The sequence below is a fragment of the Rhyacophila brunnea genome, unplaced genomic scaffold (assembly GCF_057557595.1).
Source record: "Rhyacophila brunnea isolate RB1 unplaced genomic scaffold, BYU_Rbru_1.0 scaffold_22, whole genome shotgun sequence".
Taxonomy (NCBI): domain Eukaryota; kingdom Metazoa; phylum Arthropoda; class Insecta; order Trichoptera; family Rhyacophilidae; genus Rhyacophila; species Rhyacophila brunnea.
Genome location: NW_028232882.1, coordinates 32,483,574 through 32,771,931, shown reverse-complemented (window position 1 = coordinate 32,771,931; position 288,358 = coordinate 32,483,574). Strand labels below are relative to the sequence as shown.

The 288,358-nt window shown below is 32.5% G+C and overlaps 3 protein-coding genes and 101 non-coding genes across 105 annotated transcripts; all 104 read left to right on the top strand.

The window, feature by feature from the left end:
* The first annotated feature begins 8,625 nt into the window (after positions 1–8,625).
* Positions 8,626–11,627, top strand: LOC147070474 (uncharacterized). Its single transcript, XM_085949652.1, has 3 exons — positions 8,626–8,748; positions 9,075–9,167; positions 9,280–11,627. The coding sequence occupies exons 2-3, from the start codon at positions 9,095–9,097 to the stop codon at positions 11,493–11,495; spliced, it is 2,289 nt and encodes a 762-aa protein (XP_085805778.1). The 5' UTR covers positions 8,626–8,748; positions 9,075–9,094; the 3' UTR covers positions 11,496–11,627.
* Positions 11,628–67,147: 55,520 nt separating this feature from the next.
* yellow-e (L-dopachrome tautomerase yellow-e) lies at positions 67,148–167,819 on the top strand. Its single transcript, XM_085949806.1, has 6 exons — positions 67,148–67,234; positions 127,680–128,023; positions 159,263–159,599; positions 160,907–161,093; positions 164,766–164,960; positions 166,929–167,819. The coding sequence occupies exons 2-6, from the start codon at positions 127,733–127,735 to the stop codon at positions 167,221–167,223; spliced, it is 1,305 nt and encodes a 434-aa protein (XP_085805932.1). The 5' UTR covers positions 67,148–67,234; positions 127,680–127,732; the 3' UTR covers positions 167,224–167,819.
* An 8,999-nt stretch (positions 167,820–176,818) lies between these two features.
* Positions 176,819–176,937, top strand: LOC147070472 (5S ribosomal RNA). Its single transcript, XR_015071017.1, has one exon. It is a non-coding gene; the product is annotated as a 5S ribosomal RNA (ribosomal RNA).
* An 87-nt stretch (positions 176,938–177,024) lies between these two features.
* LOC147070471 (5S ribosomal RNA) lies at positions 177,025–177,143 on the top strand. Its single transcript, XR_015071036.1, has one exon. It is a non-coding gene; the product is annotated as a 5S ribosomal RNA (ribosomal RNA).
* An 87-nt stretch (positions 177,144–177,230) lies between these two features.
* LOC147070470 (5S ribosomal RNA) lies at positions 177,231–177,349 on the top strand. The gene has a single exon (XR_015071034.1). It is a non-coding gene; the product is annotated as a 5S ribosomal RNA (ribosomal RNA).
* Positions 177,350–177,439: 90 nt separating this feature from the next.
* On the top strand, positions 177,440–177,558 carry LOC147070469 (5S ribosomal RNA). The gene has a single exon (XR_015071012.1). It is a non-coding gene; the product is annotated as a 5S ribosomal RNA (ribosomal RNA).
* Positions 177,559–177,650: 92 nt separating this feature from the next.
* LOC147070468 (5S ribosomal RNA) lies at positions 177,651–177,769 on the top strand. The gene has a single exon (XR_015071011.1). It is a non-coding gene; the product is annotated as a 5S ribosomal RNA (ribosomal RNA).
* A 90-nt stretch (positions 177,770–177,859) lies between these two features.
* Positions 177,860–177,978, top strand: LOC147070467 (5S ribosomal RNA). The gene has a single exon (XR_015071016.1). It is a non-coding gene; the product is annotated as a 5S ribosomal RNA (ribosomal RNA).
* Positions 177,979–178,070: 92 nt separating this feature from the next.
* LOC147070466 (5S ribosomal RNA) lies at positions 178,071–178,189 on the top strand. The gene has a single exon (XR_015071010.1). It is a non-coding gene; the product is annotated as a 5S ribosomal RNA (ribosomal RNA).
* Positions 178,190–178,281: 92 nt separating this feature from the next.
* LOC147070465 (5S ribosomal RNA) lies at positions 178,282–178,400 on the top strand. Its single transcript, XR_015071009.1, has one exon. It is a non-coding gene; the product is annotated as a 5S ribosomal RNA (ribosomal RNA).
* A 92-nt stretch (positions 178,401–178,492) lies between these two features.
* Positions 178,493–178,611, top strand: LOC147070464 (5S ribosomal RNA). The gene has a single exon (XR_015071008.1). It is a non-coding gene; the product is annotated as a 5S ribosomal RNA (ribosomal RNA).
* Positions 178,612–178,703: 92 nt separating this feature from the next.
* On the top strand, positions 178,704–178,822 carry LOC147070463 (5S ribosomal RNA). Its single transcript, XR_015071041.1, has one exon. It is a non-coding gene; the product is annotated as a 5S ribosomal RNA (ribosomal RNA).
* A 92-nt stretch (positions 178,823–178,914) lies between these two features.
* On the top strand, positions 178,915–179,033 carry LOC147070462 (5S ribosomal RNA). The gene has a single exon (XR_015071007.1). It is a non-coding gene; the product is annotated as a 5S ribosomal RNA (ribosomal RNA).
* Positions 179,034–179,120: 87 nt separating this feature from the next.
* Positions 179,121–179,239, top strand: LOC147070461 (5S ribosomal RNA). The gene has a single exon (XR_015071006.1). It is a non-coding gene; the product is annotated as a 5S ribosomal RNA (ribosomal RNA).
* A 92-nt stretch (positions 179,240–179,331) lies between these two features.
* LOC147070460 (5S ribosomal RNA) lies at positions 179,332–179,450 on the top strand. The gene has a single exon (XR_015071005.1). It is a non-coding gene; the product is annotated as a 5S ribosomal RNA (ribosomal RNA).
* Positions 179,451–179,542: 92 nt separating this feature from the next.
* Positions 179,543–179,661, top strand: LOC147070459 (5S ribosomal RNA). The gene has a single exon (XR_015071050.1). It is a non-coding gene; the product is annotated as a 5S ribosomal RNA (ribosomal RNA).
* A 90-nt stretch (positions 179,662–179,751) lies between these two features.
* LOC147070458 (5S ribosomal RNA) lies at positions 179,752–179,870 on the top strand. The gene has a single exon (XR_015071004.1). It is a non-coding gene; the product is annotated as a 5S ribosomal RNA (ribosomal RNA).
* Positions 179,871–179,960: 90 nt separating this feature from the next.
* Positions 179,961–180,079, top strand: LOC147070457 (5S ribosomal RNA). The gene has a single exon (XR_015071003.1). It is a non-coding gene; the product is annotated as a 5S ribosomal RNA (ribosomal RNA).
* Positions 180,080–180,169: 90 nt separating this feature from the next.
* On the top strand, positions 180,170–180,288 carry LOC147070456 (5S ribosomal RNA). Its single transcript, XR_015071001.1, has one exon. It is a non-coding gene; the product is annotated as a 5S ribosomal RNA (ribosomal RNA).
* Positions 180,289–180,380: 92 nt separating this feature from the next.
* Positions 180,381–180,499, top strand: LOC147070455 (5S ribosomal RNA). The gene has a single exon (XR_015071028.1). It is a non-coding gene; the product is annotated as a 5S ribosomal RNA (ribosomal RNA).
* A 90-nt stretch (positions 180,500–180,589) lies between these two features.
* On the top strand, positions 180,590–180,708 carry LOC147070454 (5S ribosomal RNA). Its single transcript, XR_015071044.1, has one exon. It is a non-coding gene; the product is annotated as a 5S ribosomal RNA (ribosomal RNA).
* Positions 180,709–180,800: 92 nt separating this feature from the next.
* On the top strand, positions 180,801–180,919 carry LOC147070453 (5S ribosomal RNA). Its single transcript, XR_015071000.1, has one exon. It is a non-coding gene; the product is annotated as a 5S ribosomal RNA (ribosomal RNA).
* A 90-nt stretch (positions 180,920–181,009) lies between these two features.
* Positions 181,010–181,128, top strand: LOC147070452 (5S ribosomal RNA). Its single transcript, XR_015070999.1, has one exon. It is a non-coding gene; the product is annotated as a 5S ribosomal RNA (ribosomal RNA).
* A 90-nt stretch (positions 181,129–181,218) lies between these two features.
* Positions 181,219–181,337, top strand: LOC147070451 (5S ribosomal RNA). Its single transcript, XR_015070998.1, has one exon. It is a non-coding gene; the product is annotated as a 5S ribosomal RNA (ribosomal RNA).
* Positions 181,338–181,429: 92 nt separating this feature from the next.
* On the top strand, positions 181,430–181,548 carry LOC147070450 (5S ribosomal RNA). Its single transcript, XR_015071040.1, has one exon. It is a non-coding gene; the product is annotated as a 5S ribosomal RNA (ribosomal RNA).
* Positions 181,549–181,640: 92 nt separating this feature from the next.
* On the top strand, positions 181,641–181,759 carry LOC147070449 (5S ribosomal RNA). The gene has a single exon (XR_015070997.1). It is a non-coding gene; the product is annotated as a 5S ribosomal RNA (ribosomal RNA).
* An 87-nt stretch (positions 181,760–181,846) lies between these two features.
* On the top strand, positions 181,847–181,965 carry LOC147070448 (5S ribosomal RNA). The gene has a single exon (XR_015071102.1). It is a non-coding gene; the product is annotated as a 5S ribosomal RNA (ribosomal RNA).
* Positions 181,966–182,057: 92 nt separating this feature from the next.
* Positions 182,058–182,176, top strand: LOC147070447 (5S ribosomal RNA). The gene has a single exon (XR_015071101.1). It is a non-coding gene; the product is annotated as a 5S ribosomal RNA (ribosomal RNA).
* A 92-nt stretch (positions 182,177–182,268) lies between these two features.
* On the top strand, positions 182,269–182,387 carry LOC147070446 (5S ribosomal RNA). Its single transcript, XR_015071049.1, has one exon. It is a non-coding gene; the product is annotated as a 5S ribosomal RNA (ribosomal RNA).
* Positions 182,388–182,477: 90 nt separating this feature from the next.
* Positions 182,478–182,596, top strand: LOC147070445 (5S ribosomal RNA). The gene has a single exon (XR_015071100.1). It is a non-coding gene; the product is annotated as a 5S ribosomal RNA (ribosomal RNA).
* A 90-nt stretch (positions 182,597–182,686) lies between these two features.
* Positions 182,687–182,805, top strand: LOC147070444 (5S ribosomal RNA). The gene has a single exon (XR_015071099.1). It is a non-coding gene; the product is annotated as a 5S ribosomal RNA (ribosomal RNA).
* An 87-nt stretch (positions 182,806–182,892) lies between these two features.
* LOC147070443 (5S ribosomal RNA) lies at positions 182,893–183,011 on the top strand. The gene has a single exon (XR_015071098.1). It is a non-coding gene; the product is annotated as a 5S ribosomal RNA (ribosomal RNA).
* A 90-nt stretch (positions 183,012–183,101) lies between these two features.
* Positions 183,102–183,220, top strand: LOC147070442 (5S ribosomal RNA). The gene has a single exon (XR_015071075.1). It is a non-coding gene; the product is annotated as a 5S ribosomal RNA (ribosomal RNA).
* Positions 183,221–183,307: 87 nt separating this feature from the next.
* On the top strand, positions 183,308–183,426 carry LOC147070441 (5S ribosomal RNA). The gene has a single exon (XR_015071096.1). It is a non-coding gene; the product is annotated as a 5S ribosomal RNA (ribosomal RNA).
* Positions 183,427–183,516: 90 nt separating this feature from the next.
* On the top strand, positions 183,517–183,635 carry LOC147070440 (5S ribosomal RNA). The gene has a single exon (XR_015071095.1). It is a non-coding gene; the product is annotated as a 5S ribosomal RNA (ribosomal RNA).
* Positions 183,636–183,725: 90 nt separating this feature from the next.
* Positions 183,726–183,844, top strand: LOC147070439 (5S ribosomal RNA). The gene has a single exon (XR_015071094.1). It is a non-coding gene; the product is annotated as a 5S ribosomal RNA (ribosomal RNA).
* A 90-nt stretch (positions 183,845–183,934) lies between these two features.
* LOC147070438 (5S ribosomal RNA) lies at positions 183,935–184,053 on the top strand. Its single transcript, XR_015071053.1, has one exon. It is a non-coding gene; the product is annotated as a 5S ribosomal RNA (ribosomal RNA).
* A 90-nt stretch (positions 184,054–184,143) lies between these two features.
* Positions 184,144–184,262, top strand: LOC147070437 (5S ribosomal RNA). Its single transcript, XR_015071093.1, has one exon. It is a non-coding gene; the product is annotated as a 5S ribosomal RNA (ribosomal RNA).
* An 87-nt stretch (positions 184,263–184,349) lies between these two features.
* On the top strand, positions 184,350–184,468 carry LOC147070436 (5S ribosomal RNA). The gene has a single exon (XR_015071033.1). It is a non-coding gene; the product is annotated as a 5S ribosomal RNA (ribosomal RNA).
* Positions 184,469–184,560: 92 nt separating this feature from the next.
* Positions 184,561–184,679, top strand: LOC147070435 (5S ribosomal RNA). Its single transcript, XR_015071092.1, has one exon. It is a non-coding gene; the product is annotated as a 5S ribosomal RNA (ribosomal RNA).
* Positions 184,680–184,766: 87 nt separating this feature from the next.
* LOC147070434 (5S ribosomal RNA) lies at positions 184,767–184,885 on the top strand. The gene has a single exon (XR_015071091.1). It is a non-coding gene; the product is annotated as a 5S ribosomal RNA (ribosomal RNA).
* Positions 184,886–184,977: 92 nt separating this feature from the next.
* LOC147070433 (5S ribosomal RNA) lies at positions 184,978–185,096 on the top strand. The gene has a single exon (XR_015071090.1). It is a non-coding gene; the product is annotated as a 5S ribosomal RNA (ribosomal RNA).
* A 92-nt stretch (positions 185,097–185,188) lies between these two features.
* On the top strand, positions 185,189–185,307 carry LOC147070432 (5S ribosomal RNA). The gene has a single exon (XR_015071048.1). It is a non-coding gene; the product is annotated as a 5S ribosomal RNA (ribosomal RNA).
* Positions 185,308–185,397: 90 nt separating this feature from the next.
* On the top strand, positions 185,398–185,516 carry LOC147070431 (5S ribosomal RNA). The gene has a single exon (XR_015071089.1). It is a non-coding gene; the product is annotated as a 5S ribosomal RNA (ribosomal RNA).
* Positions 185,517–185,606: 90 nt separating this feature from the next.
* Positions 185,607–185,725, top strand: LOC147070430 (5S ribosomal RNA). Its single transcript, XR_015071088.1, has one exon. It is a non-coding gene; the product is annotated as a 5S ribosomal RNA (ribosomal RNA).
* Positions 185,726–185,812: 87 nt separating this feature from the next.
* Positions 185,813–185,931, top strand: LOC147070429 (5S ribosomal RNA). Its single transcript, XR_015071087.1, has one exon. It is a non-coding gene; the product is annotated as a 5S ribosomal RNA (ribosomal RNA).
* Positions 185,932–186,021: 90 nt separating this feature from the next.
* LOC147070428 (5S ribosomal RNA) lies at positions 186,022–186,140 on the top strand. Its single transcript, XR_015071064.1, has one exon. It is a non-coding gene; the product is annotated as a 5S ribosomal RNA (ribosomal RNA).
* Positions 186,141–186,227: 87 nt separating this feature from the next.
* On the top strand, positions 186,228–186,346 carry LOC147070427 (5S ribosomal RNA). Its single transcript, XR_015071085.1, has one exon. It is a non-coding gene; the product is annotated as a 5S ribosomal RNA (ribosomal RNA).
* A 90-nt stretch (positions 186,347–186,436) lies between these two features.
* Positions 186,437–186,555, top strand: LOC147070426 (5S ribosomal RNA). The gene has a single exon (XR_015071084.1). It is a non-coding gene; the product is annotated as a 5S ribosomal RNA (ribosomal RNA).
* Positions 186,556–186,645: 90 nt separating this feature from the next.
* Positions 186,646–186,764, top strand: LOC147070425 (5S ribosomal RNA). The gene has a single exon (XR_015071083.1). It is a non-coding gene; the product is annotated as a 5S ribosomal RNA (ribosomal RNA).
* Positions 186,765–186,854: 90 nt separating this feature from the next.
* LOC147070424 (5S ribosomal RNA) lies at positions 186,855–186,973 on the top strand. The gene has a single exon (XR_015071052.1). It is a non-coding gene; the product is annotated as a 5S ribosomal RNA (ribosomal RNA).
* A 90-nt stretch (positions 186,974–187,063) lies between these two features.
* LOC147070423 (5S ribosomal RNA) lies at positions 187,064–187,182 on the top strand. Its single transcript, XR_015071082.1, has one exon. It is a non-coding gene; the product is annotated as a 5S ribosomal RNA (ribosomal RNA).
* An 87-nt stretch (positions 187,183–187,269) lies between these two features.
* LOC147070422 (5S ribosomal RNA) lies at positions 187,270–187,388 on the top strand. Its single transcript, XR_015071032.1, has one exon. It is a non-coding gene; the product is annotated as a 5S ribosomal RNA (ribosomal RNA).
* Positions 187,389–187,480: 92 nt separating this feature from the next.
* LOC147070421 (5S ribosomal RNA) lies at positions 187,481–187,599 on the top strand. Its single transcript, XR_015071030.1, has one exon. It is a non-coding gene; the product is annotated as a 5S ribosomal RNA (ribosomal RNA).
* A 90-nt stretch (positions 187,600–187,689) lies between these two features.
* On the top strand, positions 187,690–187,808 carry LOC147070420 (5S ribosomal RNA). The gene has a single exon (XR_015071019.1). It is a non-coding gene; the product is annotated as a 5S ribosomal RNA (ribosomal RNA).
* A 92-nt stretch (positions 187,809–187,900) lies between these two features.
* On the top strand, positions 187,901–188,019 carry LOC147070419 (5S ribosomal RNA). Its single transcript, XR_015071081.1, has one exon. It is a non-coding gene; the product is annotated as a 5S ribosomal RNA (ribosomal RNA).
* Positions 188,020–188,109: 90 nt separating this feature from the next.
* On the top strand, positions 188,110–188,228 carry LOC147070418 (5S ribosomal RNA). The gene has a single exon (XR_015071015.1). It is a non-coding gene; the product is annotated as a 5S ribosomal RNA (ribosomal RNA).
* A 92-nt stretch (positions 188,229–188,320) lies between these two features.
* Positions 188,321–188,439, top strand: LOC147070417 (5S ribosomal RNA). The gene has a single exon (XR_015071080.1). It is a non-coding gene; the product is annotated as a 5S ribosomal RNA (ribosomal RNA).
* A 92-nt stretch (positions 188,440–188,531) lies between these two features.
* LOC147070416 (5S ribosomal RNA) lies at positions 188,532–188,650 on the top strand. Its single transcript, XR_015071079.1, has one exon. It is a non-coding gene; the product is annotated as a 5S ribosomal RNA (ribosomal RNA).
* Positions 188,651–188,737: 87 nt separating this feature from the next.
* On the top strand, positions 188,738–188,856 carry LOC147070415 (5S ribosomal RNA). The gene has a single exon (XR_015071078.1). It is a non-coding gene; the product is annotated as a 5S ribosomal RNA (ribosomal RNA).
* A 92-nt stretch (positions 188,857–188,948) lies between these two features.
* Positions 188,949–189,067, top strand: LOC147070414 (5S ribosomal RNA). Its single transcript, XR_015071077.1, has one exon. It is a non-coding gene; the product is annotated as a 5S ribosomal RNA (ribosomal RNA).
* Positions 189,068–189,159: 92 nt separating this feature from the next.
* Positions 189,160–189,278, top strand: LOC147070413 (5S ribosomal RNA). Its single transcript, XR_015071046.1, has one exon. It is a non-coding gene; the product is annotated as a 5S ribosomal RNA (ribosomal RNA).
* A 90-nt stretch (positions 189,279–189,368) lies between these two features.
* On the top strand, positions 189,369–189,487 carry LOC147070412 (5S ribosomal RNA). The gene has a single exon (XR_015071076.1). It is a non-coding gene; the product is annotated as a 5S ribosomal RNA (ribosomal RNA).
* A 90-nt stretch (positions 189,488–189,577) lies between these two features.
* Positions 189,578–189,696, top strand: LOC147070411 (5S ribosomal RNA). The gene has a single exon (XR_015071074.1). It is a non-coding gene; the product is annotated as a 5S ribosomal RNA (ribosomal RNA).
* An 87-nt stretch (positions 189,697–189,783) lies between these two features.
* LOC147070410 (5S ribosomal RNA) lies at positions 189,784–189,902 on the top strand. Its single transcript, XR_015071073.1, has one exon. It is a non-coding gene; the product is annotated as a 5S ribosomal RNA (ribosomal RNA).
* A 90-nt stretch (positions 189,903–189,992) lies between these two features.
* Positions 189,993–190,111, top strand: LOC147070409 (5S ribosomal RNA). The gene has a single exon (XR_015070996.1). It is a non-coding gene; the product is annotated as a 5S ribosomal RNA (ribosomal RNA).
* Positions 190,112–190,198: 87 nt separating this feature from the next.
* LOC147070408 (5S ribosomal RNA) lies at positions 190,199–190,317 on the top strand. Its single transcript, XR_015071072.1, has one exon. It is a non-coding gene; the product is annotated as a 5S ribosomal RNA (ribosomal RNA).
* Positions 190,318–190,407: 90 nt separating this feature from the next.
* Positions 190,408–190,526, top strand: LOC147070407 (5S ribosomal RNA). Its single transcript, XR_015071071.1, has one exon. It is a non-coding gene; the product is annotated as a 5S ribosomal RNA (ribosomal RNA).
* Positions 190,527–190,616: 90 nt separating this feature from the next.
* Positions 190,617–190,735, top strand: LOC147070406 (5S ribosomal RNA). The gene has a single exon (XR_015071070.1). It is a non-coding gene; the product is annotated as a 5S ribosomal RNA (ribosomal RNA).
* A 90-nt stretch (positions 190,736–190,825) lies between these two features.
* On the top strand, positions 190,826–190,944 carry LOC147070405 (5S ribosomal RNA). The gene has a single exon (XR_015071051.1). It is a non-coding gene; the product is annotated as a 5S ribosomal RNA (ribosomal RNA).
* Positions 190,945–191,034: 90 nt separating this feature from the next.
* On the top strand, positions 191,035–191,153 carry LOC147070404 (5S ribosomal RNA). The gene has a single exon (XR_015071069.1). It is a non-coding gene; the product is annotated as a 5S ribosomal RNA (ribosomal RNA).
* An 87-nt stretch (positions 191,154–191,240) lies between these two features.
* Positions 191,241–191,359, top strand: LOC147070403 (5S ribosomal RNA). The gene has a single exon (XR_015071031.1). It is a non-coding gene; the product is annotated as a 5S ribosomal RNA (ribosomal RNA).
* A 92-nt stretch (positions 191,360–191,451) lies between these two features.
* LOC147070402 (5S ribosomal RNA) lies at positions 191,452–191,570 on the top strand. Its single transcript, XR_015071029.1, has one exon. It is a non-coding gene; the product is annotated as a 5S ribosomal RNA (ribosomal RNA).
* A 90-nt stretch (positions 191,571–191,660) lies between these two features.
* On the top strand, positions 191,661–191,779 carry LOC147070401 (5S ribosomal RNA). Its single transcript, XR_015071018.1, has one exon. It is a non-coding gene; the product is annotated as a 5S ribosomal RNA (ribosomal RNA).
* Positions 191,780–191,871: 92 nt separating this feature from the next.
* Positions 191,872–191,990, top strand: LOC147070400 (5S ribosomal RNA). The gene has a single exon (XR_015071068.1). It is a non-coding gene; the product is annotated as a 5S ribosomal RNA (ribosomal RNA).
* A 90-nt stretch (positions 191,991–192,080) lies between these two features.
* LOC147070399 (5S ribosomal RNA) lies at positions 192,081–192,199 on the top strand. Its single transcript, XR_015071014.1, has one exon. It is a non-coding gene; the product is annotated as a 5S ribosomal RNA (ribosomal RNA).
* Positions 192,200–192,291: 92 nt separating this feature from the next.
* LOC147070398 (5S ribosomal RNA) lies at positions 192,292–192,410 on the top strand. The gene has a single exon (XR_015071067.1). It is a non-coding gene; the product is annotated as a 5S ribosomal RNA (ribosomal RNA).
* Positions 192,411–192,502: 92 nt separating this feature from the next.
* On the top strand, positions 192,503–192,621 carry LOC147070397 (5S ribosomal RNA). The gene has a single exon (XR_015071066.1). It is a non-coding gene; the product is annotated as a 5S ribosomal RNA (ribosomal RNA).
* A 92-nt stretch (positions 192,622–192,713) lies between these two features.
* On the top strand, positions 192,714–192,832 carry LOC147070396 (5S ribosomal RNA). Its single transcript, XR_015071037.1, has one exon. It is a non-coding gene; the product is annotated as a 5S ribosomal RNA (ribosomal RNA).
* A 92-nt stretch (positions 192,833–192,924) lies between these two features.
* Positions 192,925–193,043, top strand: LOC147070395 (5S ribosomal RNA). The gene has a single exon (XR_015071065.1). It is a non-coding gene; the product is annotated as a 5S ribosomal RNA (ribosomal RNA).
* Positions 193,044–193,130: 87 nt separating this feature from the next.
* LOC147070394 (5S ribosomal RNA) lies at positions 193,131–193,249 on the top strand. Its single transcript, XR_015071063.1, has one exon. It is a non-coding gene; the product is annotated as a 5S ribosomal RNA (ribosomal RNA).
* Positions 193,250–193,341: 92 nt separating this feature from the next.
* On the top strand, positions 193,342–193,460 carry LOC147070393 (5S ribosomal RNA). Its single transcript, XR_015071062.1, has one exon. It is a non-coding gene; the product is annotated as a 5S ribosomal RNA (ribosomal RNA).
* Positions 193,461–193,552: 92 nt separating this feature from the next.
* Positions 193,553–193,671, top strand: LOC147070392 (5S ribosomal RNA). Its single transcript, XR_015071045.1, has one exon. It is a non-coding gene; the product is annotated as a 5S ribosomal RNA (ribosomal RNA).
* Positions 193,672–193,761: 90 nt separating this feature from the next.
* LOC147070391 (5S ribosomal RNA) lies at positions 193,762–193,880 on the top strand. The gene has a single exon (XR_015071022.1). It is a non-coding gene; the product is annotated as a 5S ribosomal RNA (ribosomal RNA).
* A 90-nt stretch (positions 193,881–193,970) lies between these two features.
* On the top strand, positions 193,971–194,089 carry LOC147070390 (5S ribosomal RNA). The gene has a single exon (XR_015071061.1). It is a non-coding gene; the product is annotated as a 5S ribosomal RNA (ribosomal RNA).
* A 90-nt stretch (positions 194,090–194,179) lies between these two features.
* Positions 194,180–194,298, top strand: LOC147070389 (5S ribosomal RNA). Its single transcript, XR_015071060.1, has one exon. It is a non-coding gene; the product is annotated as a 5S ribosomal RNA (ribosomal RNA).
* Positions 194,299–194,390: 92 nt separating this feature from the next.
* On the top strand, positions 194,391–194,509 carry LOC147070388 (5S ribosomal RNA). Its single transcript, XR_015071027.1, has one exon. It is a non-coding gene; the product is annotated as a 5S ribosomal RNA (ribosomal RNA).
* Positions 194,510–194,599: 90 nt separating this feature from the next.
* LOC147070387 (5S ribosomal RNA) lies at positions 194,600–194,718 on the top strand. The gene has a single exon (XR_015071042.1). It is a non-coding gene; the product is annotated as a 5S ribosomal RNA (ribosomal RNA).
* A 92-nt stretch (positions 194,719–194,810) lies between these two features.
* Positions 194,811–194,929, top strand: LOC147070386 (5S ribosomal RNA). The gene has a single exon (XR_015071058.1). It is a non-coding gene; the product is annotated as a 5S ribosomal RNA (ribosomal RNA).
* A 90-nt stretch (positions 194,930–195,019) lies between these two features.
* LOC147070385 (5S ribosomal RNA) lies at positions 195,020–195,138 on the top strand. Its single transcript, XR_015071047.1, has one exon. It is a non-coding gene; the product is annotated as a 5S ribosomal RNA (ribosomal RNA).
* A 90-nt stretch (positions 195,139–195,228) lies between these two features.
* Positions 195,229–195,347, top strand: LOC147070384 (5S ribosomal RNA). The gene has a single exon (XR_015071035.1). It is a non-coding gene; the product is annotated as a 5S ribosomal RNA (ribosomal RNA).
* Positions 195,348–195,439: 92 nt separating this feature from the next.
* On the top strand, positions 195,440–195,558 carry LOC147070383 (5S ribosomal RNA). Its single transcript, XR_015071026.1, has one exon. It is a non-coding gene; the product is annotated as a 5S ribosomal RNA (ribosomal RNA).
* A 90-nt stretch (positions 195,559–195,648) lies between these two features.
* On the top strand, positions 195,649–195,767 carry LOC147070382 (5S ribosomal RNA). Its single transcript, XR_015071054.1, has one exon. It is a non-coding gene; the product is annotated as a 5S ribosomal RNA (ribosomal RNA).
* A 94-nt stretch (positions 195,768–195,861) lies between these two features.
* Positions 195,862–195,980, top strand: LOC147070381 (5S ribosomal RNA). The gene has a single exon (XR_015071024.1). It is a non-coding gene; the product is annotated as a 5S ribosomal RNA (ribosomal RNA).
* An 87-nt stretch (positions 195,981–196,067) lies between these two features.
* Positions 196,068–196,186, top strand: LOC147070380 (5S ribosomal RNA). Its single transcript, XR_015071013.1, has one exon. It is a non-coding gene; the product is annotated as a 5S ribosomal RNA (ribosomal RNA).
* A 92-nt stretch (positions 196,187–196,278) lies between these two features.
* LOC147070379 (5S ribosomal RNA) lies at positions 196,279–196,397 on the top strand. The gene has a single exon (XR_015071002.1). It is a non-coding gene; the product is annotated as a 5S ribosomal RNA (ribosomal RNA).
* Positions 196,398–196,489: 92 nt separating this feature from the next.
* Positions 196,490–196,608, top strand: LOC147070378 (5S ribosomal RNA). Its single transcript, XR_015071039.1, has one exon. It is a non-coding gene; the product is annotated as a 5S ribosomal RNA (ribosomal RNA).
* A 90-nt stretch (positions 196,609–196,698) lies between these two features.
* LOC147070377 (5S ribosomal RNA) lies at positions 196,699–196,817 on the top strand. The gene has a single exon (XR_015071038.1). It is a non-coding gene; the product is annotated as a 5S ribosomal RNA (ribosomal RNA).
* Positions 196,818–196,907: 90 nt separating this feature from the next.
* On the top strand, positions 196,908–197,026 carry LOC147070376 (5S ribosomal RNA). The gene has a single exon (XR_015071021.1). It is a non-coding gene; the product is annotated as a 5S ribosomal RNA (ribosomal RNA).
* Positions 197,027–197,116: 90 nt separating this feature from the next.
* Positions 197,117–197,235, top strand: LOC147070375 (5S ribosomal RNA). The gene has a single exon (XR_015071097.1). It is a non-coding gene; the product is annotated as a 5S ribosomal RNA (ribosomal RNA).
* Positions 197,236–197,325: 90 nt separating this feature from the next.
* On the top strand, positions 197,326–197,444 carry LOC147070374 (5S ribosomal RNA). Its single transcript, XR_015071020.1, has one exon. It is a non-coding gene; the product is annotated as a 5S ribosomal RNA (ribosomal RNA).
* An 87-nt stretch (positions 197,445–197,531) lies between these two features.
* Positions 197,532–197,650, top strand: LOC147070373 (5S ribosomal RNA). The gene has a single exon (XR_015071025.1). It is a non-coding gene; the product is annotated as a 5S ribosomal RNA (ribosomal RNA).
* Positions 197,651–197,740: 90 nt separating this feature from the next.
* On the top strand, positions 197,741–197,859 carry LOC147070372 (5S ribosomal RNA). Its single transcript, XR_015071023.1, has one exon. It is a non-coding gene; the product is annotated as a 5S ribosomal RNA (ribosomal RNA).
* An 11,196-nt stretch (positions 197,860–209,055) lies between these two features.
* Positions 209,056–287,511, top strand: LOC147070371 (royal jelly protein-like protein). 2 transcript variants are annotated; one of them, XM_085949803.1, is made up of 9 exons: positions 209,056–209,126; positions 210,360–210,396; positions 239,487–239,703; positions 259,557–259,738; positions 261,378–261,542; positions 274,219–274,387; positions 276,383–276,573; positions 280,213–280,458; positions 286,346–287,511. In XM_085949803.1, exons 3-9 carry the CDS (start codon positions 239,502–239,504, stop codon positions 286,526–286,528), a joined length of 1,338 nt encoding a protein of 445 aa, XP_085805929.1. In that variant the 5' UTR covers positions 209,056–209,126; positions 210,360–210,396; positions 239,487–239,501; the 3' UTR covers positions 286,529–287,511. The 2 variants fall into 2 exon arrangements, with proteins under 2 accessions (XP_085805929.1, XP_085805931.1); XM_085949805.1 differs by having other exon boundaries at positions 209,056–209,240; positions 286,346–287,408.
* Positions 287,512–288,358: the final 847 nt, after the last annotated feature.

Here is a 288,358-nt window from a genome sequence, read left to right as displayed (position 1 = left end):
AATTTTATGACTAGGTAGTGATAGTTCTCGCATATAAATAAACTGATTCGATTTCAAAATCTTCAAATCAATCAGATAGATAACAGTTGGATCTAGACCAGTGGTCCTCATGTGCGGCCCTGGTGGCCGCAAGCGGCTACATCATGATCCGAGTTTGGAAAAATGCAAACTACAGAAAATCGAATAAGACGTCCATTATCTGGAGTCCTTATGAGGTTTCCTATACGCTTGTTTTAGAGCGTGTTCAGAAGATATTTCTTCGACATTTTTATTTTAATGTATATAAATATTTTCCTTTTGACAGTTTCTCAAATGAGTATTTTCTATGGCATTTTCCCAACAACTTTTTTCAAGGCTTGCTCGCCTTTTATTCTCTCGAAGTTCATAGGTCACTTCTGGTCTTAAAGCATTTTTCCCTGCCCTCACGTGCTATTTATATAGTTTCCAATCCTGATATTCTGTAATTTTGTATGCACTTGTCAATTACATGTGTGATCATAGCCATGGACTATTTTGGGTGAAAACTGTTTGCTCATGTCAGGCTCACTAGGCACCGATAGCGAGGGCTGTGCGGCTGGTCAATGCATGCACTCCCTAGAGATGTAGACATTTTTTTTATTTTATTTCTTTTGCTATAAAATTATTTTTTGTTTTTTTCTCTACTAAGAATTACCTGTACTTTTTATTCTAAATGTCATGTTGTGATCGTATTGAATTATAAATTGTTATGTGTTCAATGTGTCTTTTAATAATAAATAAATCAATTATATACAAGTCTGCTTGCTATGACGTGCATTTCTTCTAAGAGCCTTAAGATAAGAATTTTACGATCTCTAAAACTATTTAACTGTGTATCAGCTGTTTAACGATACTAATAATTTAATACTACTTAAAAATTTTCTTTTATTCAAAATATGATATACTAGCATTAGCACCCGGCGCTGCCCGGAGGTTGAATGGTTTAATATTTGAAAATAAAAATTCTAAATTTAATACGTAGAGTGAAAAGGATTGAATTTAAAAAAGGTAAAAAAAACATAATATTAGAGATTTTTATTTTTAACATAATATAGTATATTTTTGTACATTTATTGCATTTAAATATCTTAAAAAGTACTAAGCACATTTCTATATAATTTAAATATCCTTATAAATATCCAATCCATCATTCCAGGGCTTTTCGATATACAATATTTGTGGCCTTTCCATTTGGTACCAAAATATACAGATTTTTACTACCCCGCACTCTTGATGCCGCTACATACAATTGTCCGTGAGAGAAACATTTCGATCTAATGTGGCAGCACAGAGTCTCCAGCGCGCGCTTGCCGATTAGCGATTCTAATAACACAATTATTTTAAAACAACTTTGCCATTTGACCTCCGATCATCGGGACTGCATCATTGACTTCCGCGTTTCAAGGCCTTGTACGCAGCGCCCTTTTCCCGTAAAAACCGTAAAACTGTCACGGGGTGCAACGGGTTAAATCTGAAATTCGAGACCCCGACCACGCTCTCCGGCTCGTCGGCATCCGTCTACGAACATCCAAATTTCTTTAAATTATCGTAGGTATAGATAATAATTTGTTAATATGAAAATGTAGTTTACCCAGTTTTGATTAACTGTAGAGCATACGAGTACTTAGTATGAATAATTCAGATTAAATTTAATTGATAATAATGACAAGCAGCATTTTACTAATAATACTATTGAACGACCACAGCTTCAAGTCACTTCGAATAGTCCTCTTTAAAAAGTGGTTAGGGGCAGATAGATATGGTCAGAATGTACCTACGTGATTATGTTAGTGCGTGAAATTTTGTTAGTTTAAAAAACGGAGTATTATCAATATATTATGTTTTGTCATTTACTAAGTAGTTACTATGGCGGTAAGTTAAAAGACTTTATAATGTTAGTATACCAGTGCCGAGGGGTGGAGGTAGGCTATTAAATTCAGGCATAAATAGTGCACACTAAACTTTTTCAGTTATATTTATTAAAATTATTTTCATACAAATTGCAGATGGTGCTAGTTAATTTGTTCATAGTTTTGATAGAAACTTCTTATTCGTCCTGTCACGGTATATGCATAAAGGCAAAAATCAAGCTCTTGGGAAATTTCTAAATCTCTGTTAAGAATAACTGCCCAGTGCATCTATTCTATACACAAGACTGCTTTCGACCGCTATCTAGGGTAGAAAAGTATTCAAGTATTAGCACTTATTGTAACAATTACAATAAGTTAATTGTAATTGTTACAATGAGTGCTATGTTTTAACAGCACCTCTCATGGCTATAATAATTTTTAGAGGGAGATAGACAGTTTTGACAGTTCAGCGGGTCTATTCTATACACAAGTCGACGGCTAAAGTGATAAAGTGATAGTATTTTTTACATATTTGTGTTGAGGAATTATAATTGTTACAATAAGTTAGCCGTCTAAACAGTCAAAACTGTCTATCTTGCTCTAAATTTTATCACAGCCAAGAGAGGTGCTGTTAAAATATAGCACTTATTGCAACAATTACAACCAACTTATTGTAATTGTTACAATAAGTGCTAATACTTTGATACAAACCAACCCTAAGTTTGATAATAATTATCACTTTCAAAAGCTGCTGAACTTTTTTGATCCGCGCATGCAATCTTGCAACTTGCACGATAATAATTAGTGTTTACAAGTTATTTTTATTGACCGGGATAGTTCGTATTGTTAGCAGTAAATCCATGCACGTGTGAACCAGCTATTAAGGTATTGTTTTTTGATTTAAAATTTATACACAATATTTGTTTTTCTTTCTGTACTTACATGAAATAATAAAATTGTATTGTAGTATAATAGCAGGTAATAATTGTGTTTGATCAAAACAGGATGTAAAATTTAATGAAATGCAGTTTAATAATACGTATGAATGTTTTATAATAGTACAATGAAGTTTGTAACTACAAAAAATAAGCGGAATAACTTGTTTGCCATTAAATTTTATATGCGATATTAGAAACTACATTTTCAATGCTATATTAGCTTAGTAAGTTCTTTTATTTAAAGCATTTTATATGCATTAAAATATAATTCTTTATGAAGAATATTCCATGTAGTGCTATAAGAAAGTCCAAGTTCTTGAGAATGACGTGCTATTGATTGTTTTGGATTTTCGTCCACACTTTTACAACATCACAAACATTATCATTTGACTGGACGTTTCCAATTATTATATGAATAGTAAGCTCTGTAGGTCGATTATTTTTACTATAAATTTCACATAATGTCCAAAACGTAGCTCAAATATATCCATTATTGTTGTAATAAATTTAAACCATTTTATACGCTGTATAACTGTACAAATGATGATTTGCCTAACAATACTGAACACAAATAAATGTCAATTTTGGTGGGAATGTGCAAAAAAATCTACTATGACGTTATAAAAATCTATAATACTAATTTGATAACTAGGGCCCGGATTTATATGCTAGTGCATGTTTTGTTAGGGTGTATGCACAGCTATGAGAGTTGCACAGAAATCCATTTTGAAACAAACAGAATCCAAAAATAAAATTTTATTGTGCATATAAATGCATATTTGAGACGTTAGAGCATATTTCGGAGATTAGTGCATATTTCACCAATAAATGCATATTTTAGGGCTTTTGCATTTAAATTTTTAGTTTCTTTAAATTATTATTATCGAAAACTAGGTAGGTAGGTAGTTTAGATGCACTTTTTTAATGGGATCCCCGAGTTTGTTCAGACAATAGACTCTACGGAATCAAACTGATAGCCGACAACATCGTCACATTATATTAGTCTATGATCGTCATTGTTTACGTGTCAAAAGTGAGATTATAAACAGTCGGCAAAGTTAAATCCCTACATTATTTGAAAATGCCAAAAGGGAAATCTAGTACTTGTGTTCTTTTAAGATAGTGGGTGGAAAATTAACCAGACTTATCTATTGATAGTGGATTTGTGTTTTGCAAGCCGTGTGGAAAACGAATAACATGTGAGAAAAAATTTCAAATCTCACAACACGTGAAAACCGCATTGCATTTGGATGCAAAACGACATTTGGATGCAAAAGTGTTCATTAAGGCACCACTTTGAGTCCAAGTTTATAAAAGAAGACCAGCCTAATCTACCACTCCCCCCAGAACCTGTGCTGAATAGTTGGGGAACGTGGCTGAACGCAGCTCATTTTTATTCAAAGAATTTTGAAGCAATAAAAAACAGTAAAAAAAGATTCAGTGTCCATAGAAATATGCCAAAACATAGTAGATTCTCCGACGATAGAACGGGACTTGGCTGTGATCGAGACTCATTTCTCTTTCTTACCTGAAGCAATGACAAAACTGGAGACACGAGGACTTTGTTTAACAGAGTCACTGAAAATGGTGGAAGATGACGTTAAAAGACGATTGTCTTCTATCCCAAGTGAGATGGGAGACATAAACGAAAAATTCACAAATATTTTATTGCAAATATTCAAAATCCTGATATAGAGAATCTATACAAAATTGATGCTTATATTAATGGAAAAGGCCTGGATTTACCAGAAAATGTCAAGTCAACACACGCACCTTTATTTAAATTTTGCCCAATCACCTCTGTGGATGTTGAGAGGTCATTTTCTGCATTTAAACAAATACTGACAGATATGAGGAAAAGTTTTACGCCAGAACACACTGAAAAAATTATTATAACTTATTGTTTTGGACAAAAACAGCGATAAATAGTATTTAAGAATTAATTAAGTGTGTCGTTTCTGTTTTTTTTAATTGTATTGTAGTTTATATTGCATTTCTTATTCAATTGTAGGTAGGTACTTGTAAAAAAACTATTTTGAAAAGTAAATAAGTTTAAAATTGTATGTAACTTTATATTGATTATTTGTGTTTTTTTTGTTATTGTATATTATTTATAAAATTATTAATTTGTTATTCGATTTTTATCAGTAATATTGGGTATAAAGGGTATCTAGAATTTTTTCCATAAAAAACTGACAATTTTAAGTGTATATTTTTTAGTTTTTAGTGCATATTTTAATGATTTTAAGCGCATATGTGCATGCATATATTCATGTTTTTTGGTGCATACAAATCCGGGCCCTATTGATAACCCTTTATTTATAGAAATTCAAGAAAGAAATTTTCTATTGATGGCACTCTGATTCAAAACTACTTAGGTATACCAGGAAATATATTATTAATTCATGTTGATTTATAACATTGCTTCAATTAATCAAATACTTTAGACTCGGATTAGGTATTAACTTCTTCTTCTTCGATGGCACTACAGCTCAAGTCGAGCCCTAGCCTCCTTCACCGCCGTCCTCCAGCCGGTACGGTCCTCTGCACGTCTTTTCCAGTTCCTGATTTTTAGCAGCTGGTTGGCATCTTTTGTAACGTTATCACCCCATCGTGTGCATGTACCAAAAATCAAGTCCATGTTTAATTTGCGAGGTCGTCGTGGAGATGCTGCCGGTTTCCGAGGCTTTGGTTGAGGATTCGTAATAGTTGGGTTTTTACAAGTTGGGGTCTATAACCCCACGCTCAACCCTCTTTTCGGAGGGCCATTTCTTCCTTCTCCGTTAGTCCTGACCACACCTTTCACCAGGGCTGACTACCTGATTTTAGATGTAGTTGCTCAGGCTTCCGGGGCTCACCACGTGGAGGTGGAGATGGGAATTGAGTAAGAGAAGCTATGCGGCACTATCGGGATACCGGGTTAGAACACAGAAATTCAAAAAAAGAATTTTCTCTTGAGGCAAGTTTAAAATGGGATGGCGATTTGATTCCAAACTACTTAGGTATACCAGGAAATATATTATTTTTTCATGTTGATTTATAATATTGCTTCAATTAATCAAATACTTTAGACTCGGATTAGGAATTAACTATATTTAATCATTATACTAAGTAGTAAGTAAGATATGATTCTGTGATCCATTATTCATTTCAACTTTGATAGATAAAGAACTTAATATTATCTTATAAAACAATAGCAATAATTATTACCCGCAATGAAAATTCAATTATTAAAAAATACAATCATGGCATTGTAAATTGAGCATTTCCGTATAAGAATTCCAATTAGTATATTTGCTGTACTGACTAATAATAATTTAATAATTACGATCATATACGCCCAAAACTAAAAGTACTGCACATAACTGAATGATTAATTTGACGAAAAAAACAATGTGAGTGAATGCTATTTCGTAAAACGCCCCTTCGTTGACCCGCGCAACCTGCCTTGAGGCTTTCGTGAACTAGAGCCTTCGACTGGTAACGCTTTTGGTATTGTGACCCATTAACGGCCGTTACATAATATCCATCTACTTAATACGTAATACATGAATTAGTATGCACGATTAGCTCGTTAAGTAGATAAGCTAATTGCATTGTTTCAATTGCTATTTATAAAATAATTGATTGTATTAGTTGCAAATTTACTTATCTCTACTTTTTCTAATATGTGTAATAGTTCAATAGTTACTATTGAATTGTACTTACATAGATATATAAACGTCAAAATATGTTTGTTTGATATCCTTTTCCTATTTGGTCCCGACTGACATCGACATAAATGAAAAATACACAAAATTTGTTTGTTCAAATTACATTTCCTGCCAATTTCATTGTTGAATTTTCACGACAGATAAGTTTACAGACCTACTTACAAACTTATCTGTAAAATGGCCAAAAATGAAACTACACACTACTATACGACGCTATTTTGAAAATTTCTTTGGAATGTCAGATTTTGTCTAGTTACGAGTCTTGATTGGGTAGTTTTCGACAGTGGCTCCCCCATCCCATTATTCAGATAAGTTTGTAGGTCTGTACATATTATTTTAGATTCGGTTATAATTCGATGTTCTTTTGTTGGACTCAGCTGTCAAAAGTATATTAATTCTGACATGTTATATATCTAGATACTTACTACAGATATTTTATGATTGAAGAATGCATTATTGTTTTTTTTTAATAAGCCAAATGAAGCGACATCATGCGAAGTCGGGTATTTCAACTAGTGGCTAATAATATTACTTAAATTAAAAGTGGAAGCAAAATTTCTACGATTAGTCAATATAATTGACGAACAACATGACAAATATTTGTTTTTATGTAAAAATTGTAAAATTTAAAATATTATTCAATATAAAAAAAAATAATAAACTATTTCTTTTATTCAACAAATAAGGCACACGATTTGAGAATGTAACATTCTATATATTGAACTTACATAATTTGAAAATAGTTTATTACATTATTAGCTAAATTCTAAGTATGTTATAAAAACTAAATAATGGAGCGATCCGTGACGTCGGTTAGTAAGAATTAATTGATACCTACCTTAATTTAATATACAAAAACCGATAGCTAACATTATAACGAAATTTTATAAGCATTTCATGTAACAAAACTACAAGTTAAAATTGTCGTAATTAAGTAGAATGCCTGTAGCTTAATTGGACAAAGCACACTGGTGCGAATCGCGGATCGTGTCCCGTCGGGTGTCGTTTTTTTTTTAAAGAGTTTTTCTAGTGGGTATATGCATGAGCTGTTTTCAAAGTATGGATGTTCAATATTATTATAAGTATAATAAAACAAATCATCCAAATAAATAGTTACACTAAAAATTCAGATCATTAAATAATAAGAGTAGGCGTGTATTTTTGAAGTAAGTATTAATAGACAATTTCGAAAAGTTTTTAAATTCCAAGTGTCAGAATTTTTAATCATTGGTAAGTATTTATTTCGAAGTGTCAGAATAAGGACGCCAGTTTTAATGTGGAGGGTAAAATAATGTTTGAGGAAGTAATAATATTAAAAAATCGGTTGTAAAACTAAATAATCATTATTGAAATTACGCGTGTCAGTAAATAAAACATATATCCATTATTATTATGATAATTTGACAAGTAAACAATTTTATATGGGACGCATAGCAATTTAGGTTTACTATCCTCGCACGTAAAGGATATTTGTCTATGCTCGCACGCCAAATTCATGAATATTCGGTACAAATAACCATTATTGTGATTATTAAAAGAACGCCAACTAAGAAATAATCGAAGGTGCAGCAAAAAGAACTATAATTATATGAGCACAACACACAGAGGACAGATATAACCTCAATTCCGATAACGTTAAACCCAAAATATAATAATTTTGTGATATTTGACTACTTACATTGAGCATTTTTTACTTGCTGCTGATTTTAAATTATTCCCAAAGATTAATAAAATACTTTTATTAAGATACTTACCATTTTTGAATATTTATACTTACCAAATAATTAGAAGCCATAAGAGTATATTCAGGTCCAAATTGGTGTCAAAGAAAAAAAAATCCAGGTTTAAAACACACTGTATAATTGTACAACATCGTATTACGTCCCCAACGCCTTTGACATTGAGTCACAGATGTTGAATACCCAAACAATCTTATTCTACTTATCGTCGTGGTAAATGCAATAGGTCGTATGTCAAAAAAATCTCAAAACTGTTTTATTGCGCCATAGTGATCAGCTCAGTCATCTACACGACCTCGAATAGCTCTTATGTCGTTGAACCAATAAGAAGTCGACTATTTCAACACTTGCAAAAAGACGAATCGACACGTCATTGATATTGGTCAAGCCAAACAGTTGTATGTCAAACCTCATCATGACAGTAATGTTTTTGTTTGTTTCTATTCCTCGTTCTTGACGTTATATTCAAGAATTCATCAAATAATTTGATGTAAGTAATTTTCTAACCACTGTTTTATTTAAATCTACTTTATAATTACATTACTGTTGTTAATTTTAGTAAATTTTTCAAGATTCTTTCTAGAGATACTAACCTTACTTTTTGTCTCATTTATTTATTATTGCCAAAGTAATTATTTGTTCAAGATCGACAGTTTTAATAAGACACTGTTTATTTAGAGTAAAAATTAGTTATATAATAATGCAATTATTATTAATTAAATAGAAATTTGGTACACGAATCTTTGACATAGAACCTTTTGCATCAGGGAATTCCGAGCATCGGTTTTGACATACGATCAATTGCATCTGTTCCAGATTACCAAAAAGCTATCAAAATGATTAATGGAAGTCGTGGGCGGTACTTGGTATCTTTAGCAGTCAGCAAAATTACTTCATCTAAGAATAACGGTAAGAATAAATAAGTTTATCTCGTCATAAAACAATACGGTGTGGAGTGGAGATGACATTTTGCTGAGGAGCATGAACGATTATCAAATTTAAAAATCATTATTTTCTTCAGGACCTCAAGTAACCTGTGGAGTCGTAGGAACCACTGACGATGTGGCGTTACAAGTTGAACCTGGGAATGCGGCGGAAATTGAACTCTTAAAGCATCCATTAGAAGAAATTTTTCAAAATATTGGCTCAGAAATAGAACTCGATTTTGCTGAAGTTAATAATACTTTGACTGTTGAAACTCCAATTTTAGAACAAGCAGAATCATTGTTGAAGCAACCTTCGGACATAGAGATAGCAGAGAACACTGTATCAACACAATCAGCCCTGAGACAAAATATAAATTATGATATGACGATGGCTGAACATCTAAGTGGCCCTGAACATTCACTATCTGACAGCAGTAGTGACTCTGAAGATCTGTATCAACCTGAAGCTAATCAATCAAGCTCATCAGAAGATTTAGAGGAGTTTGCTATGCAGTCTGACACCCATGGTGATGAACCTAATGAGCAAGTCAATCAAAGAAAACGAAAAGGGCAAAGCATTAATTGTAAACTGTGGAAGAGGCAAAAAAACTCTCAACTGCGATTGCTAGGCAAGTCTTATGTGGGTTTTGAGAAGAGTGAAGAGTCCGGCAAGTATAGACAAACGTCTAAAAAAAAATCTAAGACCATAGGTCCACGTTGTGGTGGGCATAATGTGCGTCCTCAAAAGGGTGGGCCAAAAACAGCCTTTAAGTGCGATACAATTAGTGATAAACAACGCACCGTGATATTCACAAATTTTTGGAAAAAAACAAGTTGGGATTCCAAAAAAACATTTGTCACCGAAAACGTTTTGCAAACCACCCCAAAATACAGAAGAATCGCCAGTGAAAACTCAAGAAGAAAACAAAGCTTTCGCTTTTATTTTACAGCAAAAAATGAAGAAACTGAAGAAATAACTGAAAATATAATTAAAAAACAAGTTTGCAAAAAATTTTTTTTAAACACTTTAAGTATAGGGGAAAAATGCTTAAAATTATGGACCTCGAAGGTTGAAGAGCCGCAGTCATCTGAAACGAATTTAAATAAACAGAAAGATGCAACACTAACTATTTCAGAAGAGTTAGAGACCTGGTTTAACTCTCTGCCAAAAGTTGAATCGCACTATTGTCGATCCTCTTCAAGTAAGTTATACCTGGAGCCAATTTTTTACAGTTTTCGAGACATGCATCGCTTATATCTAGAAAAATGTGCTTCTGAAAATAAAAGAAAAGTATCATGGGGTACATTTCAAAATACTTATAAAAAATTGAATCTAGACATTTACACGCCAAAAAAAGATCAGTGCAATGAGTGCACTTTGCACAAAAACGGGACACTCGACGAAGAAAGTTTTCAGAAACACATTAAAAAAAAGAACGATGCTAATGCGGAAAAAGAGTCTGATAAATCCTTAGCTCTGAAAAATGAAAACATCAGATGTTACACAGTCGATTTGCAAGCTGTTCTTCTTTCGCCTCGTTTAAATGCTTCAGCAAATTATTATAAAACAAAATTAAAAGTACACAACCAAGTCTATTATAACCAAGCCACGAAGGACGTCTCGTGTTATGTATGGCATGAGGGAGCTGGGGGGCTTGAAAGTGACGTCTTTTGCACTATAGCTACTAAATTTATCTTGAAGGAAATCGGCCATCTGGTACCACAAAAAGTTATAATATGGAGCGATGGTTGTGCGTATCAAAATAGGAATGTAAAATTATCAAACGCACTACTCGACATCAGTATGAAGAATAATCTTATCATAGAACACAAATATCTGGAAGTAGGGCATACACACATGGAGGTTGACAGCGTCCATTCAACAATCGAAACGAAGCTGAGAAATCGAAAACAAATTTTCGTCCCTGCCGACTACATGGCTATCATTGAAAGTGCAAGAGTAAAGAAACCATACAAAACACTTTATCTCAGCCATGACGATTTTCAACAATTCAGCACAGACTACTACAGCAGTATTCGGCCTGGAAAGAAAACTGGCGACCCATGTGTAAACGATGTCGTTGCATACCAGTATACTCCAGAAGGTTTAATAAACTTTAAATTGGACTTCGGCCATACATGGAAACCACTTCCAACACGAGCGCGAGTTTCAATCGCAAGCAGTGAACGATTAAAATTATACAATGGGCCTTGCCCTATTGAGGAGAGTAAATACCAACACTTGCAGGTACTAAAACTATTAATTCCAGAGGACTACAGAGATTTTTACACCAGACTACCGTTTAAATAAAAAAAATACTTTTTTATAAAAAAAATTAAGTATTCTTTTAAAACTGCTATTTTTACTTTTAAGTAGGTATTTACCTGCTCTGTTTTAATGCTTTTTTAAAAAATATTTTATGTATTGTATTTTAACTTTAATCTTTTCTTTTAAAAATTGTAATTGTTTTTAAAAGTACCTAATTAAACAGATCTCCAATTTATAATAAATCTACTTTTTCATTAGTCTAAGCTTACTTTTTAAGCGTTTATGTACAAGTGTATAACAATATGTATATTAATATAATATAATCTGTATAATATTATATTCGTTTCATTATAAATACCAAATTTTAGTGAATTAAATATAGGTATGTATACATAAAAATTGGACTTATGTCAACAAAAGTGGCCAACATTGATGAGCAAATAGTCGTATGTCAACCTAACTTTCTAAATATTCATCTTACGTAAAAATGTTGATAACCATCTTAACAGGGAACAAATTTAACCATGAAAATAAATTTGTGAAAAAAATCGGTGAAATGGGGTTAAGATGGGATAGTTTTTTGTCTCTCCTGAAAAGTTTGGTATTTTTGACATACAACCTATTGCATTTACCACGACGTTATGCTTCTGCTACCCACCACGTTTCCTGTATCAATAGTGAGAATAGAGTATACAGAGCATGGCCCCCATAATGGGGGGGGGTGCTGACATGGCTTTAGCCTGGGGGCCCGGGCTAACGAGGGGCCCGGCGTGGCGAGTCGACCAGATAAGTGAGATAAACACACATAACAAATTTGCTTTAATAGCAAAAAAAATTTGGGCGCTATTTTCCTTCAATAATGTTATTGTTTAAAATTATGTAGTTGCACGATATAATTTTTAATTGTGTATCGATAACTCCATAATTCAAATAGATGTATTAAATATTAAAATATACACATTAATTTTACCTCGTACACCATTTGGAAAACACTATTGTAGAGCGTCACACTGCCACACGCCAAAGATCCTAGCCTGGGGCCCGCTTCAGGATGTGGGGCCCATGATACAGAGTATAGTTACTTATGAAGTATGCAGTTTTTCTGCACTTGATAATAGTTATATGCCGTCTTGTTTTGTTGTCTCTACGTTTACGAACATAATTGATTGGTTAAAAATGTGTTTGAAAGCTTTTTACCAAACTTTGTAAACTAGAGTGGTACCGTATTGGCTCATTCAGTCTCGAGTTAGAATCTCGGTTCTTAAAATTCATATTCAACGTTAATACACAAAGCATGGATCTAATAAGTTTAACAAATAAATGACTAACATATTATATTTCTCATACAAGTTTAGTAAAAACTGTTAACGGCCCACATGCTCGTCGTAGGTTAAAATTGAGTTTTTATTGTATTTTCAAACCATGATCCTGGACACTCCTTAAACGTTGTAGATAATCTATTTATATAATTTTGAAGCCTTATTATCCTTTATAGTTATTTTAAACAGTTGATGACTGCATAAAGTATTTTTGTGACATAAAATAGTATTCTTTTAAACCTCTCGCTCTAATGTTTTAGAATATAGTCATATTTCGGTACATGAATGTGCAGTGGTGTTAAAATTTTTTACATTTATTAATTTTTAATCGCATTTATAAAACCATTAGTATAATTTATGACGAGATAATTTTAGTAAAGTATTTACGATAAAAAATTATATTGATAATCTCTGTGATCCCAAATTTGACAAGAATTAGGCATTTTATTATTCAAAAAATCGGCAAGATTAACACATTCAGACGAGCATGTCCCCCCTTAAGAAACCTTTTTGTGACACTTTCCACATAATAATATGATAACGAGTCAATTAAAACAGAGGGTTGGAGCGGACTCTTTTTTGAGTTGCTCCGCTGCAGCTCTTCTCTGGGACATAGTACTTGCTCCAGCTCCACTTCGGGTAATACGTATTATATGTATACAAATGTTAAAAAAATAATTAGTTTTGAAATAATGTATATTATTCGTACTTTTCATTATTAATTCTATTAAACAAAATCGCCAGCAAATCGTCTTTTATTATCTGCCTCTTCTGTCAAAACGGAATGTTATTTATTACTCGGCAGTATTGCTGTATTTAAAATAAGTTCAGTGTTGCAAAATATCAAATATAATGGTTTCATTGGATTTTAGGACGAAAATTTAATAATAGAAAAAAAATCCGGTGCAGTGGAGCACTTGCATTTCCTTCCGCCACCCGCCACGTCTCCACACCCGTTATGCAGGCGTATCTTCAAATTTGTGCCGAAAGTGTCCCAGGAGCAACTTCCCAAGATCTTGGTTGGCGTGCACTAGAGTGTGCGTGATCCTTACTTCGATATAATGTATTACGGTCAATTCTCGATGAGAAAAGACCTTCTTGCTCGCAAACTTTTTAAAAGCTGAGAAATTTTCCCTACAAATTTTCAGTTCTTCGGGTCCACTCCTGCTCCGAGGTCCGCTCCAACGCTCTGATTAAAAATGACGACATATTCTACCTTATTTATTTGTGATAATTTTTCGTTACTGTGGGGTGTGGTCAAGACACGAGAAACCCCTTTGTGCGCGTACCTGAATGAGTTGACACATAATGATAATATAGATTACAGCCTATTATAGAGAATCGTAGAATTCGTGCTTCCGATAAACAAAACTGAACCACGGTATCAAATATCGTGCACTGAAAACAGATCATTGTTAGTGTTGCCACTTAGTACTCGCTCGCGTAGACCAGTGCTTCTCAAACTTTTTCATACCACGGCCCCCGAAATCAGAAAATAATAATCCAAGACTCCCTCTCCTTCCCGAAAATTGTAGTCTTTAGTAACCGACAGTAGGGATCCCGAGCTATTTTCGATACCTATGAATCCCGGGATTGATAAACATAATCCCGGGATTTCGGGATTGATTTTTTTATCAATTTTTATGGAAAATAAAATAAAAGCAAAAATATAACAGAAAAAATCCTTTTAATAAAAAATAACTACATTAGAAATAAACTGAGTTTGAATGAAGTTTGATTTATACCCATATTGTGTAGGTTGTCGATTCATTTTATTTTTTCAACATAAATTATTAAAAATGGAAAAATTGAAAAAAAACAATGCTGTGCACTTTTAACAAAGTAATTCCACCATGATATCATACGTTTTACGACAGTTTCATATTTGGCTGACTAATTAGATTTATGAAGCGGAAAGGCCATAAGTACGCCATGATTATTTGCTTTACTATTTTAAATCTCGCTAATCCATTCATTAAGTCTTTACTATTAGAAACAGCAATCTCCTATTAAATTCACATTATTATTTATATTACAATATTATATTTACTCCGTTAAACTTGTGTATTTCCAAGATTGAACGTATACGATATTAACAATAAATGTCTTAAATAGTATAAATTATACTAGATTTATTTTTGACCGATTTTATCAATGTTATTTGTAAATATATTTTTTTTTATTAACAATGGAAAAAATGCCAATCCCAGGACCAGTCCCGGGATCCCGGGATTGTCAAATTGTAATCCCGAAATCCCGGGATCAGAATTTTGGCTCGGGATTGGATTCCCTAACCGACAGTACTTTATTTACCATTAATTATTATTATAGGTACATTTTTATTGAAAATAATACATTATATTTTATTGACTTGCTTGTAAAGTAAAAATTCAAATAAAAAAACTTAAAATTTATTACCAGTCTACAAACACAATTTAATGAGAGGGAATAATTGCATATTTTTACATAATAAATTAATATCCAGTATAATTTTTGAAATGATAATTCGCAAGGTTTGCTCCAAAGTCACCGTTGAAAGACACGCCCTGTGTTTATTTTTTATTACCAGTAATGATGAAAATGCTGTTTTGCATAGGTATGTTGTCTTAATTAAGTCAATATAAATGTTGAATAATATTTTGTTTAGCTAAAAAATCAAAATAATTTATAAATATTAGTAGATTGTTTATCCATATCGAAAAAAGTATTGCGATCGCGTGAAAATTCGACCTCGTATCGTCCAGTGATCACATTTTTATGATTTTTTTTTCAAATACTAAATTTTTTCGCGGCTCCCTGGCAGCAGCTCCAAGGCCTCCCAGTTTCAGAAGTACTGGTGTAGACAATGGTAATTTATTTGTTACTCGATTACCTTACAACTAAATAGAGAGTACGTCCTTCGCATTGTGTAGCGTAAAAAATAAACAAAAATACTTTAATGGCCATCAATTTAACTGGTTAGTATATTTATGGGCAGTGCTACGAAATAGGCTTTGTCGATTGACATACCATTTGTTGACCTGTAGGGCAGATTATGGTTTAATATTAAATAAGAATATTATAAAAGAAAGAAATCTATAAACGAATTACAATGTTTAGAACTTCAAGAATATTTCGTCTATGTTCTGGCAGAACACACTAACTGGAGAATACTAGTTTTGAGTAATTTGACTTTGAAGTTGTTAAAATGTTTGAAATGGTCTATCATGTGAGTTTATTAAGTAATCGTAAAAAGGATGACTTTAAAATGAAGACTGTTTATTTATTAAAAAGGTTTCCAGACGGTAAAGTTTGAAATAAGGAACAATTTGGTATAACTAACTCAATATGTAATTTTTTCGAATTAGTGTCTTCTGCCAGAACAGTGACGATTTATATTTATATATATATATAATTACAAATTAAATATCTATTTTCCGTAGTGTCAAATTATAGCAAACTCGGTAAGGAGCTGACCGCAATAATAAATTCCGCATATCCGTTTTTCACTTAGTCAGTCATCCATTGACGCAAACGCCAGATAGCTGACTCCATTATTTCAATAAAAAGAATATTATTTTGATTGTATAAATAGCGAATAATAATTCATCGGAAATATCACTCGAATATAAGTTTCCGGTCTGTTATTATCTCACTCTCCGTATCATCCCGCGCATTGTATTGAGATGTGGACCTCGGATCCGTATCATAAGTTTATTATATTGAAACATAACTACTGTAACATACTATTGTACCGACCCTTACGCCGCAAATAAGACTAGCTCCCAGTGGCGACCGGTGAGTTATTTTACTGGGAGTTCACTTTTTTCACCTTTTGACTGCCGTAAAAAGGCATTTGCCTTCATCAAAACTTCACCAAAAAATCAAAAAAAAAAAACTATTGGTTTTTTTAATTTAGTACATTTAAAAGAAATAATAAATAACTCACTATTTATTATTTGTTGTACCTCTAAAAACAGTTTTTCTTGAAAAAAAAATGGATTTTAAACTTTAACACAAACTATTTTGTTTTGACCGAATTATTAGTAGTACCGAAATATCTCGTATCTGGCAGTGACCGGGATTTATTGTTCATTTGTATGAGAAATCCATTCTTCTGTTTTTCATCGACACAAATTTTTCAATTACGCGTTTGTTGAAGTCAGGAATCTCTTGTATCATTCTTTTTTCGATACTGAGCATACATAATGCGTTCAATCTTGATTGCGCGATGGTGTTTCTACTAAAACACTTGATCCGTTTGAGTGTGAAAAAACATCTTTCGCTTTCCACTGATGTCATCGGAATAGTAAAAATTAAATTTAATAGTAAAACCGTTTCCGTAAATGTGTCAATGAGATTTTTTTCGATTAAAATGTTTTATAATGCTGAGGCGCCATCAGCATTATAAAAATTATCCAAGCTGTAAATAACAGACAATTCATTTTTGAGTTTATTTTTATCTCAAAAGTCAGACGTATTACAGAGCTAGTTTGAAGAGATATCATAATTGATAAACATTGTGAATTTAGTTATCAAACTGAAAAAAAACTTGAAGTTTATTTTTAAATTGTACTTCGCCTAAATTTGAGAAATGTTGTCAACATGTGCAGAAATTTAAATGCGTACTGTGAAAAGAATTTATTTTTATAATAATATTGAATAAAAATTGTCATACAATAATTGTACGTCTGATACGGGCTGAATCTGCGTTCGGGCCGAGAGCGACTTGAACTGTCGCTCCCGAGCACGTAGAAAAAATATTTACGTATTGCTGTTCCACGCGCCAGACGACGCTCTTTCTCATTGCAAAGAAATCGAAATTAGATTACTGGGCGCTTTGGTCGAGCGATGGCGAATATCGCTCACATCAACATATAATATTATTATTTAAAATAGCCGGTTAAAAACACATATTAGAATTTGTTTTTGTATATGAATTAATGACTACGGTAATAGATCAGAACACTTTTAATTAATCAAATATAAATTAAATACTCATTTAAAAAAAGTCTTTTCGCATAAATTGAGTGGGTGGGTGTGCACCGCTCCAACGCTCTCAAGGGAGAATCGCCACTGCTAGCTCCTGCTGCTAAAACTGCTCCTCTTTGACTTCTTCATCATCATTCTCAACACCATGACTATCCATAGTGATGACTCCACAGTGATCACACCCACTTAAATTTTATGTGGAGATATTACAAGTTGTAAAAAGGTTTCTAGTTGTTTAAAATGAGTAATCCTTTCTAAAAAAAAGTTAACTTTACATAATACTAATTCATACCTACCTAATTGATAAACATGCGTTTATTGTGTGTTTATCTAATTTTTACAACTCACTAAAGTGTGAAAATATTGCATTGATTTTACATTCAAATCATTTATAAAATAATTATCATTTTTTGAAGTTATGCTTCTTTTGGCGCGTTTCGGAAATCAGAACAGAGTGTATTTTTGGCGTGTGACATGTAACAGATAATTTATTTTGTCACACGAAAAAAAACGCACTCGATTGGATTCGAACCACCGATTGTTCGGCTATCACGCACTACCTTTACGCCGTAGTATGATACTGCAATCTTGACGATTATACAGTATAATATTATAGTTTAGAATTGTTCCGTTGCCTAGGGAGCGAATTTATTATTGTCGGCCATTTGCAATTCCTTACGTAAAAAACTATTAAACGTCATAGTGGCAGTTGTTACTTTAAAAATAAAAACAAAGATAAATAATTATATAATTTAGTAATATAAGTTAAAGTGTATAGAAATAAACCAACGGCGTTCAGAAAAGCGGTCATTTTTCTTGAGTGTGTAATCTAACAAGATAACTAAGAGCTAGTCAAAGAATCTAGTTTATCACAAGTTTTTTTTTTGTTTTGTTACGCCAAAGAAGTATAACTTCTAACGCGCGTACATAAGTACACACACTTTTTTTCAACGAATAAGTCACAAAATTTAAGAATGTAACTTTCTTTTTATTGACAAAACATCATTTGAAAACACTTCTGAGAAAATATATAACCAACGGATTTTTTTTAATACTACAACCAGTAGAAATCGAACCCACGTTTCTCGAGTCTTTCAAATCTTGGAGTGAACCGTGACGTCGGTTAGTAATTTAGATAATTGATACCTAATGTTTATACAAGGATCATTGTCATGGAAAATGAAATTCCTCGATCCTTACACATGAAAACCCCTGAATACTGGAAAAAACGTTCAATTATTCAAAATCACACATGCTGAAAGTTCATGCAGATATAAAAAAAATGTTAAATACTTTTTTTTGTTCTATGAATAATTCACAAAATTTAAGAATGTACCATTCTAATTATTAAACATACACAATTTAAAAAACACTTCAGAGAAAATATTTTATAAACAATATAAAAATCTTTTTGAAAAAAGTAAGACACCCGCAGGAATCGAACCTGCATCTCTCGGGTTTCGCGCTTACGCACATATTCTAATATGCTATAGGTACCATACTTAATTACGACAAATTTTAACTAATGGCTCTTAAAAATACTCTCTGAAGCGCTTTCTAATTTGTACAATCCGTAATCCACAAACAGCTTAAAATTACAGTCCACTGCATAAAACGCAACCACTCCAAAACATCATAGAAAAAGGTCGATAAAAAGAGACTTGAACCTCAGAAATTTCACTGTAGCGATGAGCATGAGTCACAGATTGACCGATAGCTCAAAAGATAAAAGCATTCATTCATTTCAATTAAACACATTTAAAAATACATAGATATCTATTCATACAAATCTTTGATAAGGAATTTATTATGCATATAGCAATTACGTGTATTTACAAAATAATTGTTTATGAGTAGGTAGTCATAAAATAAATATAGGTGTACTACCTTCCTGCCCAGGGAGCTAGCAAAATAATAATAAATTAGGATTATATCTTATATACCAGTACTTGATTGTTTTCCTTATGACATATATTATTTTTTATTGTCAGTTAGTAGTAAATTTATTTCGGCTATAAATTAAATGCAATCGTAAAATGCAATGCTTATCTTAAATATTTTTTAAAACTTATTTCTTAGGCAAATGATTGATGATTAAAATACAATAGTTCATGTTAAAGTCATGTATTTGCAATATTATAATTGTAAATATTATTGAATGATTTTATCTATTAAATTACTAAATTCGCATATGAATTATACTAGCAAACATATAATACTACGGTAAATAGAGACATATCGGATAAACATATACTAATTTCAAAGAATCCGAATATTACAATTATTCTTTCCCTGAATAAATTGAATTAGAGCTTTGACCATTAATACCATCATATTATTATAAGTAGCTTGATACATAATGTATAATGTGAGAAAGTATGTAAGTGTGTATATTTAATAATTAATGACTAAACCCCATTACCTAGAGAGTCGTCGAGCCGCCACTGCTGGAGAGCAACAGCGATTGTGAGAGGACCTTGTGATGTTCATATGGTCCAACTTGTTCCATGACAAAACAGAACAGTGACAAAGCAGAACAACGATAAATATAATTATGACCTTTCAGGAAAAATATAAATTTACTATTGAAATTGTCCTATCTCTATTATGAGATTTTTAATAGCACAGATTTTCAATAGGCCATAATAAATCAAATTATATACCTAATTTCTGCATTCCTAATCGCTAGAAAGCCTCAAACAAATGGAACTTTGCCGGCAAGCTTAGGATATCTCATCTTAATCAATATAATATGTTCAAAATGATTGGGAGACTAGGTACAACGAAATAATGACCTAATCTAACCTAAATAGAATCCACAAAAAATAATGTTTCATTTTTCCCCTGGCTGTTCTGTTTTTATCATGTTCTGTCAAGGTCGAAGAAGAATTCATTTGTAGTTCTGCTTTAATTGGATCGTGTGCCTTCATAATATGCATTGACAATTTTTACAAGAAATAATTGTTAGCCATTATGGTTCTGTAATATACTTATAGGTTCTTGTCATAATAGATTTTTTGGTACAGTTCGGTTATGAGGAATACAGCGGAAAACACATTTTGAAAATAGCCGATATACTGAATTATTTGTTAGGTTAACCTTACCTAATCTAACCTAACCTAACCTAACCTAAACTAACCCAAACTAACAAATAATCCAGTATATCGGGTATTTTAAAAATGTGTTTTCCGCTGTATTCCTCATAACCGAACTGTACCGATTTTTTTGTTACCATCGTGTATTTTTCCTCTTTCTTTCCTTAAGGCTATACCTCAGCTGAGGCATGGTCTAAAAAGATCATGACTAGGTGATGCGCGGATTGTGCAAATGACGCGAGTCGAACGAAATATGATTTGTCATAAAAATTCAACATGCGTTCTTTTAATGTTATGTTTATTATTATATTCGTAATAATGTTTTGTTTTCTTTTTCAAGTACAAGCGGAACGTTTTTTAGGCATCTTTACACGATTTAAGAATATATTCCTCCGACGCCATCACAAAACAAATTGACATGCTCACAGGTCGACTATCGCTCTCCGACTGGCAACGTGGCCGAAATTACGTCCCACTTACTGTTGAAAATTATTTGCCGTTTCACTTATGTACGCTCTTAACATTTCGGGATCATTGTAGAAGCCATTCACAAGATATAATGTATTGAAGTGTATAAATACGAATGCAGTTTTGATTGTGCCAAAAAGGGATCACTTACATATTATGTCATAATACAATGAATAATTACTAATATGGTAAAGATGGTTGCCAGAATTAAGAAAGTTTGAAATAACACAATGAATACATATTTTTAGTAAGCTTTTATGTGATTAGTTGGTAATGATTCTAACGGTAGTTTAATCAGTAAAGCGCATTGCGTAAAATTCGACGCTTTAAAATTCAAGTCCCATTCGATATCATGTTTTCTTATTTATTTAGAAAAAGGGTATTACGGCATTACAGCGAATGGCCAATGCGCCATAATACATAATATATACAAAATTATAAAAATGTCTTAATTACAAATAACAACTAATATATCAAGAAAGTAGAAAAGACAGCATGCGTTTATGTAAATATTAAAAAAAAAAACATGATATATACAATTATAAATTTAACCTATTTAACACGTCCACAAACATTATATAGTTAATAAAAAATAAATCAACCTTTATGGTGCCATCAAATAAGCTAATCGCACGATACACAGCATCATGAAACATAACATCTGTCCTGCGACGAGGTATCATGAAGAGTAGAGTTACGAGTGATATTGGTGGAAACATGAAAATTAATATTTGCCAGTATATACGGATTGTAAATGAACCCACGAATAAGTAAAAAGAAATGCTTTAAAAGAACAATCACTCTTCGGGTGGATTGCATTGATAGCATACCCAGAAGAAAACGAGTCGGGAAATTTATTTTATTATCATTAGCATAAAGAAAGAACCCGTATGTTCTTAAGTAGAGAAATTTAACCCTTTACTGCAGCGTCGCAAATTTGCGACATTTCAAACTATTTCGATATAGCCAATGCCATCTGTGTAAATTATCAAATAATATCCTTTTTCGGTGCCTAGAAAACTGTTTTACCATAAACATCCTACTTTACCGATTTTGTTTGGACATTTCAAGAAATAAAGCATTTCTGCATTATAGTCTCTGCATTTCTGCTTTGACAGTTGACGAATTCAAATGTACGCGAAAATCCGCATTTTTGTAAATAAATAAAAAAAATATACAGAAGAATTGGTTGAATAAAAATATCTACACATCAAATAAGGTGTGCACATTAGTTTTTTATAATTGTTTTCATTTGGTTTTGTATTTTGTCATACTAAAATGTAAGATTTCCAAATGTCGTAAATCTGCGACACCACGCAGTAACATACAAAATTTAATGAAGTTTTCGAAAAATATTTTTTTATTATTTTTCCTTCATTTACAAGAAATTTTGACACCAAGAAAAATTTTTTTTTTTCAAAAAAAAAAAATCATGCAGTACAGGGTTAAAAAATCTATTTTGGACTCGATCCAAGTTAATTGTGTGGATGGACCTATTAGGACTCCAAATAATGCTGGCATATTCAAGAATAGGCATTCCAATTCCCGGGATTCGGGATCCCGGGATCTCGAGCTATTTTCGATACCTATGAAATTTTCGGGATTGATTTTTTATCAATTTTTATGGAAAATAAAATAAAAACGAAAATATAACAGAAAAAATACTTTTAATAACAAATAACTACATTAGAAATAAACTGAGTTTAAATGAAGTTTGATTTATACCCATGTGTAAGTTGCCGATTCATTTAATTTTTTCATATAAATTAATAAAAATGAAAAAGATTGGAAAAAACAATGCTTCGCACTATTAACAAAGTAATTCCACCAATATCTCATACGTTTTACGGCAGTTTCATATTTGGCTGACTAATTAGATTTATGAAGCGGAAAGGCCATAAGTACACCATGATTTGCTTTACTTTTTTTTTTAAATCTCGCTAACCCATTCATTAAGTCTTTACTATCAGAAACAGCAATCTCATATTATATTCACATTATTATTTATATTACAATATTATTTACTCCATTAAACTTATGTATTTCCAAGATTGAACGTATACATTATTAACAATAAATATCTTAAATAGTATAAATTATACTAGATATGTTTTGATTGATTTTATCAATGTTATTTGTAAATATAAAATTTTTATAATAACAATGGAAAAAAATGTCAATCCCGGGATTCCGGGATTGTCAAATTGTAATCCCGAAATCCCAGGATCAGAATTTTGGCTCGGGATTGGATTCTCTAATCAAGAATACTCAACACAAATGATACGTACTTATAGTTAAGTTACTGAGATTGTTTCAAATTATACTACTTAATGTTTTTTTTCATAATTGGTTTAACAATCTGTCTGCGCGAAAAATAACTGTCCGGGAATAATATTTTATGATATGAAAAAAATATATAGAAAAAATCATTATTATCTGAACCGGATTAAAATATAAAGAATGTCGTAAAATAATATTACGCACCAATATAAATACACAATAACTTGTCACGAATGAATAGCAGTTAAAAAAAACCTAGACACAGGTACTAATACTTATATAAGTTAATGATTCAAGTTCAGGTTTAATATAATACTAAAGCTATTGAACTAATATTGTAAAATCCAAGATCAACGATTTTAAAAAGCAGTCACATGGAAAGTTCAATAATGTCAATGTTAGTTAAGAAAATTGCATTGTCATTTTCTACTGGTTGGAAAATCTTGAAATAGCGTGAAATCATGTTACATTTTCAATGAACTTCATACAATAAAATTCTGTTCAACTTGTAACTTCTGATAATGAACTTTGTAATTTTGGTTCAGTGATTTTGTGACTCATGTTGTAGTATTTGACTATTGTCCGTTGACACACTCGAATGATTGAAATAAAATCACCATTATTTGTGACAATATAATATAATATTACTTTATTTATTTTTATAATAAAAGAAATAAAAAAAACTTTGTTTTATTCTTTGTATGACATCTTATAAATGTCATGTACCTACCTATAAATAAAACGTTAGTACCTAAATTAGAATTTGAGCTTTATTTGTTAATATTTTTCGTAACTCAATATTATTGGTAATATTATGGAACCGCGGGATCAACTTCATATAAACACCTTTTATATTTAAACTGGTTTTATTATAAGGTAATATGTATATTGTATATTATAATAGATTATGTTTTAGAGTTAAGTTTAACAGTCTGATATGATTCAGTGATTGAATTTCAATTCGATTATTTTTTTTAAACATATTGTGGACATTACAAATTATAAGTTTAAAACGTTCACAACATGACATTTAGGCATAAAGCCCACCAAAAAAGCGCTCGACACGCTCACTACTGAGTGGGCCCCCTCCCACCCTTCCCTTCCATTACCCTTCACCTATGTAATAAGGGGCCCAAGAAGCACAAAATAATTATTATTACAGCGTCTCTCATAACAAAGCAATAAAAATATTATATTATTTCTCGGGGCTTGTAATTAAAATCGGACACGCAATAACTAAACAAAGAGTACACTGTTCTTATATAATGGCTTCTCGCCCGTCTTATCGACGACGCTTCTAGGAGCGTGATTTTGCTTGCCGTGTTCAATGAATAGACTACGTTGTATTTTCGTTAATTCGTATCGATGAGAAGCGAAAAACGGTGACTCATGGGGCAGGCGGGCACAAGGCGTCGTCAAATCCAGTGTGCGCTGGCGTATTTGATTACGTTGTATTTCCGATGATTTACGCGCCACTTGTAGAAATTTTGCGCGAGCGCCCCACTCGCTGCGTCAATGGGCTTAATGCCTTAGAAACAAAGAAATATAAAACAGTATTACATAAAAAAGAGATAGATCAGTATAGGGATAGATAGTAAGTTATTAAACAGTAGAAATGTGTAAATACAAAAAAATATAAATTAGATAGGTACAAGGAAGTAAACCGGATGAGTTAAGCAGACCCTATTTTAAGAATTTATAAAACAACGTCCACCTATACTCATCCAGACGTAGGTGGAATATATCAACACCCGAAGCAATTTCGTTGAACATAGTTATCGCCCTCCCAATTGGCATTACCAGTGGCAGGTTGGTTCTGCACCTTGGGAGAATAAACAACTGATGCTCTCTATTTCTAAGATATTTATCAGGGATACACAGGTCAACACTGCGCAGAATGGCAGAGTTCTCATTTATACCTCGTATAAGTCGAAAAAAAAATGCAGTCGATACATCCTTTTTTAAGGTTGAATTAAAACTAAATTGAAAAGCTATTGTGATTCTATATATAAAACAAACATTAATATTACGCATAGCATTCTCAGTCATTTAGTTTGATACTAAAAGTGGATACTATAAAACAATATCCGTTAGAAAGAAGTTTGAAATGATGACCGATAAAAATGCATTGCATCCCAAGATTCATAAGAAAAATGGTGCGATAAAGTAAACTTTATCAAACGCACTTCCAGAAATTCATTATGCTGCTTATTAAAACTTGATAAGAATATAAATATCTCAAAGTTTCGGTGCTATAATAGTCTTGGTTTCTGTTTTAAAAATACATAACTTATTTGATGGCACCATACAGATTGATTTATTTTTTATTAACTATATCTTGTTTGTGGACGTATTATATAATTATGTAGGTTAAATTTATAATTGTATTTTTATGATTTTACTTTAATATCTACATAAGCACATACTTTCTTTTCTATTTTCTCATTTTATTGGTTGTTATTTGTAATTAAGTAATTTTTATAATTTGTATTTATTATGTATTATGGCATATTGGCCAATCGTTGTAATACCATAATGCTCTTTTCTAAATAAATAAATAAATCACATTTTTAATTTAGAGTAGTTTTTTTTATTTTATAAACTACATATTAAAATCCCTCCCCTGCCTCTAGCGGCCAGACATAACATGTTATGGAGATCACTATCATTTAAAAACTGCATTCGTAAAATATTTTTTTATTTTTGGTTTTAATGTTGCATATTTAATAATAATAACAATGCTTCCAGCGGATACATGATATAGAAAATCGCAAGTGGAATTTGATCCTTCCCTTTCCCCCGTTACGGTTGATTGCTTTTGTGATTATGTCACTAATCTATATTCTCGCCAAAGGCGTACTACTCTAAATAACGCAAGAGGTCAAACAAACTTGTTTATGATATTATAATAATACTATTATAAAAACATCCTTCATAATAATTGGTCTAAGAACCTAATGTAGATCTTGCTCAACTCCTGGAAAGGTCTTCACTTCTTTCTATCTTCGTGTCCTCCAAAGGCTACTCTATCGATTTTTACACAGTTCTAGTTATTTGAAGATTAGCGCTTTAAGTTTAAAAAAATTCATCTATTCAATTCTAAACTATCCTAAGCGCCAATAATTTTTCGAAATACGTTTTTTACATCAATCTATTCTCTATGAAATTTCCAACATCTCTGTAAAAACCTAAATGCATAGGATTATATTGAATTTAATACTTTGGACGCTGAAGATGCACCTGGCGCGTAATGACCAGGCGGCTGATCGATATAGTTAACGTGCATTTTAAAGGTGGTAATTAAAAAAATCATTATCTAGTCAGCAGGGAATGAGGGAAAAACAATTATTTTCATGCCATTTCTTAAGTATCCTAAGTGACATTATTTTCATAAATTTGAAAATGGAAAAATTTCACCAAAATTAAATTGTAATTTTAAACACAAAAAATGCTTTTTTAATATTTCGATATTACAGAACTAAATCGAATACTTAATTAGATTATTCGATTCGAACTAAATCGAATTAAGTATAGGTTCGTAATCTCTAAATTTTGCTTTCCTGCACATTTTATGGTTTGGCATTTAGAATAGTTTAGAATTGAATAGCACTAACCCTAAGTACTAACCAGTGCCAGGATCTATCAAAACTTTATTTATAACGAACTTGCACTTAATGTAATAACATATTTTTTAATTCAACGATTCACAAAATATCACATTCTTATATTAAAAAATAATAATTTGAAAAGACCTCAGATATATGAAGTTGTTGAAGTCCAGAAAAGCTTTACGGCAACAACCATACCTATCCTCTGACCGTCCCACCCGAAGAAGATAGACTGTACGCTTGGGAGGCAAACCTAGCCTCTGAGGGTCTCGAAGATTAGGTAAAGCCAGCAGAGCATCTCCCACCCGGAGCCAGTCTCGGGTAACGTACATGAAAAGTCCTAAACTGACTAAGAACTATGGTAGGGCGCACCCGAGACAACATGGTGAAGTGGGGGCTCTCCGATGACCAAACCTTCGAGTGTGGTGAAATACAAAGCACGGACCACCTATTTTCATGCAAGGCTTGCCCAGTAAGCTGTAATTTCAACGCGATCCTACAAGCCGAGGAAAATGGTGTTGCCTTTGCCAACTTTTGGAGCGACACTGTGCATTAAGCAATTATGCTATGAGCCTTCTATCTAATTGCGACTATTTAAACTAGTAGTCCTACATCAAATGCTGAAATATATGGAATGTTACATTCTCAAAGTTTTGTGAATTATTTGTTGAACAAAAGAAATGGTTTATTAAATATATATAATATAAATAAGATAAAAATCTTGTCTTGCTGGGCATCGTATTTTTATTTAATTTTTTTTTCTAAAAAGACATTTCTGATGTGTTTTCAAATGATGTACCTAGATTCAATATAACAATGTTACATTCTCAAATATTGTTAATTATTCTCTGAATAAAAAAAGATATGTAAATTATTAGTAAAACGTATTAAATTGCAGTTTCCGTATTCTATCGCTGGGGGCATAACGCTTACGCATATTGTAATTGTTTCTTTGTAAACTTAAATAATAACCATTACGCTAATAACTGAGCAATACTTACTTTTAAAATACCAAATTGTATTTCTTTTTCAAAACAATATAATTTTTATATTCAATTACATAATATTTAAAAGTCATACTTATTTTCGCGTAATTCTCGAGGAACCCTGGTTGGGAATAATTTCATTTAGTTACAGAAACTTAGGTTTAAAATTATTATCATTCGCACAGACGGGATACGCCCATGTTTAAATTCATGAAGATAATATCACATACAATTTATTATTTATTATCTTTTATATTACCTATTTGTATTACGTATTGAATCGACGATATCAATAATACATTATGTATATAATATGGTTTGTTTGTCTGTTGATATTACTTAACATGACATTTGATTGAATATTTACAACCTGTGGTATTCTAGATTATAATTAAGTTATAAAAAATATTTGTTTAGCATATGGGATTAAGCCACAACCATTATTGTGACATTGCACAATATTATATTAGTCATATATAAGCAATGACATTATTAATGGACGACGCACTCAATACAGTAGCTAGCAAGTAAATTCGCATGTATGGGACGTCACGCAATTTCCATTATGCGATATCACGCATCGGGAATTTATAGCAATATGACCTTTATTGTAATGGCGTTAGAGCAGTGTTTCTAATGTCAATGTTCATTTGAGCGAACCCGTTCGAACCGAACCATTCGGCAGACCCAACAAAAAGCATCAGGAATTTATAGCAATATCACCTTTATTGTAATGGCGTTAGAACAGATTATGCCATTCGGCAGACCCGACAATAAAGTGAGTGTCATTTTCTTTTCCAGATGATTCGTCCATATTAATGTCATTGTATATGGGCAATATTGAATAGATCTTTTAGAATCTAGATACTAAAATATATAACACATTATGTAGGTGACAGTTAGTAATGCACGTCGCTTACTGTCATGCTGACACGGCCACAAATGTAGTCTATCGTTTTGACATTTTGCAGAATATTTTGAACGATTACCATCTCAGTAAATTCAATGATAGAGAGTGCATAGACAAATAAATATATGTTTTCTTGAAAATGATTTTTTTTTAATTCAGTTGTTTACAGTTAGCTAAATACTATAAACAATAATAGAGTTTAATATAGATCTTTATCAACTTTTTTAGACTTCACATATCCGCGTCGTATTAAAGTATTGATTAAAAAAAAATATTTGTCTTGCTGGATTTTGAAATCTATTTCAATCGAAATCAAATTTTATTTATTTTACATACAGTGAACTTGTAAAACTAATTTAAGACGTTCGCAACGTCATGACGTTTAATAACAAAGACATTATTCTTTAAGGGGGAGAGGCATAGAAATTCATTATCAAATTAAAGCTTTAAACATATTTTTAATAGATGGCTCTATGAAATCGAAACTTTTGATGACATCCCCCTTAAATAGAATATATAAAAAAATTGATGCAGTGTTAAGTTATTAAACAGTAGAAAGTGTAAATATATAAAATATTAATTAGATACAAGGAAGTACACCGAATGAGTTAAGTAGACCCTATTTTAAGAATTAGTCAGTCACAATGCAGAAATATTTACAGATAAATGGCTGACTGATGAAGAGTTTTGAGGTGTTACGGGACTTAAAATAAGACGACGGGCTACTTCACATGCTCTTCAATTTGGAAATATAATACTATACGATTAGGAAGTCACACCACACGTGAATTTGACTGGAATAATACTCAACTAGTTGGCTATGATAATTTAAAAAAAAATATGGGTAGATTCATTCATACTGTCGAATACGTATTCGACTCATTCCAATCATCTGCCGTAGGCTAAACGCATGGACGATTAATTAATTGGACAATCGTATACAGCCCATAGTAGCATGGATCGTTTTTTTATGTAATTTAAGCGCGCATGAACGATTAATTTATTGGCGAACGGTCGTACTGTGTTTCGCGTATTACCAGAGATATCCAGTGGGGGTAGTTACGTTCAGTGGCGCACCCAGGATTTAATATTGGGGGGGGGCCCAAGGAGGAGAATGTAAATTAGTCCCATAGGCTCTTTTTCTTCTTCACAGCCTAATTTCTCGTTGTCTATTGTACTCGGTGTACCTACACCATGGTCCCCACATCCTGAAACGGGCTCTCAGGCTAGGATATTTGGCGGCCCCCCTACCTACCGCTAAGATTAAAGGCAGTGTGAAACTCTACATTAACGTTTTTCAAATTGTGTTTTAGTTCAAATTAAGGGTAGTTATACAGTGAATTATTGGCGATTTTCAATACATCCACTTTAATAATGGAGCTGTCTAGTAACGACACATAATCATCAACGTAACTTACGTTATATTGTCTTGCATAAGGGAGGCACATTATAAAGGGCGGAACATGAAGGAAATGATACAAACATTATAACATTTGAGAACTTTACTGGTTTTCCATGAAATAACAACATGCTGTTGCTTCATTATAAATTAGCGAGATCTTATTTTGAAATTTATATAATACTTATTCTAAAACATATTGTAAAAAATGTAGTTTTTTGCACAGATAAAATTTTCACAAGGGTTCCTTCAAACCGTGAAAAGTCTGCGCCGCAGATCTTCACGTATAACAGTAGGTTTAGAGAAAATTCTCTTATTCTCCCCTAATCCGATCCTATATTTTCTACCTACCTACTATACTAATTGTTGCCATCCAGGCACTTTAATCAATAAACTTGTCAACATTCAACGATCACGGCGGCTATCGTGGTGCAGTGTGAAAGGCGCCTGCCTTCCACCCGAGAGTTCTGGTTTCGATTCCCGGCCAGGATACAATATTTATGTATTTTTCTCAAAGCCTGGGTGTTTGTGATTGTTGAAAATTATTAACAATCACCTTGTACGAAAAAGGAAGGACATGGTTTTAATAATAATTATTAAAAACAATGTTCATGGGAATTAATACTTTTCTTCTAATTACAAAGACAGTGTTCTGGTGAATTTTTGCGATTATCTAGAAACTCTATTTTTGGAATATGTGAGTTATGATGACTCTTGGCAACTCAAATGACAGGAGACGACATTTCTGTTTAAAGGTTTAATTATATTAGTAGACGCGCGTATCCAACCAGATCCAACGATCCACCCCAACCGTCATGACCAACGTCTTTACAGTATAACGGCTCGTCTTAGGTAAGCGCGTTCGGCGGCGCGCGCAACTCAACCTTATAAAGGTATAACCAAAAAAAGACTGTCTTAGAACATTTTCACACACGGTTATACGTTTGAGTTGCGCGTGCCGCTCAACGCTTCGCCGACTTCGCCCACGTAAGACGCCCAGTAAGCATACATGCAACGATCGATCGCGTTGGTCCTTGTTTTTGATTGGTTTAAAATAAACATAGTGTTGGTATTATTAAAAATATACGTTCACCAAAAACTAGATTGGTGGCTACACTGAACAGTTTTCCCTCGCAATTTTACGTAAAAACTCAGCTGTCAAACCTAACCTCGCAAGCGGGCGGTAGCTTCGAATATTTTCGTACGTTCTCGGCAATCTTCGCTTGAATCTTCGTGAGTCATGGCAGAAGGAAATAGGATTGGTTCCAATTTGCTCACGATCGTTCACGATCCCGGAAAACCATAGATTATAGATTTGTAAGTAGTAATTTGAGCATATTACTCTACCATTCATCTATATCTGTCACTATGGTATTGATAATATGCAATTTTTGATATAGTAAAAGCAGTCGGATTATGTGACCTCAAATGCAATGATGAATGACAATGATATTATAATCAACAACAAGTTTCAGCTACCATTTTCTCATGAATATTTTAAATTGGCAATGCATCAGAATTTAATAAAGACTTGTTCCAACCGACAGATAAATCCGTTCTTGGATAAATGTTGTGTAACATGTGTCTGCGTAAATCAGTGGTGCTCAACATGTGACGTTGTATCTTGGTACCGTCATTATCTATACAGGCATGCCCAACTTTAAGTTGGCTGTAGTCTACTGTCCAGTATGAAAACTGGTAGTGATCAGTGGCGATTTTATTTGACGCAGATGACGCAATCGATTCGCCAATAGATTTAATAATAACGATTCAAATAAATATATGTCGTAAATAAAAAGGATTTCAAGTTATACACATTTATATTTTTATAAAAATCGATGTTTTTTAAAATGAATATAAAAAAATATTAAAACAATGAATTAGTCCAAAATCTATCTACACGTCGAAAAATTGAAAGCTTAATAAACTAAATTTTAATAATAAACATGATCATAAATATAATGTAATAATAACGTTATTCGTGACATAAATATGTAACAAATTCACATTTTTTTTACAATTATAAGTTTATCTTTCACTTAAAAAAAAATCTTTTTAATGTTTTCAGATACATAATATTTATTAATTAATATTGTTGAAATTGTAAATTATCAAAAAAATGTGTCAAATTGCAAGCTTCGTATTTTTCCGTAAGGTGCCTCTGCTGGTATAAGGATTCCCTTTAATGGAAAGTTGCACTCATCCACGAGTAAAAGATGTAAGTTATAATCTAAACTCGATCCAACTTTTGTCAATGTATTGTTATAGGGTTTTTCAAATTATGAATTATCAATTAGAATTAGAATTAAAATACTACAATATAGGCTAAGATTCTCGATAAATTATAGAATAGAAAACGTAGATAGGCTTATAAATATACATATATATTTTATATATAATATTTTGCAAAAGTACGCTGATTCAAATGGTTGTAATTCACTGATCCCTGTGGACAAAATGCAAGTTGTTCTGGCGTTAACTGCAGGCTGTATATTAATATTATTAGCTAAACACTGAACAGCGGAAAATTTCAGATAAGGTGCATGTAGCCTCTCTCAAAATGGTGCTAAATTAATTGAGTTCAATAGACAACGATTAATCTGATTTAGTAATAAGTTCACTTAAAATATAATATATTCTATAACGCTTTGTTTTTTTTATTCGCATTTTCGCATGGACTAAGTGTGTCAATGATTTGCAACACGACATAATATACTATTATTTAAATTTAATAAAGATATTATTTTAAATCTATATATCCGTTCCCAAGTAAAGCACGATTTCGTCACGTTGTTCACGGCGACAACGCAACAACATCACATAATACCAAATCCAAGATTTGAAAATGATTATATTATGATTTTTTAATACAGTCGGGAAATTTTTTCACATACAAATTAAACTTCTCTAATTTTTTTTCTTCACATACCTACCCATTAAGAACTTCAGTTCTTTTTTGTACCCTGTTTTGTTTTTTTAATAAACTATTTTTTGAAGTTATACTTATTTTGGCGCGTTTGTGAAATCAGAACAGTGTATTTTTGGCGTGTGACATGTAACACATAATTTATTTTTTCACACAAAAAAAAAACCGACTCGATTGCATTCGAACCACCGATTGTTCGGTTATCAGCCGAATGCACTACCTTTACGCCACAGTATGATACTGCAATCGTAACGACTATACAGTATAATATTATAGTTTGGAATTGTTCCGTTGCCAAGGCAACAAATTTATTATTGTCGGCCATTTGGAATTCCTTACGTAAACAAACGATTAAACGTCAGAGTGACAGTTGGTACTTTAAAAATAAAAACAACGAGAAACCATTATTTAATATAGTAATATAAGTTAAAGTGTATAGAAATAGACCAACGGCGTTCCACTAAGCGGTCCTTTTTCTTGGGTGTGTAATTTAACAAGATAATTAAGACCTAGTCAAAGAATCTAGTTTATCACAAGTTTTGTTTTTTTTTTGTTGTGCCAAAGAAGTATAACTACTTCTAACGCGCGTACATAAGTACACACACCGATTTTTTTTTATTCAACGAATTAAACATATTTCAGAATGTAACATTCTATAAATTGAATATACATAATTTGAAAACATCTCATGCATATACACAAAAAAAATCATTTTGTAGAAAAACAATATGACATCCGACGGGACTTGAACCTGTATCTGCTGGATTCGCGCCAGTATGTTTTTCCCATTAAACTACGGGCACCTTAGTTAATAAAGTTAATTCAGTTAAAAATAATTAAAGTTAACTCAGAACAATTATTATTTTATGGTGTTGTGCAAAAATATTTTATTGCATTTTATGAACCCAGATATTGGACCTTGAAATAATGTCTCCAGATAAGTCATAACGTCCAATAATGCCGTTTTACTGGATTATTATAAGAAGTTCGTAGAATATAATTATCGAATTGCTGAGTCAAAAAGCATATATGGGATATTTAGCAAATATTAGTTGTTTAACTCGTTCGACGTGGACGACACGGCTATCGTGTCCCTATTAAACGGCCATTAGATGCAATTAGCATGTTATTTAAATATTTAAATGTGGTAATTATAATTAAATAAAAGATACTCAGTTATTGTGTTAAAATGTCATCGCCAGTGTCCCAAAAGTGCATTAGTAAGAATAATAAAGTTACAATTTATTCTCTGGTAGATTAGTTGGTATAAAAAATAATGATAAATAAAAAAAAAATGTAAATTATCACTACGCCCCTTTGGCTAAGCAGTCTAGAACAAACCATAGAGTTAGTGTTTCAAATTTCTTTGCAATAAGTAAATTATTGGCCTTCTATAATGTCTATAATATAATTATTTATAGGAAAGTTTTGATATTAACAAAAAAAATAAATCGCTATCACCTTGATTACCCAAATTGAGAACCTTATATTGGAATATTATTTAGAAATATTTACAACATGTGTTTCGCTCATGTATATTAAATTTACGTGTAAGTATACCTATGTAAAAGGAAAACTACCTACGTTTTACGAATTTGTTGCCATGCATATAGGCAATGCACACGTATGCAATTAAAGTTTGATTAAACTGTCAAAATATTTCGTATAATTGTTTTTTTATGATTTAATTGCAATATGATTTAAGTAATTATGTAGTTAGTAGTAGGAAGTAAATTGAATAATTTTAAATGTTTACTTTAACCGATTTAAGGTTTTGTTTGTACCAGTGCATTGATATTTTTTAAGTTGAACAATGTTATAGTATCGTCAGAGTATTTGATGGCGTGCGTGCATGTGCTACACATTCATTGTTAATGTATACAAAGTGCACCATTCTATAAATGTCTAAAGACTCTAAAGCACAGAACAGATTAATAAATAACATTACGATAGGCTTTATTCAATACATTACATTTTGATGCAAGGTTTTGGATGTGTGAGTGTCCTACGAAAATGAAATACGCATTATGCAAGTGCAATAGTGTGTAATACACCAATATTAAATGAGCGTCAATGCATAAACCGAGAGCAGTTGTCAGTATTCGTCGTATGATGTATTCTTGACACGTGTTTAAGCTTCTCCCGGATTCGTCCTTACTCGAGATTAGTTGCCTGCTACTCTTTACCCGTTAGGTATTCCAGTTCCCATTATTTCTGAGATCCCTGATCTAAAGTCAGCTATACATAAAATGGGTACTTTTCCAGAAAAGATTATGTCATTTTGAGTTTTACAAAGATGCATTTTTTTCCCGACCATGTCCGATCCTAATAGGATCATATGGGCCTCCACAGAGTAGAGGTTTGTATTAGCAGATTTTGTTTTTACGAGAAATGGATGTCAGACACTTGCTCAAGCTACTAGGTCCATACCCTGAGGACTCACACACAAATTGAAAAACAATATTTGTACTTGCCAGACCCAGGATTCGAACCTGAGACCCACGGCGTGATAGTCCAACGCGGAAGCCGCGCGGCCACCGTGGGTGGGTGAGGCAAAGATGCATTAGCATGAGTAATTCCGTGGAAATTTTACTACTATTTTTAGTAATTTTTATAAAATATATTACGAAAATATTAAAATTATAATGTAAAACTGTTTTAGACATCATTACCTAGCGTTTGGCAAGTTACCTTATTGAATACAAAGACGTGGGTCTTCTTGAACAGGATACTAATCTTAAAATTAACCAGCAGGGCTGGGCTATTCTAATGATATTATCATAATATTTACTTATAAGTTTTTTTTTATTGATTTTGGAGTATCTTGTATTCCGACAGATAATTTTATTATTATTCTGTGATTTAAACTATTAAGAGTGATATTTTTTAACGCTGGTTGAGAAGACCGCGTTCACTGGTTTAAAAAAGATATAGTACGACAATAATATATTGAGAATTGAGATGCGGCGATTTTGTAAGTTGATATTAATTTTAGAAACTAACCCTGCGGTCGTCACCTCAACTCTACACCATAGATATGCACAGCGCTCGAAATGGAAAAGTTTACGAACCAGAGCGTTCGACAATTTTCTGAAGGTATTACATAGGTATCAAATTGTATTATATGCATTTTATAAAAATAAGTGTGTTAGATATTTTGTTATATGGCATATCCAGCTCAGACGGTAAAATTATTTTTTCCACGAGACGGAGCGATAACATTATCGATTTCACGAACCGGAACGAAGCTCCGGTTCGCTCCGGTCCATTTCGAGCCCTGGATATGCATGTACTAAGCTCCGCACGAGTATACGCAAAGTTGGCTGAGTTCTGCAAAAAAAAAATGCGGTTCACACGACATGCGTACCAACTTAAATATTCGATTAACACTTCGTTACCAATTATTATAGAGAACCACCTTGTATACAGAATTGCTCCATGTGATATACATGTTATTTTGGATTAAGAAAAATAATGTAAAAGTGTTATCATATTAACTTGTCAGAATAGCCCTGCTTGATAAAATTCTGTAAAAAATTATCACAATAAAGATAGAGTTTAGTTTTAAGTAGTTACATTCATTATTATTTATTAACAACAATTCTCGTAAAAAACATTCCATACCTACCTATTTACAGTTATTTAAAATTAAAAGAACAATAAAATTGACGTATATATAAATAATTAACGCAGTTTGGAATTTGACCTTTATGACAGTGCAGGTAGTGTTCATTTTTCAGTTTATTGCAGAAAAAAATTGGAATGATTCTAGCAGACTAAATTTACATCACAGCGGAGTTTGAATTGAAGTATTTTATTTATTTTACCACGTTCTGTTAAAGCCTCGTAACAGACATTCATTTTTTTGTACAGGAAGGAGTTATAACGTTTAAAAAACCCACGAAACGAAATTGAAATAGCTGCAATAATTACATAAGTATATTTTTGTTTTAATTAACTTTTTTATTATGCACTGTTAAATCTTCATTGTAAAAAATTCAAGTGTCCGTTACGAGGTGTCAATGTTAAACCGCCAAAATGTTTTAATTTTGGTACCTAGCCTTTGTTTAAAAACATGGTAAGTGATATATGGAAAGTATATTGTTATTCATTCTTAGTTTTATATTTCCGTGACATAATATTAATTAATATTTGTTCCCAAAAATAACTAAATGCGCCTAGTTAATGGGAGTGGCAAATGCCATTAGCAAATATGTTAACAAAACATTTTTTACGTCCCTAGCTAAGGAGTCAGTAACAGATTAGCATCGTGTACGAAATCAATTTCTTAAAGCTCCGTAATTGTTTTTGTAAAACAATTAATTCTGACATTTTTTTCGAACACTTTTTTCGGTGGCATACAACTTATTATTAATGACATCAAATTTTGGTGTAAGTAAAACACATTAGTTTTCAATTATAAGGGCAGGGCAGTAATAAATATTATTTGTGCCCCTAAAACTATTGACTTATAATGGACGCAGTATTTGAATCCATAAAAAATATTTATTAAACAGATAAATAATGAGTAGGTGCCTACTTAGTTACTTACTTCACACAGTCACGTCTCAGTATTGGGGAATAGGGCACACACAAAGTCGCGCCACTTCACTCGGTCCACTACCACATCTCGCGCCTACAGCAATGTGAGACTTGCAGCGCGCAGGTCGCTTTTGTAGCACCGCTGTAGGGTTAAATCAAGAAGATATCTTTAAGAAGATGTTTTTTTATTGTTTGTACCCTGTCTTTAAGTCGCATGTCTAAGCCTTGTTGCACATCTAAGCTAGTCCGACTGCAACACGTCGAATATGTCGATGTGTTGTATGGAAAACAATATTTTAATTTGTAAAATAAACAAGTTGTTTCGCAAGCAACAAATTACTAGGTATCAGTAGCGAAGGGTGGATGTAGGCTACGAAGGTTCTACATAAATAGTGTAAACTTGACTTTGTCAGTCATGTTTATATTTGTTTTAATTACATTAAGAATATAAATTACAGTTGGTATTGTTTAGTTTTTAAATTTCAATTAAACCCTGCCCAGACCAAACCATAATAATATGAGGTAGACTATGGGTATCCGTGAAAAATAATACACACTTTGCCAGTCTTACTTAATTGTTTTTTTTTTATTTTTTTATTTGATTGAACTCTCTCTAAGCCAAACCATAATAGATAATAAAAATATATTCTTCTATCTATTAAGTATTTAAAATTATGTATAATTCAATGGAATAATTTTAGATATAAGTACATATATAATATACTTATGTATATTTTCTATCTAATTTTTTATTTTGGTTTGCTTTATGCAGAGTTTAATTGAATTTTAAAAACTAACCAATACCATCTGTAATTTGTAATCTTAGTTTAATGAAAACAAATTAGTATGACTAACAAAGTTTAGCCGTTTAGCGTATACTTTTTATGTCGAGTCTCTACAGCCTAACTTAGTACCTCTACTTTTCGTCACTACTAGGTATAATACTGAAATGCCGCACTTTGTCATCCATTTTGGAGCCAGTTGACATCACTGTTCCGGCATGGCATACAACATTGCTCCCAGTTTTAATTTATGGCTATATATCTCAGTCTACACGATTTTAATGTGCGACTTTGCTAAATCTGGCACTGAGTAAAATCTGTGTAATAGTTAAGAACAATTTTAATTGTTTGAAAGTAAAGTACAAATTTAACATATGTTTCGAATAATAATATATTATCGATTTTGCCAATTTTATTATGCAATGATTAGTTTTGCCTCGCCCGCTATTGAAAGTAGGCAGTAATGAAAATAAAACAATTAAACTGACATTTATCATAATTAACCTTGAGTACATACTATTTCTTTATTATTTATTATGTTAGTGGAGTACATGTGCAATAATATGTGGTTATTATAAACAAAAATCGATAGTTTACTTTTTTAATCATTTAAAAATGCTTAAAGGCAACCTTGGATTCATTATTAGGACCTATTTTGTTTGCCACACACTGCAATTAGGATTTACATAGCACATTAGTATAATACATAATTTGAAAACACCTGTGAGAAATATATAATCACTAGAAAGTCGTGTCCGGAAAATTGTCCATATGCAGATCGCCGTATCACACTTCACCGTAAAATCTTGTGTCAGAAATAATTTATTAAAAAAGACCGTCCAACCTCTTTGAGTCGTATAGTACTGACATAAAATGTATGTCTAAATAAAACACGGTTCTTGTCGGCTTGAAGGAAGCCAGCAGCAAACAAATTTTAAAAAATAGTCGATATACTGAATTATTTGTTAGGTTAGGTTTTCATTCTTGAATTCATGAATTTTTCCAAAATCAGCTGTAAAAATTGAATTAATGTTCATATCTAATCTAATAACAATTGGAGACCGTTTAGCATACGGTCATCTCTTTCTGATAAGAAAGCTCACGGCGAACTGTGCTACGGTGAAATGTTTTACTTAAAATTTACATGTAACCCTAGAAAATATCCTTTTGAAAAAAATACGATGTGCTTTAACCGCTAATCTATATTTGTCCTATCTAATATTGTGACGATATTAACTAGCGACCCTTACAGTTATTACTGAAGCGATTTGTGAATTACGTTATTGTTTTGGCAATCGGCATTTGTATTTTAAATCAAAGTATTATTAATTTAACTTAATTACTAACCGGTGTCAAGATATTTCCATTTTTTTACTTCGTACTTGCACTTGTCAATAATTTAATAAACTGTTTCAAAGTAATTTTTTGTAGTGGTTATATATTTCTCATGTGTGTTTTCAAATTATGTACGTGCAATAACGAATATTACATTATTTAGGGCCATATGTATGAGATTCCGAAATTATTTATAAGCTATTTCACCGATTTTCCACCATATAGGGTATAGCACTGTTTGTGACGTAAGCAATCTGACGTCACACGTCATTAAAAATGGCTGCTTGATCTGTCACTTTAAAATGTTTAATAATGCATCCATTACAACAAACGTTTGCTTGAGGCCCTCGTCAATGTTGTAGACTCTGTAAAACATTTGCAAACTTTAAAAACAGTTCCCAGTCGTGCTGTTTATTCATTCATTTATTCTTATTCCGTTTTTACATCTCATAATAGAAGTGATTGAAGTGAAATTGGTCATAATATAATAGTATGTATTGTCACCAAATGGAAATGTTTACTGGAAATACTTTATCCTTTCGTACAGTAGAATTATAAAATAAATGTGATATAATAACTGTTCATTTATAATTATTACATTTATATGGTACCGTTCGCACACTTTCAGACACATTTAAAATTTCAAAATTTTAAATTAATTATCGGGGAATGAAATTTTATAAGTTTGCCATTATATAGACGCCATGACACATTATGACGTTACATCATGATGTCACTAACCAACGGATTATATTTGTACTCATGCATACAAATGAGCAGTATTTAGCCTATAAAGTATTTGGGAATCTCATGCATACGACCCTTAATCTTGTGAATTATTCGTTGAATAAAAAAATATTATATTAGTTGTTTGTACTCTTATTAGAGTTTACTTATTATCAGTAGAAAAGAAGTCGCTTATTTTCTATTTAAATTATGGAAAACCACATTCATCACAAATATTATCCTGACAACATAATTAATAATAGACGTGGTCAATAGACTAAATGAACAGATTCTGTCGTTCACCGTGTGACGCCGCAATTTTTAAAAGCAACAATGTATGGAAATAGGTTAAAAACGGAAACGACTGTACATCCATGCACGGAGAGAATCATGATTTGATTTATCTGTCTGTAACGCAGAAAAACACAGCACACGTACACACAAACACTCACATACACTTCTGTCAAAGGTATATACAGCAAACCGCATTGCAACATAACACCTCATAGTACACACTCTCTCTGCCTGCGCATTGAACGTATTGAGCGCATCGACAAGAAAGTTGACAGGTGATACTGCCACCTTGTAATTTTGCATGTACAAAAATAATATTATCTGCTTTGGCAGTATAGTAAAAAATCAGTCTATTTTGACGTATAGGTTTGATTAAATACACACCTACGTATAATTTGCGATTTTGTTACATAGATTTATTTGTATTAAGCCGTTTTCGTCACTGTGGTATGAAAAAATATATCTCACGGCATAACTGTGTATCTTGATTTAAATAAAATCTCCCTGTAAAGTGATTCAATAAGATTCCCGTAGCTTAATTGGAAAAGCATACTGGCGCGAATCCAGTAGATACAGGTTCAAGCCCCGTTGGGTGTCGTAATTTTTTTTTCCACAAAATGATTTTTTCTAGTGTGTATATTATTATGCATGAGATGTTTTAAAATGATGTATATTCAGTATATAGAATGTTACATTCTGAAATCTTGTGTCTTATTAATTGAATAAAAAATAGTTTATTAAGTTAATTTTATCACCAAAAATAGTAAAATTTCTTTCAGTTGAACTTTTATTAAAGTAAAAAATTAAACGATAATAAAAAAATGTCAATTATATTTACCGAGTCATTCATTATTAATATATCAGAGAGAAAATCGATAATGAACGAGAAATCATTTCTAGTATATCTACCATATGAAAAAAAAGCCTTTGCAAAATCAATTATATTCAATAACTCTGTTGATATGACAATAAGCATTTATCACCTAGTAATGATTTATCAATGGACAATTTTAAATAATAGACTTTTAATACAAAAATACTTTACAACTTACTCGGTTAAATTTAATACATGGTTCTAATTCGGCTTTATTGATACGTGCAATAAATCGTTATCTCAATTTTACTCACAAGCATGTTATCTACCGTACGCTATCAATACCGCCTAACTTCAAACAAATAATAATTAATTTTACTTGTGTAAGAAAAAACATTCTTACTTTCCGTTATACTTATGTAGTGTTTAGAAGATAATGTATTATATTGTAATTCTTTTTTGACAATGATAGATTTAAGATTTTTTGGCACCTTGATGTATCGAGACAACGATGTTTTGAGAAAATTCGATTTAATTGAAAATAAAAATAGAAATGGACATACAATGTATTCAAATTACAAAATAACTTACTAATTATTTATTTATTATATTATTATAATTTTCTTTTAAAAACACGTATTTTTCACAATGTAAAAAATAAATCAAAGCACTAAAACTGCTGTATTTTAACAGTTATTGCAAAATTTATCATAAGGAGATAATATTATCAAGGGGTCTCAAAGTTTGTCAGTTTCTCGGATCTTTGCGTGTATGAAACAGTCACTGGATGCAAACGAGAAATGTGTATTTAATATTCAATATTGGACATTATGAGGCGTATATTTTCAAAAACAAATAGGTCCACATGTTGCCTTTCAATATGTGTTTGAACCCAGAGGTACTTAATAGTTTCAGTAAGTGGCTACCATCCATTTTTCGTAAAAAATACTGTGAATAAAGCTCTTCGTACTTTAAAAAAAAAACATGTCCACGTATGGTCAAAATCTAATAAAATGTATGTCTGACTTTACATAATACGTAATGATCTATATTCTATAACTTCCAAAACCAAATAAATATTTATTTTAATGAAGGGTTTATTGTATAATATGAATGGGCATTTTGTTCTAAATTGAATCGAATATAATGGAAAGCAGAAACGATCGTTCTCTTACGCTTGTAACACAAACACATCGTTTATCATAAATATTGGTTTATGGATGGTATTTAAAAATAGATACCTAAAAATATAATGTAAAATATCCATGCCCATCGAAATTATGTACTTCAACAACTAATATGGCAATTCGTCATCATCATCATCATTGTTGATCCACTGTTGGATGAAGGCCTCCCCTAGTTTTCTCCAATTATCTCGGTCCCCATTTCTTTGCTGCCACGTACACCCACCGAACTTTATGAGGTCGTCTATTCAGCGGGTTTTAGGACGACCCTGTGAGCGTTTAGTGCTCCTTGGATACCACTGTAATATGACAGCATTTTTCCAGTGGTTGTCCACTCGTCGGGTGACATGTCCGACCCCTTGCCTTTTCATCTGCTTAGCGACCTCTATCACATGGCTACACGTAATTTTTGAATTCCTCTTACATTAAGTATCCATGTTTCATATGCATACGTGAGCGTTAGTAGCACACATTGGTTGAACACGTTATGCTTAAGGCGACGTCTTTACTCACTAGAAACACCTAGTGGAAAAATACAAAACTTGCAATTTGAGACACTTTAAAAAAAATTATAATTTCAAAATCTTTTCATTCTGACACGTTTATAGAGTCATGGAAGGCGGCCGTGCACAAACCGCGGCTATATATACATGACTGGTAGAGATGGGGAAACTCAAATTATTGTATTACTTAATAAATATGTATCTGAAAACATTAAAAAGAAGAATATTTTTTATTTTAAATCAAAGATAATCCTACAATTTTATTGTAAAAAAAATGTTATAAAATGTGAGGACTTTGCAAAGGACCCCATCTTATTATAACATATATTTCATGATTTTAATGGTCATATTTTTATTATTAAAATTTAGTTTATTAAGTTTTCTATGCTGAGATTGAGATTTTTGACGAATTCATGGTAATTAATATTTTTTTATATTTACTTTAAAAAACATCGATTTTTATAAAAATACTAGCTGAAGTACCCGGCTTCGCACAGGATCGCTTCGTGGTTATATTTATCTTAGATATTTAAAAAATAATAAGAGGTAATTATTTTTTAATATTAAAATATCTGTGTCTTACAATATGGCAATTTAAAAATAATTCTAATAGTAGTAAAAGTCAAACAAAAGAACGCTAAATTAAAATCGAATCCAAAATATGATAACGATATTAATGTTATTAATATGTAGTAAACAAAAAATAAAATTGAATGGAACAAACAAACTTTGTATTTCATATAATACTAATTTAGAAACCTTCGCAGGTGTGCGCACAATAACTGACAAAAGTTTCATCGCAATCGGGTGAATGGTATAGGAACGCATACGAATAAGAGAAGAAGATGATTTTCTAATTCAGAAATCTTCGTAAGCATGCGCACGACAACTAACCAAAGTTTCATTGCAATCGAATTAATGGTATATGAACGCATACGAGTAGAAGAAAAAGAAGAAGAAAACGGTTGTATAAATTCAGAAACCTTTGCGGGCGTGAGCACAACACTTGATCAAAATTTCATTGCAATCGGATGAATGGTATAGGAACGCATACGAATAGAAGAAGATAGAATAGAAGAAGAAGAAGAAGAAGATAGTTGTACTAATTTAAAAACCTTTGCGGGCGTGCGCACAACAACTGGTCAAAATTTCATTTCAATCGAATGAATGGTATAAGAACGCATACGAATAGAAGAAGATAGAATAGAAGAAAAAGAAGAAGAAAATAGTTGTATCAATTCAGAAACCTTTGCGGGCGTGATCAAAACACTCGATCAAAATTTCATTGCAATCGGATGAATGGAATAGGAACGCATACGAATAGAAGAATAAGAAGATGGTTGTACTAATTTAAAAACCTTTGCGGGCGTGCGCACAACAACTGGTCAAAATTTCATTTCAATCGAATGAATGGTATAAGAACGCATACGAATAGAAGAAGATAGAATAGAAGAAAAAGAAGAAGAAAATAGTTGTATCAATTCAGAAACCTTTGCGGGCGTGAGCAAAACACTCGATCAAAATTTCATTGCAATCGGATGAATGGTATAGGAACGCATACGAATAGAAGAAGATAGAATAGAAGAAGAAGAAGATGGTTGTACTAATTCAGAAACCTTCGCGGGTGTTCGCACAATTACTGACGAAAAATTTATTGCAATCGGATGAATGGAATAGGAACGCATACGAATAGAAGAATAAAGAATAGAAGAAGAAGAAGAAGATGGTTTTTCTAATTCAGAAACCTTTGCGAGTGTTACCACAACAACTGACGAAGGTTTCATTGCAATCGGATAAATGGAATAAGAACGCATACGAATAGAAGAATAAAGAATAAAGAATAGAAGAAGAAGAAGATGGTTTTTCTAATTTTGAAACCTTTGCGGGTGTGCGTACAATAACTGACGAAAATTCCATCGCGATCGGATGAATGGTATAGAAACGCATACGGGACAGACATACAGACATTCATTTTTATATATAAGATATAGCCTATACTCTTCGCGCAAGTGCAAGCAATAAGTTCACAAAGTTTTATCGCAACCGCATGAACGGTATGGCAGCGCATAAAATACGAACAAACAAACAAATATTGATTTTTATATATTAGATAAATGTGTATAACTTGAAATCCTTTTTATTTACTTTAATAAATCTTGCTCGAGTACATTTAAAAATACTATTCAAGAGCCAAAATTCACTCAAAGAAACAAAATAATATGGCAATTAAAACACAGTTTCGTACAAAACGTGAGTTAGAAGGTATTGGCAGTCCACGGTCGATTAATGTGATTTATGAATTTTACAGCAATTTTCGATTTGGGCTTAATCTGATATACTCAAAATACATGATTGAACATTATTTTTTCTCAGAAATTATGGTTAATGTGATTTTAATCGGCTACTGTTTTTAAATGTTTTTTTTATAAATATTTTTATTCGCTTTTATCGATAGTGATAAAGTATAACGTATGTTAAATAATGCCTAGATATTATTAGGTATATTAAAAAATGTTTATGTATTTTTTTTGTTTACATAATCAATCAATTTATTAATCAAATGTCTTTTGCATTGTTAACAAATACGCAACATTATTACAGCTGTCAACAATATAATTACTAATAATTATAATATCGTATTGATTTATTATATTTACATTCTTTCTGTTATAGTTTAGGTTATGTTTTTTTTAACGAATTTTTGTTTAAAACAGCGTTTCTCAAAACGGGCTCCGGGAAGTAAAAATTAGGGAAATTACAATTTTATTCAATATTAAATATCGTGGACCCGTGGGGTTGCTGCAAAAGTGGGAAAGTCGATAATTTAGGTATTTAGTGTTTACAACGAATTATGTCTATATATAAATATGTATGCTAGAAAAAATTTCAAGGTCATCCGATATATAGAACATGTACATAAAGCACAAAGAAGTTAGCATAATGCCTAATTGCCGTAATTGTCAGACTTCAAATTGTAATTAATTACTCAATACCTAAAATGATTTCGAGACCAATTTATGGCAGTACCCGATGTAAGACACCGTTGAAAGATGTCACATTCTTATATTTGAAAATATATAACTTTGAAAAACCTCAGAAATATTTATGTTAGAAAACATCAAGAAGACACCAATCAGTCTCATGACTCATGCGAATTAATATTAACAACTACTCTATCTGTTTTATTAATTTTTTAAATTCCGACAATAAAAGACATACAGCTTTTAAATTATTCTATTTAATACTTAGTGATTATTGATGGCATTTATGTCCGTGGACTTTCTTATTTCTGGATTCTGAATATACCTACAAAATATTTTGGAATGGTAAATTCTTATACTTAAATTTAAAATTGATTGGTTAAAAAAATAAACTTTAAAAGTAAATAATATTTAACTAGGTCAGTTTATCTAGCGGACGATAAAATGTTTAGGTTAGGTCGTTTTAACTGTGCAGATTATATACTAAAACTAATATGTCGTTGTATCTACTGAAAAACTAGGAAATCACGCAGGGTTTTGTTTCTATTTCGATCCGTTATTTAAGCCGGTGAGAAACTTCCCTTAATCTTCAATATTAGTAAATAATGTAATAATCGCAATGTGGTTACATGCGCAGTGTGACATATGAATAAACCTGGTCGATATTTCTATCAGTCTGTGTGGTTTTAATTACGCGCGTTGCATTTTTTTATGTGACGTGAAACAACATAAAACTTGTATTTGCATTTTTTCTTTTGCTACGCTACAAAAAAAGTTCTGTTACATAGTAAATAGAATTGAAGGGTTTTTATGTCTAAATTAACGCTGGTCTAATATTAAAAAAAAAAATCATTTAATATTATAATATGTAAAGATTTCAATACACTTTGACTATAATAATGTGGAGTTATAGGATCAGAGCACACTGCTCTTTTTCTTGGTCGTGACCAGATTTGAATTTCGCCATCCTTTGAGCGACCATACTTTCCTTCCTTCTCGATCTTCCGCTTCTCTCAGGGCAGAATGGATGGTACCCCCCAGTCAGCTCTTTCACTTGGTCGCTCCAGCGCACAGACGCTCTTCCTCTGCTTCGCCTTCCCTGGAGGCCACCCAAAACTACTAGTCTCTCCAGGTTGTCCGGTCCGCGCCTGATAATATGTCCAAAAAACTGCAGAATTCTTCTTGCACACTGCAAGTGGTGTTAAATCACTTGCTTAAAAGCATGTGCCGTTTAGAGCTTATCCAGATGACTCGTGTCTTGCCGCGATACGTTGCGAGTACACGTGGACAGCTCAATGAGGTCACATATACCTCAACCGCGCACGAGAAGTAACACGCGGCGAATAAATATGTACGAATCAATGAGGTCAAATGTACCTAGAATGCACGCTAGTCAAATCGATCCATCTGGACAAGGCCTTAGGCCCCTGCCCCCTGTGTTTCATAAAAAAAGTTTTTGGCCATTTGGAAGCGTTTTTAGTCTAATTGCATCGGTAACCATAAAAAAATAATAACAAGTACCATTTTAACAACATTTTAATTCCAGAGTTTTGGAATCAACTAAATCGAATGGAATTTTGGGATACCGGAATTCAACATCATACAACGTCTCACTGGGCCACAGACGAAGGTAATAAACACCTTGAGCTTGTCCTATGTTGCTATACCAAAGCATGACAGGTGTTTTTTTATATAAAAAATATTCTGAAATAATAAATTTAATACGGTTCACTAAGCTCGTTGTTTCGAATCGGTTTTAGTAAATGTCTCTATCAAAGGTCTCGGATTGTATGACAATTCGAATCAAAACGACTTTGAGGATTTTTTTCTCTTTCATTTTGCGGCATTTGTTTTTTATACCTATAGTCCTTGACTTTAAGAATCAAATGGCAATTATTTTGAGATCGACAAGCATTTTTGATCAGGACAACACTAAATATTTTTATTTGTATACCAAACATCTATTTATAATAAATTAACATAACACCAAGCAATGATTTTTATGTAGGTACCGTATAATACAGGGATGGCAAATAGGATTTGATCGGCGTGCCAAAATAAGCCGATTTTTTTTTGTAATTGTGGCGCGTGCCATTTCTTTTTAGATGTACACATGATATAAACTAAATCATATTATTGAATTTTGCGGCATTCGAGAAATTTGCAGCATCGTATGGGGAGCGGGATAGTCCCACTAGTAGACTCATCCATTTTAATTCGTGACACTTCGTATGCGGATACATAGGGCGCTTAACGTCAGCGGATAGCAGAGCCAGTCCAAAAAGATTTTTTTTCTTCCTTTCTTAACTTTCTTCTTTAAGCACTACGGTGCATGGTTGTAGCATCAGTCCCATGCGGCTCCATTTTGGAACGGAATGAGCACTTAAAATCACTTCTTTCAGACACGTTTATAGCGTCATAGAAGGCGGCCGTGCATATCCACGGCTGTACATACATGACGGGTGGTGGTGGAAAAACAAAGTTTTGAATATAAAAAAAAACAATTATGTACATTGGTAACTGTACTGTTTATTGAATATATGCTAGAAGATATCAACATTTGGCCACGTATTTTTTTCGACTTATACGTGGTGTAAATGAGAACTCTGCCATTCTTAGTAGTATTGACTTGTGTCTCTCTGATAACTATCTTAGAAATCGGGGGCATCAGTTGTTTGTTTTCCCAAGGACCAAAACTAACCTGCCATTGGTGATTCCAATTGTTCTCTGTTCAATGTTGATATATTTCACCTACGTGAGGATGAGTATAGGTGTACGTTGTTTTATAATTTTTTTTAAATAGGGTCTGCTTAGCTCATTCGGTGTACTTCCTTGTATCTAATATATATTTTTTGTATTTACACTTTTCTACTGTTTAATAACTTAATACTGGTATATTTCTTTTTTAATAATATTTATTTGTTATTAAATGTTATGTGTTAGTTTTTGTAAATTAATAATTTATAATATTCATTATATGTAAAAATAAATAAAATTTGAATTTGAATAATAAAAACATTTAATAACACACTAATTTTTGGTTGAGGTTTTATGTTTCATGTTCTTTGCGGGACTTTTTAAATCAAGCTGATATGTCGTTGATTGCGAATTAATACATGTGCTGAATCTTCCTTTGTCTACCTTTTTCTAGTCTTTGATTCAATATAGAAAAAATAGTTTCACATGAGTACGTTGAAAAAAAAATGGTCAACAACGAGATTGGTAGTTTTTTTAACACTGATATAATAGTATCTGTCATGCTTTTCCATGTGCGACTTTTTTATCTCCATGTTTAATATAACCAGGGAACTCAAAAATAATAGAAACTGAAATACCTAACGGGTAAGAAGAAGCATATAATCGATCACGTGTAAGGAATAATTCGGGACAAACTTAAACACGTGTCAAAATACGCCATACGTCGAATACTGACAACCGCTCATTTAATATTGGTGTATTACACACACTATTATACGTACATCATGCGTGTTTCATTTTACGTAGGAAACTTACACATTCAAAACCCTGCATCAAAATGTAGTATCTTGAATATTGCCTATCAGAATTCTATTTATTATCTTTTCTGCGAATAAAACCATAATCTACGGTATAATTTTTTTAAGATATGATCTATCGATAGTTCACCCTGTGTGCTTCCATCTACTTTTATTTTTGTTGCTTTATTTTAAGTATTTCTTTTCTTATTTTGTTTCTTATTGTATTCACATCTCTCTGTATTTTTATTTTAAACATTGTTAACACTTATTTTATGTCGTGAACGCTTTGAATTTGTAATTTGTTATGTTCATTATATGTAAAATAAATAAATTTGATTGATTGAAGATGGTAAAAAAATGGTAACTCTGGTAGTTTTTTTTAGCGTGCCAAGTTGGGCACGCGTGCCACGTATTTGGCATCGCTGGTATAATATGTAGTATTTTTATGCAAAGGTGCCAAGTGTACGTACTATTTTTGTCGGAAATTCAAGTTTACATGAATTATTCAAACTATGTTCAGTGGTACTTTGAATTAATTTATATTAGTTCCATTGGTGGTTACGTAATAAACAGATTGTCAGGTATGTTCTTGTAAAATACCAAGAGTATATTCTACCACTCTACTTGGGTTTCATTGATTATGAAAAAACATTTAATTTCATTAACAAATTCTTAATTTAGCCCTGCCTCATGCCCTGTGTAATCTGCAAGGAAGAAGTCTCTATAGACACCATGATTAATATAATATATAAAGCGATTAAACCTGCATCAACATCTTGTAGATTCATATCAGCAAGGGTGTCCGGCAAGGTGACATAATGTCACTCAAATTATTCATAGCAACTATGGAAGATTCATTTAGGCCACTTAACTGATACGAATGGCGTAATTTGTAAAGTACGTTACCGAAGTCCAATAGATGCAGGTTCGAGTCAATATGCACCTATATTATATAATATTTTCATATCGGCTATGTTTCTGAGGTGTTACAAATAACAATTTTTTTTTCATGTTGTTCAACCTTGCTCCCTGGTTGCCTACGCTTGACCATTTCTCCCTTTACGATGCCTAATGTGGAATAACAGAATGTATGTTTCATCATCCCTTATGGTACTACAACCCTTGGTGGGTCTTGACTTCCTTCAAAACTTCCTCCATCCTGGACGATTCAGCGTCGACACTCTCCAGTTATTTTGACCGGGCATTCTTAAATCTTCTGTGGCGCAGTCCAGCCATCTCTATTTCGGCCACTTAGGTTTTCTCTTACCCTCGAGGGTTGCGCACATAGCACGCCTTACTGATATTATGCATGTTTAGTCTGGTATAACATCATTATTTTAACACTTTTACCCACTTCGACCTGTAAACGATTAGAAAATGAATAAACTAGAACTTCTGTATAATAGTGTATGCACTATTATTCTAGGGCCGTATGTATGAGATTCCGAAATTATTTATAAGCTTTTTAACTGATTTCCCACCATATAGCGTATAGCACTGTTTGTGACGTAAGCAGTCTGACGTCACACGTCTTTCAAAATGGCTGCTTTATATGTCACTTTCAAATGTCATTTTAATAATGCATTCATTACAACGCCCTCAACAAAGGCCCTCGTTTATTTTGTAGACTCCGTAAAACATTCGCGAACTTTAAAAACAGTTCTTAGTCGTGCTGTTTATTCATTTATTCTTATTCCGTTTTGACATCTCATAATAGAAGTGATTGAAGTGAAGTTAGTCATAATATAACTGTATGTATTGCCACCAAATGGAAATGTTTACTGGGAATACTCTATCCTTTCGAACAGTAGAATTATAAAATAAATGTGATAAAATAACTGATAAATTATTTAAAGTTCATAATAATTATTCATTTATAATTATTAAATTTATATGATACCGTTCACACACTTTCAGACACATTTACAATTTAAAATTTAAAATTAATGATCGGGGAATGAAATTTTTTAAGTTTGCCATTATATGGACGCCATGACACACTATGACGTCACATAGAGACGTTGCTAACCAACGGATTACATTTGCACTCATGCATACAAATGAGCAGTATTTAGCGTATAAAGTATTTGGGAATCTCACGCATACGACCCCTAGTCTATTATCTCGATAGCGAACTTTCGTTACAAAGTGCCATCCCTTAAAATGTGCACCTACGTGTATTTAAACCTGTCGACGCTTTTGGTTTTTTGCTCGTCACTAACCGGTAAGAAATATATATCAGGACAGGTACTATTGCACAAAACATTAGTTTTGATTTTATTCAGCCTATTAATTATCTATTATTGATTACCATAGATTAAGTTGTTAAGGTTCGAATAGACTATATGACGATCGGGCACATATATGCTAAGAGCGTTTTAGTGTCTATGATCAAATCTATGCCATTCCGACATTTATACATACATATTGTATGACAGCTATGACATCGTGTTTACACTCTGTGACACCCTGTGACACAGGACGCCAACATAAGAAACGGGATTTTCGACATATATATGACCGATCGTCATAGAGTGTATTTGAAGCATTAAATAGGACAGTGCCATTATCGTATTCCCGGTCGCATAGATTTACCGTGGCGGTAATAGGTATTTCTTGATTATTGAATTGTATATTGTTTGAGGCTTTCACGGTTGTTTTTTTATCGTAATAGATTTTTGAGTTTCCACCGTTCTTTCTTCGACGTTTCGGGCTAGTTGCAGAGGCCATTATCAAGAGATGATATGTTTTATGGTGAAGTGTAGTGTGGGTATATGAATGTAAACGTTGCTCTAATAATGTCAAAAGGAATCCGATTAGCTAAGAGCAAACATTGCTCAGAGTAATGTGTCAATCGTTATGATCAGATATACCGGCTCGAATATTGGATTTTGCTGATAGTGCCAGAAGCCATGATGTTTTTAACCGTAACCCACCACCCCTATAAAAACCTATCAAGCTCTATCGAGCCCGAAACGTCGAAGAAAGAATAAAGAATAAAGAATTACATACGGTGGAAACCCAAAAATCTATTACGATATTTTATTGTAGATTTCGTAAAATTTAAAACATCGAAAACACTTTATTAGATTTGTCACACTTCACAGAAAAAACAATGAAAGATAAAATCAATTCTAAGTAAACAAGTAGATATAAATCTGTAAGTACGACTATTTTAATTCATACATACTTACATAACATGTGTCCATTCACAACTGACAATTTATTCGCAAGCCTTATTTCGCAAATATTTTGCAATAAAATGTCACGTTACTCGCGGTAAAGGTTGATCGTGTAAAACTAAAGTTTAATGCCTTCCCATAGTGCTGCTATTTTAAATCGTAGAGTGTTTTTGACCATTGTTATCAAGATAAGAAATGGTTCATATTATTATAATTCGTGGGGTTACTGACAAATAATTACAAGATAAAAAGAACTTTTTATATACAACGTTTTTAAATTTTCTGTTGCGTTATTATGCTCAATATGCTCAAACTTGTACTTGATATGAAGTAAGTAAAAAACAAACAAACAAATAAATATAGAATACTGAAATGTCATTTCACATTTCATTTTGATTTCCATAGTAACGCACGTATATATTAATAATTTAGTTGCTAGGACCACCCCCTTAGCAACCAATAATAGTCTTTCACTTTTTACTTTTTTTTCTGAAATAACTTTCAATACAAAACAGAATTAACTGAAAATGAATTCAATTCTGCTTAAAGATGGCTAAAAGTATTAAAAGAATGCATTGGCATCGTGTTCTGATATATTCAAAAAGTTTCAAATGTCTAGCTAGTCGGGAAGTTAGTTAAAAATCGATTGCAAGATTTGTACTGGATAAACAACCACCGGACAAACAAGAATACGTACAAATAAAAACGTTGTAAAATTGAAATAATTGTAAATAATATTAAATATATTTTTAAATATTAGAACAACATTCATTTAAACATTAAACCCTTTGAGACGCTTAACTATATAACAGAATTCCTTAAATTTTTGTAGCGTTGCAAAACAAAAAAAGGCAAATACAAGTTTTATGTTTTTTTGTGTCACATAAATAAATGCACCGCGCATAATTAAAACTACACATACTGATAGAAATATTGACCAGGTTTATTCATCTTTGTGTATACAGCGCGTGTAACCACATTGCGACTACTACACTATTTAATGATATTAAAAGCTAAGGGTAGTTTCCCAGAAGATTAAATAACAAATCGAAATAAAACCCGTGAAATCATCTAATGGAGTAATTCCAATTTGAAGTTAGACAAATAATATGTCCTCAGGCATAATGCTAATTATTTAAATATAGACACATAATTCGTTGTTTACTCTAAATACCTAATCGTATTTTTTTCAAAAAGATTTTTTCTTGTAGTTATGTATTTCTCTCAGAATGTTGTCAAATTATATATGTAGACAGAATATTAAAAGTTTGCGTCATAATATCGAATAAATAAAAGCGATAATCATCTGGATTTTTATACCTACTATATCGTAGTAATATTCAATTATTTGTGTAATTCTGATGCCATTTCTCAGTTTATCGTTAAAATAAACTCCAAATAATATAATCGTAACTAGGGATTCCAATCCCGGGATCCCGGGATCCCGAGCTATTTTCGATACCTATGAATCCCGGGATTGATAAACATAATCCCGGGATTTCGGGATTGATTTTTTATCAATTTTTATGGAAAATAAAATAAAAGCGAAAATAAAACAGAAAAAATACTTTTAATAAAAAATAACTACATTAGAAATTAACTGAGTTTGAATGAAGTTTGATTTATACACATGTATAGGTTGCCGATTCATTTTATTTTTTCACATGAATTATTAAAAACGAGAAAGATTGAAAAAGAACAATGCTTCGCACTTTTAACAAAGTAATTCTACCATGATATCATAAGTTTTACGGCAGTTTCATATTTGGCTGACTAATTAGATTTATGATGCGGAAAGGCCATAAGTACGCCATGATTATTTGCTTTACTATTTTAAATCTCGCTAATCCATTCATTATGTCTTTACTATCAGAAACAGCAATCTCATATTAAATTCACAATATTATTTATATTACAATATTATTTACTCCATAAAACTTGTGTATTTCCAAGATTGAACGTGTACAATATTAACAATAAATGTCTTAAATAGTATAAATTATACTTTTTTTTTTGACCGATTTTATAAATGTTATTTGTAAATATAAAATTTTTATATTAACAATAAAAAAAATGCCAATCCCGGGACCAGTCCCGGGATCCCGGGATTGTCAAATTGTAATCCCGAAATCCTGGGATCAGAATTTTTGCTCGGGATTGGATTCCCTAATCGTAACCTATGATTTTAACGGCCCCACGAAGACCGAAAGGCATATGCGTCGGCTTATAATGTCGTGGGTATTGTTTTTCAATTTGTGATTGGACCCAGTGTATGAACCTACTGTTGAACAAGAACTGATTGTCCACATGTTAAAATTGTGCACCAACCATTTTCTCCAGTGCATTCAATCGCACTTCCGTTTTCAAATGAGGAACGCCCCCAAATTTATCATTTCATGTTGTGATCCCATGGTGTACGGATCTGTCAATTTATGTAATTTGAAGCTTTTTTTAAATAAAAATATATCTAAAACGATCAGGAGTGATGTTAGAATTATAATTAGAAACTTTTGGTTCATTGAGAAGAAATAAAGAGTAGTATCTAAAAGCAGGGCTGATACATTATTTAAACACGCCTCTAGCACACGTTGCCATCATGACATGTACGTCACTGAGAAGTCTTATACATGCGATTACAGCGACTTCCTGTTGTTACCGATTTCCTATCGTCGGACAATAATAGATTGAGCAAGTGGCTAACATCCATTTCTCGTAAAAACAAAAATGTGTTAATATAAACCTTCACTTTGTGGAAGCCCATATGATCCTAATAGGATCGGACATAGACAAAAGAAAAAAAAAAGAAGAAAACCAAATGATTTCGCGACTATTGCATAACTTTAATAAAAGGATTCATAATTTTGTCGTTGACGCAAACTCTATAATAATATAACCATAACCTATAATTTTACTGTCCATTATTTTATTCAAGCAAATACTGGTTTGATCTAAAAATAACTATTGGTACTAGTGACATTACGTTTTATCTACATTAACATTTCTCAGTTTATTGCACTACAAAATTTTTGTTGATAATCGGTAAGTATAATAAAAAAATATTATTAGGTAATTACTCAGATACAGTTTCCAATAAATATTGTGACACAGAAATATGATAAACATAATAATTTCAACTAAATAATAGTTTACTGCAGTTTATTGTGACAGTATTAAACAAGTTTGTATTTAATTATGGAATGGAAGATCATTCGTATGATAAATAAACTATATGCATAACTAGATAATTATTTAAATTATAAAAAAGACTAAATTAATCGTAATGCAATTCACCACGCTATTAGATTGCAAGTTTAAATTTCTCCTGTTGACAGAACACATTAATCAAAAGCTCCTAAATTAGCATAAATTTAAAGGAATTAAAATAGCATAATATATCTTGTTAAAATATTTTAAACAAGACTACATACATCTATATTAATAATAATAATGTATATAATATAATGCAATTATTAAAATTTATTTAAACAAGAAACGTTCTTCTAAATAATTAATATTATGTATAAATACTAGAATTACTATAATTGATTGATTTCAAGTTCTTGTTGTGCTGGATAGACACGAGACCTGAGTGCAATTATGAGTAAATTAATTTTAATATTAATAATTCTATCGTATTTTTTGAAGTTATGCTTCTTTAGGCGCGTTTGGAAAATCAGATCAGATTGTATTTTTGGCGTATGACATGTAACACATAATTTATTTTTTCACAGAAAAAAAACGCACTCGATTGGATTCGAACCACCGATTGTTCGGTTATCAGCCGAACGCACTACCTTTACGCCACAGTATGATACTGCAATCGTGACGATTATACAGTATACTATTATAGTTTAGAATTGTTCCGTTGCCTAGGCAGCGAATTCATTATTGTCGGCCATATGCAATTCCTTACAAACGATTAAACGTCAGAGTGACAGTTGGTACTTTAAAAATAAAAACAACGAGATACCATTATATTATTTAGTAATATAAGTTAAAGTGTATAGAAATAAACCAACGGCGTTCCAATAAGCGGCTCTTTTTCTTGAGTGTTTAATTTAACAAGATAATTAAGAGCTAGTCAAAGAATTAAGTTTTGCTTTTGTTTTGTTACGCCAAAGGAGTATAACTTCTAACGCGCGTACATAAGTACACACGCCGATTTTTTTCTTTGAAGAACCAAATTGGCATGAACTGCAGCTGGTTGCATTAATAGGATCTTTAAAAGTGAGCTCTTATTGTGTCTAAACATCTTTAAACTTTATGTGCTCACGTTTGCGTGTGACCTAAGCAATAAAAAAATGCAAGTAATGCAACGTGGCATGGAAAGGTGCATGTTGGTCATAACGCAAAAAGATAGTAAAATAAATCAACGGGTAAGACGATTGCAATATTGTGATAGAGGCGGCTAAGCTAATGAAATGGAAATCTGTCGGATTTGTAGCGTGGCGTGAGGACAAATAATGCAGTTATACAGTGGAACCCAAAAGGCACTAAACGATCACAAAGAGATTGAAAAGCCTCTGGATCGACAAATTTCGGTAAATTTGCATGGCACCAAAAAACTAGTGACTGAGGAAAGTCAAAGGAGAGACATTCATACAGCAACCCCGGCTGATGATAATGATATTAAAATTTATAAGATTTTTTTAAATTTTAAACTTATATCTATTCTTCTTGAGGTTCTAGTTATATTTTTTCTATAGAATTTTCTAGGAGACACAGAATACAAATCAAACTTAAAACATTAAAATACGTTTCTACAGAAATATCAGGATTCTACATAGTGGAATTATTTATTTAAAATTATATAAAAGGCGAACAATAGTTATATCCGTCGCTCTCTTATCAAAACTTTAATTTTATTTAGGGCATTTTTTATATATTATTATGGTAATAACGTCTACATAATGTGTAACATACAAAATTTTGAAAAAACTTCTAAACCAATAGAAAAAAAACACCGAGCAGGAATCGATCCTACGTCTATCGGGATTCGCGCCCACGCAAATCAACCAAAATGCTATAGGCATCCTATATAATTGCGATAAATTTTAACTAACGCTCTTACAACACCTTCTGAAGCGCTTTCCAAATTCAGTCACTATTAGCAATCGGCTTTTATATTTTAGATCACTGCAAGATTTTTTGTTGTAACTTACATGAACTTGCTAATAATTTAATTAACATCCATACTATGAAAACATTTCTGAGAAAATATATAATCAATAGAAAAAATCTTAAAATATTTTGATGTACCTTATACGCCTTACGTCCTTAACTCCCCAATATAATAATAAGATATTTTTTTTTATCAAACGGGTTTTAGTCTCTTCATAATATATAAATATAGTATATTATACTACACATTGCCTTCAGATTTTAGAATACTTTCTCCTATATTTAATAATACCATATGTTAGTTTTTTTTTATTATGCCCACACAAAAGATATATAATTTTATGACAATGCATTCGGTCCAGATATGTCAATTTAATATAACCTACTGTTTTAATGTTAACTCTGTACGTGCTTTAAATGCATTGCCAGTGCGGTCATACTTTGAGGGTATTGCTCAATATCAGTGTTCCGAAACAGAATAAGGTTGACCCACTAACTCTGATACAAAATAATTCAGATTAAGATTAATACTAATGGTAGGATCGCCTTTGGCCTTTGAGATGTGACTGTATCATCCCTTGTCATCCAGAGTGCAGTCTGTAAGAATGGTATAGGTTACGGGTTTCACTTCCGGTGAGGTCACAATATATCTACATTTATGTAAGCCTATATGTTTCTTAGTTAGAAGCAGGCTTGAGAGTGGGTTTATTGTCTGGGCCTCGCATCAGTTGAAGGATGATAGCGTAGCGAGGGTTTAGGTTTTGAAAGATATTGAGACTCATTTACTTTAGGCGTATTGATAGTATCCGTTGCTATATCCTACTGACTTTCTTTTATGTATGCTTACATACTGTAGTTTAAAGTTTAGAAGGTATAACTTATTTTTTCCTACTTATACGCGATGTAAATGGAAACTCTGCCATTATTAGTAGTATTGACCGTTGTTTGTTTTCACAATGTGCAGAACTAACATGCCATCGGTAATGCCAATTGGGAAGACAATAACTGTGTACAATCAAATCGCGATGGAAATTGATATATTCCATTTACGCGAGGATGAGTTTAAAAGGACGTTGTTTTATAAGTTTTTTTAGATAGGTTCACTCGGTGTGCTTCCGTTATTAATTTTTATTTATTTATTTTAATTTTAATATTGTGAACACATATTTTTTGTCATCTTTAGAATGCTTTAAATTGGTAATTTTTCATATTAATTATATTAATATGTAAATAAATACATCTGAATTCTGTGATATGAAGTATAATTTAGCTTCAAACGAATGGAGAAAAGTTCTGCGTAGCATTTCAATTATAAAATCTATACCAGATTATGAGAGGAGGAAAATGTATCATACTCCAACTCATTCAAAACGCTGCATTTTGACCAAAGAAATAAATAAAGAAGGCTTGCAATTACATCCAAGATTATCCTTAACTGGCATATATTTTAATTGTTTAGCACAGTATTGAGTAAGTATTCCATGGTCCAGCAAGGATAAGATTCTATTAGGATTTTATTGCTCTGTAGAATAATAGATTTTGATAATTATACGAAAAATATATAAGATAAGTATATCAAGAAGAACGCGGCGAACAGGGGATAGATTTTGATCAATTTTACAACAGACCTAGATGAATTGAATCGTGAAAATGTAAAAAGCATAACTTACTTATATTCACTTATAAAATATTATATAATTTCATTGATATTTTCAAGGGGAAGAATTAAATAACCATTCCTATTTTTATTCCCTTAACTATCTTAAGTCAAAGTAGTTTTCAAATTAATAATATGGAACTCCACCTGATCTCGTCGTATTAAATTATTTATAACAAAAATGACAGACGATGTCGATCCCCATGATTTAAACTGAGGCGTACATTCATTCTATAATCGCACAGTAGGTTTTTTACACAGTATGATAACAGTTTCACAATGAGTATAACAAGTTCCTAAAAAGAACACCAAAACTTAACATTTTTACATGAATGGGTAATTGAGAATTTCTTTGTGACGGTAAAACACATTGTTATTTAATTTTAAACGCCTCAGAGTTGTCAACCAAATATAATTACGTTTGTTTAAGTTAAATAATGGTAGGTGACTGAAGATTTGATACTGGATCGTACATAATATATCAGAGCCTAGTTGAAGGCGGAAATTCTTGATGTATGTGAATGTAGCAATCAAAACGATATTTATTATTTAAATTAGCTCTCACGAAAAGAAATATGGCTCTAGATTAACATTTTTTCGGGCTTTAAAAGTGTTGCAGAATTAAAAAAAGATCTTTATTCAGCTACTTGCTAAAATTTTTTATGCTTTATGTCAATCGATTTATATATAACACCTCAGATATTAATGATATTATAATACTCACTAGAAAAAATCATATTTGAAAAAAATACGAAACTCGAGAGGATTTGAACCCGTATAACCATTGGTGTCGCGCCAATCTGTGCATTAACCAATTATGCTACGAGCCTCCAATCTAATTACGATAATTTAAACTAGTAGATCGATCATATATGAAACGTTTATCAAATTGCGTTATTATTGACTATCGGTTTTTGTGTATTAGATCAAGGAATATTAATTACCTTAATTACTAACCGACGCCCGGCTCTCGCCAAATATTTTTAATACATTTATTTAATACACAAAAACTGATAGTCAACAATAACGCGATTTGATAAGCATTTCATGTATGACCTACTAGTTTAAATTGTCGTAATTAGATAGGAGGCTCGTAGCATAATCGGTTAATGTAGAGATTAGCACGACACCAATGGTTATACATGTTCAAATCCCGTCGAGTTTTGTATATTACCATGTTTTTATTAGCTCGTGATCTTGTTTGTCCCGTACAGATTTTTTCTTGTTTGCCCAAGATTTTTAACTAACTTCCCGACTAGCTAGACATTTGAAACTTTTAGAATATATCAAAACACGACGAGAATGCATTCTTTTAATACTTTTGGCCATCTTTAAGCAGAATTGAATTCATTTTCAGTTAATTCTGTTTTGTATGTTTCGGAAAAAAATCGTTAAAAGTAATATTTACTACTCAATATTATTGGTTGCTAAGGGGGTCCTAGCAACTAAATTATTAATATACACGTGCGTTACTGTGGAAAACAATATGAAATGTCAAAATGACATTTCAGTATTCCATATTTATTAATACATATAATTGTCAAGTTTATATTATGATTCAACAGAAAATTTAAGAAACGTGGTATATAAAAAGTTCTTTTTAACTTGTTATTATTTTTCAAAATATATCTGAGGTGTTTTTAAGTTATGTATGTTCAATATATGGAATGCCACATTCTTAAAATCTTGTGAATTATTCATTGAATAAAATACATGTGTCATTTTTAAGTTACAAGCTATACGGTATTATTTGAACGCAGTAGTTTTACAGGACAATGGCGCAAATATTGTATATGTGCAATTAATTTTCTTTTAGTAAGTTCTTACGCTTAAACCGATTAGGCGAACTGTCAAAGTGATTGCGCGAATCGTTTTTAGTCGTAAAAAACGTAAGCCAATTATTATTCGTTACACAGTTATAGTAATATTTCAAATTTTATACCCAAGGATTAATTGTCTATACTAGGATCGTCATCATACTCGATAACATATGTTGCTAGCTATATTTGTGTACTCTTGAAAGCTATCTAATTACTCGGTAGCATCAGTTAGTGTTTCTTCCAATATAATATAAGGCTAACCTATAATATTAGTGATGTCAATTGGGAGAGAAAAATATTAAATTGATTCAAATATGGATAATAGGTATTGGTTAGGCCAAATATGGTGGCTGCCATTCCTTTTTTCCCCACCTATCTCACATCCTTATATACAGATCAGACAATCAGTAATTACGGGTTATGAGACGACCGTGATTACGAATAACATTCAGTTAGCTCAAGTGACACCATACAAGCGGTCGTATGCGGGATTGTTATAGTTTAGCCGTCGTTAACCATATAGTGACTCAAAACACATATGTTTGACCATCGCTGCACTAAATCTGATACGGTTTGAGCGAACATCGTGTTTATCATCCATTCTGAACTTGTCATCATCATTCATCCGAAAATCAAGTGAAACGGTGAAAGTGACATTCCGAACAGTCCGTTTAAGCCGCGTTGACATGGTCCAAGTACGATCCAAGTACACTTGGATCGATTGCCATCCAAGTGACAGCTTCATACTATTTATTTCTATCCAAGTTAACTTGGATGGCATCGTATGAGACATCTTCATACTACTTATTCCTATCCAAGCTACTTGGACCGCGTCCTACTCATCCAAGTTAACTTGGATAGGAATAAATAGTATAAAGCTGTCACTTGGATGAGAAATCTTCATACTAATTATTCATATCCAAGCTACTTGGACCGCGTCCTACTCATCCAAGTTAACTTGGATAGGAATAAATAGTATGAAGCTGTCACTTGGATGAGAAATCTTCATACTAATTATTCCTATCCAAGTCTACTTGGATCGTACTTGGACCGTGTCAACGCGGCTTTACCAGTGCGTGAGTGCAAACACCGAACCAGCTCCAGCGCCCGCCTTCCCTCTCAACATAAAGGTCAGTGTCTGGCATCCTGCGTAACTCCCCCCTAGATTCGTAATCCACCAGCAACTACCAAACTACAGTCCAATGGAAAAAGCGCCAGCAGGTATTATTCAGTTACGGGCGACCAAACTTCGATTAACGTTGCTTAATAAATTTTTAACATTTAGCGAAAACGATTTTAAGTGAAATTAGCGAAATAAATATTTTTTGAATTTGTTTTGTTTATTAAATGGATACATAATTTACGCAGTGCCTACAGATTATACTTATTATAGACTAATACAATGTTTTATAACTGAACGACCATAATGGATTATCGTAGTCAATATAGGCAATTAAGGTAGCAAATTTTCCCCCCATTTTTAAAAAATGCTTTGCACGTGATTTAAAGTGATATTTGGTACCGAACTATTTTTATATACATGTATAATATATATATATATTGATATAAATTATAATTAATTTAAGTTTTATACTATTTGTATTGTTTTTTGCAACCCGAGTTTCTCTTTTCGGTATATTTAGACTGTATGGCCACTCACTAATGCTAAATACAGCTAATTCTCTCTCTATATAATAATATATAATAATATATAATAAATTTATATAAAAAATACAGTATAAACATTATTACACATTAAGTAAATGATTAAGTATTAAAACATTTTTTAAACATTTGAAGTGTTTATAAAAACCCGTAGTAGATATATTAGACTTTACATTCATTCAATACAAATTCAATACAAATTGTCACTACTCGTAAACAATGGACCTATGTTATGTGCTGGGAATTGCACAAAACTTAAATCAATTACAAATTAAATTGAAATTCCATCAAGAACCTTCGGTCAATAGTATAAATAATTAATATATTGGTGTATAAATTAGCATTGTTAAAAATGTAAATAATTGAAAAATATTATTTAATATTCTAGGAATTCTATTGAAATTATTCTTTAGTTTGTTGTTACTAAGGAATCCAATCCCGAGCCTCAATTCTGATTCCAGAATTTCGGGACTACAATTTGACAATCCCGTGATCCCGAGACTGGTCCCGGGTTTGGCATTTTTTTACATTGTTAATATAAAAATTTTATATTTACAAATAACATTGATAAAATCGTATACGTTCAATCTTGTAAATACATAAGTTTAATGGAGTAAATAATATTGTAATTTAAATAATAATGTAAATTTAATATGAGATTGCTGTTTCTGGTAGTAAAGACTAAAGAATGGGTTAGCGAGATTTAAAATAGTAAAGCAAATCCTGGTGTTGGATGGCCTTTTCGCTTCATAAATCTAATTAGTCAGAAAAATATGAAACTGCCGTAAAACGTATGAGATCATGGTGGAATTACTTTGGTAATAGTGCGAAGCATTGTTTTTTCCAATTTTTCTCATTTTCATTAATTTATATGAAAAAATAAAATGAATCGGCAACTTACACATGGGTATAAATCAAATTTCATTCAAACTCAGTTTATTGCTAATGTAGTTATTTGTTATTAAAAGTATTTTTTCTGTTATATTTTCGTTTTTATTTTATTTTCCATAAAAATTGAAAAAAAATCATGATTATCAATCTCTGGATTCATAGGTATCAAAAATAGTTCAGGATCCCGGGATTGGAATCCCTAGTTGTTACTAGTATTTGCTGTTGGGAATTCTGTAATACGTCTTTATGCTAATCAAATTGTTGATGTTATCAGTATTTAGAGGTAAAGAGTGACAGTATGAAATGCATTGCTCTCCATAGAAAAAGAAATAGATAAGACTTGGAAGCGATCAGTAATTAAAACGACAAAGTTGTATCACTTATACAAAGAATGATTTATATAATATGCAAATCAAATTGCAAGCTGTATTCTTGATGCAAATTTTAGGCATATGCTATACCGATATGTGTAATAGCTGCGACCAGTAACAATTATTATTGCTTCACATTTCTCAGAGAAAATCGGCTTTTGTTACACTGCCAAAGTTAGTTAAGTTGTAGACACTGTTTACTCTAACAATGCCAACCATTCATATGTTTGAATTTATATTATTTTATATCGTCATTTAAATTGACTACAACTACATAACTTTGATTTGGTAATTGTTGGGAAAATGAAATTTAAACTTTACTTGATTAATATAAATTAACATAACATACACGCCCACGGTGGCAGCGGGGCTTAAGCGTTGGACTACCACGTCGTGGGTACCAGGTTCGAATCCTGGGTCTGGCAAGTTCGCATATTGTTTTTCAATTGGACCTAATAGGTTGAGCAAGGGGGTGACATCCATTTCTCGTAAAAACAAAATCTGTTAATAGAAACCTCTACTCTGTGGAGGCCCATATGATTCCATTAGGATCGGACATGGTCGACAAAAAAACAAACATAAATCTACGCTATAATAATTATTTAAAATAAAAATGGAAAATTGTGCTTGTCTAATTGGAAATAATTAAATAATGCCAATTGTATGAAAAGAAATATTGTAGGTATAATATTTTATTTTATTAATGCATTTTTATGGCCTTAAAGTTATCTAATATGTTCAAACACAAAATTAATTTAGTTCCCATTAACTTCTGACTTACCTAGTTTTATAATTTTTAGCAAATAAATTAAACGACTGCTCTAAACTAGGCATAAATACTATATTAATAAAGATCTGTCAGCTACTAATTCAAAAAAAAATAATGATAATTTACGTCAGCTAAATGCAGACCTATTCTAACTCGCATTGGAAATATTTTTCAGAAGAGTTTTTTGAAACAGCCTACTTCAGTTATATATTATTAACATAGACAATTAGTGTATGCACCATTTTTTTCAACAATAATCCTACTAAAATATAATGCATACATTTACCCATAAAAATAATAAGTAATTTCAGTAAGTTGTTTCAAAAAATTCTCTCTTCAAAAAATTCAAATGTAAGTTAGAATTGATAGTTCTGCATGCATTCAGCTGACGATTAGTGAAGCTTATTGTCAAGGAAAACATCGATGGTCAACGTAAAAGATGAATATCAGATAGTAGACGTTTGATACACTGAATAAAGATACGAGCCTGTCAATAACTACAGCTGTACGGAAGTGCATTACCTTATGGGTATGGTTGTAAGAAGGTACGATTCTAATATGAAGAAACATGTAATAAACTTTACTAAAGGATGTTATTTTAATGGCTTGACCGCTGGGAACTCAGAAAAAATGGGAACTGAAATACCTAACGGGTAAGGAGAAGCAGGCAACCGATCTCGAGTAAGGAAGAATACGGGATAAATTTAAACACGTGTTAAGGATACGTCATACGTCGAATACTGTCAACTGCTCTCGGTTTATGCATTCGTAGGACACTCAAAAATTCAAAACCCTGCATCAAAATGTAGTGTATTGAATATTGCTTATCGGAATTATATTTATTATATTCTGTTCTATGGAATAAACATGCCCGTTATTTAGTCAGTTTTGGTCTATGGCGATTGGTTCTTGCATTTCCATCTTATTAATCTGTATCTTAGTATGGACAAACCGAAAATACTGATGAAACCTATTCTAACCTAGTAAACTGTCAGACAACAAGATCTTGTTGTCGCTGTAGTCGCATACAGAAGACTTCTCAGAAACGTACCTGTCATGGCGGCAACGCCTGTTTCAATAATGTATCGGCTCTCTTTTTAGATGCGACTCTTTTTCTTCTTCTCAATAAACTAAAAGTTTACAAATAATAATTCTAACATCACTCCTGATCGTTTTATACATATTTTTATTATACAAAGCATCAAATTAGGTATATTGATAGATCCGTACACCACGGAAGCGTAAAATGAAATGATAAATTTGGGGGCGTTCCTTATTTGAAAACGGACATACGATTAATTGCATGACTTGCTAGTTCACAGTTTTAATACGTTGACAAGGAATTCTTCTATGACATTAGTTCGATATATCAATTGTAGCTAGTGACCTATGAAAGGTGAGGCAAATATGTTGCGGCTATATTTCGTTCCGCTCCGCTCAGTGTAACCCGAGCTTAAGGAAATGGAATTTTTACAGCAGCCACCGGAATCAATCCGTGAAATGTAGTCTATGACTGCGTAATATGAATCGATATCGGGTTTCAGTAAAAGTGAAATACAAGGCATGTTAAGAGGTGTGCGGCGAAATGTTTTAACTTCAGTAGATCGCGGTTCTTTGCTAAGTGAAGTCGCGTGCGCGGGAAAATCGAACGGAGTTGGAAAAACGGTTTCGCGCCAAAATTAAATGTAATAACACTTTGACATACCTGATAACCGATAACGATGCGCTTAGTTGCAAAAGCCGCTGGAAAGCGTTTAAATAATTCAATTTAAACGCTTATTTTAACACAATACATTTTTAATTTATTATAAAGAAACATACATCTTTTTCATCATATAAAACAGTTAAATAGCGGGTTTTGGAATTAAGTTCTTATTACTAACATAATATTTTGTGTGAAAATTATAATGTTTAAGTTAATGTATACCTAATGAACAAGCGCGTCGCATAAATGATGCTATCTATTAAAATATCTATTTAAATAAATGTGGTATTTGGTATTGCTTATAAACTATAGAAATATTTAGTTAAAATAAAACATAATACCAACTGCTAAATATGCAAACTAGCTAACCCCATTTGGGAAAATTGTTCAGGAAAAAGAAAAAACTTAATAATTTAAATATCGAACGGAATTTAACAATTTACTATTTTAGCTTCCCTTTTATATAAATTGTGTCGCTACATTTTAAAATCAGCCAAGTCCACCTTTAAGTATTTTTGACTTTTTTGTGAATTGTTGAAGAACTACTGCTTTCTAACATTTCTGCATTATCAAAATGTGGAATTTATTATTTTTAAATATTCTATACTCGAAATAATATAAAATTTCGCCCTTGTGACTGTGTAATTGAGAAAACAAAAAGCTGTTTTTCTCCTATTCATCTATTATGGACTTGGCTGATTTTGAAATCTTGCGACATTATAAAGAAAATTTACATAAAGAGCAGAGTTATTCCATATATGATATTGAAAATTCGGCACCTGCAGTTGGTTGCTTTGTGTGAAGAACGATAACGCATTTATTTATACGTTAAAGAATTTGAAATTTTGTGTGAGCATAGAAAACATGCTTTATAACAAAACGTCATCAATATATAATTTTTGGTCAAAAGTGTAGTTAGCTGGTTTAGTTTAGTAGCAGGCAATCGATATATATATAGAGTACTAGTTCCACTTTACAAATTATTCAGGACCAATTTTGTGTGCTTCAAAAGGACATTGTAAACTAGACACCCAGTTGACAATGTCCCTTTGAAACGGAGGAAACCGGTCTTGACTAATTTTAAAAAGATGAAACTAGTGCTACATATTTTTGTATTTTATTCTATCTAATACAACGCATTTCCACCAACAATTGGCAGTATAAATTTGTCATTCTCATTTTTTTTCAAATTCATTATTATAATATATAGTTCCTTTCTTAGTTTACAGGTAGAATTTAAAACAGCAGTATAATATGGATAATGTAAAAATTTCATAAATTTAGTTATTTAGTCAACACCTATTTTGATAACACGATTAGCAAACTAATATATATAATAGTCTTGATAGTGGTGTTACTATCAATGTAATAATTTACTGAAAAACTAAATTTGTTTTCTTTATTATATCTTATGAATGAAAATATTTACTTAATATAAAAATTAGTAGAAAACACGTCGTGTGAGATTCAAGCTCATATAGTTCACTGTGATTTTATCTGTTATGGTACCGATCCGTATATGAATCATGCGAATCCATTTATCAAGGACTTTAACTGAGGCTTTAAAAATCTGCAAAATATTATTTTTTCTGATAGGTTTATTTTTGAGGTTTTTTTAAAATGATGTATTTTAAAAAATTAAAGGTTCAAACTAATGAACAGTATTAATATGTCACGTAATTGTAAATTTACTAACGGCTACATAAATAACTTTTCATTCGCTGAATGATTTTATTAAATATGCTTTCGAATATTATATTCTTATTATCTTTTACAGTTGTTAATACGTAATATTAACAATGATCATTAATACAGGGAAAGTTAATTGTAAGCTATAAACAAACCTTATATAGTTTGTAATTTATGCGAATATGATGATTTTGCTTTATTACTAAGTAAATTCGTATTATTTATCGATTCTCATTAAACAAACTTAATAATAATTGTCGAATTATTACTTAGTAGTAAAATATTATTATGTAAAACGCATCAATACAGATTTCTTATTTTTTACTGAAGTAGTTTCAGATGATTATTTTTAATGTATTCAAAATACGTTCAGTGACAAACCTGTCAGTTAAAAAGTAATTTCTAAATTTCCTATTCGATTTTCAAAATTAACTGTATCTTTCATTTATATATTATATTGATTGATATTTATTAAATTATGTGGAATAATAAAGTGCTTTATTTAAATTAATATGATATTTTCTTACTAAGAATAATTGACAGTTCCAGTAATTCGGTTAATTTGTAAGTTAAGTAAATAAAAATAATGACGAAATAAAGTTTGTAATTATAGAACATGTATAATTTTGAAAAACACTTTCTGAGAGAATATATTATTACCAATAGAAAAAATCTTTTTTGAAAAAAAGTAAGCCAACCCGATGGGGAATCAAGCCCCGTATCTCCCAGGTTTACGCCCTGATTCGCGCATTACTACTATGCTACGAGGTGACATACTAATTGCGACAAATTTTAACTATTGGTCAATTTTAAGTGTTTTTCAAAATTATATTATATGTTCAATAATCAGAATGATATTTTCTTAAATCTTGTGAATTATTCGTTGAATAAAAGAAATAGTTACTTTTGTAATTATAGCTAAAGTTTTGTAGTATTCCAATATTTAAATACTGGTAAGTATTACTTTCATGTTATTAATTGATTTTCAAATATTTATAGAAAAAAATGGCATATTAATCAAAATAAAACCTATATTTAATTCATATAATTACGAAAAATGGGCTCGATCGTTAATCGGTGGTCTGACTAAATCATCACGGATTAAGTAGCATGTATCAGAACACAACCATGGATCTATTCTATACACAATTCGGCTATCGATGGCTAAAGTGATAAATATTATCACTTTTTTATATTCATATATTGAGGCGGATAATTGATAGAATAAGTTAACCGTCTAAACTGTCACATCTGTATAAGTTAAAATAGCCAAGAGAGGGGCTGTTAAAACATAGCACTTTATGACAGTTTAGACGGTTAACCTATTTAAAAATTTATATTTTATAATTTATAGCCGATAGCCGCCTTTATATAGAATAGCTTGTTTAATGTGTTTAATCAAAAACGAATATCCAATGATTTGGACGAATGTACAACAATCGTTATCACCACCTTCATACTGTGGAAAGCCATATATACTCCACTTCAAAGTAATAGTAATTTTTCATTAACAATAATTTTGCGACAAAGCTTGTCATGCGTTACGAATAAATGATAGAGTGTAACATTACTTTGCCTTAATGAAATTGTGTAATATAAAATGCGGTTCGCTAATAAACTTTAGCCGGTTATATGTATTGAGTATTGGTTTTGAAGTTATACGTCTTTAGGCGCGTTTGGAAAATCAGATCAGAGTGTATTTTTGGCGTGTGACATGTAACACATAATTTATTTTTTAATAAAATAATTAAAAAACGCACTCGATTGGATTCGAACCACCGATTGTTCGGTTATCAGCCGAACGCACTATCTTTACGCCACAGTATGCTACTGCAATAGTGACGATTAAACAGTATAATATTAGAATTGTTCCGTTGCCTAGGCAGCGAATTTATTATTGTCGGCCATTTGCAATTCCTTACGCAAACAAACTATAATACGTCAGAGTAACATTTCGAGAAACCATTATATAATTTAGTAATATAGGTTGGTACTTTAAAAATAAAAACAGCAATAAAAACCATTATATAATATAGTTAAGTTAAAGTGTATAGAAATAAACCAACGGCGCTTCAATAAGCGGCCCGTTTTCTTACGTGTGTAATTTAACAAGATAATAAAGAGCTAGTCGAAGAATCAAGGTTATCACAAGTTTTGTTTTGTTACGCCAAATAAGTATAACTTCTAACGCACGTACACCGATTTTTTTCAATTCTTTTAATTATTATGAAACAATCAAATGAATAGCTTGACTAGATCTCACTTTAACTAATGAATGTCTACGTGTATCTAATTCTGTTAATACTAAAATTCACGCCTAGTAAACTCTGCTCTTACAAGTTTTATTTTAAAAGAAAATGCTTGGTTTTATTGTTTAAAATTATCAAGTTATCTATACTTAGTTAAATTTTCACTTGATCAATAAATCACGATCTAATCTTTTGTTAACAATATATTGGGTGTGATTTACTACCAATATAACGTTTAACAATGATTTATAGCCGTAAAAAATAATTCGTCAACACTTTAGTATGTAAAATTTTATGTAACAAAAAATAGCAAATGTTTTTAAGTTATTATTTTCTATTTTACAACGTTTTTCTTAGCTCGAATTCTTATGTGTTCGGGGATTCTTTGTCCGGGACAAATTTTGCAATCAATTTTTAACTAACTTCCCGACTAGCAAGATATTTGAAACTTTTAGAATACCTATATCACAACACGGTGCCAATGCATTTTTTAAATACTTTTAGCCATTTTTAAGTAGAATTGAATTCATTTTCAGTTAATTCTGTTTTGTATGAAAAGTTATTTCGACACCATTATTGGTTGCTAGGGGTCTGGGGTCCTAGCAACTAAATTATTAATATATACGTGCGTTACTATGGAAATCAATATGATATGTCAAGTAAAAATTTTTTTTATCGTTTAAGCTAGTCAAGTCAAGTTTTATATGGTTCAACAAAAAATTTAAAAACGTTGTATATAAAAAGTTATTTTTATCTTATAATTATTTAAATACTGAATCAAATTGTATTGTTATTTATGTTTCATCTCCTCAAAAAATATTATTTAAACATCCTTCAAGAATTTTTGAGTTTGTGAAATGAAAATTTAAATAATTTCATACTTAATTATAGACTGTTTAGTTATTATTGACAACTGTGTGTTTTAATTGTACATTGAACAGTCAAAAAAAAACAAACATAAATTATATCAGTAAACTAAATCATATAAATTCAAAGTTTATACGTAACAATTATTAATAAAATGTATTTTTATTGAATTTTCAGTATTAAAACAAGACTAACAAAAGTGTATATTTTAAGGTTTGGGTGTGAAGTTATTATTTTCGCTGTACTGGTAAGATTATTTCATTTCTTTTTGTTAAAATTCATTTCAAGGTTAATGTTGAAATATACTTTTTCCTGCAGTTGAGTGATTTTTTTAATCTAAAATGGTTGACCAAAGCTTAGAATGTATTTAATACAGATTGCATTGATTCTTTATTAATGTAATACACACAATAACTAGAAATAGCCATTCAATAAAATAGATACGTCATAATATCAGATTATATCTTATATTATAATTAAATAAACCGAGGCATTTAATAACAAAACCGATGTCACACATATTGTCAAAATATTTAGCAGGCAGGACTTTTCCAGACAGTTTTCCAAAATAATATCTTATACCTAATTATTTTCAATGACGTAAATATAGAAAATTATGCCGTTGTTATTTTTAGCCCACAAATAATCAAGGACCAGTAAACTGTGCTCATATGGGCCTCCACAGTGTGGAGGTTTTGTATTAACATTACGAAAAATGAATGTTAACTACTTGCTCAATATATTGAGTCTATACTCTGACTCATACACAAATTGAAAATATAATATGTGCGAAATGTAAAAGAAATTTTTGAGACTCCTTTATTTAAGGTTATATGGATACTATCCGTGGCTTTATCCAACTGACTTTCTCTTAGGTATGCTTACATACTGTAGTTTAAGTACTAGAAGATATCAATATTTGGCCACGTATTTTTTTCGACTTATACGTGGTGTGAATGAGAACTCTGCCATTCTTGGTAGTATTGACTTGTGTGTCCCTGATAACTATCTTAGAAATCGGGAGCATCAGTTGTTTGTTCTCCCGAGGAGCAGAACTAACCTACCATTGGTGATGCCAATTGGGAGGGCAATAACTCTGTTTAACCAAATCGCTTCGGATGTTGATATATTCCATCTACGTGAGGATGAGTATAAGTGGACTTTATTTTATAAATTATTAAAATAGGGTCTGCTTAACTCATCCGGTGTACTTCCTTGTACCTATATAATTTTTTTTGTATTTACACATTTATACTGTAGAATAACTTAATACTGATCTATCTCTTTTGTTATGTACCTAATATTGTTTTAATAATATTTCGATGTTTCTAAATTTCATGTTGTGAACGTCTTAAACTTATAATTTGTAATGTCCACAATATGTAAAATAAATGAATCGAATCGAATACACAAATTGAAAATATAATATGTGCACTTGTCAGACTCAAGATTTGAACGTGGGACCCATGACATTATAGGCCGACGCTTTAGCCGCGCGGTCATCGCTGTGATACAATAAATTAAAAGTTGGTTTTTTATTAACAAAACAAGGAAATATCTCAACCAAAAAAAAACCTAGAAGAAGTTTTGGATGCTGCAGAATTCCTAAAGTTATTTTGGCTTATAATAAAATTGTTAATTTTCTATTCTCATGACATTAAAACCTTCACACGGTTTCATGTCGTATATCGTTAGGTTAAAGGTTAATCTCATTAAACAGTTTGTCGTAATTTCATAATATGTTAGACATGCATGTCGGTTTGACACTTTGTTTCACGACACTTGTAGATAAAGTGAATGAATAAAACTATGTTTTTGTAACCCACACTAATACAAACTTAATTAGCCGCAGAAAATTCAAACTTGAAAGTTCTGACTTGAGAGAAATGTTGGCTATCAGAGGATCTCTTTTGATTGCCCGAGGAGGACAAACGACACAATTACTCTAAGGGACAGATACGATTATTCAATCACTCCATCTCTTTCCTCATAACTAACATTTTACAATTTTGTCACTTTTGAGTTAAATATACCATAATCATAAGATAAAAAGAACTTTTTTATATACAACGTTTTTAATTGTTCTGTTGAATCATATAAACTTGAATTGACTAGCTTAAACGATCAAAAAAATTTGTACTTAATAGAAATACTGAATAATGAAATGTCATTTCATATTGATTTCCATAGTAACGCTTGTATATATTATTTAATAATTTAGTTGCTAGGACCTCCTAGCAACCAATAATGGTATCGAAATAACTTTTCATACAAAACAGAATTAACATAAAATGAATTCAATTCTACTTAAAGATGGCTAAAAGTATTAAAAAATGCATTGGCATCGTGTTCTGATATATTCTAAAAGTTTCAAATATCTAGCTAGTCGGGAAGTTAGTTATAAATCGATTGCAAGATTTGTACCGGACAAATAAGAATACGGCGTAAGAAAAACGTCGTAAATTGATTCTAAATGCATCAATCTATGTAAAGAAAAATAGTTGGCTATTACTTTAAACCATGTGAAAATCGTTGACAAAGTGACAGTTGATGCCATAACTCACATTTTTCAATGAATAATGTGAGTTCTGTCATCAAGGCCTTTCTAACTAACCTGGAGCTCTATTTCTCATAGTGTGCTCTGTTTATGCAGCCTTAAGAGTATTATATTATAATATATATATATATATATTTTTTAAAATAATGTAAATCGACTCACTCACTCATTAATATTCAAGTTCGATAATTTTCTTCTAATTACAAAAATCCGTGCTCCGGTGGTTTTTTGCGATTATCTTAAGACTAGATTTTTGTAATATGTGAGTTATGACTCTAGGCAACTAAATATATTCGCGATATGTAGTAATTTTTCAAAGTTTATAATATATAGTTCATAATAATATACTCAAAACATCTATTAACTATTTGCAATATGAATAATAATAATTGTATTTCTCATACAACTGATTGTAAATAACTTTTTATTACTAATAATATTTTCATCCATAAAATACAACTAATTAAAATTACATTATGTATTTGTTTCAAAGTGTGCTACCACTATTTTTGTTATGTTTTTATTTGTTATTACTTATGTAGGTTTCTATCATATGTCGGATTCAAAGAACAGATTAATAAATATAATTCCGATAGGCTTTATCTCAATATCTTACATTTTGACGCAGGGTATTGAATGTGTGAGTATCCTACGAAAATTAACCATACATGATAGACGTGCAATAGTATGTGTGTTTCAACCTTCAAATACACCAATATTAAATGCGCTTCGGTGCATAAAACGAGAGCAGTTGTCAGAACGAAATACAAGCGTATTCTTGGCACGTGTTTTAGTTTATCCCATATTCTTTCACATCCGAGATCGGTTGCCTGTTTTTCCACACCTGTTAGGTATTTCAGTTTCCATTATTTCTGAGTTCTCTGGTTGGATCTTTAACAATCAAAACTTATCCCCATTTCTCGTAAAATTTAATTGAAATAAAAAGTTAGTTGAAAAGACAGTGAATATATTTTTTTAGATTAATTATTTTCAACGCTTGAAAAAAAATTACATATAAAGCATTCGCCCACATAATATGATCTCCGCCATATGAGTTAGAGTAATTATGAATAAGCGACTTAGTAAAGCCGGTAAATATTGGTTAGACGTATGGACTTACTCACTTAATATGATAGCACTAGAGCTCATTTAGACCTATTGCCGACTGCACAATAGTTAATTGTCCTCCGGGTATCTCTATCTCTCTCTCTCCAGTCGGCCACTCTTAGGCATAAAGTCCACTAAAGCAGGCTTACGGGGAGCTCGCGCATTTTCTATGTGAATCATCGAAAATACAACGTAATCAAATATGGCAACGCACATTGGTTTTGAGGAGCATTGTGCCCGCCAGCCCCATGAGTCACCAGTTGTTTGGCTTCTCAGCGGGACGAATTAACGAAAACACAACGTAGTCCATTCATTGAACACGGCAAGCAAAATCACGCTCCTCGAAGCGTCGTCGATAGACGGGCGAGAAGCCATTATTTAAGAACAGTGAACTCTTTGTTTAGTTATTGCGTGTCCGATATTAATTACAAGCCCCGAGAAATTTAATAATATTTTTATTGCTTTGTTATGAGAGACGCTGATAATAATAATTATTTTGTGCTCCTTGAGCCCCTTATTACATAGGTGAAGGGTAATGCGCGGGTGGGAGGGGACTACTCAGTAGTGAGCGCACCGAACGCTTTTTTGGTGGGCTTTATGCCTTAGCCTCCCTGCGTTCTTCTTTGTGTTATCCGCCCATCTCTTACATGAGTTCCTTCATAAACTTTATGGATACCTCTAAATCCATGGCATCTAATAACGTAACTGGCCCATCTGAGTCATCGCGCCCTTAAAACATTAATTATATTGGGCTTAAATTGTTCGCAGAGTTCAGCATTTGTAGGGATACACCACCTTTGTGACAGTGCGGCGCCCAATTGTCCTGGCGCCCAGTTGTCCCATTCCCTATTTAATCTATGGTATATGTAGGCGTTTTGAAAAATGACGTATGGTAAAAAAGGCGTTAGAATTTTTCCAAATCAGCAAATAATAACTACTGCAATTTTACGTTCGTAAATTACTACCTGTCTTAAATTTATCAATGTCCTTTGAGTCTGAGATTACTCGCAAAACACCTTTCTCCTTCTGTCTCAGGTATTTTATTTCATGAAAACCGAGCCGTCAAAATGTACGCAGGTGGGTTAATTCATTAAAAATAATTTCGATACGGTTCAATTACTATTTCTCCGAGACCCTGTCTTATTTTTGAAATAATATTACTTTTTTAGGTACAGACATTATACAATCTCTTTGTTACCTGACTCACTGACCTGTAATTTTGAAAATTGATTGTTTTAAAAATGCGCAGTGGAAAAATACAATTTATTTTGGTAATTATTAAATATACATGAGTTGTTTTTTTTAATAATTTTACCTGCAACCATTGATATACTACTGGATGAATCATATGCTTCTTAAAATCGAGTGCTTAAAGTCAGACAACGTTATCTACAAAAAAGTGTTTTTATAGATAACGTTATTTTACATTTATGGCTAAATGATAGTCAAACAACGTTATGTCAATCTTTTCTAATTTCTTATTAAATCGTCAGTAAAGTTTAATGCTAACTACATAAGTTACCCTTGTTTTCATATTTTTTAAAAACTATCCCTATAAATTTTAACATCATCATAATCAAGATAAATGTACAATACACAATAAATTATAAAATATTAACATTAGGTTTTAAATAAACATTTACCTTGTTGAGTTACAAGAATCTAAAATAACGATTTTTGGCTCTCCTGTAAAGTTGCACTTTTGTAGATAGTGTTGTTTGACACTAAGCCCTCGAAATGACGCCTGATTTTCAGAGACTCGGCCAGTGTTAAAACTTACTGTTTTAATATCAGCGGACTTAACTCGATATAAGCTCACTTAATATTTGTCTCGAAAACGACCTGGCAATAATTATGAGTAAGCCCGATCTAGCTTGCATCTTACTCTAACTAATAGTCAGCGCATGACGACTTGCTCTGTCCGCTCAGACATGAATTTTTGGTAGCTTGCAAGCTTTGTGTTGCAGATACCCTTAGGGTCACTATTCCAAGAACGCAAATTTAGTTTTACAGCCAGGGCAATACGGGTGAAATTCGGGAATCCATGTTAACGGTCTTAACGCATTATATTTACAAGGAAATATTATAAGACGATATTCGTATCTTCTTTTGTGGTACATTTTTAAAATGACACTTGTATGGGAACTCCTCATCTAGTAGTATATCAGTGCCTGCAACCGACTCAAGTAGAAAGCCGACAACGACTGGTGCTACCTTTTTCGTCCATCCCGTTGTTGTCTATGGATGACATTGGTTGTCATTGTTCTATAGAGTGCTCATACTGATACGTCTGTCTTGTTCACACAGGGAATGGTTTGATTTGGATAGATGAGTTACATGATAAATAATACACTAGCATTAACACACCTGCTACTATAATGTAATGTATAGATCAATGCTACATATTTTTTGAAAATCGATATTACCACCGGTTTTTGTGTGAAGGACTAGTCTGACTTTGACAGCTGATGAATAACAGGAATGTATAGTATTTATAAATAACACTGATAGTTAATATATTTGATTTGTGATTTTTTTATAATTCAATTTGAAACGAGAAAAAGCGAATCAACATATCAAGCAATCTAGAATCTGACTTTGACTCGTAGCAATTCCATAAACAAGGCGGCTATAATTGAGTGGTTCATAAACCAAGTGAACCAAGTCCGTTCTGGTTAGTTTTGAGTAAACTAGGTTCAAACATAATATTTGAATATTTCTAATTCTGTTAGGGTACCCTTGCAATTATGTTGAGTAAATTTAAGTTATTCTGTAATGACAATCATACCATTTACATAATTAGAAATACTCAAATATAATATTTGAACCTAGTTTACTCAAAACTAACTAGAATGAACTTGGTTCACTTGGCTTATGAACCAATCAATTGTTAACACAAGGCACTGCGTCTTACTTCATTCCAAATACATCCGATTATAAACAAGTACGACGTGTTCACTGTATTACTTAACGACATTTGACAGCTCGCGGTTAACGCGATCATGGGCGGCCTGTTAAAAAACAGCATGCCTGACAGTTAACTTCCCGGGATAATTAACTGCCTGAATACGACATATCATATTTATCACCTTCTTATTAATTTTGAAGTTACGTTATATGTTAGAATAGCCCTGCAGAAAGACTATACGTATGTTTAAGATAATATGTTTCTTTAAGTATATAAAAAATACTCACAATAAATTAAATACTTAATAAATTACCATTTCTATGAGTCTACACCTGTTATTTTCTGGCTAAAATATTTATTAAGTTTTTAAGGGCGAATGGGGTTACAACACAACTACTAAGTTTGGTGTATATTAAATTTAAAGTTATTCATTTTGGATTTCTAATAATTGTTCTTTATGACAGAACATATAAATTGAAAGCGATATGATAGAATATCATATAACGTATTCGTTCGTTTAAAAAGCTTGACTTTAAAATTATGTCACATGATACCATAGTCCACTAATATCTTCAATTATTATTAGCTTTTCGCCCTATCTATTACATCCTTACTCTAGATCATTCACATTAATTAACATTATGTACTTTTTGTCACATTTGAAATTAGAACTCGTATACAAAGCTTCATTAGTGGGCACTCTGACACCTCTACAGGTTGGGGCATATATTATATTAATGAACATATTTAATTTGAAAACACTTCTGAGAAATATATAACCAATAGACAGCAGCTATCAATATTTGAACCCGCGTCTCTCGGGTGCGTGACATCGGTTAGTAATTAAGGTATTTTTTTTTAATATCTAACTTGATTTAAAATTGTAACGCAACTTAGAATGCGCTTCAGAGAGTATTGTAGGAAACTAGGAACCATTAGTTAAAATTCGTAGCAATTAGATTATATTATAGCATAGTTGTCAATGCACGTAGGCGCGAATCTCGAGAGACCCAGGTTCGAATCCTGCTGGGTGTGGTATTTTTTCAAAAAAAGTTTGTTTTCTATTGGTTATAATATATTTCTCAGAAGTGTTTTCAAATTATGTACTTATGTTCAATAAAAAGAATGTTACATTCTTAAATTGTGAATTATTTGTTTGAATAAAAAAAGGTACTGTTCGGTTATCAGGAAAACAGCGGAAAACACATTTTGAAAATACAAGATATACTGGATTATTTGTTAGTTTGGGTTAGTTTAGATTAGGTTAGGTTGGGTTAGGTTAGGTTAACCTAACAAATAATCCAGTTTATCGGCTATTTTCAAAATGTGTTTTCCGCTGTATTTCTGATAACCGAACAGTACCAAAAAATAGTTAAGCATACCTATATATTTTTAACAATTATATTTCTATTGTTCCATAACAATTACCTGATATATTATTAAAATGTCACGCTTCAGATATATTACTCTATGAATATCCACCAAACCATGCAAAAAAAACTTTGGATGCAATAAAAAGATAATAATTTCCTTTCAAATCTTGACACTTGCAATTTAGATGTCATTCTAGCGGAGTAATAATATACTAGATAGTTTTTTTTATACCACGTATTACCAAATGCTTACGCACTTTCTTGCTAAAAAAATGATAGTGTGCCAATAATTAATTTTTTTATCATTTTATCTTTGATACGATATCAAAATAGGTGGGATACGATATAAACTTTTATAATTAAAAGCACGCTATTATTTTTATAACATAATATAATATAGCTGTTTTAAAATATCCGTATTTGTCTATGCATAGCTGATAGACAGTAGCCCCTTTCATTTTAACATAATAATTATATTCATTAAAGACAACAAGTTGTACTAGAGTAGGTTAAATACAATAAAAATATAAATTAAATACCAATCTTTTTGATTAACTTAAATTAATATATTTAAAAAAATAACTTGAGTATATTAAATAAGAGAGAAGAATATTACAAACAGTAGTTGTAATATATTTATATAAAAATCCATTCGTTGTCAGTTGACTGAAACTTATGTTAATATATCTGAACCCGAGATGTAATCAAGAAAACTGAATGAATGTTATTAACAAATCTTGAATGGCTCATATAAATGATATCATATACAAACATTGCATAATATTATCTCATTCAACAACAGTTTCAAATTTCTGTAATAATATAAGTATTATTCGTTTCGAGATTTTAAATAAAATTATTGTATACTGTAAATTATATGTACGTATGCAGTTAGCCGTATATATTACAAACGTGGTTATTTTAGATATATGGAAGTCTGTTTGGATGTGCTTTTAAAACAATTGTCAATATTATTATGCGATAAACCGCCATAATAATAATATGTATTACAATACAACAATAGTTATGTGATTTTATGAATTTTTATGCTTCGATTATTTTTAAATTAAAATGTCGATACTTTCTAATGAAACAACGCTTAAGCTACCTCATGAATGACTGCCACTGCTTTCAGAAGTTGTAGTATTCGTATTCGTTCATTTATTTGTCGCCCTTGTGTTCCACCCCTATTCGAAGCATGATCTGCCTCTCTCCAAAGTCTGCTTATATGTGTTTTATGTTGTAATACGGCGAACTGCGTACGTAAAATTTACAAGGAACCAAAATTATTAGCATTTTTTCGTCGGTATAACTCAGGCCTGGTGGGACCCGCGAATTTTAATCGTATTTCAGAAAAAAAGTTTACTTTTTTCTACATTTAACGCCTTTTTAAAAAAATTTTTTTTTGAATATACATATAATTTGTTAATTGTATTATCATCTCCAGTTTTATTCAAATTAAGATGGAATTTGAAATTACATTTCAACTATAAAATTAACACCTGAAATTAAAAAAAAAAACGAAAATCGTTTCATTCTTCTCATTGGATTGTTGGCTAATAGAGATTTTTTTTGTGTTGAAATTCCTTTTTCTTTATCAATAATGTAAGTCTAAATAATTACAAGATACATAGAACTTTTATATACCACGTTTTTAAATTTTCTGTTGAATCATATAAACTTGACAATTCTACGTATTAATAATTTAGGACAAATAAGGCAATTGTCAAAAAATCATTTTTTTTGCTATTTTACAACAAACAAATATAGAATACTGGGTTGTCATTTTGATTTCCATAGTAACGCACGTATATATTAATAATTTAGTTGCTAGGACCACCTCCTTACCAACCAATAATAGTGGATTGGTTTACGGATTTCTTCCGAAATAACTTTTCATACAAAACAGAATTAACTGAAAATGAATTCAATTCTACTTAAAGATGGCTAAAAGTATTAAAAGAATACACTGGCATCGTGTTCTGATATATTCTAAAAGTTTCAAATCTCTAGCTAGGCGGGAAGTTAGTTAAAAATCTATTGCAAGATTTGTACTGGATAAACAACCACCGGACAAACAAGAATACGAGCTAAGAAAAACGTGGTAATAAAATAGTATTTTACTAATTGCGGCCCGTCGTTCATTTTATATTATATTCCTGTATGTGGCCCTTCATCCAAAAAGTTTGCCCAGACCTGGTCTAACTGGATATCTCCCAGTACCTCACCAGGTCAATTCTCTATTACATGGAAGGGATTTTCTAATTTCTCCGTAAAGATCCATATCTATAGATATATAGATCTATCGATTTTACAATTACGTTTGCACTATCGCGCTTAATAAATCTCAGTATAGTTCATAAATCACACACCTGCACAATATAATGGACGGTAATTTCACCACCTGGTCAGAATTTTAATGCGGTTATTACGCGCGCGAGACTTTGTTATCTGTTATTATTTTCTTGTCATCCGAACGGACTTTGAAGAAAGTGAAATGGCGTTAGTTGGTTTAAGCACTTCTTTGTAAAGAGGCTGATGATGTAAGACATCCACTCGAAGGTAAACGCATGATGCCTACGCAATATTATTGCCCGTGCAAAGTATTGTCTTTCATTGCGTATTAGCCATAATTATTAGCACCAAAGCCTCTGCAAATGAGATGGAAGTTGCGATGATGACAGTTAACCTTCGATAAAAAAAATAGTTTACTATTTTTTTTTGTTTACAAATCTGTTTGTCACCATATCCGCTCCGATTTTTTCTGTCTATTTAGACGCATGAAGCTATTCGTTTCAAAGTCGATTACATCCATATTCTGCCATTTTGAGGTAATCGCAAAAAATCTTCAAGCATATTATTTTAGAAATGCAAATAGAATATTTTCTTTTTGTTAATAATTAAAAAGGGTAAATAGCGAAATCAAATATTCTTGGCGTTAAATTAATAAAAAAATCATGATTAAAGTTAGATGTAAATCCTGATAGCTGGATTTGATATATTATTATGAAGATAAATATGAGGGAAAAGTATTCACAGAATCAGAATCAGACCGTAAATACAAGAAATACAAAGTCCGCTGAATGTCCTCAAATATTACCAATATTAAATACGCGTTTCGCTTATGCGACAAACTTTAATGCATCAGACGTCAATATGACGTAAATTAAAACGTGTTCTTAGACTATAGATACATGAACGTGTTTTAGTTTATCCCTCCAACTCAATAAGCTACGTTACAGCCACACCCAGAAGTAGAGGCTATGATTTCTTGAATTCAACAATATTCGTTTTCTCAAGTTTATTGATTTCTCGAGAATTCATGAGATTCTCGAAAAATTAATATAATAATCAAATCACCTTTCACGGGAAAATTTAAGAAAATTCAAGTCAGTAAAAAAAATAATTCACTGGGAAATTTAGGATATTCTATATAGAATCCAAGTCGAGGATTTTTTTATGCCAAATTTTTCTTAACCGGTAATTTCTCTTTCCGTTTCTACTTCCCTTTATTATTATTTTCTGGTAGCAATTTCTCGAATATGCAAGAATCTCATTAATGATTTCCCGAGAAATAAAATTTTTCGAAATTTACGAAAATTATTTTCTCACGATTCGAGATTCACATTTTCTTCACATTGCCATCGATTATTCATTGATGATTTCACATTTTTATTGATTATATCTCGAGAATTCTCGAGACGAGATTTCTCAATCACAACCTCTAGCCAAAAGGTTACCCACATCCTTTATTTGTAATAAATACAATAAAAAAATGATTAGTTTTTGCAAAACGATATAGTTTTGCTATAAATCATGCTCCATAATTATTATTTGCATATATAAAAATAAACTGTAACGGTTATTTGTTATTATAAACTGCCCACGACTTGATATTATAATATATGAAAAACTGTACCCAACAGCTGTTTTCACTAATGATGGTCAATCAATCATACAACCCACTGCGAGACATTTTATAACAAACGTCTAACGTTTAACCTATTATGATGATAACATCATAATGACGCTCATTGAAAGTTGTTTCCAGACACCTAAACGTCAGACGGAAGTGACAACTGGGTATATATTTTTTTAAATCAGACCGCGGCCTTCAACATTTCTTATCAACGCTTCACTGATTTTATTGTGTACTCCAGGCATGTCCAATGAGACGATCGCACTCAGGGGAACACAACATTAATGGAAACTAGCGTACCTACAATGTGTGATATATCTACCTATAATATAATTTTTTTAAATAGGGTCTCCTTAGCTCATCCGGCGTACTTGCATGTAAGTATATGATTTAGAATTTTTGTATTTTATTTACTCTTCATACCTACTGTTTTATTATTATATTTTTAATTAACTAATTCTTTTATTCAACGAATAATTCACAAGATTTAAGAATATACCGTTCGAATTATTGAACATACATAATTCTGGAAACACTCATGAGAAAATATAGCCAATAGAAAAAAAAATCGGTGTGTGTACTTATGTACGCGCGTTATACTTTGGCGTAACAAAACAAAAACAAAACTTGTGATAACCTAGATTCTTCGACTAGCTCTTAATTAATTATCTTGTTAAATTACACACGCAAGAAAACGGGCCGCTTATTGAAGCGCCGTTGGTTTATTTCTATACACTTTAACTTATATTACTAAATTATATAATGGTTTCTCGAAATGTCACTCTGACGTATAATAGTTTGTTTACATAAGGAATTGCAAATGGCCGACAATTATAAATTCACTGCCTAGGAAACGGAACAATTCTAAACTATAATATTATACTGTATAATCGTCACGATTGCAGTATCATACTGTGGCGTAAAGGTAGTGCGTTCGGCCGATAACCGAACAATCGGTGGTTTGAATCCAATCGAGTGCGCTTTTTTTCTGTGAAAAAATAAATTATGTGTTACATGTCACACGCCAAAAATACACTCTGATCTGATTTTCCAAACGCGCCTAAAGAAGTATAAGTTCAAAAATGTTTTTCGAAAAAAGTAAGACACCCGGTAGGAATCGAACCTACATCTCTTGGATTTTTCGCCCTGTGCATTACCCACTATGCTACGACTACCATGCTTAATTGCGACAAATTTTAACTATAGACCTTTTTTAATACCTGCTCATAAGCGCTCTCCAAATTGAGTTACGGTAGACGATTGGTTTTTGTATTCTTAAGCATGACAGTCATAGCATAGTGGTAATGCACAGAGCGCGATACCCAAGAGAAGTTGGTTCGATTCCTGCCAGGTGTCTTACTTTAAAAAAAAAAAAAAAATATTGGATATATTTTCTCATGAGTGTTTTCAGAATTATGTATGTTCAATAATTGAAATGGTATATTCTTAAAATCGTGTGAAGTATTCGTTGAATAAAAGACATAGTTAATTATTATATGTAAATCAATTTCAATTTGTATAAAAGGTGACGGATCTCAAGTGTGGAAAAATATGTGATAAACTTAAGCACGCGTTAAAGAATATGTTATTATCAATAGTTACGTCTTTATCATAATATTATACATTAAAGTTTGTCACGTAAACGAAACCGTCAGACCTCTTTGTGTTACTTGCGTATTATGGCATAAGGGCTTTAAAGTTATACGGCTAACCCTACTTAAAACAATTGCTTCATAGCGACTGGCTTTCTCATTTCTATTCTATAGGCTCATAGGAATTGCGTCGTGAAAATGTTAAAAGGATGTAATTATATATCATCAGTTGTAATTATATAATATAATTTCGTTGAGATTTTGAATGGAGAGCATAAACCATCCATATTCTCATTTCCTTAAATAACTTACATAAACGTCATTTTAAAATTAACCATGAGGCAGCTCGCGCGACCTGCGGAGAAGTGAGAAAATGAGTAGATGAGAATGCCGTATTTTAAACTGACACATTAATTTCCCTTGTCGTCGCGCAATAAACTCTTTTTACGGTATGAGAAAATTTATTGATTATTGTAATGTGTACCAAAATAAGACGGAAGTTTGTCACTTTTACGATGAATATGACATTTAGTATCTCTTTATGATGGTAAAAGATAAGTCTTGTTGTTTATTTTGTAACTTATAAGCCAAATTTTAATGTAATACGCTTATTCAAGTGGAAGTGTGTTGTAGATCACTATCAGTTTTGTTACTGGCTAGTTGATCATAGCATAGGCCCTAGGTAAATGAAGTTGAAAATGCCTGGTGTACTCAAACCAAGCCGCGAGAAGCAATAGGCTGTTTTGTATGACAATAATATTTGATGACGTAAAAAAAATATTTGACAACAGATAATAAACATGCTATTGAAACATGACGATTCAATTGTCATTTGAAGTGTATTTTTTTTTAAAACAATAGCGCTGACATTAATGTTGCTTACTTCACCCTTTTATACTTCACCTAAAGCAAACACAAGGTCACGTATTCTTCTCATTGGTGCCTATTTGTTACCTAAACCTCCCTGGTTCGTGAAGAGTACATCCAGATACATGAGAGAGACGAGACAAAGACACGGATTATTATTTAAGTTAAGCACGGATAGATACTATAAAGTGACTGCGCAGCACGCATTTATTTTGACATATTAACTAAGTTAGAATATGTGGATACTGTCACTCACTAATCTTCTTACATCTTCAGCGTAGCTACGGGATCAAATATTACAGATGGAGTCTGATGGAGACACTGCTTTATAAGCATACGTATGAACGTAGATTTTGTAAATAATTTAAGTCTTTTTAAAACGAGACATGTCAAATCGAAGGGTTCGGGAATGGAACAACTGGGCGCCAGGACAATTGGACGCCTTACTGTCGAATAACATAAAATGTATACATTCGTTACAATTTTATACATAAAGTAGACGGGTAATTTTAATCAGTTTCTATCTCTACTTAGTAGTTTTAATCAATTTTGCTCTTAACTTAATGTAATTTTTTATCGCGGATTGAGATACCATACCTGAGGCTTTATATAAAAATTAAAGGACCCTCTTCTTGTTGGAACTTAAAAATATCCACAATTAAATCATTATTTACGTGTGAATATTTAAATTCTCGCCAAGTATTCAATATTAATATAATAATTGTAATATAAATAATAATATTAATTATGTATTTTAAAAGTACCTATAATTTACGAACATCTATTTATTTTCTAATTTCATCCGATTGCGTGGCACCCAGTTGTCGCGGCGCCGAACCGTCATAGCCCTAAGGTTCTTACTATTAATTAAATTTTAATTTTGGTGGTATATATACAATTGAAGGGTGTACAGTATAAGTGCGGTATAATATAAATGAACAATATATGTATATATATATAACTAAAAAACATTTTGATAAAATTGTTACATCGTAGGTTTTAACGGGTCGTCGATGAAATATTAAATTCCGTCCGAAGAATGTCATAAATTGACAGTATATTAATCAAATATCAATGCACTATTTCTGTTCTTGATAAATACTTCATGGCTGAGGTTCGTGATCACTTTGAAATTTAATTATCTTCTGTGCAACCAAGACTCTTCACCGCTCTCGTTCATCTGCTTCTCTTAGAACAGAAGTAAGGCTTCCCCCAGTAAGCTCATTCACTTGGTCGCTTCAGATAACTGATGCTCTTTTTTTGATTTGCATTCCCTGGAGGCTACCTAAAACCACCAGTCTATTCGGGTCATCTGGACCACGCGGAATAGTATTAAAAAAAAACTGCAGAATGCGTCTCAGACATTATTCTTGAGAACCCATCCTTTACCTGGAAGTCTCTGGATGATTGACCGATTCGCCTTGTACTAATTAATTTTAAGTACATATTGAATGTTTGAATCATAGTCATTTTTTCACCATTGCAATAGTAGAGAGATATATGTGATAACTATAACAATTTTCAGACTTAACTGTTTTAAAGTAAATTAACCTCCTCGGACCCAAGGTGTTATTTTAGATCTTTTTTTAAATAAATCAACAGTTAATTTGTAGCACTTGATTATTTAAAAAATATTGTTAAATTTTTAGTTTTTGAGGTGGGGGTGGTATTACCTATGATAGTTAGGGTCTCTAGCAATACTAAATGCGTTTTCTGTAATTTATAAAATATGCTAAATAATTTTAAATGAAATTGAAAATGAAAATGGGAATTATAACATGGAAACCTGTACCATACTCCATGTCAGAGTCTTAGGATCTAAATGTAGCTTCAACTCATGTAAAATTTCATTTTCAATAACTAAAAAATGATAACCTATAAACCCACAGTATCACCTATGATAATTCACATAAAAAATACTATAAAGATCGAAATGTACAGTTTTTCGTACTGTTTCATAGATAATATTATGGTAAATTAAGACTTACATTAAAAATAAATCAACAAAAAAATACGTAATGTAGAAGAAAAAAAAATAATGTTTTACCTGTATATAAATGTTGAAATATCTTGAAGGCTGACAATTACCAACTTCCTTCAATATAAATAATAACGTCTCTAAACTAATACGAATATTGTACGGATTAATTTAGTTATAAAAACAGTTTCTCACCTTATCTGATCTTCTTCTTATTGTGCCATCTCCTAGCGGAGGTCGGCCACCATCAAGGCGATCTTATCTTTGTCGTCTGCAACCCGGAACAGTTCGGTGGAGCTGCACTCGTACCAATCACGGAGGTTCTTAAGCCACAAAATGCGGCGCCGTCCTCTGCTATGCTTTCCATTGATCTTTCCTTGAATGAAAAGTTGGGGAATGCTGTATTTTTGTCCTCTCATAATGTGGCCGAGGTATTGTAGTTTCCTGATTTTGATACTACGTAGAACTCCTCGGTCCTTCTCCATTCGATTGAGAACTTCAACATTTGTCACCCGGTCAGTCCAAGGAATTTTGAGGATGCGTCTATACAGCCACATCTCGAAAGCTTCAAGTCAAGTCCTTATCTGATACTCCTGGTATTTATATTAAACATTCATCAACAGGGCATATCTTCAACAAAAACCATGAGTAGGTATCATAAGTGATACCCGGGTTCCGAAGAGGTTAAATATATTATACTTAATGATTTCTTCATGCTATTTTACGTAGGTTCTTGCTTAAACATTATTATGTTATTTAAAAAATCGTAAAAATAAAATGTTTATACTGTACACAAGCTTTATAAATACTTATCTACAATATGAATATTTATAAGGCTTGTTATAAAATTTAGCAATTGTTGTAAAATTTTGTTATCAGTTAGCATCTAACGTAGCTATTCTGCTTTACATATTGAACCTACATTTGAATGAAATACCATTGCAGATTCGTAAACTAGATTAGATACATCTGTCAGTAAGAAATTTTGAAATCAACTTAGTCATCAAATCAAAAGTACTTATCTAGTTGTATTATTATAAATATATTTTCTCAAAAACATCAATGGATCTGTAATATTATGAAGTACTCTGTTAAAGAATGGGTGTCCGATTATTGAGTAACCAGTTAACTGTAAAATCAAACTAACATTCGGATAATTTATGATATCAGTTACAAAATCAGTTACCGCCACTTCTATAAAATTTTATATATTTCGTTAATACATTTTGTGACGTGCAGAATCAAAACCAGACATGTTTTGAAATTACGTTAATATCTAGACATGTAGAGCAAATAAACTTATATGAAATTGACTAATCAAGACCAGATAAATAAAACAATTTTCGTTGGTAAATTTGATTCAAAAAGTTGTCTCACATAAATATACACACATATGGTTTTTAGCAGTTTTATCCATTATTATAAACATGGCTACGTCTAAGTTTGATTATATGTAACAATTTATTCATCATAATATACATTAATTTTACTATGTATTTGAATTTAGAACATTAATAATCCATCCGTATAATAAATATGAGGAAGTAGGTATATATGTATATATGTATATTTAATAATTAATGGCTAAACTCCATCACCTAGAAAGTCGGCGAGCTACCACTGCTCACCTTCTTCCTTGTCTATATTTTATAGATCTGATAGTGAATATTTTACTCTCATCTTTGTATAGTATTATGAATTAATTTTGAAGTAATTCATGTAAATAAGCAATTAAATCAACATTGTACAAGTAAAAGCCGTTCAATATCAATAAATCATCGGTTTATATTCTTGAATGAGAAAATCTTGTTAGTAACCAGTAAGCATGCGTAATATACAGTGACGTCCCTAGATAAAATGCCGCCCCTAGGCAGCACCAAAAAGCCGCCTCATTTTTATACATTATTTTTATCATCCTCTCATGAGTCCAATATCTAAGAATTGTGTTGTATGGATACATTACTAATAAAATATCAGAGTAATTATTTTAAAATCTCCACGTGTTGTTTTTGATCACCAAGTACGTCGAATGGCAACGGAAGTAAACTAGATATCGCGAACCCGATAAAACCAGTGAGCTGATTTTTTTAATGGAAGGATATTTTCGTCATTACTAAATTTAGGTAGCTATTTCTATAATATATTCCAAATAATTCTCCTCGATTTGCCGCCCTTCAAGTAACTGCCGCCCCCAAGCGACGCTCAATCTGCCTACCCACACGGGACGTCACTGGTAATATACGTGTTTCTAAGTTCTATACCCTGAATGATACTGGTCAATAGAAGTGAAATTGTTAAGTATTATTTATCACTGTTTATCAAGGATAAGAGAAGATTCCTCAATTTACTGCATCGTTATATATTTTCTAGAATTATGTATTGGTAATTCGTTGCTAGTTCTTAATTTTAAATTCATTAATCAATTGGAATTCAATTAACAACATACAGTATGATAACTGTCTTTAAGATAAGGTAGGATTTTTATTCACTGAGTTCATGCTATGCAAAATAATTATTATCAAGAAGGAAAGTTGCATTAAGCACACACAAGAATTATTAGTGTTGCTCCTTGCAAAGAAAGATATATAATGCCATTCGTAGATATGGGTTTCAACAGGTAAATCACACGGTTGCATTATGACCATGAGTGTTTATTCAAATAACAGATGGCAGAATGATTTTCATACAAGATGACACGTTTTTCGTCCTGTGTTTTTAAAACATTCATATAGTATATACGACTGGTACAAAACCATCACCGTATGTTAAGGTGACGCATCAGTGAAACGCCAAATAATGTTCAACTGTACGCGCGACGAAAATTTGTACTTGCTTCGCATTCATTGAGAAAACGTGGAGTCGGACGCACGTCACTTTGCTGCGTGATGGCGACGGGCCAATTAATTCTAAAATCGTGTAAAGATGACTAAAAACTTTACCCATTTACTTTAAAAAGCAAACATGTCAATGAATATATTATTATTGATACTAATAGAATAATAAACATAACATAAAATGGACGTATGTTGGATTTATATGAGAAATAATATTTCGTTTGACAGGCGTCATTTTCACCCGCGACCCGCAATCCGCACATCGCCTAGCAACGATCTTTTTAGACCGTGCCTCAACTAATGCATGGCCTTAAACTGTATACTGGCTACATTGAACCTCGAATTATTGGCAGTTCTTAATTTTGAAAAAAAAATCTTCATGGATAGCGATTTCCTGGCAAAAATAAGCCAAAAGGGTAGCGATTATTATATTTTTAGCGATATTAATTTTTAGAGGAATAAATATTTTTTTTTTCAAAAAAGGACATTTTTTGTTTCGTTTTGTTGACTTGTGATGTGCTATAAAAAGTTACCATAACATCGTATGGGCGTATATGTAATAAACGATGTAAACTTTCTATTTTTTAAGAATTTTCAAAATATATGTCATATTTTTTTTTTAAATACTTAAATTATTATATTACGAGTATTATGAAATAGTATAAGACCCCAAAATAAATGATATTATAGTGATATAATATAAAGTGATATAATATATAGTGATATAATATATAACATTTTTTAAATACTTTAGTCGTGTGATGTATGGCAATTAAATATATTTACGTGTATTTTTTTTAAACTTATATAAGTCACGCATAACATATAATTCTATAGATAAATTAAATAAATACTCCAATATTCAGATAACAATTTATTATCTCCAAGAATCTGCATCGCAAAATTATGTTTATTAGTTTTTTAAATACGTATATTAATAACGGATATCCTCTCATTCATAATGACTGAAATAACTATTATTGTGTTGTATGGTTTAGAAAAATTATCGGTTTCTATTATATTATGATACGAGTTAGTGTAAATTTCACGTGTTAAAAGCTATTTTAAAACATCCGTGCATGAAATCAATTATCTATCTACTATACCTATAATTTCTTGCTAATGTGCTAATGTGGATATCTTTATATTCTTCATTATATTGTAATGAAATAATTATATAGTACCTTATTCTTTGTCTCTCGCAGAGTATCGCTTCAGGAGTTTTTAAAATATAATATCATTTTCTTCAGTTTAAAGTTCTATTCTAATGAAATCTTAAGCCGCATTTAGACCAAGCGAGCGAATGTTTGTTCTTCCCCCACTCCAGCGAAATTATTATGCTTTTTGTTGGGCGAGCATAAGAATTTCGCTGGAGTGGGGGAAGAAGAAACATTCGCTTGTTTGATCTAAATGCGGCTTTACACGATGACAGGAGTTCAAGCTTTGTACTTCACTGCATAATATGTGAAACAGCGGTCAACATAAATGACTCAAATATCATAAGATTAACTTACTTATTTAAGCTGGCGCTACAAACACAACCGTCCTCCAAGTATTTCTATCCACGGGCCCTATTGGACATGGAGATCTGATAGCAACCGAGGTAAACTTTGCGGCATTCGAGAAATTTGCAGCGTCGTATGGAGAGCGGGATAGTTCCGACTCTTCTGTGGACTCATCTATTTCAATTCGTGACACTCAGTATGCGGGTACACAGTGCGCTTAACGTCAGCGGACAACAGAGCCAGTCCAAAAACAAAAAAAATCTTTCTTAACTTTCTTTTTTAAGCACTACGGTGCATGGTTGCAGCATCAGTCCCGTGCGGCTCCGTCTCGGGACGGAATGAGCACTTAAAATTACTTCTTTCAGACACTTTAAAGCGTCATGGAAAGCGGCCGTGCATATCCACGGCTGTGCATATATGACGGGTGGTGGTGGGAACTTTAACGTATCCCGAGTTCTCTCTTTAGTCGGTCACACTCAGCCTCTCTGCGTCCTTCTTAACGTTATCAGCCCATCTCTTCTAGGGGCGGCGTACAGGCCACAGAGTTTCCTTCATAAACTTTATGGATCCTTCTATAACCAACGTATTTAATAACATGACAGGCCAATCTGAGTCTTTGCACCCTCAATATATTGATTATATTGGGCTCAAATTGTTCGTAGAACTCAGTGTTTGCACGGATGTGCCACCTTTGGTTTTTTTCAACCAATCAAAGTGTTCTTTGAAGAATTTTATTTTCGAATATTTGGATAGCTTTATCTTGTTTCTTCGTTAGGCTCCAACCTTTAAATCCATACAGAGGGATTGTTTACATTACTCGGTCATAGTGTATACTTAGAATGTTATGTTATTGAAAATTAGCATGGACCTAAATAGATTCTTCAGTGCAAATAACACTGCATATTCACTCTTCAGTAAAATGGCAAGTTCTAGGTTCATCTCGTTTTCTTGCAGATGTTGATTCCCAAGTACTTAAAAACTGTCGTGCTATCAAATGTCAAGTTACCCACCAAAATATTTCCTGGGTATCATAAAATTAACAATAAACTTTTTTGAAAACCATGATAATGGATTTTTATCACGAAAATTCATGTTCAATTAATAAATTCTGTGGTTGCAGTTCTTAAGTGGCGTTTTTATGAAATTAGGATTTTAATACCAATGCATAATATAAAGAATTATGCTCTTTTTGTGTATCATATATGTTGTCACATGTAAGCAAAATAAATAGATGTTTTAATTTGTAGAAATAGCTTAAATTGGGAAAATAATTTTTAACTTTGGGTAAAATTACTTATTCAAAACATTGAATATAACACAATATCAAAAACTTAATTATACATAAATAATCTCAATGAAATTAAAAAAAAAATACACCAGTTAAAAACTGTGATTAATTTAAAAATCGATTATCTCAGCTGCAACCAAACTGACTTAAACATTTTTACCGCGAAAACACAGAATTATAATAAAACTTAGTTTTTCATGTACTCTCAATTTTTGTAAATAAGATATTGTAATATTATAATATAACTACATACTTTGTTTTAATTAACATACCGATACCCCCAGTTTAATAGGGGAACAACTCATAAAACCTTGTTCCAAGATAATGGTGTTTGAATTTTTTGCAGTAATTCTCATTTTAATGCCTTGATTTCGATGAAAGTGTATGTTTTTTATATTTAATGTAGTGGAATTTATCAATGCACAATGAAATTGGACATTTTATTAAAGAATTAACCAATAAATTTGATTATATAACAGAATTACTGATTAAACTCAGTAATAGTTATTCGATTTTATGACACATTAAAGAAATCTTTGATTATTTTTTTTGCTGAATTATAAAGAAAAGATTATTCTACATCAAATGGCATTCTTAACTCAAAACCTTTAAATTTTGAGTTGTTCCCCTATTAAACTGTGGTATCGATACAATCGTAGCTGATTTTATCAAAATCCGTAGTGCCTTTTTTGCCATGTCCGATCATAGATCATATGGACCTTCACAGAGTGGCGGTTTGTATTAACAGACTTTGTTTTTACGAGAAATGAATGTTAGCCACTTGGTCAACCTATTACGTCCATACTCTGACTCATACACAAATTGAAAAACATTATATGTACTTGCCAGACCAAAGAGCTTGCTTGCACTTGTTTATTATTTGCTTAAGCCGCGCGGTCATCGTGGTAGTGCCTAGCAATAATATTATTATGTACAGAGATAGTAATAAAAATCTGCCTCGTTTAATTTAATTGCAGATTATGTCCAATCACTCATAAAATTATAAAACCGATTATAATCCAGTATTTTTAAGCTGACCACAAAAAATAGTATTATGTAAATATAATTACTGATTAATAATTATTTAACTACCTGCAAAGAAAGTTGTAACGACATCACTATCAAAATCGTAATTTCAGTTACCAATTCAAGTGTACTACAGTAAAAGTCACTTCTAAACTCAACGAAATGTACAGTAACTATGCAATTTAAAATAAAAAATACAGCCGTAGGATATGTATGATAAATAATTAATTTAACAGTGCACAGTAGAGTTGACAGTGCGTATTAAAATACTGATCACTTTCTTCCGTATTAGAAAAAAAGTGGTCTTGAAAATTGACCAGTCATATACTTTAGATTGATTTTGAAACCTGTTTAGATATTATTAACATGTTCAAGTTATGTCAATGTGAGAATAATATGCTAATACAGCGTTGATATGAATTTATTCTGTAGGTACCTATTAATTTACTTTATCTCGATGAGGTAGTATTAATAATAAATAATTATTAGTTTTATTAGTGGGTATAATTTATAACATATTTTTTTAAACGGTTGTAATGATAGTGGTATGTTAAATTAATAATCGATATCATACAAAAAATATTTGTATTTAAAATAACCAATCAATGACGTTGAAGTTAACCTTAGCTAAGCAGGCATGCACTCAAGGGTTACATGTAAATTGTACGTAAAACATTTCACTGTAGCACAGTTCGCCGTGAGCTTTCTTATCAGGAAGAGATGATCGTATACTATACGGTCTCCAATTTTATTAGATTCAATATTAACTATTATTGATAAATTTAATAAAACGCAATTTTTTAGTACTTATTCCACTTTTATTGTTTAATAAATTTGGACCGGTTACGTCCTCCTCAAAGTGACATTTCCTATGTGTCCTATTCCCAAAATGTCCCTTTGAGGAAGGCAAAACCGGTCCAAATGTATTAAATAATAAAAGTGGAATAAGTACTACAAAAATTTGCATTTTATTAAATTAATCAATAATACAATGTAGTTCCACCAAGAATTGACAGTTAACGCAATAAAAGATATTCTATATTAACATTAATTCAATTTTAATAGCTGATTTTGGCAACATTCATGAATTCAAGAATGAAAACCTAACCTAACCTCACCTAACAAATAATACAGTGTATCGGCTATTTTCAAAATTTGTTTGCTGCTGGCTTCCAGTAAAGTGTAAGCCGGCAAGAACCGTGTTTTATTTAGACATGAATTTTCTGTCAGTAGGTACTATACGAACCAAAGAGGTTGGACGGTCTTTAATATACGGCCATATATTTCCAATTCAATATTTCATGGTGAAGTGTGATATGGCGTACTGCATACGTACAAGTTTCTAGTTCGGATCCCCCCAAAATGGAAAATAATGAAAATTACTTATGTATATGGCATATTTTTTGTTCGTCAAGACCTCATAACTGAGGATCATCACTAGAATGATTTGACTATCAAACCGCCTTCTCAACGGGTTAGTGCTACTCATATCAGCATTTTATGACACACAATGCTTGTGACTACTTGAAAGCCCGTGGTACTCGTAAGATCAGTGCAACTATCTAGGGAACCAATGTTTACTTTATTATTCCGATGCGGCATGTCTCAGACAGACAAGACAGCGTGGATGACACAAATGGACACTAATAACCCTAATAATTATGACTGTTAAGCCACGGGCATTCGATAGCTACTTGTGGATGCGACAGCTCGCAAGTGAACATCGCATCACATTCTACCTAATTATATGACGAAATAATTAAGAGCGTTAAGAGTGAAACGGCAAATAATTTTCAACAGTAGGTGAAATGAAATTTCGCAGTCGTCACCAATCGGAGACTGACAGTCAAGGTGTGAGCAGGTCAATTTGTTTTGTGATGGCGTCAGAGGAATATATTCTTAAATCGTGTAAAGATGACTAAAAAACGTTCTACATGTACTTGAAAAAGAAAAAATGTCAATGAATATACTATTATTATTATGAATATAATAATAAACATAACATTAAAAGGAAGCATGTTGAATTTTTATGACAAATTATATTTCGTTCGGCTCGCGTCATTTGCGCAATCCGCGCATCGCTTAGTCACGATCTTTTTAGACCATGCCTTAACTGAAGTATAGCCTTAACAGTAGTAGTAGGTACCTGTGCTAAATTGCCAATTTTTTTAATTATTCGTTGAATAAAAGAAATGGTTTATTAAAAATTATTCGCTTAAAGTTCAAGTAGACGTTATAACTAAATATTTGGCATGAGCTGGACGTCGGTTAGTAATTGAGGTACTTAATTAATATTCTTTTATTTAAAACACAAAAACCGATAGTCAATAATAACTTAATTTGATAAGAATTTTATGTTGGACCTGCTAGTTTAAATGATCGTAATTAAGTACTTACTGTAGTTTAATTGGTTAAAGCATATTGGCTCGATACCAGTGGATATATGGGTTCGAATCCCGTCAGGCGTCGTATTTTATCTGAGGTGTTTTCAAGTAATGTATGTTTAATGTGAATCAGCTATCGTTAATTTTCAATTTACGTGTTGAATTTAATTGATTTCGCGTCTTATTTTGAAACAATCATAATATTATCTATGTTATATCACTAAATATAAATGGTACATACCAAATTCATTCGCTATTATTAAACGAATTTGAGATTAAAAAACGCATGATTGTTCTCAGTAATCATACATTATGTATTATTGTATAAGAACGAAATATTTTCATTTAAACGCGGCCTATAATGATAGCTCTGAATTCAAAATTTCTCCGCATTTTATAATGACCATTTCAGTCGTTTGTGTAATAATTTAGTGGTTGTTTATCCAGTACAAATCTTGCAATCGACTTTTAACTAACTTCCCGACTAGCTAGACATTTGAAACTTTTAGAATATATCAGAACACGATGCCAATGCATTCTTTTGGCCATCTTTAAGTAGAATTGAATACATTTTCAGTTAATTCTGTTTTGTATGAAAAGCTATTTCCGAAGAAATCCGTAATCCAATCCACTATTATTGGTTGCTAAGGAGGTGGTTCTAGCAACTAAATTGTTAATATATACGTGCGTTACTATGGAAATTAAAATGACAATCCAGTATTCTATATTTGTTTGTTGTAAAATAGCAAAAAAATGATTTGTTGACAATTGCCTTATTTCTCCAAAATTATTAATACGTAGAATTATCAAGTTATTTGTATCTTGTAATTATTGATAAATATCGTCGTCTCGAATGTATTGAATGGAAGGGCCCACATGTGCCACGTAGGTCAAAATGGAGGTTTTATGGTATTTTCAGAGCAGAACCTGGACATTCCTTAAACGTTGTAGATAATCTATTTATATAATTTTAAGCCCGTATTATCCTCTATATTTATTTTAGTCATTTGATGACTACATAAAGTATTTTTATTACATAAAATAGTATTATTTTAAACCTCTGGATCTAATGTTTTCGAATATAGTCATATTTCAGTACATCCATGTGCAGTGGTGTTCAGATTTTTTAGATTTATTGATTTTTAAACGCATTTATAAAACCATTAGTAAAATTATTGAGAAATATTTACGATAAAAAATTATATTTTATAATCTCTGTGATCCCAAATTTGACAAGAATTAGGCATTTATCATTCAAAAAATGGGCACGATTAACACATTTAATGATAATTTTTAAAGATACTGATTATATGTTATGTTTTTTACCATTGAAATGTGATAAAACATCCTACGAATAATGATTGTTTTATAATAATTATTGACCTTAAGAATAAGGTAGTATTTTTTTTGAAATACGCCATTTCTTTTGCTGGAATGAAATTGTATGAAATGCTGGAAAGGAATGTCCAGGTTTATGCTCTGAAAATACCATAAAATCTTCTTTTTGACCTACGTGGCGCATGTGGGCCTTTTAAGTATAGTTTAATAATTATAGTAATCGATTCTGCTACTACACTGTTCAAACTTCAAGAATATTTCGAATTTATTTTTTTATTTATATTTTGCCTGGCAGAGCCCTACTTATATCTAGTTATCTCGACAGAAATTAAAGTCAGTACACAATATTCCAGTATTCCGTTTATATTTTGACATCAATACACCGAGATCCAATATACACCTCTCAAAGCATTTACTTAATTGGACATTGCTCGAAAAGCCGAATGTTTATTCGATAAACGTATGAGTAATCCAGATGGCGATTGAAAACGAGAAAGTGACTTCAGCGCAACGCAACATGTGAGAATGTTTACCGTTTGTTGGTCTCATTTCACAAAAATAAAAGAAACAACCTGACGGATCTCTTGTGTGCACTGAAATTTAAAATTGCGATAACTAGCTAAATAATATAATATGAAAGATTAAGTCATAAATTTTCACTACATCAATTGCGTAATCACACTTTTACTAGAGATTGATGCAAAAAATGCTCCAGTATTATACTCTGTCCTACTAAGCAGAGTATTACTACAAGATAATATGTCGGACAAAGTGGAGATATGTTATTATATTGTATCATAATAATAATATGTGCCTTTTACTTTGCTACTGTCATTGTTTCGTCAGTGTCTGGCCATTCAGTAGCGAAGGGTGGAGGTAGGCTGTTAAGATCCACCACAAATGGTGCACACTAAACTTTGACAGTTATACATATTTGTTTTCATTGATATATAAGTCTACAATTTACAGATGGTGTTGGTTAGTTTTTAAAATTCAATTAAACAACCAGTAATAAAAAATACTCGTCTATCTATAAAATATCTAAAATTATCCAATTAAATCATATTGAATATTTTATAGATAGAATAATATTTTTCATCTATTATAGTTCGGTGTAGGCAGGACTTAATAATGAATTAAAAAAAAATGAACCAACAATATGTTTAATATGTATTCTTAATCCAACGAAAACAAATACGTATGAATGCAATGTGCAAAATTTGGTCGTATCGCCCAAAATATACCAAAACTATTATGGTTTGGTTTAGGCAGGGTGTAAATGATTTTTAAAAACTTACCAATACCATCTATAAATTATTGTAGTCTTAGTTCAATAAAAATAAATACGTATGGCTAACAAAGTTTAATATGTACTATTTATGGTGGATCTTAACAGCCTATCTCCACCCTTCGCTACTGGGCCATATAGTTATGGCCAATCTACTTATGAGAAAATATATTAAAACCAATAGAAAAAATCTTTTTGAAAAAAGTAAGACACCGGGAATCGACCCAGTATCTCTCGGGTTACGCACCCATGCACATAGACCACTATGCTAAAGATATTATACTTAATTACGACAAATTTTAACTAATGGCTCTTATAATACTCTCTGATGCTTTTTTTAAATTGATCTGCTATTGGCTATCGGCTTTTGTATTTTAAATCAAAGTAGGTTTTACTTTAATTACTAACTGATGTCACGGATCACTCCAAGATCTTGGAATTAACCAATTGAAAGTTTTCCCTCAGAACCAGATTCGAATCCATTTTTTGGCTTTTTTGAGCTACGAAACATGTAATGGCATGACGTTCCAATAAGAATTAACGGGGAAAATAATTATTAATACAGGCAACACTATTTGTGTCAAACTGTGTTGCCAAGGCAGAAAATATGTATTTTTTGTAGTTTACCAATTTAATAATACTAAAATCGTTATGGGTTTTCTGTCAAATGTCAATAAAAAGCGTTCATAAGATTCCCTCTGGGTATAGTTCAAAGTCATTGGTCTTTGATGTTAAAATTACAGTTTTACTTATGAATACAACTTATTAGGTTAATAGTGGCCGTATAATATCTAACCCCTTCATAATTGCGTGGTTTTATGTGTTTATGTTTTAAGTATCACGAGAACACATGTAATTGCCTAATTATACACGCTTGAATGGATACCACCACCTGCATTCAGTTTTTAATTATAATGTGATACTAGTTAATAGGTATCTAGGGAAATAAATAATACTATGCAGTTTTACAATGCTCTCTCGTCTGTTATGTGCAATCTAATAATACCCTGATCGATCTGTGTGCAGTTTAGAAATCAGCTAAATATAATAAGATATAATGTATCATATATAGTTTGTGACTGTTATAATTATTATACGTAATATTTAATACGTAAATCTTCCGTGTGTTGATAGTTTTATCAATTATAATTGAATCGTGAAGATTTAAATCGATTTTTGTTCAGTATTTTTTCATTAAAAATTACCATCTGATGAATATATGGTCGATGGCCAATGCTACTGTTGATTTTTTAAAAACTGATAGTTGATATTTTAACCTTTATCAACCTGTCTTATAAAATTTCTTCTATTATTATAATGTAGACTGAGTTGATCTGTAGAAAATTGTCATTAAAGTATTTTAAATGATTAATACGTATCTTAATATTACATTCAAAAGAAAAGTATTTTTTAATTCATTGATAAGACATGTACCGTTTATGATCTAATTTACATTCATAAATTGATCAACAAAATGAAAAAATCAACGAACGTGTTCAAATAAATTAAAAATTTCTGAATTAATTTAACCATAATATTTCATTCAATGATAATAACTATATAAGGCAAGAAATGTTAGCTTATATTAAATAAAATAAAACACGATATTATAATATAATAGGCTAGTAGTAAAGTTGTTACCATAAACCTGAATATTTTGTCGATCGAGTGGAGTTTTGGTTGACCTTCGAACTTTTACCATCTTTTGTGTACCACTGGATGATGAGATTTGTTCCATTTGCCCATCTTCACTTTGAGATTTTGACGCAATGGAATAGGTCCAACATTAATAATTGATTTCCTAGTTTAGTAATTTATTAGTTAATTCATTTATATTTCAATTACTTGCGTAGTACTCGAAGTATTTAGGAATATTTTTAATTTAATTGTCATGTTGATACATCTTGTTCTTAATTTGAAAATGGTCAGAGATAATTTTGTTTGGTTGGAATGTAATTTTTTATTATATAAAAAATATTATATTACTATTTATAATAATTATTTTTAATTAGCTATCTCCCGAAACTTTTTTATGTTAAAAAAAGGAAAAGAAAAGTAGACAGATAAGAATGATTCTATTCGTATTTAATTTATCCTTAATTTTCTTCTTGCAGGCGCTACAGTACTATATGAGGCTTGCCCTCATCCAGGTATATTCAAAGCGGCTTTCCTCTGGTTTAAAATACCCAAAATCTTTAAATCCAACTTAATACTATCCCTGCATCTTGCATGATGCTGACCAGGTCTTTGTTTGCCTTTCGGATTCTCAAATGTCAGTTTCCTTGTCATACTTTACTCGTTCACCCTACATAAATTATATAAGGCTCTGTAACGAATACAGCTTGTAATTGTATCTTTGTCTCCACTCCAACCGTGTATCATTGAAGGGGTTCGAAGATATCACAATCAGTCCAACACTCTTTCATGTAGTTTATCTACCTATTATTTTAAAAATCAATGGTATATCCAGTCATTCCATTTATATGAGAATTCAATCAAAGTTTATAGACACGTACATCAGTATCATGAACGCAAGTTTCATCAATATTGGTTTAATAGTTATTCGGAAATAACATACATACATGCAGAGAACAAATTAATTTGCTACTGTTTGACAACTTAATTGTTGCAATTATGTTACATATGTGTTTGAGAAGATTTTACAAGTATGTATTATAATATTCAATATGCATTTGAGTTAAATATTATAATGTAACCAAATTAATCTTTGTCAAAAGACAAGTCAAAAGCAAAACCAGTTATTAAGTACTTACCGGCTGTACGACAATTTTAATATAGCTTATTAAATATTAATAATATAAAGGTTAGATTACTCAAATATAGGTTAGGCTTTGCTTCATACTTTATATTTCTCAAATTTCAATTATTGTAAGTGCACAATCAAAATCGCCTATAACAATATAAACCTTTTAACATTAATCCTTTTTGATCGTTTATAGCGATTTCTAGTTTACTTTCAGTCCATTCTGAGGCAAAAGCATGACGTTGACTTATTCACAATATAAATATAAATAATGTAATCGTATAGTTAGGGTTGCCATAATTCAGTCGTCAGTCGGGAGAATTTTATTTGTAAAAAATAATTATATAACCTAAAGTATGTTTATTTGTTCCTTTCAATTTTGAATTTTTATCACAGATTAACCATACCTATTTTTGATTTGATTTTAATTTGGCGTTCTTTTGTTTGACTTTAACTACTCTCAAAATTATTTTCTTTCTGACATATTCTATTTTTATACTTATTATTTAAACTGTGATTATTATTGATTTTTTAATCGACATAAATGTATATCTATCAATGAATTAAACAATTACTTATAAATCGATATATATATATATATATTTAAATTGGCGATAGTCAGTCTCGTGATGCTAGGTGTATGCCCTTGGTCTACGTCAGGGGTTGAGAAAAAAATGATAATTACATTCAGTAACTGAATTTATTTCTTATCAAAGTTACAAATTCAATAATATAATGTTGTTAACAAAAATAATAAATAAGTATGATACAAAAAGTCTACCCATGTGTGTTGCCGATCACTGACGTTAAAAGACTGACGAAATTTGCGTTAAATTACAACCCTTCCGCGCACCCCGCACGTTGCATGTTGTAACTTGTTGATAACCTTTGAATTCATAACGGGATACCACTTATCTATCCATGTCCGATCCTAATAAGATCGTATGGGTTTCCACAACGTGAAGGTTTGTATTAAGAGATTTTTGTTTTTACGATTATTGGATATTAGCCACTTGTTCAACCTATTAGGTCCATACTCTGACTTCAAACACAAATTTAAAATCAACATATATGCTTAGATCCACGACATTATAATCTCATTAGATCTGTTTTAAAAAAATCATTATTCATAATTACTTTGTCATATAAAGAAGAACGGTCTATTTTGTTATTCATTGTTAAGTTTAACAGTTTGACCGCAACCAAAGCTCACATTAATTTACTGCAATCTTTGTCCATAAATAATTAATCTAAGGAGCTTTTTAAGCTGTGGAATTGCACAAAATAAGCTTTGAAATCGCCATATACTTTCTTTAAAAACTGCTTTATCGCAAATTTTGCGTATACGTACATGTTAAGTAATGTTGTTTTGCATAAAATAGAATGAATACAATTTGGAATAAATAATCTATAAAAATCAAGATGAAGGAATGAATGCTGACAATATTGTTAGTTCGGACAGGGTTGGCAATTTCGAATAATCTTGAATAAATCCTCCGGACTTATGGTGAGCCTACGTAGATATAGTTGGCAGATTTATTAGGCATCGTTTGTATGCATGCATTGCTCTAAATCGTGAACAAGCCAAGCCTTTAAATTAAAGTACCACAAAGGCACTTGCAAGCTTTCCAATAAATACTTTATTAAGGTTTTGTATGTACATTGGTACAAATGTTTATTGGCAACATCGGCGTTTCCCAAACGGGTACCATGCAGAAAAAAACTAAGTATATAATATTATAAATTAATATTATTTTAAGTTTGTTTTTATATAAAGTTGTGCATGTTGACTAAAAACCGATTCGTCTACCTGGGATTATTGCATGGGTTCCACAAGGAGAGAAAGATAGGGCTCTACCCCCGGGCCCGGCGTGACGGGACGACCAGCTAAGTGAGATAAACATACGTCACAAATTTGCTTAAGGTGATTCATCAGTGAAACGGCAAATAATTTTCAACCATAGGCGCGACGAAATTTTGCACTCGCTCCCATTCGGAGAGAGAATGTAGAGCCGGAAACACGTCATTTTGCCTCGTGATGGCGACGGCCGTAATAATTCTTAAATCGTGTAAAGATGACTTAAAACGTTACCCATTTACTTTAAAAAGAACACATGTCAATGAATATATTATTATTGTTACTGATAAAACAATAAACAGAACATTAAATGGACACATGTTGGATTTATAAGACAAATTATATTTGGTTTGACATGCCTCATTTGCACCCGCGACCCGCAATCCGCGCATCGCCTAGCGACGATCTTTTTAGACCGTGTCTCAACTGAGGTGTGGCCTTAATATGAAGTTGTGCGATGCATGATATACCCCCGGGGCGTGGCGTGACGGGTCGACCAGCTACGTGAGATAAACATACGTCACAAATTTGCTTAATACAAAGCTGTGCGATGGATGATATGATTATTGATATACCTAAAAGATGATTCACTTGTAGAATTTAGGAAACGCTACTATAAAGTATCACAATGCCCTTTAATTTGGCAATAGGTGAAGGGGCCCATATAATATCCTGGCCTGGGAGATCGTTTTGGACCGTGGGGACCATGAATGGTAGTATTCACAAAAAATAATCCATAATTTGGTACTTCAAGGTCACCGCGATTGCCTTACTTTCATACGAATAATATGAGAGAAGCAATATCTTTTATGCTTCGTCTACCTCGGATGATAGTATACACGATAGATATTGATGAAAACCCCAGAAGTGGTCATGGCTCCAACAACTTAACCCGAATTTTTTTTACTGCAATGCTCTATAATATGTGCCTCAGTTTCGTATGTATAGACAGAAGAAATTCTTGAGACTCCTTTACTTGAGGTTGTATGGATACTAACCGTGGCTTTATCCAACTGACTTTCTCTTAGGCATGCTTACATACTGCAGTCTGCAATTTAGAAGAAATCTTTATTTAGCTACGTATTTTTTTCGACTTATAAGAGGTATAAATGAGAACTCTGCCATTCTGGGCAGTGTTGACCTGTGTGTCCCTGATAACTATCTTAAAAATAGAGACCATCAGTTGTTTATTCTCCCAAGGTGCAGACCAACCTGTCACTGGTAATGCCAATTGGGAGAGCGATAGCTATGTTCAACGAAATCGCCTCAGGTGTTGATATATTCCACCTACGTGAGAATGAGTTTAGGTGGATGTTGTTTTATAAATTCTTAAAATAGCTGATACTGATATATCTCTTTTTTATGTAATACTGTTATATTTATATATCTTTGTTTCTAAATGTCATGTTGTGATCGTTTTAAATTTATAATTTGTAAAGTACACAATATGTTAAAAAAAAAAAAAAATTTAAATTGAAAAATGTTATGACGTTATATACAAATAAAATATAAAAACATCGCTTTTAATTTTTTTTTTAAATGGTGTTAAAAGATCTACTTAATAATAATTAAAGAAATTAAATACATACATACATTAATATCTATTAAACATAACATGCATTCGATTTTTTGTGTTATATAAATTACAAAATATTAATTATTTAAGATTATCAGAATATGACATTTGAGAAAATAGTTCGGTACTGTGATGGCAAACGGTTATAACTGCAGTTTTTTTCACTTTTTTAGTTTTCTTCCATAATATTATGTTCCACATTGTATATTCTTTGATGTGGAAAAATATTAGAGATGCTACTTCATCGGTCACAAAGTAGCGTTAAAAGACTTGAGTCTGAAAAGTTGAGTTGAAAAGTTGAGAAGTATTAGATGTAAATATTATATAATAATTACAAGATAAAAAGAACTTTTTATATAACACGTTTTTACATTTTCTGTTGAATCATATAAACCTGACAATTCTATGTATTAATAAATACTTTTTTTTGTACTTGATAGAAATAGGTACTCAATAAATACTATAGAATAGGTACTGAAATGTCATTTTGACATTTCATATTGATTTTCATAGTAACGCACGTATATATTAATAATTTAGTTGCTAGGACCATCCCCTTAGCAACCAATAATAGTATTTTACTTTTTACGGATTTCTTCCGAAATAACTTTTCATACAAAACAGAAATAACTGAAAATGAATTCAATTCTACTTAAAAATGGCTAAAAGTAATAAAAGAATGCATTGGCATCGTGTTCTGATATATTCTAAAAGTTTAAAATGTCTAGCTAGTCGGGAAGTTAGTTAAAAATTGATTGCAACATTTGTACTGGATAAAAAACCACCGTACAAACAAGAATACGAGCTAAGAAAAACGTGGTAAAAATAAAGTGAAATATCTACCAAGTAAGTTAATTAGATAATTCAAATTAATAAAATACTTTAAACGTTTAAACCTCACCTCGAGTAATTGAAATACATATATTATGTTCTAGCTACTAATTATATTATATCCGAGATAATTTAGTTGAATATAAACATCGATACCTCAGTTGTTTTTAACTGGAAGGGCAACAGTTGTGTTCAACTAATTCGCTTCGGACAGCGATATTATCCACTCACTGTGTTATTGTTATTATAATAATGATTTTGGATAATAAGGACTTTTTTACTTACCCGGTAGATTAGTCACTATTTTATTTATAAAATACTTTTTGTATCTATTTGCTCAAATGGCATATTATAATAAAGTATTTATTTATTCAATGAATATTTCACAAGATTTGTGATTGTAATGTTTTTTTAAATTATCAGCAAAAGCATGTAAGTTAAGACTAAAATTTGTAGGGATCTTGACGCTAGATAGTAATTAAGGTAAATAGAGTTGCCACTTTACACTGCGGCACTAGGGTGAAGTGATACATTTTAGATATATTATATATTTATTACTACGTATATTAATACAAGTGAATATCATTTGATCTAATTTTATGTGAGGTAATTAGGCAAAGAGGTGTATCAGTGTAGTAAAATGTTCAAAATAAGTGGAAAGCTATAAACCATAGGTATACACTACCTACCTTTTATTGGTACCTTGATTTATACCACTAAAGCCAGTCGCGAATATTAGCAAAATTTGTAATTCACTTCAGTTGCGTGATTACAAATTAATTTCATTGTAGTTGAATAGGGCGCAGGTGACTTAATTTGTAAAGAAAATTAACCGAAATTTAATGGATACATGTACGAATCCTGTTCGACATCATATTTATTTTTCTAAATTGTAAAAAACAGTAGTTAACTTCGTAGTAATTAGGTAGGACACACATAGCATAGCGGTTAGAGAACATGAACGCGAATCCCACTTGTTGTCGTATTTTTTCAAAAAGATTTTTTCTAGTTTTAATATATTATTCTGAGGTTTTTCAAATTATGTACATATTTCATAAATTAAAATAGAGCTCCTTTTTTGTCGTATTATTATGTTTTTGGATTATTAGCGTTTATTTTTCCACCCTTCGACACATTACCTCATGAGACATTTCAATACGTTATCTCCCGAGGAAAAGCTTGGCATATACTACAAAATATTGAGGAAACAAGGAAGAGATAATTACAAGATAAAAATAACTTTCTATATACCACGTTTTTAAATTTTCTGTTGAATCATATAAATTTGACAATTCTATGTATTAATAATTTAGGACACATAAGGCAATTGTCAACGAATCATTTTTTTGCTATTTTGCCACAAACAAATAAATATAGAATACTGAAATGTCATTTTGATTTTCATAGTAACGCACGTTAATAATTTAGTTGCTAGGACCACCCTCTTAGCAACCAATAATAATTGTGGATTGGATTACGGATATCTTCTGAAATAACTTTTTATACAAAACGGAATTAACTGGAAATGAATTCAATTCTACTTAAAGATGGCTAAAAGTATTAAAAAATGCATTGGCATCGTGTTCTGATATATTCTAAAAGTTTCAAATGTCTAGCTAGTCGGGAAGTTAGTTAAAAATCGATTGCAAGATTTGTACTGAATAAACAACCACCGGACAAACAAGAAAGACGTGGTAAAATACACGGCGACAATCCAAAAATACAATAACAAACAACCCTGAAAGTTCAATTTTATCTCACGTCTGGGTCTTACTCAGAATTTTTTTAACCCACTAAAATTTACGAAATAAAGATAATAAATAGTCAAAAATAGTATTTATTTATTTGTATTTATTGTTAATGTAATTATTTATCTATAATAGAATTATTGTACATATCTATCTAATAAGGATATTTTAAAGTTGTTTATTGTTATAAACTTATCTCTTATTAAGTTGCTATTTTTGTCACAAGTACATAGTTTTACTTAGACACCTCGGATATATAATTTGACAATTAAAAACTAGAATCATTAAATTATATAGTATCTGTTTGATCACTTTAGTGCCAATAAAATGTACAAAGGAAATTAATATTAATTTTCAGGTATTTGGGAGCGGTTTTTATAGAATGATATTAAATTTTAAGGGACCTTCGTTTTATTCTGCCCACAACAAAGTAGTTTAGTATAGAGACGCGTGCCTCACAGCGAATGCATAGAGTTTAATTTTTTTTTTTACTTGCATTAATCTGATAAGTAAAAAAAACTAGAGAATCAACATTCCTTATTGAAACGTCAAATTGGAACTGGTTACATTTTTCTTATATATCGATTCCATTTCCGTGCAATCAACTCTTTGGTTTGGTATGGATTTCATTATTTTTAGGGGCGTAGTCGTTTATGTGCAATAATTTGAATGCAAAAGTATTCTCATGGTATCAAGGTCAAAAATATTTTAAGCCATTAATATAATAACAAGCAGTACCATCTGTCAACATTCTAATACATCTTTTTCCTGTATTCCTTTCTCTCATACGATTACGTGTATGTTCTGCCTTACTGTCTTTATTTGTGTTGTCTGTGAGCTGCTGCATCAGCATATCGAAGTCTGTGTGGAGGCTTTAGACTTACTGAACACGTCGTCGCTGAACTCGTGACTATTGTCGAATAGGAACTTATTGTCCACGTGTTAAAACTGTGAATTAACAATTCTCTCCAGTGCAGCTAATCGCACTTCCGCTTTAAAATAAGAAACGCCCCCAAATTTATCATTTTATTTTACACTCCTGTGATGTACGGATATACTTTTGATTTATTGCGTAAAAAAAAAGAATGGTATATTAAAGGAGAGCCAATACACTATTTAAACACGTCTCTAGCTCACGCGTTGCCGCCATGACAGATACGTCACTGTTATATGTGACTACAGTGACTTCCTGTTATAATCGATTTCTCGTTGTCGGACAGTATTAGCTGATGGTTCTTCGTAATCTATAATGTTAATATTTTTTGTTTGATTGTGTATGTTGTCTAAGGTTACAGTACCCTATTTATATATAATTACCATTAAACCTCTTAGATAACACACTAAGTTATCGATATTATTTGTTTACTTTCACGACCCGATTAAAATAAATGATTCCTCCGATTTTTTTAAATTAGAATTTATGTTTTTACGTGGTTGTTTAGTACGTCTTCCTGTCTTGTTCTCACTTACATATTCTCATATATTTTCTTTCATGCTCTACAGATAGATAATATCCAAGACAAATTATTTGAAATATGTTAAATATCATAGGCTTCTTTAATTAGGTACCCTCCATGACATCTTGTCAAAATTGATTGTGTTAAATAAATGCCATTTTGTAAATGCGTTACAGCCATACCTATTAAAAAAAATCTTAGAAATATAGTTTGACGGAGTGGGATTCAAACTCACATCTTTTACTATCCGGGAGAAAATAATTAAAAAATATTAGATTAATAAGTAAGTAGAGAAAAATTAAATGAAAACGTGCAGCTTGGTCTCTATAATTTTGATAATGTGTGCTATTGTTGACACCAGTGATCTTAAAACTGAATAAGTAAGTAAGGTACTTTTAAAATTTAAATTATTTGGCGAGCCGTGCCTACATTATGTGTACCGAATTCAGAAAATGGTCCAGGGGAAGTATTCATTTTGAAAACGAAAATAAAAAAACTAAAATTTAACTGTGACATACTCGTACTATGTTACGGTAGGTCGTTAAGTTTTGGCTTAACCATATTATATATTGTATCTACCAAATAATTTTTATAATTAATATAAGAAACATTTTTTATATTACTTCTGTTATGACATTATAAATTATTTCGCAACGTGATGTATTATTAAGTTGGTAAACTCCACAAATATTAACATCGCTCAGTTGGCATTCCATTTTTTACACACGCAATGCCTGCCGTTTGTTATGTTATAGTTATTACTTACTCGACTGCAGTTATAAACATTTTCACACTATTTTTCAACTAAATAATAATGCAGAAGTGTACTATTACCAGCTGTTTAGCTACTCATTGTGACATATTGTCTTTTAACATACCCTGTAAATTGACAAAAAAATGTCATATGAGTAGTGGGAAGTTATCTGCAATTAAAGCTGCAATGCAACGTCACTTTTAGTCAGTGGACAACAGGTAAATTTTTTGTTTCAATTTTTATGTTCATAGGATCCATCTCTATAGAAGCCTTTTTCAACATCGTTAGTACGTACACTATATCGTCTCTGTTCTGGCAGAACACACTAACTGGAGAATACTAGTTTTGAGTAATTTGACTTTGAAGTTGTTAAAATGTTTGAAATGGTCTATCATATGAGTTTATTAAGTAATCGTCAAAAGGATGACTTTAAAATAAAGACTGTTTATTTATTAAGAAGGTTTCCAGACGGTAAAGTTTGAAATAAGGAACATTTTGGTATAACTAACTCAATATGTCATTTTTTCGAATTAGTGTCTTCTGCCAGAACAGTGACGATATTATCATCATCAGCCTGAATCTATCCACTGCTGGATGAAAGCCTCTCCAAGCTGATTCCACTTCTCTCGGTCATGTGCGTCGCGTTGTCACGTAATTTCGCAGACCTTAATCATTTCATCGATCTAGCGGCCTCTAGGTCTACCTTGTGGACGTTTTTTACCTCTTGGGTGCCACTGGATGACTAGATTTTTCCAGTGATTGTTACTTTTAGCTATAAATGTCACGGTAAAATAGTTTTTTTTTTTAATATTCATAATTGGATTAATTCTTAAATATATTATAATATTTCACTTTAGACAAACTACACCACTCGAACATTATTAATATGTTTATGATTACCTACATACATGACGAGTATCTGAAAAATAATCCAGTCTATTAAAACATGCGACCACGCCCTATGTATTACATATAACACAATATGATCATTAACATTTATATACACCAAGGCGCCGTTTTTGTAATATATTATTACAATAAATATAAATCGATGTCTGAAGGAGCTTTGGGCAGAGCTTTTTTATGTTTATTGTGAGAACAGAATAATATAAGAATTGCTATCGTATAATTATAATATTATATATACACCGGGTAGTATATATTATATATCGTTCATCGTGTACATATTTGTGTTAGGCGTTCTTGAATAATTTGGAGAATGGCTTCAAAAAAACTTGTTGAAGTTATATATTCTAAATAGTGTAATAGGTAACCCGGTAACGTACATATAATATATGATTATACTTATTCGTCCACCATTAAATTTCAATGACTAATAATCTTTTTTATATCTTGTTACTAACTCACGAACAAAGATAATATATATTATCAAATAATCATTGAAGTACGTAAGAGATCATATTGTGACATATACGTTGGTGTTGTTTGGGCATAACCTATTAACTGCAAAATTTTGATTTTACAAAAGAGCCATTTGAGGGGGGACATGCTCAGCGTAGGTCAAAATGGAGCTTTTGTTCTATTTTCAAAGCATGATCCTGGGCATAAACGTTGTAGATAATCTATTTATAAAATTTTAAACCCGTATTATCCTCTATATTTATTTTAAGCATTTGATGACTGCATAAAGTATTTTTATTACATAAAATAGTATTCTTTTAAACCTCTCGCTCTAATGTTTTAGAATATAGTCATATTTCGGTACATAACTGTGCAGTGGTGTTAAATTTTTTTGCATTTATTAATTTTTAAACGCATTTATAAAACCATTAGTATAATTTATGACGAGATAATTTTAGTAAAATATTTACGATAAAAAATATATTGATAATCTCTGTGATCCTTAATTTGACAAGAATTAGGCATTTTATTATTCAAAAAATGGGCAAGATTTACACATTTGAAGATTACTCTAAAGATACTCATTATAAGCTATGTTTTTGACCATTTAAGTGTGATAAACATCCTACGAATAATGATTGCTTTATAATAATTTTTGACCTAAGCATAAGGTAGTGTTTTTTTGAAATACGCCATTTCTTTTGTCATCCCCCAGTGGTTAAGCTACAACATACGGCCGTAGCCATAAATTTACAAACTAAAATTGAAATAGGGAGTAAGATCATGTTAACGCGCGTGTTTGAACATGTACCTAACCGAAAAAAAAATCTCTTTTTTAACGGTACGGTTATCTCGTCATAAATTATACGAATGGTTTTATAAATGCGTTTAAAAATTAAGAAATGTAAAAAATCTTAACACCACTGCACAGTTATGTACTGAAATATGACTATATTCTAAAACATTAGAGCGAGAGCTTTAAAAGAATACTATTTTATGTTATAAAAATACTTTATGCAGTCATCAAATGTATAAAATAAATATAAAGGATAATAAGGCTTCAAAATTATATTAATAGATTATCTACAACGTTTAAGGTATGTCCAGGATCATGATTTGAAAATAGAAAAAAGCTCCATTTTGACCCACGCTGAGCACGTCCGCCCTTAAGGCTTTGAATTTCCCACATAAATTTCGGTTCATTTTTTACAACGTTTTTATTAGGTCGTATTCTTGTTATCTTATTGTATCTATAGACATGGATCTTTGCGGAGAAATAGAAAATCCTTTCCATGTAATAGAGAATTGACCTGGTGAGGTACTTGGGGATATCCAGTCAGACCAGGTCTGGGCAAATTTTTTGGATGAAGGGCCACATACAGGAATATAATATAAAATGAACGACGGGCCGCAATAGTAAAATACTATTTTATTACCACGTTTTTCTTAGCTCGTATTCTTGGTTGTCCGGCGGTTGTTTATCCAGTACAAATCTTGCAATCGATTTTTAACTAGTTTCCCGACTAGCTAGACATTTTAAACTTTTAGAATATATCAGAACACAATGCCAATGCATTCTTTTAATACTTTTAGCCATAATTTATTTTCAGTTAATTCTGTTTTGTATGAAAAGTTATTTCGGAAGAAATCTGTAATCCAATCCACTATTATTGGTTGCTAAGGAGGTAGTTCTAGCAACTAAATTATTAATATATACGTGCGTTACTATGGAAATCAAAATGAAATGTCAAAATGATATTTCAGTATTCTATGTTTATTCAGTATTTCTATCAAGTACAAATTTTTTTGATCGTTTAAGGTAGTCAAGTCAAGTTTATATGATTCAATAGAAAATTTTAAAACGTTTTATTCAAAAAATTCTTTTTATCTTGTAATTATTTGTCTAACATTCTGAAAAACATTTTAAAATAAATAACTGAAGAAGAATAATATGACAATAATTAGATTGACAATTATTCCACTAATTAGGAAAATAATGTCACTTATCAGTGATCACACTATGATAAGGTCTTTGATCATGTTTTGACCAAACTAACCGCTGTGTTTGTTCATATAATATATGAACAATCATAATCATCATAATATTACCATAGCTTTTTGAGCATTTTAAATGAAATATAGTTATTGGGTTATTACCGAACGGGAGATAATACTATAGTTATCCAATTTTTACTCTTAACATAAAATTATCAAAAAAGCAGTTATCAGGTAATGCCCAAATAACACCGACGTATAAAATTCTTCTTCTTTTTCTTCTTCGTCGTATTCTATTCTGAGGAGCGTGACCACCTTTGAATTTTCATCCTTTGAGTGATGAATTTTCACCCCTTTTGATCTTCCGCTTTTCTCAGGGCAGAATGAATGGTGAACCTGTCAGCTCCTTCACTTGATAACTTCAGCGCGCCAACTCTCTTCCTACGCTTTGCTTTCCCTTGGAGATTACTCAAAACCACCAGTCTCTCCATGTTTTCCGGCCTGTGCTGGACAGTATGTAAAAAAACTGCAGAATGCATCTCAGACATATTGTCGAGAGCCGTTCCCTTATCTGCAGTCTCTGGATGTTTGACTGGTTTGTCTTATGCTGTATCTAAGAAATATGAAGCATTTGGCGCCAACACCATATCTCGAAGGCATCAATTGCCTTACACCCTATACAAATATGGAGAACATTAATGTTTTCATAAGCATCATTTTTGTGGCAATTGAAATTATCAGATTCTTCCATATAATGATAAGACGTGTCATCACATTTTTCGCAATCCGTTTGCGCCGTATAAATTTTTTCCGACCATGTCCGATCCTAATATGGGCCTCCACATAGTGAAGGTTTGTATTAACAGATTTTATTTTTTACGAGAAATAGATGTCAGCCACTTGCTCAACCTATTAGGTCCATAACCTGACTCACATACAAATTGAAAAACAATATGTGTACTTGCCAGACCCAGAATTCGAACCTCGTAATTCATAATTCATATTAATTAATTAAAAGAAATAATGAATAAATCAGTATTTTTGCATACGTACTTACGCGTATATCTAATAAAGCAATCTACATAAACAAGCATATAGATTTACATATATATAACAGTCCAATGTCACTCTTACTTCAAGGGCCATATAACAATATAGAATCATGAACATATAATTATTATAATAATCATGTCGTGGGGTTAATTCGAGTTGTATCACGCAGCGAACGGTTTTGATCAGTGATCGGGATCACGTCCGCAACAACAACAATTATGTCGAGATAGCCGGTTTTAGTTCACAGTACTTGGTACTTACAATTTATTGACCGTACTTATTTTTGACGCGGTGAAAGGTACTGCGACATTTTTATTGTCTTATTCCGCCGTCCTTGCGGGCCGGGTGGCGTTATCCGCCTTTACAAGGTTGGACACTGATGATTTGCGTCGATGCCCTGAATTCGATATTTGTGTTTCATAATGTTAATGCATAATCCTACACGACTCGTTTGTCGGACGATTGATTGTACTTATAAAATTGACGACAAAATATTGAGACTTGTGCTATGTAGCATGTATTAAAATTGAATAAATTATCACAATATTTCGCGAACACTGTGGCAATGTGTTTTTTTTTTTAATTATTTTAAAATCTATTTATAAAGAATGAAACAGTAAAACAGAGGACACAGAATAATAATAATTAAAATTGTGTCATGTGAAATATAATATATTATATGAAGTGTTCAAAATATAATAAAAAATACGTACATAATAATAGTAATTTCACAAATATGTGATGCTATAATATAACTTACAAAATCAAACAAACGAATATTATGGAGAAAAAAATTTCAAACTCTTAATGACATGCAGAAACCGACAAATGAAATAGTTACAGCCATATACCGATATTTACAATTTTATTTCGCTAGTATTTATTGCAATTATCTGTTAACTGGCCAATAAATAATATATATTATAAGCATATTGTTTTTAAATGGAATTTCAATGCGATGAAAAAATAAACTATCGTTTAAACTAATACCCGTAATTTAAGCGCAAACCATTATTGCAAAGTAGACATATCATAGAATAAAAAAAATATACTTAATTAAATTAGCATATAAAACAAGTTTATTTTCTGCAGTGCTTGAGAACCTGGATGGAGGTATTGAACATGTCAATAGAAGAACTATTCGAAAGATAATAAATTCTTAATTTTCAATAATTTTTAATAAACAAGTTGGATTTTAAAAAAACCAATGTAAGACCCACACTTGGACAAAAAAATGTGTGTATTTCAATTTAGATACATTTGATGGACGAATAGTTACTATCGAATCATCTCTTATGGAAAAAAAAACTATCAATATAAACTCCACACCGTGGGGAGCCATGTGCTTCGCTAAGCAGCTGACTTGATTTTTTATTTAAAATCTTGAAAAAGTTTATCTTTTATTTAAATAATTCTGTATTAAACCTACCTGTTAATTCAATAAGCAATAACGTCACTGTGTCAAGACGCTAGTCTTAAAACTCGGTTGACACCGACAAAAAAGACACGAGCATATGTTATTTGTAAACTAAATAAAGTATGTATATGAAAGTGACAGTTTTCCGCCTATTAACCAGTTATTTTAATCAGTATCTTGGTGTGTCCCGGCCCTTAGATTAGAAACTCCTTGTTTTTTTACACACTGATTTAGTTAAAAAATGATTTTATTTGCTTAACTGGGCTTAAATTTAATTCATATTATTATCTCTTTAAAAAATACAAATTATTAAAAACAACTACATAAATATTGCATTAATAAAATATTTTTTGTATTCAGCGAATAAAATTGAATAGTGTGACATTCTTTATTGAACATACATAATTTGAACACACCTTAGAGCAATATCAAACCACTAGAAAAAAATCACTTCAGTGAGAATTGTACATTTCACTACCTACCTAATAGTTCTCCTCAAACTAACCAGCCCTGTACCACACCCAGTCATAATCAAGCGTATCACGAGGCCCTGCGTTTGGTGTGAAACATCAGTAGTTGTTTACGCATGGGAATGTCTCAGGAGCAGATTCCCAAGACTGAGGTCACCACACCCTAAAATGTGCTTTAACTAAGTTTACTATTGAATTGTTAATATAATAAAAAAAGCCTGAATTAACAAAAATAAATGATTCTAATTAATTTTTATATAATACTTAAGTAAAAACAAAGCTTAAACAATGCGGACATACAAAAACTAAGTGACCTTCACGTCCGTAATAAGAAGTCGAAGTTTTTTTAAAGCATTATAGTTGGCCTTTGTGGCGACCAGTTCGGACGGCCTAATGGGCCCAACAGCTGGTTGAACCAACTCAAGCATCTCTTCACTTTCGGAGTACATTCTCGGATATTCCCAGAGCATGTAGGTTGCATCCTGTAATTCTCCACCACATCAGTTCAAACTGAAAGAACTTGGCATACGATGCCCAATCAAGAATTGACTGGTGTGATGGTCAGGAGTCAAATTGGTTATATCCAATCTCCTTTGGAGATTAGGAAAGAACACATATGTAAAAACACTAGTTAACTTCGTTACAATTAAATAGGATACACATAACCTATTGGTTAGAGCACATGGGCGTGAATCCAAGGGGTTCGAATTCTGCTGTGTCGTATTTTTTTCATTAAGTGTTTTCAAAGTATGCATAAAGTATTGTATAATAAAACGTTTCAGTTTCGCATGTAGGTGTGATGTTTTTTTTATCATATTGATATTGATAATGCAATTTTGTTTATTGACTGGTCAAGATGGATATTATTTTCAAAGTTTCAGTTCATTGTTATTCGTATATAATTATAACAACTTATATGAAAACACAGACACCTTTTTGCAGATAATATAATATAGTCTAGATTTGATTTAAATTCCGAGTTCTGCCATAATTAATAAAACATTGTATCTATTTTTGTGAATGATTAATTATATTTGTAAATCTTTATACTTCCATATATAGAGAAATTATTCTAACGTCATTTTCACAAAGGCATTCATTATTGGAATAAATTAAGAAATATATCTAACTGACAGCTGCGGCTCTTTGATTGATATAGAGTAAATTACAAATCACATTCGCTTAGCAGTTTCTGGGTTCGAGTCCTTGTTTTTTTAAAATGTATATGTGTATAAATATGCAGTACATATCTATCTGATTATTTTTCATTGAATTTAAAGTATAGTACTTAAGTGATAATATTATTATGCTTTATTTTTAGACCTTTTAATTGACTTAGAATGTTATACATATAAAATCATGGTAAAATTGACATGTAAACAATAATATATTTTTCAATTCAACGATATATTTTAGTTTACTTTATAGCGCCTGTACACGTGCATGGATTTACTTGCACCAATAGTGTGTATTTTAAACTATCGCGATAATAACTATTTATACGTAAAAGTGCTCATTCTTCTCATTCTTTAAGCGTAAGTGAAATGTTATCATCGTATGTTGTATATTTGACAGATTCAGACAGGTTCGGACAAATTCGTAGATAATCGGTAGACGTCAAAAGATTCTGTGCGATGTAGTTCGTATATCTTCCGGCAGGTTTGTCACTATCATTCTACTGCGCACGCGCACCGCCATGCAAGTACCAATTATTGCGTGAAAATTCAGAAGATTCTGAACTTTTTTGATACATGCATGCAATCTTGCAACTTGCGCAATAATACGTGTTTACACGTTCATTTTCTCGTTATAGCTGCGATAATACGTACTGTCAGCGGTAAATCCATGCACGTGTGAACAGGGTATTACGTTTGATGCATTATTGATAAATTAATAGAAAAGAATATATACTGGCGTAACTTATTCAATTGCCTATCAACTCTAATAATTTAAAAAAAATTAAAGAAGTTACTCCAATCCAAAATATTAAACCTTATTTTTCTGGTCAACCAATGTGGTAAGAATACAATTATTATTTTGTAATGCCACAGTGACTGTTGGCGGTTCGTTTTGAATAAGCATGTTTACTTATACACATTATCATTTGTTTTACATTATTATACTCAATTGACTTGATTTATCTGTCTGTAACGCAACGCAATATAGAACACATACACACAGAGTAATATATTTACTCCCTCTCTGACTGTGCATTAAACGCATTTAGCGCATCGACATGAATGTTGACAGGTGAATCTGCCAGGTGGTATTTTAGTTATTATTATTTTTCTTCTACATGATTGCATGTATTATCAAGAACGATTGAATGGCTAACAGCTGTCATAATGTATGTGTTTGATTGCAAATTTGATGAAGTTGACGATGCTTGCGAAATAGGTGTAGTACATCATTTTAAAACGTTTTTATTAGCTCGTATTCTTATTTGTCCGGTAGTTGTTTATTCGGTACAAATCTTGCAATCGATTTTTAACTAACTTCCCGACTAGCTAGACACTTGAAACTTTTAGAATATATCAGAACACGGTGCTAATGCATTCTTTTAATACTTTTAGCCATCTTTAAGTAGAATTGAATTCATTTTCAGTTAATTCTGTTTTGTATAAAAAGTTATTTCGGAAGAAATCCGTAATCCAATCCACTATTATTGGTTGCTAAGTGGGTGGTCATTGCAACTAAATTATTAATATATACGTACGTTACTGTGGAAATCAAAATGATATTTCAGTATTCTATATTTGTTTGTTTTTTATTTACTTCATATCAAGTACAAGTTTGAGCATATTAAGCATAATAATTGAACAGAAAATTTAAAAACATTGTATATAAAAAGTTCTTTTTATCTTGTAATTATTTTATATTAGGTGAATACCAAGTGATAAACACGTTTTATAAATTATTAAGAATTAGTACAGAGTAAACGCAGTATTTTTTGAAAGGATAATTAATTTACCTATTTATCGCATCATATCACTCGTGACGCAACAAACTGGGCCTGGTTTCCTCAAGTCATCGTCCCCAGTTTGGTATATCCTTCAATTATTAAAAACAGACGGCTTTGCATCAAAATCCTTCCGGGCTGGTCGGATTAAATTCGTTTACCTATTTATATCTAGAATATATTAATATACGGAAAATAATACTACAGTTGAAATAATCATTATGTCTACTATTATAGAGCATCCGAACTGGTTTAATCTGAAACTGGTTAACTGGGTAACCGCATTTTTCTAAAATAACCGAAATCCGCGTAATTTTACGCGATTAATTTAGCAAATTTTTAGTATGAACATAAATAGAATTATGTAGAAAAACAAAATAAATATAATATTGTCTACGAAATTTGTTTACTACCCTGAAATAGACTAATAATCCTTATTAGGAGCTGGTTAACGGATAAAATCTTTTTGAACATGCAAATGGAATTTTTTCTAAACTCCAAATAATACTTAGCTGGGTTCACATCACTTATGTATTTTCTTACTTTAAAAATAAGCTTATTTACTCACCTTCAGATATATAACATACATATTATAAATAACCAGGTAGGTATTATTTTAACTGATATACTCTGAATCAAAATAAAATTAAAAGTACAAATATTTAATCAAGCAATATTATATATATTTTAAATTTGACGGCTTAAACCCGTTAACTGGTTAGTTATTTGCAAAAACTGCTAACCGGTTAAATAGGTGTAATATGTAATGCGTAAACTTAAAAATAGCAAAAAGTAATAAACACCAACGCTAAAACGTCTTATGCAACAGAAAATTTCGCTAAGCAATTTCATTCTCAAAACAGCGCATGTTGAGTTGCATTGAAACTGCATCGGAAACAAAGAAACAGGTCAGGTTTTGTAACTTATCGAAGTAAACGACTGCAGAGCGTGACTGCATCATGACATTCCTACCAAGTCTAGCACGCACCTCTGAAGAAAACTGCTTCTTCGTTAGAAACATAGAGAAATACTTTTATGTTTCAAGGTAAAAGTCACATAAAAATATTTCCAAAATAAAAAATCTTTTCAAATACTAAATGGGCCATTACGAGTATTTTTACATTTTTTTTAGTAATATTTCTTTTCATTCTATAATTCGGTGTTATATCGACCAATATAATTCAGATTTGCAGATAAGCGACTTGCTTTGTGTCCCTTGATTTTATGCAGCGCTCGAATTATATTTTTTTACGAACCGGAACGCTTGATAATTTTCAAAGAATATGCAAATGCGTTTTTTTTATATACTTACCTGACAGACAAATTCAATATTAATATTTGAACTTTTGACATTCATATCTACTGTTCATTAGGAATTTTACAAAAGACCAACCTAAAACTTTAAAGTTTAACTTGTAAAGTATATTATGTCTTCACGAACCGAAGCACAACTTTTATTTCTTTCACGAGATGGAATGATAGCTGCGCTCTAGTCCGCTCCAGTCCATTTCGAGCGGTGGTTTTATGACCTAAAAAAATAAAGCAGGTCATCCTTCAAAACTTCTACCCCACCCCGTAGGGTGAGACAGTTCCCATTAATTTTGTGCTCCCTGGCGTTGATTTACACATTATCAAAAACATCATGCCAATTTACAGATTCGAACTTTATACCACTGCTTAATAAGAACCGTAAATTTTGCCACTCGCCTACGGCAGACATATTTATAATATATCTACAATAATAATAGATTAAAATAAATTTTACTTTCACTAATAAATTATGAATTATTATCGATATACGTGGGTGGATGTGTTTAATAAAATGTACAGTTCACACGTTAAAATGATTTATAATGTTATTAGTAGTTTTGTCGAAATTGAGTTAACATACACAAAATGTTCATCTACATCAGGGGAGGGCAAACTTTTTGGATGGAGGGCCAAATTCAAAAATTCAAAATGAGCGGCGGGCCGCAAGTAAAATACCATTTTTAGATATACACTATTTATTATCACGAAAAATAAACATTACAAAAAATTTAATGAGAAGAATGAAATTGTTGTACATTTTTTTAAATTCAGGTGTTAATTTTGTAGTTGATATTCTCAAAACTGCTTGTAAATAGGCATCGGAGATATTTGACCGTAAAGAATTTTTATTGAGGTTCATGATCGAAAATGTTTGTTCACATATATAGGTTGATCCAAAAACAACGAACATTTTTCTTGCATAATCTTTAAGTTGGTCGAATTTGTTTGAATTAATGGCATTATAAAATTTGGAGATTTCTTCACGACGATGCAATTCTCTTAAATCAGTGTCACACTGCAGATCAATAATCTCAAGTTGTAGCTCTGTCGGTACACCATCAATATCTATTGAAATCGATGTTCAACGTAGAAAATAGTGGTTACATAGTGTAAGACGAGACGCAAGGAAGACGTATTGAGATAATACATTTACGAAACAATAAATTCTTCAAATTTTTATCTATTTCAATATTTTTTTAAAAATTATAAAAAAGTTATTCGTAATCAGAAGTACAATATTAATGATGGCGGGCCGCAAAAAAATACCCGGCGGGCCACAGTTTGCCCTCCCCTGATCTACATCATATCTTTATGCTGTAAAAATATTATACATCTACCTAGGATATTTGAGAAGATACCGTATCATTCAAATTTAATACATATATGCCCATTTATCATGCATCTCAATTTTTAAACTTCGTTTTTCTCAAAACATAATATTAAACTGGACATACAATATCTTTGCACTAAACCATCAATACCTATATTATATTATGTATTATGAATTGTATAGTTATGATACCAAAGAGTGAAACCTACGTCACAAATTTTGTTAAACATAGTGTTATAACTGAGCTACATAGGAAATATTCACAATGTATAGAATGTAATGTACAAAGTCCGCAGTTTTAATTTAAGACGTGACAGAGGTTGGCTACCATATTAATTGACTTCTATCTGAAACCGTTCGATAGAGATGCATTCGTGCCAAACACAAAAGATGCGATGTTTTCTTCCGCCACCAAATGTCATACTTTTGATAATCTCTCATAAGTGGATAATTACTGTATTTTTTGTTTGTTTATTAAATATAGGCAAAATTTCTCAGATATTTCCATTTTTTAATTAAGGCAATAATGTGTTAATCTTCATTTGATATTCACTGTAGAGTTTCAAGGTGATTTAGCTTTTTTCTATCAGTGAATTAAAAATTCCCTACCACACTATTGTTGTTAAGGTGGGTACTTCGGTATTTTTTTCAATACGTATATCGGTTGATTTTTTTAATTTTAATTAGTATAATCGCAAACACTGTAATGAGAATGCGGGAAACATGTTTGGTCAGCATGAATACAATTAATAATCCATCAACAACTATAATAGAAACGTCTTTGTGTCTACAACATAATTAAATCAATCAATATCTTGGCATGCACTATTTTTTTATATTGATTTGCTTTATCAAAAGTTCATGGCTGTTTGTATTGTTCATATTGAAATTAGGGTAGTAACACTATATGAATAAAAAAATGTTGAATAAAATAACAATTAAGAGCGTATTATACAACCAATAGAAGGCAACTATCTTACGATGTCGAAATCGGTGACCTTAGTTTTTAGTGCATCTCTCATAATATTGATCCATTTTCTTTTTCTCGCTAATTTCTTCATCCATTTTTAAACATACTAACAATTCAAACGCCTAAATTCTCTTCATGTCAATTTGGTTCTTCAATAATCTCAATAAAGTATTGGTTTTGGGTCAACAAAGTAGTTATAATTACTTTTCTCTATTAAACCTACTTTGTGGTTTTCATTTGCAAGCTCCTACATTCTGTCTTTTACAAATATAACAATGTCGTCTAAAAAGCTCAGATGACTACAGTATTTTCTATCAATGGCCACTTCTTTGTTCTGTGTGGAAAGGTGTCACTCAAATATTCTGCGTTTATCAAGCACCTTTGAATTACATTTTTTTAAACACAATAAAACAATGATTGATATGGTCAAGTATCTAATATAATAACAGACATGTTTAACTAGCGACATTTTGTCTTACATTAATTACAAATGGGTTGATACCTACGTACTTGTTTACTAAATGACACTCGACGACAAATAAAAAAAAATGATCAACACCATAGATAGTCCTTGACACGCATATTTTGATCGATCATATATTATTATATTCGATAAGTAAATCAATATGGCGTTCTTGCAAACAATTAAAACAAATATATATTTTTTTATCAGCAACATCGTCAGTCACGCAATTTTTCCAAAGACAATTAAATTATTATTAATATTCATTTGTCTTGATCACTGGCTTAATCGACAATAAATTAACATTGAATACCTAATTATAATAAGTTATTATACATTTTTTTCAATGCTTCCTTTAAAGGCAATACTTTTTGTATGTAGGTACGTGCGTGTGAACATTGAAATTCTTCTTTTTTGGTGCCATTTTTCTCGTCGTTGGTATTTCTTGGGTTGTGACCCCCAGTGGCACCGCATCCTCGTGTGAAAAGTATGTCGCGCATGTCGCCCATCGTGGATCAGACTCTAAACTCTTGCTTTTATTGTTTGTAGATATAAATCCTACTGCATACGTCTGAAAAAAGTGTGTTTTGCACTTATGGCGTTATTGCACCGGATGCGCGATACATAATTTGAAAAACCGTATGAGAAATATAAACAACTGAAAAGAAACTTTTTGTAAAGTATACGACACTCAGTAGCATTCAAAACTGCGCTCCCTAGGATTCGCGCCCATGCCCCTTGGCCACTATGCTATACGTGTCCTATCTAATTGTGACGAAGTTAACTAACAGTTTTTACAATACTGTCTGTAACACTTTCTAAATTGCGTTATTTATTGACAATCGGCCTTTTTATTTTAAATCAAAGTATTATAATTAGGTACTTTAATTACTAACCTCTCTCAGGATAACTCCCTATGTTCTTTTTCTTTCTTTAATAAAAAATAACAACCTCTTTTAATCAAATTGTTACCAAGCTAGAAATCATCTAGTACTAATAATTGTTTATCATAATAATATTTGTAGGCAATTTGCAAAAATGTGAGTTCAGGCCATTATTATCATAATATTATTTATGTAACTAAAGACTTCAACGCACAGACAAGCAGCAAACTCGGCTGATTAAATTAATTCAATTTTCTTCCTCTGTTTCTTAATATGCCGTCTCCCAGTAGAGCTTGGCGATTAAGAGCAATGATGACAATCATATAGCTATGGTAATAGGTGTGTTCTACTAAACTACTTTAGACGTCGATATATTCCACTTGTGTGAAATTAAGTGGATGTCATTTTATAAATTCTTAAGATAAGTTTTATTTATTAGCACGATCGTATTTTTATATTACGCTGTCTTTTTTGAATTTTAAATTATTAGCATTTTAATAATTGTACTATTTTTCGTGTTTAAAACAATGTAATTTGCAATATTTGTTCATGAAACTAAATGAATTTAAATTTAATTTGGAAACATGACTGCTAGACAGAAACTACGGATTGTCTGCGATTATAATTAATTTTACCTATACGATTGCAACAATGCACCTGTATTTTTTTAAACGTGTTGCAAACATCATTATTATAGAAACGGTGTTAAGTATCTATATTATTAAATGGTGCTATTTTCGTTCTAATAATTAAAAATAAAAAAATCGCTATAGCCAAAATGTTACGTAATTGTATACTTACAAGTCTATTGCAAATATCTCATTAGACAATAGTCTTTGGTTTGCTAAAATGATAATTACCTCATATTACCTAAGTGGCAGACGGTTAGTTTAACTGCATATTTTGATTTATTAGTATTACATTTTCTATTATGTTTCTGCATAAATAAAACAATATAGAACCATTAAAAATAATAATCATTAATCATATGTTTTATTTTAAAATTGCTCATACATATTATAATAAATTGCATTAATTTGTATTCTATATTTTAATGTAGACTTCACTGTTTTACATTCCTTAAAAAATAATTAATTAAAATTTATTAGTAATAATAGGCTATTGAATAAAAATAAAACATGTTTATTTTTTTGTTTGGATTACTAGAATCATTTTAGGTGGTTTATAATACATATATATTTTTTTAGTGAAATGAATGCAAGATTTTTTAATCTATACATGAAGACATTACGCGATTTAGTCTAGTGATGTCATTAAATGATTATAACATAATATTATTATAATAATATATTGTTTTATTAAAAAAATATAGACAATTAGATCGAAATATTTAGTAGCAAAGACTATCTCTTTTTTGTTTGACAGTGTTAAACGATTAGATACCTGTAATAAAATAAAAGAAGAATGCCAATAAAAAGTGGTAAACGATTTTTTTATATTCAACAAATAATTCACAAGATTTGAGAACGTAACGTTCTTTGTTATACATACATAATTATTATAAAATACCTCTTGAAAAAAATACGACGCCGGGTGGGACTCGAAACTACATCTATCGGATTCGGTCAATATGCTTTACTAATTGAGTCACCCACGTTCTACCTAATAATGACGAAATTTACTTATAATATTGGCAAGTGGCTTCTGTAGTTTGAATCAGGTACAAATTCTTAAAATGGATATGCAATATAAAATTTTATAACGGAAAATCATACCCTCTGGGAGTATCCGAGAATGTGTACTGAAAGGGAATAGATTATTGAGTCGGTCCAATCAGCTGTTGGGTCCATTGGGCCGTCCAACTTGGTCACCATAAAGGACAACTTTACTGGTTTTAAAAATATGTGTTTACTGCAGACGCTTCACAAAGTTTTGTTCAACAGTATTGTTTTAACTTTATTTTTTAAGAGTGATTTATCTTTTGTCAGTTCATGGTGCTAATCTTTCTCATGGTCACTTTTTATTAGAATCAGTGACAGGAAAATCAGTTAAAGCATGCTTGAGTTCGTAGTAACCTCAGTTTTAAGTATGTGCTCCTGAAACATTACCCAGTCGTAAAGAACTGCTGATGCTTTACAACCAAATGTATCGATTAAGACCAAGTGAGGTGCGGGGCGCGTTTTGGTTTAGGGGGGTCTATGCTTTGAGTTTTTTTCAGTTTCATTTATGTAAACGTGCCTCTTATACTTTTATGTTATACTTAAACATCTGTTTTAGTATTTTTTTAATCATCCATCAATATTATGATTGACGAATATTACATTTTTTATTCATCACTGAATAAAGCTCTCATTCAAAATGCAATAGGTGTAACTTTTAACCACATTTAGTCCAAGTATGAACATTGTTCTTAATATGTTAATTGTGTTTATTGAATAATTATTGTATGTTTTCAATTCGAAATTAATCGATAATTTTTCTTCTTTTTTCCAGCATATCACAAGTAAACACATAGTTAAAAGTGAAATAAAATTCAATCATTCAGAATGAAATCTTCGCTAGTGCTGTGCGCGCTGGTGGCAGTTTGCTCGCTGCAATCGTCGTCAGCCCAACTCGAAGACCTGTTTCAATGGAATCTGGTGTCCTACAACTTCCGTTCCTCGGAGCTGGCTGCCGAGAATGAGCGCCAGTTTATGCCTGAGAATACTGTACTGACTGGACTGGAGGCCTCAGCTGACAGGGTCTTCCTCGCGGCACCCCGTCTAAGAATGGGTGTACCAGCTACCCTATCTTCCGTGCCAAGGTTTTCTCCACCCGGATCCAGCCCTGAACTAGAGGTAATTAGAGATATATAATATTCTTAATAAATTATATTTTTCCCACATCTTTAGTGGTAGATTTGTTGTAAGGTATTTATAAGGTAATATTGAGACGCCATTACTTAACTACCTTACATGTCCAATCCCCTATTAAGAAGTTTCCCCCCCCCCCTCACTCTGACTCCTACACCTATCAATATACACAAAAACGACAAAGGTCACTAATGTAATATTTAAGTTATATTATCGCGAAAAGTAAATCGACGACATATTTATATATCTTTCTATCGGAAAAGCGTCCACGATCGGTCTAGGACGATTTGGCACCGGGACAACTGGACGCTACGGAATTTGAAAATAAATAGACGTTAGGTACTTATAGGTACTTTAAAAAATATATTTAATATTAATATTAATATTTATATTTAAATGATTATATTATGATTTAATAGTTGGTGAGAATATAAATATGCAGACGTAAATAATGATTTAATCGTGCATATGTTTATGTTCCAACGAAAAAAGAGTTTTTTTATTTTATATAAAGCCTTATGCATGGTAATTCTCAATCCGAAATAAAGAATACATTATGTTAAGAGTAAAATGAATTAAAACTACTAAGTAGTAGATAGAAACTGATTAAAATACCTCGTCTACGTTCTGTACACCTGTCTACGACAGTGCGGCGTCCAATTGTCCGGAGTCCAGTTGTCGTATTCCCTCCACGATAAACCTATTAATTAGTGAAGGTTTCACATCGATAAACATTTTATGCAGATCCCATATTTAGAGTACTGGACTGCCCCCAAATTTGGAAAAGAAAAAGTAAGTGTGCAAAAAGTACTAGGTACGAGTACATACCAATTGTGTTTCAATTTAATTAACAAAACTTCTAGCGTATTTCTCAAATCATGTTTAACGATTTTATTAAGGTCCCACATACATACCATATAGATACCATAAGAAGAATTTAGGGTATCTTTGAGGTGTAATCTTGGACAATCTGTAGAATTTGTAGAAAGTTTGTATTTATAAGCACTATTTTTTACCGTAATTATATTGTAAGTATTGTCGTTTGAATATTTAAAAAAAATGGTCATGTTCATATGGGCAAATGCAAACTACGTGTCCAGAAAATTGTACGCATGCAGTTAGGCGTATCACAGTTCGTAATTGTATCGGAAATAATTGATGGCCGTATATTCAGATCAAACCGATATCTAAATAAAACACTTAATAATTACAAGATAAAAAGAACTTTTTATGTACAACGTTTTTCAATTTTCTGTTGAATCATATAAACTTGACTTAAATTGTACTTGATAGAAATAATACTGAAATGTCATTTTGACATGTCATATTGATTTCCATAGTAACGCACGTATATGTTAATAATTTAGTTGCTAGGACCCCAGACCCCTAGCAACCAATAATGGTGTCGAAATAACTTTTCATACAAAACAGAATTGACTGAAAGTAAATTCAATTCTACTTAAAGATGGTTAAAAGTATTAAAAAATGCATTGGCATCGTGTTCTGATATATTCTAAAAGTTAAAATGTTTAGCTAGTCGGGAAGTTAGTTAAAAATCGATTGCAAGATTTGTACCGGATAAAAAACCACCGGACAAAGAACCACCGTACAAATAAGAATACGAGCTAAGCTAAAAGTTGTAAAAATACTTAATAAAACAGAATACAAGGAAAGACAAGTGAATATAGGTAGGTAAATAAATAAAGAATATAATCATATCGTATATATTTATATAAAATTCTGATAGATGCTCTCGTACCACGTCGTACTTATTGAATATCTGACCCCCGTAATGGCTGAGCGGCGTAAGCGTCGGTTTATAATGTCTTGCGTCCCAGGCTCGAATCTTGGGTCTGGAAAATACACATATTGTTTTTCAATTTGTGTTTGGAGTCAGAATCAAACATCCATTTCTCGTTAAAACAAATCTGTTAACACAAACCTTCACTCTGTGAAGGCCAATATGATTCTATTAGAATCAAACATAGTTAAAAGAAGATGAAAGAGAGATAGTAATGACAACGTTATTATCAAATATTTGATACCAATCAAATCAAATTAATGTTTTTATTGAATCTAACAAAATTAGAACTTGCAATTTTGCAAAAGTATACATAACTCAATGATATACGGCCATCTCTGTCCAGTGAGAAAATTTACACTGAACTATACTACTTTGTAAAGTAATATGTGAATTATAATACTAATAATATTTTATTTTTATATTTATATATATATATAATTACTAATGATCTATTATTAGGTTTTGACGATTTTTTATACGCTTATTTATTTGTTATATTTTTTTGTGACCTTTGACTTAATGGGTAGGTGATAAGTTTTTACCTACTTTATTCTATTGATTTTTTATATAAGTTAATAGTATTCCGTGTCACTATTTATTTGCTTTTTGGTAAGTGTACACAGTGCCTGAAGAAGCCGAAAGGCGAAACCCGGGTCGCAAAAAACGACTCAAATAATAATAAGTACAAAACTTAAATCCATTAGAATTTAAATTCAAATTCCATCAAGTACCTTCAGTCGATAGTATTAATATTGCAATACGTAGAATTTACATAATATAACCTTAAAATAAAACGGACGATAATAAACTGACTCAAATAAAAACATATTACCCTTTCTATAGCGGAATTCTGTGGTGTAATACTCAATTCTTGTATGCATAATATTTATGACGTCTGTTCAATTTCTCACATCAATAGAGATATAAAGGATTGATAACATTATGCGAAATGTATAATAGGAAAACAAATACTGCAAACACAATACCTTAACAATTCGTACATTTGAATGGAAAAATATTGTGTCAATATGACCAGTCTTATTTATGCACGCCTGTTATAAATACAGATTGCTCAGAAAAGAATATCGCTTTGTTATTAAAGTATTAACTAATCCAATACCTTGGAGTACCAAATTTTACGTCACTGGGTATACGGAAAGTAGGCGAAAAAGTTTTTTGAACGTAACAGGAAAATTTAACAGAAATACAGTACAGATTTTGTCCTATCTATTAGCCTGAATAATATCTTCAAAAGTGACATTCCATTGTGTCTTAAAGTGTTCAAACAATTTGTACTACCAACACTCGCGTATGGGTGTGAAACATGGATACTTAATGTAAGAGAAATCTAAATATTATGAGTAACATAACGTGATGTAGAAATGTGCATGTTGGGCATAACGCGGAAAGATCACAAAATAAACTAATGAATAAGGAAGCAGAGTATATTGTAATTATAGTAGATATGTCAAATGCCGTCATACAGTGGTACCCAGGGGCACTAAACACTCACTGGGATGCCCTAAAACCTACCGGATTGACGAACTCGTGAATTTTGGGGGCAACAAAGAGCTAGGGACTCAGAAAAGAGAAGGGAGCTAGGAGACGCTTTCATCCAGCGATGGATCGACCCCAAATGCTGATGAAGATGATAATTATAAAGTAGATTAGCAGAACTCATCGTTTGAATATGTTGTTTGACACTCTTTTATACCTCTATGCGTTTAACTTAAAACTGTACCACGAGGTTAAATAAGTATTATGATATTCAGAGTACGAGGCCAAAAATTGTTCATATCACAGAACTGTATACTTCGGTTGATATGTACTTATCAGGTAGGTACCTACCTATTATTTAGAACCAAGTAGTTCAAAATTAAATTTATGTACATTTAGTGTTTCATTCCGTTACCAGGAAAATACAATCTCATCCTTTACAATAGTGTTTACCAAAGGGAATGGGACAACTGGACGCCAGGACAATTGGACGACGCACTGTCGTAAATATAACGTAAACGATGATTTTTAATAAGTTTCTATCTACTACTTAGTAGTTTTAATTCATTTCACTCCTAACATAATGTTTTTTTTTTATTGCGGATTGAGAATTATCATGCCTGAGGCTTATAAAAATATAAAAAAACCTTTTTTCATTGGAACTTAAACATATGTACGATTTAATCATTATTTACGTGTGCATATTTAAATTCTCACCAACTATTAAAACATAATAAATTAATTTAAATATAAATAACGCCCACGGTGGCCGCGCGGCATAAGCGTTGGACTATCATGCCGTGGGTCCCAGGTTGGAATCCTGGGTCTGGCAAGTACACATATTGTTTTTCAATATGTGTGTGAGTCAGGGTATGGACCTAATAGGTTGAGCAAGTGGCTGACATCCATTTTTCGTAAAAAAAATAATCTGTTAATACAAACCTCTACTCTGTGGAGGCCCATATGATCCTATAAGGATCGGACATGGTCGAAAAAATAAATAATATTAAATATTTTTTTTAAGTATGTATAACTATATGTACTTAACGTATTTTCGAATTGCGTGGCGTCCAGTTGTCCCGGCGCCAAATCGTCCTAGACCCATTTTTTTCATTCAACGAACAATTTACAAGATTTAAGAATGCAACGTTCTAATTATTGAACATACATAATTTCTGAGAAAATACATTATAACCAATAGAAAAAACCTTTTTTTTGAAAAAGGGAAAACACCCAGCAGGAATCGAACCTACATCTCTGGGGTTTCTCGTCCGTGCACAATGAGTTAAAGTAATACCTACTTTGATTTAAAATACAAAAGCCGATCGCCAATAGTAACTCAATTCGGAAAGTGTTTCGGAGAGTTAGTTAGCTAAGTTGGATATCATTGGTTAAAATTTGCCATACTTAAGTATGGCGCCTATATCCTATGTGTATGGGCGTGAAACCCGAGAGATACAGGTTCGATTCCTGCTGGGTGTCTTATTTTTTTCGAAAAAAGATTGTTTCTATTGGTTATAATATATTATATTCTCAGAAGTGTTTTCAAAATTATGTATGTTTATGGGTAGGTAATAGAGAATAGAATATTATTATATTACCTGTCACTGAGGACATAAGCTTAAGTCACACTGTACTTACATTCATAAATCTCACAAAATGCCTGTCTTTGGAATATCTAATAAATCTGTAGGCAAAACATTTAGTGCCAATTATTGCGTCTATTGTAATGAATTTTTTTCGTTTTGATATCTCAATTTAAAACTCATATCGTGCCTTTGTAACGTGATATATAGGCTACAAAAAATATATAATATGTTATGTGCCATATGAGAAAATACTGACCTATCTCACGGCAATAATGTGTTATATATATCACGAATTTAATAGCAGTATATATCATGGTGATTTGTGATTATGTACTTACGTAATATGGTAGCTTACCAAATAAATCAGTATTCGTAGAATTTAAACAAATATACATACATATTATGTAGTCAACTACGTAAATTGTTAATGGTTAATCGAAAACTGATTTTTATAGGTTCATTAAATCATTTGGTATGCTTTTAAATACAATTTAAATATATTCACTATTATTTATTTTTTTAAATCTTATATATATAATATTATTTATACTACGAAGAGTTGTTTCAATAATTAATAGTGTAATCTCATCATTTTTGGCACTACAACCCTTGGCAGGTCTTGGCCTCCTTTTAAAAACTTCTTCCACCCTGGACGATCCAGTGCCGATACTCTCCAGTTGCTTTGATTGAGCATTTTTAAATCTCCCGTGGCGCAGTCTAGCCATCTCAATTTCGGGCGCCCAGGTCTTCTCTTACCATCGGGGGAAGGGGGTGCGCACATAGCCCGTCTCGCCTGTATATCCTCCATGCCATGTTATCCTTTTGTCTACATAAATTATGTACAGTTCCTCATTATACATTGATCTTCAAAAGCCATTTTCTTGAATAGCCCCAAAGATTATTCTCAAAACTCTCCTCGCAAAAATATCCATATTTCCCTTATCATGTTTTCTGAGTACCCAGCATTCTGATCTATATATTAACACCTGACGCAGGAGAGTTTTATAAAAGGTTATTTTGGTTTTTTTAAGACTACTTTGTTCTTTAGAAGCCTTTGGAGACTAAAGTAGCACCTATTGACGGGGATGATCCGTCGTTTTATTTCGTTGCCTGTGTTATTAGTGTTTGTGATAAGATACCCTAGCTAGATAAACAAATGAATCCACAGTTTCAAAAAAATTGTCGCTAGTGATAAAGGTGCTATTATCGTCTGTTTAACTGTGGATAATAGTCTAATCTATTACCTTATATGTTATATGTCTTGATTTATCTGTCTGCAACATATGCTATAAAACATAATAATATGTTTATATGTAGGAGATACTGAGACAGGGAGAAGACGTATTAAATATATTAATGTGAAAGGAAATATGCATGTGAATGTAAGCGCAATTTATAAATTTGAAAAATAATCTGATTATAAATAAATGAATTGTTTATTTGTAATAAGGTCGTGAAATAAAACAATTAATGATATGATAGTCGCATAAAAAATTGACAGAATTTACTGTGCATTATTAAGCATATCGAGTATTATAAAGAGTATTAAATGACATTATAGTTAATTTGTAACAAATACGCAGGCATATAACGTTATGGCTCTCAGGTTCGAATCCTGGGACTGGCATGTACACATATTGGTTTAATAGGTTGAGCAAGTGGCTGACATCCGTTTCTCGTAAAACAAAATCTGTTAAATACAAGCCTCTACTCTGTGGAGCCCCATATGGTCCTATTAGGCATAAAGCCCACCAAAAAAGCGTTCGGTGCGCTCACTACTGAGTAAGCTCCCTCCCACCCGCGCATTACCCTTCACATATGTAATAAGGGGCTCAAGGAGCACAAAATAATTATTATTATCAGCGTCTCTCATAACAAAGCAATAAAAATATTATTAAATTTCTCGGGGATTGTAATTAATATCGGACACGCAATAACTAAACAAAGAGTTCACTGTTCTTAAATAATAGCTTCTCGCCCGTCTATCGACGACGCTTCGAAGATCGTGATTTTGCTTGCCATGTTCAATGAATGGACTACGTTATATTTTCGTTAATTCGTATCGCCGAGAAGCCAAAAAACGGTGACTCATAGGGCAGGCGGGCACAATGCGTCGTCAAATCCAGTGTGCGCTGGCGTATTTGATTACGTTGTATTTTCGATGATTCACATAGAAAATGTGCGAGCGCCCCGCAAGCCTACTTTAGTGGACTTTATGCCTTAGGATCAGACATGGTCGGAAGAGAGGAAATAAAGAATCATGATGTTAGTTAGGATACAAAACACGATTTTGAAAAAGATTTGTCTTTGCAAACGTCGATTTCTATAAAAATTTGCTCGATTGAAATTGAAGACATTTACAGTAATAACATCTAAATATTTTATTATAAAAACAATTTCTTTGGCAGAACTTAGTTAAGTACATCCAAGAATGTTGACAAGTGACACTGACATCTGGTATTTTTTTAGCATAATAATAGTTGTCATTTCGTTGAAGTAGATAAATTATTACGTATTTAAATATATGATAAAATCACTTTCAAAGAAACGTGTTTCAAATTTAATAATCAATTTTCTAGGCCTAGGTGAGATCCTGTGGCACTTTCGATTATATTTCTCTACCGGTTTTAATATTCAATTTTATTCTAGCCGGTTCATGATATTCAATAATAATATGTTTATCATAAAATATTTAATAAATACTTGGAATATTATTCATAATACTGGTTTATCTGATCTTGATCTTGATATGGTGAAAATATAATAGAAACTATTATTATAATATATTGAAAATACATACTTTGAAAACATCTCATGTATATTCCTACCTACTAGTTTTTTTGAAGTTGTATTTAATACATAATTATTTTTATCACACAAACATAAACGCACTCGATTGGATTCGAACCATCGATTGTTCGGTTATCAGCCGAACGCACTACCTTTACGCCACAGTATGATACTGCAATCACGACGATTATACAGTATAATATCATAGTTTAGAATTGTTCCGTTGCCTAGGCAGCGAATTTATTATTGTCGGCCATTTGCAATTCCTTACGTAAACAAACAATTAAACGTCAGAGTGACAGTTAGTAGTTTGAAAATAAAAACAACGAGAAACCATTATATAATTTAGTAATATAAGTTAAAGTCTATGGAAATAAACCAACGGCGTTCCAATAAGCGGTCCTTATTCTTGAGTGTGTAATTTAACAAGATAATTAAGAGTTAGTCGAAGAATCTAGTTTTTCACAAGTTTTGTTTTTGTTTTGTTACGCCAAAGAAGTATAACTTCTAACGCGCGTACATAAGTACACACACCGATTTTTTTTATTGAACACGCAGAAAGTTATTATTTTATTGTCATCGTCACTCAAGCATTAAAGATTTTTTATGAACCAAATCTAAACCAAACCATAATAGTTTAGGTATGTTATGGTCGATCGGACAATTTTTAGTCATACTTATTTGTTTTCATTGAATTAAATATACATATTCCAAATGGTGTTGCTTAATTATTTTTAAATTCATTAATCCCTGCCTAAGCCAAACCATTTTCGATAAAAAATATTTTTATAACTATAATATATCCAAAATTATGTATGGTTTAATAGCATTATTTTAGATATTTTATAGATAAACGAATATTTTTGACAATTATCTACTATGGCTTGGAAAAGTAGGATATAATTAGATTAAAAAAAACTAACAAACACTATCTAGTATCAATACATTGTAGTCTTAGTTCAATGAATACAAATATGTTTGTCTGACAAAGTTTAGTGTGCACAATTTATGTCAGATCTTAACAGCCTACCCTTCGCCAATGACCAATAGTATAATTATCATACCTACTATGAACGTGCTTTGTCAAATGTGTAATTAATTAGTAAGTACCGAAATAAATGTGTTTGTTTAAAAATAATTTGCCGGTTGTCAAATACCTAACATCGATTCGAGATTGTGTCCAGTTCCCTTCGATTCTCTGGAAAGTACCTTTAGTCCTAGTATCACAATATGCATTAGTGCACAAATTATATAAAAAAAGTTCAGTAAAAAACGGTCAAATTTCCGTGTACAAAACACAGTTTAAAAGAAAGATACGAAACTTGACGCATGTACGCTTGTAAAAAATTCTATCAAATTATATGTAGTTTAAATAGTTTATGTTGCACAAATTTGCGGGTTAATGAAAACAATATTCTACACACAACACAAAACTCATTTCCCCCTCTAATATGACTACACTTACTTGTTTGTCAGTATTTTTACACAGGTCTTCAATCCGCGATATAATTAAAAAATAATAATTACAAGATAAAAAGAACTTTTTATAAACCACGTTTTTAAATTTTCTGTTAAATTATATAAACATGACAATTATATGTATTAATAAATACTTTTTTTTTGTACTTGATTGAAATACTGAATAAATATAGAATACTGAAATGTCATTTTGACATTTCATATTGATTTCCATAGTAACGCACGTATATATTAATAATTTAGTTGCTAGAACCAAGAAAAAGAAACCAAAAATAGTGTTTGTACTTTTTACGAATTTTTTCCGAAATAACTTTCCATACAAAATAGAATTAACTGAAAATTAATTCAATTCTGGCTTAAAGATTGCAAAAAGTATTAAAAGAATGCATTGTCATCGTGCTGTGATATATTCTAAAAGTTTCAAATGTCTAGCTAGTCGGGAAGTTAGATAAAAATCTTCAATCGTTCAACACAAATCTTGGACAAACAAGAATACGAGCTAATAAATACGTGGTAAAAATATGAACATTCGTATAAAAATATATTAAACATTCGTAAACAGTTTTTGCTCAATGTTTATTAAATTTATTCACGCACGCAATATGTATCTTAGTTTTGTCTAGGCATTTTAGTATGTTGACATTTTGTTTGAGTGTCATTTTAACTTTTTTTAACTTTTAACGACTAGAACGAGTATTCAATTTTATTAACCTTTCTATGTTTAAAAGAAGGTGATGTGTCAATTCTATATGTGCCGCCAATATATCAAAGACTTATATATATTAAAAAAAATATATGATAGATGAATGACAACTACTGCTAGTAAAATATTTAAACAATAGAAGAAAGTAACAGTAGCTCACGTTTATTTGAAAGAGTTTTTGTATTGATTGCATATATATCGACTGTAGAAATTAAAAAGGAATTAACCCTCAGTTTTTTTCAAACTAGGTTTTATTGGACAATAATTAAACTTAACAAGACTAAATACACGCTGTGATTAAAGGATTTCAGGTTCAAATGCCGAATTATTATCTAAATTTAGCTTATATATTTTTTTTAAAAGAAAGTGAAGTGAGAAAAAACACCATTATTTTTATTGTTTTTTTAATTACCCCAACAATTAATATTAGATTGGTAACATAAAAACCAAAATAATTATCTCCATGTACTTAAGGTACACGTCTATTATATTATATATTAACTTTCACCGAAAACCATATTTGTGCTTCCTGTAAATTTTTATTTGTGTGAGTCATTGCCGACTCGAAACATTCACGAGTGGTCCTACCCTTTCGGCCCCTCCCGTTGTTCTATAGAGTGCTCATACTGACGCGTCTGTCGTGTTCACTTGTCGGAGCATTCTTAGTTTCAGATTAATATTAACATTTTTTTTCTATGAAAGCCACTATAGCAGAGAAAGATCATCCAAAAATCATCTTGGGACTAATTTAATTTTTCAATAGCAGTGAAAATCAAGTTATCTAATTGTAGTATTGAGGTGACGATATAATATATTTATTTATTTAAGAAAACGAAACATTGTGGACATAACAAATCTAAATTCAAGGCGTGCACAACATGAGATTTACATTATAACAAAATATTACCTTCACAAGAGAGAATAAGAGAATAAATCTAATAATAATAATAATAATAAACACATACTTATTGAGTATAATTTTATACAGAAAAATAAAATTTCGAATACAAAATACATAGCACGTTACCAAAAATGTCTACGCCTTTGGGGAGCGCATTGACTAGTTTTGTTTATAACCACTTGCCACAAAATTTTCCAGTACACTTTATATTCAAACATCTACCAATTCACTCTACCTATTCACTCACGCCGCCCATGGATAACTAGAAAAAAGACTAAAATAATATATAATTTATGCAACACGTTCAAATCCGACACAATGATAAAAAAATAATTGTTGCAAAATTACGAATGACCAATAATAATAATCATAACATCTATAAGTATTATACGAAAGTAAAAATTGTATAAGACAGGTTATCAAATATAGGTGTGGTCGGCAGTGATCAGCACATTGGCGTATCCTTTTTTAATTTTTTACCAACGATGATTTCAACTCATGATTTCTTCCGCGTAAAATACGGAAATAAAAAATTGACAGGTATAACAAATATTGAAATAAACTGATACGATTTGATTGTAATTTATTTATTGACAATAGTTGGATATAGCCGCGCGCATCTCACCTCGCCACTCCACCACTGCTATATGATCATTTTACCTATTCGCCTTTACTTTTTTTTAATTAGTTCTGAGTAATCCCGCGAGATTAACGATACTTGGATATAGGCACGCACCCATCTATCCTCACCTCTTCATCGCTGTTTTCTGATCACTTTACTCATTCGGCATGAGCAAGTGCGTTATTTTATCTTAAACTTTTGAGATATACTGATACAGATAAACTGTGCCAGTTTAATCAATATTGGTCTACGAGTTTTGAATTATAACGGAACAAACATACAGACATACAGAAAAATAAAACTATACGGCGTGGTTAATTATCATTGATATAGTCAAAATACTGTTTATAGAACGGAAGCTCGAATTCTTGACTGTTGATGTTTTTGCCCTAGGTTCGAATCATATGACTAGATTAAATTAATATGTGAGGTTACATCTATCGCATGAACCAAACAGTTTAAACAAATTATTTACATATATTGATCGTGGTCAAAAGTCTATTTACATACCTCCGAATACATAAGATCAAATTACACCATACAATCCAATTCAACTACTCGTGCGCGTCATCATCTCTGATGATCGTCCCCGACCGTGAAATGTCATTTTGGATTGTACTTTAGTCGTGGTTAGGGATTCCAATCCCGGGATCCCGAGCTATTTTCGATACCTATGAATCCCGGGATTGATAAACATAATCCCAAAACTTTCGGGATTGATTTTTTTATCAATTTTAATGGAAAATAAAATAAAAACGAAAATATAACAGAAAAAATACTTTTAATAACAAATAACTACATTAGAAATAAACTGAGTTCGAATGAAGTTTGATTTATACCCATGTGTGAAGCGGAAAGGCCATAACTACACCATGAATTGCTTTACTATTTAAAATCTCGCTAACCCATTCATTAAGTCTTTACTATCAGAAACAGCAATCTCATATTAAATTCACATTATTATTTATATTACAATATTATTTACTCCATTAAACTTATGTATTTCCAAGATTGAACGTATTCAATATTAACAATAAATGTATTAAATAGTATAAATTATACTAGATTTATTTTTGACCGATTTTATCAAAGTTATTTGTAAATATAAATTTTTTATATTAACAATGGAAAAAATGCCAATCCCGGGATTGTCAAATTGTAATCCCGAAATCAGAATTTTGGATCAAGATTGGATTCCCTAGTCGTGGTCAAAATGTAATATAAGTAGATCATACTTGTCGCGTATGACTCCAACAGTCTTGTAGGTATTGAATCTAAAAAAATATATTATATCAATTAAAAACTTAATAATGCTTTGAATAATTTCGTTAAAAAAATGTCATGATTTCAACTTAGCTACGCTACTGAACTATATTTTTTTATGGTTACGTTTAAAATGGAACGCCCAAGGTAATGAAAGTAAGTCTGATCTCTTTAAAAATGATCGAGTTTAAATAGTGCTTTCTTTTTTAAAGACAAATTTTTGACATCATACTGTTTTAATAGAAACCAGCCCAACAATAAATACGCAACTAAAAAGAGGTGTCTAAGTGAATATAAAAAAAAATGCCAATCAGTTTTTTTACTATTTAAATGACACTGCATTTTTTTATTGGAAATACAATTATTTTACAAATGGAGAAACTTGCCAATATTTAAATAGTTTTTAGACTAACTACATTTATTATATTGATATTTTTTTGTGTCTCAGTACCTGTATATTGATTTGGTTTTTTTTGACGACTATCATCGCTTTATGAGTAAATTTATTATATTAATACACCTGTGGTTTTACTGAAACATTTTTAGTACAACATACTGACAGAAACTTAAAGACACATCGACTGCTTAATCTACAAACCAGCTAACTCCATTTGGGCAAATTGTTCAGGACGGAGAAAAAACTTTAAATTTAACAATTCCAAAAATACACTTTTTTAGCTTCTATTTTATACCTATATATAAAAAATATTTGGAAAGAGCACAGTTGTTTCATTTACGATATTTAAAATTTGGCACCTGCAATTTTGTATAAATAACGATAACTCATTTTAATTAACTGTTTTTTTTATTCAACAAATAATTCACAAGATTTAAGAATGTACCATTCTAATTATTAAACATACATAATTTTGAAAAATACTTATGAGAAAATATATTATAACCAATAGAACAAAAAAACATTAAGTGCCAGTTTACCATAGCCTATAAAAATAAAAATAAAATTTAAATGCTTTAAAATCATAATTATATTAATATGGTTATTCTGTTTCACCAATATTTCAATAATTCAACAATAAACATTCATTAAATCAACACACACATATTATATCTAACAAATATTAAATTATGAAAAAAATAATCGACTATATTTCTAAATAAACTCTTATGTCATTGTCATAACAAAAAATAGATCTTAATTAAAACTAAATTTCATTCGAATGAAATTGGCGCCATATCCGACAATTTATTACGACAGTTCAAAATTTAAGTTTAGAACGTTTTATTTTTAAAATTTGACGTTTGGTAAACAAAATACAATATATTGTTTTTGTTTCTACTTCCACCTTTTTATAGTTAATTTAATACTAAATAAAAAAAAAATGAATGACAATAAATCGAGCATTGCGGTGGCAACGCTGTCCGACCAATAGACAAATAGCGACGTGATGTCAAAATGGCGGTTATCATGTCAATTATTTCACGAATTAAATAAATAATACACAATGGGCATCTAATGGTGCGGATTAGACAAACGTCAAAACTAATATTATGATAAAATTGTCTGACCAATTAACTGTACTTCATAATGATATACAAAATAATGTTGCTGATAGCTTTAAAATTACAAACTGAAATGTGTTATTTTTGGATGTCTAAATAAAAGTACACATTGGTAAATTCTATATGGTTTTTCAATTTTTAATTAATTTCAACTACTCCTATACATCTATTCTATACACAAGGCTGATATCGGTGGCTATCAAGAGTAGTTTATCATATTTATATATTGTGGTATTATAATTGTTACAATAAGTTAGCCGTCTAAACTTTCAAAACTGTCTATCTTGCTCTAAAAGTTAACATAGCCAAGAGAGGTGCTGTTAAAACATAGCACTTTTTGACAGTTCAGACGGTAAACTTATTGTAACAATTAACCGCCTCAATAAGTAAATATGATAAACTAACCTTGATAGCCGCCGATAGCACATTTGTATGTGGAATAGATGCGCTGGTCCACTATATTGTGTGTAGGTCCCCTTTATTATTATCAACCTTCTTGGTTATGAGTATTTCATTACTTGAAAAATACGTCTTCAAAAGATCAGTTTTGCAGTTTCATAACATAATAATCAACTTACTTACAACTTTGTTAGTACATTTTGAGCACATTCTAAGTTTTTGCAAAGTGTAATTTATATTAAATTAAATAATACTCACTATGTAATACCTATTCCACACTGTTTACTCAACATAAGGATCGATTTTATCCGATCCAATTGGACATTGTCAACTCATGATATGCGTACGATCAATAATTGTCAATATCCGATCGAAGTGGACTAAATCGGTTCTGATGTTGAGTAAATAATGTAAGAAATAAATAAATACTATTTAAATTCAAAATCCATCAAGTACCTTAGGTCGATAGTATTAATATTATAAATACTGTTTACATTATTGTGTTTTATTTGAAATAATAAAATAATTGTTCGTCAAGTATTATTTGACATGAAGCGGTTATCGCAAGACAATGATATGCCACATAATTATGAATTTGTTGATTTTGAATAAAATCAATTCCCAGGGCATACACTCACGTTTTACTTAAAACACTTTAAAAAAAATACACAGATATCGCAATAATTATGATCAATGTGTAGTTCTTACAAATTCAAATTTTGCTATAAAAATGGTTATTACAATAATATGATATGCCATGGCAGTCAAAATTGATATCGGTCAGTCATCCACGCCTTCTGCTCTAAACAGAATATCGAACATTTCAATGAGGGTAGTAATTTTTCCTGTTACAATGGTGAACAAACAAGATAATTAAATTGCTCGTATCTCCAAACTATGTTTATGTGACATATCATTGTCTTGCAATAACCCCTTCAAATGTTCCCACCAAACCACACTCGCTCTTAATCAGGTGTATTACGGAATCCTATGTTTTGATGTAAAGCATATTTTTTATCGACTAAGAATGTCTCAAAAGCAATAATCCAAGACTGAGGTTGCCATGCACTCAAATGTGGTTTGACTAAATTTACATGACTGTAAGTTAAGAGTACCCAAGGATGAAATGAGCACGTGACATTAACAATAATAAGTAAAAAAACTAATACAAAACTGCCTAACAAATTTTCTAAATGCAAAAAAATGCCCTGCTGTATTGATAGTAAGCTAACAACATTACATGAATTTATGTTAACATTTTTTTACGGTGAATTGAAAAAAGGTAACATGTGAATAATTCTGCCAGATGCAGGATTCAAGCCGCGAAAGCAGGCACCAGGAACTGTATTTGTAATACAGTGGGTGGTAAATTTTTGTGCACATTTTTTTAAAATACATTGTTATCCATTTACAATCTCTTAATATAATGCTTATAATTTTAATTAACCGACAACTTTTAAACTAGGAAGATAAAAAATCATTTATATTCGGTTATTTAAGGTTCAGTAAACAATGTAGATTGCCTATCTAAACAATAGTAAAAAAAGTGACACAATCTTGGCAATGACACTGCCAATTTCGAATCATTGTCAAATTTTAACTATCTATCCATTGTCACGTCACGCCTTATCATAGCGATTGTCGATCAGACAACAACAAAACAGAATAAGAATATAACTCGGTAAGAATATTAAAAAAAACATATCTTGTATTAAAAAAAACGACAATAAAAGTTCTCGGCCTTGCAAGTTCAATTTCGTAATTGAACGCATTTTTTTGTTAATTTCTTTGTGGCTGTAAGAATTTATAATATTGTCCATTTTTTTATTTCGTTCAAAATGGTTATAAAGTAAACAGTATAACAAGTAACTACGTATACCCAGTAGTTATTAAGTAATACTATTGGAATGTTGCCAGATAAATCGTGTTGACTAAAATGTTTTCCATTCGTATACTGAAGTTAATCAGAATTGTGTAAGTAATTATAATGATTGGATGGATGTCCACTCAAACTATTATAGTAAATATTTTTATATATGAGTATAACTAGACAGATCTTCTATTGAATTTTGACGAAAAAGTTTGATGCTAATTTGAATCCGTACATTTACTATTGCCCAACTTTATTGCTTTTATTTGAATTGATTTACAGTACAAACAATAATTATTGTTCATAATATGTTACTTTCTCCCAACGTATTGTCATTAATCAAACTTCTTAGCATTTTATATGTAAATACATAAATTTTATATGCATTTACAATGTAAATAAAATTACTTATATGGTAAAAAATATTTCCGTGTTTACTTTTATATTAATCTACTAACTCTAACTCATAGAAGTGCCTTTCTTAAAATGAGATCTCAACATAGACGTGAGACTATGTACATTCAGATATTAATCCTCTCAAATCGTTACTATAATTGTTATGCTGACTATCAATTATTCCTTCTTTTTTTTGACCATGTCCGATTCTAATAAGATCATATAGGGCTCTACAGAGTGAAGATTTTTATTAACATATTTTTGTTTTTACAAGAATGGTGGTAGCCACTTGTTCAATCTATTAGGTCCATACTCTCTCCAAACACGAATTGAAAAACAATATGATGTGTTTTGTCCAAATCCAGGATTCGAACCTAGGACCAACGACATTATAAGCCAACACGTACGCCGCTCGGCTATAATGGGCGTTCCTAAAATATATAATATTCCACCCTTTTCTTTTTTTGTATCGCTTTCTTCAAATTTCAATATATGAGTCAGTCGCACCAAATCACCAACTCCGTGGAGTTTGAATCACCTACTGAAGTTACGTACATAGTTAATTAAATCTACTTTTACCAATAGATTTTCGCTGTTTACCATTCATAATTGGGAAATATAGCTGAAGTATCCAGCATGTCTACGCTTAATAGTAACTTTAAGTTCTTTTAAATTGTCTTAAAACGTTTTCATTGGTGAAATGATCAGTCCAAGAAATACTCATCGTAAGTCACATCTTCAAAGTCACCCGTTTTCTGGGTTCGTTGCTTTAAACTGCAGGCTTCGATTCGGCAAACATTCGGCAGCACAAATAAAATATTTATATAAATATAAATAAAAAGGATTTCAAGTTATGCACATTTATATTTTTTATAAAAATCGATGATTTTTAAAATAGATATAAAAAATATTAAAACTATGAATTAGTCAAAAATCTCTTAAGTGATGCTTAGAAAACTTAATAAACTAAATTTTAATAATAAATATGACCATAAAATATATATAATAATAGGGTGCGGTCCGATTCAACAAATTCACATTTTATTACATTTTTTACAATTGTAAGTTTATCTTTGACTTAAAATAAAAAATATTTTTTTTTTAATGTTTTCAGATACATATATATTAATTAATATAGTTGAAATTGTAAATTGTCAAAAAAATATCTCAAATTGTAAGCTTCGTATTTTTCCGCTAGGTGCCTCTTTAAAAACGGCTCAGTAAAGGCTTCACCTTAAATACACACTTTTTTGAAAACCCCTTTCAGCTTCAATTATATATTACATAATATAATTTTTAATGTTCCAAAAAAATATGCGCATGGATCTTTTGCATAGTTCCTACTTCAAAATCATTATTTTGAAGTCGATGACAAGCCCGATAGATGTAGGTTTGATTCCTTCTGGGTTTCTTACTTTTTTCAAAAAAGATTTTTTCTATTGGTTATAATCTTAGACTATAGATACTATAGACATAATATAATATTTTCTCAGAAGTGTTTCTCAAAATTATGTATATGAATTATTAATTGTGAACATAATATTTTTACATTCACAAGACACTTTCTTTGCCAGTGGTAAAAAATGATGATTGTATTAAGTATCAATTTTATTTTATAGGGGGGCTTCAAGCAATCTTTTTCTGGAAATTGCATGAAGCATATTTCTATAGATACCGGTATATATTTTTTTTAATAAATAACAATATATTTCGTACATCTTTGAATGAGCTTTACGTCTAGTTATAGTAGGATCGTTTTAATATAAGCTTTAACTTCAACATATTCTGTAATAACAATTGTATTTAGTAATTTATTATTGGAGGAAATAATTGTGTAACTACTTAATGCAGTCAAAAAAATACTTTAAAATATTATAATGTCTTTATTGTCTGATTAATATTCGTAAAATTACAGTTAACGGTTTTAATATTATTTTAATTTTATCGCTATTAATATTTATTTCACTATCAATAGTGCTACATTAGTTAGCAAGCAAATATAAACCATAAGATACTCATCTGGAACGTGTTTTTTCACGGTTAAAAATACATTTACAGCATATTATGAGTTAGAGAAGATTTAATCTAAATTATGCTGAAATGCATGATACATTATTATCATTCTTAAGAAAGAAATTTGCATGAAATTTCTATGCACATAGCACATTGACACGTATAATTCGAAAAAAATAAGTGGGCAAATATTGATATCTTCAAGCATTTAAACTACAGTATCTAAGCATATCTAAGAGAAAGTCAGTTGGATAAAACCACGGAGTCTCAAAATCTTCTTTGGACTCGCTACACCATATAAGGTCATATTTCAAATGATGCGGGACCCAAACAATCGACCCACTCTCAAGCCGGCTTTTTTCAAAGGAATTATAAAGAATTTTTAATACAGTAACATCCGAAAAGACCCGGGAAGTATGCAAGATGAAGCCCAACATTTTGTAGCGCCTTTTTACAAATGATAACTATATGACCACTAAATGATAGCTTACTGTCAAACGTAATGCCAAGATCCCTTACAGATGGTAGTCGCGAAAGAACTCTGCCATTCATCGGAAATTGTAAAAATAATACTCGCGAGGCTCTGGTAAATGATAAAATATTGCATTTTTCAATAGTGAAGTCCAGTTTGTTAGGCCTGCTCCAATCTAATATATTATCTATTCAAGTTGGAGTTGACGACAGTCGTCCAAGGTGACAACTTTCATGAAGAGTTTCAAGTCATCAGCGAACAACAAAAACATAGAATTTTTAATGACCATTGCTATGTCGTTTATAAAAATCGTAAACAGCAATGGCCCCAAGTTTGAGCCCTGAGGAACACCAGAAAATGTATTGAAAGTATGTGACTGACGGACGCCATACGATACGTATTGTTGACGATTCTTAAAATAGCTCCCGAATAACTTCAGAAAACGATCTATAAATAAATATAATATTTAAAGGTACATAGTCTCACGTCTAGGTTGAGATCTCTATTGTGAAGAAGGTATCTTATTTTAAGAAAGTCACTCCTACAAGTTAGTAGATTTATACAAAAATATATACGGAAGAAATTAAGTTTGAATTTAATGTACTGTAAATAACACAGTAATGTCATTTTACCATATAAGTAATGATTTTACTTATGTTGTAAATGCATATAAAATTTATCTGTTTACATATAAAATGACAATATATTGAGAGAAAGCAAAATATTACGAATTATATAATGGTATATAAAATTAATCTATGCATATCAAAGTAAATCCAGTAAAAATATTTTTCTTATAATACTTTTGAAAGCAGACCCGGATTGCCATAAGGCTAATGAAGCTGTAGCCGAAGACTGCCAAATTGGCAGGGACTCGGGAGCACATGAAAAATAAATTATTTAAGGAGAAAATAGTATTTTTTATGGATTGTTATAAATTAAAATTTTGTTTCACAAAATGCAGTATTTTTTATTCAATATATTATATTTACCTCATTCTATTTTAAGCGGAACCTTTCCCACACCTTTTACTATACATACACTCAATCAAATACACATTTGGCAGGTTCATCACTTTGGGGGTATGATGAGGTGGTGGTAGAAAGAATGTCGTTGTTGCGTGGTTGTTGAGATTGGTTGATACAAGAAGACACTGAATACAATAATAAGGATGATGACGTGAGATTATAATCGCGAGGTAATGATATATTAATGAGATGATTGAACGGATGAGAGATGAAGAACTCGTGACAACAGCAGCACGCCTTGTAACGGACGCGATTGGTTGAGTGTAGATTCATAGATTGTTCTTATTTATATTAATGCAGTACATATTATTATATTATTACTATAGATATTGTCGTAATTCTCAATCAAAACAAACACTACTGGTTTAGTTATGATTGAGAAAAACTGGCAATTATTATTGTTATAATGTTTTATTTTAATAACAAAATCTACATATTAAAGTGTTTCATTCATTTAATGCTAAGTGGTACGATTACTACACACATTCAAAAAACAACACGATTTTTTTGAACAGCCGCGGTTTTATAGGTAGGAACTCTACTACTGTAGGGTGAATACCCTACCATCCAGCATGACTTGGCAGGAAACCACCTTGCACAATAAACCTCATAAGCATGATTATCAAAAATATTCAAGTAGTTGATAGCAGCATTTTTTATTGTATCGAATCACTATAAAACACTCAGTAGAAGAAAGCAACATCGTCTTTGAGTTACCAAAGATTCCACCGTAAGGTTATCATTTCGCTTCGCCCAATCGAACTCGTAATCCATCAGAACGCATACTTTCACTCATCTAAATTATAATCTGTAAACTTACCTGTAATAATTAAATCAATATTTATTTGGAAGGAGATAATAAAACCAGGGTTCATTTAATGCACGCATCAACCTTTTTATTATTAGAGTCAAGCCAACCTACCCTCCGATTCCCAACCTCTTCTCCTAACCAAACTACTGTGGATGCTAAAATTAGTTACTTAATTTTTTATTTGGATTGGTACCTTAATATATATTAACCCAGGGCTCATTTTTGAATAAATCCCGGCTCTGTTTAGAAGCTAATGTAAAGTCAACATCAGAGCCAAATGGATAGAGAATATTAATTGATTACCTATTATATTGTATTTAGCTCAAATATTAAACTTACTATAACAGTGGGAATATCACTCGCCTCAAAATCCACTACTTAATTGCCCATTTAAGGTAAATAATTACTCTAATAAAACGCGTTTCTCCATATTATCAAGCTCCTTTACGTATATTAGAAAACAATAAAATTATGATTTTAACTTTTACCATAATATTATTATAAGTATTTAAAATCCAAACAAGGTGTCGACAAGTTTATTACAAATAAAATGAATTTTATGCGTTTATTATGAAATTACTTGTACTTATTTTCCAAATACATAACTTAAAATTTATATCCGCAATATATATTCAAATTGCAATACGCACGCGTGTACGTGGTAAGTGGGTATCTAATAAAATGTGTTAAAATTTTTAAACGCATCGCACTTACGATTTGTTGATCACTGGAGCGTAAAAAAACATTTTTTTTTAAAATTTTCATTGTTCACTGGTTTCATTTCGAAAGAATATCATATAAGCTTTTCATAGCTTACAAGACGTGAGTTATAAAATTTATATGAATTAAAAAACATAATAATGAAGGGTGGATTACAAAAACAACATACGTCAGAACTGAACAATTTTACAGGAGAGCAAACAAACTTAATAGAATTTCTTCCTTATGAACATAGATGTATTAAAAGTACTTGTGAACTATTAATAAATTGTTTTTCTTTTGATTTACTACACAATAATATTATGTGCTAATTTTTCAATGAGAAATAAAAATTATCAGAACTTTTGAAGTACCTATCAGAAAAATATTTAATAGATATACTTATGTATTATATTTAATACTAAAACTACTAGCTAAAATCGTCGTAATTATCTAAGGCGCCCATAGATTAATTGGTAAAACATGCTGCCGCGAATCCAGCAGATACAGGTTCAAGTCCCGTCAGGTGTCGTATTTTTTTCTACAAAAACGATTTTTTTCTAGTGTGTATATGCATAAGATGTTTTCAAAAAGAAGCTCTTTTGTCAAATGATTTTTTTTGCTGGATTAAAACAACTTACTGTAAATTTACTGTATTGGTATGTAGCTTATCGGAATTCTATCTATTATCTGTTCTGTGATATTTTCAGTGTTGGAAGAAGCATTTTAATACAAAAAATACAAAATAGCGACCTATGTTTTATTTGCATACGTATGTATTGTTCGATATTAATACATACATAATATTATGAAGACCATTTGTCATGGACCAAAGGTTTGAAGTTGAATTCGGTTAATTACTTTATTACAGTCAGACAATAAATCACGAGAAACACAAAGCGCTGTGTCTTATTGCCAATATTCAATTGGCATTTCGTTTGCGTGACAACCTCTAATGCATATTATAGGACATACATAACTATTAAAAATAAAATATTCTTTATTTCATATTTCTCCAAAATCGAGATTTAAGCCTTGTTAGAAGATCAGAAGTCTCATCTCACGTATTTGCATCTCGTGATTTGCTTAAATTAAGACTTAATGTGGTACAGGGTGGAATGAATGAAAAAACTTTTTTTGAACTATTAACAATAATTAATGAAAGGTATTTTAATCTGTGTATGCATAGTAAATGAAGTGCTTTAAAATGACTTACAGGTAATTTAATTACTTGCCTTGGTAACAACAATTTTAGCTACACCCTCATATTTTATTTTATATCTTATAGAAATACTTTTTTTTTTCAACATCTTTGTGTTATAATAATAACATATTATTATCCTTTTATAATTTATTCATCGCTCACCTTCCGTTGTGCAAAAAAAAATACTTACCAATGTAAAATGGTTCAATTTTGAATTCCTAAGCAACAAATTGGACCTTGGGGGCATATTTAACACGCGATTAATAATTAAAGTACTTCCACTTGCTTTTTTTCCGTTTGCAATAATTACTATCGCGAAATTTACCGACAATTGTTTTTTTTTAATTTTCAAATGCTTGCGTTCTAAATTTGAAAAAAGTGCATACGATCTGAAGTGATTTATGACAATTTATTTGTATGTAACTTAGAACTACTATTTATTTTTACTATAAGGCAGTGGCGAAGGGTGGAGATAGGCTGTTAAGATCCGAAATAAATAGTGCACACCTAGGGGCGGCAGGTTATATGGAAGTATGGTGAAGCAGGCTAGGTATAGTGAAAAAGTATGGCGAGGCGGGCTGATAATCAAGTTGCGGCAAAATTTCCACGTTAACATAATATTATATGGGTACGTTATAATGACCAAATTAAATCCTCCGTGATGCCCTGATTTTTTTTTATCGCGTCGCTATTTCTCGTAAGTTGTCGGCTATTGTTGGCCTGCTTCATTCAGTTGTATGAGAAAGCCGATTCTTTGCCCCTCTTTTTATTTAATATCTCTATGGTGCCCACTAAGCTTAATCAGTCATATGTATTTGTTTTCATTTAAATAAGACTACAATTATTAACAGTTGGTATTGGTTAGTTTTTAAAATTCAACTAAACCATTTGAAAACCAAGCCATACCTAATAGATAATAGTCAAAATATGTATTATGCAAATAAATCAAAGATAAGTTTGAATATTTTATAGATAAAATAATATGTTTATCTATTATAGTTTGATTTAGGCAGGACTTAATGTATTACTGACAAAGTTAAGCGTGCACTATTCATGTCATATCTTAACAGCCCACTTCCGCCCCTCGACACTGGAATATACACGCTTCCTATATTTTCATGACTCAATTTTAGTCGTAGGTGAGAGAAAACTATACCCCATTTTAAAGTGCTGGGATTCACATACTCTCTTTCTCTCACTCCTGCGGGACGTCGTGAGTGATGTGATACAAATTACATGATGGTTAATGATTAATTTGAAAATGATTTTCACCAAAGTTTTTGAAAAAAAATAATTATGTCAGTAGATTACAGCATCATATGAGGCGTCTAATTACAAAAATCGACAAGTCCACGATTCAATATTTTCGGGAAACAACGTTTTTATGTTTCAAGCTTCAATTATTTGTTTTAACGTGAGATTATTTTTTTCCGTTGTATTCTATTTCGAAACTAGAACCAAATGGCAATTTGTTTCTGCCGATAAACTCTTAAATGTAATAGATATAGACAAAATAAAATTGGACGTAGCGCTAATTGTACCTCACTTTTTAATTTATTCCGCATAAGGCACATATTTCCATGGAACTGTCATGAGTTTACCAGATGCTACAGCATGGGAGACGCCCTTTTCAATATTGAACGTTCCCTTATTGGTTGACTTAAGCACGCGCGAAATCAAACAAGCTTTAAATAATATGAAACACGGACTTGGCGCTTTTTGTAATAAATCGAGACTTAAAATAATTTTTTTCGTAGGGTTATGTCGCATTTTGGAATTTATAGATCACTACATATTGTGTAAAATTATACAAAGAATACGTGCGTATTTTTTTCTCGATTTTGACCAAATGTGGACTTGTCGCTTTTTGGAATTAGAAGCCTCATATCCCAATTATAAAAACCTTTAAATCCCTTGGATAACATATAAATTTCTCGATAGTCTGACCACTCGATATACTATGACTGCATTGTAAGGATCTGTCAAACTATTATGAGATTAGCATTTGTTTTTTTCTTCTCACAGTGATACAAATCTTGTGATGGTTAATGGTTAATTTGAAAATGATTTTCACCTAAGTATTTGAATATAAGAAGTTTGTTGTTTCCGTTTCAAAATATCAATTAAATCGTATTATTACATTTGCATGAATACGTATTTTAGATTTTCACTACTCAATAGATATGGAATATTCTATGGTGTGATCGACTAAAAGTTACCCTGCTTTTAACGCATTCAATAATTTTTTTTTTTTTTTTAATATTAATACATATAGTGAACATTACAAATTAATAATTTGAGACGTTCACAACATGACATATAGAAGCAAAGAAATATTATTAAAACAGTATTATATAAAATTTATTAAACAGTAGAAAAGTGTGGAAAAGTGCCTCCAATGTAGTATCTGGTATTGTAGAGTCAGAGTATGGACAATTAGCGTAAAGACTACTCAAATATCTGATTTCACCGAAAAAATACAATCTCTTTATAAATAGTCCGTATATATTATATATCACATATGCGTGTGAAACATGGATCCTAAGTAAAAGAGAGATCCAGATACTTAGAGTAGCACAACGTAGTATAGAGAAGTGCATGCTGGGCATAACGCGAAAGGACAAAAAGAGGAATGAGTGGATAACGAAGCAAACAAGGGCTTGCGGTGTAATAAAGTTCATTAAAAGTCTTAAATGGAGATGGGCTGGACACATGTCTCGAAGAAGAGACATTCGTTGGACAAATTTAGTCATCCAGTGGTATCATAGAGGTACAAAACGTCCGCAAGGTAGACCTAGAAGCTGCTGGATCGATGAAATGATAAAGTTCTGCGGAAGTACGTGATAGCGCAACGCATAGGACCGAGAGAAAATATATAGGTAATAAATATCTCTTTTGAAAGTACTTCACAGACCAAACTGTCCACCCAATTTATAAAATGAGTTTTCCGCCCAATGAATGTATGTGACCACTTTGTCATGTTCGCAATAAATTACACATGACCATGGAAATGATAGAGTAATTGGCGTGTAATAATCATCTATTTTCACACAAGCATGTGTGAAAACAGCGGTAATTAATTCTCAATCTATTTCTAATTAAACTTAGTTAATCGACACGGTGTGTTTAATTACAAAGAAATTACATATTACGCAATACGCCACTGGATTTTTTAAACTCTTTAGATAAGTTAAATTTAAAGTCAACCATAATTTCAAACATTATAATTTTCACGGGTTGCATACAAAATGATTATAACTTATTCTAATCTGTCTTTGAAGCCGTGGTTCAGATTATTTTCTTTCAATGGGTTGTGCAAATGACTATATGAAGGCATATGAGCGGTTCACAAGAATAGTGAACAGAGTCCAGTCTGGTTATTTTTGGGTAAGCTGGGTTCAAACATAATATGTGAGTATTTTTAATTCTGTAAGGGTGTGATTGCAATTCTGAAGTGTTATTTTGAGTACATTTAAGTTATTGTGTAAAGAAAATCATACCCTTACAGAATAAGAAATACTCAAAAATTATGTTTGAACCTAGCTTACTCAAAAATAATCAGAATGGACTTGTGAACCACTCATATATATGTTCTACTTAATTTGGAAGCGGAATTGACAATTTCAAATAAATAGTAAAAAAATATATACCAATATCTTCATACATATCTTACTTTGTATAAGAACTGTGTTCTCTATGAAGGTTGGTTATCAAAGAAACAATATTCACATTTGAGAAGGCTGACTGAAACAACGAGATTATCCCTAATGAAAAAACAATCTTAAGAATCCCTAAAACCCGCTAGATAGACGAACTCATAAAGTTCGGTGGATATACGTTGCAGAAAAAAACCAGGGACCGAGATGACTGGATAGAGCTAGGGGAGGCCTTTATCCAGCAGTGGATTTGCACCAAAGTGCTTTACCAATTAATTTAAGGCATCCTACTTATTTACGATGAATTGTACGAGTAGATCTTACTTGAAATGTTTATCAAATTGCGAATGTATAATATGATTAGCATTTCATGTAAGACCTATTAGTTGAATACGTCTTAAATAAGAAATATTCGCATAGTTTAATTGGTAAAGTGCATTAGTATGAATCCAATGGTTACTGGTTTAAGTTCCGTTGAGCTTCGTATTTTTTCTAGTCGTTATATTATATCTGAGGTGTTTTCAAAAAATATGTAAATTCAATTTTATATAATGTTATATTCTCAACCTGTGAATTATTCGTTGAATAAAAGAAATGGTTTTTTATATATATGAGGTAATTGCATCCAAATTCTTTGTATATTACACGATTACATCAAAACCTTCATCTATGATCATAATGCAAATAGATCTTTACTGTCATTTTATGAATATAATGCACAATAATGCGAACGTGTTGAGCAGTAATTTTCAGTAACGTCCCGTGGGGGTAGACAGATTGAGCGTCGCTTGGGGGCGGCAGTTACTCTAAGGGCAGCAAATCAAGGAGAATCATTTGATATATATATAAATAACTACTTAAACTTAGTAATAAAGAAAATATCTTTCCATTAATGTATTAATTAACATACAAAGCTTAACAGGACTGGATTTTTTTGTCGAGTTCGCGATATCTAGTTTACTTCCGTTGCCTTTCGACGTCCATGGTCACGAAAAACGTCACGTGCACGGATGATAAAAAATTCTGTATAAAAGAATGGGGCGGCTTTTTGGCGCTGCCCAGAGGCGGCATTTTGTTTCGGGTCGTCACTGATAATTTCCGTATAGATACTAATTCAAATATACTAAAACGTTATTTGAAATCAAGTACCCCCCTATAATAGTACTTATTTCAATCTTTTTGGTGACGATATAATGATCATTAAACACATAACGAAAAAAATGTAGTAATAATGAGAAATTCATTTATCAATTTCTATTGAATAGTGAGTCATTTAAATGTGCTATGGTGTCAATGTTCAATGTTAGGTAATAGTATACATGAGCTTTTAAATTACTCACCTAATTGTAATGATTTTGTTAATGAACACAGATAATAGTGGGTCACAATATCTACCTGTATAAAAAAATAACTTTCTTAATGGATACAATTACAATTAATAGTTATAATAATAATACACAGTCACCGATATTGACAAACAAACGTGTGTAGCAAAGTATTTTTGCAACTGCACAGCTATTGTTCGTGAATTTACTTTATATTTTAGATCATACATTCGTTTTTTTTTTCAGGTAATAATATAATGTTAGTGTTGTGAATATTATGACATGTGCTCTGAGGCCATGTTATAATTTATTGAGATCAAATTTAATTATACGTCCAATTTACCGGCCTTAATCATTAGTATTACTTACCTACTGTTAAAGGTGAAAGTTTTTCTAGTAATACACTGGAAAACATACCTAAGCATTTGCTATTAGTGTTTTTTTAAGTATAGTGTTTTTTTTGTCTAAATATGTATCTGGGTCAAGTGTAAATAGTAAGAATATTGTTACAGAGGCCGCGTTTCACCCTGCCTATAATAGGGGTATAACTTACAGTTATGCCAACTTTTTGTGAGTGTTCCGAATCATAATTTTATACATTTTATAATTTATGACATTATTTTACCCATCTTCGAAACGCGGAAGTTTCTCGTGAAGGAATTCGCAGGCAGGATATTTTAACGTGACCCTATAGGGCAGCGGTTGGCAACCCGAATGCATTGGCGTATCACAAATCAGGTTATTCAAAGTACTGGACACTCAGCGTGCCACTGAAATGAAACTAGTAAATCTATTGTAAGACAATTATATTTGACTATAATAATACACGCTACATAAAAACATCATAAAAATTATAATATTTAAACATTAGTGACTTCCTTGAGGTTCAATTTTGGAAGTTAACATCTCAATATTTTGTTCACAGTTTGAATTTTATAATTTTATGCACATTTCCGAATTTTCTTCAGTTAAACGATTTCGATACGGGCTTATAATATATTTCATAATTAAGAATGTTTGCTCATAGTAGTACGCTGTACCGAAAACACTTAAAAGAGCTAATGCGACGTTTTTCATATTACAATTAAATATATGTCTGGGGAGTTCATTCCACGTTATGGTTATCATGTCAAGTCTTCGTTCTTCATAATTTCATCTCTGGCAGTTTTCAAGTTTAATTTTAAAATTTCAGAATTGTTAAATTTGATTACTAACTCTAAATCAACATACTCAATGTTCAAAAATTCAAAATATTCTTTATCAATTTTGTAACTGTCTTTAATGTCAGGCTGCAAAATATATTTAAATATGGGTGGGTGTTTTTGTAAATTGTTAAATCTGTTTATGAAATACTTTTGCAAAGTTGATGTATAATCCATTGAGGTACAGTTTTTAAAGTACCTAACATTTTAATTAAACGTCATTTTCAAGGCGTGCCACCAAAAATCCTTTCGCGTGCTACCTAGTGGCACGCGTGGCATATGTTGCCAGTCGTATACATCTTACCGTCAAATTGTACCTACAGTAATCCGCCACCACAAAAACCAGACAAGTGTCCAATTAGTGAAAGCGGCGGATTATGGTGCATAGGTATATACAAAATATTGTAAAAAGTAAAACACGTACTTCGTTAAAAGTTTGTACTAGGAAGTAATGGTTTTATTTATAATCAACATAAAGTATGTATTAAATTATACACAGCGTCAATCCCAGCTAGTGCATCTTCAGACTGTATGAGCTGTAGTCGGTTGACAATTATTGTCTTCATCTTCAGAATCCAAGTCTCTTGATATATTTATGAGTTCGTCATCAGTTAGGAGTGGTGCACACTCCTTAGAACTTTCTGCTATCCATTCTTCTAAAACATTTGGCGTTAGCTCTGAGCTTTCAGTCGCCCTGTGAATCAATACTTCTAATGGAACTAAGTCTTTCGGTCACCAGTTTTCATCTTATTGATTCATGGAGGGCCACAGTTTTGCTCGTCCCGGTAGGTTGTCCCATGCCTCACATTGAGATTCCTTTACTTAAGGTTTTTATTGACACTATCCGTGGCTTTATCCAACTGACTTTCTCTTAGGTATGCTTACATACTGCAGTCTGCAATTTAGAAGAGATTTTTATTTAGCTACGTATTTTTTTTCGACTTATACGAGGTATAAATTAGAACTCTGCAATTCTAGGCAGTGTTGACCCGTGTGTCCCTGATAACTATCTTAGAAATAGGGAGCATTAGTTGTTTATTTTCCCAAGGTGCAGAATCAACCTGTCACTGGTAATAGCAATTGGGAGGGCGATAACTATGTTCAACTAAATTGCTTCGGGTGTTGATATATTCCACCTACGCGAGGATGAGTATAAGTGAACGTTGTTTTATAGATTGTTAAAATAGGGTCTCCTTAGCTAACTCGGTGTACATCTTTGAACTACTATAGATGTATAATTGTATTTTCACTGCGTTTGTATGCATATATTATGTTCTTATTTTATATTTTCATTTTTATCCCTTTTATTACTTTTATTTTTCTTTCTTCTTTATAATACTGTTTCATGTCATGTTGTGAACGTCCTAAACTTATAATTTGTAATGTCCACAATATGTTAAATTAATAAATTTAATTGAATTGAATTAAATACGACCGCAGACTTGCAGTTCTTGAAATCCTGCATACAATATTAAAAACTTCATGTATTTTTTATAACCGCATGATTAATCCCATGACCCACGGCTACACACTCGGCCGCTCTACCAGCTAGACCACAGTGTGTGCTTTTAATATATTATAATTATATTAATTTTCATGTAATATCATTCGTAACACTACGGTCTTCATGATACCTCGTCGCAGAACAGATGTGATGTTTCATGATGCTGTGTATCGTGCGATTTACTTATTTGATGGCACCATTAAGGTTGATTTGTTTTTTATTAATTATATCATGTTTGTGGACGTGTTAAATATGTTAAATTTATAATTGTATTTATTATTTTACTCTAATATCTACATAAGTATATACTGTGTTTTCTACTTTCATGTTATACTAGTTGTTATCTTGTAATTAAGTCATTTTTTTATAATTTTGTATTAATTATGTATTATGGCGCATTGGCCAATCTCTGTAATGCCGTAATACTATTTTTTAAATAAATAAATAAATAATAAAATATATTTCTTTTATTCCAGCCCTTCCCAGATTGGTCATGGCACGGCGCTGGTCGATCAGACTACAACTGCAGTGGCCTCATCAGTGTATACCGCGTCCGCGCTGACCGATGCGGTCGTCTCTGGGTCCTGGACTCCGGCATCATGAATTCCGTCGACGACTTCCAAAGAGCGTGCAACCCCAAAATAGTCATCTTCGATGTGAAAACTTCGAGACCTATCAGGTCAATTCGATTCCCCGACGAACTCCTTAGACCCAATTCTCTCTTCACTAACTTGGTGATTGATGATACAACCAGCTCTCCTCACGGAGGATGCGATGATGTGTTTGTTTATATTACTGACACTGTAGCACCAGGTAAGATTATGTTATTTTACGTACCTAAATAAATATATTGTTTTAAATAATATGGTTGCAATTAATTGCATTTAAAGTTGACCTCACTCATGTAATCTAATTATTATCAGTGATCAAACTGGCATGAATTATTTAAAAAAAAAATAGTTGAACAAGTTACTGTGAATTCACATCTATAATAATGTTTTTGCACATAAGAATTTTGAAAGGGGGTAGGCTGTGTAGATTTGAGAAAAAGAACACACTTGTCAGGTATACTTACGATAAATAAGAAGATACGATATTACTACTAATGAATAGGTACACACTAATGACAACGACACACTAATTCAATGAAACTTCAAAAACTCACTAACGACATAAAACTGAGCAATGAGTTTAAATTACGTATTTTTCAAAGCATTCACACACATGAAAAATCATTGAATATAATTTATTTTTATTTTTACATTTATTAATAATAGAAAATATTTTTTAAATTATTTAATTATTATTTATTTTGGACAAAGTGCAAGCCATGACAAAAATATTATGCGCGGAAGTTTTTAGGAGCCTACCGTATTTCATAGAAATCGATAGACTGCCTGAGATTACGTGACGTAACGTTCATACGAAAAAATATCACAATTCCTTGACGAATAATCGACATTTATTTACGGCGCCCTGTGGAATATTTTTTTAAGCCTATGCAGTTATTTTTTAAAAATATATAATACAATCCTACATATACGACATCTGTCGTTGGCAAATTATATTATTTTTACAGAATATTAAAATTATCAAGTGACTAATATAAATATGTCAATATGCAATTTAAAAATATTTTTCGGAAGAAGATAGGCTTTAAATAATCGCCTAGTATGGAGTCTTCGCTACTGGAATATAGTTTAAATGCCAAAATAATTTCCTCCCACTGACTGTTTTCTCACATTTATATTATCTTGTTTAAAATCTCTCCCCCTACTACAAAACTAAAATATCTTCAGATAGTATTACCAGATTAGTGGCCGCGCCGGATTTGTAAACTTATACTGTATATAGAAATTAAATGAAAATACTACCTACTACATACAAATGAATTTCCCTATTGTAAAATATAAGTGGAAAATTTGAGTATCTATTGAGTAGAATATACATTAACATATTTTTTTGTAAAGAATCATTATTATTCATTCACCAATGCATTCCGTTCTTGATTTAGATCAAATCTATGCCGCGGGGTTCGAAACTGCACCCACGGCGTCATATACAGCAGTGTAATTAATACCACTTCACTTACAATTAATCATAAAACTATTCGATTTCAGCTCTCATTGTATACGACAGTACAGCCGACAGTGCTTGGAGAGTGACCCACGCAGCCATGTACCCCGACCCAAATCTATCCACCTACAGGATCGGAACTGACACCTTCGAGCTGAATGATGGCATCGTAGGACTTGCCTTCTCACCTTCTCAGAGGATCGTCTATTTCCAACCACTTGCTACTGACAGGTATAATAAGTACCAGAATTTATTCTTCTATAGATTCTAACTTTAGACGAATATTAAAGCACCAAGCTCAAGTCACGAACGCCACAATATGCCCTTTAATAGGTAAAAAAACCAAGCTCACCCCTAGAAGCAAACTTATTCTCTATACTGCGATTACCAATCCCATTATGACATAATATGCTACCCCTGTGGGGCTATGCTAATCCTACAAAATATTTTAAAACGCTTCATACTTTAGAAAACAAATCTCTTATAATTTTATTATCATAGACACCCCATGATCTGTACGCAATACCACTCTTCACAGAGACTTGAACGTAGAAACCATTTACAACCACGTCTTGAAACTTTATGAAAAAAAAAATCTACAACTCCATGACAGCAGACTTCCCAAACCAGTCGAAAAAAGATCTAAAAAATTACGTTCCAACCATCCCGATCAAATTTTTGAGACCACGAGCAGTATAAATAAATTTCTCTAAAAGTTTTCTTAGTCTATGTTTTTCCCTACAGTAGGAAACAAAAAAGAGGTTATTTAGTTCCGTCTCCATCTGCATAGATATAAAAAAATAAAATATTTTGCTCTGCTGAGACTCTGTTTGAACATGTACCGTTTAAAAAAAAAAAAAAAAAATCGGTTAGGTACATGTTCAAACACGCGCGTTAACATAATTTTACTCCCTACTTTAATTATAGTTTGTCAATTTATGGCTACGGCCATATGTTGTAGCTTAACCACTGGGGAATGCTAAAAGAAATGGCGTATTTCAAAAAAACGCTACCTTATTCTTAGGTCAATAATTATTATAAAGCAATCATTATTCATAAAATGTTTATCACACTTGAATGGTCAAAGACAAAGCTTATAATAAATATCTTTAGAATCATCTTCAAATGTGTAAATCTTGCCAATTTTTTGAATAATAAAATGCCTAATTCTTGTCAAATTTGGGATCACAGAGATTATCAATATAATTTTTTATCGTGAATATTTTACAAAAATTATATCTTAATAAATTATGCTAATGGTTTTATAAATGCGTTTAAAAATTAATAAATGTAAAAAATCTTAACACCACTGCACAGTTATGTACCGAAATATGACTATATTCTAAAACATTAGAGCGAGAGGTTTAAAAGAATACTATTTTATGTAACAAAAATACTTTATGCAGTCATCAAATGTTTAAAATAACTATAAAGGATAATAAGGCTTCAAAATTATATAAATAAATTATCTACAACGTTTAAGGAGTGTCCAGGATCATGGTTTGAAAATACAATAAAAACTCAATTTTGACCTTCGACGAGCATGTCCCCCCTTAATCGGCCAACTCTAAATCCATGCTGCTCATTCATTATAAATGACTCAATTTTTGGATAAATCATGTTATGCATGATCATCTCAAGAACTTTTGCGGGTGCCGAGAGAACAGCCACCGGCCTATAGTTCTCCACTGATGACTCGGTACCACTCTTATGGATTGGAGTAACCTTTGACATCTTCCACAATTCGGGAAAGATACCCGTCTCCATCACAAGATTAAATATATATGAAAGCGGGCCTTTGACAAAGTCAATACACCCCTTTAAAAAAAATGTTGGTAGATTATCCGGTCCTAAAGATCGAGTGTTCTTTAGCTTTTTAATGAATCCAAACACAATAGCATCATCAATCGGAAGGATATCAATAGATTGGGCACCGCGTGATGGTTTTCTTGACGTTGAGGCAACATCCAGATTCGGACTGCTACTTGCGTAGACAGACTTAAAGTGACCGGCAAATGCCTCTGCCACTCCAGATCCAGTCACCTCTTCGCCTTTCCAACACATTGAATTGACAAACCCACCATCCCTTCTTAAAGATTTAACATAGTCCCAAAACGATTTAGAATTTTCGCGGATGCAAATTTCTACCGTTTCTATATGCGCTCGATAGACGCATAATCTCTCGATAGGCGTAAAATATAATATAATATATTATATAGATCGAGTCATGCCTTGAGTTCATGCTAATAGTAGTAGATTCTAATCTTCAATGCATCCAGTTTATCGATTATGGATTATACCTTAACATAGGGTCTATATTTTTTAATTAGTAAGTAGGTATATTTAGTGGCATTTCTCATTAGCTAATTTTATTAAATTCCCAACACGTTAACTAGTTTCATTGCTTATGTATAATAAGAATATAATGCGCTTAATTAATAGTGAGTACCTAATACAATACTACGGGTTTTTACAAACATTTAAAATTTTCAAAATTAGTTCTCATACTACTTGTTCTTTACTTAATGTAATAAAGTTTTTACGTTCTTTTATTATATAAACGAGAATCAGTATCTGTATTCGTTGTCAGTGTACATTTACCATTGTCGATCTGAATATGTCGAAAAGCAAAACCCGGGTTTCAAAAAACGACTCAAATGAAATAGTACAAAATTTAAATCAATTGGATTTTAAATTCAAAAACCATCAGCTATAGATCCACTAGTATATGAGTGAGTAGTCCGCTAAGTGAGGGTACCACATGCTAACATTAATTGACCTACCATTTAATATTTTGTATACTGTAGTGAGTTTAGTTCTAAATTCGAACACGATGATTTATGATGATATATCTATACCCTGGGTCAGCGCCATCTTTAGATTAATAAAGCCTGAGCATATATTATTTTTTCACAAGCAACGAGTGCTCCACTGTTCAGCTGTTAAAATCAGATCCCAGATTGCTTGACAATGTCAAACATATTGATTCGCCCTTTCTCGTTTCAAATTGAATTATAAAAAATTTTCAAATCAAATATATTTACTATCAGTGTAATTTTATAAATACTATACATTCCTGTTATTTATCACCTATCAAAGTCAGACTAGTCCTTTACACAAAAACCGGTGGTAATATCGATTTTTAAAAAATATGTAGCATTGATTTGTGCATTACATTTGTAGAAGGTGTGTTAATGCTAGTGTATTATTTATCATGTGTAACTCATCTATCCAAATCAAACCATTCCCTGTGTAAAGACAACAGACGCGTCAGTATGAGAACTCTATAGAACAATGACAGGTCATCCATAGATAACAACGGTAGGGGCGGAAAAGGTAGGACCAGTCGTTGTGAATGTATCGGCTTTCTACTTGAGTCGGCATACAAAAATTGAGCATTTAAGGTCCATTATCTCAAATAATATTAGATTTATCGTGAAGATCTCTTCAGTTCGTATTGTTTCAGCTTTTTTTTACATATTGTGATATGTAAATTAATTAGAATCATTTATTTTTGTTATTTCTCCGTGCCTCACACTCATATGGGCATTTTATAATAAATTAAGTCTCAGTGAATTTAGTCAAATCACACTTATCACGATAATGTTAATGATTTATTATATATTTACAAAAAGAAAGACTACTTGCCGTATAATTTCCAAATATACACACCTTAGATACATTTTTTTTAACATTTAATGAAATATTCGTCGTTTTTCTGACGTATATTTATTTATTTTCGTTATATTTTAAGACTTCGAAGGTAATTACTTAAAAACGCGGTTTGTAGGAAAATCATACATACCTCTGTTCAGTCAAAAATCATCGACGAAAATAGTACTAATTCGTGGGATTATTAAAGACAAGCAATCTATTAATTATGTAAATGTATTCGTATTCCAGAACCTTCAGTGTCCCAGCTGAAGTCTTGAGACAAGGTCCTCCAGCAGACGGTGAGGAGCTTCCAGTTACGCTAGTAGGTCGCAAGTCATCTCAGGGAATTGGCCTGGTCGTGGATCCAGCAACGGATACTCTCTACTACAGTCCTTTGACGGAGACAGCTGTTGCTTCATGGAATCCACATACAAATGCGCATGAGTGAGTGAAATAACTTATTAATATATATTTTTAAACCCTGTCCGATCCTTCAAAGATCGTATGGCCCTTGTATTAACAGATTTTTGTTTTATTTTACGATAAATTGACTGCTCAATTTGCAAACCAGCTAACTGCATTTTTGACCAACAATGACAGTTTGATGGTATTTTGTTTTAAAGCATATTTTCTATGCTCAAACAAAATTTCAAACTCCTAAATCTATAAATAAATACGTTATCGTTCTTCACATAAAAGAGCCAACTGCAGGTGCCAAATTTCCAATATCGTAAATGGAACAACTCCACGCTTTATATAAATTTTCTTTATGTATAAAAAGGAAGCTAACATAGTGTATGATTAATTCATGGTGCAGCTTATTTGTAAAAAAAATCTAAGTGTATTTTTGAGATTGTTAAATTCCGCTCGATAGTTAAATTATTATGTGTTTCTCCTTCCTGACCATTTTCCCAAGTGGAGTTAGCCAGTTTGTAGATTAAGCAATCGAAATGGATGTTAGCCACTTTCTCAACCTATTAGATTCATACTTTGGGCCCAAACATATATTGAAAAATAACATTTAAATTAACCAGACCCGGGATTTGAGCCTGAAACCCACGACATTATGGGCCTGATGCGTAAACGATCGGCCATTGTGGGCGTATACACATTACTAATCATTTTTTTATGGCAATAGGTACCACAATTCACAAAATACATAGCACTACGGTGTATGGTTATAGCATCAGTCCCGTGCGGCTCCGTTTCGGGACGGAATGAGCACTTAAAATCACTTCTTTCAGACACGTTTATAGCGTCATGGAAGGTGGACGTGCATATCCACGGCTGTACATATATGACGTGTGGTGGTGGGAAAACAAAGTGGTATCACAATATATAAATTATTTTTTAATCCAATACTGAAAATAAATAAGGTTGTATAGTATTATTTTTTTTATTATTGAAAGAACATAATTTTGAAAAGTTCAAAAACTTACTTATTATTAGAAAAAATATTGGCCAGTCAGTTGCTGAATCATTGGCGGATCGATAGCTTAATGGCAAAATCTCTCACTCAGAAAGATAAGGACATGAGTTTAAGTCCTACTCACTCCAACTTATTTTCTTCAGATTTTTTCTAATATAATATGCATTTCTGAGGTTTTTCAATTATTGAATTATTTACAAAACAATGTCGATTTTAACTCTTTCTCTCTCCCGCATATGTAAATGTAATATTAATATAACATATTATAATAAAAACTTTCGAGAATCGCTATAAAGCTATTATTTAGGTACTGATTATAATTAAATTATATTTTTGTTCAACACTGAATATAAGCGATAGGTATATAATGATAATATCTTGATTAAAACGTGAGAATAAACAATTTTTTTGTTCAACGAATAATTCACAAGATTTAAGAATTTAACATTTTTTTATTGAAGATACATAATTTTAAAACACTTCTGAGAAATATATAACCACTAGAGTTTTTCTTATGTATTTAAAAGTTGTGTTTAGAGTCAAGAGTATGGACCTAATAGGTTGAGCAAATGGTTAACATTAATTTCTTGTAAAAAAAAATTATTGACCCAAACGTCCACTCTGTGGAGGTCCATATCATATATCGGTCATGGTCAAAAGAAGAAGAAAAAAAGTTTTTTTTTAAATACGACACCCAGTACGATTCGCGCCGATGTGCCCTGCCCACTAATCTATACGTGACATATCTAATTGCGACAAAGCTAACTAGTGGTTTTTTACAATACATGTATCTTCAATAAACTTATAAAAATGACAGTCATAATTATATCGTCAGAATTTTAAAAAAAACATGAAAAAGCGTTGGTATTAAGAATTATTCACAAGAATAACTTAATATGGTCAATAATTTATGTTGTTAAGAGTACTCACTCGGAAAGTAAAATATGTATTATAGTAATTCAATTTATTTATTTTTATTCCAGGGTCATCGCTTACGATCCCGAAAAGATCCAGTTCGCCGCCGAAGTCAGATGGATGGCCGATGACCCAGCACCTGTCTGGATCCTGTCCACCCGTTTCCACAAGTTCTTCCTGAAAACAGTCACCGCCAACGAGATCAATATCCGCGTGATGAGAGTCAGGCCTAATAGCCTGGCGTATGCTCCTCCTCCACCACCTCCACCCCAGCCTATCTATTACAATGTCTTGCCAGGATATGGCGGCTATGAGAGCAACAGATATTACAGACATGTCAATGCGACGGCTGGAGCGTATTAGATTTTAGAATATTTAAAAAAAATCCAGCTTCAATCCCTGAAATATCTATCACATTTTTCTGACTCTATTGTATAGATAAAATAAATAATAAAGAAACTAAAACGGTACTATTCACAAGTATAATTTATGTAAGACTGGAAAAACTAATCGAGTTATGTCAAATACATTGTTTTGGGTCAAAATAATAAACAACTTGGTCAGGGCTCAATCCAAACATGACAGTTTTCATATCTGTGGATTGGTCTGGTTCAAATATTTTTATGCAAAAGTAAAATGATGATAAGTCTAAAATTACTAATTGTCATGAGAAGCAAACTAGTATTAATTTTGTATGAGAACTTCGATATTTGTGTAGAAAATTCACTTATTCAGAGGTGTTGATTTGACTCGTCCTCGTTTGTGGAATAACATATTATTCCTAATAATAACTCCTTGTTTTCATTCAAGTATATTAATGTATATAATATATTTATATATCGCTACCTGAAAGCAACAGTGAAAAAAAAGTGAAAAAAAAAAGATTTTGAGATAAGCATATAATATGCCAATCGATTACTAAAAGCTATGTATATAATGAAAATTAAAATACCCCATTTAAAAAAAAATGACTGTTGCATTTATCAAAATTGTCTTGTAACTTCAAAGCAACAGTGGGATAATTGATATAACCCACTGGTAATGATATTAGACAAAAAATATTATCAATATCATATATTATAAATATTATAGAAAATAATAAAATAAACATAATATAATTAACTATTTTATTTACATGGCACAAACATGAAAGTTGAATTATTTTGAAACTAGTATTTTTTACTTACCCCACTGCTACCTGAATAGCAATATATTGACCATATCTGATCATAAGAAGATCATAAATGGACCTCCACAGATTTTTGATTTTAAAAGGAGGTTACCCACTTGCTCAACCTATCACGTCCGTACCTAATCTGACTCCAAATACACATTGAAAAATGATACGTATATTCGCCAAACCCATGATTTGAACCTGAAACATACGACATTATAAGCCGACGCGTTAGTCGCTCGGCCATTCTGCCGCCGTATATATGCTTTGCGGTTAGTTTGCCATAATCAACTCATTTACAAAAAATAAGACTTATCACATTTTTCCTTTTGCATACAATTAACAATGACACTTAGCTCAGTTAGTTTTTTTCCATTCTAAGATATTTAATATTAATAAAAATACCAAACCTTCTTTCAAATGAGAATATTCAATATAATCAAAAATAATGTAGATACTTGGTGGACAAATCCGATTATATTTTCAAATAACTCGCATACTATATCTTTTTAAATTTAGTAAATACTTTTATAAAATGATATTTTTCAAAAATACCATTTTATAAAAACTTGTCAGGTTGAAAAACTATTTAATGATATTTTTTATTACTGCCATCCACAGATATCGTATATTTACTCTTCAGTTTATTTTAAAGGGCATTGAAACACTTAATATATAATATTAAGAAAATGAAAAAATCTAAGTAAAAATATTTACGATTAACTTTCTACTTATAATTGTAAAAAGTGAAAGAAAATTGTTCGGAAAATGCACATTGTATGGTTACTAGTCGAATACGGTTTAGTATGTTTTAAAATGCGATTTCTTTTTCATTTTTAATTTATCCACACACTATCCTAGTTGTATCCAATGTGACATATTTTTTTAGAAGATTTAAATTAATATTTAAAAATAAATGAATTTGTCACTGAATTTCAACCGATAATAATTTATTATAAAATATATATAGAAGGACAGATTCATTGGCATTGCGGCCGCGACGAAATCACTTTGGAACAGTGTTAGTGTCATTTGAAAGTAGCGATATCAACACTTAAATGAGTCGCCCGCACTTGAATCTGACACCATTCTACCAATGTATAACTACTACCATTCGATTATAACATTTTAAATTAATAATTCCAAACAGCATGAAATTTATGGATAATATTTGAAATATCTGTACATATTAAAAAAAACTTTTAATGTTATTAATTATTTTGATAACAAATGCATCTAAAATATCAAATTTCATAATAAATTTCACGTATTTTTGAATCCTTTGCGGGTAATATTATTTGGCCCCACGTTGGGCGCCAAATAATATCCACCCGCAAAGGATTCAATAGATAAGTGGGGGCTAATCAAACTGCCATCTTGATTTATATGATATTTCAATCGAATGGATAGAAAATTAAATAAAAAAACAATGTTTGTATACGATAATAGACTGAAATTATGAATTTGAAAAATATTTAATTTCACGTTTTCTCTCTATACGTCGATTTCTTCTAACTATATTCTGAAAATATTTTATAATATTCATTATTTTTTTTATATATTTCAACTTGTAACTAACATACCTACTGGAATCTTTATATTAAATTATTTAAATATATACATATTGTCACCTTACTATTAAGACCTCATAAGTCCGATATTATGGAAAAATGAAGTTTATTCGAGAAAATTTAAACAAAAAAACATTTTAAATCATCTCGTAAAATCTCGGTTCTCTAGACTATTATGCTCTCCATCTATCGACACAATTTAAAAACTCGTCGGTCTCGTGGGTTCAAACATGGAATAAAAACCTCGTATTTCACAACCGGTGTTAGTAGATTAATCGATTACAGAGGTGTTTAAAATATTGTTTTTATTACGATTTTCCTTCCCCTCAACATTCTTCCCAAACAGACTTACGAGGTTTTAATAGTAAGGTGACGATTCTTATTATATATACATAAAGCCATGTTAGATATACCTACCATTACTAATAAAATTACACAATTATATGCTTTATTTAACAAATAAAAAAAACTGTTGAACTATCTGTTCTTTTTCTCTTGCATTTAGACATAATTTAAAGAAATAATCGTAATTCAATCATGCTTTTATGACTCAAACCATTGAATTTAAAAATAAATTATTATTCATATAAAATCTTAAACAAGTTATTTAAGATGTGAATAATTGATTTTTATAAAAGGATTATATTATGTAATATTCTGAGTAAATATTCTAATTATTCTGTCCATTGTAAAAAATCATTTAAGTGATCAGTTGGAAAAACCACGATTGTAGTGTAATTCCTACCTATTATAATAATATATTTAAAATGTACATTTATACGATCTTCCTTTTTTACCAATTTCTGTAAAATAAAAAAACTGTTAGGATGATAAAACCACATACGTTTAAGTTAATTTATGAACCGGTGTTACCATGTAGATTTTTTGTACTTTTGGTAAATAAAACTGTATAAAAGTAAATTGTGTTTTAATAACCTTACTAGTTACTATAGTTACTCAACTAAACAACGAAATAACACAAGAACATTACACATAATATGTAATTCTCGTCATGAAGAAAATTAAAGAAACGAATGGAGGAACTTTACTACAAACTTCACCAAAAACTGTACTTAATCGAACAATTTTTAACTAAAATGGAAATGACTCTATGTAATTATTAACCTAACTGCCTTTTACGAAAAAAGCATGGTTCGCAATAAATTAACTGCAGTGTTTTCCAAACTTTCGACATCTGTGTACCTCTTCTATAATTTTCGTAACCCTCGTCAAAAAATTGCATTTATACTAATAATAATCAAAATAAATTTATTTTTTCCTTTTTTAGTAAGTACATAAACAAAATAATAATAAACGAAAAATAAAATTCATTCATAATAAAATATAAATAAAATAAATGAAAGTTATATTATAAATAGGTTACATTCGTTATAATCAATGAGAAAGATGAGACAGATCATCATAATTTGGTTCCCCAGTTGTTAATTTTAATCTGAGATGCGGTTCCACGTCCGAAAGCCTGTTCCTTTTTTCTTTACATAAATATGAAGTTGGAAGAGGCAAGATGTATATTGATGTATAGAGTCTAGCCTTTTCTATGCCGCACGATATTACTATGGCAGTATCTGACGACGCAGATTTTTAACGACACACGTTGAATGTACAATCGCTGTAATTCCGATAATTCGTATCTCATAATTATTCAAACAGATGTCACTATGTGCTCAGATTTTTAGATTATGCAAATCAATCGACAATGGCTAATAATTTGAGTTTAAAGTCAGACGAGATAACTCGCGAAGTTTGTATGTGCGGCTTGTCGATCATGGCCTCATAGAGCGAGAAAAGTTGCTGACGGTATAAAACCGGCTAAGAATCTTTATCCCGAGCTATATTTCTCCGGTCTGTCGGTCCAGATTTCACACTCATACAGAGTTTCACAGTTATGTTGAAGATAAATTGCGAAACATATACACGGTAATAAAGTGCAGTATCATTATAGTTCTGCTAGGGGCATCTGTGTATATACAACATAACCTGTCACTTCACGACACTGATCTTCCACGGAGTGATCAATATAAATAATTACATGATAAAAAGAAGTTTTTATATACAACGCTTTTAAATTTTCTGTTGAATCATATAAACTTGACTTGACTAGCTTAAACGATCAAAAAAAAATTGTACTTGATAGAAATAATACTGAAATGTCATTTTGACATGCCATATTGATTTCCATAGTAACGCACGTATATATTAATAATTTAGTTGCTAGGACCCCAGAACCCTAGCAACCAATAATGGTGTCGAAATAACTTTTCATACAAAACAGAATTAACTGAAAATGAATTCAATTCTACTTAAAGATGGCTACAAGTATTTAAAAAATGCATTGGCATCGTGTTCTGATATATTCTAAAAGTTTCAAATGTCTAGCTAGTCGGGAAGTTAGTTAAAAATCGATTGCAAGATTTGTACCGGACAAAGAACCACCGGACAAATAAGAATATGAGCTAAGAAAAACGTTGTAAAATTAATTATGGACGTAAAAATCCTAAAAGACACTAAATTATTATTTGAAGGCTGACTATTTATAGCTACATAATTAATACGAAACACGTAGTTAAAACAATAAGTACTTAGAGGCCATTCTTATACTGAAACTGGATGCGGTTTAGAATCGTGTGCCGTACTAAACTTATGATTTCTGCTCATGGAAATATATTTTCGCAAAGTATATTATAGGCATCTGATTATATCCGTTTTTACCATGCACTTAAACTCACAAACTTAGTAAAAAATATATTTTCATGATCAAAAATCATAAGTTTAATATGGCACATGGTTCTAAACCGCATACGGTTTCGGTCTATGGATGGTCTCTAAATTTACGTTTTAAATTATTTTCTTCTTATTGTGCCATCCCCTAGAGGGGGTCAGCCACCATCAAGGCGATCTTAACTTTGTCGTCTGCTACTCGGAACAGTTCAGTGGAGCTGCACTCGTAACAAGCACAGAGGTTCTTAAGCCACGAAATGCGGCGCCATCCTCTGCTACGCTTACCATTGATCTTTCCTTGAATGACAAGTTGGGGAATACTGTACTTTGTACTGTTATTATCTTAGTTTTAGTTATTCTTGCATATTTTTATGATTATTTTTATCATTTAACTGTAGTTTGATCAGTTTCTAGAATAGTTATAGATTTGTAAATAATTTTATGCAGTACTTTTATTGTATTTTTAATTGAAATTCAAAAAACATCACTGTTTCGAGAATATAATTTATACTGGATTGATCTTCAAAAGTGTTGTGATCGTACCAAAGATGAATTCGTATAAATAAACAGGATTTCAATATAAACATATTAATATAACAGACAAGAATATACCTGTGTCGAAGAGAATTGGAATATAGTTGCAAATTAATATTATTAATAATTGAAGAGTGGTTTACAAAAACAACATAATATAATAGGTATGTCAAGTTTTTTTCATATTTGAGATTTATATGTTTTTTTTTTTAATATTATCTATAAGCTCTCATTTACCGTTCTTTAAAAAACAGTACATAACACGACTTAAAAGGTATTTTCAGCAAAAAAAAATCATTTGACAAAAGATTTTCTACAAATACATTAAAATAATAATTAAGTCAAATGACATCTGTCTATTACATATTTTTCTGATAGTTACTTCGAAAGATCTAATGATTAATGTATTTCTCATTGAAAAATGAGCACGTAATGTTGTAGTATCACATTAAAAAATCATTATTCGCAAGGAAGAAATTTATTTATTTAAGAAAACCAAACATTGTGGACATAACAAATCTAAATTCAAGGCGTAAACAACATGAGATTTAAATTATAACAAATATTACTAATTATGTATTATATGATAATAATAACAAAAAAATAAAATAAAATCAAAACATATTATTAAGTACAATTTTATACAGAAAAATAATGTTTCAAAAACAAAATGCAAAGTACATTATTGAAAATGTCTATGCTTTAGGGAGCGTATTTACTAATCTTGCACCCCTCGCTAATGGTGCCTGATAGTCTTGACACGAGGAAATGGTGCCGATAACGTAGGCAATTGACAGACGCAATATGTTAATTCAAATCCATTAGGACACCAGGATTAGAAACCATCCCTCGCGAAAACAGGCAAAAGTGTTTCAAGAGCAGAAGAGGCCGACTTGATTCAAGAGAATGAAAAGTTAGCATTCTACAAGGGTAGAAAGGCAGTCGGAAAATAATCATTATTTGACGAATTATCGAAAGGAAAATAGTTAAATGTCTTAAAATAAAAACATCGAAGAAATTTCTTCTGGACACGTTCTAAAATAAGCTTATAGGAAACCTCATAAGGACACCAGATAATCGACCCATATTCAAGAATGCTACCCACTAATGAGACGTAGAGTGTATGTAAGTTCGTAAGAACATTTGAATTCTTGAATGGTTTGGATTGTCGCATGATGAATCCTAGAAGCTTACTCGCACGAACAGCCGTAGAAGTTATATGCGAGTGAAATGATTATGAAGAGTCTACAATTATCCTAAGATCTTTCGCTTCAGATTGATGCTTTAATGAACTTTTTGACATAATATATTTATATTTAATCGGGGTTCTTGACCTAGTAAAAGTAATACAGAAACATTTGTCAGTATTAAATTCTAATTTATTCTTTATTGACCAATTGTCAAGTGAACAGTGATTTTGCTGTAATATGCAACAGTCCAACTCATTGCGAATTGGTGCATATAATTTCAAATCATCTGCAAAAACTAAAAATTCAATTCCATCCATGGCTTTCACTATAAATATCATTGGCAAATATGAGAAACATAATTGGTCTAAGATTTGATCCTTGTGGAACACCTGAAAAAGTTTGAAAGTACTCGACAATATATTGACAACGATGCGAAAAATAAGATTTGAAAAAAATTACAACGAGATTCTATTCTTTAATGCTAACACCGCGACTGGCGCCTTTGGAGTGGTTACTTGGCCATTATATATAACAAACGTGTTATTTAAATGGGGTAATTAAAAAGTAATTAAAAGGTCAGCAGTGATTGTGCTCATTTAGTGGTCACACCGTAACTGGCACGGCTTGGAGCAGTTGGTCATTCAGTATAATTAACGTGTTATTTAAATGTGGTAATTAAAATGAACTTAATTAAAACTTTGGCAGTGATTGTATTCCTGTAGAATTTAATATTATTTATATTTTCATTTCTTGTAAAATGGAATTCCACCAAGTAAATGCTTACTCAATTAATAGATTCTGTTAAGTTTTTTCGCTCTCCTGTAAAATTATTTAGTTCTGACAGCGCTCGAAATGGAAAATTTTACGAACCGGAGCGCTCGATGATTTTACGAAAATATTAACCTAGTTATCTAAATTTATGAGTATTTTATAAAAATAAGTGTAAGGTTTTTTTGTTTTATGGCAGATCTAGCTCAGATGGTCAAAATATTTTCCTACGAGATTTTATTAATCGGAACGGCGCTCCGGTGCGTTCCGGTCCATTTCGAGCCCTGAGTTCTGACATATTATGTTGTTTTTGTAATCCACCCTTCAATTTTGCAGTCACCTACATTATCGTAAATAATGTAAAAATATTCATCTGTTAAAAAGCTTATAAACGAATTTAAAGAATTGAAAAATAAAGATATAATCATTTTTGTACAATGAGGTGAGTAATTAAATGCAATATACTTTTAAAAAGAAAAAAAATATGAGATCAATTTATTGTATGTATATGGAAAATTGGTTAAAACATATTTCAGCCTCTGCCATCTAGCGTTAAGACTGTGAACCACTCAATAAAGTCAGAATAGGTAGAAAATTGCGTCTAAATTCTTTTTACTTTGATTAAAATGTTGCAGCGAATAATAAAATAATTATCACCGACAGATGGTGTATATTACATTAACGTGTAAATAATTAATAATTAAAATTATTACATTATAATTATTATTATTAGCTTGTATATAGATAATGATAATTTATTATTATATATGTTACGCCGAATGTGCGAAATTGAATATTACATGAAATGGGCAAAATTTTGCCTAAATCATGAAAAATGCAAGCCCGTTGCCTTATTCATGAATTAGACAAAATATCTGAAGAGTGCGTGAATTCGGCAGTAATTTTTCTGCCTAGTTCATGTATTGGACAAATTAGATAGTAGCGCTACGGTGGTATTTTTTGCAACTAAACTAAATGCTCATGCATTGGTCAAAATGTACATATATTATCTATCGTCAAAATAGATGATCGCGCTCCGGTGGTGTTTTTTGCAACTAATCAAACTAAACAAATGTGTCAAATGTCATTGATTATAATATAAAAATATACCAATCAATAACTACAATGACGTTCATATCCATTTACTATGCGCAAAAAAAATCTAGAACTATAATATGAAAACGGAAGAATTTTATTGAAAAATATTTATTTTTCAAGATTTGATTCGTGCTTGGGTATCAAACGTACAATGGTCGATTGAATGTTTGTGATAGTTTGTTGACACTTGATAGCTAACCTAAAAATGGACATTCAGTTGAATAATTTAATTCAGAATTACAAAACCTAACCTAACATAACCTAATAATAATAATATTATATTATGTCCAATTATAACTAATAAAACCATCCGTATTAAATTTACTTTTTCTTCTGTCATATTGACAGTTCAAGAATACATACATACCCTGGCGAATTCATGTACTCAGCAGAAAATTTACCTAATTCATGAATAAGGCAACAGGCTTGACTATTACATGAATTAGCCAAAATTTTGCCCATTTCATGTAATAGTTAATTTCGCACATTCAGTGTAACATATATTTATAAACAGTGCATGCACAATATAAAGATGGCATTTGATAATATAGTTTCAGTATAGAATTAAATTAACATACGTAAACAGTAAAAATTTAATTCAGATGAATAAAAAATATCACATTTAGTTAAAATAGATACCTAGGTGCTTATAAACAAAATAAAAATTACAATTTTCAAATTCAATAAAACGGACACATTAAATTACTTATAAATAAATTTACAAGATTTAATCAAAAAAATTATCTATTTTTTATTGAGGAATTCTGTTTTTTTTTTGTATTTTTATTATACATTCATCAATTTAATATAGCTTTGAGATTGTTTTTGTTGGTAAAATTTGATAAAAACGATTGTATATTTACATATAAGAAGTAAGAACACCCGCTAACGACCATACCATGTTGAAAGCACCGGTTCTCGTCCGATCACCGAAGTTAAGCAACATTGGGCGCGGATAGTACTTGGATGGGTGACCGCTTGGGAACACCGCGTGCCGTTGGCTTTCCTTTTTGCATTTTCCAATATAATTTTGTTTTGTCTAAAAATAGATACGGCCTTATATATATACGTAAAAGAAGTAAAAGCACTCGCCAACGACCATACCATGTTGAAAGCACCCGTTCTCGTCCGATCACCGAAGTTAAGCAACATTGGGCGCGGATAGTACTTGGATGGGTGACCGCTTGGGAACACCGCGTGCCGTTGGCTTTCCTTTTTGCATTTTCCAATATAATTTTGTTTTGTCTAAAAATAGATACGGCCTTATATATATACGTAAAAGAAGTAAAAGCACTCGCCAACGACCATACCATGTTGAAAGCACCCGTTCTCGTCCGATCACCGAAGTTAAGCAACATTGGGCGCGGATAGTACTTGGATGGGTGACCGCTTGGGAACACCGCGTGCCGTTGGCTTTCCTTTTTGCATTTTCCCAAATAATTTTCTTTTGTTTCGTCTAAAAATAGATACGGCTGTGTATATACGTAAAAGAAGTAAGAGCACCCGCCAACGACCATACCATGTTGAAAGCACCGGTTCTCGTCCGATCACCGAAGTTAAGCAACATTGGGCGCGGATAGTACTTGGATGGGTGACCGCTTGGGAACACCGCGTGCCGTTGGCTTTCCTTTTTGCATTTTCCAAAATAATTTTCTTTTGTTTTGTCTAAAAATAGATACGGTCTCATATATATATGTAAAAGAAGTAAAAGCACTCGCCAACGACCATACCATGTTGAAAGCACCGGTTCTCGTCCGATCACCGAAGTTAAGCAACATTGGGCGCGGATAGTACTTGGATGGGTGACCGCTTGGGAACACCGCGTGCCGTTGGCTTTCCTTTTTGCATTTTCCCAAATAATTTTCTTTTGTTTCGTCTAAAAATAGATACGGCTGTGTATATACGTAAAAGAAGTAAGAGCATCCGCCAACGACCATACCATGTTGAAAGCACCGGTTCTCGTCCGATCACCGAAGTTAAGCAACATTGGGCGCGGATAGTACTTGGATGGGTGACCGCTTGGGAACACCGTGTGCCGTTGGCTTTCCTTTTTGCATTTTCCAAAATAATTTTCTTTTGTTTTGTCTAAAAATAGATACGGCCTCATATATATATGTAAAAGAAGTAAAAGCACTCGCCAACGACCATACCATGTTGAAAGCACCGGTTCTCGTCCGATCACCGAAGTTAAGCAACATTGGGCGCGGATAGTACTTGGATGGGTGACCGCTTGGGAACACCGCGTGCCGTTGGCTTTCCTTTTTGCATTTTCCAAAATAATTTTCTTTTGTTTTGTCTAAAAATAGATACGGCCTCATATATATATGTAAAAGAAGTAAGAGCACCCGCCAACGACCATACCATGTTGAAAGCACCGGTTCTCGTCCGATCACCGAAGTTAAGCAACATTGGGCGCGGATAGTACTTGGATGGGTGACCGCTTGGGAACACCGCGTGCCGTTGGCTTTCCTTTTTGCATTTTCCAAAATAATTTTCTTTTGTTTTGTCTAAAAATAGATACGGTCTCATATATATATGTAAAAGAAGTAAAAGCACTCGCCAACGACCATACCATGTTGAAAGCACCGGTTCTCGTCCGATCACCGAAGTTAAGCAACATTGGGCGCGGATAGTACTTGGATGGGTGACCGCTTGGGAACACCGCGTGCCGTTGGCTTTCCTTTTTGCATTTTCCAAAATAATTTTCTTTTGTTTTGTCTAAAAATAGATACGGCCTCATATATATATGTAAAAGAAGTAAAAGCACTCGCCAACGACCATACCATGTTGAAAGCACCGATTCTCGTCCGATCACCGAAGTTAAGCAACATTGGACGCGGATAGTACTTGGATGGGTGACCGCTTGGGAACACCGCGTGCCGTTGGCTTTCCTTTTTGCATTTTCCAAAATAATTTTCTTTTGTTTTGTCTAAAAATAGATACGGCCTCATATATATATGTAAAAGAAGTAAAAGCACTGGCCAACGACCATACCATGTTGAAAGCACCGGTTCTCGTCCGATCACCGAAGTTAAGCAACATTGGGCGCGGATAGTACTTGGATGGGTGACCGCTTGGGAACACCGCGTGCCGTTGGCTTTCCTTTTTGCATTTTCCAATATAATTTTGTTTTGTCTAAAAATAGATACGGCCTTATATATATACGTAAAAGAAGTAAAAGCACTCGCCAACGACCATACCATGTTGAAAGCACCGGTTCTCGTCCGATCACCGAAGTTAAGCAACATTGGGCGCGGATAGTACTTGGATGGGTGACCGCTTGGGAACACCGCGTGCCGTTGGCTTTCCTTTTCGCATTTTCCCAAATAATTTTCTTTTGTTTTGTCTAAAAATAGATACGGCCTCATATATATATGTAAAAGAAGTAAAAGCACTCGCCAACGACCATACCATGTTGAAAGCACCGGTTCTCGTCCGATCACCGAAGTTAAGCAACATTGGGCGCGGATAGTACTTGGATGGGTGACCGCTTGGGAACACCGCGTGCCGTTGGCTTTCCTTTTTGCATTTTCCAAAATAATTTTCTTTTGTTTTGTCTAAAAATAGATACGGCCTCATATATATATGTAAAAGAAGTAAAAGCACTCGCCAACGACCATACCATGTTGAAAGCACCGGTTTTCGTCCGATCACCGAAGTTAAGCAACATTGGGCGCGGATAGTACTTGGATGGGTGGCCGCTTGGGTACACCGCGTGCCGTTGGCTTTCCTTTTTGCATTTTCCCAAATAATTTTCTTTTGTTTCGTCTAAAAATAGATACGGCTGTGTATATACGTAAAATAAGTAAGGCCACCCGCCAACGACCATACCATGTTGAAAGCACCGGTTCTCGTCCGATCACCGAAGTTAAGCAACATTGGGCGCGGATAGTACTTGGATGGGTGACCGCTTGGGAACACCGCGTGCCGTTGGCTTTCCTTTTTGCATTTTCCCAAATAATTTTCTTTTGTTTCGTCTAAAAATAGATACGGCTGTGTATATACGTAAAAGAAGTAAGGCCACCCGCCAACGACCATACCATGTTGAAAGCACCGGTTCTCGTCCGATCACCGAAGTTAAGCAACATTGGGCGCGGATAGTACTTGGATGGGTGACCGCTTGGGAACACCGCGTGCCGTTGGCTTTCCTTTTCGCATTTTCCAAAATAATTTTCTTTTGTTTCGTCTAAAAATAGATACGGCTGTGTATATACGTAAAAGAAGTAAGGCCACCCGCCAACGACCATACCATGTTGAAAGCACCGGTTCTCGTCCGATCACCGAAGTTAAGCAACATTGGGCGCGGATAGTACTTGGATGGGTGACCGCTTGGGAACACCGCGTGCCGTTGGCTTTCCTTTTTGCATTTTCCAAAATAATTTTCTTTTGTTTTGTCTAAAAATAGATACGGCCTCATATATATATGTAAAAGAAGTAAAAGCACTCGCCAACGACCATACCATGTTGAAAGCACCGGTTCTCGTCCGATCACCGAAGTTAAGCAACATTGGGCGCGGATAGTACGTGGATGGGTGACCGCTTGGGAACACCGCGTGCCGTTGGCTTTCCTTCTTGCATTTTCCCAAATAATTTTCTTTTGTTTTGTCTAAAAATAGATACGGCTGTGTATATACGTAAAAGAAGTAAGAGCACCCGCCAACCACCATACCATGTTGAAAGCACCGGTTCTCGTCCGATCACCGAAGTTAAGCAACATTGGGCGCGGATAGTACTTGGATGGGTGACCGCTTGGGAACACCGTGTGCCGTTGGCTTTCCTTTTTGCATTTTCCAAAATAATTTTCTTTTGTTTTGTCTAAAAATAGATACGGCCTCATATATATATGTAAAAGAAGTAAAAGCACTCGCCAACGACCATACCATGTTGAAAGCACCGGTTCTCGTCCGATCACCGAAGTTAAGCAACATTGGGCGCGGATAGTACTTGGATGGGTGACCGCTTGGGAACACCGCGTGCCGTTGGCTTTCCTTTTTGCATTTTCCCAAATAATTTTCTTTTGTTTCGTCTAAAAATAGATACGGCTGTGTATATACGTAAAAGAAGTAAGGCCACCCGCCAACGACCATACCATGTTGAAAGCACCGGTTCTCGTCCGATCACCGAAGTTAAGCAACATTGGGCGCGGATAGTACTTGGATGGGTGACCGCTTGGGAACACCGCGTGCCGTTGGCTTTCCTTTTCGCATTTTCCAAAATAATTTTCTTTTGTTTCGTCTAAAAATAGATACGGCTGTGTATATACGTAAAAGAAGTAAGGCCACCCGCCAACGACCATACCATGTTGAAAGCACCGGTTCTCGTCCGATCACCGAAGTTAAGCAACATTGGGCGCGGATAGTACTTGGATGGGTGACCGCTTGGGAACACCGCGTGCCGTTGGCTTTCCTTTTTGCATTTTCCAAAATAATTTTCTTTTGTTTTGTCTAAAAATAGATACGGCCTCATATATATATGTAAAAGAAGTAAAAGCACTCGCCAACGACCATACCATGTTGAAAGCACCGATTCTCGTCCGATCACCGAAGTTAAGCAACATTGGACGCGGATAGTACTTGGATGGGTGACCGCTTGGGAACACCGCGTGCCGTTGGCTTTCCTTTTTGCATTTTCCAAAATAATTTTCTTTTGTTTTGTCTAAAAATAGATACGGCCTCATATATATATGTAAAAGAAGTAAAAGCACTGGCCAACGACCATACCATGTTGAAAGCACCGGTTCTCGTCCGATCACCGAAGTTAAGCAACATTGGGCGCGGATAGTACTTGGATGGGTGACCGCTTGGGAACACCGCGTGCCGTTGGCTTTCCTTTTTGCATTTTCCAATATAATTTTGTTTTGTCTAAAAATAGATACGGCCTTATATATATACGTAAAAGAAGTAAAAGCACTCGCCAACGACCATACCATGTTGAAAGCACCGGTTCTCGTCCGATCACCGAAGTTAAGCAACATTGGGCGCGGATAGTACTTGGATGGGTGACCGCTTGGGAACACCGCGTGCCGTTGGCTTTCCTTTTCGCATTTTCCCAAATAATTTTCTTTTGTTTTGTCTAAAAATAGATACGGCCTCATATATATATGTAAAAGAAGTAAAAGCACTCGCCAACGACCATACCATGTTGAAAGCACCGGTTCTCGTCCGATCACCGAAGTTAAGCAACATTGGGCGCGGATAGTACTTGGATGGGTGACCGCTTGGGAACACCGCGTGCCGTTGGCTTTCCTTTTTGCATTTTCCAAAATAATTTTCTTTTGTTTTGTCTAAAAATAGATACGGCCTCATATATATATGTAAAAGAAGTAAAAGCACTCGCCAACGACCATACCATGTTGAAAGCACCGGTTTTCGTCCGATCACCGAAGTTAAGCAACATTGGGCGCGGATAGTACTTGGATGGGTGGCCGCTTGGGTACACCGCGTGCCGTTGGCTTTCCTTTTTGCATTTTCCCAAATAATTTTCTTTTGTTTCGTCTAAAAATAGATACGGCTGTGTATATACGTAAAATAAGTAAGGCCACCCGCCAACGACCATACCATGTTGAAAGCACCGGTTCTCGTCCGATCACCGAAGTTAAGCAACATTGGGCGCGGATAGTACTTGGATGGGTGACCGCTTGGGAACACCGCGTGCCGTTGGCTTTCCTTTTTGCATTTTCCCAAATAATTTTCTTTTGTTTCGTCTAAAAATAGATACGGCTGTGTATATACGTAAAAGAAGTAAGGCCACCCGCCAACGACCATACCATGTTGAAAGCACCGGTTCTCGTCCGATCACCGAAGTTAAGCAACATTGGGCGCGGATAGTACTTGGATGGGTGACCGCTTGGGAACACCGCGTGCCGTTGGCTTTCCTTTTTGCATTTTCCAATATAATTTTGTTTTGTCTAAAAATAGATACGGCCTTATATATATACGTAAAAGAAGTAAAAGCACTCGCCAACGACCATACCATGTTGAAAGCACCGGTTCTCGTCCGATCACCGAAGTTAAGCAACATTGGGCGCGGATAGTACTTGGATGGGTGACCGCTTGGGAACACCGCGTGCCGTTGGCTTTCCTTTTCGCATTTTCCAAAATAATTTTCTTTTGTTTCGTCTAAAAATAGATACGGCTGTGTATATACGTAAAAGAAGTAAGGCCACCCGCCAACGACCATACCATGTTGAAAGCACCGGTTCTCGTCCGATCACCGAAGTTAAGCAACATTGGGCGCGGATAGTACTTGGATGGGTGACCGCTTGGGAACACCTCGTGCCGTTGGCTTTCCTTTTTGCATTTTCCAATATAATTTTGTTTTGTCTAAAAATAGATACGGCCTTATATATATACGTAAAAGAAGTAAAAGCACTCGCCAACGACCATACCATGTTGAAAGCACCGGTTCTCGTCCGATCACCGAAGTTAAGCAACATTGGGCGCGGATAGTACTTGGATGGGTGACCGCTTGGGAACACCGCGTGCCGTTGGCTTTCCTTTTCGCATTTTCCAAAATAATTTTCTTTTGTTTCGTCTAAAAATAGATACGGCTGTGTATATACGTAAAAGAAGTAAGGCCACCCGCCAACGACCATACCATGTTGAAAGCACCGGTTCTCGTCCGATCACCGAAGTTAAGCAACATTGGGCGCGGATAGTACTTGGATGGGTGACCGCTTGGGAACACCGCGTGCCGTTGGCTTTCCTTTTTGCATTTTCCCAAATAATTTTCTTTTGTTTCGTCTAAAAATAGATACGGCTGTGTATATACGTAAAAGAAGTAAGGCCACCCGCCAACGACCATACCATGTTGAAAGCACCGGTTCTCGTCCGATCACCGAAGTTAAGCAACATTGGGCGCGGATAGTACTTGGATGGGTGACCGCTTGGGAACACCGCGTGCCGTTGGCTTTCCTTTTCGCATTTTCCAAAATAATTTTCTTTTGTTTCGTCTAAAAATAGATACGGCTGTGTATATACGTAAAAGAAGTAAGGCCACCCGCCAACGACCATACCATGTTGAAAGCACCGGTTCTCGTCCGATTACCGAAGTTAAGCAACATTGGGGGCGGATAGTACTTGGATGGGTGACCGCTTGGGAACACCGCGTGCCGTTGGCTTTCCTTTTTGCATTTTCCCAAATAATTTTCTTTTGTTTCGTCTAAAAATAGATACGGCTGTGTATATACGTAAAAGAAGTAAGAGCACCCGCCAACGACCATACCATGTTGAAAGCACCGGTTCTCGTCCGATCACCGAAGTTAAGCAACATTGGGCGCGGATAGTACTTGGATGGGTGACCGCTTGGGAACACCGCGTGCCGTTGGCTTTCCTTTTTGCATTTTCCAATATAATTTTGTTTTGTCTAAAAATAGATACGGCCTTATATATATACGTAAAAGAAGTAAAAGCACTCGCCAACGACCATACCATGTTGAAAGCACCCGTTCTCGTCCGATCACCGAAGTTAAGCAACATTGGGCGCGGATAGTACTTGGATGGGTGACCGCTTGGGAACACCGCGTGCCGTTGGCTTTCCTTTTTGCATTTTCCAAAATAATTTTCTTTTGTTTTGTCTTAAAATAGATACGGCCTCATATATATATGTAAAAGAAGTAAAAGCACTGGCCAACGACCATACCATGTTGAAAGCACCGGTTCTCGTCCGATCACCGAAGTTAAGCAACATTGGGCGCGGATAGTACTTGGATGGGTGACCGCTTGGGAACACCGCGTGCCGTTGGCTTTCCTTTTTGCATTTTCCAATATAATTTTGTTTTGTCTAAAAATAGATACGGCCTTATATATATACGTAAAAGAAGTAAAAGCACTCGCCAACGACCATACCATGTTGAAAGCACCGGTTCTCGTCCGATCACCGAAGTTAAGCAACATTGGGCGCGGATAGTACTTGGATGGGTGACCGCTTGGGAACACCGCGTGCCGTTGGCTTTCCTTTTCGCATTTTCCCAAATAATTTTCTTTTGTTTTGTCTAAAAATAGATACGGCCTCATATATATATGTAAAAGAAGTAAAAGCACTCGCCAACGACCATACCATGTTGAAAGCACCGGTTCTCGTCCGATCACCGAAGTTAAGCAACATTGGGCGCGGATAGTACTTGGATGGGTGACCGCTTGGGAACACCGCGTGCCGTTGGCTTTCCTTTTTGCATTTTCCAAAATAATTTTCTTTTGTTTTGTCTAAAAATAGATACGGCCTCATATATATATGTAAAAGAAGTAAAAGCACTCGCCAACGACCATACCATGTTGAAAGCACCGGTTTTCGTCCGATCACCGAAGTTAAGCAACATTGGGCGCGGATAGTACTTGGATGGGTGGCCGCTTGGGTACACCGCGTGCCGTTGGCTTTCCTTTTTGCATTTTCCCAAATAATTTTCTTTTGTTTCGTCTAAAAATAGATACGGCTGTGTATATACGTAAAATAAGTAAGGCCACCCGCCAACGACCATACCATGTTGAAAGCACCGGTTCTCGTCCGATCACCGAAGTTAAGCAACATTGGGCGCGGATAGTACTTGGATGGGTGACCGCTTGGGAACACCGCGTGCCGTTGGCTTTCCTTTTTGCATTTTCCCAAATAATTTTCTTTTGTTTCGTCTAAAAATAGATACGGCTGTGTATATACGTAAAAGAAGTAAGGCCACCCGCCAACGACCATACCATGTTGAAAGCACCGGTTCTCGTCCGATCACCGAAGTTAAGCAACATTGGGCGCGGATAGTACTTGGATGGGTGACCGCTTGGGAACACCGCGTGCCGTTGGCTTTCCTTTTTGCATTTTCCAATATAATTTTGTTTTGTCTAAAAATAGATACGGCCTTATATATATACGTAAAAGAAGTAAAAGCACTCGCCAACGACCATACCATGTTGAAAGCACCGGTTCTCGTCCGATCACCGAAGTTAAGCAACATTGGGCGCGGATAGTACTTGGATGGGTGACCGCTTGGGAACACCGCGTGCCGTTGGCTTTCCTTTTCGCATTTTCCAAAATAATTTTCTTTTGTTTCGTCTAAAAATAGATACGGCTGTGTATATACGTAAAAGAAGTAAGGCCACCCGCCAACGACCATACCATGTTGAAAGCACCGGTTCTCGTCCGATCACCGAAGTTAAGCAACATTGGGCGCGGATAGTACTTGGATGGGTGACCGCTTGGGAACACCTCGTGCCGTTGGCTTTCCTTTTTGCATTTTCCAATATAATTTTGTTTTGTCTAAAAATAGATACGGCCTTATATATATACGTAAAAGAAGTAAAAGCACTCGCCAACGACCATACCATGTTGAAAGCACCGGTTCTCGTCCGATCACCGAAGTTAAGCAACATTGGGCGCGGATAGTACTTGGATGGGTGACCGCTTGGGAACACCGCGTGCCGTTGGCTTTCCTTTTCGCATTTTCCAAAATAATTTTCTTTTGTTTCGTCTAAAAATAGATACGGCTGTGTATATACGTAAAAGAAGTAAGGCCACCCGCCAACGACCATACCATGTTGAAAGCACCGGTTCTCGTCCGATCACCGAAGTTAAGCAACATTGGGCGCGGATAGTACTTGGATGGGTGACCGCTTGGGAACACCGCGTGCCGTTGGCTTTCCTTTTTGCATTTTCCCAAATAATTTTCTTTTGTTTCGTCTAAAAATAGATACGGCTGTGTATATACGTAAAAGAAGTAAGGCCACCCGCCAACGACCATACCATGTTGAAAGCACCGGTTCTCGTCCGATCACCGAAGTTAAGCAACATTGGGCGCGGATAGTACTTGGATGGGTGACCGCTTGGGAACACCGCGTGCCGTTGGCTTTCCTTTTCGCATTTTCCAAAATAATTTTCTTTTGTTTCGTCTAAAAATAGATACGGCTGTGTATATACGTAAAAGAAGTAAGGCCACCCGCCAACGACCATACCATGTTGAAAGCACCGGTTCTCGTCCGATTACCGAAGTTAAGCAACATTGGGGGCGGATAGTACTTGGATGGGTGACCGCTTGGGAACACCGCGTGCCGTTGGCTTTCCTTTTTGCATTTTCCCAAATAATTTTCTTTTGTTTCGTCTAAAAATAGATACGGCTGTGTATATACGTAAAAGAAGTAAGAGCACCCGCCAACGACCATACCATGTTGAAAGCACCGGTTCTCGTCCGATCACCGAAGTTAAGCAACATTGGGCGCGGATAGTACTTGGATGGGTGACCGCTTGGGAACACCGCGTGCCGTTGGCTTTCCTTTTTGCATTTTCCAATATAATTTTGTTTTGTCTAAAAATAGATACGGCCTTATATATATACGTAAAAGAAGTAAAAGCACTCGCCAACGACCATACCATGTTGAAAGCACCCGTTCTCGTCCGATCACCGAAGTTAAGCAACATTGGGCGCGGATAGTACTTGGATGGGTGACCGCTTGGGAACACCGCGTGCCGTTGGCTTTCCTTTTTGCATTTTCCAAAATAATTTTCTTTTGTTTTGTCTTAAAATAGATACGGCCTCATATATATATGTAAAAGAAGTAAAAGCACTCGCCAACGACCATAACATGTTGAAAGCACCGGTTCTCGTCCGATCACCGAAGTTAAGCAACATTGGGCGCGGATAGTACTTGGATGGGTGACCGCTTGGGAACACCGCGTGCCGTTGGCTTTCCTTTTTGCATTTTCCCAAATAATTTTCTTTTGTTTCGTCTAAAAATAGATACGGCTGTGTATATACGTAAAAGAAGTAAGAGCACCCGCCAACGACCATACCATGTTGAAAGCACCGGTTCTCGTCCGATCACCGAAGTTAAGCAACATTGGGCGCGGATAGTACTTGGATGGGTGGCCGCTTGGGAACACCGCGTGCCGTTGGCTTTCCTTTTTGCATTTTCCAAAATAATTTTCTTTTGTTTTGTCTAAAAATAGATACGGTCTCATATATATATGTAAAAGAAGTAAAAGCACTCGCCAACGACCATACCATGTTGAAAGCACCGGTTCTCGTCCGATCACCGAAGTTAAGCAACATTGGGCGCGGATAGTACTTGGATGGGTGACCGCTTGGGAACACCGCGTGCCGTTGGCTTTCCTTTTTGCATTTTCCCAAATAATTTTCTTTTGTTTCGTCTAAAAATAGATACGGCTGTGTATATACGTAAAAGAAGTAAGAGCATCCGCCAACGACCATACCATGTTGAAAGCACCGGTTCTCGTCCGATCACCGAAGTTAAGCAACATTGGGCGCGGATAGTACTTGGATGGGTGACCGCTTGGGAACACCGTGTGCCGTTGGCTTTCCTTTTTGCATTTTCCAAAATAATTTTCTTTTGTTTTGTCTAAAAATAGATACGGCCTCATATATATATGTAAAAGAAGTAAAAGCACTCGCCAACGACCATACCATGTTGAAAGCACCGGTTCTCGTCCGATCACCGAAGTTAAGCAACATTGGGCGCGGATAGTACTTGGATGGGTGACCGCTTGGGAACACCGCGTGCCGTTGGCTTTCCTTTTTGCATTTTCCAAAATAATTTTCTTTTGTTTTGTCTAAAAATAGATACGGTCTCATATATATATGTAAAAGAAGTAAAAGCACTCGCCAACGACCATACCATGTTGAAAGCACCGGTTCTCGTCCGATCACCGAAGTTAAGCAACATTGGGCGCGGATAGTACTTGGATGGGTGACCGCTTGGGAACACCGCGTGCCGTTGGCTTTCCTTTTTGCATTTTCCAATATAATTTTGTTTTGTCTAAAAATAGATACGGCCTTATATATATACGTAAAAGAAGTAAAAGCACTCGCCAACGACCATACCATGTTGAAAGCACCGGTTCTCGTCCGATCACCGAAGTTAAGCAACATTGGGCGCGGATAGTACTTGGATGGGTGACCGCTTGGGAACACCGCGTGCCGTTGGCTTTCCTTTTCGCATTTTCCCAAATAATTTTCTTTTGTTTTGTCTAAAAATAGATACGGCCTCATATATATATGTAAAAGAAGTAAAAGCACTCGCCAACGACCATACCATGTTGAAAGCACCGGTTCTCGTCCGATCACCGAAGTTAAGCAACATTGGGCGCGGATAGTACTTGGATGGGTGACCGCTTGGGAACACCGCGTGCCGTTGGCTTTCCTTTTTGCATTTTCCAAAATAATTTTCTTTTGTTTTGTCTAAAAATAGATACGGCCTCATATATATATGTAAAAGAAGTAAAAGCACTCGCCAACGACCATACCATGTTGAAAGCACCGGTTTTCGTCCGATCACCGAAGTTAAGCAACATTGGGCGCGGATAGTACTTGGATGGGTGGCCGCTTGGGTACACCGCGTGCCGTTGGCTTTCCTTTTTGCATTTTCCCAAATAATTTTCTTTTGTTTCGTCTAAAAATAGATACGGCTGTGTATATACGTAAAATAAGTAAGGCCACCCGCCAACGACCATACCATGTTGAAAGCACCGGTTCTCGTCCGATCACCGAAGTTAAGCAACATTGGGCGCGGATAGTACTTGGATGGGTGACCGCTTGGGAACACCGCGTGCCGTTGGCTTTCCTTTTTGCATTTTCCCAAATAATTTTCTTTTGTTTCGTCTAAAAATAGATACGGCTGTGTATATACGTAAAAGAAGTAAGGCCACCCGCCAACGACCATACCATGTTGAAAGCACCGGTTCTCGTCCGATCACCGAAGTTAAGCAACATTGGGCGCGGATAGTACTTGGATGGGTGACCGCTTGGGAACACCGCGTGCCGTTGGCTTTCCTTTTTGCATTTTCCAATATAATTTTGTTTTGTCTAAAAATAGATACGGCCTTATATATATACGTAAAAGAAGTAAAAGCACTCGCCAACGACCATACCATGTTGAAAGCACCGGTTCTCGTCCGATCACCGAAGTTAAGCAACATTGGGCGCGGATAGTACTTGGATGGGTGACCGCTTGGGAACACCGCGTGCCGTTGGCTTTCCTTTTCGCATTTTCCAAAATAATTTTCTTTTGTTTCGTCTAAAAATAGATACGGCTGTGTATATACGTAAAAGAAGTAAGGCCACCCGCCAACGACCATACCATGTTGAAAGCACCGGTTCTCGTCCGATCACCGAAGTTAAGCAACATTGGGCGCGGATAGTACTTGGATGGGTGACCGCTTGGGAACACCTCGTGCCGTTGGCTTTCCTTTTTGCATTTTCCAATATAATTTTGTTTTGTCTAAAAATAGATACGGCCTTATATATATACGTAAAAGAAGTAAAAGCACTCGCCAACGACCATACCATGTTGAAAGCACCGGTTCTCGTCCGATCACCGAAGTTAAGCAACATTGGGCGCGGATAGTACTTGGATGGGTGACCGCTTGGGAACACCGCGTGCCGTTGGCTTTCCTTTTCGCATTTTCCAAAATAATTTTCTTTTGTTTCGTCTAAAAATAGATACGGCTGTGTATATACGTAAAAGAAGTAAGGCCACCCGCCAACGACCATACCATGTTGAAAGCACCGGTTCTCGTCCGATCACCGAAGTTAAGCAACATTGGGCGCGGATAGTACTTGGATGGGTGACCGCTTGGGAACACCGCGTGCCGTTGGCTTTCCTTTTTGCATTTTCCCAAATAATTTTCTTTTGTTTCGTCTAAAAATAGATACGGCTGTGTATATACGTAAAAGAAGTAAGGCCACCCGCCAACGACCATACCATGTTGAAAGCACCGGTTCTCGTCCGATCACCGAAGTTAAGCAACATTGGGCGCGGATAGTACTTGGATGGGTGACCGCTTGGGAACACCGCGTGCCGTTGGCTTTCCTTTTCGCATTTTCCAAAATAATTTTCTTTTGTTTCGTCTAAAAATAGATACGGCTGTGTATATACGTAAAAGAAGTAAGGCCACCCGCCAACGACCATACCATGTTGAAAGCACCGGTTCTCGTCCGATTACCGAAGTTAAGCAACATTGGGGGCGGATAGTACTTGGATGGGTGACCGCTTGGGAACACCGCGTGCCGTTGGCTTTCCTTTTTGCATTTTCCCAAATAATTTTCTTTTGTTTCGTCTAAAAATAGATACGGCTGTGTATATACGTAAAAGAAGTAAGAGCACCCGCCAACGACCATACCATGTTGAAAGCACCGGTTCTCGTCCGATCACCGAAGTTAAGCAACATTGGGCGCGGATAGTACTTGGATGGGTGACCGCTTGGGAACACCGCGTGCCGTTGGCTTTCCTTTTTGCATTTTCCAATATAATTTTGTTTTGTCTAAAAATAGATACGGCCTTATATATATACGTAAAAGAAGTAAAAGCACTCGCCAACGACCATACCATGTTGAAAGCACCCGTTCTCGTCCGATCACCGAAGTTAAGCAACATTGGGCGCGGATAGTACTTGGATGGGTGACCGCTTGGGAACACCGCGTGCCGTTGGCTTTCCTTTTTGCATTTTCCAAAATAATTTTCTTTTGTTTTGTCTTAAAATAGATACGGCCTCATATATATATGTAAAAGAAGTAAAAGCACTCGCCAACGACCATAACATGTTGAAAGCACCGGTTCTCGTCCGATCACCGAAGTTAAGCAACATTGGGCGCGGATAGTACTTGGATGGGTGACCGCTTGGGAACACCGCGTGCCGTTGGCTTTCCTTTTTGCATTTTCCCAAATAATTTTCTTTTGTTTCGTCTAAAAATAGATACGGCTGTGTATATACGTAAAAGAAGTAAGAGCACCCGCCAACGACCATACCATGTTGAAAGCACCGGTTCTCGTCCGATCACCGAAGTTAAGCAACATTGGGCGCGGATAGTACTTGGATGGGTGGCCGCTTGGGAACACCGCGTGCCGTTGGCTTTCCTTTTTGCATTTTCCAAAATAATTTTCTTTTGTTTTGTCTAAAAATAGATACGGTCTCATATATATATGTAAAAGAAGTAAAAGCACTCGCCAACGACCATACCATGTTGAAAGCACCGGTTCTCGTCCGATCACCGAAGTTAAGCAACATTGGGCGCGGATAGTACTTGGATGGGTGACCGCTTGGGAACACCGCGTGCCGTTGGCTTTCCTTTTTGCATTTTCCCAAATAATTTTCTTTTGTTTCGTCTAAAAATAGATACGGCTGTGTATATACGTAAAAGAAGTAAGAGCATCCGCCAACGACCATACCATGTTGAAAGCACCGGTTCTCGTCCGATCACCGAAGTTAAGCAACATTGGGCGCGGATAGTACTTGGATGGGTGACCGCTTGGGAACACCGTGTGCCGTTGGCTTTCCTTTTTGCATTTTCCAAAATAATTTTCTTTTGTTTTGTCTAAAAATAGATACGGCCTCATATATATATGTAAAAGAAGTAAAAGCACTCGCCAACGACCATACCATGTTGAAAGCACCGGTTCTCGTCCGATCACCGAAGTTAAGCAACATTGGGCGCGGATAGTACTTGGATGGGTGACCGCTTGGGAACACCGCGTGCCGTTGGCTTTCCTTTTTGCATTTTCCAAAATAATTTTCTTTTGTTTTGTCTAAAAATAGATACGGTCTCATATATATATGTAAAAGAAGTAAAAGCACTCGCCAACGACCATACCATGTTGAAAGCACCGGTTCTCGTCCGATCACCGAAGTTAAGCAACATTGGGCGCGGATAGTACTTGGATGGGTGACCGCTTGGGAACACCGCGTGCCGTTGGCTTTCCTTTTTGCATTTTCCAAAATAATTTTCTTTTGTTTTGTCTAAAAATAGATACGGCCTCATATATATATGTAAAAGAAGTAAAAGCACTCGCCAACGACCATACCATGTTGAAAGCACCGATTCTCGTCCGATCACCGAAGTTAAGCAACATTGGGCGCGGATAGTACTTGGATGGGTGACCGCTTGGGAACACCGCGTGCCGTTGGCTTTCCTTTTTGCATTTTCCAAAATAATTTTCTTTTGTTTTGTCTAAAAATAGATACGGCCTCATATATATATGTAAAAGAAGTAAAAGCACTGGCCAACGACCATACCATGTTGAAAGCACCGGTTCTCGTCCGATCACCGAAGTTAAGCAACATTGGGCGCGGATAGTACTTGGATGGGTGACCGCTTGGGAACACCGCGTGCCGTTGGCTTTCCTTTTTGCATTTTCCAATATAATTTTGTTTTGTCTAAAAATAGATACGGCCTTATATATATACGTAAAAGAAGTAAAAGCACTCGCCAACGACCATACCATGTTGAAAGCACCGGTTCTCGTCCGATCACCGAAGTTAAGCAACATTGGGCGCGGATAGTACTTGGATGGGTGACCGCTTGGGAACACCGCGTGCCGTTGGCTTTCCTTTTCGCATTTTCCCAAATAATTTTCTTTTGTTTTGTCTAAAAATAGATACGGCCTCATATATATATGTAAAAGAAGTAAAAGCACTCGCCAACGACCATACCATGTTGAAAGCACCGGTTCTCGTCCGATCACCGAAGTTAAGCAACATTGGGCGCGGATAGTACTTGGATGGGTGACCGCTTGGGAACACCGCGTGCCGTTGGCTTTCCTTTTTGCATTTTCCAAAATAATTTTCTTTTGTTTTGTCTAAAAATAGATACGGCCTCATATATATATGTAAAAGAAGTAAAAGCACTCGCCAACGACCATACCATGTTGAAAGCACCGGTTTTCGTCCGATCACCGAAGTTAAGCAACATTGGGCGCGGATAGTACTTGGATGGGTGGCCGCTTGGGTACACCGCGTGCCGTTGGCTTTCCTTTTTGCATTTTCCCAAATAATTTTCTTTTGTTTCGTCTAAAAATAGATACGGCTGTGTATATACGTAAAAGAAGTAAGGCCACCCGCCAACGACCATACCATGTTGAAAGCACCGGTTCTCGTCCGATCACCGAAGTTAAGCAACATTGGGCGCGGATAGTACTTGGATGGGTGACTGCTTGGGAACACCGCGTGCCGTTGGCTTTCCTTTTTGCATTTTCCCAAATAATTTTCTTTTGTTTCGTCTAAAAATAGATACGGCTGTGTATATACGTAAAAGAAGTAAGGCCACCCGCCAACGACCATACCATGTTGAAAGCACCGGTTCTCGTCCGATCACCGAAGTTAAGCAACATTGGGCGCGGATAGTACTTGGATGGGTGACCGCTTGGGAACACCGCGTGCCGTTGGCTTTCCTTTTCGCATTTTCCAAAATAATTTTCTTTTGTTTCGTCTAAAAATAGATACGGCTGTGTATATACGTAAAAGAAGTAAGGCCACCCGCCAACGACCATACCATGTTGAAAGCACCGGTTCTCGTCCGATCACCGAAGTTAAGCAACATTGGGCGCGGATAGTACTTGGATGGGTGACCGCTTGGGAACACCGCGTGCCGTTGGCTTTCCTTTTTGCATTTTCCAAAATAATTTTCTTTTGTTTTGTCTAAAAATAGATACGGCCTCATATATATATGTAAAAGAAGTAAAAGCACTCGCCAACGACCATACCATGTTGAAAGCACCGGTTCTCGTCCGATCACCGAAGTTAAGCAACATTGGGCGCGGATAGTACGTGGATGGGTGACCGCTTGGGAACACCGCGTGCCGTTGGCTTTCCTTCTTGCATTTTCCCAAATAATTTTCTTTTGTTTTGTCTAAAAATAGATACGGCTGTGTATATACGTAAAAGAAGTAAGAGCACCCGCCAACCACCATACCATGTTGAAAGCACCGGTTCTCGTCCGATCACCGAAGTTAAGCAACATTGGGCGCGGATAGTACTTGGATGGGTGACCGCTTGGGAACACCGTGTGCCGTTGGCTTTCCTTTTTGCATTTTCCAAAATAATTTTCTTTTGTTTTGTCTAAAAATAGATACGGCCTCATATATATATGTAAAAGAAGTAAAAGCACTCGCCAACGACCATACCATGTTGAAAGCACCGGTTCTCGTCCGATCACCGAAGTTAAGCAACATTGGGCGCGGATAGTACTTGGATGGGTGACCGCTTGGGAACACCGCGTGCCGTTGGCTTTCCTTTTTGCATTTTCCCAAATAATTTTCTTTTGTTTCGTCTAAAAATAGATACGGCTGTGTATATACGTAAAAGAAGTAAGGCCACCCGCCAACGACCATACCATGTTGAAAGCACCGGTTCTCGTCCGATCACCGAAGTTAAGCAACATTGGGCGCGGATAGTACTTGGATGGGTGACCGCTTGGGAACACCGCGTGCCGTTGGCTTTCCTTTTCGCATTTTCCAAAATAATTTTCTTTTGTTTCGTCTAAAAATAGATACGGCTGTGTATATACGTAAAAGAAGTAAGGCCACCCGCCAACGACCATACCATGTTGAAAGCACCGGTTCTCGTCCGATCACCGAAGTTAAGCAACATTGGGCGCGGATAGTACTTGGATGGGTGACCGCTTGGGAACACCGCGTGCCGTTGGCTTTCCTTTTTGCATTTTCCAAAATAATTTTCTTTTGTTTTGTCTAAAAATAGATACGGCCTCATATATATATGTAAAAGAAGTAAAAGCACTCGCCAACGACCATACCATGTTGAAAGCACCGGTTCTCGTCCGATCACCGAAGTTAAGCAACATTGGGCGCGGATAGTACGTGGATGGGTGACCGCTTGGGAACACCGCGTGCCGTTGGCTTTCCTTCTTGCATTTTCCCAAATAATTTTCTTTTGTTTCGTCTAAAAATAGATACGGCTGTGTATATACGTAAAAGAAGTAAGAGCACCCGCCAACCACCATACCATGTTGAAAGCACCGGTTCTCGTCCGATCACCGAAGTTAAGCAACATTGGGCGCGGATAGTACTTGGATGGGTGCCCGCTTGGGAACACCGTGTGCCGTTGGCTTTCCTTTTTGCATTTTCCAAAATAATTTTCTTTTGTTTTGTCTAAAAATAGATACGGCCTCATATATATATATGTAAAAGAAGTAAAAGCACTCGCCAACGACCATACCATGTTGAAAGCACCGGTTCTCGTCCGATCACCGAAGTTAAGCAACATTGGGCGCGGATAGTACTTGGATGGGTGACCGCTTGGGAACACCGCGTGCCGTTGGCTTTCCTTTTTGCATTTTCCAATATAATTTTGTTTTGTCTAAAAATAGATACGGCCTTATATATATACGTAAAAGAAGTAAAAGCACTCGCCAACGACCATACCATGTTGAAAGCACCGGTTCTCGTCCGATCACCGAAGTTAAGCAACATTGGGCGCGGATAGTACTTGGATGGGTGACCGCTTGGGAACACCGCGTGCCGTTGGCTTTCCTTTTCGCATTTTCCCAAATAATTTTCTTTTGTTTTGTCTAAAAATAGATACGGCCTCATATATATATGTAAAAGAAGTAAAAGCACTCGCCAACGACCATACCATGTTGAAAGCACCGGTTCTCGTCCGATCACCGAAGTTAAGCAACATTGGGCGCGGATAGTACTTGGATGGGTGACCGCTTGGGAACACCGCGTGCCGTTGGCTTTCCTTTTTGCATTTTCCAAAATAATTTTCTTTTGTTTTGTCTAAAAATAGATACGGCCTCATATATATATGTAAAAGAAGTAAAAGCACTCGCCAACGACCATACCATGTTGAAAGCACCGGTTCTCGTCCGATCACCGAAGTTAAGCAACATTGGGCGCGGATAGTACTTAGATGGGTGGCCGCTTGGGTACACCGCGTGCCGTTGGCTTTCCTTTTTGCATTTTCCCAAATAATTTTCTTTTGTTTCGTCTAAAAATAGATACGGCTGTGTATATACGTAAAAGAAGTAAGGCCACCCGCCAACGACCATACCATGTTGAAAGCACCGGTTCTCGTCCGATCACCGAAGTTAAGCAACATTGGGCGCGGATAGCACTTGGATGGGTGACCGCTTGGGAACACCGCGTGCCGTTGGCTTTCCTTTTTGCATTTTCCCAAATAATTTTCTTTTGTTTCGTCTAAAAATAGATACGGCTGTGTATATACGTAAAAGAAGTAAGGCCACCCGCCAACGACCATACCATGTTTAAAGCACCGGTTCTCGTCCGATCACCGAAGTTAAGCAACATTGGGCGCGGATAGTACTTGGATGGGTGACCGCTTGGGAACACCGCGTGCCGTTGGCTTTCCTTTTTGCATTTTCCCAAATAATTTTCTTTTGTTTCGTCTAAAAATAGATACGGCTGTGTATATACGTAAAAGAAGTAAGGCCACCCGCCAACGACCATACCATGTTGAAAGCACCGGTTCTCGTCCGATCACCGAAGTTAAGCAACATTGGGCGCGGATAGTACTTGGATGGGTGACCGCTTGGGAACACCGCGTGCCGTTGGCTTTCCTTTTTGCATTTTCCCAAATAATTTTCTTTTGTTTCGTCTAAAAATAGATACGGCTGTGTATATACGTAAAAGAAGTAAGGCCACCCGCCAACGACCATACCATGTTTAAAGCACCGGTTCTCGTCCGATCACCGAAGTTAAGCAACATTGGGCGCGGATAGTACTTGGATGGGTGACCGCTTGGGAACACCGCGTGCCGTTGGCTTTCCTTTTTGCATTTTCCAATATAATTTTGTTTTGTCTAAAAATAGATACGGCCTCATATATATATGTAAAAGAAGTAAAAGCACTCGCCAACGACCATACCATGTTGAAAGCACCGGTTCTCGTCCGATCACCGAAGTTAAGCAACATTGGGCGCGGATAGTACGTGGATGGGTGACCGCTTGGGAACACCGCGTGCCGTTGGCTTTCCTTCTTGCATTTTCCCAAATAATTTTCTTTTGTTTCGTCTAAAAATAGATACGGCTGTATATATACGTAAAATAAGTAAAAGCACCCGCCAACGACCATACCATTTTGAAAGCACCGGTTCTCGTCCGATCACCGAAGTTAAGCAACATTGGGCGCGGATAGTACTTGGATGGGTGACCGCTTGGGAACACCGCGTGCCGTTGGCTTTCCTTTTTGCATTTACCCAAATAATTTTCTTTTGTTTTGTCTAAAAATAGATACGGCTCTATATAAACGTAAAATAAGTAATAGCACCCGCCAACGACCATACCATGCTTCGGGTTCAAGTCCGATGTTTTTAAGATTTCACGATCCAGGTTCCAAAATAATTAAAGATTTCTTTGTTGTCCAGGATTCGGTCCCATTTCTCTACTTTTCTAAAAAAACTTCTCTTTCTATTTTTAATGGATTATTTTTTTATTTTAGAAAATATAGTATCATTTAATTTTCAAGGAGTATAAACATACGCAAGAAACTCCTACCAAATTGCTAAATTGATATAAATACGGGTCTGTGAAAGTTGGAAGACCATCACCCAGTGCAGTGGATTAACCACAGCCTATCACATTGATAAAAAATGTATATGTTAATGCTCATATATTTAATTAATTAAACCTCGCGTAATCTAATTACGTGAAGTTTTTTCTATAGTTGTTACCATGTGTTTTTTATCTACTTCCTTCCATGACGTTTCATTATCCCTTGAAAATGCTCTCTGCCATGCCACTACTAAAGAAGGAACAATAAAGAACATCTGAACAGCCCGAATACTAAAATATATAGAATTGTTTTACTCAATTAGCTGCAATTTCTTAATAATATAAAATTTATTACAACTTTACCTTGTTGCCATGAAAAAATGATTGTTTTAACCTATTTGAGAGATGTTTTGCAATAATCAATTCTAAGAATAATGTTATATCATGTCATACTCAAACACGCCTTGTGGTTTGGAAAATCCTTTTAGAGTTTTGCATTTATCTTTCAATATAAATACATTTTTTTCAGTTTTATGCAATGACATTAATTTTAATGGACAACGCACTCAATACAGGCTATCAAGTAAATTCGTGCATAGCGACATTCGCACACGTATAGGTAGACGTCACGCAATTTCCATTATGCGATATCACGCATCGGGAATTTATAGCAATATTACCTTTATTGTAATGGCGTTAGAACAGTGTTTCTAGTGTCAATGTCCATTTGAGCGAACCCGTTCGAACCGAACCATTCGGCAGACCCGACAAAAAGCATCGGGAATTTATAGCAATACCACCTTTATTATAATGGCGTTAGAACAGATTATGCCATTCGGCAGACCCGACAAAAAAGTGAGTGTCATTTTTTTCCAGATGCTTCGTCCATATTAATAGCATTGGTTTTATGTATCTTAGCTTATGTTTTTTCGATTTTTTCCATTTCTCAAAACTCGTGAACTTTCAAAACCAAGTATTATTTGTTTTCTTGAGAATTTTAGATTAGCATTTTGATTTCTCGAGAAATCGACATTATTACGAAATAACCTCTGCAGCTGATTTTTTTTCATATATAAACTCTTTCGACCATGTTTTCTTTATTTTTTTCCACTCTGTGGAGGCCCATATTATGATCATATTAGAATCAAACATGGTCAAAAGAAAAAAAATCGTCGTTTTTAGAAAAAAAAACATAAAAATTATGAATTTGTCAAAAATCTTTACTATTCGCCAGAGAAAACTTAATAATATAGGTAAGTATTAAAGTTTAAAAATAAACATTACTATAAAATAATATTATATTACAATAAGATGTGATCTTAACGGTTCACGTTTTATAAGGTTTCTTTTTAATTATTATAAGTTTATATTTGACTTTAATTTAAAAAAAATGCTTTTTATTGTTTTTAGATAGGTACGTATTTATTAATTTAAATACTTTAAAATATAAATAATCAGAATAATCTCAAATTGCAGTCTTCCATTTTTTCCGCTTCTGCCTCTGGTAGGTGGATTTTTTGCAATAACTCATATTCCGCAAAATTGCACATATTATTATGACACACTCTAAGCAACATAAATTATTCTTATAATCAATTTACAATATCATGAATTTGTTAAATAATTATTATAGGATACAGGGCTTGAAATGGACCGGAACGCACCGGAGCGCCGTTCCGGTTCACAAAATCCACAAAATTATCGCTCCGGCTCGTGGAAATATTAATTTGACCGTCTGAGCTAGATATTTCATATAATAAAAAATAACACTTATTTTTATAAATCACATTTACAATTAATGTAGTATAGTATTATAATATAATAGTTGATATTTTCGTAAAATTATCGTGCGCTCCGGTTCGTAAAATTTTCCATTTCGAGCGCTGATAGGATATAATTACAAATATATTTAATTATAAGTATGCAATTATAATGCAAGTCTTATGATATAATAGTTTCAAGTCACGTATTCCTTGCCAAGGAACTTTTTGCATATTCTTTTATAATAGTAAATACCATGTATTTGTGTTTATTTTCCTCTTAATGATAATTCTTAAGTACACGTTACATGATTTTAGAGATATATTTTATATGTCGTGAGGTTCATGGGAAATATAACATATTATTGTGTATTTCATGGTCAGGATATGCTCTGAAGGTTATATATTAAAACATTTCATCGTGGCACAGTTCGCCGTGAGCTTTCTTATCGGAAAGAGATGATCGTATAATATACAGTTTCAATTTTATTAGATTCAATATAAAATTGATTCAATTTTCATAGCTGATTTTGGCAACATTCATGTATTCAAGAATGAAAACCTAACCTAACCTAACCCAACCTAACAAATGATATTTTCAAAATTTGTTTGCTGTTGGCTTCTTGTAAAATGTAGACTGACAAGAACCGTGTTTTATTTAGACATGAATTTTATGTCAGTACTGTACGACCCAAAGAGGTTGGACGGTCTTTAATATACGGGCATATATTTCTGATACAACATTTCACGGTAAAGTGTGATGCGGCGAACTGCATACGATCAAGTTTCCGGACACGATTCTCTGAATACTCCAGTAGATAGATTGAATTTTAGAAAAATTTTAGAATTACAATTAGAATTTTAAAATTTTTCAATTGTAATTTCAATTGTATTTAGATATAAAAATTCATTAGTTTTTAACCATGGACTTTTATTATTTTAAGTATTATGATATGACAGTGGCGAAGGGTGACTTTTGGAAAGAGGTAGGCTGTGGAGATCTGATAAAAAGAACACACTTGTCAGGTATATACTACGAGAAATAAGAAAATAATACGATATTACTACTAATGGCTAGGTACACACTAATGACAACGACACACTAATTTAATGATACTTCAAAAAATCAGTTTAATTTACGTATTTTTTCAAAACATTTATACACATCAAACATCATTAGATAACTTTTCTTTTTATTTTTAGAAACAGTCTATATTTATTAATATTCGATTAAACACCATAGATTTTTTTTTCGGTTTTAGGCTCTGCGATCGGAGCTTACCTTAGTTCTTACAATTCGATAGACTGGGCAAATTCCATGTGAAAAAAAATGAGAATTATTTGAAACATAATCCGACCTTTATTTACGTAAGACAGGTGGCGCGCTGTGGTATATTTTTTTAAAACCCTTGTAGATTGTTTTATAATTATCTGTGTAATACATTCCTACACCTACGGCATCTCTCGTTGGCAAAATATATTATTTTATAGAATAAATAATCAAGTGATTATATAAATAAGTCAATATGCAATTAAAGAATATTTTTCTTAGGAAGGTAAGCTTTAAATAATCGCCTAGTATGGAGTCTTCGCCACTGTGATATGATATACATTAATGGGCTTTCCGCTTTGTCATTTTCCTTATATCTAAAGGCCTTGTGTATACATCTTTATGTGACTATATGCGATTATGCATTAGGCAATAACTGTATTCAACAAAATCGCTTCGGATATTGATATTTTCCATGAGATGTGTAATGTTTAGTTATATAAAATTCTCAGATTATATTGAGATATTTAATATACTTACTAATACGTGAAATATAAAAATAACATTCGGCACCTATATTACAACTTCAAAATACATACGATGCTTTTGGTTCTACTTACAATCTTTTGGCAGTTTCCCAGCGTACTGTACTGCGGAGATTCCCAAACTCATTTGGGCTACTGCTGCTTTACAGAAATACAATACTCAACGCTCCCCTGGAAATCTACTTTATATAAATGAACAGATAAATTTAATATCCAGTGACAAATTTACGTTATTTTATGTAAAATGTATGTATGCATGCATGCATGCAGTTCGCTGTATCACAGTTCACCATGAGCTGTCGTACTGGAAATAGATGACCGTGACTCTCTTCTCATAATAATGAGCATTCTCATAAATTAATTCAATGCAAACTAGAATGCGTGGCGACTTCAGTCTTGGGTATCTGCACCTGAGACATTCCCAGCCATACAAACTGCTGATGTTTTACATTCAAACGAATGGCTTTGTTATACGTTCGATTAAGGCCTAGTGTGAGGCGGGGCTGGTTGGTATGGAGGGGTAAAGGTGTGTGTTGTCAAATTCAAATTTTATTTCTTCCTAGTTAACTGTAGGTACACAAGACATGCGCCACGAGAGTGCTAATTGAACTCATTTTTTTTATTTAGAAGTATTGATTAAATATATTTTTCAATATTGTAGTGCAAACAGACTGATCGGCATATTATTATATTCTTAGAAAAACCCATATTATTTGATAATATAGAAAGTCCGAGAGAACGAGGAAGATTCTGATTGGTGGATTAAGAGTTTCATTGGATTTTCCTTACTTCGAGAAGATGTAATACGAGATACTGGAGAAACCATTGATTTACCATAATTTATAAATGATATCTAAACTCGTATAGAGTTTACGCGAAAACAGTGTATATTTAAAATATTTCTTATTCAATTAATATTACGGACGATTTAAGAATGTAACATTATTTTGTCAAAATGCCAATATAGTTGGGAACTTCGGAAATATACTTATTAGAAAAAAATATTTTTATGAAAATATGAGTGCTATGGATGAATGGATGAATGAGATGAGATGATGATGAGATGATGATGAGATGAAAGGATATTAAGGATTGTGCATTATTTATCGAATAAAAAATAGTTTAATTAAAAATTATTATAAAATGCAAATACCTTTAATCTAAAATTTAGATATCCTGCATATGGGAAGATCCTGACTATACTGACGGAGAAGGAATTAAGGTCACCGATATTAATAAAATTTGATAACACCTCGGACGCATAGTTATTTGTTAATTTCACCGTGGTTAGGTACGGTACATGTGGATAAAATGTTAAACCACATTAAGACGATACATCAGTGAAACGGCAAATAATTTGCAACTATAGGCGCGACGAAATTTTGGACTCGCTAGCATTCGGAGAACGAACGTAGAGGTGTGAATACGTCAATTTGTTTCGTGATGGCGACGGGGGTATTAATTCTTAAATCGTGTAAAGATTACTAAAAACGTTACCCATTTACTTGAAAAAGAAAACATGTCAATGAATATATCATTATTGTTACTAATAGAACAATAAACAGAACATTAAATGGACGCATGTTGGATTTATATGACAAAATATATTACGGTCGGCATGCGTCATTTGCACCCGCGACCCGCAATCCGCGCATCGCCTAGCCACGATCTTTTTAGACCATGCCTCAATTATTGAGGTATAGCCTTAATCGGAATCCGATGGATTTTTAGAAATATTTTTCTTACTATATTTTTCCAAATTACAAACATCTTCCAAAAAAATAACAATGACTCAATCTGATAGACCGAAATGTAACAAAAAAACGTGGGCGTCATCGATTTATTTTTTGAGATAATTAATCGACTTTGAAGATTACAAAACGTGATATCTTAAAAGAACAAAATACTTTTTTTTTAAATAAGAAACAACAAAAGTGAGCGGTCGTTAAATATTAAATACCTACCTACCTATCATAAGTACGTAGGAACTATTATTAGGTACTTATATAGTTTTAAATGCAATTTGAAATCACAATGCTATGAAGATTCCTAAAGGTAAAATATATATTATTGTCTAGTGTTTTTTTTTCAAAATAAATTTATTTCTATCAAACGTATATGATTGATTTTACACGGAATTCTGTCTGCCAATATTGTTAGTATCAATCACCATAATAGATCGATTAGTAAAGTTAATATATCAAAGGTTATATTTATCAGAGATTATGAGTATATTTTAGAAATCAGTAAATACCGTTTACTTTTGTTATGTTTGTGGTTTATATTTTTGAAAAATGACTCATTATATGACGTGTCAAAACTATTTTGAAAACAATACAATGAGAAATTATGCAAATTGGGTATTTTAAAATACGTATTTAACACGAGAGGATAGTATATAATATTATATTAAACCCATAATAACAATAATATTATAAATCCATGTAATGACCTCAGATATGATTAGGCAATGCAAAGTATTCACTGCCAAACTAGTTAATTTGTAATTAATATGGAACCTTCATTATCGGTCTGGATCAGTCTCCTGTTGGATGAATGCCTGCTCAATGTAATTAAAGTTCTCCTGATTATAATACTTATATTTTCTGTGTCGTTACCAGGGCTCTAAATGGAATGGAACGCACCGGAGCGCCGTTCCGGCTCGTGAAATTTGTAAAATTATCGCTCTGTCTCGTGGAAAAAATATGTTGACCATCTGAGCTGGATAGGCCATGGAATAGAAAATCTGATACACTTATTTTTATAAAATACACATACGATTTGATGACTATGTAAATATCTTCAGAAAATTTGTCGAGCGCTCCAGTTCGTAAACTTTTCCATTTCGAGCGCTGGTCGCTACCACATGAAAATTTTTCAAATTAAAATTTTTACATACCTATTGTGAATATTATAAAATATTAATTTAAGACGTTCACGACATGACATTTACAAACAAAGAAATACTATTAAAACAGTATTACTTACATAAAAAATCGATAGCTCTGTATTAAGTAAATAAACAGCAGAAAGGTGTAAATACAAAAAATATAAATTAGATAGGTACAAGGAAGTGCACCGGATCAGTTAAGCAGAACAGTGGAATATAATATCAACACCCGAAGCAATTTGGTTGAACATAGTTATCGCCCTCCCAATTGGCATTACCAGTGGCAGGTTGGTTCTGCACCTTGGGAGAATAAACAACTTACTGATGCTTTCACACAGGTCAACACTGCCCACAATTGCAGAGTTATTATTTACGTTGCCATGTTGTGTACGTCTTGAATTGATAATTTGTTATGTGTTCAATGTGTCTTTTTTTAAATAACTAAATATGTGCATAAACAAAAAAAGGACAGAATTTTGATGAGGTTTCAGCGACACTATACGTTTTATTATATTATCTTAACAGAATGTACTGATATACTTTTACCATTGTCTAAATTAAAAATAATAAAATTATTTGCTCTAATTTGAACATTCCAAAGAGTGTCATTACAAAAATGGAAAAAAATACTTTTGCTTTTACCCTACTCATCTATCAAAGCGAGATCTCAATATCAACACACCATTGATTGCTACCTTGTATAATATACCTACCATGTCAAGTAGGTTATAAATGTATAAATAACCATTTTACTATTATTTTTATCTAGGTGTAGACAATTCGTAATGTGAAAATATTATGCAAATAGTAAATATAAATTAGAAGCTTTACTAGATACGTTATATAGGTATAATGTGATATATATTTTTTTTATTTAAAATAGGGTATTTCTACTTCACTTTATAAATACTTCCACGTACCTATTATCCTTTATTACTTACTGTATATTTTTTAATGTGGATACCTACTAATATGTCTTGTTATATCACCTACCTAGTTAAATACGTGTGTCATGTCACTTTCTGAAATATTAGCTACTAAAACCTTGTCATTATAGAGGCACTCCATTGAGGGTCTAGGACGATTTGGCGCCTGGACAACTGGACGCCACGCAATTCGAAAATAAAAAGACGTTAGGTACTTATGGGTACTTTTAAATAAACATTTAATATTATTATTTATATTTAAATTATTATATTAGGATTTAATAGTTGGTGAGAATTTAAATATGCACACGTAAATAATGATTTAATCATGCATATGTTTAAGTTCCGACGAAAAAGAGTTTTTTATTTTTATAAAAAGCTTTAAGGATGGTAATTCTCAATCCGCAATAAAAAACATTATGTTAAGAGTAAAATGAATTAAAACTACTAAGTAGTAGATAGACACTGATTAAAATTCCTCGTCTACGTTCTGTATAAGTGTCTACGACAGTGCGGCGGCCAATTGTCCTGGCGTCCAGTAGTCCCATTCCCCTCCATTGACGAACCAAAAGTCCGCGGACAATAAGTCGCCCGATTTATATATGCTCTGCTTCCGATTAACGGACGACAACGGTGTATGGATAACTTATTATGATTTATGAAATAGTTAATCAAGAATATCGCGTCTTTTTTTCCGTATCATAAATATAACGTAGGTATGTATGGTATGGTAAATGTAGATAGTAATGTAGGTAGGGTACGGCCTTATGGTGGAGAGAGTCCAAAAGAAATTTTTAAGACTCCTTTACTTTCGGCTGTATGGATATTATCCGTGGCTCTATTCGACTGATTTTCTCTTAGGGATGCTTACATACTGTAGCTTAAAATTTAGAAGGGATCTTTATTTAGCTACATATTTTTTCAGACTTATACGCGGCGTAAATGTGAACTCTGCCATTCTTGGTGGTGTTGGCTTGTGTGTCTCTGATAATTACCTTAGGAATCGAGGGCATCCGTTGTTTGTTCTCCCACGGTGCAGAACTAACCTGCCATTAGTAATGCCAATTGGGAGGGCAATAACCATGTTTAATGAAATCGCTTCGGATATTGATATATTTCACTTACTTGAGGGTGAATTTAGGTGGACGTTGTTTTTTAAATTCTTAAAATAGGGTCTGCTTAACTCATCCGGTGTACTTCCTTGTACCTATATACTTAATATTTTTTGTATTTACATATTTATACTGTACATAAAACTGTTTCTAAATGTCATGTTGTGAACGTCTTAAACTTATACTTTGTAATGTCCACAATGTGTTAAATAAATAAATAAATTGAAATTGAAATTGAAAATGAAAATACCTATTACTGTAAATTTAAATAATCAAGGAAAAGGCGTTTATTGATATATTCTTCGGATCGAACATGGTTCATATTATGCATTTACCAATGGCGGAAGAGTGTAATAGTTATGTCATAAACATCATCTTCAGCCGCGGTCGATCCAATACTACATGAAGGACTCCCCTAGCTCCTTAAGCTCCTCTCGGTCACTAGTTACCTATTCACTGCCACCAAATGTCATTGACTGCCACGTACATCCAACGAACTTTATGAGCTCGTCTATCCAACGGGCTTTAGTGTGTCCCCTACGAATAAAAAAAGATGGGAAGAGCATATTATTATGTACAAATCACGGCAATCAGAAAGGCCGGCAAATATGGCCGACATTGCGTGATGCAAAAACATAAAATACACAAACACATACAATGTTTATACGCACACGTACAGACCACGTAATATTTGTTTACGCAAAATCGTTGCTTTCCAAAATGGCGAATTTGGTTGCCACGCAATGAATCATTATGTTCCTTCCTTTCTTTTTTTATTCGTTCGGTGTCCCAGTGGGCGCTTAGTGTCCGTTGGGTACCACTGTATGACGACATTTGTTCAGCGGTTGTCTACTCGCCGAGCGATATATCAAACCTATTGTCATTTCATCTGCTTAAATACCTCTATTCATCGCATACTTTTATCTGCTTCTTTTGTGATCTTTACGTGTTGTGCCCAACATACACCTTCCCATGTCACGTTACGTTACTCGTATTTTTCACACGCATACGCGAACGTTATAAATCGAATACTTAACACTTAAGACACAATGGGAGGTACGTTTGAAGATACCATTCAGGCACTTATATATAATTAAGAAGTTAGGTTTAAATCTGTACTGTATTTCTGTAAACTTTTCATGAAGCTTTTTTGCCTACTTTCCGTATACTCAGTGATTTGGAATATTATAGTACTCCCAGGTATTGGGTTAGTTAATACTTCAAGGGGGGACGTGCGCCGCGTAGGTCAACATGGAGGCTTTATGCTATTTTCAAAGCATGATCCTGGACATTCCTTAAACGTTGTAGATAATCTATTTATATAGTTTTGAAGCCTTATTATCTTTTATATTTATTTTAAACATTTGATGACTGCATAAAGTATTTTTATTACATAAAATAGTATTCTTTTAAACCTCTCGATCTAATGCTTTAGAATATAGTCATATTTCAGTACATCCATGTGCAGTGGTGTTAAGATTTTTTATATTTATTAATTTTTAAAAGCATTTATAAAACCATTAGTAAAATTTATGTCGACATTATTATAGTGAAATATTTACGATAAAAAATTATATTGATAATCTCTGTGATCCCAAATTTGACAAGAATTAGGCATTTTATTATTCAAAAAATGGGCAAGATTTACACATTTCAAGATACTAATTATAAGCTATGTCTTTGACCATTCAAATGTGATAAACATTTTCCGAATAATGTTTGCTTTATAATATTTATTGACCTAAGAATAAGGTAGCATATTTTTGAAATACGCCATTTCTATTGGCATTTCTCAGTGGCTAAGCTACAACATACGGCCGTAGCCATACATTGACAAACGATAAATGAACTAGGGAATAAGATCATGGTAATGCGCGTGTTAGAGTGTAAGAGCATGTGGGCCAATAATAATAAAGCGATATTCTAGATTACCCATATAACAAGGAGCACCTCAGAAACATATGTATTAGATATATTTAAATAATTATATATACGGAACACAAACCTGCATTTATGAAATTCCAGCCAATGTGCATTCAATTAAAATACCTACCTGCATTTGAATACGCTGCACAAGACGCATACCTACTTATTTTTTAATAAGCATATTTATGAATTCTATCGAATTATGTAATATGTTAACGAAATTATGTTTTTATACCTATCGATTATATCGTCGAAACCGCAAGTAATCACCTACTTACGCTCCAATCAGCAGCATTGTTAATAATTCAAATATCATATCAAACGGCTTATTTGACAGCAAAACCACGACCTTCCCGCCACGCTTCCGGTTGGTGGGGATACGAAGAGTAGTGCCAAACGCTCATCGAACATCTTTGGATGGCTTTCGTTATGAATTCTATCATCACAGCGTGGTCACTTCGTTTTGATACTCCGTTGGGGTCAGTCGTCTGTACACGGACTCAGTAAATTATCAATCAAATAATAAGTTCGTAAACCAATTTACTATCTAATAATTTTTACAAAATATCCAAAGTGTCAATTGAATATAATTTAAATCCAATGTGTGCAGTATATTTTTTCATCTTTTCAATATAATATAGTAACTAATTATTAAAAATAATAATTTAGTATTGTACCTCGTAATATTATTACAAAAAAATAAATATTTTTATAACAGTAAAGTGTGTTTAGTCAGTATTAATAAAAATCAACTTAAATTTAATCGGGATTAACTACTGCTTAATAAAATAATAGTCTCATATAGAACGACAAAATAAGAATGATTGATTTATATCACAAATTTCAATTATAAAATACGTGTAATTATTTATTACATCTAGCCAAGTCATTTATATTGGAACTACTTAAAATTTAGCCGACATTTATTAAAAAAATTACATCTAAATTAATCAGGATTCGCTATCGTTTAAAAAAAACGGTTTCAAACAAATCGGTCGATTTAAAAAGTAATTTGGTTCTTGTCGGTTTACAAGGAGCCAGCGGCAAATAGCCGATATACTGGATTATTAGTAAGATTAGGTTAGGTTAGGTTTTCATTTTTGAATTCATGAATTTTGCCAAAATCGGCTATGCAAATTAGCGCAGTTCCTGCCTGGCTTCCTGTAAGCCGACTTGTACCGGTGATTCATATCACAGATTTCAATTATAAATTATTCTAAAAAACCTATAACTTATACTTGCAACTAGTTATAATTTATCGAATATATCACAGTTTTTTTATTGAAGCGATTTACTCATAACATTTCTTGATAAATTCCAAATAGTGCAAACTAGTTTACGTCATTGTAGTAAATAATGTGTATTATAAATCATAAGATTACTGACGTCATTGTTATCATTCGTGAAAATTATTTGTTTAATATAAAATATAATAAACACTTATTAAGCAATTAATTATGCGTCTATATAATTTAAAAACAATAATGACTGGTATAATGTTATTTATTGATCTTTAGTCGGCTTTCATAATATTTATGTTATATTATAATAATCAACTGGCTAATAGTGTATTGTATTTATTTAAATTGAGACAACATATTAAGTAACGTTTTAAGCCGGATTAACTTGGAATCACTTTAAGTTGATTTTTATAAAATTTAATTGAACATGTTTTTATTTACCCATACTAAAAATAAATTTAAAATATTTGTTTCTTGGAAATAATATAAAATAATAATAATTGTTTTGTCAATTAAAGGAGGAGAATCTTCGCTATTACGTCCCAGAAGTTCAAGGTAAGCAATACTTATATCATTATTAATAAATTGTCATGACATCTAAACATGTTTGAAGTTTGAATTTAATTAGCAGATTGTTGTGTTCTAATCGTAAGTATTTATAATTTTAAAATAGTAGTATAAGGATAATTCATAAATAATAGATAAGTACCTTGTTTTTTTAAAAAGTATTTTGATAAAATTTAATGGTATTATCTTCTTAAATTGACCCATTGCTCGATAAAATCCTTCACTCGGGTTTTAGCATTTCATCCTGACGTATGTCTACGTTTTAGTAGTAATTAATTCTTGATTATTAAAATGTCTTTTGGGTTATTTGGCCAACCGTTATCCACTTATTCAAAAATGTATTCAGCACATCTCAGCAGTATTTAGACATCTTTATTACTATTTTTCACTATTCTCAACATGCACCTTTACATAGTACTTTGATCTCTTTTGCATTAATTGGCTATGTATAATTTGCAAACGTCAGCGCTATAGAGAAATATATAATATTAGAGTAGAAATGTGGCGTCTTTTTAATACAATTAAATTAAACCGGGCCTTAAAATAGATACAAATTGTTTACTATATAATATCAATTATTCTTTCAATAATAAATAATTGTTAGTAAGCTGTATAACATCAATCCAGGTAAAATTTAGTATACACATTGTATAATATTATGTAATTCCATTCCATATCATATATTTCAAGAACAATTTACCTGTTTTTCCTACTGAATACAATCCTATCAGTAGAGGGGGTTGAATTTAGTCAATACACAATAGAATTATATTATGCTTAGATACAATGAGGGATCATTTTTCTCATTTCTTAATATTATAAGGTCTGTGAAGAAAGAACTCAGATATTCATAATTCATTCATTCCAAACTCGGAAACTGAAATACCTAACTGGTAAGGATTGGCAGGTAACCAATCTCGAGTAAGGACGACGCCGGGATAAACTTAAACACTTGTCGAATACTGACAACTGCTCTCGGTTTATGCATTGACGCTCACTTCACACGCTTCTATCTATGAAATATCTATGGCATAATTTTAGATATTATATAGATAAACGAATATTTTTTATTATTATCTACTATGGCTTGGATAAGGCAGGGCTTAATTGAACTTTAGAAATTGACAAACACTATCTACAGATTATAGTATTAGTTAAATTTAAACAAATACATTTGACTGACAAAGTTTAGTGTGCATTATTTATGTCGGATCTTAACAGCCTACTTCTACTCTTCGCCGCTGGTAGAACACACTCAATATATAAAAATCTTCAAGATTTCTGAGCATTATTCTTGGATTGTTTTAATTTACTACGTTATATTATTATTATTATTATTATTTACTCGTATATGTTATTTTAATCTAAATGTCATGTTATGAGCATTTCGAAATACCTATTCATTTTAATGTCCATGATATTATAATATATTAATTTAAATTTAAATGCTACAATCTTATTATTTAACACTAAATAATGGAACACATGCGGAACGCGGTAAAACAGTGTTTACGTATCTATAGTCAAAGGTGTTTACCTTAAGAATTTGTATAATAAAGTATTGAGGCCATTCTAAGTACATTGGCCTCAACCAGTAGCTGATAAATTCAAATTTTATTCTAATTTACTTATTTTTACATACCGTGAATATTGCAAATTATAAATTTAAGACGTTCATAACATGACATTTAAAAACAAAGAAACAGTGTAGAGAAGAAATAAATATATTATGAATTATCACAAAAACAGTATGAAAAGTAAAGTAAAAGGTAAAAAATATAAATTATAAAGCAGGGAAGCACACCAAATGAGCTAAGTGGATCATATTTTAAAAATTTATAAAACAACGTCCACCTATAAAAATACTCATCATAACGTAGGTGGAATATATCAACATCCGAAGCGATTTGGTTGAACATTGAGTTATTGCCCTCCCAATTGGCATCATCAATAGCAGGTTAGTTCTGCTCTTCATGAGAATATTATAACTGATGCTTCCGATTTCTAAGATAGTTATCAGGGACAGACAAGTCAATACTACCAAGAATGGCAGGGTTCTTATTTTCACCACGTATACGTCGAAAAAAATACATGGCCAAATATGGATAACTGCGACTCTCTTTGGTACGCGCGCAGTCTTTCGAAAATTTTGAATGTAAAAATAGAATTAATTACACAGCTGTTGTTTCATTTATGTTTGTTATTTATTTATGGATAGCGATATTAAGCTTGACCTTTTTTTCTGTGAAGATTTCTGTAATTCATGAATAATTATGGATGGATCATCTTATTGTGCAGTCCCGTTGGCAGGTAGTAAATTTAATACGGCTGCGTCGATTTAGCTTTTTGGCGTGCGCATTTAAATGGTTACGTGTAAATTGTACGTATTACATATCACCGTAGCACAGTTCGCCGTGAGCTTTCTTATCGGAAAGAGATGACCGTATAGGCGTATACTATACGGTCATCTCTGATTTTGGCAAAATTCAAGAATAAAAACCTAACCTAACCTAACCAAACATAACTTAACATAACCTAACCTAACAAATAATCGAGTAAATCGGATATTTTCAAAATTTGTTTACCGCTGGCTCCCTGTAAACCGACAAGAACCGTGTTTTATTTAGACATGAATTTCATCTCAGTGCAATACGATCCAAAGATATTGGACGGTCTTTAATATACGACCATATAAAATTTTCGATACAACATTTTACGCATTTAAATGTTACCCATACAAAGTGTAAGGCCAAATCTTACATATATTATTAGCCATAACCATGCCGATGCAGCTAAAACCTACTTAAGTACATAATTATTATATGCATGACATCAAAATTTAATAATACTTTTATTAGTTTTGGTATATATTTTTTTTAACCAACAGACAATTTCTATACTTAATATTTTTTATTGTATAATATTCCGTGTCTGGAAATTTGTACGTAGGTATGCAGTTTCCCGTTTCACACTTCACCGTGAAATGTTGTTTCAGAAATATTATATGGTCGTATATAAAGACCGTCCAACCTCTTTGAGTCGTATACTTCTGATATAAAATTCATGTCTAAATAAAACACGGTTTTTGTCGGTTTACAGGAAGCCAGCGGCAAACAAATTTTGAAAATAGCCGATATACTGGATTATTTATTAGGTTACGTTAGGTTAGGTTAAGTTATGTTAGGTTTTCATTCTTGAATTCATGATTTTTGCCAAAATCGTTTATGAAAATTGGTGCGGTTCTCGCCTGGCTTCATGTAAACCGACTTGGACCTATAACACTAATAATAACTACCGAAATACAAGGGAAAAACAGTAGAGAATATGGATGTTATTAAATTTAAAATACAGAACAATGCGTATTTTTTTCATCTCGGTGCTAAAGAAATCATTCAAATCAAATCAAATTTCACATCAAATTTATTTATTTTACATATAATGAACATAAATTATAAATTCAAAGCGTTCACGACATGAGATAAGTGTTAATAATTTTTAAAAATAAAAATACAGAGAATGTGAGTTAATAATACAATAAGAAATAAAATAACAAATATAAAAGTAGATGGAAGCACACAGAGTGAACTTTGATAGACCCTATCTTAAAAACTTACAAAACAACGTCCACCTAAATTCACTCTCACGTAAGTGGAATATATCAATATCCGAAGCGATTTCATTAAACATGGTTATTGCCCTCCCAATTGGCATTACTAATGGCAGGTTAGTTCTGCACCTTGGGAGAACAAACAACGGATGCCCTCGATTCCTAAGGTAATTATCAGAGACACATAAGCCAATACCACCAAGAATGGCAGAGTTCACATTTACGCCGCGTATAAGTCTGAAAAAATATTTAGCTAAATAAAAATTTCTTCTAAATGATTGTATGTTATACGGTCATCTCTTTCCGATAAGAAAGCTCACGGAAAACTTTGCTATGGTAAAATGTAATACGTACAATTTACATATAACTATTATATTTATATTCCATTTATCGACTCTGTTTTAATTAGATAATGATATTATGAAGTATTTATACTTCCTTTCGATATGACATCCCTGTCTATTTACCTGTAATTATATTGTTACCATACACCCTGCCGACGCATGAACGAGTGATTAAATAATATGACGCACATCACTAACGTCAATTAGAATTCGGCAATACACGTCCGGTGAGAGTTTTTCTATTGACGCCATTAAGCCTTTGGTGTCTCTCTCTTTAAAATAATTTTGGGTGCGACCTCAGAGCAATAATATTATAGAGATAGGACATTGTCCGGCTATATGAAGCCATTTTATTTGCGTATGACACGTGCACACACACCTCAACTTAATTACTATTAACTTACCTATGACAAGATCTACCATCATCTTGCTTTTGAATACGGTTACTAAATTATTTAAGCAAAGCACAGTTAACTATCTGTTTTACTAAATTAACTAAAAATATTGAACTGTACAGAAACACATAAGTCAGATCTGCTTCACTTCTAGCTTCACTATATTGATTATTCATGTGTCTTATATCTTACTCTAATGAATATTGCGGAAATTATAAACGTGCCGAATGCTTATTCATTCGCAATTATGGTTAGATTGGGAGATAAGTCTAATTCCTTAGTCATGAAAGGAGCCTCTACGAATATTTCACCTTAAACACATTTAATCCAATCAGGCGTTAACTGAAATAAGGTAATACAACCACAAACCAATCCTTGTACCACATAGGCACTTCCTTGATAAAATTAATCATGTGGGTGAAATGCTTGTGGCAATATATTTTTTTATATGTGGCCAATACTACATGGTTGATTAATTTTATAAATAAGACTGTGTACTCGTATTATGATGTTGTAGATATTTCGCTTTTCGCAGTTCTAATTAATTCACAATATTATTGTGTTGTTCTTAGCAAATATTATATTTACAATCGAACTTAGATATTTAACTGAATTTGTTGCTATCTTCACATCGACACAGCCATATTATGGCTGATATATATTTAATATAGTTCTGAGAATCGTCACTCTGAACCACTGTCATAATAGAAAAATATACATTATTTGAAAACGTCTCATGCATGTACACAATAGAAAAAATCATTTTGTAGAAAAAAATACAACACTCGACGGGACTTGGACCTGCATCTGCTGGATTCGCGCTAGTATGCTTTTCCAATTATAAGCTACGGGCACATTAGTTAATAACGACGATTCTAGCTAATAGTTGATACATGAAATGCTTATCTAATTACTAACCGACGTCGCGGATTACTTCATTATTTAGTTTTTATAACGTATTTAGACTTGCTAATAATTTAATAAACTGTTTTTTTTATTCAACGAATAAGACACAAGATTTGCGAATGTAACATTCTATATATTGAATACTTATAAATAATTTGAAAACTTGTCATGCAACATACACACTAGAAAACGTATTTAGACTTGCTAATAATTGAATAAACTGTTTTTTTTATTCAACGAATAAGACACAAGATTTGCGAATGTAACATTCTATATATTGAATACTTATACATAATTTGAAAACTTGTCATGCAATATACACACTAGAAAAAATCGTTTTGTAAAAAAAAATACGACACCCGACGGGACTTGAACCTGTATCTGCTGAATTCGCGCCAGTATGTTTTTCAATTTTTTCAATTCAACTTCAATGGTAGTGATAGTAATTGCACATTATTCGAAATCAATATTTATTTATTTACAACCAGCGCACGCACATGTGGAAACAAATATATAAAATATAACAGTAAAACAGAGCACATATAATATTTATAAATTCATTACAGTTGTGTACAATTATTTATACAACAGCAAAATACAATTATTCGTTAAATTTTAAGTAGAATAGAAGAAAAACTAAATAAAAAACATAAAAACAGCATATAAAATTATGAAAATAAGTTTAGTAAGTAGATACTTATCATAATACTTGATTACCTGAACGGAGGCATTGAACATGTCAATAGAAAAATAGACGATTGTTACATATTCAATTAAATGGTAATAATTTCAATGAAATATGCAATCAAACATCTCCATTCATTGCAAATAGTTCATTGCATTCAAAAATAATTTATAACTAGCACTATCATCGTAATTCATAATTCAGTGCCACGGCCTGAATATAGTCGACCTTGGTTCTTTCGAATGTTTGAAAAAATGCCAGTACAAACTATAACACAAATTAATGTCCTATAAATTTGACGGTCGGAAGGATATAAAAAAAAATAACGTAGTATTTTGTACAAAACTAAAGATATTTCAATAATTTACATTATGCCTATTTTGAGTTACTCGGAACTCGATAAAAACGCAAATTTCTCAGCGGTGGCAAACTGATCTCTTCGTCTGGTGACACCAAATACTTTAACAATAATCATATACGAATGTAATATTGTTCGCCATATAAACGAATTGCCAACGAAAACAGTGATATAAAATTATTTTTGCAGCAACTGATTACATTAGGGATTAGGGATTCCAATCCCGGGATCCCGAACTATTTTCGATACCTATGAATCCCGGAATTGATAAAAATAATCCCGAAACTTTCGGAATTGATTTTTTTATCAATTTTTATGGAAAATAAAATAAAAACGAAGATATAACAGAAAAAATACTTTTAATAACAAATAACTACATTAGAAATAAACTGAATTTAAATGAAGTTTGATTTATACCCATGTGTAAGATGCCGATTCATTTTATTTTTTCACATAAATTAATAAAAATGAGAAAGATTGGGAAAAAAACAATGCTTCGTACTATTAACAAAGTAATTCCACCATGATCTCATACGTTTTACGGCAGTTTCATATTTGGCTGACTAATTAGATTTATGAAGCGGAAAGGCCATAAGTACACCATGATTTGATTTACTATTTTAAATCTCGCTTACCCATTCATCAAGTCTTTACTATCAGAAACAGCAATTTCATAATTAATTCACATTATTATTATAATATTATTTACTCCATTAAACTTATGTATTTTCAAGATTGAACGCATACAATATTAACAATAAATGTCTTAGAAAGTATAAATTATACTAGATTTATTTTTGAACGATTTTATTATTATTATTTGTACATAATATAAAATTTTTATATTAACAATGGAAAAAAATCCCAAAAGGATCCCGGGATTGTCAAATTGTAATTCCGAAATCCCGGGATCAGAATCTTGGCTCGGGATTGGATTCCCTACATACGATATTGTGATATTACTATACCACACATTTTTCTTTAGTCTTGATTGTAAAATAATATTTACATTTTGCAATCATATCAAAAGAAGCAGACGATATCTCTTAACATTTCAATGACCTATGACTTGGATTCATTATCAAGACGGAATAGCGAAATATCTAAAACGTGCAATTGAATTATGTAAAAACAAAAAAAAAATACAAAGAAGAGATTTTGATAATATTTTACCGTAGCATAGGTACTTACACAAATTAATCTATTCTTTTTTTTCTGTTCCGATCTAAAATGTTCTCATTTATTCCCGCCAGAAGTATATTTTTATACACATTCAGATGTATTTGTTAAAAACTATTTAATGGAAGATCCATCGATTTAGACCAGTAACGAAGGGTGGAGGTAGGCTGTGGAGATTAGACAAAAATAGTTTATTCTAAGCTTTGTCGGTCATCTTTATTTGTTTTCATTGAACTAATAATACAAATTGCAGATGGTGTTAGCTAGTTTTTTTAAATTCAATTAAAGCCTGCTTAAGTGAAGCCACAAAAGAAAAAAAATATTCGTCCCTAACCCATACGCCAAACGTCAAAAGACAGGTCTGGGTTTTTGATTATTTTGACTTAATACCGTTTTATTAAATAATTTAAAAATAATTAAAACGATGACATCCAAAAAAATAATATTTTCTAACCATAACTAAAAATACGATTCCAGTATTTAAATCAACGTACAACGTACGTTTACAGGAAGCTAGCAGCACACAATTTTCGAAAATAGTCTATATACTAGATTATTTGTTAGGTTAGGTTACGTTTTCATTCTTGAATTCATGAATTTTGCCAAAATCACCCATAGTATGCGATTATCTTTTTCCGATAAGAAAGCTCACGGTGAACTGTGCCACGATGAAATGTTTATCGTACAATTTACATGTGACCCCTAGACTGATGGTACGTTATCCTGGATAATTAAAAATGTACCCATAATTTTTCTCACAATAAAGATTATCCATTTTTCGAATAATAATATTATAGATGCTCTATTTTGATAAACTTTTTTTTATTATTATTTTAAGAGCAACCTTGTACCTAATCTATAATATTATTATTCGAATAATAATTGACTTCAGTGAAAAATAAAAATTAACGTACATATTATTTAATTGTATAGCAACAATAAAGTTTTATAAATAAACAGACTGACGGTTTAAAAATTGAATAATGTATTTTGCTGTCACGTGCTAGAATTATTAGAAATTATAATGATTAGTACACACACAATAAATTATCTGTTTAATGTACATCTTGTATAACCTATGATCGTTCAATTTCTGTATATTCTAACGTAATTTATGAATATTACTTAGTATATTATTATGATGTAAATAATTATCAAATTACTACTATGGATTTTTAAAACATCACAACAGCATTTTTTTCTGATTCCCAACGTGTGTTCACGTCATTCTCAAGAACTTGAACTTTCTTATTGCAAAACATGGAATATTCTTCATAAATATTTGCATTCAAAGACGTATAAAATACAGTTATTATAAAAACTTAAACCGAATGACCATTTGGTGCGTTGAAATTTTGCTGATTGGGTTTTAGAGCAACTTGAAACAGATCCAATATTTCATGAAAAAAATATCTTTAGCGATAAAACTCATTTTTGGTTAAATGATTTACAGCCGTATTTATACAGTCTCGAACTGCACTTAACGCAGTCAGTGGTTTATCAGCCGAATAAGAAAACTATAAAAAAAATGCAAGTCACGAAGATGCGTACAGGAATGCGCACTAAACTTAAAATGGCGGCGATCTGTCAGTGTCACTTTAATACACGTCTAAAATGAATTCATCACAAGCGTTTAGTAGGTTTAGCTGATTCTTGATTGAAGTTAACTGCCCGTCGTCGTTGGGCTATAGATGGATTCATGATGGTAAAAATGTATACAGATATCGAGAATCGATGGAAATGTCAATATTTTCAATGAGCCCGCGAAGCTGTATTGCAATATTATGGAAATATTTACTGGGTATACATTATCCTTTTGTGCATTAAGAAGTATAAAATAAATATGATATTATAACAAATAAATTAATCAAGTCCATGATCATTATTCATTTGTAATTAATAAATTTATATGGTACCGTTTACACATTTTTACACCTATTCACAATTTCAAAATTTTAAATTAATTATCGGGGAATCAAAATTTAAAAGTTGGTAACATTAGTCACGGCATGCCGCTTATTACGTCAGCGACGTGACGTCACTACTCAACGGACTCTATTTAGGTTTATGCATGCAAATTTGCATTAAATAGCTTGAATGCAGTTTGCTGTTATATGCATACGCCAATTAGTAAATAAGATCAATTGTTATATTTGGAGTGATGAAAACCCACAGTCAGTATGGTTTGGTTTATGGTCTAGACTGGAGATGTAATTGGAACGTATGTTTTTGAAAGTGAAAATGGCAATGTAGTTACTGTCAACGAAGAACGCTACAGTAACATGATTACTGATTTTTTCTAGCATGGATTAGATGAGTTTGATCTACGTGATAGATACGTGGTTTAACAACAAGATATTGCAACATGCCATAGAGCTCACAATAGTTTTAACTTATTGATATTCGAATTTAAAAAATATATATATCTTATTTGGGTAACCGGACAAAACAGAACATGACAAAACACAAAATGACAAAACAGAACATGATAAAACAGAACAGTGACAAAACAGAACAGCCAGGGGAAAAATGAAACATTATTTTTTGTGGAATCCATTTAGGTTAGGTTAGATTAGGTCATTATTTTGTTGTACATAGTCACCCAATCATTTTGAACATATTATATTGATGAGATATCCTAAGCTTGCCGGCAACACCGAGTTAAGTCCCATTTATTTGAGGCTTTCTAGCGATTAAGAATGCAGAAATTATGTATATAATTTAATTTATAATGGCGTATTGAAAATATGTGCTATTAAAAATCTATCAACATAATAGAAATAGGACAATTTCAATATTAAATCTATATATTTTTCCTGAAAGGTCATAGTTCTATTTCTGTTCTGTTTTGTCACTGTTCTGTTTTGTCATGTTCTGTTTTGTCATGTTCTGTTTTGTCGTTCGTGTTCTGTTTTGTCACTGCTCTGTTTTTTCATGGAACCCTTATTTGATAACCCTATCTATAGCTTTGGGATTAAGTACTTGTATTCATATTTTTTCTTTTACTCTCCTATTTATTTAACGTTGTTAATATAATTAATAAAATATGAACATAACGCAGATATAGTTAAATAAAAAAAAACAGCGTAATAAAAAGAGTGAATGCAAAAATCATAAAATTTAATTAATTAAATCCTGACATAATAATTTTTTGACCATCGTCTACCCAACGTCATTTAAGTGAAATATATCAATATCCAAAGCGGTTTGATTGGGCACAATAATTGCTTTGCCAATTGACATTATTAATGGCAGACTAATTTTCCAAATCGAGGAAAAAGAAAACTGAAGCTCTCGATTTCAATCTTAGATATCAGGGATACACAAGTCAATATTACCAAAAATGGAGGAGTTTTTACAGTGAATAATCTATACCAAACCTAATAGAAAGATTAGAAGAAAGAAACCGGATTGTACGGATAGTATACTCATATAGAATATTGAATTACATATAGAACTAAAAAAAATATTGGAATCTAATTGAACTGACTAATCTGTTCAATTATCTGAATGTCATTTAACTGACTAATCTGATCGAGTAAATTGAACTCCATTACATCCCAAACCCTTTTCTGTTTCCTTATTGACTCATTCCGCCTTTTGTCGTTTCGCGTTATGCCCAGCATGCACCTCTCCATTCCTTCTGTGCTATTCTAAGTTTCTTGGTCTGTCTTTAATTAGGGTTCATGTTTTACACATTTTTATGTGATTTCGGGAAGCACACACTGGTTGAACACTTTGCCCTTTAGGCACAGTGGGAAGTCATTTTTGAAGACATTATTATATTAAAAACAATAATTTAAATACCTCTATGTATTGAAATATGACACCCACGATGGCCGCGTGGCTTAAGCGCTGGTCTATAGTGTCGAGGGTCCCAGGTTCAAATCCTGGGTCTGGCATGTATACATATTGTTTTTCAATTTGTCTGAGTATGGACCTAATAGGTTGACCAAGTAGCTGACATCCATTTCTCGTAAAAATAAAATCTGTTAATACAAACCTCCACTCCGTGGAGGCCCATGTGATCCTATTAGGATCGGACATGGTCGAAAGAAAAGAATTGAAATATACGATATATTATTCTTATGCGGAGTCCTTTTGTTTGTATTACGGAGTTAAACAACAAAATTGAATATACAATATTCAACACATTGACGCAATTAACAATATTTTTTAAACAAAAAATGGGTAATTTTTAAATAAAACCAGTATATCTTTGCAACTCTAAAACCCGTTATATTAATTTAATTGATATAACCTCTTAGGAAGCTACCTACTTATTATTTAAGAGGTTAATTATTATTCATGAATATGCTAATAGGTTGAAGGTCAAAACACAGGAAGATGTCACTGTTGTTATTGTAGTATTAACATATTGAGACAATAAATATAAAATTCTATATATTATTATATATGTGTATATGAAAACAAAGAAAATTATTATATGTGGATATCACAGAACAGATAATAAATAGAATAGCGATAGGCAATATTCAATTCGCGGCATGGTGAAGCAGGTGTAATACACCAACATTAAATGAGCGTAAGTGCATAAACCGAGAGCAGTTTTTAGTATTCGACGTCAAACGTATTCTTAACACGTGTGTAAGTTTAACTCGGATTCTTCCTTACTCGAGTCGGTTACCTGCTATCGCCTTACCCGTTGTGTATTTCAGTTTCCATTATTTCTGAGTTTCCTGGTGGATATAGTCACTACCACTCCTTATTTCTTCTTCTCGAACAATAGTGATACTAGATAGGCTACAAAACAAAGTAATCGATTAATTCGAATTGAATTATTTCAAATCAATGCGATAAAAAATGGTAGAATTTAAATCCCGAAATTCCAGAGTGGTGTAGGTCATGGCTGGGGAGGGCTGACAGATGGCAGAGGCAAGGTGTATTTCAGGCATTTCTCTGTTAAAACTGGATACACATTTGCATTTGCAACCTAAATGATGTTTAAGTTCACTCCTTATATTTATTTTGCAAGAATCCGCCTGAAGCTAATAATTCCAACAATTGCTCTTCTTCCGCATGCGATAAACCTTCTAGCATGGATGTTGTATTATTAATGCTTGTTGCACCAAGCGTAGCCATAGCCCGGTGCAGCGCGTACCCCCACGAAACTCTTCCCGTACCCCAGGGGGTACGCGTACCACACTTTGGGAAACACTGCCCTAGACCAAGCGGGTAGCACAGCCGATATTATTTGAGTAATGTTTTAGCATACTAGGTGCACATGTCCAGCATGGTCGCTGCTAGTCACTTCCAATCCGCCAGTCGCTGATGACACGCTCAACGGTTACCGCCACTATGTCTCAAATTTAATAAAAACTAGGAGATACTGTACAAATATATCGGCAAGTATAGTGAAAATATGTAAAAATAATTATATGAAGAAGAAAAAGAGCCTATGGGACTAATTTACATTCTCCTCCTTGCCCCCCCCCCCCCAATATTAAATCCTGGGTGTGCCACTGAGCTGGGCACACGCTTATACCCAACTTTCTTCTGTCACAATGTTCCATTCAAGGCCTGAACAAAAAAAACCATACGTGCGAGTGAGAAAGCATTCGGTACGCTTATATTCTCCGCAATATGTGTTAGAGTAAAATAGAATTTCAACGGCTGAATTAAATATTTTTGTCCATGTCGCCGGTAAATATTGGCTTGGATGAGTAATTTATAAACTTAATTTAGTAAGAAATATAGTTAACCGTGTTGTGTTTAAATTTGGTAGCCGTACTGAGAAGCAAGATGATGGTATAACGTTTCATAGTTAAGTTAATAATAATAAAATTGAGGTTCTACTGTGCGTTATACGTAAGAAACACGGCTACATATAGCTGAACAATACACACTCTCTTTATATTATTACTCCTTGTTCCTATTCCTTCATTCTGTATACAAATAAGTTTTCTTTTATTTCCGTATTTCACGTTTTACTAGCAATATGTATTAGTATATTATTAAGGAAAACTATTTTAAACAGTAAACTAACGGTTTGACAATCCTCCTAACTATTCCATAATCATTATGCTATGCTGATGTTATGAGCGTGTATTATTCATTATAATTTTAAATATTATTAATGTTATCTCATTTGTTATTTGGGTTGTCACTGTATTCTATCTTCTTTCACGTTTCACGTTCTTCGCAGAGGTCATTCCTTAGATCAGTGGTGCATAAATTATTTGACAGAAGGGCTGATTCATCCATTTTCTAATTGTCCACCACCCACAGTGTTAACCATTTTTGTAAGGAACATACATAATTTTGAAAAACACTTCTGAGAAAATATATTATAACCAATAGAAAAAATCTTTTTGAAAAATGTCGAACCAGCATCTCTTGGGTTTACGCCCTCCGTCCGCGCAGTATCCTCTATGCTACGAGGCGACATACCAATTGCGACAAACTTTAACTATTGGCCTTTTAATACCTGCTCATCAGCGCTCTTCATAATCAAGCTACTTTGCTAAAAACCGATTGTCAAAGTAGCTTGATTTGGAAGAGCGCTGATGAGCAGGTATTAAAAGGCCAATCGTTAAAGTTTGTCGCAATTGGTATGTCGCCTCGTAGCATAGAGGATGATGCGCGGACGAGGCGGGGCGTAAACCCAAGAGATGCTGGCTCGATTCCAGCCGGGTGGCTAACTTTTTTCAAAAAAGATTTTTTCTATTGGTTATAATATATTTTCTCGGAAGTGTTTTTCAGAATTATGTATGTTCAGTAATAATAAGAATGGTAAATTATTAAATCTTAAGAATTATTCGTTGAATAAAAGAGTTAATTTTTAGAATAGAATAGTTAATTTTTGTAAGGGTTATTATGTTATGCTAAAACTATTTAACGCTGCTGCCTGTCAGTCCAATGAACGCATAAGTGAGCAAATTTTTGTCCAGGAGCTTAGGGTTTGATTCGTGGTGAAGTTACAATACGCTTAGCTACATTATATTCTCAAAGTCTACATTTTTCTGAGTTTGTTTCACTGCTGCACTACTGTAGTTGGACTCAATGGTCAAAAATAAACAAAAAGAAGTATAACTAAATTTAATTACTGAGTCTATAATATCATCTCCCCATTTGGAACGTATACTAAAAGGAAAATATATTTCTGAATGCCGTCATTAGAAACATAATATTGTGTTATCTTTTAGACCATAGAACAGATTAATAAATATAACTCAGATAGGCTATACCCCAATACACTACATTATCAAGTAGGGTTTTAAATGTCGAAGTGTCCTACAAAAATGAAACACACATTATAGACGTGCAATGGTGTGTGTTGCAACCTGCAAATACACCAATATGGAACGAGTATTAGTGCATAAACCGAGCGCAGTTGTCAGAGCGAAGGACAATATTAGAATGACGTATTCTTGACACGTGTTAAAGTTTATCCCATATTCTTCCACACTCGAGATCGCTTGCCTGCTACTCCACATTCGTTGGGTATTTCAGTTTCCATTAATTCTGTGTTCCCTGTTTTAGACCTTGCCATATTTTACCAATCGACTTAAGTGTTTGTTATTCAGAATTCAATTTTATCTTCCATTCCGAACATCGCAAAAAATATGTTGATTTAATCATCGAACTCAACTTATGCGAAACTGAAAAAAACGCATCTAAAAACATTAATAAAAACCGGTATTCTATAACAACAAACTTTACATTCATTAGTGTGCGAAAAATAAAGTATTGAGCAAATTAATAAAAAATAATGAATTCTTTCAGAACAATAATCATAAAATATAGATACATTGTTCATTTGTGTAATACAGTATGGTTAATTAATTAACTTATTAGTGCAGTTAAGCAATGAAAAGAATTGCCAAAATCAATATGACCGAAGAAATAATTTTTCCAGCATACCTAGTTATGTTCAATTAGCAAATTGTTTTTTTTTTTTTTTGAAAAATGCTCATTAGTGCCTGACCACATGAATTTAAATTTACATTTCACGAATTGAATTCTATCCTAATTACGAATGTATTGAAATAGAAACAGAATAATAATGGATCATTGTAATATTACTGCAAATTATTGTTTATGTACCACCGATGCAGTATTTTCCCAGCCAAGTAGAGTTACCAATTTAAAACAAAACCTCACTTTTGTTTGATTTTACCGAGGCTTTAACTGCGACTCGCTATCATATCGCCTCTTCTCATCTAGAAGAGGATCCGCCGATCAGGTCCTCACTCAAATTCTGTTAAAGAACTTTACAATTTTGCCAAGCTCTTCCGTTTTATCCTCTGCCAGGGCACCTTTCAGTTCGTCGACATTTTCAAAGATATCCGCAATTTGCAGCTGTACTCTGTGTCGATCATATTTAGGGAATTGTACTGTTTTATGTACAATGTCATCCAAAACATCACATTCATCGCAGAGCTGCGAATCACTTCTTCCAATGAGGACATAAAATCTTTTACCCATTGTGTGTCCTGTTTTTAGCCTCAGTATCAGCTTAAGCTCACTTCTCTTCAAATGACACTCTACAAACTAAGGTACCAAACTTGAAGATGGTAGAATGGACTTACTCAATTTCCTCTTTTCTAGGGATGCTCTGTGGTGTGTGGAATTTTGCATTGTTTCTTAGTTGATTTTTTTACCATTGGCGAAGATTTATTACGAAACGATCCTATAATATACCCTGTCGTGTAAAGTAAAACACAGTTTATTTACAAACATTTATTTATAACAATAGACACAAAACAATTACTATAAGTTGCGTTAATTAATTTATTTACAGATATATTATACTAATAACGTCTACGAATATAATTAAATTATAATTATAAGAAAATCATTCACGCTACGCACCGAAGAAACAAAAAAATATAAATATATAAATTTTCCACGCGGACTATAAATAATAATACAAACTTCTAAGCTTATGGCTAATCCGGAAGTACCTAATTGATCAGGAAATAAGTAGGTTAAAAGCAAAGGAACTTTCTTTTATTTTTGAAGTACACTACAGTCACTATATGAAACTTTTAAATTATACTTAATTTTAAGTTTTAAATTAGACTATTTTTAATTTGAATAATAGTCAAAGTAGCTCAGTATACTCGATTAATAATATAATATTTTTTATTTTATTAATTTAGGTCAACCAACATGATAAATAACAGATAATATAGAATACAAAATTATGTAATGGTCCCAATAACAGACGTGCAAAGACAAAAGGCATGATAAATTAAATTAGATTAAATATTAAGTATAAAGAATATATTCAAGAGTAATTGAAAAAAGAAAATACACAAGAAGTCATAATAATAAAAATAGAAAAAAATACGGAAAAACATTAAAAATATACCTATATGTAGAGAAGACAGGCAATATAATAAAATAAAAATACAATCATAAATGCATTCATTCAGACACAATAATTAGGGAATGGGACAACTGGACGCCAAGACAATTGGACGCCGCACTGTCGAAGACACGTATACAGAAAGTAGACAAGGAATTTTAATCAGTTTCTATCTACTACTTAGTAGGTTTAATTCATTTTACTCTTAATATAATGTTTTTTTTTATTGCGGATTGAGAATTATCATGCCTAAGGCTTTATATAAAAATAAAAAAACCTTCTTTTTTCGTTGGAACTTAAACATGTGCACGATTACATCATTATTTACGTGTGCATATTTAAATTCTCAACAACTATTAAATCATAATATAATAATTTAAATATAAATAATAATATTAAATATATTTTTTAAAAGTACCTAACGTCTATTTATTTTAGAATTGCGTGGCGTCCAGTTGTGCCGGCACCAAATCGTCCTAGACCCAATAATTATTAGTCTAAAAAGTTGGAACTTAATTTGAAAGAGGCGAGAGAACAAAACAGATCCACTCGATCGCTGTGGAGGTTCATGGTTCTGCAGAGTCGAGTCATCGGACAATAATTGTAACCTAGATTTATTTTATATGTGTGAATTTACAGAGGTGAAAATGTATTGGGACGAATATTGAGTCTGGGTACATTAAACTTAGTGTTAGACTGTAATTTTCGGCATTCTGAAAGATTATTAATTAATTTAAAGTTAAAAATAAGGTCAAAAATAGTATGCCGTGTTTCTAAAGATTCGGATTTTAATAGAACTTATAATGTACCTAGCTAGAAACTTCTGAGAACTATGTCATTATTTTTATGAGCATATTTCGATGTGTATGTAAGTGATTGAGAGATGCCCGTTTGCTTTTAACCTACTTAAATATGCATTACGCGTATTTGTTTATTTGTCATTATAAACATACCAGATTAGCGTGAAGTTCGATAGTTTTTACAGAAAATAAGAAAAGAAGAAGACTATATTAGTCAGAACGGAGAGTGAGTAAAAAAAATGATGCCATACTTGATGTAAGTACAGTCCAGAATAGAAACCGTTACAATTAACATACTCGTATTGCGCATTCTTTAATACTTACTGAAAAAATCGCATCAGTTGATATTGAAGGTTAAAAATTATTCGCTTTTATTCAAAGCCACTGACAACATGTTCTGTGTGTTTATTTAATAAAGTATAATAATATAGTATATTGACTTGTTATCTAAGCCAGCTCTCACATCTAAACTCGCCTCGTGTGCCGCACAGCCATGAATTAAACATTCTAGGAACGTCGCTCCGGTGTTGCATATGAAGATCGCGCACATTTACTTAGCGAGAATCGCGCGTAACCTCTCGAAACGTATATTATTAAGGATTGCAATACCGAATGAGAATGTCAATACCGGTTTTTCGGTATTTCTTGAACATATTATTATATTTTAATAGCTATATTATCAATAAATATAGCTATTAAAATCTTTTTAAAATATTATTTTATATCAAAAACCTACATACTTACATTTATTATGTTGACATTTAAAAATATATATTTATCATAATTGTAGAACTAGTGATTTTTTAGAAATAATTTGAACATATTGACAATTTTAACTAAAGCTCTCAAAAGTTCATCAAGGGCAAATTAGTCCAGCTGCAGTCTTAAATTCAAGGCTTGTACAGTCATTAATATTATGATAATTATTCTAAATTATTAAAAATATTATTATTATATAAATATATTTGATGAAATTTGTTTTATTATTTTTTCACCTCTATTGGATTCACTCAATATATTTGCATTTTAGCAGCACATAACATCATTTTCAAAAACGTAAACCAGTGTACTTTCATAATACCGGTTCTAAATTCCGGTATTTTGGATTTTTAAAATCGGTATTTCGGTATTGATAAATACTGGAATACCGGTTTTGAAATACCGTTATTGCAATCCCTATATATCGCACCCCCAGTAAGATACTGTCGTAAGTCTGAAATCGGCGTTTTCGAGTTATGGATGTGGTTGGATTCGTATTTTTTTTTGCTATTTTAATAAAATATTGTCATATCTCAAACTCAAATATTGTCAGAGAGAAAGCATTTAATACAGTACATTACTTTCCGAAAATTGTTAAATCGATAATAAAATAGTGTAGTAACTAAGTTACGACAGTATTTTACAAGAAGCTTTCTAAAAAACTAAAACAATATTTTTCAAAAAGATACTGTTGTAACTCTGTTATTACAGTAAGATCTTGAGATACATCGTAATTTTCTCACTAGTTGCATGGATATTATTGTTCCAAAGTATTCAAACAAAAAAACTGGAAGCAGCAGAGGCAACAATGTTTGTTATCAACTTCAATTAAATGGAAGTAAAATACAAGAAGTATGCACAAAATACTTTATCAACACATTTGGGGTGAGTGAAAGGTACTGCTCCACTGTGTGGAAAACAAGGGATCTTCTTTTCGGAACGCCAATTCCAGAACAAAGAGGTCACCATGGCAATCACAAAAAAATTGAAGATGATTTAAAAAATGATATAAGAACTCACATTAAGTCTTTCCAGTGATCGAGTAACATTATTTGCGTGCACAGACATCTAGATTGTATTTAGATGGTAAATTAACAATTGCTGAAATGTATCGGTTATACAAAAAACAACAAGCTGACAGCAATATGCCATTTGGAAAAGAACACTATTATACACATCCATATTTAATGACGAATTTAATATTGGCTTCTTTAAGCCTAAAAAAGATTTGTGGGTTGAATGCGACCCATACAATAATTGTTCATCAGAAGAAAAAGAACAACTTCAAGAAAAGTATGAGACACATCAACCTGGAAAAAAAGAGGCAAGGGATGAAAAGACCAAAGACGTAGCAGAGTCCCTAACTAATGGCCAAAACAGCGTCATTAATGTAGCTGTATATGATTTGCAGGTTGTTTTACCGCTTCCTTGCGGAAATGTGTCAACTTTCTATTATAAACGAAAGTCGGCAATGTACAATCTTACAGTCTATAATATCACTGAAAATATTGCAAACTGATACATGTGGGATGAGAGTCAAGCTGCATGAAGATCCAATGAAATTGGTAGCTGTGTACTCGATTACATTGCATGTGAAAAATATCATCACATTGAGCATTTTATTTTTTACAGAGACAATTGTGCCTGGTAGAATAAAAATAAATACATTGCTGCAATGTATTTATATGCCATCAGGAATTCACAAAAAAATAAAACGATCTCTCATAAGTTTTTGGTCATCGGGCATACCCAAAATGAAGGCGATATTGTCCATTCTACAATTGAGCAGCAGAAGACTAGGGCTCTAAAAAGTGGACCAATATTTGTGCCCGGCCAAATGATTACCATTGTACAAACAAGTTATAAAACAGGACAACCATACATTGTTAAACCCATGACAACAAATAATTTTCACAACAAGAAAAAACTAGCAGATGAAATCGGTAAAAATTACAACACGGATGAAAATGGAGAAAAATTTTTGTGGCAGAAGATTAAAGTTGTAAAAGTAGACAGAGACTATCCATACATTATTTTTTTTAAACAAGTTATCATGAAGAATGTAGTAAATTGAATGTTCGTCAATGGAAAATAGGTAAACCGTTACCGATGGATGGTCTCGATTCATCCAAAGCATATCAAGAGCGGCCAAAAATAACGACAATTAAAAAGAAGGATTTGCTTTCTCTCTGAAATGCTAAACATCGTGAATTTTATCATGATTTTGTTGCTTCTCTTCCAAGTGATGTTTAAAAATTAAAAATCGTATCTAGAAATTTTATTTGCCCATTAAATAAAATAATTAAGTATTTTTTTGTTGTTTTGAACTAATAATTGTATTTTTCTTGTTTTTTTTCAATAAATCTTTAAAGATTGTACCATAACTTAATATTTTGAAAACCTTCCTTAACAGTGCCCAACAAATTAGTTGAAATTATTAGAGTGATGGTAGGGAAATTTACATAGAAAATATTGAGTTGATTCAAATTTTACCATGAAATTTTCAAATATCCTAATAAAATACTGTCGTAACTCAGAAATATTCAAATATCTTTATTTGTATATGTTTTAGAGAAAAATGATGAATACAGTTGAAAATAGATCATGTTTTTCCATAAAAATGAGGAATAATTTTTACATTCAGACTTTTCCTGTATTTACAAAGAATATTTGAAACTTCAAATGGCTCTCCTGCAAAATGCCATTTTCTGGATTACTACAGTATTTTACTGGGGGTGCGATATTATTATATTATATTTGGAAGCGTCAATCAGCGAGCCGGCATAGGAATGACCAACTCGTAGTTCTTCGACTTGCAGTCCGAGACGCATGCGATTTGTTGATAGCAGCACTAGATGTTTTTTTTTTCAAACTAAAAAGTCGCACTCGAGCAATATGCAGAGCCCCATTTGGCAGCGCGTGTTTTGTAAATAACGATGACGTCACATCAACGTATTCGACACGTTGCAGATGAGACGAGTTTTGATTTACGAGCTGTCTAGTTTGACACTGTGGCATGTGTATATTTATTATAATAGGTTCTACTTGTAAAGAGAAAGAAAATATCGAATGAATAAGGGAGCAAACAAAACTATGCTACGTTATTAAGTTAAGTATGACAAAACTTTTAAATGAAGATGATCTGGAGATAAAGCGTATGATCTCTGGATTAATACGATAATCCAGTGGTATCCAAAAAATATAAAACGATCGAAAGGCTATCCAAAAGCACGCTGTATTGACACAATATTAAGGGAATGGGACAACTGGGCGCTGGGACAATTGAGCGCCGCACTCTCGAATGAAATAAATAAACGTTCGTTATGATCAGTTTATATCTACGACATAGTAAGTAGTACGACGTAGTTTTAATTCATTTTGGTCTTACCATAATGTTTTTTGTTGCGGGTTGAGAATTATCATGCCTGAGGCTTTATATAAAATAAAAGAGTTTAAACATATGCACAATTAAATCATTATTTACGTGTGCATATTTAAATCCTCACCGAGAATTAAATAATAATTTGAATAAAAATACCTAATAATATGAAATATACATTTTGAATGTAGGTAGCTATATAATTCACGAAAGTCTATTTATTTTGAATCCCATTCGATTGCGTGGCGTCCAGTTGTCCCGGTGCCGAATCGTCCTAGACCCAATATTAAGGTTATACATGACAGCTAGGAACCGAGGCGAGTGGAGAGAGATTTAGAACGCCTACATATAGCAATCGACTGAAATACGCTGAAAATAATTTAATTTTCTTCAATTCTGTAAGTCGTATTTAGTACATAGGAAGTATGTATTCGATGAGAGCAATATATATTACTATTTTTTATATAATATCTACCTTTAGTTACTAATCATAACTTCATAATATATTTACAAAATATACGTAATTCACCTTGGCGAATGTTTCAATAGGCTTCAATCTACGTTTACTTTCTATAAGAGAGTCAATTGAAAATCTCTGCATGACAAATGACACCAGTGATAATAATATAATTTTTTGTGATCAGTTTATTGGATTCAATCGATTAAGAGCTCTCTATTGCATAACAATTTCACATTTTACACTAGATGGAAGCACCTACCGCTTAGTTTTGTAATTATGAATACCCAAATCATGTTGCACCTCCTACTGCTGGATATCATGGTTTTGGAATTCTAGAAGTCAACATGATGGAATTCAATGAATTCGATGAATTTTGTAGGTTATAACATTCTCAATGCAGTTAAATTCATTATCTTTTAATGGGTGGTCATATCATAATAGTCCCTCATAGTATCTTGTGGTTACATGTAAGTTGTACGTATGCAGTTCATCGTGGGACACTTATTCGTGCGCCGCAGTACGCAACACACGAATTCGTATAACATTTTATCAAATGACGGGTTCTTCGTTGAACATTTCACCGTGGAATACATTTGTACGTATCTTACAAAATGCGGCGATAGTTTTCAAATAGTACTGTTTCAATTAGATTAACCCTAACCTAACCTAACCTAACCTAATCTAGTAAAGACATCTTATAAAATTCGCCACATGTTGTAGCATACGTACAAATATACTCCACGGTGAAATGTTCAACGAAAAACTCGTCATTTGATTAAACGTTACACGAACTCATGTTTCACGTACTGCGGCGCATGAATGATTGTCCTGCGGTTAACTGTTTACGTACAAATTTCCGGATACAAGTATCTTGTAGGATGTAGGGTGAGGTCAATATTCATATTTTTCTGTGATGTGTAATTTAAATATACCCTCGTCACCTTTTTCAGTCTTAAAAAATAATTAAGTAGGTACAAAAAGATTTTTTTTGCTTCTTTAAATACAATTCAAATTTATTGCGTTTGCCGAAACGGGTAATTGAAAAAATACTAATCTCGCAATCCTGGGATTAAACATGTCATTTAAAGGGGTTATTGCAAGACAATGATATGCCACAGAAACATAGTTTGGAGATATGAGCAATTTAATATTCTTGTTCGCTCACTATTGTAACAGGAAAAATTACTATTCTCATTAAAATTTTCGATATATCTCACATCTAATTATTCTGTTTGGAGCAAAAAGCGTGGATGACTGACCGATATCAATTTTGACTGGCATGGCATATCATATTATTTTTATAACCATTTTTTTTTAGCAAAATTTGAATTTGTAAGAACTACACATTGATCATAATTATTGAGACATCAGAGTATTTTTTTTAAAGTGTCTTAAGTAAAACGTGAGTGTATGCCCTGGAAATCTTATTTTTAGATTTTTATCTTATTTGGGAAATTTATTCAAAATCAACAAATTCATAATTATGTGGCATATCATTGTCTTGTGATAACCCCTTCATTAATTTGAGCTTTGAGCTATCAGTATCTAAAAAAAATAATATAAACTTGCAATGATTTTATGAAATTTTTTCCTGAATGTATCCACAATTGAATGTCAGTTTCTCCAAGCTTATCATATTTCTCTTGGTTTTAACAATATACGCAGAACTTAACTATTTCGTTGATCCAGAGGCCTCTAGGTCTACCTTTTGTGCACTCCTTACCACTTAAGTATCACTACATGATTAGATCTGTCCAGAGATTATCCATTCTTAGAGCTAGCTATGTGTTCAGTTAATTTCCATTTTAGGGTTTTTAGCGAACTCTATTACACCGCCTTCCCTTTTTTGTTCCCTTACCTAATCATGCTGTGTTTGTCCTTTTGCGTTACATAATAAATGTCCATTACATAAATATTTTAAATCATTTTTCATTAACAACAATAAAAAAAGAATATTATAATATTATTAAATAATCGTGTCAAAAAGATATAATATTTCGTATATGCTTTTTTATCCCATTGTTATTTATTTATGTGTATATCTCATTGTATTATATTTTGATAATGTTCCTTATTTTTTTTTGTAAATTGTCATGTTGTGAACATCTTTCAATTTATACGATTCGCTCATGTTAATAAAATAAATTAAATATTCAAGATATGGCTACAAGCAATCAGTGCTCGAAATGGAACAGAGTAGACCGGAGCCCAGATTCGTTTCTCGATGTTCGAAAAACTATGGCATCGCTTCGTGAATAAAATAAAAATCGTAATAATAACTTAATTACTGTTTAATTTCTTGAACGAAAGAGACTTTGTTTTTAATGTGTTTTCCTGTTAAACAAACATTGTAATTGTTATAGATTACAATATCTAACAAAAATAATGGATAGTTTAATAGTTCAATTTTGGTTGCTTTTTTTGTAAATTAGTTGTAATAAATAGCAATTCCTTCGATAATATGAAATTAAGAAAAGACAAACGAACTTGGATATAAAAAGCGCTTACATTAATAATATAATAAGACAAGCACATCTTCTTCTTTTTTCTTTCGACCATGTCCGATCCTAATAGGATCATATGGGCCTCCACAGAGTAGAGGTTTGTATTGACAGATTTTTGTTTTTTTACGAGAAATGGATGTCAGCCACTTGCTCAACCTATTAGGTCCATGGACCTAATAGACAAGCAAACCAATGGGTGCTAACCAAAGCGTTACTAATCCTACAAATGACAATAATTAATCTATGATCAATGACATTAATATGGACGAATCATTTGGGAATAAAAATGATACTCACTTTTTTGTCGGGTCTGCCGAATGGCATAATCTGTTCTAACGCCATTGCAATAAAGGTGATATTTCTATAAATTCTCGATGCTTTTAGTCGGGTCTGCCGAACGGTTCGGCTCGAATGAGTTCGCTCGAATGAACATTGACACTAGAAACATTATTCTAACGCCATTACAATAAAGGTGATATTGCTATAAATTTCCGATGCGTGATATCGCATAATGGAAATTGCGTGACGTCTACCTATATATGCGAATGCGCGAATTTACTTGCTAGCTACTGTATTGAGTGCGTCGTCCAATAATGTCATTATCTATGATAGAAACATAGATGAATTTTCATATTAATTTTTATAGTAAATAACATACGTTTTATGTTGCGAGTCTTGTATATTTTTTTATATATATAGGGTTTTACTTTCCAACATCGTCAGGGACTGTCGATCTATTTTATGTTACTACTAAATTTACTAATTAAACGCTGATAAAATAAGATATTGTGTAGGTATAGAAAAGGTTATTGCCTGCATTGGGACTATTAAAATATAAATAAAAGCTAATTGATAATTGGAATTATAAGCTTTGTATACCCTAATATTTACTAAATATTCATGTCAAAATTTTAAAAACTGTTATTTCAGTTGTATTTTTAATGTAGAAATTAAATAAAAAAAACTGAATTCACTTTTAAATTTCGGCGTTCCGGTACGTATAATATTATATTTCGAGAGCTGCAAATAATGATTATCTATCTCTATGTATGCTTCTATAGGCATATAGATAATCATATAATAGATGTCTTGGACAAAATAACTATATATCTTTTTTGACCTCAGGTTTAGCAAAAGATGAAAAAAAAAATACTGGCTATGCTATATTGAATTAATGGCACAAACCACTTTTTATAACAAACCTTGACCGTGTACATATTTTAAATAAACATTTCGCTGAAGGATCTCTAGAGGTTTTTTAATCTCCTTAACAATTTCCATGTAGTCATTTAAGTAAAAAATGCAAATTTAATTTTAAAAAAAAGTGGATAATCCTAAATATCATGTGATGATGTTATGTAAGACATTGTGTTAGATGAATTTATGCATTTTTTTAATATTTCGAATTTTATTAGAATATGCATAATATTTACCTGTTTTTAATATTTAGCTTGCGTTATAAAACAACTTTAAATACTGATATGGAAACAAAATTTTCTGTAAATTCTACGATATTTGAGTATTATTAATACATATGGTGGATGCATGGCCCCCACATCCTGAAGCGGGTCCCCAGGCTAGGATCTTTTGCGCCCCCCTTACCTATCGCTAAGGATAAAGGCAGTGTAACGCTCTACAGTTATATTAATATATTTAATGTTTTTTTTTGTATATTTTACTACCTACATCCATTTGAATTATGGAGTTGTCGGGTATCGATACACAATTAAAAATTGCATTGTACAACCACATAATTTTAAATAATAATATTATTGAAGGAAAATAGCGCCGCAGGCGACTTTCTTTTACTATTAGAGCAAATTTGTGATGTGTGTTTATCTCACTTATTTGGTAGACTTGCCACGCCGTGCCCTTCCTGAGCCCGGGCCCCCAGGCTAGAGCCCTGTCAGCCCTTACTTGTAGGGGCCATGGGTGGATGGTACTATATAATTTAGAAAGTATGTAATAATGCCTAAATAAACTGTGAGTAATATTTATAATACTTACTAAATTTCAGACGTTGTTTTATAAGTTTTTAAGATAGGGTCTATAGATAGTTCACCCTGTGTGCTTCCATCTACTTTTATTTTTGTTTCTTATTTTATTACTTATCGTATTATTAAGTCAAATCTCTCTGTATTTTTATTTAAAAAATTGTTAACACTTATTTTATGTCATGTCGTGAACGCTTTGAATTTGTAATTTGTTATGTTCATTATATGTAAAGTAAATAAATTTGATTTCATTTCATTTGATAAATAAATACAATGCAAAATGTTCAGGAATTTTCCAATTAATATTATAAAAATGAATCTCTTTAAAAATCATGAAATTCATTAGTAATTAGAACGAAATAATTCTGGTAAAATAAAAATAAATACTACTCTACTGTAATGTAACATAATATGACACGCTCTCTTTCTGTTATGTCTTGCGGGATGCAATTATTCAGTTTTAAGTTTTGATAATTATTTATCTTGGAGTAGTTCTGAAAATGTGTTCATAACTCGAAACAACAGCTAATAACATCAATACTTAACTCAAATATCGCAGAATAATTAACATTAAAAAAAATATATACGACACGTCGTTACACACAGAACATAATATAATAAACAGAATTCCGATAGGCTATATTCAATACGCTACATTTTGATGCAGGGTTTTGAATGTGTGAATGTCCTACGAAAATAAAACACGCTTCAAGCATGTGAAATAGTGTGTGTAATACACCAATATTAACTGAGCGTCATTGCATAAACCGAGAGGAGTTATGACGTATTCTTGACACGTATTTAAGATAATCCCGGCTTCTTCCTTACTCGAGATCGATTGCCTGCTTCTCCTTACCCGTTAAGTATTTCAGTTTCCATTATTTCTGAGTTCCCTGGGCTAACAGCTCAAAACCTTTGTCAATATAAATAACTAAAATTTCGTAGATATAGAAAAACTTTACTTCAAAACTGTTATAATATATTAAATTTATATTACGTAAATGCAAGTTCAATTAATATTTTAAAACCAGGATTCATTGAAGGGGAGTGTTAAGTTACTACGTCCATCTAGTGATGCAATTATGAAACATGTAATTAAACATAATAATTAACATTTAAAATCATTACACATTAAAAAGTCTTTATCTAAGGCTTACACATTATTATTACCTGCGTATATTTATACTTATTTTTAGCAATTTTCACCTATCGGTAGTGAGAGATTTGTATTAAAGTTTTTTCTATAAATATATGTTTAATTATTTTCAAGATTATTAATGTTAAATCTTTTGAATAAAAACAATTTAATTAAAAACATATTTTTATTATTGATACATATTCTCTCGTATCGTCGTCGCCGACAGCCATTTTCTTTTACAAAACATGTTTGTTAGTTCTCTAACACCCGAACTGTTTTACATACACTTAGCCAGGCGGTATTTTAACAGCTTTTAATTAAACACGTAGATTTCAATACAAGTGATCAGACTGGCGGTTTTCTAAAGCGTCCGTGCGCGTCGTCTCTTTCATAATATAAACACACAATGGACCTAAGGGTCACTTTTTTGTATGCTACATATTCTGATTGTACTTCATTGGAACTTTTAAGGGCTTTCACTATGGCAAATAATTTATTTTGATTAACTCAATATATTTGACGCTTTGTTCTTTTTTATTTCAGCGCAACTATTCAATGCACAAGACTGCTATCGGCAGCTATCGAGGGTAGTTTTTCATATTGATGTTTGTATTTTTTTATTTTTCGGGATTTCGGCCTTCGGGATTCCAGCCATTCGGGATTTCGCCCATTCGGGATTTCAGAGTTCGGGATTTCGGTATTCGGGATTTTGGCTTTCGGGATTTCGGCTTTCGGGATTAAGGCTTTCGGGATTTTGGCCATTCGGGATTTCGACCATTCGGGATTTCGGCTTTCGGGATTTAGGCTTTCGGGATTACGGCCATTCGGGATTTCGGCCATTCGGGATTTCGGCCTTCGGGATTTCGTCCGGCACCCACAGTTTTGACTGTTTAGACGACTAACTTATTGTAACAATTATTATTATACTTCGATACAAACATATGAAAAACTACACTCGATAGCTGCCGATAGCAGACTTGTGTATATAATAGTTACACTGGTGCTACAATTACAAATTTATATTTAATTATCATTACAAAATTGTAAAATAGAGAATTAAAAATGTTATTTGATTCTATTTTCAAATCGCATTCTAAGCAAATATGACATTGATATAAATATAAACTTGTATAATGTTATCGAATTATCATTGACCCATAAAACTCTCGATTATCAATTGATGTTATTTTTATGAATTTTATTTTTTTAGCAACAAACTTTTACATTTTGTTTCAGAATTAGGCGAACAAAATGTTAACGCTGAGCAAGTTGCTTGGCTGTTTTCTGCTGCTGCAGACAGCCACAGCCATTTCCAATCTCCGAGTCCTCGAAGAATGGAAGGAGATGGAGTTCAACTATCCTGATGAAGCCCTGAAGGCGACAGCAGCGGAAAAGCAGTTCTACGTCAGAGGAAACTCCGTTCCGATCGATGTGGACGTTTTCTATAAACGAGGTAACAAGCATTTAACATTTATCATTTATCATTTTACATAGATTATTAAAATATTTATGAAGGCTGTAAGTAGAGAATAATATGTTGCATTTACAATACAACACCCACGATGGCCGCGTGGCTTAAGCGCCGGTATGTGGTGTCGAGGGTCCCAGGTTCGAATCCTGGGTCTGGCAAGTACACATAATGTTTTTCAATTTGTGTATGAGTCAGGGTATGGACCTAATAGGTTGAGCAAGTGGCTGACATCCATTTCTCGAAAAAAAAAAACAAAAAAAAATATGTTAATACAAAACCGTGGGTGTGATTAATAGCTTATTTTTATTTGTAACTGATTTCTATGGAGGTAACTAACAAAATAGTCTCCATAAATATGAAAAAAACTCTATGCATATTGTATTATAGATAGATGATTGGTCTTTAAACAGATTAAATGATGTATCTAAAACATTGTTACATAATTTATCCGTCGTAGCGATTTTAAAACCGGTTATGTATACCTACTTTCGTAAATTAATATTTTTGCACACAAAAACTTTACATTATTCAACAAACTGTTCATCCAAACCAGATAATGTAGTAATAAGTCAAGAGATTCATTTGAATAAAAATAGCCATGTTGCTTTACCCGCCTTCGGTTATAAATGCAGGGAACACAAACTTAATGGGAACTAACAAAACATGGACCAACTCCAAACCAATCGTGCTTATCACTAGAATAGTACTAACACCCTACGCTTGGTGTGAAACTTCAGCAGTTATTTACGACTGGGTAGAGTTGGGTATTTCCCGAGAAAATCTCAATTTCGAGATTCGGAATTTCCAGAAAAGAGTTCTCGAGAATTCTCGAGACATATTATAAAAAAAAACCTGTAAAAATCCTAAAATCAGTGTAAAAACAGACAAATTCCAAAAAAATATGATTTTTTTTATTTATGTAAGAAGACAAACAAAATAGAAGTAGGAAAACAAAAATAATTCAAAACATTACTTATTAAAATAGATTTTCAAAAAACACAGACCGTCAATCGCTGCGTCTGGCAATCGTGGTGTACGCTGTTGAGACACAAAATTCCCCGATGTTGCAAAAATTGCGCTCATTTTGAGTCGACGTTTGCTTACTTGTGTTAAATACCCTGATCAGTCTTTGAACGTTTTGTGTTTTCTGGCCATTTTTTTCATTTAGAAAATTGTTTTTTCAATTAATATTTGATAATAAAGAAATCCCGAAGATCGGGGATCTCCCGAAATGTTGAAAATTTCAATTCTCGAGATTCGGGATGGAAAATCTCGAAAATTTCTTGATAACTCCCGTCGGGAAATTCCCGAAACCCGACTCTACGACTGGGTATGTCTTGGTAGCAAATACCCAAGACTGAGGACACCGCGTACTCAAAATAAATATGCTTCGGCTCAGTTTACAGATACTTAATCCTTAAATGCATATTGACAACACTTTAACGTATGTACCTATTTAATTACTTTTCTATTCGATCAAATTAAAAGTGGCACCTATATAATAAAAACTATAACTATTTTGTCAGCATACTTTGTCCACTGCAGAGAGCTGCATGTTTTCAAATAAAATTTCATCCACACAAAATATAAACAATGATACGGTTTGTTGCTGAAAGACAAAACTGTGCAATTAAGGGATAATTCCACCCGAAAGGATAAGCCAGCTTTCATTAATTTTGTATTTCCTAGTTATATTCATATGAAATAAAAAATCAAAAGAAAAAATTTAACCTAACAAAGACAAAATTCATCGATTAGGTTCGTATAATAAAATTAATTTAAAATGATTATAATAAAATATGTTTATAGTATAGGATGCCATTAAACACGCGGTGTTTTTTTTTAATTTCTACTGTAAAGTTAAGTAAACAACACATACTCATGCATGGTTTTGGACGCGTTATGACATTATGCTAAATTATAACCGCCAATTTAAACATTAAAAACCAAAACAATAGAAACAAACTAATATAAGAAAAAATACATAGATTAAAAATATCTGGCACTCGTAGTAGTCAGTAGAGGCAACTGTTTTTTGAAATTATCGCACGTGATTTGGAATCAACTACCTGAAAAAAAAATTCCATAAGTATGAATGAGAAACCATTTTCATGCGTATATTCTTCGCAAAATGCGTTAGAGTAAGATAGAGCACGTCTTGAATTATCGACATGGCGAAGCTAGAAGTAAAGCCGGAAAATAATTATTTCACTTGTATTCTTAGGGCAAAACCAGGTATACGTTTCACTTAAATAGAATAATATATAATTGTTGTGCAAAATATAACGTTATTGTGTTTATAATTTGTTTAAGTATCAATATTCTATGAGGTTGATTTTATGACGAAAGAATTTAGCTGTATCCCGTTCTCCTTCTAACCTAACCATAAATGCGAGTGAAGAGGTATTCAGCACACGCGTAATCTCTGCAATATAGTAAGAAAGAAGACATATAATGAGTTATCGATATCACGAAGTTAGGAGCAAAACCGAGTACGTTTATTTTTTTGTTTTATATAATTTTTTTATGCAAAATATAAAGTTATCACCCAATATATTTAGTCTATTAAGTATAAAACATAGTTACCAGTGTTGTATTTAAAATTGGTAACCGTACTGATTGGTAAAATAATGGTATAACGTTTCATAGGACGTTAGTTAATAATAATTAAATTGAGATTCTACTGTATAGCATACAAAAAAACGGCTTCATACAGCCGGACAATTATATACTTTAGTAGTATTACTCCGAGACTACATTCCAATATAGACCCGGTCACATACGTTGCATGCTAATTCATAGACTCAAACGTAAATTTCGGTCCTAACAAGTAAATCACCATGGACAACAGTTTTAACAACAATGAATAAAAACTTGCATTCAGTTCCGACCATGTCCGATCCTGATAGGATCATATGGGCCTCCACATAGTGGAGGTTCGTATTGACAGGTTTTGTTTTTTACGAGAATTGGATGTCAGCCACTTGCTTAACCTATTAGGACCATACCCTGACACACACAAATTGAAAAATAATATGTGTACTTGCCAGACCCAGGATTCGAACCTGGGACCCACGGCTTTATAGTCCAACGCTTAAGCCGCGCGGCCACCGTGAGGGTCGTATTGTAAATAGTAGGGATTCCAATCCCGTGATCCCGGAATCCCGAGCTATTTTCGATACATATGAATCCCGGGATTGATAAACATAATCCCGAAACTTTCGAGATTGATTTTTTTATAAATTTTTATGGAAAATAAAATAAAAACGAAAATATAACAGAAAAAATACTTTTTTTATGTATTTCCAAGATTGAACGTAGATATACAATATTAGCAATAAATGTCTTAAATAGTATAAATTACACTAAATTTATTTATGACCGATTTTATCAATGTTATTTGTAAATATAAAATTTTTATATTAACAATATAAAAATTGCCAATTCCGGGACCAGTCCCGGGATCAGAATTTTAGCTCGGGATTGGATTCCCTAATAAATAGTACCCTCAATAATTGATGCGTTCGTTTCTAAATTTAACAAAAACATCTCATATTTATTGCAATAAAATGCTTATTGGCTAATAAAAATTTACATATACCAGCAAATACAATACAATGGAAAAAAATAAACGGACATTAAAACCACGTAAGACGTTGGTTTCCATACATATTTTAATCGTGTTAACGGTTTTCTGTATATATATTATACATATTATCTTCTTTACTAGATTTTAACTTAACATCTGTATCTATGTCTATCTGTCCTACAAACGTATCTGAATAACGGTCAAAAATGTAACTACAAATCACCATATGGACGCAATTTTGAAAACGTCATTCGAATGTCAGATTCTGTCCAGTTACGAGTCTTGATTGGGTAGTCTTCGACTATGGCTCCACCATCCATTCTTCAGATAAGTTTGTAGGTATGTAATATAATATTTTTTGTATAAGCGTCATGGCCCCCACACCCGGAAGCGGGCCCCCAGACCAGGATGTTTGGTGCCCCCCCCCCTACCTATCGCTAAGGTGAAGCACAGTGTGATTTTTTTATATTAGTGTTCCCCAAATGGTATTTGGTAAACCCCAGGGTTCTTTGAGATCAACAAAAGGGTGTTTCGTGTATCCTTAGCGATTTTTGTAAGTATTTTTAAATAAAACCAGTTGATTTATTGAGTTGTGGTCAATCAGCATCAAGTAATATGCGATCCTTCGACATATTGGATAAATAGCCATTTTTATAGTCAGAAAACATACTAAAAATAATTATAAAATGAAATTCTACAATTCATGAATTATTATCATTTAACTACTTATATCAATCTTCAGTTCACATTAAATTGCACCGTACATCATGTAAATGTTCTTTATATAAATTAGCGCCGCAGGCGACTTTTTTTACTATTAAAGCAAATTCGAGTGCTTAAAGTCAGACAACGTTATCTACAAAAAAATGTTTTTTTTTTTTTGAGATAACGTTATTTTACATTTATGGCTACATGATAGTCAAACAACGTTATGTCAATCTTTTCTAATTTATTATTAAATCGTCAGTAAAGTTTAACGCTAATTACATAAGTTACCCTTGTTTTCATATTTTTTTAAAACTATCCCTATAAATTTTAACATCATCATAAGCAAGATAAATGTACAATACACAATAAATTATAAAATATTAACATTAGGTTTCAAATAAACATTTCCCTTGTTAAGTTACAAGAATCTAAAATAACGATTTTTGGCTCTCCTGTAAAGTTGAACTCTTGTAGATAGTGTTGTTTGACACTAAGCCCTCGAATTAGTAGTATATGTATAGGATCTAACTTAACCGGTCACGCTGGGCCGCTCCTCAGCCCGGGCCCCCTGGCTAGAGCCCCGTCACTCCCCCCTTGTGGGGGCCATGATTAGCATAATTAATTTCAATCACGTATTACTATTTGGTCAAAGACCTTTATAAATTTTGTAAACAGTATTAACTAAAAATATTTTTCTATTGATCACTTAACATTGAATGTACATAACGAATTATTCAAATGACCACTGTGTCATCAGATGATATTTTTTATTAACTAAACAACATTAAGTTGGTCGTTAATTGACATTCAGGATAAAGCCATACTGAAAAAACCTATCGTGATGTTTTTTTTAGTATTCATGTGCACATAAAAAACAAAACAATGTATTGTGAATAATATATACACAGAATCTAACTTATTTTTACCACATTTTTTTTTAGCTCGTATTCTTGTTTGTCCAATACAAATCTTGCAATAGAATTTTAACTAACTTTCCGACTAGCTAGACATTTGAGACTTGTAGAATATATTATCCAAACACGATGACAACGCATTCTTTTAATACTTTGAGCCATCTTTAAGTAGAATTGAATTCATTTTCAGTTAATTCTGTTTTGTATGGAAAGTTATTTTGGAAAAAATCCGTAAAAAATAAAACACTATTATTGGTTGCTAAGGGGGTCCTAGCAACTAAATTATCAATATATACATGCGTTACTATGGAAATCAATATGAAATGTCAAAATGACATTTGGATAATTCATAAAAAAAATTTTAAAACGTGGTATATAAAAAGTTCTTTTTATCTTGTAATAATTATTATTTAGTGAATTTAACATTAAAACTGTTTTAACATTATGTATGTACGTATAAACTTTGATTTGATAATTCAATTATCATTGACTCTTTTTAGTAGAATATATTATTTTAATTATAAATAGTTGTGATATTAAAAAACAAAATGTTTTTTTAAGTAAAACTTCTTTAGTCGTAGTACTTAGTATAAAATTGGAAGGAATAAGGAATGTGAGATCAAATTTCATCACGAAATATTACCAAGTATCAGGGCAGCATGATTTAAGAGAATGTGAACAAAAACTGTCTACATGTCTCGAATAACCAGCTAACATTCCTTAAGACGGTACTTCAGTGAAACGGCAAATAATTTTCAACTGTAGGTGCGACGAAATTTCGGACTGGCTGGCAATCGGAGAGTGAAAGTCGATCTGTGAACATGTCAATTTGTTTTGTGATGGTGACGGGGGAATTAATTCTTAAATCGTGTAAAGATGACTAAAAAACGTTACCCATTTACTTGAAAAAGAAAACATGTCAATGAATATATTATTATTATTAGTAATTGAACAATAAACATAACGTTAAATGGACGCAAGTTGACTTTTTATTACAAATTATGTTTTGTTCTGCACGCGTCATTTGTACATTCTTCGTGTCGCGTAGTCACGCTCGTTTTAGACCGTGCCCCAGCTGAAGTAGTGAAGAAGAAGTGCGGTGCAAAAATTTATTATTAATTATTGATATTAATTAATATGAATATTAATTAATTATTAATATTAATATTAATTAAAACGAAGAACATTCGAAACAAATATATAACATAAACGCTTATTAATATTACATACTTAAACCTTTCTTTGATATAAGAATAGATTGATTCTCATTCTTCAAAAATAATACTTCAACTTAATATTTTAAGTTGACCTATCGAGGTTAATTATTAATAATTAACAAAACTCTTTGCAGGGTTAAAAAAAAATAATTAAACTACACATGTTCAAACACGCGCGTTAACATGATCTTACTCCTTCATTTATCGTTTGTCAATTTATGGCTACGGCCGTATGTTGTAGCTTAGCTACTGGGAAACGCCAATAGAAATGGCGTATTTCAAAAAAATACTACCTTATTCTTAGGTCAATAATTATTATAAAGCAAATATTATTCATAGGATGTTTATCACATTTGAATGTTCAAAAACACAGCATATAATTAGTATCTTTAAAATTATCTTCAAATGAGTTAATCGTGCCCATTTTGAATAATAAAATGCCTAATTCTTGTCAAATTAGGGATCAAAAAGATTATAAAATATATTTTTTTATCGTAAATATGTCACTATATAATGTTAACATTAATTTTACTAATGGTTTTTTAAATGCGTTTAAAAATTAATAAATCTTAAAAATCTTAACACCACTTCACATGGACGTACTGAAATATGATTATATTCTAAAACATTAGAGCGATAAGTTTAAAAGAATACTATTTTATGTAATAAAAATACTTTATGCAGTCATCAAATATTTAAAATAAATATAAAGGATAATAAGGCTTCAAAATTATATAAATAGATTATCTACAACGTTTAAGGAATGTCCAGGGTTATGCTCCATAATAAAAAAGCTCCATTTTGACTTACGCTGAGCACGTGGGCCGTTAAGTTGTTACGTCAACTTCGAAATAAAAAATATTTTTTATTTTTTCTATAGCGGTTGATTGATAATGTTTTATCGCTTTAATTTGACAATAAATTTCCACGGTTTACCCCCTTAAGTTTGAATTCTGCCGCACACCCAGATCACGCGTATTTTTTTTTTGTTTTTCTAATGACATATACCTATGTCTTCCTAGAAATTATCACGTTGTAGTATTGTCATTACATCCATATAAAAATTATTATCGTTTGACAGACGTAACAAATTCAACTTTAATATTTATGATCGTAATCTTTTGTCATGAGACAATAATATTGTTTTCTGATTATTCAATGTATGGCAGAATTTTCTCACAAATAGCGTCTATAATGAATCTTTACATATTTTTTATAAGTAAGCCGATGTCACATGATTATCGTTTTTCTAACAAAGTACTATAGATGTTACATGTTGTTTTACATAGTTTTCAAGTTGTTTTACGCATAGATATTACTTTTTTAAACACAGAACAGACAATAAATATAATTCCGATAGACTATATTCGATGGTGCAGATCACAAACCTTCTTAGTCAAAAAATACGATTTTACAGGGGCAGGTTAAAACTGATTTATTTGCAGCATAATACAATGAATATGACATAGGAGTTTTAATTAAAATATCAATAAACTGGGCTATATTTATCTTTGAAATAGGAGGTAAAGTTCAACAGATCCGTTTAGTTTTTGTTGATTTTTTGATACCATAAAGTCAAAATTATAAAATTTGACATAGAAAGTTTGTGATCTGCACCATCGATACCAATACATATAGTAAATTTTGACGCATTGTCAATTTATTGATAATTTCAATTTTATAAATCATTCCATTCTTATACACAGTTGCTATTACACTGGAGTAAGGAAACGAAAATGTATTTAAAATATATATTAGCAGCCGTATCATTGGCGACAATTAGGGATTGTAATACCGGTATTTCAAAATCGCTATTCCAGTATTTATCAATACCGAAATAATACCGGTTTTAAAAATTCAAAATACCGGAATTTTCGGTATTAAGAAAGCAAACTCGTTTACCTTTTTGAAAATGAATTATAAGTAAGTTATGTGCTGCTAAAATGCAAATATATTGAGTGAATCCAACAGAGATGAAAAAATAATAAAAAAAAATTTCATCAAATATATTTTATATACGATTGTTGCGATGAATTATCATAATATTATTTCGAAATAGAAAACAGCCGTGACAAAAATGTTCAATTATTCTATAATTATTGATGTCTGTACAAGCTTTGAATTTAAGAAGCTTTTCCTGCAGCCGGACTTATTTGCACATGATGAACTTTTGAGGACTTTTGTTAAAATTATCAATATATTCAAATTATTTAAAAAAAAAAAAACACTAGTTCTACAATTATGATCAATAAGTACATATTTTTAAATGTCAACATATTAAATGTAGGTATGTAGGTTTTCGCTATAAAATATTATTTTTGAAAGATTTTAATAGCTATATTTTTATTGATAAGCACCTACTTCTCTTTTTTAATGTTTAAGAAATACCGGTATTAATACCGGCATTCAATAAGAAATACCGAAAAACCGCTATTGACATTTTCATTTGGTATTGCAATCCCTAGTGACAATGCTTTTAAAACTGAGGAGTATTTTTTTATCTCGGGTTTGAAATCGAAAAACAAAATAATACAAATAACGAAATAAATCCCTAGATCAACCATGCCAGCATGTGCTATTTTGGTATCCAGAGGTTTCTGAAAGACCACAAAACAGTGATAATAGGCTATATATCAATACAGTAAATTTTGACGCAGGGTTTTGAATGTGTGAGTGTCCTACGAAAATGAACCACGCATTATAGACGTGCAATACATTATGAAGTGTGTATAATACACCAATATTAAATGAGTGTCAACACATAGACCGAGAGCAGTTGTTAATATTCGACGTATGACGTATTCTTGACACTTGTTTAAATTTATCCCGTATTCTTCCTTACTCGAGATCGGTTGCCTGCTTCTCCTTACCTGTTAGGTATTTCAGTTCCCATTATTTCTGAGTTCCCTGATTTTAAACATGCCATATCAATGTACATCGTCTTCCAAAGGACAATCGCAGATGTTTTTTCCCAAATATATAAACCAAATTCACTATAGAATTGGCTGTTTAGTTCTTAGCTGGACACTATTGTTTTACCTCCAACCTCTGCCAGCTTGTACGTATTGCATTTCACCGTAGCACAGTTCACCGTAAGCTATTTTACCCGAAAGAGATGGCTGTACACAGTGTTTAACACTGAGATCAAAAATGAGGCTTTTTTCGTAAAGCATTGCAAACAGTAATGTTATATTTTTATTGGATTCAATATGAACATTAATTTGATATTGATTGGTATCAAATATCTTATAATAACGCTGTCATTATTTTAAGATATTTGATAGGTAAACTAGATACTTACGAGCACCTACCAAAATTGTATATAATTTATAAGATATAAGTTTTTACCTACATTATTGTATTGATTTATTATATAAGCTAGAGTTAAGAGTGTTCATTGTCAGTGTGTGTTTCCCTTTGGTGAGTGTACACGGCGCCTGAAGATGCCGTAAGGCGAAACCCGAGTCGCAAAAAACGACTTAAATGGAATAGTACAGAGCTTGAATCCATTAAAATTTAAATTCAAATACCATCAAGTACCTTCAGTCGATAGTATTAATGTTTTGATGTATGTTCAATAATTATTATTAATCATATAATTATTATGAATATTACATTCTTAAATCTTGTGATTTATTCTTGAATAAAAAAATAAATGACATTTTATATTATTAGGAACATATTCATATTGATAATGATAACTAATCGACACAAAATAAAAAAGTTACTTTTACTTGAACGATACGAATGTAAAAACTTATTAAGTACTTAAAATTGAAAGTCCATTTAGATTTCTTATGAGTTTTCTATTATTTTACGTTTTTCGATGGAAAATTTAATGCTCATTTCTCGTCGGATTGATTTTTAAAATGCGTATCAGACGGAACAGCGTAGCGAAAAAAAAACCTTCCACCACAGAGAAACGTAATTATTCGCATAGCCACAGTGTATAATAATACAGTATCTCAAATGAGGATATTTTTTAATAAATATATTGCTATCAAACCGCGAATGGTGCACGTTTTTTTTTTTTTGCTGATTTCAATTTAATATGAATATTCAAATAAAAATGCAAGTCTGATTACTTTGAATTTCGCATAAAAAATTCCGTTCAATAAACTTACGGTGATTTTGTCCGAATCTTGTAATAAATTTTTACAATGCGTACAAAATTGACCACAAAATATGCGTCGGAAACAAAAAAAAAAGTTATTTTCTTTTTTACGGTTTTTTGCAGTTTTTCTTAGAGAAACGTAGTTAAGTGCACACTCGTGATTTTTCTGTGCTTAAATTCCTGTGTGAAAACTACTTATATCTATATATTATAAAAATAAACAGATACAAATTTTTATTGTTACCAAGATGCTTGCATGTTCCATGAAAAATATTCTTGACTGCGTTTACTTAGCTTCATTTTAGGCACGTATCTGTGCCGATTACACACATTAGATACATCATCAATCTGCTTCTGGTATTTTAAGTTTTTAGTGAGCTTAGAGGGGATTGCTCTTATTGCTTTGTTGCCTTGACGAAAAGGTGTTTTTTTCAAACATAATTAAAAAAACCTGTTACATATTAACCTCATTTCAAAATAATATTCTAATAGTTCTTTTTACACATATTTTTTCAATTATCAATTTCTACTGACGTCTTTAAAAAATACCATGTACTCCATACTAGATTATAAGGATATTATTCAATAAAATTTTACATATACATAAACAAATGTATACTTATTAATTATTGTAAGTTAATATATCGTAGAGTTATTGCCAACAGTTTGTTAGTCTCGAAATCATGTTATAGAGTAAATACAATTTGAAAGTTTGACATGTCGTATAATATCAGGTAAATTGCTAATTTCTTTATGCTTCATGTGTATGCTCTATACATCGGATGGCCTTGATTTTTTTATAGCTTGCATATAGACACATACTCGGTTATTAACTCTAAATATCTATAATATCTATTTTTGGCAACAACTTCCACTCTTCTCAGTCCCTAGCTAGTTGATGCCACGTACATCTAACCAATTTTATGCGTTCGTCAATCTAGCAGATTTTACGGCATTTTTGTGGTCGTTTAGTGTCACTTGGATACCACTGTATGACGGCATTTATCCAGCGCTTGTCCACTCGTATCGTATTAAGATTTTAAGAAGATAGTGAATACAATATTAAGCTTTTTGAATAATATAATGATTTTAGATTTGCAAAATAATAATATTATGGCAGTATTGTTCTGAATTTTTTTAAATATTTGAGATTGCAATACAACAATAATTAGTATAACTTACACTTGGTACTAGCTAGAGATATGGTAGTCATACATAATCATAAATACTAACCAGGCAGTGGATTTGACATTCACAGATAAAAACTAGCATTTATCGGTTTGTGGCGGTATTGTTCTATATCTAGATATATAAAAATGAATGTTTGTTTGTTTGTCCAGTAAGCGTTCTTATAACATTCATCCGATTGCGATAAAACTTTGGTGAGTTGTTGTGCGCACACCCTCAAAGGTTTCTGAATTAGTATAACCATCTTCTTCTTCTTTTTCTATTCTATCTTCTTCTATTCGTATGGTTGCAATACCATTCATCCAATTGTAGTGAAACTCAGTTGTTGTATTCACGCCCGCGAAGGTTTCTGAATTAGTACAACTATCTTATTCTTCTTATAATATTCTATTTTCTTCTATTCGTATGCGCTCCTATACCAAATTTGGAAAATCTATGCTTCTTACATGGACAGCTGTATGTGGCCTGCTCACGCGTTGGAAAACCTTCTGATTTATTCGTGTACGCACCAGATGGAAAAACAAAAAATATTGTGATTCCAAAAGCACTTCAATAAACAGAATTGAAACACAAACACTTTATTTTTTTGAGTGGCATTGCAACGCATGCCAGGTACCTATTCGCTAGTATAATTCTAAAAACAAACGATTTAACACATTTCATTTTGATAAGACAGTAATACCTGAAATTTACGTAGTTATCGTAGCCGGCTCGCACATCACAACTCGCCTTGTGTGCCTGACGGCCATAAATTAAAACCTTCGAGACTGCCGGCGAATGTTGCACAATCACAACCTCGCACATCTGCCTAGCGCTGCTAGCTCTAGCTCTACCAAACGCAGCGACAGTCTGGAGAGAAATGGCCGATTCGCCCGATTCTGCAGCTGTGTGCATGCGCGGAGTCGATATTGGCCGGACATCGACATGCAGGCTTTGGCCAATGCAACTAGACGAATGTCGCAGGGTCGCAGAATTGCAGTTGCATCGGCCAATCTGCGAAGCTCCATTTGATAACATTTGTTTCTTGGTTTACGATGGCGTCACATCGAAAAATTCGTCGTAAGACGCATGCGGCGAGTTCTGATGTGCAAGCCCTCTTATCGGAACTTTTACAAAAACTCAGTGATGACAAACGTGATTTAGGTAAACTAAGTTATTTGCAAACCTGCTAAAAAAATGAAGTCTACCTTCAAGTTTGTGCTTATAGAGCAGTTTTTACGTAGGCGCTTTTGATAGGTTTCAAGAACTTTATTTCGACAGTTTAAACACAATATTCAAAAAAAAAAAACTGTAGGAATGATATAAAAAATATTGTAGGTATATCAGTCCTACAGTTTATTTAGATCAATCCAATTCTCTCCTTTGTAAAAAAAGTTAATTACTAATAAAAAAATTCCAGCCGCACAGAAAGTCATTTAAATTTACCGCTGTGTGATATTATTTCAAACGCAATCTTTTTTGATATGCGACCAAAGTTTTTTTTCCTGCGTCATTTATTTACGTATATAAAATATTTTACGTGAGCGAAAACGGCTTTTCATAGACAAACTAAGATGCATTTTTTGCCACGCCAATAAGAATGTGATTATTTATTTTATAGGCTATTCGAATACATCAAGTTTTTCTGTAAATTAACATGAAAAAAATATTATCTCGTACAAAGCAAATAATATACGAAATAGATTGGTTTTCTATTATTATAACATGATATTCTTCGAATAGTTTCACGTTATAACAATTTTGGTTTATAGAAACAATGTCGGCAGTATCCACAAAATAGCTGTTAAACTATTATATTTTAAGGGGGAGTGTAGGTATGTATATAATATACTTAAATAAAACTACTTACGAAAGAATATAATAATTATGTAACTTACAATAGGCATTAATCTATATTATAAAGAAAATAGTTGGATATCAAAATTTCATCTAAATCATGTGAAAATTGTTGACAAAGTTGACTGTTGGTGTCATAACTCACATTTTTCAAATAATAATGTGAGTTCTGTCATCAAGGACTTTCGAACCATACAAATAATAAATAATTACAGTAAGTTGATTCAAAGAACTCTCTCCTAAAAAAAAGGGAATGGGACAACTGGACTCCGGGACAATTGAACTCCGCACTGTCGTAGACACGTATACAGAATGTAGACGAGGAATTTTAATCAGTTTATATCTACTACTTAATAGTTTTAATTCATTTTACTCTTAACATAATGTTTTTTTTTATTGCGGATTAAGAATTACCATGCCTAAGGCTTTATATAAAATAAAAAAACTGTTTTTTTCGTTGGAACTTAAACATATGCATGATTAAATCATTATTTACGTGTGAATATTTAAATTCTCACCAACTATTAAATAATAATAAATAATAATTTAAATATAAATAATATTATTAAATATTCTATTTAAAAGTACCTATAAGTACCTAACGTCTATTTAATTTCAAATTGCGTGGCGGCCAGTTGTCCCGGTGCCAAATCGTCATAGACCCAAAAAAAACGAATTTAATTTAGAATAGTTATGTATTCAGCCGAGGACTGGTAAACTGGCGTCCAGTTGTACTAGTGGCATAGAATCAAATATATGTGAATTTAGTTATAGTATATAGTAAATCAATGGCTTAAATTGGTATAAACTTTTTATAGTGAAAATACAACATTCACGTAAAAGAATAATATATTACAATCTCCACTGAATCGTTTTTGTGATGTGTGCCTACTGGGTAAAATTTTTAAAGTAATCACGTCATTACTATGTACACTTTGAGCAAAACTTTAAACAGACACCCGCAAAGCGCCAATTTATGGTTTTATTTTCACCGCAAACAGCTCGCGCTGTGTTGTATTTTTTACAACATTTCTTTTGTTAACAATAACGCCAGTTTGTTTTGTTAAATTGAAATCGTTCATGAAAATTGCTCGCTCACAATGGCAGACGCTACGATGACAATCCAATACGGATGTTTTTTTGTTTTGTTTATTTAAAAAAAAAACTCTATAATAGATCTGTGTATGATAATATGCTCGCCCATCAATATACCGATGGACTCTATCACAGGTAAATGCATTACGAATTCACGGTCATTGCTATACTACAACCTTTTGCGATTTATTTTAAAGTTTTTTTTATCGATACGATGTTAAATGTAATGGGGCAAACCAGAATGATTTATGTACACTCACGTTATTACATAATGAGTAACATACAATAAATTGTCTGAATGCAGAACTATTCTTACTCACATTTAAAATATCTTAGAAGGGAGTTCTTTGAAACAACCAACTTAAATTATTTATTACTTGTATAGATAAATGTATACATATATCATATTTTGTAGGACTATTGATGAAAATAATGACGCATAAATATGTCTATAAATAATAAATAACTTATAATATACTTACTTAGAACGTTTCAAAAAACACTCCTGTAAAATATTTCAAATTTGAGTTAGAATAGTTCTGCATTAATTATTATTATGGTACGTATGCCTCAGTAGCAAAGGATTGTACCAGTGCCATCTTTAGATTAATAAAGCCTGAGCATAACTTGTTGCACAAACGACGAGTGATCCACTGTTCAGCTGTCAAAATCAGATCCCAGATTGCTTGATATATTGACTCGCTTTTTCTCGTTTCAAATTGAATTATAAAAAAATCTCAAATCAAATATATCAACTGTCAGTGTTATTTATAAATAATATACATTCCTGTTATTCATCAATTGTTAAAGTCAGACTAGTCCTTCACACAAATACCGGTGGTAATATCGATTTCCAAAAAATATGTTGCATTGATCTATGCATTACATTTGTAGAAGGTGTGTTAATGCTATCGTATTATTTATCATGTAACTCATATATTTAAATCAAATCATTCCCTGTGTGAATACGACAGACGCGTCAGTATGAGCACTCTATAGAACAATGGCAGGCAATGACAGGTCATCCATAGACAACTACGGGTGGGGCGGAAAAAGAAGGACCAGTCGTTGTGAATGTATCGGCTTTCTACTTGAGTCGGCAATGGTTGTACACTAAACTTTGTCAGTTAAATGTATTTGTTTTCATTGAACTTTAGACAACAATGTGTAGATAGTGTTTGTTAGTTTTTAAAATTCAATTAGACCCTGCTTAATTCAAGCCATAGTATATAATAGTCAAAAATTCGTTTATCTATCAAATTATTTCTACCCAAAACTTTACGTAATTTTCTAGTTGTCACAATAACTATTGATGGTTGATGTTGATAAAATGTTTTTACGATTAAAACACATTGGTTTATCGAATATTTTTCCATAATAAATTTGCCACGCTTATACTTCACAACTTCAAAATATGAACTGTCAAAATTCATGTTTACCAAAATGGCGACCAAACAATGCAGTAAACCTTCCCGGCAAATACCCTGAAATTAAAATCATGCCATTGGACCATAAGTACATAATATTCGATATTTTATAGATAGAAGAATATTTTTTATCAATTATTAAGGGGGGTTCAAACACGCGCGTCAATATCATTTTACTCCCTACTTCAATTATAGTTTGTCAATTTATGGCTACGGCCGTATGTTGTAGCTTAACCACTGGGGAATGACAAAAGAAATGGCGTATTTCAAAAAAACACTACCTTATTCTTAGGTCAATAATTATTATAAAGCAATCATTATTCATAAGATGTTTATCACACTTGAATGGTCAAAGACATAGCTTATAATAAATATCTTTTAAATTGTCTTCAAATGTGTTAATCTTGCCGATTTTTTGAATAATAAAATGCCTAATTCTTGTCAAATTTGGGATCACAGAGATTATCAATATAATTTTTTATCGTGAATATTTTACAAAAATTATCTCGTAATAAATTATACTAATGGTTTCATAAATGCGTTTAAAAATTAATAAATGTAAAAAATCTTAACACCGCTGCACAGCTATGTACCGAAATATGACTATATTCTAAAACATTAGAGCGAGAGGCTTAAAAGAATACTATTTTATGTAGCAAAAATACTTTATGCAGTCATCAAATGTTTAAAATAACTATAAAGGATAATAAGGCTTTAAAATTATATAAATAGATTATCTACAACGTTTAAGGAGTGTCCAGAATCATGGTTTGAAAATACAATAAAAACTCAATTTTGACCTTCGACGGGCATGTACCCCCTTAAGGTTTGGTTGGGCACGGCTGAATTAAAAAAAACTTCCCAACAACATCTAACAAATTTTAGTGTACACTGTTTATATCGAATATAAACAGCCTTCCTCTACCCCTCGTCACTGGTATACGTACACAAATTTACTCATAACATACAAATATACTCAAGATAAAATTTTCAACGTTTTTCTGTAAAGTTTTTCTTTCGCGCATAATTTTCGTCTATTTTCCGTAGACCCGAAATTTCGTATAAAAATACGAATGCGGTTACAATACACAAATATTAAAATTAAGGGCGGTTCAGTACAATGCTCTTAAAAAAGTAACATTTTCGTTATTTATTTATTTATTTATAAAAAAGAGTATTACGGCATTACAGCTATTGGCCAATGCGCCATAATACATAATACATACAAATGTATAAAAATATCTTAATTACAAATAACAATAAAAAGACAGCATGTGTAAATATTAATGAAATATGATAATTTATACAATTATAAATTTAGCCTATTTAATACGTCCACAAACATTATATAGTTAATAAAAAACAAATCAACCTTTATGGTGTCATCAAATAAGCTAATTGCACGATACACAGCATCATGAAACATAACATCTGTCCTGCGACGAGGTATCTTGAAGACCGTGGAGCTACAAGTGATATTGGTGGGAACATGAAAATTAATATTTGCCAGTATATACGGACGTACAGTATATATTGACACCATTAATCTAACGTGGCTATCTAATAATCATAATCAAGCGTGTCACGAAGCGTCACTTTCGGATGTGAAGCATCGGCAATTTTTTACTCCTGTAATGTCTCAGGAGCATATGCCCAGGTCTGAGGCCACCACGCACTCTAGTGTGATTTGACTGAAATGCGCATGAGTGAGAGGAGCACGGAAAATTAACAAAAATAGATAGTTATAATTAATTTACAAATCATAATATGTAAAAAAAAAGGGTAAAACAATACATCATGTTAAACTATGTGAAGATATCTTCAAGTCTGCAATAAGACGCCGCAAACCGTGGTTGTTATCGATCTAATATTTGAATGGAACATAAATATTCATTTTTTGTGTGTATAGTAGGGCAGAGGGTAAGAACTTTGGCGGTACGTTGTGGGTGTAGTCTTACTATAATATATTATATTATGATATAAGAATAGGTAGAGCTCGTACAAATAGTCTTGATTCATTGTCTATGGTCGCCAATAGGGTTCGGCAATCATCCACTTTAACAGGTGAATCGAAAGTATGCTAGGATTAATACTGAAAAGTAAATACAAAATACATCAACAATAAAACAATAAATAATAAACACAGATTGTAAATAAATAATATATGCTAATTTATTACATAGTTAAAATAAAAGACAATCACTAGTACCTATCATGTTTGTCAATCAAACATGAAATCATTGAATTATACATTAAAACTGTTCATTAAATCTTATATATTCTAAGAATAACTTTCAAAACAATTCAATTATCTTTCTAGGTTCACAGAATGTATTAATATTACCAGGTAGGTACATAATTGGTAATAATTTACTTAATTATTATAAATGGATATCTATAAATTAAAATATATATTATTTCATCATAATCAACCAAATTTGGCGTAGATTTAATTTATAAATATTTTTTTTTATTTAGCTTTTAGGTTTTCCGATAATTGAAATGGGTTTGATCATATTATGATATTAAAGTATAGTTCTTCCATCAAGTATTGACAATTAGACTAACAATGTAAATTCATGTTGAAAAGTGTAATAATATCAGGGAACTCAGATATATTGGGAACTGAAATACCTGACGGGTGTGGAGTAACAGACAATCGATCTCGAGTGTGGAAGAATATTGGATAAATAAACTTACACGTTTCAAGAATACATCATTCCTTCGTTTGAAGGTTGCAACAAACACTATTGCACCTCTATAATGTGTGGTACATTTTTTTAGGACACTCACACATTCAAAACCCTGCTTCAAAATATAGTGTATTTGGCGTATAGAGTATAGCCTATAACAGAATTCTATTTATTAATCTGTTCTGTGAATAATATACTAAAGGGTACAATTCAATCTGGCGGGCTATCACTGTTACACATATCAGACGCTTTATATGACGGGTCTATTCGATTGCCAATACCGAAAATTGGAGAATACCGAGCATAAACGATGTATCACAGCTAAATAACTCTGCTCTACCTAATAGTATTAATTGACAACTCAACTTTTTTATTTACCATATTATCTCTATTAATTGTTAATATTGTACATTTTTTAATTTTTTCATGATATTAATTATAAAACATGTTGTAAAATGTAATTGGAATACAATTATTTAAAATAAAATAGTATATGTATTTATTTATTTAAAAAAGACACATTGAGCACAATATAATAAATTATTAATTCAAGACGTTCACAATATGACATTTAGAATAAAAAGTACCTACAGGTGTAAATCAACTCGAGAAAAACAAGGTAATGGAAAAAACAAAGCAAAAAATAATTTTATAGAAAATAAATTAAATAAAAAAACAATAATTCAAAATATAAATACAAATTAAACAATAAGATAGAATTTTAAACACAAAATACATAATACATCGCTAAAATCTAGGGAGTGCATAATATAGATTATAGATGAAGCAGTATAATCCTAAAATCTCCAGTTTTGAAATTGAGCTAGCATCCCAAGAATTCTGATTTCACATAGATACTTTTGTGGGCTTACCTAAAACAATATTACATAATGAATAATATAAGTTTAAAATTAAACCAAATATCATCACTATAAAAATGTACTTACAGAAATTATAATAAAGAAAAAAAGTCTCCTAAAAGAATGTTTTTAACATTTTGATAGATAATATGGTTGGATCTTTAATAAAATTCAATATTCTTGTCACATTTCAGGCGAGAAGACAAGAATTTTTGTGACGATTCCACGTTTCAGCATTGGCAGACCTATGACACTGGGTGTAGTCACTAAGGAGGTAGGAGTGGGAGGCTCTAAGCTGGAAGCTTATCCTGACTATTCTTGGCACGATAACCAGGGGACCAACTGCGATGGAATGTCATCAGTCTTCAGGATATCGGTAAGCATTTCAGCTAGTTCAATCATCGTTGTAAAAATGTCCCTGTTTAATTTCTCACAATTTATTCGGAGAGACAGGATCAAATGAGTTAAGTTTCTATTTTTACCAGACCGGGGTCTATGGTCAACGAGGTGTCTGCGACTGCTTTACCGTCATAGTAATAATATAAAGAAAATGGCTATTGTTCGGTAAAATGAATCCGTGTTTCTCATGTATAACGCACAGTAGAATCTCATACATATTATATTGTGACCTCACCGGGATCGAACGATGAGCTCCCGGATAAAATGACAGTGCCTTACGCACTGCACCGCGAGAGCTGCCGTTTTGATGCCTCTTACGATAAAAAAATTGAACAATTTATTATTTTTACTTTGTGTAAATTATACAAACATGATTAAAAATGTAGGTACATAATATTAACAGTTTCTACCTTAATTTATTGTCTCTTAGCAACGCATGGTCTACCTACTCTGATAAGGTGGTAGTGATTTTAAAATAGTTGAATGATAGTAGAGTGTTTGTTCTGTGAAATCTAAATCGTTTAAAACCAAGGCCTAAACAAAAACGAGCCATAAGTGTGAGTGAGTAAGCATTCTGCACGCTTATATCACCGCTCTATGCGTTAGGGTTCGAGTAAGGTAGAATTTCTACGGCTGAATTTTAAATTACAAGATAAAAAAAAACTTTTTATATATAACGTTTTTAAATTTTCTGTTGAATTATTATGCTCAATATGCTCAAACTTTTACTTGATATAAAGTAAATAAAAAACAAACAAATATAGAATACTAAAATGTCATTTTGACATTTCATTTTGATTTCCATAGTAACGCACGTATATATTAATAATTCAGTTGCTAGGACCACCCCCGTCTTTTACTTTTTACGGATTTTTCTGAAATAACTTTTCATACAAAACAGAATTAACTGAAAATGAATACAATTCTGCTTAAAGATGCCTAAAAGTATTATAAGAATGCATTGGCATCGTGTTCTATAAGAGTTTCAAATGTTTAGCTAGTCGGTAAGTTAGTTAAAAATCGATTGCAATATTTGTACTGGACAAAAAACCACCGGACAAACAAGAATACGAGCTAATAAAAACGTTGTAAAAAAAATTGAAAACGTCGCCGGAAAAAAAATATATTTGGCTGATTTCATGCATTTAAAAACTGCGAGTGTTGCTGAAATTTATTGTTTTTGTGTTAAACATAAAGTTAATGGTAACTATATTTAGTTATTTTAATATAACATAAGGTTAACTATGTTGTGTTTAAATTTGGTAGTCGTACTGAGAAGCAACACGATGGTATTAGTTAAGTTGATAATAATCAAATCGTTGTTCTACTGTGCGTTATACGCTAGAAACATGACTTCATTTTGCCGAAAAATAGACCAACTCTATATAATATCATTACTCTGAGTTTTAAACATATATTATAAGCAAGAAATATGTATCTTTAATAATTGTTGACTCGTTTGGACTGTTTGAAGTTCTCTTTTTATACTTTCTGACGAATTAGTTACGTTAAAGAAAATCGCCGATGTGTTTCGTGTCTGACTCGAGCCGGACAATAAAATATATTAAATTTAATTGAAATTATAATATTATAAATTGCGTCATTGTAATTTTCAGATTGACGCATGCTCCAGACTATGGGTCCTCGACGCTGGTAAAATTGGTGAAGATCAGGTCTGCCCTCCACAGCTCCTATTGTTCGACCTTAACACTGACACACTTCTTCATAGACATCGCGTGAAGCCAGGAGTATTCAAACCTGCGTCGCTTTTCATTACACCTGTAAGTTATACATTATACTGTTTAATTTTAATGATGAGTCTACCATTGAACTTAGGGATTGCAATACCGAATGAAAATATCAATACCGTTTTTTCGGTATTTATTATTGAATACCGGTATTTCTTAAACATTAAAAAAACAGAAGTAGGTGCTTATCAATAAATATAGCTATTTAAATCTTTTTTAAATATTATTTTATAGCAAAAACCTACATACCTACATTTATTATGTTGACATTTAAAAATATGTATTGATCATAATTGTAGAACTAGTGATTTTTTACAAATAATTTGAATATATTGATAAGTTTAACTAAAGCCCTCAAAAGTTCATAAAGTGCAAATAAGTCCCGGCTGCAGGAAAAGCTTCTTAAATTCAACGCTTGTACAGTTCATCAATATTTATAGAATAATTGAACATTTTTGTCACGGATGTTTTATATTTCATTACATTAAAACTGTTCATTAAATCTTATATTCTAAGAATAGCTTTCAAAACAATTCAATTATCTTCCTAGTTTCACAGAATGTATTAATATAACCAGGTAGGTACATAATTGGTAATAATTTACTTAATTATATAGGTGCATATTACTTAATTGAAAATTATAAATTAAAATGTATATTTCAACATAATCAACTGAAAACTAATTTGTCGTAGATTTTAATTATAAATATTTTTTTTATTTAGCGTTTAGGTTTTCCGATACTTGAAATGGGCTTGATCATATGATATTAAAGTATAGTTCTTCCATCAAGAGTTTTCAATTAAACTAACAATGTGAATTCATTTTGAAAAGTATAATAATATCTGCGGAACTCAGATAGGTATATTGGGAAGTGAAATATCTAACGGATGTGGAGTAAAAGACGATTATTTTATTATCGATACTGGATTATTTTTAGTTTGGGTTAGTTTAGGTTAGATTAAGTTAGGTTAGGTTAGGTTAGGTTATCCCAACAAATAATCCAGTGTATCGGCTATTTTCAAAATGTGTTTGCCGCTGTATCCAGGATAAACGTATAGAACCGTTTATTTATCCAATATTCTTCCACACTCGAGATCGGTTGTCTGTTGGGGCCCGGGCTTAGGAGGGGCCCGGCGTGGCAGGAAGACCAGTGAAGTGAGAACATATGCTACAAATTTCATGGCTCCCACAAGGGGGGCTGACAGGGCTCTAGCCTGGGGGCCCGGTATGGCTAGTTAAGTGAGATATACAGACACCACAGATTTGCTTTAATAGTAAAAAAAGTCGCCTGCGTGCGATTGTGCCACATTATGTGTGATTCAATTTGATTTGATATGAAGATTGATATAGTTACTTAAATGATAATTCATGTGTAGAATATTATTTTATACTTAATTAGTTTTAGCGTGTTTCCTCACTATAAAAACATGCAATTTATCCAATAGGTATGTCAAAGGGTCGCATGTTATTTGACCACCACAAAGGCGGTGGCGATTAGTGCTTCATAATATGATGCTGAGTGGCGACAACTCAATAAAGCAAGTTGATTCATTTAAAAATCGCTAAAAATACACGAAAAACCCTTAAGTTGACCTCAAAGGGAACACTAATGTAAAAAATCACACTGTCTTTCACCTTAGCAATAGGTAGGGGGGCCCTCCAAATATCCTGGTCTGGGGGCACGCTTCCGTATGTGGGGGCCATGACAAATTTGCTCTAATAGAATTTTATTTTATAAATTCTTTTTGCGTGTTCCCTGATTCATAAAAATGACTATATTTTATTCAATATGGCGAAGTGTCGCATGTTACTTGACTATCGGAAAAAGGGGTCGCGATCAATGCTTCATTATAATATGATGCTGAGCACCAACAATCCAAGCGGATTTATTTAAAAATACCAAAAATCGCTAAAAATACACTGAATACCCTTTATTTTACACGGAACCCTGGAGTTCCGCGGAATATCATTTGGAAAACACTACTGTGCAATATGACACTGCCCTTAACCTTGGCGATAGGTTGGGGGGCCTGCTTCAGGATGTGGGGGCCATGGTCACAATCCATGTCGTTTGGTCGTCTCGCGACTACTTCATTAGTTTAAATCCTCAGGATGTGTTCAATTTCGCATATCATTAATTATTGTTCAATTATTATGTGTTTGAGTCCACATAGGTTAATCAACCGCCACGCACTACACCCGGACTTAATCGGGCGTATATTTTTTTCTAGATACCTTTATGGATACCTCGCATTTACTATCAACGTGACGGCCCACGTGCGCCACGTAGGTCAAAATGGAGATTTTATGGTATTTTCAGAGCATAATCCTGGATATTTTTGAAACGTTGTACATAATCTATTTATATAATTTTGATGCCTGATTATCCATTCTATTTATACAAACGATAAATGAAGTAGGGAGTAAGATCATGTTAATAATTATTATAAAACAATCATTATTCGTAGGATTTTTATCACATTTGAATGATCAAAGACATAGCTTATAATCAGTATCTTTAGAATTAACTTCAAATGTGTTAATCGTGCCCATTTTTTGAACAATAAAATGCCTAATTCTTGCCAAATTTTGGATCACAGAGATTATAAATATAATTTTTTATCGTAAATATTTCACTATAATATAATGTTAACATTAATTTCACTAATGGTTATATAAATGCGTTTAAAAATTAATAAAACTAAAAAATCTTAACACCACTGCACATGGACGTACTGAAATATGACTATATTCTAAAACATTAGTCATCAAATGTTTAAAATAAATATAGAGGATAATAAGGCTTCAAAATTATATATATTAATTATCTACAATGCTTAAGGAATGTCCAGGATTATGGTCTGAAAATACCATAAAAACTCCATTTTGATCTACGTAGCGCACGTGGGCCCTTAAGGACTTTGGCACTCAAATTAATCTAGTCAAATGAAAATTGTGCTGGCTGAGAAATATGCCTTATTGAAAACCATTCGTCAACCGGCATCGGGTATTACTAATTTGAATGAAAAATATATCAATAACCATAGAGTTAATTTGTTGATCGTAATCGTTAATCGTGTTTTCATATTGACCTCATGTAATAAGAATTTTAAAAATGTGTGGCTTAGATAAGAGGTAATAATGGTTATATTGTATTTACCTGTATACTACAGGAAATTAACTGCGATATGGAGAACGATACTGCATAATAATCAAGTTAGATGCATCAGGAATAAAATTAATTAAACTCCATACTTCGAACGCAATTGTTTGGAGTAAAATGATGATTGTTGAATATTGAAATAAATGCCAATAATTTGACCGAAATATGCAATCGATGTCTTCATTTATTAAGAACCGGTTACTGCTTTACATTCAAAGATAATCAATAACTAGCATTACCATCGTAATTTTCAATTCATTGTCACGGCCTGAATATAGTTGACGCTGGCAATAACCCTGTCGAAATACGTGTCCGGAAACTTGTACGTATGCAGTTCGCCGTATCACACTTCACCGTGAAAAGTTGCATCGAAAATATATGGCCGTATATTAAAGATCGTCCAATCTCTTTGGGTAGTATAATAGTACTGAATAAAATTTATGTCTTAATAAAACACGGTTCTTGTCGGCTTAAGCTTTACAGGAAGCCAGCGGCAAACAAATTTTGAAAATAGCTGATAATACTGGATTATTTGTTAGATTAGGTTAGGTTAGGTTTTCATTTTTGAATTCATGAATTTTGCCAAAATCAGTTATGAAAATTGATTTACTATTCATATTGAATCCAATAAAATTGGAGACCGTTTAGTATACGGTCATCTCTTTCCGATTAAATGATCACGGTGAACTGTGCCACGGTGAAATGTTTTACGTACAATTTACTTGTAACCGATCAGTACAGGGTAGCTCTGCAAAGAGATTATCGGAAACGCCTGTGATTTGAATGATCACTTCCTCAGGAATGAGGCAAAATATATGAAGAGAGTTTAGGGAGCACATTGATTATTCTCGCAGCCATATACGAGGAAACAATTTCGATCCAAAACATGTCACCACGCATATAATTGACAAGTGCACGCATAAACAAAAATTTAATAGAACATAAGGATTAAAAATGTAACCTTTGCTTCTGTAATATTAAAATTTTAGAAAAATGTAAGGTGTCATAATATGTTTTTAATTGACTTAAAAATAATCTTCTTGGCAAAGTTAATGAATCAAACGGATTTGGAATCTGGGCAACTTTTTACATTGCTAAGCGTCTCCCGTGAGTGAACATCAATCTGTTTAAATGATTGTAATATCGTGCCATCTCTCCCACAATCTGTCAGATTTAACATCTTTCTGTAGGTTTATTTTAACTGACTGAGTGCTATTACGTTATTATAATCTTCATTATAATCGGTACCTAACCTAACCCCAGGGATGTTTGTCCAAGTTACCCGGTTTATATAATATCACGATCCTTTTCATATTTTCATTTACTCGTATGACGGCAGAATAATGTAGACAAACATATAGAATTATCCATAAAATACACAACTACAGTCACTAAAGTGCCGGCTAGACGGCAGCGACTTGCCTGCGCGGTATAGTTCGTGCAAACTACTTTTCGCTTTTCGCGAGCGCGAGCTACAGTTTTCCCGTCCATACATACGGGCTTCCCGATACAAACCGGTTTTCGCAGGTAAGCTTGTGGTAAAATCAATAAACAATAATTACAGGATAAAAAGAACTTTTTATATACCACGTTTTTAAATTTTCTATTGAATCATATCAATTTGACAATTCTATGTATTAATAAATACTTTTTTTGCACTTGATGGAAATACTAAATAAATATAGAATACTGAAATATCATTTTGTCATTTCATATTTATTTCCATAGTCACGCACGTATATATTAATAATTTAGTTGCTAGGACCCCCTTTTTTCCGAAATAGCTTTCCATACAAAACAGAATTAACTGAAAATGAATTCAATTCTGTTAAAGATGGCTAAAAGTATCAAAATAATTCATTGTAATATATTCTAATGTTCTGATATATTTTTAAAGTTTCAAATGTCTATCTAGTTGGGAAGTTAGTTAAAAATCGATTGCAAGATTAATTGTACTGGACAAACAAGACAAAATTTGTACTGGACAAACAAGAAAACGAGCTAATCAAAACGTGGTAAAATATCTTGCTGTAACGCTTTCTGACATTAAAGAATAAAATTATCATATAAACATAGTTTGTATGCAAGTGACAGAAGATGGGTATTCGTTTGTTTATTTTTTAAAGCTTTTATAGAATGAGTGGATAGTATACAAGTGTCAGTATTTGCGGCTATCTTTTGTCTTTTTTTAAAATGAGTGGATATCAGAATAATGTATTTTGGATTTGGAATAGTTAAATATTATTTAACTAATTGTCTAGATTCAAGTAGAGTCTAGACGGCTGATATAATTTGTATCGGCATTGGGTTGGTTAAATACGATAATGAAAACTTAAAAAACGCATTATTCTTGCCAATAAAATAAATCTACAGTGTGACCAAACAAAGCAACGGGACCGCGGAACATTTTCAACGGCCCACGACGAGAAATTCTAAATACGTTGAAAATTTTGTAAGTAGGTACCCTTTTTTTCAGGCTCCAGTAGTGAACGCCTCACTGGATAAAAGATGGAATATCGGTCAAAATTTTGAATGTACTCACTAAATTTGATCACAAGTTTAGCATTTTAACTGGTTTCATCAATTTTACTAGTTTTGAATTTATTTAAAAACTTTTCCTTTTGTTTTTTTTTAATTTATTTTATTCAGTCTACCCACTCTAGGCAGAAGTTTCTACGAGTTATTTATAATAGTGTTATATTATATATTTCAAGTTTGAAATATAATTTTAGCTCTCATCCGATATGTGAATTATTCAAACTACACTCCGTCTAAAATTTAAAAATATTTTTTCAATATTATTAATATGTATACTAAGCTAACGTATCTTAAATAAAGAATAATGTGGGGTATCTACCAAAAGTTGGTAAGTCTCGAAATCATGTTATGGATTTATTGCAATTTGAAAGTTTGACATGCCCTCTAATTTCTTTGTGCTTTTTTTCATGTTCTGTATATCGGATGACCTTGAATTTTTTTATAGCGTGTATTATACTATATACACATAATCTGTAGCTAAATTATTGACTCACCAATTTTTTTCAGCAACCCCACGATGTGGGGTTTACTGCCAAAAGTTGGTAAGTCTCGAAATAATGTTATGGAGTAATTGCAATTTTAAATTTGACATGCCCTCTAAAATCAGGCATAATGCTAATTTATTTGTGCTTTATGTGCATGTTATAATAATAATTATTATATATTATTATATACCTATCGGGTGTCCTTGATTTTTTTTCTAGGATATATATTTATTTTTAGTAGTTTGTAATACTTACGTCTTTTTTATTAAGTATGTTTTTTTATAATTTTATTATATGATATTCACATATATTCTAGAAATAATAAACAAATCGTTTGAATAAATTGACAATCAACTTCACATAAAGAATGAAACTTATCCGAGTAATAGTTTTCAGCATGGTCTCATCTCATGGTACGTGCAGAAGAGAACTTTATTGATATATTGCTTGTCGTTTTAATGTATGACCATGTCGTAGTCGAAACGATTTAGTATGTGCTACCTGGCTAATATTTCCTCCAGTGACCCCTTCAAATACCTCAAGCGTATCCAAAATGGGTACGACGACAACCAACCAAAATCGTCATCAAAGTGAATATTTAAAATAATCCTGCACCTGACTCTGAATTCAGATCGGACAACATTTTAAGTATTGTCACATTACTTATAGATACTTTTTGTATGGCCATAGACAAGATTAATAATAACAGTAATAAATAAGACAAAGATTTTATAAACAACCCAATTCAAAATCGCCTAAAAACAAGTTTGTTTAACAAATTTTGCAGGCTCTGAAAAAAGCGTCATTCATCTTTATTACAGTTTGAAAACTATTTTTAGGTAAGAAGGTGCTCAGTGCAGTTTTTTGCTATCGACCGACGCAAATTTTAATACTGTGTCTATTTTGTTTTCAATTACTTTTGCAAATTAAGCTGGATTTTTTTTATTTTGCGTTAGTTTTGGCAAATGTCAATACCATTTTAACTGTCTGCCGCGTCACTATAAAAAGTGTGTAATGCCATGCATATCAAAGACTTACTTAAAATTATTAAAGTTGTCTAAGCCGGTTCTCACATCTAAAATCGCCCGTCTGCCGCACAGCCATAAATCAAACCTTCTAAGAACGTTGATCCGATGTTGCATATGAAGACCGCGCACATCTAGAGTACATACCTATACGTTTTATAACTTTGCACTTTTTAGCACTCTTTACTACGCCTCTTTGAATAATTACCTCGCATAAAATACATCAAATGATATTTAATTGTATTAATAATATGTAGTAGGTACCTAATAAATAAATAGACAAACTTCGTCGAGGGTTCATTTACAATCCGTATACATTGCCAAATATTAATTTTCATGTTCCCACCAATATCACTCGTAACTCTACGGTCTTCACGATACCCCGTCGCAGGACGGATGTGATGTTTCACGATGCTGTGTATCGTGCGATTAACTTATTTGATGGCAGCATAAAAGTTGTTTTTTTTTTTTAACCATATCATGTTTTTCGACGTGTTAAATAGGTTAAATTTATAATTGTATTTTTTATTTTACTTTAATATCTACATAAGCACATACTTTTTTTCTACTTTCTTGTTATATGTATTGGTTGTTATTTGTATTTAAGTCATTTTTATAATTTGTATTTATTATGTATTATGGTGCATTGGTCAATCGCTATAATGCCATAATACTCTTTTTAATAATAAATAAATAAATAATATAGGTATGTTATAAAAATATTTTTAGAATAAGTATATTACACAATTTTCATCCTAGAGTCAGAGTGCAAAGTTATTAAGTATTTACTCTACCTAGCGACAGTCGCACGCAATCTCTCGAAACCAATGACATTAATATGTCATTGCTCGAAACGTTTAGATATTTCAATGGAGTGACCGGCGAGCCGATATAGGAATGACCAATTCGTTGGTGTGTGTATGCGTTATAGCGTCTTCGACTCGCAGCCCGAAACGCATGCGATTTGTTGATAGCAGCACTAGATGTTTTTTTCAAACTAAAAAGTCGCATTCGACCAATCAGCGGAGCTTCATTTTTGGCAATGTGTGTTTTATGAATAACGATGACGTCACATTGACGTATTTGACACGTTGCAGACGAGACGAGTTTTGATGTGCGAGTCGGCTAACAGTTTTATAAGAATATTGCATGACGTTATTTTGTTGACTGCAAGAGCTTTAAGTTACCAGTTTAGCATTTATGTTTAGTCAATCTGTCGTATGGCATCATCGCGATGAGTATTGCAAATGTCCAATATATCCGAGGAACCAAAATCCTCTCGAATATGGAACACTCGTATACACAGAAATGGCACAGAGAGCAGACTAAATGTTCTTGACCCTGCATCACTCTGAGAGATAAGATAATATAACCAACAAGTTAGTTTGCAACCAAACCAATTTACTAGACATTGTTTTGTTGAAATAGAAATGGCCAGTAGACAGCGGTGATTTTCTTTGACGCATATGGCGCAATCGTTTAGTCAGAAGATTTAAAAGAGGGACTTGAAACAGTACATACGATTATTAAATTTAACCAAAATTTTAAAACATGCGAATCTCTGACAAAATGAAATACTACCCAAATCATAACAAAATCAATGCAACTAACATCGAATTCCCATGAAGATCCGTAACTACTTGAATACAAAAATAAACATATTATTGTCTATGGCATCACTGCCATGTTCAATAATTGAAGAACTAGATAGAAGAACTACTCAACCCTCAAAAGCTTATTCTGAGATATGCATTTTCTTACTGGTATATAATATATTTAGATATTTATGGTTTTGATATAATATTTTGTCACAATATTGTCAGTATAGGGTAAATATGAGATTATTTCACTTTGGGTATAATAATCACTCTCTGAATCATTACTAACTTATTATTACTAACATCTAAGTTTGATTCAGCTTCTTGGTGTTATATGGAGTCTGTTTATGGTTAAAAAAAATATGTTTCAAAATATCTCACAACTTTGACAGATGAAAGTGAGGTTAGAATTCTACGAAAATGAATGAATAATGTCAGATGGAAGAACTACGTGTGAGATGCCCCAAGTTAAATGTATATAGCGATCTATAATATTTACGGAAATATTTTTTGAACGCCGGTAGTCAGGTTATGAACCTTGCTAAATTGTGATTTAAGTTGTTCTTCTATCAAGGTCCTCAATTATTGGATTGAGAATTGATATATTATTGTTTTTTTACGAAGTACGTTGGTAGTTAGAATTTACATTTTTTTTGTTTATCGTTGGGACCCACCAATGCCAGTATATAATGCTTCTTCTTGGTCGTACACTCATGGCTGAGGGTCGTGACCACGTTTGAATATCGTCATCCTTTGAGAGACCAACACTTTCCGTGCTTCTCGATCTTCCGCTTCTCTCAAGGCAGAATGGATGGTGCCTCCCGTCAACTCTTTCATTTGGTCGCTCCAGCGCGCAGACGCTTTTTCTCTGCTTTGCCTTCCCTGGAGGCCACCCAAAACCACAATATGTCCAAAAAACTGCAGAATTCGTCTCAGACATATTGTCGAGAGCCGTTTCTTTATATACAGTCTCTGGATGATTGACTGGTTCGTCCTGTGCTCCGTCCAAGAAATACGAAGCATTCGGCGCTAACACCATATCTAAAAGGCATCAATTGCCTTCCGTTTCTTTGACTTCAGGGTCCACGACTCGACTCCGTATAGAAAAATCGAGCTAACTTTAGTTTATAGCTAAATACGCGTGACAATTAAAGCATATCCTAATATGATAATATAACTTCAGGAGAAAATCATGGACACTCTATTCAGCAAATAGGTATACGCAAAAAAATTAAACGGAAAGCTCCACGGAAGACACTCTTGAAGTAAGCTTGTAAAAAGGACGGAAATGGAAATCAAGAACTTTTTTTCACTCTCCTTTTTTCTGAAAAATTTTAAACGTTCGAGGGTTAAAAACGCTCAATTTAACGACGTCGCCGGATGCGTTTTTTTCAGACTAAATGCCTACTCAAAAACGCTAAATCTCTCAAGAAAACGCCTGAAAAAGGAAGTTGCCAGTTGTGGGAAATAATTTCGGAAGATTTTATTACGCGAAATAGATTTTATTTGACTAGTCATTTAAAAAAGAGAGCAAAAGAAGACGATAAGATGTATTTATTCGATAGCTACTTAATTTAACAATATGGTATCTCTACTTTTTACACACCTGCCTTTTATAATTAATTTCTCTTGCATTCTTTTTGGTTAATTCATCATTTACTCAACATGCCACAACGTTATGCAACGAGGTAAGAAATAAGCCAAAGAAACGACTTATTCACGGTGGTCAAATAAAATTATTACTATATAAAATTAATTCTAAACATTTCTTCATCGTTGGTGAAAATAAATATTTGTTTTTGGCAACGTTTCTTCTTTCAACTTTTACTGTAGTGCTGAAAATAAAGCCAGGGCCATTTTAAGAGCGGCTATCGTGGTGAACCACCAAGATAAGATGCTGAGATTTCACATGAGCGTAGCCCCGAACCGAAGGTGTGCTTACATACTGCAGTCCGCAATTTAGAAGAGATCTTTATTTAGAGCGGAATGCAGAAACATTTGTCATAACTAAAATGTTCTTAGCAGAAAACACTATGCAGAAACATTGTCCTTTAGATCATTTCTATTGTAAATAATACCATGTTTAAAAATTTTCTTTCCTATAGTTTAGGTAAATTATTTTATAATAATTGTTAAACGATGATAAAAATATGACAACTGTATTTTATAAATGCAATAACTATAAATACATATTAATATTTATTATATTAATATTTATTATAAGTCCATTATACGTGATTGCACAGGCACCGCAAGATATGTTTTTAACATGGTAACACTAGCGTCAAGTGTCATTCTATCACCTGGCATCTTGTATTTCTGCGGGCTGGCGTATAAAAGTAAAATAATATTCTGCAAATACATGCCAAACGAATTAACACTATCAATATCCATATTGAGATACATTGTTAAATGAATTTGAGTGTATGGACTGTTTTATAGACATGCGAATTTATTTTGACAGCAGCTGTCAGTGGTAAATGGTAATACAGAAGAGGGCGTGTTCATAACAAAAGTAGTCTATGGTTAAGGATTCCTTAACTCTATCCTCAGGATTGTCTATAGTTAAGTCATGCTTTTCGGTGACTTATCCTTAGGATCGAAATCTTAGATTGTGCATACCGCTCTTAGCTACGTATTTTTTTCGACTTATGCGAGGTATAAATAATGAGAACTCTGCCATTCTGGGCATTGTTGACCTGTGTGTCCCTGATAACTATCTTAGAAATATAGAGCATCAGTAAAGTTGTTTATTCTCCCAAGGTTCAGAACCAACCTGCCACTGGTAATGCCAATTCGGGAGGGCGATAACTATGTTCAACAAAATTGCTTCGGGTATTGATATATTCCACTTGCGTGAGAGTGAGCTTAGGTGGACGCTATTTTATAAATTCTCAAACCTTAGAAAACTCGGTGTACTTCTTTGAACTTCTATAGATGTATAATTGTATTTTCACTGCTTTTGTGTGTTTATATTATGTTCTCTTTTTATATTTTCATTTTTATCGTTTTATTACTTTTTTCTTTACAATAATGTTTCATGTCATATTGTGAACGTCTGAAACTTATAATTTGTAATATCCAAAATAGGTTAAAAAAAATATCGGTATGTGTACTTATGTACGCGTGTTAGAAATTATACTTCTTTGGCGTAACAAAACAAAAATTGTGATAAACTAGATTCTTCGACTAGCTCTTAATTATCTTGTTAAAATACACACGTAAGAAAACGGACCGCTTATTGAAGCACCATTGGTTTATTTCTATGAATTTTAGCTTATATTACCAAATTATATAAATATTTATCGTTGTTTTTATTTTTAAAGTAACAACTGCCACTATGACGTTTAATCGTTTGTTTACGTAAGGAATTGCAAATGGCCGACAATAATAAATTTGCTGTCTAGGCAACGGAACAAGTCTGAACTATAATATTATACTGTATAATCGTCACGATTGCAGTATCATACTGTGGCGTAAAGGTAGTACGTTCGGCTGATAACCGAACAATCGGTGTTTCGAATCCAATCAAGTGCGTTTTTTTCCGTGTGATAAAATAAATTATGTGTTACATGTCACACGCCAAAAATACACTCTGATCTGATTTCCCATATGCGCCAAAATAAGTATAACTTCAAAAATAAATTGAAATTGAATTAATTGATCTGAGCCTATAACATAATAGGAAAAAGGAATTTAGGAAAGTTAGCAGAAACAAATTTGAATCCGCCTAACACAACGATAAATATTTCAAAGTATTATGCAACTCGAATGCAATATAAATTATAAAAAATATGTGTTACATCGCGGCCGGTCACACGCAAAAAATACACTCTGATCTGTTTTCCTAAACGCGCCAAAAGAAGTATAACTTCAATAATTGTGTTGTATCTCAACAGGTGGTGGATGTCCGCAACCCAAATGAAGGATGCTCTGATACCTTCGTCTACATGGCTGACGTGTCGGGATTCGGAATGGCCGTCTTTGATCTCTCCACTGACACCTCATGGAGAATCGAGAGCAAGCTCTTCTACCCCTACCCGACGTCTGGAACCTTTGAAATTGATGGTAAATAACACCAAATTTTAACGTCAAACGTCAAAAATTATTACGTACACTAGAATGATGTCTTCAAACTGTACGCCATATGCCCATATAGCTCCCGGAGTTGGAGTAATTTAATCATACATTTAAATTTTACGTAGCTATTTATATTATTTGATGAATTTGAGTCTTTGTGTACTGACTGTAAAATATAGATATTTTTATTGTCACTTCCATGCTGGGGTTATAATGGTTACCTACCATGATCATTAGAGTTTCTTTCTTCCAATTTGAGGATTGATTGAGCTCCATGGTAAACCTGACCAATCTTGACATGCATTTAAGAGGGTGTGACTAAAGAAAGAAGATACATGTCTACATTAAAATATATACATTTGGCATATAATTATAGAGTTTTAAACACATTATTAAGAATTAGTAATTACATTCATGCTGACTTTATAATAAATACTCGTATATTACAATGACATCTATAAAAATCAAGCAACATGTTTTTATTGCATGGCGAATGAAAAAAAAAATTAATTAGTATACCCATACCTACATGCATATATAAATTATTCATGATAGTGTGTAATGTATGATATAGATGTCGGTAATAAACAAAAAATAGTTATTGTATGTAATACCAATAATGATTGTAAGTTCAATTTAACTTATTATTGCGGAGAATAACTATTAATTATCAGATTTAACTATCGATTATATTCAATAATTGAACTAATATTATTAATCGTCTAGGAATGGTGATTTAGTTCAAAATACTATACAATATAATATAATATATTAAGTGTATCAAATACAATTTTACTATTAGAATAAGAAAAATGTAGATATCTACATAGATAATAATATTATGTTAAAATGACCGCCTTTTCAATATGAAAATTATCCAACTGTGTTTGTTGAAAATAATATATTTGAATACTTCATTTGAAAATTTAATATGACATTTATTTATAATTTGTATTTATTTTTAAAATGGTAACATGAATTCAGTGACGTCCCTAGAGAGAAGATTCTTTATACAGTATTTTTTATCATCTTTCCACGACTTCAATATCTAAGAAATGTGTTGTATGGATACATTACTAACAAAATATAGACTGTAATTATTCGCAAATCTGCTCATGTCGTTTCTGGTCACCAAAGACGCCGAAGGGCAACGGAAGTAAACTAGACGTCGCGAACCCAACGAAAAATATAGCCCTGATAAACCTTTTATGTTAATTAATACATTATGTTTCTAACCAGTAAGCTGAATGTTTAATGGAAAGATATTTTCGATATTACTAAGCTTAGGTACCTAGCTATTTCTCCTCGGTTTGCCGCCCTTCGATTAACTGCCGCCCCCAAGCGATGCTCAATCTGCCTATCCCCACGGGACGTATGAATTATATTATACTATTACAATTTCGGCCGCCACATCATTATCATGTATATAAAGATAATCGATTTGTTTCTGCTTAAGTATTTAACTCACAGAAAGAGTCGTGATCCTCACCCCCTCGTCTAATTTATACACAAAGATTTTTCCTAGTAGGCAATACATCTGAAATATTTTCAAATTATCTATATTCAATATAAACAATGTTACATTTTTAAATCTTGTGAATACGCCGTAGAATAAAGAAACAGTTTAATAAAAATATTGCTATGTGCACGTGCGTTATAACTAATATTTGGAGTGATCCTGGCGTCAGTTAGTAATTATGGCACTTAATTGATACCTTGGTTTTAAAAAAAAATACAAAATCTGATAGCCAACATTAACGCAATTTGGTAATTATTTCATCTAAGAATGATAGTTGAATTCGTTGTACCTAATTAAGATGGTAATTGGCGAGAATCCAGTAGTTGAAGGTTCAAGTCCCGTCGGGCGTCGTATTTTTTTTTTTTTAAAAAATATTTTTTCTAGTATCTCTATATTATTTGAGTGTTTTCTAATGATGTATATTTTATAACTAATGGTTGATTAACATTTTCACGTACCAACAGGGGAAAACTTTGACCTTATGGACGGAGCATTTGGCCTGGCCCTGTCTCCATTGCGAAGCCCAACTGCTGACAGGTTCTTGTACTTCCACTCCCTGGCATCCCATACAGAAAACAAAGTCAACACAGCAGTTTTGAGAAATTCCTCAGCCTGGACTGGTCCTTTCCCAACTGCCAACCCGAGAGATTTTGAGGTAATTTAATGATAATATTTAGTTTCTCAGCTTGAATTTTTCCTAGTTTGTTTCAAATGCCATTATTAAGGTAGGTACACACTGTTGAGAACCAACACTGTTCTAAGATATTCGTATATCGAAAATATGTTAAGGTTTATGACAGAAATCGATGCTCAGAGTAAAAAGGTGTACACTTTTAAGCTTTTTTTTTTGAAAAAAAATCAAGAAAAATGGTAAGTTGCCAAAGCTGCTTCCGAATCTCATTTTTTTTTTAATTTCTCGAATTATCGAAACTCTCATTGTAGCCCAGCGGCTTTAGCTAAAGCGACCTAGCAAAAAAGTTACGCTGTTTTATTTAAAAGTATTAACTTTGGCATGATGGATATGCATAAATCTTAATAGTCGTTTTATGATATGAGTCGCTTCAAAATGTATCCAGAAGTCCCTAAATTCCAAAATTGCGTAACAATTTCAATTCTCTACAATTACTGTCTAATTTGATTAATTTTCAATTTCGTTATGTATTTTATAGTGCTGAATAGTGATTTTTAGTTAAACTTGATATTTTACTATTGGAAGCCAATCATACCTATACGAAGACGGTAGTCAAAATTAAAATTTTATAAAGCTATTTTATGACCTATAAAATATGTTTATGTCATTCCAAAGTTCATGCTTATAAACAAAAGTGGATATTTCGTTAGGTTTTCCAAACTATGCTACCAGGGACTATTTATGATTTTTTAAAGATCTCGAGACGATAAATTTCGATCACAACCTCTAAAAATATGTATCTTTTCTGTATTTGGTGGTAGTTATAATTTCTAATGGATTTTTCACTCATATAATCAGGTAAAGAAATTCTGTCCTATAGCCATCTCTATTCTGATCATGATCCATGGTCTGGATTCAGGTCTTCCTGTAGATAAGAACCAAGGTATTTCACAGGATTCATCGTCTTATTTGTCGGTATATAGTTCATATTAGACACCAAAAGAAATTTTGACAAAATCTCACATATTTTTGTTTGATTCTACAATTTATGAATTGAGCCCATATCCAGAAAACAAGCGTTATCCTGAAAACGGCGGTCAGAAATTTCAGAGAAACATTATTTCAGTTACGGATAAACAGCGTGCAATCAATGACATTAATATGGACGAATAAAAATCGGGGAATAAAAATGACACTCACTTTTTGTCGGGTCTGCCGAATAGCATAATCTGTTCTAACGCCATTACAATAAAGGTGATATTGCAATAAATTTCCGATGCTTTTAGTCGGGTCTGCCGAACGGTTCGGTTCAAACGGGTTCGCTAAAATGAACATTGACACTAGAAATACTATTCTAACGCCATTAAGGTGATATTGCTATAAATTCCCGATGCGTGATGTCGCATAATGGAAATTGCGTGACGTCTACCTATACATGTGCGAATGTCGCTGTGCGTGAATTTAATTGCTAGCTACTGTATTGAGTGCGTTGTCCATTAATAATGTCATTGCGTGCAATGCATGGTCAGTTTGGACTGTCTACTGCCACCTCTTGTTCGAATATTAAAGTAATATTTGGTGAGTGCACGCATAGGTGTATGCCCCGTAATTTAAACCGTTTTACCAAAAAACAGCGTTATCACGATAACGCTCGTTTTCTGGATATGGGCTCAATAATTAATCCCATAATCCAGGGATTTCAATTCTGCTCGAAATGTAACCTAATAAAAACAATTCATCAAGTTGACTACGTATCAGTCAATAACCTACTAATTAACTAGATATAATTCATTCAGAATGTTATGATTTGTTAAATAATTATTTACACAATTGTTTGATTTAAAAATATGTAATTTATTATAGATTATTAATGGCGTATTCCATATTAGCTTTGGTGATTGTCTTAGTATAATGTCCACCTGTACAAACGGAATATTAATAGGTGAACCAGCGGGTCTATTCTACACAAAAAGCGACCATCGACAGCAATGTGCTAACGTGATAATGTGTTAGTATTTGTTACATACATTTTATATTGAAATATTATAATTGTAATTATATTGTAATCAGTTAATCAGTCGAAACTGTCTCTATATCGCTCATGCTCTAAATTTTAGCTTAGGCAGGGTGCATTCCGTTAAAATATATCATTTATTGCCACAATTAATACCGGCTAATTATAATTGTTACAATATGTGTTGATAATTTGAGACAAACATACCCTAGTTAGCGGTTTTAGCGGACGAAAGCAGCCTTTTGTATAGAATAGACCCGCAGCACCTAGTAAATAATTATGCATACTCAAAAAAGTGTTAATAATTTTACTATAATAATGATTTCCAATTTACTAAACTTATATACTAATTAAGTAATACATATTTTTTTAAACAGTGTGGACATCAATCATTTAAAATCAACATAAAACATTGTCATCGTCATGAGCCTTGATGACTTCCTCGTTTGATGAAAGCATCAATGAATGTAGAAATTGTGATTTTTCAACTTTTAAGTTTCTTGAGATTCAAGTACATAATATGCCTGAAATCAAAAATATTTATTTTCTCGAGAATTTAAGATTGGTGGTTTTTGATTTTGAAATGAAATTCAAATTGAAAAAGTTTATTCACGAGAAATTCGATTCTATTCAATTGAAAGTAGAGAGCCTATTTCGGGTATAAGATATCATTATGTTATTGGACAGCTAAGGGCGCAGACACACGGCGTTAGCCTAGTGACAATTTCTCGAAAATCTATGAAGATTTTTCTAGAAATGAGGATTTTAGATACTTCGGACAATTATTTTTCGAGATTCGAAATTGGCCTTTTCTAATTATTTATCAAAAAAATCTCGATACGAAATTTCAAAATCAAAATTCCACAAAATGAATACGTTGCCTCGATTTGTTTTTTGACTGATGTTGCCTGCCCATTTCACTTCAAAGTCTTTACGTAGGTACTGTAATACACTGACGAAGGGTGGAGGTAGGCTGTTAATTTCCGATAGAAATAGTGCACACTAAACGTTGTCAGTCAGACATATTTGTTTTCATTGAACTAAGACTGTGATGTGTAAATAGTGTTTGTTAGTTTTTAAAATTCAATTAAAACCTGCCTAATCCAAGCGATAGTAGATAATAGTCAAAAAAATATTCGTTTATCTATAAAATATTCAAAATTATACCATTCAACGATACATACTTTAAAATATTTTATAGATAGAAAATATTTTTATCGATTACGGTTTGGGTAGGCTGGGCATAATGAAATTTAAAAAAACTAACCAACACCATCTGCAATATGTTTTCCTAATTCATCGAAAACAAACTTGTATCTCTGAAAAAGTGTGCACTATTTTTGTTGGACCGCCCATAGCGTACCTAAACTATTATGGCATGGTTTAGGCAGGATTTAATTGAATTTAAAAACTAACCAGCACCATCTCTAATTGTATTCTTAGTACAACAAAAACAAATATGTATGACTGACATAGTTTAGTGTTAGCACTATTTATGTTAAATTCTAGGAGCCTACCTCCACCCTTCGCCACTGCTGTGTTAGGTTTATCCACAACTATATTTTCTTTCTTCATACGTGTATTTATATATTGATCTCTGAGTCTTGTGCCCTACATGCAATGATCTTTAATTATTTGTCATTTTTCAGTTATTCAGGCAGACGAGACCATCCCAAGCAGCGGCGCAGGCGATGGACCGCAACGGAATTCTATACTTCGGCATGGCGAGCCCTATGTCCATCAGTTGCTGGGATATAACCACTCCTTTCGGCCCAAAGAACTTTGAAACTATCGCCCAGAACTCAGAAACTCTTCAATTCGTCAGTGGAATAAAAGTCGTGAATAACTTGAAGGGAGGCCAGGAGCTATGGGCTCTAACGTGTCGTTTCCAAAAGGTACATATAATATATTATTAATTAGTATTTACAATGTCGGTTAATTTTGGTAGCAATTCTTATATGATTTTTAACAAAAAATATAACTGTTATTATCGATGGGTAAGTGTACAATTTTTGTATATCAAGTAATCTTGTAACAATAACACTGGGGATTAGGAGATGGCTGAAGAGATAAGGAGTGGAATGGGACTATAAATGGCCCAACCACCTACTTTGATTTAAAATACAAAAGCCGATTGCCAATAGTATCCAACTCAATTATTTGGAAAGCGCTTCAGACAGTATTATAAGGGCCACTAGTTAAATTTACCTATAGCATTGTGATCGTGGGCGCGAATCCCTTAGTGTGAGGCCTCAGTGCCAGCGTTCGGCGCAGCGTCGAGCGTTCTGCGCAACTCAAACGTATAACCGTATAAATTTATAACCAAAAAAAGACATTGTCTACAAACATTTTCACACACGGTTATACGTTTGAGTTGCGCAAAACGCTCAACGCTGCGCCGAACGCTGCCACTTAGGACGTACACTAAACTTAGAGATGCAGGTTCGATCCTGCTGAGTCGTATTTTTTTCTATTGGTTATATAAATAATGTTCTTAAAAATGTTTTTAAATTATGTATGTTTAATAAAAAGAATGTTACATTCTTAAATCTTGAGAATTATTCGTTGAATAAAAAATAGTTAATAAATTCATACTTAAAATTTAGTTATAATAAACATTTAAATGAGGCTCTAGTATATTCTCAAATATTTAATCTTGACGTATATACAATATTTTACAACATAAAGGAATGATAACATTAATTCCACTAAGAACTTGACATATTATATAATATTATAACATTTATAACGTAATGTGTTGTACCTACATCGATCGATACCTCGTCGTTGAGTTGTTAAAACCTCCGATGTGACAACATTAAAATTTCACAGGTGAGATAAATTACTACTCTTAATCTAAATAACAGGTAGTAAAAGGTTCATCGAGTGTTTGTAATAGATACGTTGTGATTACTACGTACATTGCGTAAAGTATTTATAACGATCTTATTAAAATGACTCTTGAAGCTTAGTAAGATGCCATGTCTCACAGCCATACAGGAGCACAGGTAGCACGCACGCGTTAAACAAACGGCTTTTGAGCTTTGAGAATCGATGTCTCCGCCGAATCTTAGGGGTACATTGGTACGACCGCGCTACAATCACCCGAGTTCGTGAGCAGACACAACGGCCTTCGGTGATTGAAGTTATCACGAAGAGACGATTTACGTGGCTGGGACACGTATTCCGGATGCCGCCAAAGAGTGCGGCACTTCGTACCCTTGTGGCACAGCCTCAAGGGTTCCGTCGCCGTGGCCGGCCCTCCCTCATCATGCAGCGGTGCTACAAAAGCGATCTACGTGCTGCAGGTCTGACATGGCGGGAGGCGCAGGAGTTGGCGATGGACCGAGGGAAGTGGCGCCAAGTTGTGCTTGCCCTATGCCCCAATTTTGGGACGTGACAGGGTGGAAGAAGAATTAAAATGAAACCATGAAAGTTGAACTGTAAACCATGAGGTTTTGGTAGTGAATAGATGATTAAAGGATTTATTAAACAAAGCAATGTTAAACGAATAAACATAAAATATTTTTTTAAATTGTCGCATTTGATATTTTAACAGCTTGATGACTATATTATAACAAAATATTGAAATCTCAAGAAAATTTTATTGTTTTCTTTCACGTTTCACGGAACCGGAAAGAATATGCATAATCAATTAGAATATTCCGTACTAAATTATTAATCATGAAAGTGTTACTAAACGTAAAATATCGCCCAGAACTGGCGGTTGACTGATCGCAAAAAATGTTTCCATTAAGGCCATACCTTAGTTGAGACACGGTCTAAAAAGATCGTCGCTAGGCGATGCGCGGATTGCGGGTCGCGGGTGCAAATGAGGCATGTCAAACCAAATATAATTTGTCTTATAAATCCAACATGTGTCCATATAATGTTCTGTTTATTGTTTTATCAGTAACAATAATAATATATTCATTGATATGTTTTCTTTTTAAAGTAAATGGGTAACGTTTTAAGTCATCTTTACACGATTTAAGAATTATTACGGCCGTCGCCATCACGAAGCAAAATGACGTGTTTCCAGCTCTATATTCTCTCTCCGAATGGGAGCGAGTGCAAAATTTCGTTGCGCCTATGGTCGAAAATTATTTGCCGTTTCACTGATGAATCACCTTAATGGTAAAATCTGAGGCATATTAATACTACTGATTTTGGTCATATAAAACACATGAAGTCTCATTTTAATGAGAAGATATTAAATAATTCATGAAGATGTTAACCATTATTATTTACTTATTATTTCATACTGAAAATATATATGATTATGAATGTATCTATAATTATATATTTTATATATAATTATATAATTTTGAAAAACCTCAGAAATATCTAGAAAAGATTGGACCGAGTGGGATTCAAACTAACGCCTTTCACAGGAAAGAGGTGGATTTTAATGATAAAAATATTCATAAAACATTATGTGCTAATAAAAATCTATCTTTTTAGTTTTTTTTTAATTTAAATCGGTTTTTACGAGAAATGGGTAAGTGGTGTCAGATTATGGACACATTATTATGTAATCAGTTGAGCAAGTGGCTAACATCCATTTCTAGTAAAAACAAAAATCTGTTAATACAAACCTTCCACCAGTGGAGGCCCATATGATCTTTTTATGATTGGACACGGTCAAAAATATATTATACTAGCTGAAGTACCCGGCTTCGCACAGGGTCGCTTCGTGGTTATATTTATCTTAGATATTTAAAAAATAATAAGAGGTAATTATTTTTTTAATATTAAAATATCTGTGTAATACAATATATCAATATGAAAATAATTCTAATAGGAGTAAAGTCAAACAAAAGAACACTAAATTAAAATCGAATCCAAAATATGCAAACGTTATTAATGTTATTAATATGCAGTAACAAACCAAAATTGGATGGAACAAACTTTGTATTTTATATAATACTAATTTAGAAACCTTCGCAGGTGTGCGCACAACTTACAAAAATTTCATCGCAATCAGATGAATGGTATAAGAACGCATATGAATAGAAGAAGATAGAATAGATGAAAAAGAAGAAGAAATGGTTGTCTCAATTTAGAAACCTTTGCGGGCGTGAGCACAACACTTGATCAAAATTTCATTGCAATCGGATGAATGGTATAGGAACACATACGAATAGAAGAAGAAGAAGACGATTGTACTAATTCAGAAACCTTCGCGGGTGTTGGCACAATTACTGAAGAAAGTTTTATTGCAATCGGATGAATGGAATAGGAACTCATACAATTAATAGAAGAAGAAGATGGTCGTACTAATTCAGAAACCTTCGCGGGTGTTACCACAACAACTGACGAAGGTTTCATCGCAATCGGATGAATGGTATAGGAACCATACGAATAAAAGAAGATATAATGAAGAAGACGAAGAAGATGTTTGTACAAATTCATAAACCTTTGCGGGTGTTGGCACAACCACTAACAAAAGTTTCATCGCAATCGGATGAATGATATAGGGACCATACGAATAAAAGAAGATATAATGAAGAAGAAGAAGAAGATGGTTGTACTAATTCAAAAACCTTTACGGGTGTTACCACAACAACTGATGAAGGTTTCATCGCAATCGGATGGATGATATAGGAACCATACGAATAAAAGAAGATATAATGAAGAAGAAGAAGAAGATGGTTGTACAAATTCAGAAACCTTCGCGAGTGTTGGCACAACCACTGACGAAAGTTTCATCGCAATCGGATGAATGATATAGGGACCATACGAATAAAAGAAGATATAATGAAGAAGAAGATGGTTGTACTAATTCAGAAACCTTTACGGGTGTTACCACAATAACTTATGAAGGTTTCATAGCAATCCAATGAATGATATCGGAACCATACGAATAAAAGAAGATATAATGAAGAAGAAGAAGAAGATGGTTGTACAAATTCAGAAACCTTTGCGAGTGTTGGCACAACCACTGACGAAAGTTTCATCGCAATCGGATGAATGATATAGGAACCATACGAATAAAAGAAGATATAATGAAGAAGAAGAAGAAGATGGTTGTACAAATTCAGAAACCTTCGCGGGTGTTGGCACAACCACTGATGAAAGTTTCATCGCAATCGGATGAATGATATAGGAACCATACGAATAAAAGAAGATATAATGAAGAAGAAGAAGAAGATGGTTGTACAAATTCAGAAACCTTCGCGGGTGTTGGCACAACCACTGATGAAAGTTTCATAGCAATCGAATGAATGATATAGGAACCATACGAATAAAAGAAGATATAATGAAGAAGAAGAAGAAGATGGTTGTACAAATTCAGAAACCTTCGCGAGTGTTGGCACAACCACTGACGAAAGTTTCATCGCAATCGGATGAATGATATAGGGACCATACGAATAAAAGAAGATATAATGAAGAAGAAGATGGTTGTACTAATTCAGAAACCTTTACGGGTGTTACCACAATAACTTATGAAGGTTTCATAGCAATCCAATGAATGATATCGGAACCATACGAATAAAAGAAGATATAATGAAGAAGAAGAAGAAGATGGTTGTACAAATTCAGAAACCTTTGCGAGTGTTGGCACAACCACTGACGAAAGTTTCATCGCAATCGGATGAATGATATAGGGACCATACGAATAAAAGAAGATAGAATGAAGAAAAAGAAGAAGATGGTTGTACTAATTCAGAAACCTTTACGGGTGTTACCACAACAACTGATGAAAATTTCATCGCAATTGAATGATTGGTATAGGAACAATACGAATAAAAGAAGATATAATGAAGAAGAAGAAGAAAATGATGATTTTTCTAATTTAGAAACCTTCATGGGTGTGCATACAATCACTTACCAAAATTTCATCGTAATCTGATGAATGGTATAGGAACCATATGAATAAAAGAAAATAGAATGATGTAGAAGAAGAAGATGATGATTTTTCTAATTCAGAAACCTTCATGGGTGTGCATACAACCACTTACCAAAATTTCATCGCAATCGGATGAATGGTATAGGAACGCATACGGGACAGACACACAGACAAACAGACATACAGACAGACAGACATTCATTTTTATATATTAGTATAGCCTATACTCTTTGCGAAAGTGCAAGCAATAATTTGACAAAGTTTTATCGCAATCGGATGAACGGTATGGCAGTGCATTCAATACGAACAAACAAACACACAAACAAATATTATTTTTTACATATTAGATAGGTGCCTACCTAAATAGATCATATACGTAATTATATATATTTAACCATGATGGATGGGTGTAATAGTTATTTAACGTATATAAACGAGTACCAAAAAAACATAGTACGTATTAGAAATATATTTAAAAATATTGGTGCTAAATGCAGGGGCGGCTCTGCCGTGGGAATTCCTAGGGACCATCCCCACACCTTTACCATGCAAATATTTGTTTATGTTAATATTATTATTGATGAACAAAACATACGTAACTATTACCTTATTATAATATAGTTTTAAAAAAATGTTTTGTAAATTACTACTTTAATAATTTAATAAGTAAATTTGTAAGAATAAATTGTTGTAAATTACGTAATAAGATAACATAATAAATACTTACCATGGTGCAGTAATACATAATAATAATATGTACAAATTAAGAAAGCTATGACGTGTAGCGTGTATATTGTCAAATACATTACGGTATACGCATATTGGGGATTGATTAATATAACCCCGAGTGAGAAAAATGAGCTTTCGAGAGAACACAACATAGTTACTGGTTATAATAATTAATCCTTGAATATTTGTTTTTTCTTTAGGTAATGACCGGATCCATGGTCGTGGATGAAGTGAACTTCCGAATCCAAGCAGCCAATATCGATGACCTTGTCAGGGGCACCAAATGCGCCCGCCCAAACGGGGGCGCAGATCTCACCAATCTCGTCGGAGGTTCGACTCCTCAACATGGTTCCTCGAACTATGGCGGTGTGAGGTTTCCTTAGAGATCGAGCGCATGTCTCACCGATTGACGCACGGCTATTAAGGATGGCCGGGAGGAGTACAGCGTAAACTTGATTATCCAAATTTTGATTATACGGATAATCGACTATCCAAATTTTAAATAGGCATATTAATGTCTGGAGACACTAATAATAATATACTACACTGAAATCAGGAGAATCCATTATCCGGATAATCAATGTTGCATGTACCTTATTGTTTTTTTTTTAAATCAACCATATGCACGTGGTGATACGGATACTAATAATTATTCAACGAGATCGCAAATATATTTTCGTAACTTTGATTGTACGGATAATCAATTAAGTATATATACCTCGATTACCATTGCATGTGTTATAATTTATAATACTGATATTCAGAATATTATCTAATAATAGCTGTTGCGTCGTTAAAAACAAGTGTGTAACTTGTGTTGTGTAACAGTGAGGTTAAGAATAGGTTAAAAATATTGATTATCCGCATTTTCGCTATCCGAAATAGTTATTTATATCTCCTGTATTTTGGATAATCGAGTTTACACTTTATTATAATTATTTTATAAGTTTCCCAGAAGGAGATTTACAAAGCATTTGTTATTTTTATTTTATTTGGGATGACAGCTTATTTCTTTTTATGTTATCTTCTTCTTCTCTGGGTATAGTGGTCTTCTCGAGGAATACATCACCAACACTTTTGATCCTGAGACGTCCTCGCTGTCAACTCTATAATAATTACACCTGTTTAAATTTATTATTGAAAATCAAAAGAAAAAAAATATTATACTTACATGTTTTTAATAATTTAACAGGTTAAAAGCGACTACCTTGTACCTACGTATTATGGTACATTACAACAAACCACGAGGGTTTCAATTACAGTAATGAAATAATTACAAAAATACCCAGGTTTGCAAAAATGTATTGTAACATTAAATAAGGAACCCTTACCGGGTTATTCTAACATATCACTTAACTCCAATAGCAACAAAAACGTGATAAATAATATGATATGTCGTATTCAGTCAATGTCAGACGTGTAAATTTTTTATACGGCCTCGTTAACCGCGAGCTGTCAAATTTAAAGTCGTTGAGTAACAATTATTGAACTTTTTAAAATCCAATTGGTAATTCTATTAAGAGACATTCGAATTAGGTACTACAATTATAATTACTGAAGATAGCCGTATTGTTCATGGAATTGCTCCAAGTGATATCCGTGTTATTTTTTAGCTTTACAATTAACGTATAAGTGTTACCTACCGTGTTTACTATTTAGAATAGCCCTGGTGGTGTGAAAAGCCAATGTCTCACGGACTACGAAGGCCACCTCAAACATCCTATCACAAATAAATAATTATTGCTGTTTTCACTTTTTTTTTTAAATATTTATAATTAAAATCTTTTTCTTTGTATAAATAAGTTATTACTATAATAAATATTTTTTAAATAAGTTAAGATAATTTATTATAATTCGTCACAAAAATGTTTATTTTTCCTAGATTGTTGGTAAAGGTACTGGTATAAAAATATTTAACCAAACATGTACTTATCTAAATACATTCAAACCTACTACCATTAAACGTTTAGTGACCTAATTAATTGATTCAAATACCCCAGTACCCTGATAATTAATATTATAATTAAATAATATAAACTGTCATAATATAATTTTTTTATTCTGTTTTTACACAATTATTATTATGTTGCCATCATATAAATCATATTAATATGATTGTAGCTATCTATTAAGGACCCAGATGCAGTATTTCTGTAATACATTTGATAATTATTAGCTATTTTATTACCTATAGTAAAATATTATGTTTGGTT

What these genes read in the sequence shown, in the direction of transcription:
- LOC147070474 (XM_085949652.1), top strand. Translation starts at nt 9,095, where the DNA reads ATGATTAATGGAAGTCGTGGGCGGTACTTGGTATCTTTAGCAGTCAGC. An exon ending in TACTTCATCTAAGAATAACG is followed by an intron (nt 9,168 to 9,279) that starts GTAAGAATAAAT and finishes TATTTTCTTCAG; the next exon opens with GACCTCAAGTAACCTGTGGA.
- yellow-e (XM_085949806.1), top strand. Translation starts at nt 127,733, where the DNA reads ATGAAATCTTCGCTAGTGCTGTGCGCGCTGGTGGCAGTTTGCTCGCTG. An exon ending in TACTGACACTGTAGCACCAG is followed by an intron (nt 159,600 to 160,906) that starts GTAAGATTATGT and finishes ATTCGATTTCAG; the next exon opens with CTCTCATTGTATACGACAGT. An exon ending in CCACATACAAATGCGCATGA is followed by an intron (nt 164,961 to 166,928) that starts GTGAGTGAAATA and finishes TTTTTATTCCAG; the next exon opens with GGTCATCGCTTACGATCCCG.
- LOC147070371 (XM_085949803.1), top strand. Translation starts at nt 239,502, where the DNA reads ATGTTAACGCTGAGCAAGTTGCTTGGCTGTTTTCTGCTGCTGCAGACA. An exon ending in CATCAGTCTTCAGGATATCG is followed by an intron (nt 259,739 to 261,377) that starts GTAAGCATTTCA and finishes TGTAATTTTCAG; the next exon opens with ATTGACGCATGCTCCAGACT. An exon ending in TAACGTGTCGTTTCCAAAAG is followed by an intron (nt 280,459 to 286,345) that starts GTACATATAATA and finishes TTTTTTCTTTAG; the next exon opens with GTAATGACCGGATCCATGGT.